The following is a 288,358-nucleotide window of genomic DNA, read 5'->3' as shown; positions in this document are numbered from 1 at the left end:
TAATAAGCCACGGCTGCAAAATACTAATGCGAATTCTTTACAGACGAATGGAAAAACTGGTAGATGCAGACCTCGGGGAGGATCAGTTTGGATTCCGTCGAAATGTTGGAACACGTGAGGCAATACTGACCTTACGACTTATCTTAGAAGAAAGATTAAGAAAAGGCAAACCTACGTTTCTAGCATTTGTAGACTTAGAGAAAGCTTTTGACAATGTTGACTGGAATACTCTTTTTCAAATTCTAAAGGTGGCAGGGGTAAAATACAGGGAGCGAAAGGCTATTTATAATTTGTACAGAAACCAGATGGCAGTAATAAGAGTCGAGGGGCATGAAAGGGAAGCAGTGGTTGGGAAAGGAGTGAGACAGGGTTGTAGCCTCTCCCCGGTGTTATTCAATCTGTATATTGAGCAAGCAGTAAAGGAAACAAAAGAAAAATTTGGAGTAGGTATTAAAATTCATGGAGACGAAGTAAAAACTTTGAGGTTCGCCGATGACATTGTAATTCTGTCAGAGACGGCAAAGGACTTGGAAGAGCAGTTGAACGGAATGGACAGTGTCTTGAAAGGAGGATATAAGATGTACGTTAACAAAAGCAAAACGAGGATAATGGAATGTAGTCAAATTAAATCGGGTGATGCTGAGGGAATTAGATTAGGAAATGAGACACTGAAAGTAGTAAAGGAGTTTTGCTATTTAGGAAGTAAAATAACTGATGATGGTCGAAGTAGAGAGGATATAAAATGTAGACTGGCAATGGCAAGGAAAGCGTTTCTGAAGAAGAGAAATTTGTTAACATCGAATATAGATTTATGTATCAGGAAGTCGTTTCTGAAAGTATTTGTTTGGAGTGTAGCCATGTATGGAAGTGAAACATGGACGATAACTAGTTTGGACAAGAAGAGAATAGAAGCTTTCGAAATGTGGTGCTACAGAAGAATACTGAAGATAAGGTGGATAGATCACGTAACTAATGAGGAGGTATTGAAGAGGATTGGGGAGAAGAGAAGTTTGTGGCACAACTTGACTAGAAGAAGGGATCGGTTGGTAGGACATGTTTTGAGGCATCAAGGGATCACAAATTTAGCATTGGAGGGCAGCGTGGAGGGTAAAAATCGTAGAGGGAGACCGAGAGATGAGTACACTAAGCAGATTCAGAAGGATGTAGGTTGCAGTAGGTACTGGGAGATGAAGCAGCTTGCACAGGATAGAGTAGCATGGAGAGCTGCATCAAACCAGTCTCAGGACTGAAGACAACAACAACAACAACAACAACAACATATATTATGACTGTTAAGGTAAATACATTGTTTGTTCTGTATTAAAATCTAACTATGCCCATCAGTAGTTAGTGCCTTCCGTAGTTTGAATCTTTTATTTAGCTCGCAGTAGTGGCGCTCGCTGTATTGTAGTAGTTCGATTAACGAAGATTTTTGGTGAGGTAAGTGATTTGTGAAAGGTATAGGTTAATGTTAGTCAGGACCATTCTTTTGTAGGGATTTTTGAAAGTCACATTGCGTTGCGCTAAAAATATTGTGTGTCAGTTTAAGCACAGTCTTGTATAATTGTTCGAAGGGGACTTTTCAATTCAATCATTTTCTCATGGTAACCTACCCCTTGGCAGCCCCCCTCCCGTGGGACTATTCCGGAATCTTTTGCCGATGGAGAGATTGTCATGACACTTCCTGAATTACAGGCCACATGCCCTTTGGTTACACGTTACGTGTATTAATGCAGTGGTTTCCATTGCCTTCTGCATCCTCATGCCGGGCAGTTTCCCACCCCGAGGACAAGAGAATGCCCTGAACCTCTGTCGGCTCCTTCGCCCTCTTTGACAATGCCGTTGACAGAATGAGGGGTGACTTATGCCCGAAGTCTTTGGCCGCCAGTGCTGATAATTAATCAAATTCTAAGCAGTGGCGGGATTTGAATCCGGGACCGGTTTCTTTGGATTATGAATCAAAGATGCTTCCCCTTAGACCACTATTTAACACCTGTTTTCCCAATAGATCAGATAATTAGGTGAGAGAATTTGACTGGACAACGTGATTTAAATCAACCTCAGTCATTGATGTATAGATGAAATAATTAGGTAAATGATCTTTAGAGATCATAGCATGAAACGTGAGAGTCGTGTAACATCACATTTAGTGCATTTCACTTACTTTCTGTCTGATCTTATGGTTGGATTGGTATTCTATTTTTCTCTTTGCAGTGAATTTAAGACCTCCAACTTCAAGATAATTTAAAAAGATTAGATTTTTCGTTGTTGCCCCGGGAAAATCTATTTGCTTTACGCTGCTTACCATCAGACACAACAGGCAACGTATAATCATGTAGTCTGCCTGATAGAGGATGACATAACTGACGCCTGTTGGAGGACGAAGCTTAGCTGACGTCCATTGACAGGACACATTTTAATTATATATGTATTACAGTACTGAGGCGCATGCACTATTTCCTGTTCCACGAAGAATTCAGCTAGTAATTCCATAATACACTGGTAGCAGTTATATATTATATTTTGGGATTTGGTGTCGGAAAAAAAGTGAAATCCTCGTGTCTGTACAACAATTATGGTACACATTGTTAGGAAGCATCTTCAAGTAGTCATATTGTGTTGCAACCATCATTGCTAAAAGTGAATGCATAGCTTCGGTGGTACTGTAAGTAATTATTTTCAGTAAGGAATGAGTTGTTATTTTAAAGAAAAAGTCATTAAATCCCTGTTATGTTTCGGGCAAGAGCACATATGTTAAACATGGATCCTGACAGAAGTAATGTAGTCGAATTGAGCGCTGATGGAGTAATAGCCTCTCAGGAAAACCAATTGACGGATCATTTAAGTGCATTATTTAGTACATTCGAGGTGGTGTGTTCGATAATGTCTGCTGTATTAAGTCGTGTAGGTGAATTTACAAACAAACAAAATACGATGTCTACAGAACTTGCACAAATTTCTGAACTATCGGAAAAACAAGGTACGGCGTCAAATAGCAGGATGTGATGTGCATAGATCTCGTCGATATTCCCAGCCTACCGAAAAAAACAAAACACATTGTCATGATGTCTGAAAAGCGGGATTCGGTGTCTACAAAACATAACACTGTTGCGTTAGAGAAAGCTGAGCTTTCGAAAAGAGCGTGATGCTATAGAGAAGGAATTATCACACAAGGTAGTAGAATTAAAATTGGCACACGCGGCCATACCTGAAGCTTCGTACGTAATGTCAGTGGAAACGGCTGAAGTTAAAAAGCTGCACACTTATCTATCTGAAACTGATCACCAAATGTCTCATAGAGTAGAAGATACTGAAGCTGAATAAGGAAAATCGTTTAATGGCAGATTGGATGAGAGACCGCAGATGCTAACAGATTCTGCTTCTTGAACTTCGGAAAAGGATGCACAAATCCAGCAACTAGCTGTTGCGAATATCCGAGAAGCGATAGGCAGAATTTCTAACGAGATCACACCAGAGACTAATTATTCTGATACTCAAACTGAGATCGAGTTACGTAAAAAAAATCAAGTAAGATATATCAGTATGGCAAAGTAAAGAAAGAATTAGCGGAAATTAAAAAGAAAGTGCGTAAAGATAAATGAGCTGCACAAGGTTTCGAACACAGTTTTGTTCACAAACCTACGCTGCACAGCATGTGTAAGAAGAGCGGTCAACTCCACAGTCGTGGAATTCATTACGTGATCTGGGGCCATGCCATTTTTTACTTCTGTGATGATGGAACAAAATTTAAATGCCACAGAGTTTCATATGTTCATGCCAGACAAGAATAATGCTCACGCAGTCGAGCTCATAAAAGCATTTCGTGCAGTAAACCTGCGATCTTGTTCACAAGCACAAAGAAAAGCGTCTGGCAGCGGTTTTATACAGGGCGACGGAGCTTTATGGGCTACAGAGACATCAAAATATTGTCTGACGTAAAAAATCTGAAAAAGATTTTCTAGCCAAACATTTGTCTACTAGGGTTCGGGAACAGCGACGAAAAGAAGTTTTTAATGCGATGCTTTTTCCCAGCAGGCAAGGCAGCCTAAGAAATATTCTGTAAAAACCAACTGTCAACTGTTGCTCTGTGCATGAGAGACGTATTTTCGGAGTATTCCAAACACGAGTGTTCTGGACACAACTGCTGCGGTCAGTGTGGTCTCGCATAACTTATATGAAAAGGGTCCGTAATGATACATATGTTGCTACACCGCCCGTTAATGACTGTCGGATTCTGGGAGCGATAGGTACCTGACCACGAAATGTGAAATGGAGGCATCCATAGCAGTTAAAATAGGAACAATAGCGGCTTCAGGCACGTTTCTAAAAATAGTCTCTCCGATTGCGTACTGCATTGTAGGGATGGGGTTCCTTCGTGGGACAAATGTGTATATCGTCCTCTCTTCGGTGTAATGTAACTTACTAAAGGACAGAGGTCGAGTGAAAACAGATGCCAGTCATGGTATATACTGCCAACGACTTAAGGTGAAATTTATAAGCACCAAGACAAATGGCTTAATTTGGCAGCAACCAGAGCCACTAGTAAGGGGCAAGTAGTGAAATAAAACTGTAGCGAGACGGCATATCTCTGATTCCTGTTTGACACTTAATCATTCTCTGTTTTTCTTCCCCAGGAACAAGTGCTACTATGTTCTTTATGATTCTTTTATGAAATTGTTTTCATGTGCTGCCATCTGCTGCCCGATGGCGAGTATACATGCAATATCTTTGACCTCACTGAATGCCGTAAAATGTACCAACCCATTATACTCTGGGCCAACACGTCAGAGAGCTGCCTGTGGTATACACAGCTTCTAACAAAAACCGAACGACGCGCTCCAGTACGCGGCCGCCAAATACATCGCTGGCCGCACTTCTCTGGCCGGCCCGCTGCTTCCATCGCTGGCCGTCTTCACACGGACGCTCCCTTACGTGGCCGAGAAATACATCGCTGACCGCACTTCTCCGGGCGGCTCGCGGCTACCATCGCTGACCGCCTTCGCGCGCGCGCGTTTGTCAGCACACAACAATTGGCTACGCCAGGAAACATTGCGATTGGCTTTCCCTGGAAAACAGCGACCCCAGCCGACGGCTCCATTAACTAGCAAGCCTTATATAAACCCGGCCGCCGCCGCAACCGACAGTTCTCATCGGGAAGTGCAGCACGCCGTTGTCCAGCTGCTTGTGGCTGACTCGCCGCTCCGCTCGAGGTTACCTGGCTGCTCGGCGGAAGGCTGGCTACTTCACCTGGAGAGACTGAACTTCACTGGACTTGGCAGTAATTACGGGACGTGCACCTCACACCATGCACATTTGGACATTGGTATAACCAAACTTTAATTATGCCTTACTTCTGAGTGTGAGCCTGGGTAGACGCTTGGCTAACATAATTGTTAAAGTGATTTGTGATTTAATAAACCAGACTGAAGAAGTTATTGTGTTATTCCTGGTTATAACACTGCCCTTCCCACTACAATAGATACCATGTGCACGAAAACATGTCCAAAAATCAGATTGGAAGTCAAGAAAAGTACAACAAAATACCCTTGTGAAACATATTTATTAAACCATCAACTGAGTGAAATACAAAAATTTTACATTGAACAACTGTGTGTTCCAGATTCTCGACGCAAAAAAAAGTCGGCGACATAAAAAAGAACAGTTCCAAATTTCTCACATTAACTAGTACATGTGATGTACAAAAGATTTTCAAATCTGTAAACCCTTATAATGAAGAACTTTCTATAAACAAAACCAATTGATTTACTAAAGAAATCAGTGTATAAAAAAATTCGGAGTTTGGTTGACATTGTTATGTAAAGAAAAAACTCGGTTAAAAATCTCGTGAGGTTAAAGGCCTCATTCACCACTGTACGCTGTTTTCTCTTGAAGCTTGACAGAAGGGTTATCACGGTATAAGTGTATACGGATGTGTGTGCTTATCACGGAAAAATTATTTGTTTTTATTTTTATAATTATATTTTTTATGATTTTGGTTAGGGTGGCCTTAAATATTGTTGGCTAGCATGAGACCTTTAACTTATACCGCGATAACACTCGTACGGGCATCGGTTGCCCCGAAGTACGTATGATATAATACCTGACCTGTTACGAGAATAATTTCTCGCGACAGAGAAGGGATAACTCCCCCCAGAAAACACCTCAGGCCAATTCGGACCGTGAGGAAGCCACTCCACAGATATAGGATTATGCAGGAATAGCAGTATATGCTTAGCCTGCTCCCATAACGAGTCACGGCAGACTCGTATGGATAAGTGACAGCCCTTCCCTGTTGCTCCCTAGGACGTCCGCGCCCGGCTCGTCCACCATCTGGTTACGTGACCATCCACCTTCAGTGGGACTGGAAACGAAGCCAATGAAGCCTTGACTTTGCAGTGCAACCCAATTAAGTCGAAGCGAGCGAAAAGCTGCAACATTTTTCTCTCACTTATATCTCATGTGGCAACTAGGACAGATAAATTGGATAATGAAAGACGAGATTACATTTGCGCATGGAACGATTTTCCTGTACTCAAGGTTATGAGCTGATAACCAGACGTCACACGTCAAGTCAAAATCACTCAGATTATTAAGCGAAAATGACAAGACAATATCAAGTCACTCCATGGTACTTAGTGGCCAAACATAATCTGCATTCTTGCAGAGTTTCATATATGCTACTAGCACATATAATGTTTCTACAGCTAGTGTTGCCTTTGAGCTGACTCGCACGTGGGAAGCTCGCACTTCAAAGACAAAGTGGTGCCAGCTGTCACGATGATCATTGGACACTGAAATACCCAAAGTATGTGCCAATGACTTTTATTCCTGTCTCAGTAACTATATTTAGTGACTAGAGCATAATAACTGGTAACACTCTGACACACCGTCTGCAAACTAAACTCCATAAATGAATAAGTGTCAAGATTTTTTTTTTCTTTCTGCCTTAAGCATAAGGAAAACTGAAAAGCTTATCAGCCAGACGTGGTCTATAGTTTTGGAGCATCCCCAGTGAATACATTACAAATTTTATGAATAGGCAACAAATCTATCATTTTTTACGGAGAAAGCTGTTCTTTTAAGACTGCTGTCATTAGCATTACTCCAAAGCAGAGGAGCACAAATGGAAAGCTTACAGCACAATATTAATAGCAAAATGCGGGTATCCACAGACAGACTTTATAAGCTGCGAATATATTTAAGTTCCCAATGAAGAAAGTTTACTGTGCAACGAAACAATATCCAATTACAGAAAAAGTAGGTTCAAGAATATGTTGAAAATGAAACCAATCAATGTGTGCAGGCAAGATCGATTCCAAGTTACGCTAACATGAAAAGAGAAGGAGTAATCGTGAGAACGTGGAACAAGGAACGCAAAATGCTGACAGTAATGTCTAGAACAAGTAATTTTTGAGCAAGACCGTGGTTCAACAAAAGTTCACCAAGCTAAGCGTTGTGCTAATTTTCATCGCACTTCTTCGTATATATCGCAAAGTGTTATCCATGTAGCTTCTGACGGTTTCGTACAACGACGCGTGTGAGAATTATAGAGGTGTGATGCAGTGGCACAGATGAGGAGGATTTACAGAGAGTATCCATACACTGCTGACTAATGCCGCCATATTGTTGGGAAGCAGACACTTATCAATATGAAACTTCCTGGCAGATTAAAACTGTGTGCCCGCGAAAGGCAAAGGTGCTGAGTTCGAATCTAGGGCGGGCACACAGTTTTAATCTCCCAGGAAGTTTCATATTAGCGCACACTCCGCTGCAGAGTGAATATCTCATTCTGGAGACTTATCCATATGTCTGGTGTGGCAAGCGAGACATTGATTTTTCTCCATCACTTGGCCAAGCCCAATATAATGAGCGAACAAAGGGACTGCGTAATGCTCTTCAGTGAAATTAAATGTTTGCTTGGGCAGATTATGTCAAACTAAGATAATGTCAAAAGATTCGAGTCTCAGCATGATCCAATAATTAGTTTATTCAAAAATCCAGTTTCTTCGAAAGTTTCAAAGTTCGTAATATTAAACCTAAAATTCTGTAGTTTTAGAATTAGGTTTATTTAGTCACAAAAGCATTCTGTGGAGGTTTTCATAAGGCCGCCTCTTTTATTTATGGAGTTATTCGAATTTTTACGAAATCTTGAAAGTGCATAATATCAAAGTTAGGGAGATGTATCTTTGGAATTAGGTCCAGTTCATCACAATAACATGTGGTAGAAGTTTTCATGAAGTTACTTTTTGAATTGTTAAGTAAAAACAAATTTTCATAGCAAAAACTGGAAAAACAAGGTAGATAGGCTTGCAAGATACAAAGTTAAAATGGCAGTATTTTAGTTGATGTAAGTAATAATAAATTCATAGCGTGTAGACTTTCACGGCCGGTGTCTTCAGGAATTAAAACTCCCAGGCTAAGAGGCCGTGGTCCAATAGTAGAAATACTTCTCCCTGACGTTTAGTTGCCAGCTGCGGGCAACGTCATCTGAGGTGAGTCTACGACTGGCTGCTAGGCCGTGGAGGTCCTGTTTATATAGAGCGCGTAGAGGGCGCCACCACTTGTCACGTGCTGTCAACAGTAAAACTATCTCTGGCTGGCGTCATTACTCTCTATCGAAGGTAATCGATTGCCACATCTTTGGTACAAAGTCGATCGCCATATCTTATCTAATTTCAAGCCTTCTTCTTTCCTGTTAAAATTATTGTGGTGTTTAAAAATCTCTACAGCCTCTCTATACATACTTGCATAATAATGCGATGTCTTAGCTAGCACGCTCGTCTCACTAAATTTTATTTCATGGTCACCCGTTTGAAAAACATGTACCGCTACAGCCGATTTGTCCCTGTGTCCCAGTCGACAGTTCCTTTTATGTTCAGTTAGGCGAGTATTGATACTTCTTTTTGTGGTTCCAATGTAAACCTTCCCACAACTACACGAAATCTTATACGCACCAGGAGTAGCTAAAGGGTGTCGTGCATCTTTCGCCATCTTAAGCATTCACTAATCTTCTTGGTGGATCTGAAGATTGTTTCAATTCTTAACTTGGTCAGCACTTTCCCGATACGGCCCGTAATATTGTGGATGAATAGAAGAAAAATTTTCCCCATCAATGGTTGTTGTTGTTGCACGTTTTCGGACATTATTCTTCTGGGATGGATAATAAAATCTGTGAGCAAGCTTATTTGCAAGAGGAACTAAACCACTTGCGAACCGCTTTCCAGAAAAATGGGTACGCTGGGAAGGAGATAGATAGAGCACTCCATTCCAGAAGAAAAATGTCCGAAAACGCGCAAAAACAACAACCACTGCTGGGGAAAGTTTTTCTTCCATTCATCCACAATATTACGGACCGTATCAGGAAAGTGGTGGCCAAGTTCAGAATTGAAACAATCTTCAGATCCACCAAGAAGATTAGTGAATGCTTAAGATCTGCGAAAGATGCACGACACCCTTTAGCTACTCCTGGTGTGTATAAGATTCCATGTAGTTGTGGGAAGGTTTACATTGGAACCACAAAAAGAAGTATCAATACTCGCCTAACTGAATATAAAAGGAACTGTCGACTGGGACACACGGACAAATCGGCTGTAGCGGACTACGTTTTTCAAACGGGTGACCATGAAATAAAATTTAGTTAGACGAGCGTACTAGCTAAGACATCGCATTATTATGCACGTATGTATAGAGAGGCTGTAGAGATTTTTAAACACAACAATAATTTTAACAGGAAAGAAGAAGGCTTGAAATTAGATAAGATATGGCGATCGACTTTATAACCAAAGATGTGACAATCGATTACCTTCGATAGAGAGTAATGACGCCAGCCAGAGATTGTTTTACTGTTGACAGCACGTGACGAGTGGTGGCGCCCTCTACGCGCTCTATATAAACAGGACCTCCACGGCCTAGCAGCCAGTCGTAGACTCACCTCAGATGATGTTGCCCGCAGCTGGCAACGAAACATCAGGGAGAAGTATTTCTACTATTGGATCACGGCCTTTTAGTCCGGAAGTTTTAATTGGTAATACTAAATTGTTCCAACTATCACTATGATACTGTTATTTAATAAAAGTACGGATAATTAGAACGAAACACTTCAGAGGCAACTATTTATTCTTGGTTTAGTTAGAAATATTCTGGAGGTTAAGGTTTAAAAGTTACTGGGCTGACAATTTTGTGATGTAAACAGAGTATAGCTTCACTTAGAGAAAATTTGGCATTGTTGTAGGTCATAAACTAACAAATATATGTAATTTGCCATTTAAAAAGGCAGCGAGCACTGCCGCCGATGCTGGAAGTATTACTAGAACTAGTAGCTCATTCTCCATCAGTGCCGAGAATATATAAAGACCAAAGTGCCTACATTGAGGAAGTTATTCAATTACCGTGTCATAAGGAATGTGTCACGGTCTTCTGTAGAATGTTCCGTGATTCTGTCCAGGAAGTAACGCTTAAGCCTCTGTGTCAAGTGCTGAATACGATAGAACAAAACACAATGGTTTTCCAAACTAATTCTGGTGCGTATGAACTTTCGTCAAAATACACTGTTCATTTAAATGGCAGGAGGCTTTTCGTTTTCGTTGTGATGCCTGACTCGTTTACCTTATCCTTTGGGAGTTAGAACATTTCATTTCAGTTTCAGTGAGCAGTATTGTGGACCCGTGGACTGAAGGCTAAGAACAGTAAGTTATCCATGGCTTTCTGGCTGTTTGCACAAATCAGTTTCAGGCTCTTCTATAAGGCCGTGGTACCCAGAAACCGCACAAGATTTTCCAAGACGTAACGTGTGAAAATGGATCCAAAATGAACAAGAAGACAAGTAATTAATTTTTACCTGCCACACCACAGATGATGCGAATCGGTCTTTAAAATTGAACAGTGAAAGTAACAGGTATAAAAAGCGAACTCAGTAGGCATAAATAGGAAACGGAACATACGGAGGCAGGATCCATTGAAGTAAACGGTGAGAACAGCGTCATTTCCGAATTTAAAGCTTAAATAGTGAAAGCTGTCCACCGACTCCTTGAACATAACGAGCGGAAGGGAATCATTATGCACTGAGGGATGGATTGAAGTCTGAGAAAGATAGTCCAGATTTTAAAATTTATTCTGGTTATAACGAACTGAAAGTCGAAGTAGAGCAATAGTTAACCAGACAGTACAAAAACTATATCAAAACCAAACCTGGTGAAGTGTGTAATGAATTCAAACAAGGGAATAAACAACTAGGAAAAAGTTAACGAAGTAATGATCAAGGAATCCTAAGTTTGCTGTAGTCAGTTTTATGAAATAAATATTTAAGTGAAACTGGAGTCAAAAAGGTAAAAACTGATCATAAATAGGTATCTCAAAAAGATGAAGCGGTAAAGCTCCAAGAGGAAAATTTAAATTCTTGTAGTGCTAATACAGAAACTAGAGTAAACTCTGGTATTTTGTATAGTGAAACGACCGCTAAACCCGCTGGGCAGAACAGGCAGTAGGATTGTGGAAAGGTCCAACGGTTGAGGTCAGTTTCTGCTTCTAATTGTCATTTACTGTAATTTAAGAACCTTTATGAGCAAAGCAGAACATAGCCAAATCTTTACCAAATGCAACTCTTTCACGGCTGAAGACCTCCAAGAAGAAATCTTAACAATATAAAAATCCAGTTAAGGTAGCAATAAAATAATTCAAAAAACAACATATACAAGGTGCAATACAAATGGCTGAGGGCCACAATGAAATTCCAAACTTTGCCTTTAACGGTAGATGGCTAACAAGAAATAAAAAATTCAGTTAAGATAGCAATAAAATAATTTAAAACCCGAAAAAGGTGCAAGGTGCAACACAAATGGCTGAGGGCCACAATTAAATTTCAGAACTTCAGAATATATTACCATGCATCCTTAAAGGCAGAAGGCCAATAAGAAATCTTGAAAAAATAAAAAATTCAATTAAGATAGCAATAAAATAATTTTAAACCCCAAAATTAACATATGAAAGGTATAATAGCTATGGCTAAGGGCCACAAGTAAACTTCAAAATTTTTAAAATATATTACCATAATCTTTAAAGGCAAAAGGCTGCTGTGTTTAAGCTCGAAAGATAAATTTTAAAATTAATTTTTGCAAAATTTTAAGAAGACCAAACTAATAACCATACGCCTAAAATTTAAAACAGCTAAAACAAATAATTAAACACTTGTGGTACTCAGCTAGCCTCCAGGGAGAATGGTCTGCCCTCGTTCACTTAGGTGAGTCAGGTGGTGAGCCCAACTATACTTGATCCGTCGGAACCCAACCAGGGGACAGCCACGTACGGACCGACACAATGACTTGCTTCCCGTCAATCAGCACATGACAACTCAAACTGGCAATGTTACAAACGTGAAAATCCACAGTGGAGTATGTATTAGCTGTCAAAATGACACACCGTGTTGGAGAGCGACAACAGGTGAGGAAAAGACGATGCCTGAAATTACGTTAGTGGCCAGGGCAGGTATCCGGTAAACTAACGGCCACTAGACAGAAAATTCCACTGGTGCACTTCAAATCGTAGTCGACCAAAATAGGTAGTTGCACTGCGTGGCGGTTAAATCTCAGCAGTAGAACCACTCGTTGTTGTTCACAGGAAAACGTCCACAACACCAAACCACCGAAGCAAACCACCACAGCATGAATAGACGTGGCTTGGGTAGTTGAAACTACTACTCAACTTTGACGTCCTTGGTCGGCAAACCACGAGGCTCGTAGCCATCAGACAACTCCACACACGCTCTGACACTACGCAGGGGCTGCCACTGGCCCCAGCCGACTGCACCGCGGGGAGATAACTTCCCCCGTCTGCAACAACCGATCGACCCACTCCGGACCTCCTTGCAGGAAACTGTGTGCACCAAACCAAAGATGGCGCAAATATCGATAAACATCACTGCTGGCACACATAGAAGGAAGAAGAACTAGAACGTAACCGCGACAAGGGCGGGAAACCTAACACAGATAGACAGCGAAGTTCACGAAAACGCATAGTTGGGAGAGAGTGCGAAGCTCATATAGCACTACGATACGACATGTCGTTTCTGTTGCTGCTGCTTTTAATAGATATCAGCGGTTTTTTGGTATTGATCCAAACAGGCATAAACATCCATTAGAGTTGTGGAATGATTCTGAAAATACATTAGTGAATTGGTGGTCTGAAAGTGGGAAAATCTCTAGTATTAGAAGTTATTTGTCGGACGATGCTTTGCTTTGTTCAGCTGGTGTTATAGTGTAAAACACTGAGAGTTAAAATCCCTTTTTCTGAGTGAATATTCGTCTCATAATACGCAAAACGATGTTTCAAGGGAATTTTGCAGTCGTAAATAGTATGGTCCTGGTAGAAGATCTATCAAAGAATGTTATAGAAAGTGAATTTCGTGTATTCGCATCTGAAAGAAAAGATGAAACCGGAAATGATAATTATGGTTTTAGAAGGTAAACTGCTTTGATATAGGCATAGAAGAATCATCTGAGCAATTACAGATAATGTGGATAGATTTATCAAACATTTAAAACGAAGAAAGAGAGTGGCAGCAAATGAGGAATAGTTGTGTAACAGTAACAGGGTCCCTAACAGGAATGTAAACAACAGGAGTGAGCAGGGTGGAAACGTGAATGTGGGGAGCTTAGGACATAGAAATAAGAACTCTGACCATTGTGGCAGAAGCAGATGAAGAGGATGAAGACAACCATCTTTGTTTCAAAGTTGTAAGGAAAACGGACAGGTAGAGAACGTACAGCGAAGGCAGAATGGAGAGCAAAATGTGTTCCGATCTGAAAAAAATAATTAATGAGAGTAATAGATCATCCGAGAGAAAGTAACTCCCATCAGGAAAATGGAGCTTATGAGGCGGAGGCACTAACATAGCCAGTAACTGATAAACAGGCACACGAACCTATGACCGGAATGATGATTCAGAAGCAACTACGGGTAAGGATAATTTGTTTAGACATGCTGATTATCTAATAAAAAACATTTTGGACACGCTAGAAAAGTGTGATACGCGTTAAAAGTAAAGCAGTATAAACAACGTGGAAAAGCAAACTAATTCACTTGTAACAGGTAGTAACGAAGATGAGCTACATACTTATAATCATGGAAATCTGCCCACCACGATTCTTCTGGAGGAAGCTGATTCAGTATTGCAAATATCTGAACAAGAGCAGTTGACAGATGAAGCCGGTAGCAATTATGATAAGGATAAGGAACCTAGAAGCAATTATAACTTGTCAAAAGAAGTAGAAAGAGACGTAATTTATAAAGCAATGATGTGAAGACATGCAGTTCCTCAAAATATTTAGCTAATGTGCTAAAAACAAAGACAGAAGACGTCAAAGGATTTGATTAGAAATTGGTGAACAGGTTAGAAAAAGCAACTGAAAATGTAATTACTAAGGACGATGTTAATCTGAGCGTAAAGATGATTGCAACTGAAGGAGACTATTTTACATGTAGGTAGATTCAAATAGATTTGGTTGATGAATCCATGAGGTACCTATACAAGGTAAAATAAGCCACCCTATTACAGAATTACTTATTGAGTTATTCCAGTTTTCAAAAACGTTTAACATTGAGGATAGGGAACTATAGATTCGGAATTACGTCCACTTTAGGATAAAAACATCTGGTACAAATATTCATGAGGCCACATAATTTACTTTTGCAATTATGATATAAAATCCAGTTTCTCGCGTCATAAACTGAAAAAAACGAGATAGATTAATTTACTATTTTAGGGAAAAATTTAGAAAGAGATATTTCAGAGGCCACTATTTAACCTAAGTTACGTTCGAAAATTCTTAAAGTTTAAAAATTATCAAGCTCAGAATTTTGAGCATTGTGCACTAATCAACCATAACATTATGACCACGTACGAAATAGACGGTATGTTAAAGTCTGGCAAGAAAATAGCGGCGACGCGTCGTGGCATGGAAGTAGTGAGACCTTGGTAGGCCGATGAAAGGAGTTGGCACCACATCTGCATACACAAGGCATCTAATGCCAGTAAATTCGAGGAACAGGGGTGACGAGCTTTGACGCTCGTTCAGTTGCATCCTGCATGTGTTTGACCGAGTTCACATCTGGCGATTTGGGGGGGCCAACACATCACTGTGTTCCTCGAAGGATTCCATCATATTCATAGCGTTGTGAAATGGCGCGTTATCTTGCTGAAAAATGGCACTAGCGTCGGGAAACATGAACAACATGAAGGGGTGCAAGTGGTCTGCAACCAGTGTACGATACTCCTTGGCCGTCATGGTGCCTTGCACGAGCTCCAGTGGACCCACAGATGGCCCGCCAGTTTGTCTCCGTCCCATAGTGCAGGTATCTAGGAGCTGTTCCCCTGGAAGACAACTGATTCGCGCCATCCCATAAGCATGATGAAAGGGGTATCGGGATTCATCAGACCGTGCAATGCTGTGCCACTGCACCAACGTCCAGTGCCGATGGTTGTCTAACCATTTCAGTCGTAGGTTCCTGATGTCGTGGTGTTAACATTGGCACATGCATAGAAAGTCGGCACACTCCGTTCAGGCACACTTGTATTTTGCCCTGAAATTAATTCCGTCGAAGTTCGTTGCCTGTCCGGTTTTACCAGTTTGCCCAGCCAATGACTTCTCACATCTGTAACGAGGAGTGGCCGCCCAATCCCTCGTCGCCTGGCTATGGCTTCACCTTAGTTTCACCACGTGTTGAAAGCGCTCACCACAGCACTCCTCCTACATCCGACAAGTCGTGAAGTTTAAGAAATGTTCGTGCCGAGCCTCCAGGCCATCACAATCTGCCCTTGGTAAAACTCAGACAGATCGCGCGGCTTCCTCATTCTACAAATGGACAGTATGCTCACTGATACTGCTTGGACCGAGCATGTGTCTGACTAGCAGTCATTCCTCGCTAAGTGACGCTGCTGTCACCTCGACGGGTTTATATCAGTAATAGGTCGGTGGTCATAATATTCTGGATGATCAGTGTAAACAGAGTATAGATATACTTAGAGCAAAATTGGGATCGTCGTAAGTCTTCAACGAACAACGATATAAGTAATTTTTCAGTGAAAAAGCGTATTGACTGAGAACTGCTGTCGACACTGGAAGCGAGTGGTTCTTTCATCATCCACAACAAGAATATGTACTCTAAGCCAAAAAAAAAAAAAAATGCGAACCACAGTCGAACTATGCGGATAGGACAGAAGCTGGAAGATGTGATGTACATCTACAAACAAACAAATGATTACAATTTCCGAAAAAGTGGACGATTTTTTCAATGGAAAGAGCATCACGAAGTGAGCTAGTTAGTAACGCGTTGGTCGACCTCAGTTTGGCATTGATTGACAGAGTTGTTAGACGTCCTTCTGATTGATGTCGTGCCTAATTCTATCCGTCTGGTGCTTTAGATCGTCAAAATCCGTCCAGGTTGGAGGGCCCTGCCCATAATGCTCCAAATGATCTCAACTGCGGAGAGATCTAGTGACGTCACTGGCCAAGGGAGGGGGGGGTGGGAGGGGGTGAGGGGGGGATGGCATGTACGAAGACAGGCAGTAGAAATTCTCGCCGTGTGTTGGGGGTCTTACCTTGCTCAAATAGAAGCCCAGGAAGACTTGCCATGATTATCATCACTGCCAGGCTTGGAATATCGTCGATATATCGCTATGCTGATCCACATGAGTTCCAAAAGAAATCCGTTGGAATTCGATTACTCGATAAATAGTACAATTCTCAAGGCTGTCAATTCAACTAAGTACCTGGGTGTTAAAATTACGAACAACTTCAGTTGGGAGGACCACATAGATAATATTGTCGGGAAGGCGAGCCAAAGGTTGCGTTTCATTGGCAGGACACTTAGAAGAAGCAACAAGTCCACTAAAGAGACAGCTTACACTACACTCGTTCGTCCTCTGTTAGAATATTGCTGCGCGGTGTGGGATCCTTACCAGGTGGGATTGACGGACATCGAGAGGGTGCAAAGAAGGGCAGCTCGTTTTGTATTATCGCGTTATAGGGGAGAGAGTGTGGCAGATATGATACACGAGTTGGGATGGAAGTCATTACAGCATAGACGTTTTTCGTCGCGGCGAGACCTTTTTACGAAATTTCAGTCACCAACTTTCTCTTCCGAATGCGAAAATATTTTGTTGAGCCCAACCTACATAGGTAGGAATGATCATCAAAATAATATAAGACAAATCAGAGCTCGAACAGAAAGGTTTAGGTGTTCGTTTTTCCCGCTCGCTGTTCGGGAGTGGAATAGTAGAGAGATAGTATGATTGTGGTTCGATGAACCCTCTGCCAAGCACTTAAATGTGAATTGCAGAGTAGTCATGTAGATGTAGATGTAGATGCTGTAATGTGGCCGCAGATGACAGCCGAAGGGGTCCTACTTTGAAATTAAATGGCACCCAGAACGTCACAACTGGTTGTCGGACCGTGCGGCGGACGACAGTCTTATTGGTATCCCACCGCTCTCTGGAAGCGTCTCCAGACAGGTATTCGACCTCGAATCTCATTGACTATTGTAGAATTGTCTTCAGTGACAACTTTTGCTTTGAATTGAGCCCTCATGACAATGGTAGAAGTGTCTGGAAACTCTATGGATAGCCTGACTAGTAACTCGCAGTAGGGTCCAACAACCACAGTGATGATCTACTGTGCGGTTTCTTTGCACAGTAAGACCCTTTTGGCGGTCATTCACGGCACCCTTACGACACACTGGTACATCGGTGATATTCTATGCCGCGTTTTGTTGCCCTTCTGGCAAGACATATTAGACTTATATTTCACCAAGGTAAAGTCCACCCGCACATGATGTTCTGCTGCTTGTCTACGCGCTTGCCAAATTCTGTTGTTGTTGTTGTTGTCGTCTTCAGTCCTGAGACTGGTTTGAATCAGCTCTCCATGCTACTCTGTCGTGTGCAAGCTTCTTCATCTCCCAGTACTTACTGCAACGTACATCCTTCTGAATCTGCTTAGTGTATTCATCTCTTGCTCTCCCTCTAAGATTTTTATCATCCACTTTGCCCTCCAATGCTAAATTTGTGATCCCTTGATGCCTCAGAACATGACCTACTAACCGGTCCCTTCTTTTTGTCAAGTGGTGCAACATACTCCTCTTGTCCCCAATTCTATTCAATATTTCATCATTCCTTATGTGATCTACCCATATAATCTTCAGCATTCTTCTGTAGCACCGCATTTCGAAATCTTCTATTCTCTTCTTGTCTACTTACTCTCTACTTGTCTATTTACAGTCCATGTTTCACTTCCATACATGGCTACACTCCATACAAATACTTTCAGAAACGACTTCCTGACACTTGAATGTATACTCGATGGTAAAAAATTTCTCTTCTTAGGAAACGCTTTCCTTGACATTGCCAGTCTACATTTTATGTCTTCTCTACCATCATCAGGTATTTTGCCCCCCAAATAGCAAAACTCCTTTACTACTTTAAGTGTCTCATTTCCTAATGTAATTCCCTCAGCATCACCCGACTTAATTCGACTACATTCCGTTATCCTCGTTTTTCTTTTGTTGATGTTCATCTTATATCCTCCTTTCAAGACACTGTCCATTCCGTTCAACTGCTCTTCCAAGTCCTTTGCTGTCTCTGACAGAATTACAATGTCATCGGCGAACCTCAAAGTTTTTATTTCTTCTCCATGGATTTTAATACCTACTCCTAAATTTTCCTTTGTTTTCTTTACCGCTTGCTCAACATACAGATTGAATAACATCGGGGAGAGGCTACAATCCTGCTTCATTCCCTTCCCAACCGCTGCTTCCCTTTCATGCCCCTCGACTCTTATAACTGCCATCTGGTTTCTGTACAAATTGTAAATAGCCTTTCCCTCCCTGTATTTTACCCCTGCCACCTTTAGAATTTGAAAGAGATTATTCCAGGCAACATTGTCAAAAGCTTTCTCTAAGTCTACAAATGCTAGAAAAGTAGATTTGCCTTTCCTTAATCTTATTTCTAAGGTAAGTCGTAAGGTCAATATATTCCAAACTGATCTTCCCCGAGGTCGGCTTCTACCAGTTTTTCCATTCGTCTGTAAAGAATTCGTATTAGTATTTTGCAGCTGTGGCTTATTAAACTGATTGTTCGACACTTTTCACACCTGTCAACAACTGCTTTCTTTGGGATTGCAATTATTATATTCTTCTTGAAGTCTGAGGGTATTTTGACTGTCTCATACATCTTGCTCACCAGATGGTAGAGTTTTGTCAGGGCTGGCTCTCCCAAGGCCATTAATAGTTCTAATGTAATGTTGTCTACTCCCGGGGCCTTGTTTCGATTCAGGTCTTTCAGTGCTCTGTCAAACTCTTCGTGCATTATCGTATCTCCCATTTCATCTTCATCTACATCCTCTTCCATTTCCATAATATTGTCCTCAAGTACATTGCCCTTGTATAGACCTTCTATATACTCCTTCCACCTTTCTGCTTTCCCTTCTTTGCTTAGAACTGGGTCTCCATCTGAGCTTTTGATATTCATACAAGTGGTTCTCTTTTCTCCAAAGGAGAGGATTTCACTAGAATGCCCACTGGCTTTCCCACTGCAACCCCCCCCCCCCCCACCCTCCCAATGAAAAAATGAAAATACTTTGAACAAATCCCACACTGTAACCAACTACTCACAAACCTATGACATTTTTCACTCTTGGTAAAATTTTACAATTACTGAAAAAAACAAACACCTACTTTAGGAAACTTCAATTACACCAGTATAACTATTTACAGAACAGTGGTTTCGAAATTTTCTCTCCACTAATAAAGCAACAACTTTTATTGAAACCACTAAACAACTATTACCAAACCAAAAAACTTCACAAAATTTATACTTTTCTTAGACTTAAGTGGAGGAAACTGAAATATAGCCTTAATGTGATCTTCATCAACCCTGATGCCGTTAGATGAGACAACATACTCGAAAAAAGGTATTTTCTGGTGAGCCGAATGAACTTCAGGAGGCTTTACGTTTACCCTGATTCCTGTAAATGGCACACATGATTTTAAATTCATCTAAGAGGAAGTTCATCTAAAACAGAATCCAATAAACGTGTTGACACAGATCTGCTTCTAGGGAAACTAGAGCGTACTTTGTTACCCTGGAACAAATTCCAGGCTGTATAAAATGTGCTAAGAGGATTTTACACAGTTCAGCTAATGACACCTGATACTAGGCGTGATCAATACCATGAATGGTAAAGTACTAGGCTCCAGCAAACCACATGAAATATTTATGGAGTTTGGGCAAGAGGACCAATTCCATTACCACCTCTTGGTTCAGCACCTGGAAATTCAGCACTGGCCGATAACCCACACCTTCACTCTTCGGTATTAAAAAGGTAAGTGAAGCATTCGGTGACAGTGATGACCTAATCACCCCAATGGCCAAAAGCTGACGTATGATCCAATGTAGTTGCATCATTTCAGGAGGAGATAACGACCTTGACGAACTAGAATTTGACCAGTAAGCTGAAACTGATACTAAGTTTTGTCCATGATACCTAATTCATCACTAAGGACATCACAAATGTGATCAAGTAATTTAAGCAGTTGCTGGGACTGTAATTATTTGAGATCAACCCCATTAAAAGAAAAGACTATCGTTTGAGAATTACAAACCCCTTACATATAATTATGATTGCATAACAATATCTCTTGCTGGGCTGCTCCTTACAGTTGTAACTTAAAATACACCCATCTTCTTTACAAAGTCATAGAGAAACAACACATTCTTTTCAGGGATAAAGCTTACTGGATATCACAACACACGAACATTTAAACCGAAGCATTTCGAACTAACGCATGCGGCATTTCACAATAGATGGTAAGACATTGCTTGAAAAGTAATTGCAATGAAGGAAGTTTACAAAGGTGAGCAGTCTCACAATACTGACACCATTGATAATCAAGCAGAGATATATTGCTACTTGACCCAATCGAAGCACATGTAGATTCATGGCTTAAGGTGGTGCAAACAAAGGAGAAATCCGACCTCGAAACAGCCATGGCGTTATTACAGCCTTCCAGTGAGCCACCATGGCCCCCGACATGAGATACCGACCAATGGAGTCAGCTCCATTTAACCTTGCTTCACAACCATGCAGTAGGTGACCTAACTGATAGCAGTAGAAGGAAGTTCTGCTTTCAGTTGCAAACTGTTTCCCTTTATTATCAGATCACGTGTTCTTAGTAGAACATGTCTGACACTAGCATTCAAGAGTGCAATGCTTTTCGTCATTAGACCATATGTTATCCATATCTATCACTGCCTTATCTAACTCGACAAAAGTGTCCAGTTTGTTAGTGAATGTATTTGAGAATGCAAAATACTAACCGAGCCTATTATGCAATATCCCAAATCTCTTAGGGTCCAAACTGCTGTGTAGGTTCACAAGAGGTTCAAATGGCTCTGAGCACTATGGGACTTAACATCTGTGGTCATCAGTCCCCTAGACCTAAACCTAACTAACCTAAGGACATCACACACATCCATGCCAAAGGCAGGATTCGAACCTGCGATCGCAGCAGTCGCGCAGTTCCGGACTGAGCGCCTAGAACCGCGAGACCACCGCTGCCGGCTGCTGTCTATGAAAACTAAAAGAAAGTTATATAATATAATCATCAGATCAGTTCTAATCTATAGGCGTGAAACGTGGAGCGTAACGAAAACAGAACACCACTATTTACAAGTGTTTGAGAATAAAGTTTATAGAAAAATCTTTGGTCCATATTATGTCAATGAATCCCAATGCTGGAAGAGAAGACACAACACAGAAATCTATGAGCTGTCACAAGAACCATCAATAGTAAGCATAATAAATGCTAGAAGACTGCAATGGGCTGGACATCTGATGAGAACTGAAGAAGACCAAATTGTGTTAAGAATATTCAGGGAGAAGCCATATGGTAAAAGACCAAGGGGGATACCTAGGAGTACTTGGCGCAGTGAAATTGATTGCATATGCAAAAGTTTGGGAATAAATAACTGTCAAGCGGCAGCACAAGACAGGAGCACCTAGAGGAATCGTGATATCAGCACAGAAGCTTCGAGTTCCTCAGAAGGCTACTACTACTACTATTCGCAGCGAAAGTGAGTAAAGTAATTCGATGAAGTGTTTCCACTTGCCCCCACAGTTTTTATCTGTGATTTCAAACTCATGGCCCAGAGTACCTGGGTCGGGAGAAAATTAGTCCATTTTACAAATTTGCAGTAAGGTGAGGCTCTCCAGCTGCTAAATAATTATGAAACTTCATTGTAGATGACCATCAGCACTTATTTTCATACTAAATGTACTGAGCATAAAAATAAACAGCTGATGTTCACCTACAATGAATTTTCAGAGTCCACTTTATCCGACCATTGATATTCTGCAGATTAAGTAAACTAGTTCTGAAAAGTTAATGAGTGACTTTATTACAAAGTTGTTCAATAACAGGGTCTTAGCAGCAGTATGCATTCACTATCCACAAATCCTGAACACAATATACAAATGATTTCAATGCACTTGGATTCAAAAGACACTTGAGCTTGAAGGGGAAGTTCCCCACAACAATTCAATATTTCGTTGCACACCACAAATTAAATACTGTATACAAGACAAGTGGTACCTATCTTGCCAATGTTGTCAACTGTGATACAGAATTTTCATACCAAAACACCTCACTAACGCTGGCTTAACTCTGTGACCTTATCTTCTACAAGTAAGTATGGGAATCTTATACTGGAGTTGTTTTTTCCTCAAGTATGACTACGTCCAATAAGCTCTATTGTCAATAGCCAACAATGACCTATAGTCCCTAGAAAGCGAAAGCACAAACAGTATACTTTAAAAACTTTTTTCTAGAAGTTTTTTTGTCCAATGCCCCTACACACTATCAGAACCACAATTTGGTAAGAATATCTTAGCAGGCAGCATGCTGCTGGGAATGTTAACGTTCTGTGCAGATGAACTGTGCAAACGAATGAACTGTGTTTATAAGTAAATAAATGTTGTGTGGACTCTTGTATTAGACAGAGAATGTAAATGTGTTCAGTTATTATGATTGAATAGTACACAGTTAATGGAAAGTGAACTATGTGAATAATGTTCACACATAGATGTCAGTAATATTCCCACACTACACAGAAATTTGCAACAGAGCACAAAAAATCGTAGAGACATTTATTGCTTGTAAAATTATCTAGAGGATAAGTGCAATAAAAGTTCTCCACCAGTATCACTTTTGTTTTATGACAGCTTGACATACTGTCAAGCAAGGAGAACAGCGACAACTGTATTATTATAAAGTATTTTAGCTATTGTGGCCCCTATTTTCACAGTGAACGCTGTCCCATTTTTTACTGAGCGTGTGCAAAGCTTTTAAAATAAGCAAGTTATGATAGAAAACATAGTGAATGAGTATAATATTCATCTCACAGTTCAAGGCATTCTGACTTTGGTGTCATCTGTTAGTTCTAGTCCCAGTTTCGTGTTGTTTCTAATATACAGAGTGTTCGGGGTATATTTGTAGGTATTTCTATTGATGACTGAGGACAATGTCCTCAAAAATGCTACATTAGTATTTACTTCATTTGCAGATTAATAGTTACAGTTATTATAAGTGGTACATTTTTCGGTTGGTTTGCACTGCCAATCACATGTGGTACAAGCAAGCCATTAATATTTGTTCTCCCCTGGACAGTAGGTCAAGTACTGAACTGTGGACACCTAGACACTAAACTGTTAATCAATAAGACAAACGTAGTCCACTTTGTGTCGCATTTACGATCATGAAGAAAACATCAGATAGTAAATTATGTACTGTGTTTGTGGGAAGACAATTACATACCGAGAAAAAGTAAGTGTACACAGTGAAGTGGAGACATATTAAGATGCCAATTATCATAAAAGCTGTACCTCTACCCCTAACACCTGCAATATGAAAAAAAACTTCTACTAATAACATCCTCGTTTCTGCAAATGATAAAAGTGTATTATTTTTAAGAAATACTGCTGTTCTTCTTACTGACAGGGCAGCTAACATAATATTTGACAATATCTAGAAATTATTGAGGACAAATAAATTCTCATTATATTTTGACAAGATGTAACAATTGTAATCTTTTCTACACCATAGAGAATGCTGTGTATGAGTTTCATATCCATTATATGGTGGCAGGCTTTCTGAATTTGAAGCAAATTGGCAAGTTAATAGTTTGAGTCCCCTAAGGTATTTGATATGTGTTAATTATCTTTCATTTACAGATTTTACCCAACAACAAACTATTTATGTACAGTAACTTAAAAAATACTAATATCCATCCTACTGAAATGATAAAAAGCAGAATGTCTTAAAAACCAACAAATCAGACTGACATTACATTTTCACCAGCCATTATACATACAGTTAGCTATTTTTCCCACTGCTTAGGAACCTAACATTAAAATTTTCTAGAAAGCGATGTGAGAAGTTTAGTTAGTGAAGTAACCCATTCTTGCATTATTCCGAGTACACCTGATAATGGCTATAGGCAATTTATAAATGAACAAGTAGGTCTGTTTCGAATGCACATGTGTATCTTAGCTCACACCACCATGTGTCTTACATTCATTATATCCAGTGATAGTTCTAGAAATAAATGCAGACACCTCTTTAAGACTGATATTTTGTTAGCACTAACTTACTGTATTGACCTATTAATGTGATTTAACATTAGCAGCACTTCTCAGATTATTGTATAAAATTCGGTTACCTGAATAAAAACTGTTTCTGAGGAGACTCTAGAAGCTTAAATTATTGTGTAAAGTATTAATATAATTACCTTGATGTTATTAAGGCAGGCTTAGTAAGTTATATGGAAATTAATGAATTCATATTGAGGGAGGGAGTAGTTAATTTTCTCCACCATGGACTGTCATGAATGTTTTGTCAGATTGAGGCCCCACACACATCACTATACTCTTTGATTGACCGATAATTTTACCACTTGACTTGTAATGGCATAAGATTATATGTTATAAAGATTCCACTATCAGGTATCTCTTTGCATAATTTGATATGTCTGTCTTTCGATGTCTTTTTTTCAGTTTTATTTACATACAGGGTGAGTTACGTTAAGATGTATCATCCCTTTTAATTCGTGAATGGTTGAAGAAATCGAAATGAAGGTTTTGGTAAATGACAGCGGGCACACAGAAGCTAATTTTGCTGCATTCTAGTAGTCTTAAAATTTGTAACAACCATAATATTCAGGGAAATATGGGTTTTTAAGTAGAACTTTAAACTTTTTTACTAAATGAAACTTGAACATTCTTGATAAGTACATTGATATAATGCTTGTTATTATTGATGCTGAAATTTTTCTAAAAATTATCCAAGGAACACTACGAAAGAATGGCAAAAAGGCCAGAACTGTCTATTGTGGCATAAAATCCGCCAAGTGGGTTATCATGCCAGTATCTGTTGTTACATGTAGCAAGCGTGCACAACCATAACAAAACGTATCTCATCTTGTCCCCACTTTATATAGCATAGATACAGGGTGAGCTACTGTTATTGTAGACTATATTATAACTTCTAGCTTATCAGAAGATGGTTAGAAAAACTATTTCAAAAGTTGCGTATATACTCATGTCAAAGAGAACATCTCTTCTGAAAACAAGTACACAGTCGAAAAGCTTGATAGAACGATGTAGCCTGGCATGAGGATCGTATTTAGCAGTATTAATACCGCAAGAACCTATTCCCTTCACCTCGCCAGTCAATTACAGCATATTTTCCAGATATTTCTGCAAATAGTTAAAACAATGCCCTCTGGTCAGCTCTTTCATTAACTCTTATTTTACCTTTTTGTGAGCCATGATATTTTTTTGCTATAATCTTTGATGCTCTGCAGTAACCAGTTACAATATGTATTGATAAAAACTTTTCTTTTTTAAGTCACTGTGGGGAATTTTCCGAGTTACTTTCAAGGTTACATTACGTTACGCCACTTTACTCTGATGGAAGTGACCGTTGGTTAACATAGATCCAAGTTATTAAGCAGAAATTACGGTATGCAATGATTCATTCCAGTTTATATTCAGTGCTCAAGCCCAGTTTTTTATGTGAGGTTTGTAGTTGTGTTTACTAGTATTATTTTGTGTGCAGCTATTCAGCCACGTGTTCCCACGCAGTACAATCAGTGGGAATAGGGAAGCTGGTTACTGCATAATCACAAATTTATGTAAGTTAATTGGTCACAAAGTATAAGATTACTTTTTGTGCAGATGATACTGAATTACGAATTGCAGTGAGGAAGTCTTGGTTAGCAAGGATGTATGTAGGTTCGATTATTCCTACGAGATGTTAAAGTGTATCAACTGTCCTGAAAGGTCAGTTTGTTCCTTATTGATATCAGGTCTTGTAAACTCATTTCTCAGAAAAATATTGTCGTTTATACTTCCATTCATTTAAAACATGCCGCACTACTAAGCTACCATGCTACTTACACTCACTTTGATAAATCACAAACCAATTGCAATCTCTATGTGGTTAGTTAGCTGAGTAGGGTGAGGCTACATGTGATATGTTATGGATGGTGATATGAGACTTGTGGTTGCACTGCCTCACTGACATTTTAGCTAGTTAACTATTTTCTGCATTCTGAATTTATTGTACCCGACAGGGATGAATGCCCAACAGCACAGATGGACACTTTAAGTGGAAAGCAAACACATGTTCAAAGTGATTTCTTGCCTTCATGAAACTATTCATTCACGAGCAATATACTGTATTTATAATGTGGGTGACTGCTTTTCACATATTTTCGAGTCAGATCGTGTTACTGACTTTTTCTCTTGAAGATAGTTACCACCAGGCTTATTTTATCACTGATGTGAGAGTAGTCGATATTTCATCACACACACACACACACACACACACACACACACACACACACAAAACCCAACACTTGCAATTTTGCTTGATCCTGTCTAGGTATAGAATTTGGTTCATGCTAGAGCTTAGAAATTGTTTCATTTAATATTTTTGCCAGGTTCATCAACTGTGCAACTGAGTACCTAGCCTAGGATATTTGGAATTAATGAGATCCAAGATAGAAGGATGGGTAAGGATGGGCAGCATCGGTCGTAAATATTTAATCATGGTTTGCAGATCGATTTCAGCTGCTGTGTACTATCCTCAGTGTTACGTCATAAAAAGAACATAATGCGGGTCGGGCATTAAAACATAAATCAAAACCAGATCACAAATACATCAGTTTGTAAACTGAAAATTTGCATATTAGTTCTATCAAAATCATGATGACTCATCGTAATTAAAGTGGCACATTTTACCACTTTTTCATTAGAGGTAATAAACAGTTAATGTGAGATTGCTAACCTTGGTGTGTGACGTCAGTATCAATAACAGGAACAATTTATTACTGTCAATTATATACTACATTTAAAAAAATATATTTAACAAATAAAACTTAGTAACTTTACATAAACTTACAGTAGCATACTTCAACACTGAAGTACATTCATACATACATAGCAAATATAGGTGGCACAAACTCAAATACTAATAACATTTCTTTCTGTATAATAATTAAACTCACTACTAAAATTAAAAGAAACAAGTAATGTGTTGCTGACAAAACTGACAATACTTTGCAACAGCTAATTATGTGCGGGAATTTTACATACAAACTAATCCCTTTCTCCCTCTCTCTATACATCTCCTTCTCCCAATCTCTTTGTCCCTCTCCTCCTTTTCATCCCCCCCACCCACTCTTGGTCCAGATCCTTCTCCTCAGCCCTCTCACTGCCCCGATCTCTCTCCATCTCCTCCACATCCCTCTCTCTGTCCATCTCTTCAATCCCCCTTTCTCTGTCCATTTCTTCCCCTCCCCCTCTCTGTCCATCGTCCGCTTCTCTCTCTCTCTCTCTCGCTCTCTCTCTCTCTCTCTCTCTCTCTCTCTGAACTTGATGATGCTTGTTTACTGTTACTGCAAAGAAAACCTGGATTGGTAAATGAAGTTAGTTAATGTAGGGAACTGAAGTCGTGAGGACTTTTAGATCCCTGATTAGTAATACTCTTCCTGAGACGTAGCATGCAGTAAACGTATGTTCTGAAACTGTCGAATACAGTGTTGTGCTACACTGTAAATCGCTGGTTACTACTGTGATTCACGACATTTGAATTGGTGTCGAAACACGGGAACTGATTTCCACGATTGCTATTCTGAATCATGAATTTGGGCCCACGTCACGCGGCAATACCAAGAGGGGTTTACTGCAGCTATTTGCCACACTATACAACAAACTCTACAACGACAACCGCCTGCATACACAGTTAAGTTCATCTGAATTATAACGCCACGCATTTTGTAGTGCCATTTGTAACGGTCCCTCTATAGTGCGATTGTAGCTGTGCGATTGGTGTTTTAATGGATTAGCAGATCTAATGCTACGCCTTTAGATTGTTTATAACAGGTGCTGTCACTTGTAAGTTGTTCACTAAACCACGTACTACCTTGATGCGATGTCTGACACGGAAAACGCCGATAACAACTGCCAGTTGCAACGTTTGAAAAGAGTATGGGTGAGAGCAGGAGCTAATATTACACGTATTTTGAGCGAAATAGCGCAACTATAATGACACAAATACCACTGAAGGTAACGAATATTCCAAAGATCGACTGCAGGAACCATTGTACACACTGACATTAACTTGATATTCGGTCTTCTCGATGACGGTGATTACGCTAATGTGTTCAAATGTGACGAATACATAGATGCAGCCAAGCGCGCTATTGTAAGCATGTTACTGGAAATGGAGAGGAAGCGTACGAATTCCTTGTCTCACACTACCTCAATGATAAACAACCTGCTGCGATCGTCACTTCAGTTGTTCACCACCTAATAACAGACTGCCCATTATAAAGCTTGAGACCTTTTCTGGAAATGATGAGAACTGGACTCATTTTTGAGAACAATTAAAACAATCGATTGATCGAGATGCCACGATGTCAACCACTCATGCCGGCCGCTGTGGCCGAGCAGTTCTAGGCGCTTCAGTCCGGGACTGCGCTACTGCTGCCATGGATATGTGTGAGGTCCTTAGGTTAAGTTAGGTTATGTAGTTCTACGTCTAGAGGACTGATGATCTCAGTTGTTAAGTCCCATGGTGCTTAGAGCCATTTAAACCATTCTAACCATTCATAAACACAAATTTTTGCGTGGCTGCTTAAAAGGAGACCCGAAGTATTTAGCTGATGGTATTGCTGTGAGCTCTGGCACATATACTATGTGATCAAAATCATCCGGACACACCCAAAAATATACGTTTTTCATATTAGGTCCACTGTGCTGCCACCTACTGCCACGTACTCCATATCAGTGGCGTCAGTAGTCATAAGACATCGTGAGAGATCAGAATTGGGTGCTCCACGGAACTCACGAACTTAGACTGTGGTCAGGTGATTGGGTGTCACTTGTGCCGTATGTCTGTACGTGAGATTTCCACACTCCTAAACATCCCTAGGTCAACTGTTTCCTATGTGATAGTGAAGTGAGTGCAAACGTGAAGGGCCACATACAGCACAAAACATACAGGCTGAACTCGTCTGTTGACTGACAGAGATCGCCGACAGTTGAACATGGTCGTAATGTGTAATATGCAGACCTCTATCCGGACCATCACATAGGAATTCCAAAATACATCAGGATCCACTGCAAGTACTATGACAGTTAGGTGGGAGGTGATACAACTTGGAATTCATCGTAGAGTGGCAGCTCATAAACCACACATCACGCCGGGAAATGCCACACGACGCCTCGATTGGTGAAAGGAACGTAAACATTGAACGATTGAACAAAGGAAAACCTGGAGTGACAAATAACGGTACACAATGTGGCGATCCGATGGCAGGTTGTGGATAAGGCGAATGCCCGGTGAACGTCATCTGCCAGCTTGTGTAGTGCCAACAGCAAAATTCGGAGGCGGTGTTGTTATGGTGTGGTCATGTTTTTCACGGATTGGGCCTGCACCCCTTGTTGTTGTACGTGGCACTATCACAGTACAGGTCTACATTGACGTTTGAAGCACTTTTTCGCTTCCCACAGCAATTCGGGGATGCCGATTGCATCTTTCAACACGATCGAGCACCTGTTCATAATGCACGGCCTGTGGCGGAGTGGTTACACGACAATAACATCCCTGTAATGGACTGGCGTGCACAAAGTACTGACTTGAATCCTGTAGAACACCTGTGGGATGTGTTGGAACGCAACTTCGTGCCAGGCCTCACCAAGTGACATCGATACCTCTTCTCAGTGCAGAGCACCGTGAATAATGGGCTACCATAACCAAAGAAACTTTTCAGCACCTGATTGAACCTATACCAGTGAGAGTGGAAGCTGTCATCAAGATTAAGGGTGGGTTAACACCACAATGAATTTCAGCATTACCGATGAAGGGCTTGTAAGTCATTTTCAGCCAGGTGTCCGGATACGTTTGATCACATAGTGTATAAATAATCTCTAATAGCAAGCTATGGCGATAAAAATAGAATTACACAAGCTCACATGTATTATTTATAAACTATTAAACCCTTTCAATTTCCAATTCCAGAACCTCTTAATTCTACATTTACTGAGTGCAACGGCCACATCCAAGCTTGGGCGCGCTCGATGAGGACGTAAATGCCTGTGGTCGCTTACTAGCACAGAAATTCTCAAAACTTAACCTGATAACATATGCCGACGCTGGCTCAATCATGTCAGGCAAACCGGTCTTAGAAAAATGTAACATAATTCAGTTGATGGAATGTATAGGAACGGAAATGACGCAGCGCCTTCTTTGCAGAAGATCGGATGTGACAATAAAACGTTGACTTAAAGTCACAGAGCTGCAGACCTTTATGTCCACACTAATCTGGAACAAACATTACCCAAGGGCAATAAAAACTACGGCCTATTTTACGTCTTTTGCGAAGAACGCGGCCATTGGGCTCAAGAATGTAATAAAGTTACTGACCTCACTGAATGAAATCAGGAACTGAAAAGTACTAATCAGTGTTTTCTATGTCTGAACGTAGGAGATAAAATGTCAGAGTGCAGGAAGACGGGTAGCGCATTTTGTGCCAACTGTAATATACCACATTACAAGTCGACATGCATCGAAGGTACGACGTGTAAGAAAGCACCACAGAGCAACATTACTTCTGAAATTACTTCTGCAACTACAACCACCCTTACCTTCTTGCAAACTACTCAGGTTCGCATCGTAGGACCAACAGGACTAAGGAAACTTACTCGATGAGTGCTAGACAATGGAAGCCAAGCATGCTTCATTGCAAAATCACTAACAGATGATTTGAAATTGCCTGCCTTGGACGAAGGTCAACTTAGTGTTTGCACGTTCGAATCTCATACTAGCTCCTCACAATGACGTAACTTTGTCAATTTCCATTTTAGAACGGTGTGAACTAACTTTACGACTTGCATCAACGCCTATGAGAGTGACCAGTCCTACTCCACTCCTCAGCCCTGAGTTCCATAAGATACTAAGAATGTAGCCCATGTCTGCACACTACAGTTATCTGATCCACAGACAGATTCCCAAGAAGATACGCCCATCAGCTTTTAATTGGTACTGATCATAACTGGAAGATTGTCATCGATGATGTTACGTCTGCCACAGACGGCCCCTGCTAGGCAGAGTACACTCAAGACATCCCTGTGTACCATGTAACATACACAAGCACTTGCAGGCGCAACCAAGAGGAAAACAATTCTTCAAAATAAACAGAACTTGCTAGAGACTAATGCGAACCTTTTTCTGCAGGGGTCGCCTCACAGACACAGGGAAATTGGAATACTCCGCTGGCTTCATAAGGCCAGCAGTAGAGCTACTTCCTCACAGAGCTAGGACCAGCTCCGACGGACTTCAACGACGCTCTTGATGAATAGTCGTCTACATGTTATTTGTTTTCTTTGTGTGCATGTAGTGATTGTTCGAGAAGTGTAGTTGAGTTTCAATAAACATTATACTGAGTGTTTTACAATATTGAGTATACGGATGACCATCATGGTTATGACAGCAGCACCTACGGAATGGCAACAATTCTTTCAAGGATTTCTGCACCAGTTTTTGGAAACTCAGACACAACTAATCGCCGAAATCCGAAGCCTCCACCGCCCCGCGACGCCACCGCCGTTCCAAATATTCAACGATGAAGTTGAAGAATGAGAAACATACGAACGACGTATCCGGCAACACTTCACAATTCATCAAGTCACCCAAGAAGACAGGCAGCGCGCTTTTTTCTTGTCATGGAACCAATCGAAGATGTACATCCTGCTCACGAAACTACAGCCGCTGGACCCCGACTCCCTCACCTTCACCACCATCTGTGCGAAGTTAAATGCCTACTACAAACGACGATATCATGTACTCACAGCCCGCGTCGAGTTCTGCCAATGCCAGTCGGCCGCCGACCTGCAAGGTCTTAGCAGAAAATGTAAGTTTCACACACGTCTTTCCAAGCAATCATACGCTGATGACATGGTGCGTGACCACTTGATACAGGCAGTGCCAGACGCCGCTTTCCGCCACGACGGCAAGTTAGAATACCGTCCCTCGAGCACATCATAGAACTAGCCTACAAGTTCGAAATTTCTACAGCCGCCGATCGTCGACTGGAATCCTGGGCAGATGTAGCAGCAATCCGTGACGACGCCACGACGTAAGCCGAAGACGTCGCAGCAATCCAAGGCTCAACGCCGCGCTCCTACCGTCGCCGCGGTCGGAGACCGCCTCCACAACAAGACGCCGAGTCACACCATCCCGGCCGGAGCCAGAAGCCACTGCAGCAACAACACAACCAGCAACGTCGTCGTGGGGATCGTCTCCGCCTGCCCTCCTGCCCTACCTGCTATTCCACACATGTTAGAAACGATTGCCCAGACCGCTGGGCGCATTGCACACACTGCGGCAGGGAAGGACATTTAGCGTCCGTCTGTCGCGCAAAAACCACCACCTCCAACAACCACCAGCCCAGGCCATATCCAGACGGCTTCAACAACACCCCAATGGACGTCAACCAAGTAGACAACTCCTCGACATCGAAAATTCTTATAGACGTCACTATCAATGACAAGCCTCTGTGTCTGCAAGTGGACACAGGCACAGCAGTATCCTTGATTAATTATACTTCATATGCCACTATTGGTTCACAACCCCTCTCTCCAGACCCTAAACCGTCCAATCACGTTTCTGGTTGTCAACAATTCCTCCACAGCAGACTTATTCGGACTGAACGCCTTCCGCTTATTCGGATTTTCCGTTGTGGACGATGTTCACCTAGCGTCTCAGCACGTTCCTTTACCTGCAGTTGATGCACTCTGTAATGAATTCCGGACCTGTTTTCACCCGACATAGCCTGTGCCAAGGACTTTGAGGCGTCGCTCCAACTCCATCCCGCAGCCAGGCCCCGCTACTTCCGCGCACGCCAGTTACCAATGGCACTTCAACAGCCGCTCAAAGAGGAAGGGGGGTTCTCCAGCCCGTGCGGTTCAGCTTGTGGTCCACGCCTTTAGTCGTCGTGCAGAAGCCTGGCCGCCGCCTTCGACTCTGCAGTGACTTTACGGTCAACCCACAGCTTCTCATTGACGACTATCCCCTTCCACGACCGGAAGATCTTTTTCGCAAATTGGCAGGGGGCTCCTACTTTCCCAAAATCGACCAAGCAGAAGCATATCTCCAAATTCCTCTTGATCTTTCCTCCCGACAATGCCCAGTTATAAATACTCCTTTCGGCCTGTTCCAACTAAACCGACTCATGTTCGGTTTAGCCAGTGCTCCTGCAATCTCTCAAAGATACCTTGTACACCTTCTCACTGTTATCCTGGGTGTATAAATTACTTCGATGACATAGTCGTCATTTGGTCCTCCTCCGAAGAGCACATATCCAACCTCCGCACCGAGCGAGGTGGCGCAGTGGTTAGCACACTGGACTCGCATTGGGGAGGACGACGATTCAATCCCGTCTCCTACTTTAGGTTTTCTGTGATTTCCCTAAGTCGTTTCAGGCAAACGCCAGGATGGTTCCTTTGAAAGGGTACGGCCGATTCCCTTCCTCATCCTTCCCTAACCCGAGCATGTGCTCCGTCTCTAATGACCTCGTTGTCGACGGGACGTTAAAAAACAATAACCTAACCAACCTCCGCCTCCTCTTCCTCCGCCTTCAAACTGCAGGTCTGAAATGTAATATTTCTAAATGTTCATTTTTCAAAAATCTATTTCCTATCTGGGTCACATCATTTCCCAGAAGGGCGTTCCTCCATGTTTCTCATATATCGACGCCATTAACAACCTGCCCTGTCCCCGGGACCTTCTTGGGCAAAATTTCGTATTACAGGAAATTCGTTCCTTCTGCTGCTCAAGTGGCAGCACCCCAATTCCACCTTTGCCGCAAGAATGTCCCATTCTGTTGGACCCCAGTCTGCGAGACCGCCTTCCATATCCTCAAACAACAACTCCAATCCGCTGCATGCCTCATGCCTTGTGATCCAAATCTTGCTTTGATACTTGCTACAGACGCCTCTGAGTATGGTGTGGGGGCCATCCTGTCTCACAAATTGCCGGATGGCACAGAGCGCCCCATAGCATACATCTCAAAAGCTCTCTGCACAGCACAAATCAAATATCCCAAATCGAGAAAGAAGCACTTTCCATGGCTTTTACTGTTCCAAGTTCTATCCCTTTCTCTATGGCAAGTCCTTTCACAATATTACTGACCACAAAGCGCTCCTCTCTTTATTTGCGCCTTTCGCGCGATTACCGATCAAAACATCTCAACATCTCCAGCGTTGGGCGTTGTTCCCATCCCAGTTTCGCTACACCATGCATTTCTGTACGACCTCTTAGCACGCCAACGCAGATGGCTTGTCACATCTACCACATGTTCCAGACCCTGCTTTTGACCAGTTGGACCTCCTCGTTTTTCGGATTGATGATGACGTACCATTACAGCTGTCAAAGTAGCTGCAGCCACTGCAGAAGATTCCCTCCTCCGAGTCGTCCGACACTGTGTTCTCTATGATTGACAATCGTCGCCGCCTCCTTAGGATCAACACCACCTCCGGTTGTACTATTCCATCTGACACCAGCTTTCAGTGGGGGATGGAGTCCTCCTTCGCTTAGATTCAGCAGAACCGAAGGTCATCGTTTGGAGGTTCCTGCAGCTGATGATCCTGCACATTCCTCACCAAGGGCATTGGGGGATCGTTTGCACCAAATCCAACGCAAGAAGGTATGTTTCTTGGATCGGCCTCACGTCTGACATGACAGAGATGGTGCAGCACTGTACCGTCTGTGCCCAACAATAGCCCTGTCACCCTCCCCCCAAAATTCCTTCTGTGGCCTATGCTGAACGGTCCCTAGGAACACATCCACCTTGACTTCGCGGGCCCATTTCTGGGCCACCAATGGCTCCTAGTTACGGATGAATTTCCCATTTCCTGTACATCGTTCTGTGTTCAGCAATCACCAAGCACATTACCTTATCAGCCCTAGCAAAAATATTTTGCTTGGAAGGATTACGTAAAGCCATAGTCACAGACAATGGACCACAATTTCGAAGCCAGGAATTCCTCTCATTTTGCTTCGACAATGGCATCCAGAATCCTCTCACCCCGCCATTCCATCCCCAGTCCAATGGGGAAGCGGAACGAGTGGTCAGAACTTTCAAGACACAGATGCTCAAATATACCATAGACCACTCCCATGAAGATGCTCTGAACCACTCCAATAGGGGACAAAAGCCCAGAGCAAGTAATCAACGGCTGCCAACCCAGGACCCTCCTACATCTTCTCTTGCCCTCTCCATGTAGTGAGATACCTTCTGGACAGTCCTGGTTCTTCCCAGGCTCCTTAGTCTGAACCCGAGGTTTTAGCGATAATGCAGGTTGGCTACCCACCATCATTCAGTGTTACCGGGGTCGACAGCTTTTTGATGTCCTCTTCGATGGCCACATAGTCCGTCGCCATCGAAATCAGTTGCATCCTCGCTACAATGAGACACCTGCACCGCACCCTGCGATGCGGAGTACCACGACCTCTACAAGCCATTCCGGACCACCTACACAGACCCCTTCACTAATGCCATCTACTCGTTGCATGTGTGACGTTTCAGGGCATCAGTCGCCGCCACCAGCACCACCAACATAGCAGCCGCAGCCAACAGACCAGCTGCCTGGCCCGTCTTCGGCGCCTCCCCAGAAGCCGATGTCCACCGAGGAAGACGAGATGAACCGATGCCTCTGGTCCCATCCATGCCACCATCACAAACAGTACGCAGGTCAGACCGCATCGCAGGACGTTCATCACCATATTCTACAAGAGGCAGCCTCCACAGCCTCCTCCAGGGAGCCACAGCCGCAGATCTCCACAACATAGCAGCTATCGACCTTTCGAGCCTCTCACCTCCCCCCCCCCCCCCCGAAGGGAGGTATGTTACGTCTGCCACAGACGGCCCCTGTCAGGCAGACTACACTCAAGACACCCCTGTGTACTATATAACATACACAAGCACTTGCAGGCGTAATCAAGAGTAACAGAATTCTTCAAGATAAACAGAACTTGCTAGAGACTAATGCAAACCTTTTTCTGCAGAGGCGCCTCACAGACACAGGGAAGTTGCAGTACTCCGCCGGCTTTATAAGGTGTGCAGGAGCAGTACGGTGATCTCCAGCAGTACTCCGAAAGGATACCGCCCTTCGATTGTGCCATTCCAGCACTAATCGAAGCGCTAGGTTTTCAGATGCCAGCAAGCCAGCTGAGCAGCAGCGGTCCAGCCGAGCAGCAGCAGCAACAGCACCAGCAGCAGCGGTCCCGGCCAGCAGCAGCGGTCCCGGCCAGCAGCAGCGGTCCCGGCCAGCAGCAGCGGTCCAACCGGCAGCAGCCAGCCAGCCAGCCAACCAGCACCCCAGCACCAGCCGTCCAGCCAGCCAGCCAGCCAGCCAGCCCTTCAGCAGCAGCAGCAGCAGTGGCCCCGGCCCCATCTGCTGCAGCAGCGGCATTCTTGCCAGCTGTCGTCAGCATCAGCCCCAGTGCCAACAGTGTGGGACTCTGGTCTTCGTCTGCTTTCGTCTTCATCCGTCTTCATCTTCGTCTGTCCCCGGTTTTTTGCCTTTCCTTTTCATCCTGTGCATTTTTGTTTATCCCTGTCGTCATATCAGCCCCCACCACCACGACCACCACTACCACCACAGCCATAATTTATACTTCCCCCTCCGCCGCCACATCCACCATTACATGCTGTGCCCAGTCACACCCCCCTCTTTTCATCCCTCCTCTTCTCACTCTCGCTACGTCCTCGCTCTTTGTCGCAGCCTCTTCAGCTTCTTCCTCCCACTCCTCTCCCTCTGATCCTTTCCCCCCACTCCCCCAGCCTGTCACTGCAGCTCCAGCTAGGGTTGGTGGTCCGTCGGGCCACTGCCCATGCCCAACTCTCCCCATCGCCTCCGCCATCACCGCCACCACCGTCGCCATCGCCGTCGCCTTCATCGTCACCATCTCCTGCACCGACTGCTGCATCCACGCCGGGACCTGCCCCTTCCCGCCACCTCCCTATTGCTCCTGTCCCTCACATCACTACCGACCCTTCTGCCGCCGTTAAACACCCTAGTGGCACCACCACCTCCTCTGCTCCTAAAATGGCCCCACCCCGCCCTCCTTCCCCCCAGGATGCCGTCGATGTCTCCCCACCTGGCCTTGCTTCTTCCGGCTCTGCATCCTCCTCCTCCTCCTCCTCCCCCACTCCTTATACAAATACCTCCTCTCCTGTCCTGATCCTTCCCTTCTCGAGGCCCTGAATCTCTCCCTCCTCCTCTGCCAACACTTCCCTGGTGCCCCATCTCTCTCCTCACTCCCAGACGGGATTCCGTTCTCATCTTCTCCCCCAGCCCAACCCTCCATACTGACATCCTCTCCCACCTCCCTGTCGCCCATTTTGGTCGCAACGTCTCCCTCATCCCTGCTCCTTCTCCATCTCCTACCCACCAAACCCAAACCCCATTTTGCCCGCCAACCATCACCTCCGTGATCACTCAGCTCAGTCCATCGATCACGGAAGAGGAGGTATTGGCAGAGCTCAAAGTGCATCCCACACTGGAGGTGCAGGCGGTCCACTGTATTTTCAACTCGGCCGGCCCTACCCTCCTTATGCGGGTTTTCTCCAAGGACGCCCCCTCCATTGACTGTCTCCTGAAGGAGGGTGCCCTCCTCTTCAACCAGCGCTATAAGGTCGTCCACTCCCCTTCCCCTCCTCAATCCCTGCGCTGCCAGAGGTGTCTGCACTATAACGCACACCCAACAGCCAAGTGCCGCAAGGCCCCCACCTGCCTGCATTGTAGGCAAGCGCACTTCCTCTGGCAGTGCCCTAACCTTTAATCCCCTCCCTCCTGCAATACCTGCAATCTCCCCCATCCCACCTACTCCCAAAAGTGTAAAGCCCGACCCCCTTCGATCACTCCTGAACTCACTGTCCCTGTCTGTCCTCTGGACACCCCCACCCCTCCTGGCAATTCCCTTCGCCCCCCACCGCTGAGGACATCATCAGGTTCCTCACCATCATTGTCCTATAAAACGTCCACCCTTTCTAGCGCCCTCACACCCTCCACCAGGTCTCCCTCGCCGCCCATTCCATTTTCCGCTTAAAAATGTATGCCACTTACTCCAAAAACCAGGCCCATTTCACCTTCTCCAGTCTTGACACCCTTGTCTAAATCCCTGTCATGGCGCAACAGCACCATATCCTTTTCAACATCCGCTCCCTTTCTGCCAACAAGAATCTCTTCCTACACACCCTTGCCACCCACCACGTGGATGCCTTGCTCCTCAATGAAACTTTCCTCCAACACCACCACACCGTCCACACGTCGCCCTACCTCCTTCACCGCTCCGAAAATCCCCTCCCGATTGCGTGTGAAGGAGATGCCATTGGTCACCTCCCCCAGATCCCAGTTCTGCTCCAACCTCTCCTTCCCAACCCCACCGAACACCTGATCCTTAGTCTCTTCTTCCTCAGCCTTACCGTCACCTGCGCCACCATCTATGTCTGCCCTAACATCCCTATTCCCTTCGACTTCATCTCCCACTCCCACATTGACCATACCTTCTTCTCCCACGTGATCGCTGCCGACCTCAACATCCACAGTCGTTCCGCCGCCCAGTTATGGCGGTGGCGATGGTTCCTCTCCTCCCTTCAAGGCGACCTCATCCCCATCCCCCAGAACACCTGTCCCGAATCCAACTCCACTCCCGATGTTATCCTTTCCTCCCCTAACCTCCTTGGCTGCATAACAGTGGATGTCCTGGAGCATATTGGTAGCGCCCATCTCCCTGTCCTCCTCACCGTTCCAGAGGGTCATCGCCCCCACCCCGACCCTCATAATGACCCTCCCCCAAAGTACGTCCATTACTATTCCCGTACTAACTGGAATGCCTACCAGGATACCCTCCCCACCCAGGTCAATAGCCACCCCTTCACCTACCACCACCCTGACGATGTAAGCCATGCCGCCTCCTTTCTCCTGAAGACCTTGTCTGAGGCCGTGGAGGCCCACGTCCCTACAGTCGCCATCCACCCCCACTGTCCTACCTTACTCGCACAGGCCTTCCTCCTCCTCCGTGAATCCCACCGTCACTACCGTGCCTTCCTCCACACACGTGACCCGGACACACTCCGACGCCACCGGCAACTCCAGCGACACATGCGAAATTTGCTAGTGGCTAAGAAACGCCAGGACTGGCGACAGACATGAACCTGTTTGAATGCTACCCTACCTATAAACTCGTCCAAGTTCTGGTCAGCCGTTGCCTTACCGGAACTAAACCCTCCCCCTACAATCCTCTTCTCCATGATGATCACCCCTTCCCTGACATCCTTAGTAAGGTCCATCACTTTGCCTCTTACCTCTCCGATGTCTTTTCCATCCCCAATTATCCCCAGTTCGATTACTCCCTCTTCCCAGATGTCCATGATCGGACTGACACCTCTGTCCGTCCCCTCACTCCTGGTTTCCAATACTTGGAAAACATTGCACACACGGAACTCAATGCACCTATCACTACTCATTGCTACACTGCACGAAACGCAACACCGCTCCTGGTCACGATCATGTCACTCACCGTCACCTTTGTGAAGCTCCTGTCTCTTTCCTCTCCACCCTGGCCAGGCTCTACAATGTAGAGCTGTCCACCAGTTACTACCCCAAACTGTGGAAAACCTCCTGTATCCTGATGTTCCTTAAACCTGGTAAACCACCTTCCACCATCTCCTCGTACCGTCCCATCAGCCTTAGCTCGGTCTTGAGCAAGGTCCTGGAATCTATCCTCACCCGCGGCATCCACCAGCATCTCTGCCAGCACTGCCTCCTATCCGTTACCCAGTGTGGCTTTTGGCCGTCCTTCTCTTCTGACGACCTTCTCCTTCACCTCACTCATCGCCTTTCCGAACAGCTTAATTCCCGTCACTCCACAATCTTCCTCTCCCTGCTCCTCAAACGTGCTTATGACCGGGTATGGCATTCTGGTCTCCTATTCAAGCTCCAAACCTTCGCCCTTCCCATCAACTACATCCATCTCATTGGCTCTTTTCACTCCCACCATCCTTGCTACGTCACCATCCATAACACGGATTCCTACACCTTTTTTTCCCTCCGCCAGTGTGCCCCAAGGCTCCGTGCTCTCCCCCCTTCTGTACCTGTTGTATACTGCGGACATGCCGCCACCGTCACCCGTGGTCCACCTTCTCCAGTTTGCCAATGACACCGTCTATCTTTCCCTTGCCCGCACCCTGCAGCGCTCCCAACACCTTCTCCAGTCCCATCTTGACCGGTTCACCGCTTGATGCAATCAGTGGTTGCTCAAGGTCTATCCCTCCAAAACCCAGGCGATCATTCTAGGCAAAACCACCCCTTCCTCCCGCCTCCGTGATTTCTATCTCACCATCTATGGCCGTCCTATCGCCCTCACCCCCACCCTTAAGTACCTTGGCGTCACCCTCGACCGTCGCCTCTCGTGGACCCCCCCATCTCCGGACAATCCAAGCCAAGGCATGCTCCATCTCCTCAAGCTCCTTTCCGGCCGTACGTGGTGTCTGGACCGTTCCACCATACTCCACACCTATAAATTTCTCATCCACCCTATCCTTTGTTACGCCCATCCAGCCTGGATCTCCGCCCCCCCTACATTTTCTAAATCCCTTCAAATCCTTGAACGCCATGTTCTCCGCCTCACCTATCGCGTCCATCTCCCCTCTCCCACGCGGATCCTGTACGATCTCATTCCATTTCCCCACCTCCTCCTTTTCCTTGAAAGGATACGAATCCTGTACACCTCCCACAAACTCGATCCTCGTCACCCACTTGTCTCGCCCAACCTCTCCCGCCCCCAACCCACTGCCACACCTGTATTCCCACGTCCCATCCGATCTCTCCACCCTCCTTACCCTCTCCCAAGGTGGCTTCCGCCAGCTCCCTCTCCCTGATGATGCCCTCCTACCCCTGCTACCAACTTTGATCCTCCCTCCCTCTTCCTGTGTTTGCTCCTTTGGGCACCCTCCCTCCTTTCTCTCCCTCTTCCCTCCCTCATCCATTTCTTCCCACTCCTCCCCCGCGCTTCCCTCCCCTGTCCCTCTCCTCCTCCCCCATCTCATCAGCCTTTGGCATCCTTGTTCTCCCCTCTCTCCCACCTCATCCTTCTTCCTCTCTTGGCAGGTCCCCGGACTCGCACATGCTAAGTGAACATTCGCGCGCCGGAGATCATCGCCATCAGTGTCTCGTGTGTGCCGTCGTGTTTAGTGTTCCGTGTTGACCGTCACACTCCATCGCTCACCAGTGCCATCGACATCTTCAGTGTTTGTGCTTCGTGTCAACAGTTTGTAGTGTGGATTGTCATCGAGTGTGAAGCGCTTCATGTTTTTAATGTTCATGTGTCTACTGTTTTTCCCCGGTGTTTTGTTCCAACTCAAGTGTCTTCTCTGTTTCATCATTGTGTTATCTTTGGATGAAGAGCGGCGTATTGTGCTGCTGCCAGCCTGCCTGTTATACGGGTTTGAAAATAACAATAAAGAAAAAAAGAGAAGCAATACAGCTAGTTCATCACCGAGCTAGGACCAGCTCCGACGGACCTCACCGACGCTCTCGATGAATAGTCGTCTACATTTTATTTGTTTTTTTGTGTGTATATAGTGATTGTTCGAGAAGTGTAGTTCAGTTTCAATAAACGACATTATACTGAGTGTTCTACAATACTGAGTATCCTTCAGTCGGTTGGATCCTCACTGGCCGCAGATCTGCCGTGTTTGCTAATTTAGCTATTGTTAACTTTGTAGTTTAAACGCCCACACATGACTAACTGAGACGATTATGGGATCTGGATACTATTGGCATAACTGCGCAACATGATGCGGTAAAAACTGATAGAGATTCTGCCCTGTCTCAAGAATTTCATGACCATTGTAAGAGTTGTTCGTCTTCCTAAGAAACAAAATATTATTTATATTATACTAACCGACTGAAAGCATAATGTAGATTCTGAAGTTTACGTCTGAGATTTCTTGGCAACGATTCCATAAAAGACACTTACCACCATCTTATGTTGGAGTACAGTACAAAGAACCATCAAGAACTCTGTCCTCCTGAAGACGCAAGTACCACCTTTTTTACCTTGCTCATCATGCAGTGGTTAGGAAGGATGAACTTTGTAAAATAAAACGTAGGATCGTCTCACTAGATCAGCGCACCCTCTCTCATCAACTATTTATAGGCTGGACCAAACTTCTGCCAGAAATTCATACTGTTCTGATATGTTTCCGAATACATCCCGCAGCTATTCTTAGCGACATTACGCAAGCATTTCTGCAACTTACCTTGCACAAAGACTGCAGGGACTTTACAAGATTTCTATGGCACAAAGTTTTTCAAGATAGTCAGGGAAACTACAACTCGGTGACCGAAGTAACTACTTACCGTTTCGCTAGACTTCCATTCGGCCTGACATGCAGTCCATGCCTGCTTTCGGCGACACTGAAAGAACGCGCTTGCAGCCATGAGACCCTATTTCTCGTCAGTTATCGAAATGGGCCACTGCTTCAGAACAGTTACAGGACATATGGAGAACCGAAGGACGAGAGATTACTACATCTACTCAAGGTTTAGGCTATACTGGAACACAGAAACGGACTGCTTGTATATTAACACGGATGATGTCACAGAAAAATTATCTGGTTAAACTATTGCCAAAAGGAAACTACTACAAGTTGTAACTAAATTCTATGATGCACTAGGACTATTCTCTCCTGTGTTATTCATGGCAAAACTCTTATTTCAAGAAAGATGATGTAAGGGAATTGACTAGAATGAATTATACCTAACGATCTGGGAACACATTGAATAACTGGGTGTTCACTTTACCTCCATCGTCATGCAATAGTGTCCTACGATGGATATTGTGAGCGTATAAACTGTGACAGGATATAAGAGCGGAAGTATCCCACCGCAGACCACGTGGTTGGCGGTTGCTACTGGGCCGTGGGCCGTGGCGAGTGGCTAGCGTTTACGCGGCGTTGGAAAAGCCCGAGTGGACGCTTGGCAGGGGGACATATGGCCGTGTTTGCGTTCTTGGAGAAATTTATTTGGTTCTTGGAGAAATTTATATGACACAGAAAAATTGATAAAAACAGAACTAAGAGTGACACGGAGGTGCGAGTTAACAGTCACGGAAAGATAAACATGTAAAGCTAAATTACCTAGACGCGCCACAAAAATATGTAATATTTTAAAAGTTGCTGTTGTCTCAAAAACTGTAAATTTATGAAAGTTTAAAAGCTAATAACTCGGTAATGCTTTGGACGATTAATATGAACAAAGTGTCTACGGATGTGGCTAGTAGAGCTGCATTGAGATATCATAGCCGATTTAAAATAATTTGTACCATTTTTGAACGAGAAGTCGGAATATAGGATTCGGCTGAGAGAAACTGTGTTTTTGGTAATAAATAAATTTAAAGGGACGAAACTAGCGGCAGCATTCTAAACTTTTAAGAGGTAGACGAGTAATTAAGTATGTACGTTTATTTGCTTATTTATGTTAAGTATAAAAAATTCCAGGAAAAGCAATATCACGTCACGAGAACATTATCTGTGGAAAAACGGTGGCAGATACAGAAAACTGGACCTTAAATTCTTACTTCCCGGGAAATTTCCATATCTTTCAATATACAATATATATTTTTGTGTTTAGTCTTAGAGTATTCGTAACTCTTGTCAAACAGTCTTTTGAGTTAGGCAGTCGCTTCGAGGGTGCATAAAGGACGGTCATCTTGGATGACTGGACCGTGCGTTCTGAGCGACACTAAGAGCTGCACGTGCCGCCAACTAGTGGTACTAGTGGGTTGATAGCCACGTTCGAAAGCGATCATATGGAGCGCAATTTAGTGGTTTAGGACAGCAGACAAAAGTGTATTTTGTGAATTGTGAATAGACTGTAGAGTGCCGTGATCGCGACATATGAATTTTATAGTGAATTGTTGTAGCATCAATTGTTAAAGGCCGCTCTTACATAAAAGCCCCTCAGAATGTATTTAAGTGTTTAGTGAATACACTGAAGAAAAATAAACCACTTGTTCAAATTATAAATCAACGTGACTTACTCAATATTTTAAATTTCACCACAATACCTGCCTGCTTTGTTTTATTTATATATTTTATTTCATCTTAAAAATTGAGTTTACGACAGGTATATATATAGGCTGAGTCACCTAACGTTAGCGCTGGATATATTTCGTAAACCACATCAAACACTGACGAACCGATCCTACAGACCGAACGTGAGGAGAGGGGCTAGTGTAACTGTTTAATACAAACCATACAAGAATCCACGGAAGTATGTTTTTTAACACAAACCTAGGTTTTTAAAAAAAATGGAACCACGTTAGTTTTGTTAGCACATCTGAACATTTAAACAAATACGTAACCAGTGCCGTTTGTTGCATTGTAAAATGTTAATTACATCCGGATATATTGTAACCTAAAGTTGACGCTTGAGTACACGGGGCATTGCGAGAGCCGGTGGACTGAGTTAAAGTAGTGTCAAGCGCATACTGCATCGTCACCGCTTTCACCCGTTTCATGTGTCGCTACATCAGCAATTACATGTTGATGACTTGAATCATCGAATGCAATTCTGTCAATGGGCATTAACAGGGAATACGTTGCAGTTCTGCCTATTTACCCATGAAGCGGTTTTCACAAACCACGGGGCAGAGAATCTACGGAACATGCATTACTGGTCCGTGGACAATCCTCGCTGGCTCAGACAGGTAGAGCGACAGCGACCGTGGACTGTAAATGTATTATGGTGCGGAATCATTGGCGACCACCTCATTGGTCCTCACTTCATTGCAGGGGCCCAAACAGCTGCAACATACATCGCGTTTCTACAGAATTATCTGCCAATGTTGCTCGAAAATGTCCCACTGGAAACGCGTCGACGTATGTGGTATCAGCATGATGGTGCACCTGCACATTCCGCAATTAACACTAGGCTGAACCTTGACAGGATGTTCGACGGGCGTTTCATAGGACGTGGAGGACGCATAAACTGGCCAGCTCGTTCTCCTGATCTTACACCTCTGGACTTCCTTCTGTGGGGTACGTTAAAGGAGAATGTGTACCGTGATCTGCCTACAACCCCAGAGGATATGAAACAACGTATTGTGGCAGCCTGCGGTGACATTACACCAGATGTACTGCGGCGTTTACGAAATTCATTACGCCAGAAATTGCAATTATGTGCAGCAAATATAGCGACCACATTGAACATCTATTGGCCTGACATGTCGGGACACACCCTATTCCACTCCGTAATTGAAAACGGAAACTACGTGTGTACGTGTACCTCACCCCTCATGGTAATGTACATGTGCGTCAGTGAAAAAGACAATAAAAAGGTGTTAGCATGTGGACGTAATGTGCTGTCCCAGTCTCTTCTGTACCTAAGGTCTATCACCGTTCCCTTTGGATCCCTACGTAATTCGGTGCTCTCCGATACACACGATCCAACAGCGGAAGAGTGGTACTCAAGCGTCAATTTTAGGTTACAATGTCTCCGGATGTAATTAACATTTTACAATGCAACAAACGGCACTGGTTACGTATTTGTTTAAATGTTCAGATGTGCTAACAAAACTAACGGGGTTCCATTTAAAAAACGTAGGTTTGTGTTAAAAAACATACTTCCGTGTGTTTTTTCATGGTTTGTATTAACCAATTACACTAGCCCGTCTCCTCACGTTCGGTCTGTGGAATCGATTCGTCAGTATTTACGAAATATATCCAGCGGTAATGTTAGGTGACTCGCCCTATATATATATATATATATATATATATATATATATATATATATATATATATATATATATATATATATATGCCATAGCACGTGGTGAGCCGAGGCAAACTATTCAAACTTCAGTGTGTAGTGCCCAGAACAGTCGTAATATCAACTACCAAAGATCACGACGTTCACATTCACGAATTTTGTGATGCTTCGAAACGAGTACATAGCGTAGCTCCGTACATTTGCAGTGCTCTACACGGCACCACGATGATTCTCTTGGCCTGTAGCAAGAGCAGACTTGCATCTATCAAAAGGATAACACTGCCAAGTCTCAAACTTGTAGGGGCACTTGTGGGCTCATGATTACTAAGATATTTTGGCTCAGCTACAGGGTACGACATCATTCATGCAGTGTTGTACATGGCAGCTGCAGTGACCTTAGCCCGGAAATGCAGTGATGCGAATCGACGGAAGACTTTCAGCTGTAACACAGCGACAGAAATTTATACATATACGTCTCCACGTCAATGGAAACATTTTTCTGGAAATGATAACCCAGTAGATCACCTTACACCGTGACTTCTTGACAATCAAATAGAATCTGCAGGTGTTTGGTGGGAAGGATAGCCATGGCTCTCACACCCAGAAGACTGTTGGCCATATAGTACTCCAAATATGCGTCATGACCTCCCGGCGAAAAGAAGGAATGTAAAATACATTATGCCAGTTGTTACACCTCCCAGAATCATAGACATTTCCAAATTCAGTTCTTACAGGAGACTAATTTGCAAAATAGGCTGGATCTTTTGCTTCATATTTAAGATTCGTCACAAAGATAAACTTCTGGAGAACTGACAGAAAGCGAGCTCGCAAATGCACGCACTTACTGGATCAAAGTAGACCAATGTCAGTGCTTCACGCACTCCAGAACAGTAAACCGAACCCGCAAGACTCTGAAATTGGACGCTTTCATCCACTCGTTGAAGACGAACTCATTCGTCTGGGAGGTAGTCTATAGTTTCCAGACATCACCAGTGAGGAATGACATCAATTATATCTAGATGATATCGCTGCACGAGATCTCTCATATTTAAAACATATATTTATCTTCATCGTCTTGGTGTCCGAATTGTATTATCCAAACTTCAGCTTGAATTTTGGATACTTAAAGTTCGTCAAACCGTTAAAAGAATCCTGCATGTATGTTTACGATGCAAGACCATGAAGACTTCAAGAGGTCAATAAGCTGAAGCTCCCTCACCTACAGATCGAATGAGACTATCTAATCCTTTTACTGTCGCCTGCATTGGCTCTGCTCGCCCTCTTTACATCAGTACAGGCATGACGGTGGAAAATGCCTGTATAACACACTTCACTTGCACAGCAACACGTGCAATACTCCATTATGAATACCTTTTTCTTGGCATTACAGAAATTTGCTAGTAGATGTGGATTGCCGCACACCATCTACACTGACAATGCAGACACCTTTCCCGCCACTAACAAAGAATTATCGGAACTAAGAACTAACTATCCCCATCAGAAACCCATAGCTTCCTAGCCAAAAACGAAATCACTCGTAAGTCCTTTACACTATGGGCGTCTTGGTGAGGACGATGGTGGATACCGTCAAGTGATGCTTATGGAAGGTTTTGGGATGATGAAGTCTAACTGCAGAGCAGCTCTATACCATCTTAGTCAGCATCAAAGCTGCAGTAAACTCAAGGCTAATCCCTCCAAGAAATCACGCAGAACCTCTGACACCAGAACACTTTCTGGTTGGCAAAGGCGTTTTACAAGTCACCACTGGCCCAAAACCTACCATCACACACAATCTGGCCAAAGAATTTAAACTACAGCAAAAATTAGCAGACAAGTTTTGGAAAAGATGGACCAAGGAGTAGCTCATGGAGCTTAGGAGCATGCACGAAGTTAGAGGCTTATCTGCAAGATATATTGATTTCCGACCTGGTGGTGGTGGCGGTGGTTGTTAGTGTTTAACGTCCCGTGGACAACGAGGTCATTAGAGACGAAGCGCAAGCTCGGGTTAGGGAAGGATTGGGAAGGAAATCGGCCGTGCCCTGTCAAAGGAACCATCCCGGCATTTGCCTGAAACGATTTAGGGAAATCACGGAAAACCTAAATCAGGATGGCTGGAGACGGGATTGAACCGTCGTCCTCCCGAATGCGAGTCCAGTGTGCTAACCACTGCGCCACCTCGCTCGGTCTTCCGACCTGGTGAACTGGCTTTGGTTCAAGAGGTTGGACGGCCAAGACACATGTGGAAGGAAGGAAACATAGAAAGATGTGTACAAGGAAGAGACAATCAAATATGGAAGATAATACTGCACAACCCAGAAGGAAAGCAGACAACACATCTGGTTCAGCTGATCATCCCCCTGGAAGTGGGGAGGACGCTGGGAATTGAAGTCGGTGGGACATTTATGCCTCTGATTAATAATACTCTTTTTAAGACATAACATCTTGTAAACTCTTTTCTTATAAGTATGTTCTGTGAGTGTTGAACAAAGTGTTGTGTTAGACTGCAAGTCGCAACTTACTACTGTGATTGACGACACTTAAAATGAATGGATAAGTCGGTGGGGATCATTAATATGAGGGGCATAGGAGAGACTTCTCCACATTCTGAGTGCTGCACTTACAGCATTTGGCGCAAGTGTTTGACCACCTACGAACACATGGACTAGTAATGAATCCTTCAAAGTGTGTTTTTGGTGAGAAAGAGGTCCACTTTCTAGGATATTTGGTGAATGCACAGGGTATTCGACCGCCACGTAGTAAAGTAGAGGCCATAAACAAATACCCGCGCCCTGTCACAGTCAGAGAATTACGACGATTCATTGGAGTAGTGAATTTCTACCAACGTTTCGTTCGCAATCATGCACTGATAACTGCACCATTGAATGAACTACTTAAAGGCGAACCTAAGCCTAACCACAGTGTGCATTGGACTATCGAGGCGGACACCGCGTTTCACGCTATAAAAAAAAAAAAAAACAGCTATAGCAGAGGCCGCACAATTAGTACACCCGGTCGCGCATGCTCCACTCGCTCTCATGGTTGATACTTAGTCCACTGCCATCGGTGCCGTACTTCAGCAACAAATTGATCAGTTATGGCAGCCCATTGCATTTTATAGTCATAAGTTGTCACCATCTCAGCAACGTTGGGCAACATATGACCGTGAGGTGTACGCAGCTTATGCGGCAGTAAAAAAATTCAGACACGCATTAGAAGGGCGACAGTTCACGATTTACACAGATCCCAAACCGCTTACCTATGCCTTTAAGGTAAAGCCAGAGAAGGCTTCAGCCAGGCAGCTGCGACACTTAGATTATATCAGCCAGTTCACGACCAGCATTGTGTATGTGGAAGGGAAGCTAAATGTTGCAGCCGATGCACTTTCTGGCATAGAAGCAGCGTCCACTGTAGCAGGTGACATCGCGCAGGTGGAAGCGGTGACAAAGGCCATTGATTACGACGCCCTTGCGCATGCGCAACAATGTGATAGTGAGTTGCCTGATCTATTGCAACAAGAGAAAGGACTGAAGCTACAGCTCGTGACATTTCCTGAAGCAAACATTGAGTTGTACTGTGACGTAGCAAGAGGAAAGATACGTCCATTTGTGCCACAGCAATTCCGAACACAGGCAATTGCATCAATGCACAATCTGTCACATCCAGGAGTAAGAGCCGCACTCAGATTGGTCAAACAAAAGTTTGTGTGGCCATATATGCACACAGACTGTAAGAAATTTGTGAAGTAATGCTTGGCGTGCCAGAGGAATAAAATCACACAGCACGTCAGGGCACCATTAGGCACATTTCTTCCGCAAATTCAGCGTTTTGACCATGTGCATGTTGACATCATCGGCCCACTCTCGACATCGGAAGGCTACAGTTATTGCCTCACGGTGATTGACAGATTTACTAGGTGGCCTGAGGCATTTCCAATGAAGGACATCACTGCAGAAACTATAGCTCAAACATTTTTTCGTGGTTGGATTGCACTGTTTGGAGTTCCACTGATAGTTACAACTGATCAAGGACGGCAATTTGAAGCCTACGTTTTCAAAGCATTGGCTACATTATTAGGTACGAAACGCATACGCAGCACGGCATACCACCCCGCATCAAATGGCATGGTTGAGCGTCTTCATCGACAGTTGAAGGCAGCACTGAGATGTCAAGCAACACCGAATTGGACAGAGACACTACCTATCGTACTTTTGGGTCTACGAACGTCATTCAAAAGTGATCTGAAAGCAACAATAGCAGAACTGGTGTATGGACAAACGTTACGCCTACCTGTAGAATTTCTGCACAGCATGGCAGATGATACAATCACAGCCTCAGAATTCGCCACAAGATTAAGAGAGCATATACGCCAATTGAGACCAACAATGCCGAGAAACCAGCTTGGAAGACACTTGTTCGTTTTTGAGGAGCTAGACAAGTGCACGCATGTACTCTTACGCAATGATACTGTGCGTAAACCACTGCAGCCACCATATGATGGACCATACCTGGTAGTCAGTAGGGATACCAATACTTTCCGCGTAATGATTAATGGTACACCGACCACAGTTGTAGTGGACCGTATCGAGCCTGCATTTCTGGACGCAACAGACACCACAGCTACCACTGTACACAGACCATAGAAGACAGGAGAAGCTACAAGGTGTGTTCCTGTACCCCATGAACACCACAACGCTCAGCGAACACCAGTCACTGCAACACCAAGACCGACGTCGAAGACTGCTACACAACTCCTTGACACAACCACTGACACACGTGACGCACCGCCCGGTTTCAAGAAAGAAGTAGTTACAAGAGCTGGACGGCGTGTGAAATTTAATCTGCGGTATCGTTAGCATTAAAGGGGGGAGTCATGTAGTGACCTATTTCTGACAATCGATCCTTACAAGTGTACAGTGTTTCATAAACATTTCGTGAAGTGTTAATTTACATGCAGTGATATAGTTATTCTTTGACTTAGCTCTTGTTAGTTATTCAGTGCTGTTCATGTATACACAATTAATTCATGTGTGTAGTGTTCAGTTATTGCTAAATGTTGTTGGGAATAAGGGAATTGTTTTCTCCAACATCCTCATGGGTAGATGTTGAAAGTAGCTTCAGTGACAGTATTTCTCTTAATTTTAAACTGTGAATGGGTATAACTGCAAAGATTAGGATGTATCAGATACCACGATAGTAATATAATAACACACATCAAAAAAAGTTTTGTATCACCACTGTTCCCAGAACCCCTGAACATGGACGTTGGCTGTGGATATTGTATCACAGACACAGTCCCTTTGACTGTTCAGAGATGTCACTAAACCCGCCAAAAGATGTAAACAAACATGCATGAGCAGCGCCTATTAGACGGAGGAGGTCTGACAGCCGATCGGTTCCTGTCATTCCACCAGGAAGGATGTACACGGGTTGTGTTGTCTGTAGTTCAACCATGCCGAGACGTTCAATACCGCGGTTCGATCGCGTCCATATTGTTACTCTGTGCTAGGAATGGTCCCCAATATGGGAAGTGACCAGGTGTCTCGGAGTGAACCAAAGCGATGTTGTTCGGACATGGAGGAGCTGCCGATGACATGCCTCTCTCAGGCCGCCCAAGAGCTACTTCTGCAGTTGATGACCGCTACCCAAGGATTATGGCTCGTAGGAACCCTGACAGCAGCGCAACCACGTTGAATAATGCATTTCGTGCAGCCACAGGACGTAGTGTTACCTCTCTAACTGTGCGCAATAAGTTGCATGATGCGCAACTTCACTCCCGACGTCAATGGCGAGGTCGTTCTTTGCAGCCGGGACGCCATGCAGCACGGTACAGACGGGCCCAACAACATACCGAATGGACCGCTCAGGACTGGCATCATGTTCTCTTCACTGATGAGTGTCGCATATGCCTTCAACCAAACAATCGTTGGAGACGTGTTTGGAGGCAACCCGATCAGGCTGAACGCCTTAGACACACTGTCCATTAAGTGCAACAAGGTGGAGGTTCCTTGCTATTTTGGGGTGGCATTATGTGGGGCCGACGTACACCGCTGGGGTCATGGAAGGCGCCGTAACGGCTGTACGATACTTGAACGCCATCCTCTGACCGATAGTGCAACCATATCGGCAACATATTGGCAAAGCATTCGTCTTCATGGACGACAGTTCACGCCTCCATCGTGCACATCTTGTGAATGACTTCGTTCAGGATAACGACATCGCTAGACTAGAGGGGCCAGCATGTTCTCCAGACATGAACGCTGTCGAACATGCCTGGGATAGATTGATAATGGCTGTTTATGGACGACTTGACCCACCAACCAGTCTGACGGATCTACGCTGAATCACCGTTGAGGAATGGGACAATCTGGATCAACAGTGCTTTGACAAACCTGTGGATGGTATGCCACGAGGAATCTGGACCACCACCTCTGAAGGTCTCTCTGTATGGTGATACAACGTACAATGTGTGATTTTCATGAGCAATAAAAAGGGCAGAAATGATGTTTATGTTAATCTCTATTCCACTTGTCTGTACAGGTCCCGGAACACTCGGAACTGAGGTGATGCAAAACTTTTGTTTTATGTGTGTATAAGCTGACAACCCATAAATACAAAAGTTGTCTTAAAATTGACTGGAACGAAGAAAACAAAACAACAGACTGTTATGTATAAGGAGTAGGAATATATGTGGAATAAACAGTTTGTCTAATGATTAGAATGCCTTGATATCTGAGTCAAAACTGACTAAGATAGAAAACAAAACGGCACAACTTCACTGCACAAGATTTTCTTTCTCGCAATCCGTTTTAACAGACAATCTGTGCTTCATTATGTAAAAAACTATATCGCTGTCTCAGTGTTAGTAGAATATTGTGTAACAATTTGAAGTAAAATAGTCAAGAACTTTACGTAAATTTTGCTAAGAGTATTTCCCCTTTATGTATTACACATATATTTATTCACCATATATATTCAAAAAATAAGTAGCCTATGTTCATCCATTTTTACTAACAATGCCTTCTATTTATGTATTGCATGCAAATGTATGTACCATATATATTAAAAATATATATAGGCAGTGTCCATCCAAATGCTTATTAGTGTGTCATGTGAAAATTTACAGTAAATCACTCACGAACTTTTTGAACTTCCTGCTAACAATATTTCCCCTATGTAATATACACACATTTATACACAACATGTAGTAAATAAAAATGTAGCATGTGTTCCGAAAGTATATTAGAGTATGATGTAAAAATTTCAACCGAGTCAGTCAAGAACTTCTCGAGAGTTTTGCTAATGACATTCCTTGTTCAAGTGTTATATATGCATTTATGTACCTCACATATTGAAAAAGTTTCCTTTATTATTTCAATACAATGTAAATAAGAATAAATCCATCGAAGTACAATTTATATAAATTTTTAAGTCTCTTGTTATCTATCACAATCAACTAGTGTTCTCAAGAACTTTTTGTTACCAACAGGTTGACAGCTAACTGCTTGTTCTGTAATACACTTTATGATATTTATTATTGAGCCGTGTATCGACTCGCGCTACACCTTGTGTTTAAATTGCATTGGTTTTCATTTTCATCCCCTGACAAGTTTGTTTGATATGTTGTCTGTCATTAAGTGGCTGCTTGGTTGTCTTTTTCCTCTGCTATCGATTTCTGCGTCTTTGCTTTCGGGAAACTGCTATGGAGGAAGTGAGATCTTTGACCAGTTGTAACCTCGTGTGGTGGCGCGGAAGTAGGGAGTGTGGTGGACACGGGAGGGCAGTTTGGCTCTCCAGCGCGAAACAGGTGTGATCGGTGGTACCGAGTCGCCACGTGACGTATATTGGTTGTGTGTAACGAGCGGGTCGAGTTGGCGGAAGAGCTCCCCGGGTGTTTGTTGTATACAGAATCGCCCCACGAGTAGTTGCTGTTCATTTCGCCTTGGTGGGACGTTAACAAGCTTCTTCAAATCCTTCGTTTCAACACTGGAGTTTAAAAGGAGACACCTAACATGAAGGAGCGGTCACTACCCGTCAACGTTGCAGAGAAGACGTGAACTCTGGTGACAGAGCGTGTTGTCGTGTGACCGTGGAGTGTTGGGTTCTCTCGCGAGGCGTGCGCGGTCGGATGTGTGGATGCTTGCCATCGGAGGTTGTGTACTGCCTGTTCGAGCATAATTGCAAGTTAAGTTCGTGGAAGGTTTAATCATTAAGTAATAATTTTGTGTAACCAGTGTCTCTTCTGCCTTGTGGCCTCCGGCGACCGGGTTTCCTGTCCCTGGCACCGGTGTAATTGAAGACAGTGTCTTTCCTCCTCCTCTCGTTACTGTCCGATGGGAGGTGTAGTTTTGGCAGTTTGTTTCGCTATTCTGTCGTGGGATATGAGTAAATTCATGCTTCTTGTTGGTTGATTATGTGGTCGCTCATTCAGGACTGTGTGGTGTAATGTTTCCTTGCACGAGGTTAGCACTAATTGTGTCAGCAAGTTAAGCCATCTTGTAACAAGTTTTCGCTGGCTAAAAGTCGATGCAGTGACCAGCCTTAGAGTGGCAATGGTGTTTACGGGCGTGTTTAAATTGTTCAGTATTCTGCCTAGCCTGACAATCCCTGAGTGGGTGATTTGAGGCCGCCTTACACGGGTTCGTCATGTCTGCTATGTTCTAATGATATTCCAGGACACTTTGGTTTAATTTTTTTTAATTTCTCCAAGTTTGTAAATTCCTTTTATTGCCAGTAATCGTGTGTTTGCTGAGACCTGTTTAATTTCTTAATGGCGGTGTTGGTAGCTTCACTACCTCACCGTACTTTATTAACAAAGTTCTGTATTTACTTTAGTAGCCTGTTTACTAATGTTCTTTAATTTTTTTAAAATTGTTGTATTGCTATAAATTGCTTGATTGCAGTTAGCGGCGTGTTTAAAAGACTGTTTATTGCCGTACTGCTAGTTTCTGTAAGATTCGAATAAAACATTTGTGAAAATCTCCATTCGACAGTAAACTACTAGAAATTTGGCCCCGTTTCCCAACTTGTGGTGTGGCTTACAGTAACCGTAACCACTGTGTGTGTCAATTATATTTGTTACTCTCCTAAAAATGGTCTTTGCTTAATTCAACCGTAAGTTATTAATTAAATCACTGGTATCTTGCATTTGATACTTTTGTATTATCGGCCTCCAAATCTTCGAGACAAAGAAAATTGAATTAACATTCAACACAATATTATTAGCAGACAATCTAAAAACTATCAATTATTTACAGACAGAAACCACATCAGAAACACTTTAAGTGTTTAGGTAATTTGGCAGTTCTAGCATCGACTGCAGACGGCTCTCTTCTGCAGAAGTTGAAGGCTCATTTCATGTGTCTACCAGTACTCTCCCGTTATACCCCTTCAAGAAGCCAATTATTTGGGACACGGCAATATCCGCTTCATCGGAAGTAAGATATTAGACATAAACCCTGGGTCGCTTAATGTCAAAGCAATCAGTGAAGGATGTACTTTAACATACGAGAATTTCTTGTTTAAAGATTCATACAGTGCTTTTCTCGTATTTGCCACTATCTCTTCTTTAATTTTGCATCGATCTTGCAGTTTACGGTTCCAAAAAGATAACAGTATTACTACAGAAACACATGCTTCGCTGGGAGATAAGTCCAATGTGAATTCATGGAAAAATTTCATGACGTCTCTGAAATGTTTTATAACTTTCCACTCCGAACGGGACATTGTACCAATTCCATCATGTTCAACACTACACAACTTTACTGTCCTTTCTTCCAAAAGTCTTTGCAACATCAGCTATCTGCTGTTCTCTCTCACATCATTATCATGATTCAAAGCATGTTTTGGAACTTCAGTGTTTCTGACAGTCTGTTAGTTTTCGAGAAGCTTGCTCATTGCGGTGTGAGTGCCTACGATTTACCGGTTTTTTTAATGGCTTTGATTTGTTCATTTTAGACTGGGGAGTTTATCACCAGTTGCAGCGTATGTGACACACAACCTATAGGCTCATATTACCCACGCATTGTGCATTGTCACGTAGTATCAGCAAAATCTGCCGCTTACGCTCTCTTCATTAACCATCTCTGTTAACTTTTGTTCAACTTATTCTTCTAACACATTTGTGTTGGTACTCAGCGATGCCTTGTAAAGATGAGCGAGCGTGTTTTGCTTACGTTGGTCCATGAGTCGGTGGTGGCAAGTAACCACTTGCATTCGCAATCAGCTTCTTTAACTTAGCTTTCACTTTGTCGTATCTCAGCGGCATCATCGTTGTTCTAAAGAATTTTTCAGATTTGAGTCCATATTTGTGAACAGCCTGTGGATCAGTAAACTGAGCCGTCTGAATACGTCGCCATCTACCAAATAATACGGCAGCATATCAGCAGTTATTCAATCCAAAATAGCTTTGCCTGTTCTTTTCGTAATTTCATGGTCGTCTATTCAGTGTGAGAAATAGGTGACTGAATTAGATTCGGTTTTTCACCCTTCTCGATACCAATAATCAAGAAGACTATGGAATCCGTCCGCTTTAAGTTGTTTCCATTTTTCAAATCGTCCAATTCTGTCTATTGTTTTATAAATTGTTCATATCCTGAGCCATGAAACCTTTGTAAATGTTGCTTCAGTCCATGCAGTGTTCGATCTTTGTATTCATGGCTGCCCAACGAAAGTGTTTTGTTGCAAACTCTGCAAATGCCTTTAGATAAATCCGTGCTACTTTTATTAAAGCACCTCCTAAATTAATACTTTTCTCTACTTTTTACCTAATAAAAATTTAAGTTAGCGAATAAGTAAACTGAATTAGACACAGCTACCATAAAAATTGGAAATTATATTAAAAACGTACAGTCATGTATATCTTCTTACAGGAAGATGCTCTTTAGAGGTACAGCAAACCTGCCAAGTAGATACTACAAAATACTATAGCCTGAACATTACTAAATCATATCACACTACACACCAGAATACAAAGTATGCAAAAAGGAAGAATCTGTTTGCTTCGGTAAGAACCCCTTAAAATTCCTTTATTGGGACCGCTATCATCATACAGCCATCTTTACTTCCGATTTTCAATCGACAAACAACCTGACATATCTGCTGCTTGTCATTCCTAATTAGTATTGAATAACAGTTACAGTAATTAAATGAACTTATATCAAAATAAAGTCACAGTTCCGACAATCAGTATGATTGTTGCCAGTGTAACTTTACGCAAACTAAACAGGAAAACCTGTGTACCACATGCACAATGTTGTCTAAACCCATACTGGGTCTTAAAAAAAGCCTTCGTTTTCAAGGAACCTCATTAATAAAACCTCTAAGCATAACATTACGATAATCCATTCCTCTAAGTCCAATACTGAATAAGTTAAATTGCCATTGAGTCAGTATAAGGATATCGCTATCAGATGTGATTATATTATATTGTGACTGACAATAAAGGACTCACGCATTTTACGCGCGAGAAAAGATCCTCCTAATAGTTAAACGGGCATCCCCCCAACTGAGGTGAAGCACTATTGTTTATTGAATCCACTATCAATGCTACCCAACTTCATCTGTGAGTTCAGAGAGTCTAGTTTCGGATAAGACGAATACTCGGCAGATTTCTGGCCCAACCCGGATCCGCCACCAAAACTAATATTTTTGGCTGAAACTTGCAGAAACTGATACCGAAACCGAAATATCGATCGGTCCTTAGTCGAGGGTAATGAGACTAGTGAAAGGGGATTAAATAAGGAATGAGCACTGGGTCTGCAAGGGTACCTTGTGTAGTTGTGGTGATCACTGTATCTGGATGGCGTAGTGGTCAGTACATCTGACTAGTAAGCAGTAAACCATGGTTCGAATCCTGGTCTGACACAAATTTTCAGCTTGCCTCTTTGACATAACTGAATGCCCACTGGCAGCTACTGTCTTTAATTCCTTTGTGCATTTCGAAGAAACAAGATAATGGTTTATCGTGGAAGAATGTCAAAGACAAGTGGAGGGATAGAGACAACATTGCAACTAGACCGTTTTATTTAGTGAAAGATGATATTCCGTCCAAGTAATAAGTGGAGATAATTTCCAATTGGTTATTTGCACTCCTTTATTAATTTCGTATAGACATTTGAGTAATGTTCACTTTGCTACAAGAAAATGTTTTGACAGACTTGGTGAAACCTGCTGTTTGCTGAATATATAGGAACACATTCACAATATATGCAATTCACAGAAGCGCTATCAAAAGGGGAAACCGCCAGCAGTGTCACATCATGCACCTTTATTCCCAATTATTCCATCTACATTGAGAGATGTTGCTGTAGCTGATCTCTCTGGTCCTCTTAAAGGAACTGTTGGAGGGTATTCCTATACTTTCGTTGGTGTTGAAACTTGTTTCTGTCACATCACTTAGGAAAGTTACAAGTCAGTTCGACAATTTCTCCATAATTTTCTACTTACAGTTGGTCATGTCGACAAGATGTTTCGTAGTTCAGGTAGGCAGTTTAGAAGCGTACCTTGAACAACAGAATGATTCAGATGATTTACATTTCATTTCACAGTCAAGCACCTAATACCTGTGAGCATGTAATGTAGAAGCTAATGTAGAAGCTTGGTAAACTCCAGTTTTCCTGAGGAAGTTGTCAGTGAGTCGCTGAATGTTCCCTATCGTAGAATGGCCTAATTACCTTTCATTAGATAAGATTTGAGAAAATGTAGCATTCCTAGCTTCCTCCAGGTTGCAGCACAGCAATTTAATGAGACTGATTTCACCAGAAGTGGGGAAAGCTGAGGAGAAAGTTGAAAATGTGACAGCAGCAAGAGATAAGGAAAACTGTTCATGTGTAAGCAAAATATACAGGATAAATTGCACAAATCGTTTTATAAAAGACATGTGGTGATGTGTAAATCGTTCCCTATCTAGAGTGGTCATATCTGAATCCAACATACGTGGAAACATTAAGGACCAAACCGTGAAAGGGCTGGATCATGTTTCGAATATGAAATGTGTGGTGGAGATAACCTGTCTCACCTACAACTTAAAAGTATCGTATACGTTTATGTTCTTTTCTGTGATAAGATAGAAATGTAATTAAATTTCAGGATATGAACAGAAAATTTGAAAATATCATTACAAATGTGATAGTAACAATAAATAAAAGGAAGGAGATATCGGATATGTAATGTTTGAAGTAGACAGTAATGAAAGATTGTTGCACTGGTAGTTGCCATCAGTGTCCCTGATGTGATGTATTAAGAGTGAAAGTCTAAGGTATCACCATATTCCAAGAGAATTTTTATATTTCTATAGAAGGTGGGATTATTAGATTAATTACTTTTCTCATATTCGTTTTGTCTTTTGTGTTATTGTGTACTGTGACCTACTTTATGTGTCTCGTTGAGTAATAAGTTCAAAATGAATGACTCAATTTAGATGATGCTGAAACAGTGAAGAGGGTCCATCAAGAGACAGAACATGTAAAAGGACTAGATCACGTAATTATTTACCTTATTTGTGTACTAATTGTTATGTATAAGTCTTCATTCTAGGAATTTTTTCAATAGATAAGGAGAAAAGTGTCTAAAATTCACAGTCAGTTCCTTTCGGGGAGAGTAAGAGTTATTGATTTTATATACGTGTTTGTTGTGGATGTCCCTCTCAAAACAGAGACCAATTAGTTAAGATCTTTTTTGTCTGTGTTTGCTTACAAATAAATTTGATTTTTCTTCTCTTACCTATCAGTCATAAAAAATGCAATGTCAATGCTGTAACTTCAGCGGAACATGTGTGGGTAAAAGAAGAAAAGTTGTGTTTGCTCCTGATGGATCTCATACAAAAACAATTCATTACTGCTGATATTACCAAACATTCATAATTTTCATTATTATGTTATTTTCTGTCATGGTTTGTGTCAACTATTTGTTCAAGAGAGTGAAGACATACAGAAGTGTGGACAAAATTTTTGTTTGGATCATGATCAAGAGAGTAATTAGTGTAGTTGTTTGGAGTTCAGAATTGTTGAACTTACGTGTGTAGCTGTAAGTAGTTGGAGTGATGAAAGTGTGAACAGTAGTTATTGTACTTCGTTGAAGAAGTAGTTAGTTCATCTCAGGTGAAGTTCTGAAGATTCTTCTTATATCTTACAATTTGTTGTGTGAATTGAGGAATACCTGTAAAAACTAGGAATATATGTCATGAGCCATTTGCATTTTCATTTTATTGTATCACTGAAATAATTTTCTGTCATTATGATTTATTGCAGCCGCATATGTATTAATTGTGTCTGTGAAACTGATTCTGTATCTGTGTGACATCAACCATTGATTTTCATTGGTCAATTTGTTATTCGCTCAGGTAATTATTTCTTACTTGTATGTTTTAGGTTTATGTACTTCAAGGTAAATGATGATGTTAAAATGTAAAGATAGTCTATGGAACGGTCACGCTCATTGTAGATATTTTCTGAAGAATTAGATGCGAAAGAAAACTTGAGGAAGGTAAAGAAGCTAAGTGGGCACAAGAGTGGCCGGTACAGAAGTACTGAGGCTCTTGGACGTTCTGATGGGGCTCTACTGACGAAGACCACTCACCAAAACTGAAATCAAACTGAGTGATCTGTCAGTATGAGTAGGTACAAATGCAGGGGCGATCAAATGCCACAGAGTCACGATACAGTTATAGGTGTTTTTAAAGTAAAGCTCCACAATTTTGGTCCATTGGACGGTTCTGCTGTTATCAATGTTTAGTCTCCCGATCTTCCTCTGTCAGAATCGTCACTCGTGTCTTACTTGTATGCCTGGGAAACATCTTATTGACAGTCGAGAAGAATGTGCGCAACACTCATAAGTGTGATGTGTAGCCAGACTGTAAGCAGTGTCATTTTTGCTAGGACGTTACTTACACCAAGCTGCTACAACATACTGAATTATGGATATCCACATGGTTTGACTGGTGTAGATGAAAAATATTCAACAGTCTCCCATGCTGTCCTCAATTAATCCATTGACAGAAGCTGATGAGATACTTAAAAATGATGGGGTCCATCCTAATTTCAAATAGTCTCAGTGCATGTGAAACAGACTTTTCCCTAACCTTTTTGGTGTGATGTTAACCTCAAACATTAGTGACAAGGAAAACTTAAATTGCTTGCTCCTTTCACTTCAAAAGTAGATTATGAGTCCTTAAAATTTTGTGTAGGTCAATTACTCCACAACTTTACTTCATTTTTTGTGAGGAGGAGTCAATGTTGGGATCATCATAAGTAACTGATTAGCTGTAAGTAGTTAGTCTAAAAGCACTTGGGTTGAAAACTGTTACTTCAGTACACTACTGCTTTTAAAGACTCAATCAGCATGTTATTTTCAGTGATAAGATTCACATTTTCCCATAAGATGCAAGGTGTTAACTATATTTTGAACGTTCATACATTTCGTGCTTTGGGATGGATGTATCTGCTAGAAATAGTTCAAAAACTTGTTCTTCGCTTATTCAAACAAATATGTTGTTAGCATTATTCTCTTATGACTTGCGTCTGAGTAACTTAACAAAAGTAATATTTGATGCTGCAATGTTTATCAAGCTCTTCAAGCAACATATTGGGTATACAGAGTACAATAGTAAGGATTTAGCATAACCATGTATTAGTATGTTCGTTCAACATTTTTGAAATTACCTTTTATTTTATTATTATTTTACAACTCTGTCATTTTAGCAGTATTTTAGGATATAATGATACAATTTGTGAAGTCCTTTGGTCATCTCCTACAGGACACAATCCAAATCTTCCCAGCCCTTACGGGCGAAGTAAGCAAACGTGGCTGTTGGTTGGCTGGTTCACTTCCTCGGAGTGTAATATATCGACAGAAGCTTTTTCACAACCTCTTTCCTAAGTAATTTTGTCAAACGCGGTCTTTTGCGAATCAGTGCTCGCAATCAATAGCAAAAAATACTGTGTTGAAAGCCACGTGAATTTCTTCTCAGAAGAGAGTTATTATTCGAGTGTAGCCCTAGTCTGGTTTCAAATGAAACTTGGGGAGCTGTTTTCGGGCTCACATGCTATTCAACGAAATCCCTTTCGTTTAATGGAAAGCCAAGTTCACAATCAGAATTACTGTGTATAGTAAATTTGGTGACATCAGTCTACATTATATTCAATGCTAAACTTTAGTTTTGAATATGGAGTTAGCTGCCTATATTTAGTAATATCGTTCCACGCAGGTATTTGATCATGTGTTTCTGCACAGTAGAATAGGTGCGCATAGGTTGCAGGTTCATAATTATCTGGAAGCTGGTCACTGATAAGTCAATTCATTTCTGTGCAATCACAAATTTATCTATGTTTTACCATTCATGGAGTGTAAGATTTCTTTTCGTGCTGATGGTTCTTGCTTACATGTTCCAATGAGATAGTCCTTATTTGTAATGATAAGGTTATAAACCTCCCCGATGTTGTTCAATCTGTATATTGAGCAAGAAGTAAAGGAAACAAAAGAAAAATTCGGAGTAGGTATTCAAATCCATGGAGAAGAAATAAAAACTTTAAGGTTCGCCGATGACATTGTAATTCTGTCAGAGACTGAAAAGGACATGGAAGAGCAGCTGAACGGCATGGACAGTCTCTTGGAAGGAGGGTATAAGGTGAACATCAACAAAAGCAAAACGAGGATAATGGAATGTAGTCAAATTAAGTAGGGTGATGCTGCGGGAATTAGATTAGGAAATGACACTTAAAATAGTAAAGGAGTTTTGCTATTTGGGAGCAAAATAACTGATGATGGTCGTAGTAGGGAAGATATAAAATGTAGACTGGCAATGGCAAAGAAAGCGTTTCTGAAGAAGAGAAATTTGTTAACATCGAGTATAGATTTAAGTGTCAGGAAGTAGTTTCTGAAAGTATACGTATGGAGTGTAACGTGGAAGTGGCAGTGAAATGTGGACGATAACTAGTTTGGACAATAAGAAAATAGCTTTCGAAATGTGGTGCTACAGAAGAATGCTGAAGATTAGATGGGTAGATCACATAACTAATGAGAAGGTACTGAACAGGATTGGGGAGAAGAGGAGTTTGTGGTACTACTTGACTAGAAGAAGGTATTGGTTGGTAGGACATGTTATGAGGCATGAAGGGATCACCAATTTAGTATTGGAGGGCAGCGTGGAGGGTAAAAATCGTAGAGGGAGACCAAGAGATGAATACACTATGCAGATTCATACGGATGTAGGCTGCAGTACGTACTGGGAGATGAAGAAGCTTGCACAGGGAGTATCGTGTAGAGCTGCATCAAACCAGTCTCAGGGCTGAAGACCACAACAACAAGGTTATAATCTGTTTAAGTTGTCTTTAAAAGTCAATATATCCCTTGCTAAACTCATGTCTTATGATCTCATTTCTGAGAAACACATTACCCATTATACTTGCTTCATTTTAATCTGCCATGTAGTGAGGTACCATCCTGTCATGCTGTGGAAGTTAAATGTTTGTCATAGTCGCATTGGTAAATCGTTGTTCAGCTACAGAGCAGGCACTACCAAAGTATAAATAATAAACAGTAGGATGTCTGTATACGCTAGTTAACTTTCAGAAGGTACATGTGATGTACTGCTGGACGGTGAAACAAGACTTGTGGTTGCATTGTTTCACTGAACTACTATTATGACGTCCAATAGGACCTTAGGCTTTTTTAAGTGATCTTTCAGTTAGTTAATTATTTTCGGCATTTTGAATTTGTGTGTACGCAACATAGGAGACTGCCCCATAGGACGGCAAGACACTATAAGTGGAAAGCAAACATGCATTCAAAATAATCTAGTGCTTTTATGAAACTATTCGCTCGTGTACTGCATACTATATTTCGATATGCAGGACCATTCTTCATCCTATTGCGCTGAATTTAAGTAAGCATGTAGTGTTGATTATTTTCCACATATTCTAGAGTAAGATCGAATAACTAACTTTTCTCTCTCTAAATGTGCATATCATTAGTATCAGGGCTTTTTTTGTCACTACCTGCATGATAATCCTGTATTTCACCAGACACACACAACATACAATTTCCAAAGCTCCCATTAATATGCGTTAAACACTGTAGACACGTTTTCTAGAGCTTTAGAATGCTTTATAAAAAGTATATCGTTCAGTTATTAAAGAAATGTAGTATTTCAACTAATTTTTTCATATTGTTTTACACAGCCACAAATTTATTACAAGACAGCTGTATTTTCCACTCTTGTACAATCTGTCATTTATATCAATGATCAGCTGAGTTTGGTGATGTGTCATTTACAAATACTACCAGCCATCATAATTATACAGCGTCACTCTGGGATGTGAGTGTACTTACATCCATCTTTCATTTAAATCTATAACCACTGTCATAGTGGACTCAAGCCAGAACAATGGTTTACACTCATCAACAAATTAACACAACATTACTGCCACAGTGGCATGTGCGTGAACACAAAATCGCATAGCATGTAGCACAGAACATTGCTCTACATGAGTTGAGTCGACACTGTCCACGACAGCCCGCATCCATGTGCATATAAGGGGAGGGGAATGAAGCAACTATAAAAGAAAGAAGTGGTGGGAGGCTACCTAGAATATGAGCTGAAGCAGGTGATGGTACCTTGCTCAATACCAGCAGCGTCATCTCAGCACACACCACGTCCCAGCCTGATAAAAAACCAGCACGGCATATGTCAGCTGCGCTGTTGCACTGTCTGAGCCAGAAGGGGCATTGGCGTCTTTCCAGAGTGAAAATTGTACAGCAGTAGAGGGGTGTAAAACGAGTACACTGAAATAAGGATCTAAAGGTCGGAAATGATCTGGTTTCGAGTAGACATAAAAAATTATACCTTATGGAAACAACTTACTCTCATGGCACCTGTTCACTGTGATGACCGACAGTCTCAATGCAATCATTAGAATACTGCATAAATACAGCGAATAATACTTAACACGAAGCTAAGTGAACTAAAATATTTTTCGTGTTAAGCTGCAGCTGCACTGAGGCTCAGTCGATTTGATTTGGATAAAGAGGTACGCAACTGGATAGTCACTATATTGTCTCGCACTGGGAGAAGTATATTAATAGTTATGATGATTACTTTTGAAATAATAAACAATCTACTCACTTTTTTCGGTCTGTCTCGTTTTCATCGGACTGCTATCATGTGTGATGCATACCCATGGTTGATTAAGCATCTGGTATTACGTTATTCACTTTCACACAGAGCTAAATAACTGACGTTATTCCATTTTTACACACTACAAAGGGAACTGTGGGAATCTGGTCGAGTTGACAACTGTATTCACTTCGTTGCTGCAGGTCTGTGTTACTCAGATGAAAGGTTTACATACGTTAACATACATCAATTTCCTAAAATATCGTTGAATAAAGACGTGGTTAATGGGATATTGGGACATCCCTTTCATGCTGGTCACAAACGTCAGTGTACATATGGAGGTATTTTGGTTTTGCCACTTTTATATGAATTATTCAGAACTTTTTATAACTATTTGTGTACTTGTTTAACAATTCCATTGCTGACATCAAGATGGACCTAACAGTGTGACATAAGCGTATGCTGGATGTCTATAACATCTGTGATTTCATAATAAATTTTTGATACAAATGTTCATAACTTCGTTCATAATGTCACACACATGCTAATAATTTTAATGAGCTAACCCCACTATGGCGGGTTTGATAGTGTCATCAGATTTTTCATAGCATTTTTGGAAGTAGATTCAGTGTTTTCCGTAAAAATTCTAAGTTCCAGTTTTAACAAAATCAGTTCCTGGCTATTTTTCTTCATTTGGTTAAGCGAATGGTGGAAATTGGAAAGCCGGTAGGCCACTGCAGCAGTTTGGGCAGCTCCCCAAGTCCATTCGCAGCTTACTGCAATAAAAGGTCGCTCTCTAACTTACCTCGCCCAGTCACTACACGGCAACTTTCTAGCCACAAATGGCTCGACGAAATACTCTCCTCTTCAAATGCAACGCTTAGTGGACTCACTGCTCATGGCACAAAATGAGTGCGAAATTTAAATGACTGAATTTATAAACGAGACTGGGAACCAGCAGAGGAGTGCTCTGACCAAAACAGGCCACCATCAAGTTGGTCGCAGCTGGCGAAGGGAATACATGGTCATGGGTTTACAGCACTGCTGTGGCGACAGACTACGCTTGCTGCCGATAGATGGCGCAGCTTGCAAAACTATTTTAGCCCAATTACGACAGCAGAGGGTCACTGACACATTCCAGATGATTCAGTATCACAAACTAACCGAAGTAAACAGCAGAAATAAAGATGGAAAAGCAGTATTTAAGGATGCGTGAACCAACCGATCATCATCGAACAGCTTTGCAATAATGTGACATCGAGCCTGTGCTATGCCATGCCACGCCGATGACGTAAATGGTTGTGTCTCAATCAAGACAAGTCCAGTATACATTAAAAAATCCTTAACTTCACCTATTATATCAGAAAATCAGTATACATTCAAAACTCCTTAACTTCACCTATTATATCAGAAAATATTTCTGTTTACTTTTAAATATATTATTTCTTGTTTCTGATCGTCACCTAATCTCTCAACTTGACTCATTTGGTTGTTTAGTTCTTCAAAAATCCTACTAAATTTCGAAATTCAACCACAAAGACTGCAAGATTTCAAAAACACAGCTTTAAAAACAATAGTGTTCTGTCATGTAAAAAATAACTGATTCTTCAAACTGATGCCAAATTTTTCCAAAAATACTAAATGTGGAGGAAACCTGATATGTTTACAAAACAATGAGCATAAGATCTCTATTATGTGATCCGGGAGTAACTAACAACATAATAAATTTTAACTGTTCCCAGAAGTCCCTGAATGTTACTCACTTGGACTGAAACACAGTTACTAATATTCACGAAACAGGTGAGCAACGTCCCACAATGACTATTGAATACAATAGTATGACGAGTTCTGAGATGTAAACAAACGGCAGTCAGTACATATTTGCCACATTTAAAGATTACACTGGTCTAAATTCTTCGCCAATGGAAATCCACCTACTCTTTCCTGATGGGTCGTAGACAACAGCCTTAATAGCAGAAACCATACTACACGTATGTTTTCCTAGTACTTTATATTAAACAAGACGTAATTCGATATTCAGTATGGATGAGTATGCAAAGCGCGAGAAGTAAAATTCACAAACTACGTTTGTATGTAGGAAAACATAAATAAAAGATAAAATGAAAATGTGTGTATCACTCCAGATGAACGTATAGCACGTGTTAATGCTTCAAGAACTAAAGCAATGTCGAAGAGAAAATTATGGAAAATGTATAATATTTTTCCACGTCAAAGCCTTCAATAAAAGAAATTATTTTTAGTTAAACGTTTTTAAATTACTGAAATTATGATTTTAAGTGCCTGGGACTAAATTTATGTGAGATAGGTAACAACAATGAGAAGTTGGAAAGGGAAATTCAGCAAAAATTTTATATTTTTATTATGTGAGTTCTTTCGAAAGAGATTTATGAAGGAGAGCTTCTGAACTGTGATCGTGTCCAATTAAGAAACACTTAGTTGTGGTAAGTGGCGTGTCGTCATCCAACGTGGGCGGCCCATAAACCAGAAGCATGCTCCTAGTTAAGAATTACAACTGTAATTATCATGGCCACTTGTACAGCGAGGCAGTAGTAGTTTAGTTTATTACTGTCTTCTCGTTGATTGAAGTACCTGTAGTCAGCGATGTATGCCGAACTTGCTCCATACTTAAATTTATTACTTACTGCACGTGTTCAGTGTCAAAAGCAGATCACTTAGTAAACATGTCATTCCACTGTTCGAACTGCGTAATTTTTGAATCATTTTGTGGGAAATTAGATCTTGACATGATGTATGTTTGTACATCACCTTCACAGTCCGCACTGTGCATCGAAATCAGTCAGCTTCTGTAGCTTTGAAATCATTATTTTCTGATACAATAGTTTACAACGAAAATCATTTTGAGCTATGTGTCCATTAAGTTCACAGTTCGCGCTACACATCGAAAACAGTACACTCAGCAAACATATTACACTGCCACAGGCACTTCGCAATTTTCAGGTTACTTTGTGAGTAGATAAGTAATGACAGGAAATACTTTAATATATAGGGTGTCCAAAAAGTCCTTCTTTCATTTAAAAAAACTTGGAAGTATTAGCGACAGAGAGTCGTGCTTCATTGTAAAACGTATGGGAGCGTTCAGCGTCCCTTTTTCTGTTATGCCCGATTTTCAGTACGTGTCCCACGCGTCGCTCACAGAACATGAAGATGATATTTGAGTTTGGCGCATAAGAAGGTCAGCATTACCGTACCAACAGTTGTGATTACTTCATAGATTCGTGCATCAAGTGAAAAATGTCAGTTATTTTGTACACGCGATCCTCGTTTCGTTTCGTTTTGTTTTGTTTTGGTTTACGGCCAAAAGCAAGGGTGGTCACACGCGCCCAAGTGAAAACTATAGAACACGAACACCGAGAGGAGTTAAACGACTATACGTCAGTCCCTATGAACAGAATAGGAGACAGCTAAAAACAGGCACGTGCAAAACGGGCTAAAAGAACACCATACACAAAAAGGAGGATCAAAAATAAAAATTAAATGGTCTTCGCCATATTGCTTCTGCGGATAGACCACGTGTCATTTGATAAAACGGCTGATAAATCAGATGGAAAACCCAAGCTGGAACATCCCAGCTGGAAGTGGCGGACACTTAAAATTCGGGCGCAATGTGTACAAAGTGGTGGGGTGGTGCCACGTAGCAAATGATGATGGCTAAAAAGGCAGTGCCCACCCAATACGCAGCCGAATTATAATAATCTCCTCCGGGCGGGAGGACCGAGACGAGACCGTCCATCCGGCCAGTGTGGCCGAGCGGTTCTAGGCGCTTCAGTTCTGGAGCCGCGCGACCACTACGGTCGCAGGCTCGAATCCTGCCTTGGGCATGGATGGGTGTGATGTCCTCAGGTTAGTTTTAAGTAGTTCTAAGTTCTAGGGGACTGATGAACTCAGATGTTAAGTCCCATAGTGCTCAGAGCCATTTGAACCATTTTGAAGCCGTAAAAGGCGCTGGGAGAGGCTTAATAAGCCGAAGCTTATTCCTGTGAAGGGAGGACCATTGGCGATGCCAAAGTGACCCCAGCTCCTGACAGCCGGCAAGGCAAAGGTCATCAGAGGGAATATATGTAATGGCGGGCTGAGGTACAACGACTGCAACCTTCTCAGCAGCGTCAGCAGCCGCATTCCCTGGTAGACCGACATGACCAGCGACCCACAGAAACATGACACCGGCTACACGAAGGGTGAGAGACATATTTTTCCTGGATCAGTGGAATGGGGATGAACAGTGTCCAGCGCACATAGACTTAGGAGTGCACTGAGTCTGAGCAGAGGACACAATCGGAAAGGCTGTGTCGCCGGTTGTACTCCGTGGCCTGATATAAGGCGAAGAGCCCAGCTGTAAATACTGAGGAGTGTGCCGGAAGCCGATAATGAAAGACTCAGGTGCCAATGACGAAGGCACACCCGACCCCACAGTCAGTCCGAGAGCCACCAGTGAAGACTAAGTTACTATTGCCGAGTTCCATGCGAAGGTCATGAAACTGGACGAGATAGATCGAGGCTGGATTAGTGTCCTTAGGAAGCGAGTGAAGGTGGTAAAGGGTTCACACCAACTGGGAAAGTTGCAGGTAATGTGGAGTTAAGCTGCTACAGCAAATGGCGAAATCGAACTCCAGGAGGTAACAGAGAAGAGGGGCGAGCCCCATACTGACTTTCAAAGGAATCATCAAAGAAGGAGGCATAGGAGTGGTGGCTATGCATGGGAGACAAACGACATGCATCCTTGCTGAGGTGCAAGTCATGACGGTATGACAGTGGTAGTCCAGCAGCTTCAGCATACCGACTCTCAACCGGGCTGGTGTAAAAGACGCCCATGACCAAACGGATGCCACGATGGTGGATAGTGTTGAGACAGCGTAAGAGAGATGGGCGTGCAGACGCATAAACAAAGAAGCACCGATAGTCGAGTTTAGAACGGGTAAGGGACCGGTACGAACGGAGGAGGGTAGTTCGATCGGCACGCCAGTAAGCACCATTGAGGACACTTAGGACATTGAGGCACTGTGTACAGGGGGCTACCAGGTAAGACACATGGGAGAACAAAGATAGTATCCAATCGAGCATGAGCTCCAGGAATTTAGTAGTTTCAACAAACAGAAGGGCAAGAGGCCCAAGATGTAGAGATGGTGGGGGAAACCATTTACGCCGCCATAAATTCATAGAGACGGTTTCGTCAGGGGAAAAGCGAAAGACATTGTCGATGCTCCAGGAGTAAAGACGATCAAGACAGGTCCCGCTTACTGAGACAGGTCCGTGGAGAACTGCAATAGATGGCAAAATCGTCAACAAAAAGGGATGTGGAGATGCCTCTTGGGAGACAGGCCATGATAGCGTTAATGGCGATAGCAAAGGAGATAACACTCGATCTTGTAAAAATCTCTGAAGGAAACTGTGCCGGCGACCACGGAAGCCCCACATGTAAAGAGTATGGGGGAAACAGGTTCTCCAGCAGGTGTCATAGGGCTTCTCCAAATCGATTTCCGCAGAAAGCCATGCATGACATGGGTGGACAAAATAATGAGATGGTCAACCGCAGAACGCCGTGCTCGAAATCCACACTGTGCATTCGATCACATGTTCCATCACCTTGCAAACGCAACTGATAAGAGAGATGGGGCGGTAGCCAGAAAGAAGGATTTTGTGCTTGCTGTGCTTAGGTATGGGTACGACGGTGGTTTCACGCCAGCGTCCGGGAAATGTGCCTTCTACGCAGATGCGTTTCTACGTGCTAAGCAGAAAGTGCTTGCCTGCAAGAGAAAGGTGCTGCAACATCTGAATGTGGATGGCGTCCGGCCTTGGGGCGGGATAAACTGAGAGCACGATCGAGCTCCTTCATGGTAAAGGCGGCATTCTAGCACTCACGATTCGGTGAAGGAAAGGTAATCGCCAGAGCCCCTTCCGCTCTTTTCCGACGGAGGAAGGCAGGTTGGTAGTGCGAAAAGCTGAGAACTTGAGCAAAATGGTGACACAAGGTGTTGGAGATAGCAATATGGTCCACGATAACATCGTCTGCTACTATCAGGGCGGAAATTGTGGAATGGAACTTGGTCCCAGAGGGCTGTCGGAGGATGGTCCACACAACAGAGGAAGGAATGAAACTGTTAAAAGAACAAGTGAATGAAAGCCAGCTAGCTTGTTTGTTGTCCCGAAGGACGCGACGACACTTTTCACGGATCCCTGTTTATAATGAATGCGGTTTCCCGTCGTAGGATGACGGTTAGAAATGCGGAGAGCACGTCTCTGTGCGCGAATTGCATCGCGGCGTGCCTCAGTCCACCAAGAGACCGGAACACGATGTGGTAAAGAGGAAGTGGGAGGAATGGAACGTTCTGCAGCAGTAAGGATAACGTTGATGAGATAGACCACCTGGTGATCACAACTGGGGAAATTTTGTTCTGCGAAGGTCGCCTGGGAGGAGTAAAGCTGCCAGCCAGCTCTAGTAAGCAGCCATTTTGGCGCGTATGTGGATGGGGTAGGAGTCAGAAAGAACGGACCACTCAAGACGATGGGCAAGCTGGGAAGTGCAAAAGGATAGGTCCAGAGGGGAATAGGTGTGCAAGGAATTGGAAAGGAAAGTGGGTGCTCCAGTGTTAAGGCACAAGAGATTAACTTGATTAAGAATGTCAGCCAAGAGAGCAGCTCTCTGACATGTCCTGGGAGAACCCCAGAGGTGATGATGCACATTAAAGTCACCGAGTAGGAAAAACAGGGGAGTTAGATGCCCGGTAAGCTGAAGAAAGTCTTCCCCGGCGACATCAAAGGAAGGAGATACATAACTGATCCAAAGAAGAGCGGCGCGTTTCGTCACAGGGTTATTTGGTAACCGTGATAGCGTTACGGAGATGTTTAGCAAACTCAAGTCTCAGACTCCGCAAGAGAGGCGCTCTGCATCGCGGTGTAGCTTGCTCGCCAGGTTTTGAGAGGGTGCGTTTGTGGATGAGGTGTCGAATATACTGCTTCCCCCTATTTATACCTCCCGTGGAGATCACGAACGTATAATTAGAGAGATTCGAGCGCGCACGGAGGCTTTCAGACAGTCGTTCTTTCCGCGAACCATACGCGACTGGAACAGAAGAGGGAGGTAATGACAGTGGCACGTAAAGTGTCCTCCGCCACACACCGTTGGGTGGCTTGCGGAGTATGAATGTAGATGTAGAATTGGTACAGAGGGAGAAAGTCAGGCGGGGAAGGTAAATGCTGACTGCATCAGCTTGAAGATGGGTAGTCAGGGAGATCGGTTGACTATGAAGGTCATCCCGTATGGGCATCATGATGCCCCCATGAGACGGAATGCCGGCCTCTGGGGGAAAGTCGAAACGAATCGGTAAGTAATGTGAAAGCTCAAAGCGGTCATGAGGGCGCTATTTCTTATCCTGTAGGCAGAGTACAAGAGGACGCTGAGGTTTTAAAGGTTTCTGGGACCACTGAAGGCCGTAAACGTTCCATTGGAGGACAGTCATGAGGAGGAAGAGATGGAGGCCGCCGAGTGACAGCCGCTGTAGAGACGCTACTACAGGGCACAGGAACAAAAGGATCCTGCTCCAGGGGGTCCACAAATGCATTGGCGTGCTTGCGGGTCGGTCCATGGAGTCCAACGCTGAAAAACGGTTGGTGGTGCGCATAGGTGAGGCAGAGACTGGCCGGGCTAAGATACCACGTGGCGATACCATCGAACAGGATTTTCGAGTTGGCGAAGGAGAAGACCGTTTTCCTATAGCGGACTTCTTCGAAACATTCCGGTAAGAGGAAGACCCGGGTGTTGTTTGGCTGCCTAGTGATTGTGTAGTCGGTGGCTTCGCCCCTTGTGACGAGAGTCTGACGGGCAGTTGCTCAGTCGAATGGGGGGGGGGGGGGGGGGGGGGGGTTGGCGATGCTACCTTTACACTTGGCGATTTCACAACCTCAGAGCCAAATTTAAGGTCGCGTGTCTGCGTGGCCATGTCTTTCTTGAGCGAGGGGTAACAAGAACAGAACTGTAGGTGCCAGATGGGAGAACACAGGGTTGCGACTAGCAAGTAACTTGCGAGTTACTGGGCAAGACACTTTTTCCTTTACCCGAATCTCTTGAACAGCCTGCTCATCTAGATACACGGGACAATCCCGAAAGGTGGCGGCATGGCAGCCATTGCACTTGATACAGTGGGGAAAAGGATGCGGAGAATCGCCCTCATGTGCATCGCTGCCACAGGTTACACATTTGGCTGGGTGTCGACGAGATGTTCTAGTGTGGTAAACGGTGACACTGGTAGCAGCGCAGCGGGTTCGGAATTTACGGCTGGGATGTGATAATTTCATAGCATGCTTTGCGCTTCGACGGCAGCACCACCCTATCAAAGGTGAGCAAAAGAGTGCGGGTGGGCACTAAGGAAGTATCTGTCTCTATAATTACACGATGGACGGCAATGACACTCTGTTCAGAGAGGTAAGACTGTATTTTGGCCTAGGTTAGACCGTCAAGTAGCCTGGTGTAAATTACACCACGGGAAGAATTCAAAGTTCTGAGGGCCTCGACACGAACAAGGTAGCTGTGGAGAAATGAGGTAGCGAGCAGTTCTTATGTTTGAGAATCAGAAGCTGTCTCCAAGAGCAAAGTGCCATTCCGTAAACGAGAGCAGGATTTCATAGGGCCAGCAACTGCACCAACACCTTTCTAAATAATAAGCGGATTGACCATGGTGAAAGAATGACTGTCTTCAGTACATGTGACCACAAGGAACCGTGGTGCAGCAGGAAGGGTCCTCGAATTAACAGCCCCACTACGTTTACATGTTGTAGACATTGATGGGAAGCTGAGTGACTCATTGCGAGAAAATCCCCCATGATTGACAGCGTCTCCAATGGCATGCTCCATCCAACTGGGGGCTCCCTTCACAATGGGGCACACACGCCTTAGGTGATTGTTCCCACCTCAAGTCCCACTTCCAGAACATCTTACAGAGGGACCAATTGGAAATTTGGGAAGGTTGCAGCTCAGGCAGTCGCCCACCCCTCCCTGGGACTGGCCTGTACCAGAGTGTAAGTGCAAACGCTACCTGTCGACCCGGGGCTGGGAATTATGCGTTACCCAGTCACATGTTACGCATCAGAAGCGTGGGCCGGCCTTCAGGAGCGCACAGGGAGGAAGAAGAAATAAGAGGATTTTCAAACGCTGAAGCGGAGGAACGATAGGAGAAGGAAAACAAAGAAAGGAAAAGGGAGCCAAAAATAAAGATGTGACTGTTTGTACATCAGCGACAGAATGCAGAACATTCCCAATAATTACACAGACATGTTCCTCAAGGAAGAGGAAAAAGAATAGGAAGAGGGCACGCAGCACAGAAGGGAAAAGTGCTGCTAAGGCTGGGGCCCCATGGTGGCCAAGCACAAACGCGCCAAAGAGCGGCGAGCCAGCATGATGATAGGCCTCCACATTGCACTTTTAATGTAGGGTATGTGCTGAGTGAAACATTTGCTGAGAAACGAATGGGTCATGACGTTCATAATGTACAGGTCCGCACTCTCTCAGTGTCACACAGTTTCTTTTTGTGTGGTTACATCAAGAATCGCGCATACCCAGTGACATTGTTACCCCTCATGCGCGAATCGATGAATCAGTCAGAGTAGTTGATGCTGCAGTGCTCACCTCTACATGGGCAGAACTCGAACATCGCCTTGATGTTCTATGAGCGACGAGTGCAGCACACATTGAAATTCTAAAAAAAATTACAAACTCCGTCCTAACAGATCTCGGAAGGCCCAACGGTGCAGACTGACCGCCGCGTTATCGTAAGCCGACAGCTGTCACCGGATGCGGATATGGACGGGCACGTGGCCAGCGCATCGTTTTCCAGGCCATTGTCAGCTTTCGTGGATACATCCACTATGTCTTAATTAGCTCCTCAACTCAGGGGGCTCAGTGCATCCCCCTTGCCAACACCACTTGGCAGACTCAGACTGTCACACATCCAAGAACTATTGAAGCCTGACAGTGTTTACCTTCGGTGATCTGAAAAGAACTGTTGCTACCTCTGCGCCAACACCGTTAGCACATTGAAATTTTGGCATAAAAGGAATAGAAAGCTTTGATTTCTGGTAAACATTTCACAACAAATCACGTCACTCCATCTCTCACAGTTTCCAGTTACGATTTCTTGAAACGATAGCGGAACTTTATCGACATCCTGTATCTATTTTGCAATATCACAGTTTGCGACACCCAATCTTAACAGCCAGCGTTATACCGCGAAAAACGCGGTCTGACGTTGCTGCTATAAACACGTCATTATCTCGCTTACGCAAGACTAAGCAGTCTCTCCACCTGTCCCCCGTTTCATTTGTTACTTTTATCGATACCTTTCAAAGCTTGTCTCTCTCATAAAACAGTACATGAATCATAATAAAATATTAGCACAGAACTTTTTGCACGTAGAAATACATATATTGCCTTCATCGACTTAGAAAAAGCATTTGATAGGGTAGACTAACGACAGCTTTATAAGATGCTGAAAGAGATTGGCATGAAGCATAACGACAGAAGAGCAATGTGGAGACCAGAGGTGGCTGCGATAAGACGTGGAGAACATCAAGAAGAAGTTATTATTAAGCAGGGTGTGCTACAGGGCTGCTCATTGTCTCCTTCTTGTTCTGTGGATACATTCATGGGGCAACGGATGAAACTAGGGACGAACTAGGAGTTACAGGAGGAATTAAGATTTATGTTAATAAAACAAACATGCTGAGATTTGCTGATGATATCTCCGTGTTAAGTGAAGATATAGAACAATTAGAATCGATTCTGGCCCAGATGGATGTCACCATCAGCTCTTCCTGTAATATGAAAATTAATAAAGGTAAATCAAAAGTGTTAGTGGTAAGCAGACAATACACTGTTGCCAAATGTCCATTTAATAACAAGCGACTGGAGATCCTCGTATCCTTTGCCTGCTTAGGGAGTAAAATTACATCGGGTGGAAGGTCAAGAAAGGATATTGCAGGCCGAATCCACCAGGCAAAAGCTGCTTTAAACAAGAGAAGGAAACTTCTCAGATCCAGTAGCACAAACAAACACCTCAGCAGAAACCTTGTAAGACGTTTGTTTGGAGTGTGCTGTAGAACAGAAGTGAAACATTTGCACTCTGAGGAGCAGAGAAACATAAAACAACAGCCTTCGTGATGTGGTACTATGGCAGAATGTGTAAGATCTCCTGGGTAGACTAAATGTCAAACGAAGAGGTGCTCCACAGAGTGGAGGAAGAGAAGCCTCGACTCCCGAAGGTAATCAAACACGGAAGCCACATGTGAATCGACCATTTTCTGAGACAAGATGGTGCCATCAAAAATATCATTGAAGGGGCAGTAGAAGGCAAAAATATTGAGGGAGACGAAGACTAGAATAAATAACTGCAACACCTATACCACTCTCAAGAGGAAGGGAGGAAGCAGATATGCATGGTGATCTGCTCTTAACTAAGCTGATGATTGAGGAGCTAAGAAGAAGAGGGTGTTAATAAATGTAGAAACACAAAATAGTAGAAAATGAAAAATAATCAAACCTTTAATGACAGTTATCGAACGTCTATAGAAATAAATAGAGAACCTGCACTATTGCAATTCTATCTTTGATGTGAAGGAGTAAAACGAAATAAAAACAAAACAGTTCTGTCGGATTATAGCAATTTTGACACCTTTCATTGCAATTACATGATGTTCCTGCAGAAAACTCTGCACACATAACATGAAACCTGCTCAATATTCAGATCACTTGGTGATTATGGTGAATAGTTACTTTTCGAAGTGTTCCAAACTTCCCAGTTCAAGGACAAACATTCACACAGAGTGTGGGCAGCTAGGGTACAATGGTGACTTCAAAGACTGGTCAGAAGAGCAGAATAATTGGAAGGCTACGCATTTATCAGTATCACACAATGCTACTGTAAAGACAGGAAAATTTAAGAAGCACATATAATGCACTTTGCTGTACTTACACAAGGCAATTTTGGATAGTGTTCACACGGAAAATATGGTATCTACTTGTAACTTTCCGCTTCTCCTGTCGACTGGTTTGAGTATCGAATAATACAGAGTATTTCTATTGGGAAACTTTACAGCATACAATAATTCAGCAGCTGGCATCATGTTTAACATCTGCAAGCAATTAATCAATCGTTTCACAGGTCCCGTCGACATAGAGATCATTACAAACGGAGTAGGAGATTGGATTGTTTCAAAGATGGTGAAGGAAATCGGCTGTGCCTTTCAAAGAAACTATGGCGGCATTTGCATGGGAGATCACAGAAAACGAAAATGAGGATGCCCAAAAGCGGTTTTGAACCCTCGTCCTCCCAGATGTGAGTCCACTGTGTTAACCACTGAATCACTCAGCTCGGTACACCGAGTTCTCTAAGACTCATGTGCTCCGAAGTTAATTTTAGATTCCGAGAGAGGAGACACAGGACAAAGATTATGTTACACTTACAGCTTACATGACACTAATAGTTTTGATATATCGACTTTTTCGGTCTGGTCTGTGAATATTAGCCAACAGACAACAGAGAATGATAATAGTATGTGATCAGAGTATAAATTTCTAATGGTGCTTAACACAAATTTTCGGCTCTTGACAATGGCTCTTTGGGTAAGGTCCTTTCACTGTCAGTTTGATCGTGAGTGACTCTTCTGAAAATATTTCTTTATCAGACTTCGCAGATTTAATAATTCCAAAGTTTAGGCTCCTGCTGGACCGTTCATATGATTTGTAACACGGAATTTTTAGCCATGCCAAGACACCGTTTAATTGGAACAATAGCTTGCAACACAAGATTAAATAATATCACTGTATTCACAAAATATTATCCTGCATTAAATTACGTAGACTCTTATTAAGTCTCTTGCTGTGTGTAGGTATGAGTACGCCTAGAGAGACTGTGTCTCAATGAAATAGAATAACGGCGGTGTGTCAAATAATTATCTGCCGCAATGGCAAATAAGCGCCCGTTACAAGAACAACCATTACAAGAACAAAAAAGGTTCCATCTTCTCGGCAAGATGCACCACCACTACTTGTTTGATGTGGACCACATATGTTCGTACTTACAGTCTCCAGAGATTTGCTGGGTAGTATGGAATGTAGATCTGGCTTTGAAGACAGATTCTGAGGTTTAGATTTGTGACAAGATAGGAATGTTTTAAGTACATTGTGAATCTTTCGACTCATTTTAGCAGAATAACAACACGTGTTAACTTTTACAAGGCAAATCTTCGTCCCATTATGTACCCAAGCTAAGTGTGTGTGACAGTTAAGTTGAGTTTCGAGACCTTGGTGATATTAGAGTGGTCCATTGATGGTGACCGGGCCAAATATCTCACGAAATAAGCATCAAACGGGAAAACTACAAAGAACGAAACTTGTCTAGCTTGAAGGGGGAAACCAGATGGCACTATGGTTGACAGGCTAGAAGGAGCTGCCATAGGTCAAATGGATATCAACAGCATTTTTTAAAAATAGCGAACCCCATTTTTATTACATATTCGTGTAGTACGTAAATAAATATGAATGTTTTAGTTGGACACTTTTTTTCGCTTTGTGATAGATGGCACCGTAATAGTTACAAACGTATAAGTAAGTGGTATCACGTAACATTCCGCCAGTGTGGACGGAATTTGCTTCGTGATACACTAACCGTGTTAAAATGGACCGTCTACCAGTTGCGGAAAAGGTCGATTTCGTGTTGATGTATGGCTATTGTGATCAAAATGCCAAACGGGCGTGTGCTATGTATGTTGCTCGGTACCCTGGACGACATCATCCGGATCGTTCGCCTGATAGTTCCGTCATTTAAGGAGACAGGAAGTGTTCTGCCACATGTGAAACGTCAACCACGACCTTCAACAAATTATGATGCCCAAGCAGGTGTTTTAGCTGCTGTCACGACTAATCCGCATATCAGTAGCAGACAAACTGCGCGAGAATCGGGAATCTCAAAAAAGTCAGTGTTGAGAACGCTACATCAACATTGATTGAACCCGTACCATATTTCTATGCACCAGGAATTGCATGGCGACGACTTTGAATGTCGTGTACAGTTCTGCCATTGGGCACTAGAGAAAATACGGGATGATGACAGATTTTTTACACGCGTTCTATTTATCAATGAATCGTCATTCGCCAACAGCGGTAACGTAAACCGGCATAATATGCACTATTGGGCAACGGAAAATCCACGATGGCTGCGTCAAGTGGAACATCAGCGACCTTGGTGGGTTAATGTATGGTGCGGTACTATGGGAGCAAGAATAATTGGCCAACATTTTATCGATGGCAATCTAAATGGTGCAATGTATGCTGATTTCCTACTTAATGTTCTACCTATGTTGTTGCAAGATGTTTTACTGCATGACAGAATGGCGATGTACTTCCAACATCATGGATGTCCGGCACATAGCTCGCGTGCGGTTGAAGCGGTATTGAATAGCATATTCCATGACAGGTGGATTGGTTGTTGAAGCACCATACCATGGCCCGGATCTGACGTCCCCGGACTTCTTTCTGTGGGAATAGTTGAATGATATTTGCTTTCGTGATCCACCGACAACGCCTGACAACATGCGTCAGCGCATTGCCAATGCATGTACGAACATTACGGAAGGCGAACTACTCACTGTCAGGAGGAATGTCGTTACACGTATTGCCAAATGCACTGAGGTTGACGGACATTTTGAGCATTTATTGCATTAATGTGGAATGTACAGGTAACGCTGTAACAGCATGCGTTCGCAGAAATGATATGTTCACAAAGGTACATGTATCACATTAGAACAACCGAATAAAATGTCCAAACGTACCTACGTTCTGTGTTTTAATTTAAAAATCCTACCTGTTACCAGCTGTTCGTCTAAAATTGTAAGCCATATGCTTGTGACTGCTACAGCGCCATTTATCACAAAGCGAAAAAAGTGGTCCAACTAAAACATTCATATTTATTTACGTACTACACAAATATGTAAAAAAAAATGGGGGTTCCTATTTAAAAAAAACGCTGTTGATATCAGTTTGACCTATGGCAGCGCCATCTAGCGGCCCAACCATAGCGCCATCTGGTTTCCCCTTCAAGCTAGACAAGTTTCGTTCTTTGTACTTTTTTCGTTTGACGCTTATTTCGTGAGATATTTGGCCCGGTCACTATCAATGGTCCACCCTGTATATAACCAGTTAGATCCATCAGGATGACGACGATAGAACAACACACCATTATATATCAGATAACGGCTAGCTAGTGGATGACCAGGTTGACCTATCACTAAGGCTCTTACCTTGTTCCGGTGCACATCAGATATTTGTAAAGTTGCCATGTGTCTACACAAATCAATGTAATACTGTTAATATTGTTTGTCCTGCATTAGGAGTATTCTGTAGTCATTCACATTATCAAGATCATTGGTACAATCATTCATACCTTGTGGAAGACGAGACAAAGCATCAGCGATGACGTTGTCTTTGCCTTTAATGTATACAGTCTCAAATGAGTAATTCTGCAGAGATAAAGCCCAGCGTGACAGTTTAGATCAAGTAACTTACATGTTAACAAAAATGTCAGAGGTTGGTGATCTGTATAAATTTTCGTTTGGGTACCGTACAAATAGTAGTGAAACCTTTTGAAAGCCCAGACAATAGAAAGAGTTTCAAGTTCAGGGTTCAACAAGTACGTTAACATTCACTTAAAATACAGCTTCCAAATCGAGTGATTTTTACCTGTTCCTATTGTCCGTTTTTAACTACTCGAAATGGGCAACGACCCAGACTACTGCATGACGCGTCACAAGTCATACAAAACTCTAAACTAAAGTATGGACGCCGGCCGTGGTGGCCGTGCGGTTCTGGGCGCTGCAGTCCGGAGCCGATGGACTGCTACGGTCGCAGGTTCGAATCCTGCCTCGGGCATGGATGTGTGTGATGTCCCTAGGTTAGTTAGGTTTATGTAGTTCTAAGTTCTAGGGGACTGATGACCTAAGATGTTAAGTCCCATAGTGCTCAGAGCAATTTGAACCATTTTTTAAAGTCTGGACGTTCTAAAATGTTTTCATTCGCCAGTGCATGCTTAATACTATCAAAATCTTGCTGGCACTGCTCACACCAGCAACAGCTGTTGTCAAAAGAAAGAACAGTGTCCTAGAAATGACTTCAGTTATTTTTTAGTGCGAGGACTAGGAAAATTCCTAACATCGTCCAACTTACCTGGAGCAGGCCGTATACCTTGTGCATTAATTTTGTGTCCAAGATACCTAATCTCACTACAAGCAAATTTTGACTTCCTTAGGTCATCTGTTACACCAGCTGGTTCAAATTTAGCCAGAATCTTTTCAAGGGTGTCAAGATGTTAATTCCTAGTCTTAATGGCTATCAGCGGATCATCACCATAATGTGGAACAGTCTCAAGTAACTCTTCACCATGCACAATATCCAAAGCAGTAATAAGTACACCTGAACTGGCGCTCAGTCCGAAAGCAACTGAATTTGTATGTTCGGCCCCAAAATATGAAAGCAGTATATTTTCTGGTATCATGAGTGATTGTTGTTGTTGTTGTCTTCAGTCCTGAGACTGGTTTGATGCAGCTCTCCATGCTACTCTATCCTGTGCAAGCTGCTTCATCTCCCAGTACCTACTGCAACCTACATCCTTCTGAATCTGCTTAGTGTACTTATCTCTCGGTCTCCCTCTACGATTTTTACCCTCCACGCTGCCCTCCAACGCTAAATTTGTGATCCCTTGATGCCTCAAAACATGTCCTACCAACCGATCCCTTCTTCTAGTCAAGTTGTGCCACAAACTTCTCTTCTCCCCAATCCTATTCAATACCTCCTCATTAGTTACGTGATCTATCCACCTTATCTTCAGTATTCTTCTGTAGCACCACATTTCGAAAGCTTCTATTCTCTTCTTGTCCAAACTAGTTATTGTCCATGTTTCACTTCCATACATGGCTACACTCCAAACAAATACTTTCAGAAACAACTTCCTGATACATAAATCTATATTCGATGTTAACAAATTTCTCTTCTTCAGAAACGCTTTCCTTGCCATTGCCAGTCTACATTTTATATCCTCTCTACTTCGACCATCATCAGTTATTTTACTTCCTAAATAGCAAAACTCCTTTACTACTTGAAGTGTCTCATTTCCTAATCTAATTCCCTCACCATCACCCGATTTAATTTGACTACATTCCATTATCCTCGTTTTGCTTTTGTTGATGTTCATCTTATAGCCTCCTTTCAAGACACTGTCCATTCCGTTCAACTGCTCTTTCAAGTCCTTTGCCGTCTCTGACAGAATTACAATGTCATCGGCGAACCTCAAAGTTTTTACTTCGTCTCCATGAATTTTAATACCTATTCCAAATTTTTCTTTTGTTTCCTTTACTGCTTGCTCAATATACAGATTGAATAACCACTGCTTCCCTTTCATGCCCCTCGACTCTTATGACTGCCATCTGGTTTCTGTACAAATTGTAAATAGCCTTTCGCTCCCTGTATTTTACCCCTACCATCTTTAGAATTTGAAAAAGAGTATTCCAGTCAACATTGTCAAAAGCTTTCTCTAAGTCTACAAATGCTAGAAACGTAGGTTTGCCTTTTCTTAATCTTTCTTCTAAGATAAGTCGTAAGGTCAGTATTGCCTCACGTGTTCCAACATTTCGACGGAATCCAAACTGATCCTCCCCGAGGTCTGCATCTACCAGTTTTTCCATTCGTCTGTAAAGAATTCGCGTTAGTATTTTGCAGCTGTGAGTTATTAAACTGATAGTTCGGTAATTTTCACATCTGTCAGCACCTGCTTTCTTTGGGATTGGAATTATTATATTCTTCTTGAAGTCTGAGGGTATTTCGCCTGTCTCATACATCTTGCTCACCAGCTGGTAGAGTTTTGTCATGACTGGCTCTCCCAAGGCCGTCAGTAGTTCTAATGGAATGTTGTCTACTCCGGGGGCCTTGTTTCGACTCAGGTCTTTCAGTGCTCTGTCAAACTCTTCACGCAGTATCGTATCTCCCATTTCGTCTTCATCTACATCCTCTTCCATTTCCATAATATTGTCCTCAAGTACATCACCCTTGTATAAACCTTCTATATACTCCTTCCACCTTTCTGCCTTCCCTTCTTTGCTTAGAACTGGGTTGCCATCTGAGCTCTTGATATTCATACACGTGGTTCTCTTCTCTCCAAAGGTCTCTTCAATTTTCCTGTAGGCAGTATCTATCTTACCCCTAGTGAGATAAGCTTCTACATCCTTACATTTGTCCTCTAGCCATCCCTGTTTAGCCATTTTGCACTTCCTGTCGATCTCATTTTTGAGACGTCTGTATTCCTTTTTGCCTGCTTCATTTACTGCATTTTTATATTTTCTCCTTTCATCAATTAAATTCAATATTTCTTCTGTTACCCAAGGATTTCTAGCAGCCCTCGTCTTTTTACCTACTTTATCCTCTGCTGCCTTCACTACTTCATCCCTCAGAGCTACCCATTCTTCTTCTACGGTATTTCTTTGCCCTATTCCTGTCAATTGTCCCCTTATGCTCTCCCTGAAACTCTGTACAACCTCTGGTTCTTTCAGTTTATCCAGGTCCCATCTCCTTAATTTCCCACATTTTTGCAGTTTCTTCAGTTTTAATCTACAGGTCATAACCAATAGATTGTGGTCAGAGTCCACATCTGCCCCTGGAAATGTCTTACAACTTAAAACCTGGTTCCTAAATCTCTGTCTTACCATTATATAATCTATTTGATACCTTTTAGTATCTCCAGGGTTCTTCCACGTATACAACCTTCTTTCATGATTCTTAAACCAAGTGTTAGCTATGATTAAGTTGTGCTCTGTGCAAAATTCTACTAGGCGGCTTCCTCTTTCTTTTCTTAGCCCCAATCCATATTCACCTACTATGTTTCCTTCTCTCCCTTTTCCTACTGCCGAATTCCAGTCACCCATTACTATTAAATTTTCGTCTCCCTTCAGTATCTGAACAATTTCTTTTATTTCATCGTACATTTCTTCAATTTCTTCATCATCTGCAGAGCTAGTTGGCATATAAACTTGTACTACTGTAGTAGGTGTTGGCCTATCTTGGCCACAATAATGCGTTCACTATGCTGTTTGTAGTAGCTTACCCGCATTCCTATTTTCCTATTCATTATTAAACCTACTCCTGCATTACCCCTATTTGATTTTGTGTTTATAACCCTGTAGTCACCTGACCAGAAGTCTTGTTCCTCCTACCACCGAACTTCACTAATTACCACTATATCTAACTTTAACCTATCCATTTCCCTTTTTAAATTTTCTAACCTACCTGCCCGATTAAGGGATCTGACATTCCACGCTCCGATCCGTAGAACGCCAGTTTTCTTTCTCCTGATAACGACATCCTCCTGAGTAGTCCCCGCCCGGAGATCCGAATGGGGGACTATTTTACCTCCGGAATATTTTACCCAAGAGGATGCCATCATCATTTAATCATACAGTAAAGCTGCATGTCCTCGGGAAAAATTACGGCTGTAGTTTCCCCTTGCTTTCAGCCGTTCGCAGTACCAGCACAGCAAGGCCGTTTTGGTTAATGTTGCAAGGCCAGATCAGTCAATCATCCAGGCTATTGCCCCTGCAACTACTGAAAAGGCTGCTGCCCCTCTTCAGGAACCACACGTTTGTCTGGCCTCTCAACAGATACCCCTCCGTTGTGGTTGCACCTACAGTACGGCCATCTGTATGAGGCACGCAAGCCTCCCCACCAATGGCAAGGTCCATGGTTCATGGGGGGGCATGAGTGATTACCACTTGCCAAAACGAATTTCTCAAGTCGATCGTGGAAAAGTACTTTGCATCTAAAAATTTCTGTAACTGTTCCTCTAAATTTTCTGGTTTAGTGTGTACAGATAGTACAATTTCATTTGTGGCACATGCATCCAATACCACTCTAATGTTTCCATTAGGTTTCTTGACAAAAAGTAATGGACTATAACAGGGAGATCTGGAAGGTTCCATGATCTTCCACTGTAACATTTGGTAAAGACCTGTAATACTTAGATAGTACTTGATAAAAATCGTTGCGTTCATCACTAGTAATAGCAGTGGTTTCACTTAACTTATAGCTAATCAGTGTTTTCAGATCATCATATTATGTGTCATGTGGGAATGTCTGTGTGTTTGTTTCCTCACTCTCTTGCAAAAATTGAATTTCGTACCCAGTACAATACTTGTCATGTTTGAGAGCCCTGGTATTGAAGTCAATCGTGATTTCTCTGCCCTTAAGTCTAAGCAAACACTTACGTTTTGAGAAGTGAATAATACTGCCCTTCTCACATAACATATCTAAACCTATAATACAATTAGTAACTAGATTTTGGACTACGAGTAATGGCCATTGTACTGTTCCATTGCCCATCCTAATGGTCATAAAAACATGTTTTGTACCTCTACTAGACTTATTACCTACGGCATTTAAAATCTTACGCATTTGAACAGTAAACTCTAGAACACATTCAAATTCAGTCATTTTCTTATAGAATGTATACGACAAAACACTCACAGCCGCTCCTATGCCCAAAACAATACTGGTTGGAATATCTCCTACTATACTAGTAGTTGTAATTAAACCTATTTCATTGCTAGATGAACGACATTGTGTATTTTCCTGCAACGGTTCATCAGATAAGCTCCCATCATGATTGTAGAGTACAAGTAACAGTGGTTACTGCTTAAAGTTCTTTGATGCATAATCATTGTGTTGTTCATCAGTGGACGTATCAAACAGTGATTTGATACTGAAGTCGTCGTAACTGATGCAGGTGAAGATGCAGGCAGAGGTGGAGTTTCACTTGACACTTCTATTACGTTGTGTATTCCACTCAGCAATCTGTTATGGCTTTTGCGGTTGAACAGCTTGACTTACCTGCTGATTGGTGGAAAAAGTCCAACTTTGATTTTGTACAGGCTGTGGAGGCATTGGCCATGGACCTGTGTTGATGTTGTACTGAGGTGGTGGACTAGTATTTTGGTACGCATTACCGTAGTTATTGTTCCAGTTTTGCTGTACATTTAGTACAGGCTGATAATTGTTTCTGTTTTTGCTCCAGGTCTTGTTGTTTCCGTTTCTGTTATTTCCATTATCGTTGTTGCGGCACCTCTTATGTGGGTTGCCACCTGTTTTGTATGATGTGATTATTGTTCATATTGAGGTGTGTCTGCAGATTCTGGTACGTGTATTGGTTTGCGGAAGGAAACTGTTGATTATGCTCCGCTACGTAACCCACAGCAACCGGCACGCCAGGATTAAGTTGGCTAGTCTGCGCGTTTTGCTTGCACTGACGTAAACATTGTGGCTAGAGATGGGCAAACTCGTTCATCCTTGGGAACTACTTCACCTGTGATCCTTCTTTTTCGGGGACCGTTCATTTTTACTTATTCACCGTTCATTTGTGCATGGTATATGGTTATTAAGAAAAACTGAAAACTAATAGTGTAGATGAGTGAAGGATAGAGGGAACCAAGAGGGGGCATTTGCCTCCCTCTGGAGTACGGACTCAAGCAAGTGTAAATGAAATCAGAATGAACGCAGAGTAGTCAGACTACCCTGTAATTCCTCCAAAGGATTACCAACAGAATTTGAAATGTGAAAATAGTAGAGGGGATTATTTAGATAAATTCGTTTCACTTCATTGTAAAACTTAACTGTTTATAGAACACATATGTACAAACTTAAACATTGATGTTGACAAATATAATTCCTGAAATTTTTGATGGCTCCAATCGACTTCTTTTTTCGGTCAGTATTTGTCTTGCTTTCTAAAATATCCTCTCTGAAGGTACTGAAGTCGCTGGTACGCACAGCCTATTTAGGGCCGATGAATATAAATGTGGGTAACGAAGTTTCCTTTCTTCCCACCACAACAGAGGATCACCAGCCCTTGGGAGCAACATCTCAGAAATGTATCTGTTCATTTCAGCTACAGCCATAGCCTTAGAAACATTCGTTTGTGTTGTTTTTGCCACTTCATTGTCAAAGTGTTTCCACAAATTCAAATTTGTTACTTTAGGAAAAGATGATGACGGTGCAAGTGCCATTGAAGAGGAGGTTACTGAAGTAGGTTCATTAGCTTCTTGTGCTAATAGTTGATGAACACTCACGATTCCATTGTATACCTGCATATACTTCGTGGTTCCTGCTGTGAACGCGTTTTTTTCCCAACAAGGTATGACGTATTAATAGCCTTTATCGTCATCTCAGACATCGCAACTGTTAAGGGGGCAACCATTACTGATTTTTAAACGTAAGTTAAAACCTCAGTTTTGGGCAACGAACAGTTTGCTCAACGCTCACCTCTTTAGTTACTTTCCGAAAGATTTGAAATAACGTAACTGAATGTTCTATGATATCCCACCCCTCTGGCGTCACTTTATGTTCATCATTTCCGAGAACAGCTAAAGTGAAAATTATGGGCAATTTGTTTCCAAAAACACGTGTTAGCATGTCGAAAAGCGAGTACCATCGCGTGGGGACTTCTTGTTTTAGTTTTAGCATCGGCTGATTCACTTACACCTTCGTTCCCTTGAGTTTATTCATTGCAAGTGAACTTTTTTTGAAATATTGAACGAGATATTTAATCTTTTCGATCACACTCTCAATTGTATTTATTCCCGAGTTGACCATTAAATTTATAGTGTGGGCGTAACAGGGGATGTGAGCCCATTTACAATTTTGACAGCAGCAACCATGTTAGCTGCATTGTCGGTTACAACTGCCACTATTTTGTTGTTTATTCCACAGTTGGTCGCTTCTCTTTGTAGAAAATTAGCTATGTTTTCTGCAGTGTGACGAGGCGAAGATTCCAGGCAACCCAATACATTCTCTTGTTATCTTCCATATAGTGTGCAGTAAACGCAATAAAACTTTGATTGTGCGAGGAAGTCCACCCGTTAGTTGTCAGAGCGACTGCTGTCATCGAATTCAGTGTTGCTCGTAAATTATCCCTTAGTTGACTGGGTAGTGGTGGCAGCAAGCTGGTCGAAAGGATTTTCCTACTTGAAAGCTGGTAATTGGGGCAGAGCAGTGAAACAAACTACCCAAATTCTTTGTCTTCCACAATACTAAACGGATGGTGCACCTTCAAAATCATTTTAAGGAACTGTAAGACGATTTATTTGCTTTTGTAAATCGGGAGGGGATTAACAACGCTGACAAAATTTGTCAAAGATCACTGTCCTCCTATTCAAACGGGTTCAAATGTGGCAAATGCAGGCGTCCTACTGACGAGATTTTTCGATGATAGCGGATCAACACCGCTGACAGATCCGCTCACAGAGGCTGAGGAAGTAGAGGTTGTGGTGAATCGCTGGCAAGACGCAGTTGACCTAATAGCACTTGTTTCCGCAGATGTTGACGATGGAGACTTAGATCGAAAATCCGTGCTCTCCAGTGGCACTGTGGGGTGTGTCTTTATAAGATGCCTTTTTAAATTACCCAAGGAACCTCCAGCAATACTGATGATGGCTTTGCAATATTTGCATTCTTCTCTGTCCACCTCTCTTTTATTGTAGTGATACCACAACACAGTCGTTGAAAATGTTGCCATTTGTAATATTATTGTAATTTCATTACTAATTCACCTTGAAAAGCTACCATGAAAAGTTTTAAAGAAAATCTCTGTATGCACTGTACAAACCATTACAAATAAATGTTGTTACGCAAAATTATACATGATAAAAATAGTTGGAAATTGAATGTCAGGGAATGGTGTTGATCAAGTCGATGATAAAAGATTCGAAATATCATTATGGTTGCTCTTATGGCAGTTTTAAAAGTTATGATTTCTTGAGCCGCCACCTCTCCCTCTCCTTTCTCCAACTGGGGTCCATTCCATGTACAAACGAGCTGTGAAACTTGAGCTCAATGAGATAAGTATAAGGAAGGCCCCTGGACGATAAAAAATTTGAAAATTTAAGAGGTGGTGGTCCATACCGCTGCTCTCACCTGTACCTCTGACACCGAGTAGCACGTCCTCTTGCATTCATGCATGCGTGTATTGGTAGTGGCATACTATCCACTAGTTCATCAAGACACTGCTGGACCATGTTGTTCCACTCCTCAACGACGATTCGATTCGGTTTGGATCCCTCAGAGTGGTTGGTGCGCCACGTCGTCCGTAAACAGCCCTTTTCAATCTATCCCAGGCATGTTCGACAGGGTTCATGTCTGGAGAACATGCAGGCCACACTAGTCGGGCGATGACGTTATCCTGAAGTAAGTAATTCACAAGATGTGCACGATAGAGGCACGCATAGTCGTCCATGGAGACTAATGCCTCGCCAATATGCTGCCGATATGGTTTGCACTATCGGTCGGATGATGGCATTCACTTATCGTACAGCCGTTACGGCGCCTTCCATGACCACCAGTGGCGTAAGTCGGCACAACATGATGGCACCCCAGAACAGCAGGGAACCTCCACCTAGCTGCACTCGCTTGTGAGTTTGTCTAAGGCGATCAGCCTGACCGGGTTGCCTCCAAACACGACTCCAAAGATTGTCTGGTTGAAGGCGTATGTGACACTGGTCGGTAAAGAGAACGTGATGCCAATCCTGAGCGGTCCATTCGGCAAGTTATAGGGAGTGAAGTTGCGCATCATGCGCATTGAGTCATAACAAGACGTCCTATGGCTGCGCGAAAAGCATTATTAAACACGGTGGCGTTGCTATCAGGGTTCCTGCGAGCAATAATACGCAGGTAGCGGTCATCAAATGCAGTAGTAACCCTTGGGGTGGCCTGAGCGAGGCATGTCATCGACAGTTCCTGTCTCTCTGTATCTCCTCCATGTCCGAACAACATCGCTTTAGTTCACTCCGAGACACCTGGACACTTAGCTTGTAGAGAGCCCTTCCTGGTACAAAGTCACAATGCGGATGATCTAGAACCGCGGTATTGACCGTCTAGGCCTGGTTGAACTACAGACAACACGAGCCGTGTACCTCCTTCCTGGTCGAATGACTGGAACTGATCGGCTATCGGACACCCTCCGTCTAATAGCGGTGCTCATGCATGATTGTTTACGTCTTTGGGCGGGTTTAGTGACATCTCTGAACAGTCAGAGGCACTGTGTCTGTGATACAAAATCCACAGTCAACGTCTATCTTCAGTAGTTCTGGGAACCGGGGTGATGCAAAACTTTTCTGGATGTGCAGGTATTGCTGGAGCTACCACAACAACCCTCTACAACGCAACAGCTTTTTGCGGCTCAACTATCACATTTAGAAGGAGAGACAAAAGATGTCCAAGAAAATTTCAAGGTGTCGCCACCGTCATTTTCGGCCAGGAAATAGAAGGGTGTTAGAAATGTGTCAAGTCATGTGTAGACAAAAAATCGTACGTCAAAATGCCTATTGTTCTTTACTGATTATCCGTTTCGGCTCATTGCAAAGCCATCTTCAGACGAATTTAACACATTGTCGTTTTCTTATAGGTAATTCGCCCAACATAAATAAAAATTCTATTATGTATTCTATTATGTTATGTAAATTGGCAATGTTAACCACTAATTACGTGTTGACCTCTAAACATTTATGGTGGTGTCTGTTTGTTCTATATCGTGTCTCCCTACCACTTTCGCGCAACGACGCTCTGATCGTGTTTTTTAGGGAATTAACTAGTTTGAACCTGGGACCTGTTGCTGGTAAGGATACGCCAGACCACACACGACATGTAGAATTCAGAAGAGTTCAGTGAGACTAGCGATGATATAACCAAATACTTAATGATCTCAGCGTCAGCTCCAATGCACTCCCTGTAAAAGAATCTTAATACTAACTAAATTTAGTGGAAGGAGTTCAAGGCTTTCCTATTTTTAGTTAGCTGGTAAAATAACGTCAAAAAAGCAGTTAAGTTTACCATTGGAAATTTTATTCTACTCACAAAACATTGTTTATAAATTGCACTATTGATAAAAGGAGATGTTTTAATACAGGATGGTAAAAACCAACTGCGTTCAACAAAAATGTGAGCGAATATTCCCTGAATGGGTTTCCAAGTTCTACAATCGATCGAAGGATAACCTATACCATATCACATCTATAATCTAGGTTTAATTTAAGTTTCACAAAAGAGAAAACTATCAAAATGGTCTACAGTGACCCTCTGTCTTTAATTACTTATCTAGCTTGTCGTAAATTACAGTGGCTGATGTAGCTTCTCAATAACTATTTAAAAGAAAAATCATCGCGTTTCAGATCTGTTCTTCAAGTGGCAAATGTGAACACCATTAGTTTAAATCAACGATCGACACTAGTATTACGCAAAAAAGGGGTGTAACAGCTGAGTCTTCTGCAGTTCTGAGTGAAGCCTTATGCGCTCAAAAATGCGGCATCGCGTGCGTTCATTACCTTGTCGGTGTTTAGGCAGCGTTAGGGCGGCGGCCGGCGCACAGCTCCGCTCACCTCGCCATCTCGGAAGCAACCCCTCCTAACTTCTCCTTACTACAATTTACCGAAGTTGTTTTTTTTTTTAAAAAAAAACTATCTGGCTGTGTTTTCATCTGACCAACCAGGGTCTCAATGTTAATCTTAAGCTCCGGCTACAAAAATTATGTCTATCCAATGAGAAACGTTATACTTTTCGTGGTGGGGCAATGTTTTTAAAGTTTGCAACGTAACAGAGACGCTAAAAATTCTCACGCTAAAACCTGCACCTGTTGTGGTCCTTTTAGCGTTATCGGAAGATCTATACTGTTCTTCAGGAGGACTCTATCTTTTAACATGGGCTGGTGGGTGGTCCTTGACGTAACAGGGACGCGAAAAAGTCTCAAGCTAAAACGTGCGGGTGGTAGACTTAGAGGTAGGCTGCTGACGTGGGTGTCCAGTCCGTCCCTTATCGTAAGGCCTGCTAGCTTAACACGGTTCTGCTCTCGGCTTCTGTTCTCGTTTCTCCCCTCGGAACTGCGTCGGTCTCTCGGTGGGAAGGTACGACATGCATTTAGGTATTCTTGTGTTAGTCTGTGGTATTCCATTTGCTCACTCGTTACTCGTATTACTTTGGTTAATTTAATGTCACGATTTATTCGGAGCTATATGACATACTACTGGATTTGCTTATCATGTCAGGGTTTTCATGGAAGGTGTTGGATTTGCCTGACACCTTACAGACCCAGTGCCCATTTTGTCACACATGTGTACAAACGATTGACAGAAATGGTAGTTGTAACGGCCATATTCATATCGTCAACAAGAAATTATCTGTGTGACAGATGACAATCAGTTCAGACACCTATATTCATATCGTGAACAACGAATTATCTGTGTGACAGATGACAATCAAGTCACACAGACACCTGAGCCATTGTATAACTACCATTAAATACATTATGTGGACGAGTGACTGTGGGTACTAATACTAAACAGTAAAAAAGAGCGAATATGAGTGGATGTAAACAAGATATCATTCATAACATTCATATCACGAACAAGGAAATACTTGCAACTCTTCAGGCTTTCCCGGCGATATAATGACATCTTGGGTTCTCGGGTGTTCTGCCGGATATGAGCGTCGTACTTGCACTATAATTCGGTCACGTAGCTCGTAACCTTCATCAGGAAAGACTTGTTTGACCGATGTCGGTCAACTGACGAATTGGCTGACAGTTGTCACACAGACACTTAGGCCGTTATATAATTACCATTAAATACATTACGTGGACGAGTGACTGTGGGTACTAACACTAAACAGTAAAAAAAGGGCGAGTATGTCAAGATGTTTCGAACCAAATGTCTTTGATGCTAACAGATAGTCGAAAAGTTAGTTGGTGCAAATGGTTTAAATGGCTCTGAGCACTATGGGACTTAACTTCTAAGGTAATCAGTCCCCTAGAACTTAAAACTACTTAAACCTAACTAACCTAAGGACATCACACACATCCATGCCCGAGGCAGGATTCGAACCTGCGACCGTAGCTGTCGCGCGGTTCCAGACTCTTTTTTGCTCTATGATAGGAGCATTTTTCGTTCTGGTTCCAAAACTTTACTCTACCATGATTCTGACAACAGGTTTTTTTATTGGCTTTCGAACCATATTGCTTATATCGTAGCAAAGGGTAAAACATTCACCAAAGAATACAGCGACCATTAATTACCCGTATTCGGCTACCTTCTTACTAAATTTGAAGCGATTCGCAGGAGTGTGAAACACAGAACTGGGGCGCGTAAGAAGACTGATAAAAAGCGTGTTTCTTGCACGTAAAATCCGGATGAAACTATATTTTTAAAAGCGAGTTTTCAATTTTATCGTAAGAATGCATGTTTTATTAATTTGATTAACTTTAAACTGTTTCCACGCATTCAATTCACATAAGAACCTTCGTGCAACGTTTGAACCGATACGCACAAGTTTGAAGCATAGATGTGGCGCGCCTCAGAAATCTCCCAGAAAAACGTGTTTTTGTACTTCAGATCCGAACGGTGCGTATAAAAATAGCGCTATTAGCTGAGCACTAGCTTCAGCCAGACTAAGATATTTTGCAAAAGGAATTAATCCATTCGCACAATTATCCTGAGCTCCAGATGTTCTAATGGCTTTGCAAATGGCCACTGGGTCGTACTAAACCAAAAACGTTTTTCTCCGTGTTCCTAGCTGAAATAGGAACCGAGCACCAAGATCCCCCTTTCTTTCCCTTCCCCACCAGCCCCCCTCCCTCCACGATTCTGTGCTTCCTTTTCAAACATATGTGTTACAGTTTTTGCAGTGTAACGATGAGAGCACACAGAAAACTTGGTCATTAGTACTTCGTGTAGACATTAAAAGTACAAGATATTGCCATTTGGGATTGCTACTGTACCGAGTTTGTTCCAGAGATGCTTAGAACAGTTAGTTACAAAAATAACTTACGCTACGAATTGGGTAGATGATATAGTTGTCTGAGAGTAAATTCCTGAAGAGCATTTTAGTAAATATGAATGAACAGGATGACTATAATTAAAGTTAAACTTTCAAAACGATGGTCAGTATGACATCAAATTGCAACTGAATATTATCGGAGAAGGGGGAAAATGTATGGCACAAGAAAAAGATAGGAAAATTGATCAGTAGGTCGTGCTATATGTGTCATAATACGTAAATGAAAACACCTGTCATGCGCACGATCCATTGAAATTGGTATAAACACCCCGGGTACACGGCTTTTCCCCCTTTCGCGTCTGCGACGTTCCCCATGACTGTCTCATTGCAGGATCGCTCTGCTTGTAAAGCTGTATTACAAGAATGACGACTGAGCACACGTCGCTCTGCAGAAGGTCCGGACACTTAGGGGTTGTGGGAAAAGGCGTTGGTCCGATGACTGCCGTGGGTCTGGAGAAAATGATTCAGAAATTCAGAAAAGACGGGTTGTTTTGGTGTGCAACTGGTAGAGGGAGGAAACGAATTGATTCGACGTCAGTGGAAGCAGTGGCCACAGAAATCCAGGGGGAGACGAGTAGTGGTGTGCAATCGTGTAGGGCACGGGGAATTCCGTGAACACGGTACGTAAAATCCTACGCAACATCCTTCGTTGCTATCCATTTAACATTACCCATGTGCACGAAGTGCTTCCTGTTGATCTGCCAGCCGGCCGGTGATGCCGTGCGGTTCTAGGCGCTTCAGTCTGGAACCTCGTGACCTCTACGGTCGCAGGTTCGAATCCTCCCTCGGGCATGGATGTGTGTGATGTCCTTAGGTTAGTTAGGTTTAAGTAGTTCTAGGGGACTGATGACCTTAGAAGTCAAGTCCCACAGTGCTCAGAGCCATTTGAACCATTTTTGTGATCTGCCAGCAAGAGAGAGCTTTGCTTTAGAATTTCTTGCGCGCATGGAAGTGGACAGTGATTGACCGTGGAAGATTTTATGGACACACGCAGCCCGCTTTCAACTGACAGGATATGTCAGTACATAGAATTTTCGAATATGGGCAACGGAAAATCCACACGCAAATCAGCCAGAACCACTTCACCTTGGAGAGGTCACTGTGTGGCGCGGGTTTTAGCATCATTTATCATAGGGCCATATTTTGTTCGAAAAGACAGTTGCTTCCGCTCCTCTTCCTGTACCGTCACTGATAGGCGCTATGAGTGTCTTCATCTACATCTACATTTATACTCCGCAAGCCACCCAACGGTGTGTGGCGGAGGGCACTTTACGTGCCACTGTCATTACCTCCCTTTCCTGTTCCAGTCGCGTATGGTTCGCGGGAAGAACGACTGTCTGAAAGCCTCTGTGCGCGCTCGAATCTCTCTAATTTTACATTCGTGATCTCCTCGGGGGGTATAAGTAGGGGGAAGCAATATATACGATACCTCAACCACAAACGCACCCTCTAGAAACCTGGCGAGCAAGCTACATCGCGATGCAGAGCGCCTCTCTTGCAGAGTCTGCCACTTCAGTTTGCTAAACATCTCCGTAACGCTGTCACGGTTACCAAATAACCCTGTGACGCAATGCGCCGCTCGTCTTTGGATCTTCTCTATCTCCTCCGTCAACCCGGTCTGGTACGGATCCCACACTGATGAGCAATACTCAAGTATAGGTCGAACGAGTGTTTTGTAAGCCACCTCCTTTGTTGATGGACTACATTTTATAAGGACTCTCCCAATGCATCTCAACCTGGTACCCGCCATACCAACAATTAATTTTATATGGTCATTCCACTTCAGATCGTTCCGCACGCATATTCCCAGATATTTCACAGAAGTAACTGCTACCAATGTTTGTTCCGCTATCATATAATCATACAATAAAGGATCCTTCTTTCTATGGATTCGCAATACATTACATTTGTCGATGTTAAGGGTCAGTTGCCACTCCCTGCACCAAGTGCCTATCCGCTGCAGATCTTCCTGCATTTCGCTACAATTTTCTAATGCTGCAACTTCTCTGTATACTACAGCATCATCCGCGAAAAGCCGCATGGAGCTTCCGACACTATCTACTAGATCATTTATATATATTGTGAAAAGCAATGGTCCCATAACACTCCCCTATGGCACGCCAGAGGTTACTTTAACGTCTGTAGACGTCTCTCCATTGATAACAACATGTTGTGTTCTGTTTGCTAAAAACTCTTCAATCCAACCACACAGCTGGTCTGATATTCCGTAGGCTCTTACTTTGTTTATCAGGCGACAGTGCGCAACTGTATCGAACGCCTTCCGGAAATCAAGGAAAATAGCATCTTCCTGGGAGCCTGTATCTAATAGTTTCTGGGTCTCATGAACAAATAAAGCGAGGTGGGTCTCACACGATCGCTGTTTCCGGACTCCATATTGATTCCTACGGAGTAGATTCTGGGTTTCCAAAAACGACATGATACTCGAGCAAAAAACATGTTCTAAAATTCTACAACAGATCGACGTCAGACATATAGGTCTATAGTTTTGCGCATCTGCTCGACGATCCTTCTTGAAGACTGGGACTACCTGTGCTCTTTTCCAATCATTTGGAACCTTCCGCTCCTCTAGAGACTTGCGGTACACGGCTGTTAGAAGGAGGGCAAGTTCTTTCGCGTACTCCGTGTAGAATCGAATTGGTATCCCGTCAGGTCCGGCGGACTTTCCTCTGTTGAGTGATTCCAGTTGCTTTTCTATTCCTTGGACACTTATTTCGATGTCAGCCATTTTTTCGTTTGTGCGAGGATTTAGAGAAGAAACTGCAGTGCGGCCTTCCTCTGTGAAACAGCTTTGGCAAAAGGTGTTTAGTATTTCAGCTTTACGCGTGTCATCCTCTGTTTCAATGCCATCATCATCCCGGAGTGTATGGATATGCTGTTTCGAGCCACTTACTGATTTAACGTAAGACCAAAACTTCCTAGGGTTTTCTGTCAAGTCCGTACATACAATTTTACTTTCGAATTCACTGAACGCTTCACGCATAGCCCTCCTTACGGTAACTTTGACATCGTTTAGGTTCTGTCTGTCTGAGAGGTTTTGGCTGCGTTTAAACTTGGAGGGAAGCTCTTTGCTTTCGCAGTAGTGTTTTAACTTTGTTGTTGAACAACGGTGGGTTTTTCCCATCCCTCATAGTTTTACTCATCACGTACCTGTCTAAAACGCATTTTACAATTGACTTAAATTTTTCCATAAACACTCAACATTGTCAGTTTCGGAACAGAAATTTTCGTTTTGATCTGTTAGGTAGTCTGAAATCTGCCTTCTATTACTCTTGCTAAACAGATAAACCTTCCTCCCTTCTTTTATATTCCTATTAACTTCCATATTCATGGATGCTGCAACGGCTTTATGATTACTGATTCCCTGTTCTGCACTTACAGAATCGAAAAGTTCGTGTCTGTTTGTTATCAGTAGGTCCAAGATGTTATCTCCACGAGTCGGTTCTCTGTTTAATTCCTCGAGGTAACTTTCGGATAGTGCACTCAGTATAATGTCCCTACCACCCGTACTAATCATCTGAGTGTCCCAGTCTATATCTGGTAAATTGAAATATCCACCTAAGACTATAATATGCCGAGAAAATTTATGTGAAATGTATTCCAAATTTTCTCTCAGTTGTTCTGCCACTAATGCTGCTGAGTCGGGAGGTCGGTAAAAGGAGCCAATTATCAACCTAGCTCGGTTGTTGAGTGTAACCTCCACGCACTATATTTCACAGGAACTATCCACTTCTACTTCACTGCAGGATAAACTATTACTAACAGCGACAAACATGCCACCACCGGTTGCATGCAATCTATCCTTTCTAAACACCGTCTGTGCGTTTGTAAAAATTTCAGTTGAATTTATCTCTGGCTTCAGCCAGCTTTCTGTACCTATAACGATTTCAGCTTCGGTGCTTTCTATCAGCGCTTGGAGTTCCGGTACTTTACCAATGCAGCTTCGACAGTTTACAATTAGAATACCGATTGCAGCTTGGTCCCCGCATGTCCTGACTTTGCCCTGCACCCTTTGAGGCTGTTGCCTTTCTGTACTTGCCCGAGACCATCTAACCTAAAGAAACCGCCCAGTCCACGCCACACAACCTCGGCTACCCGTGTAGCCGCTTGCGGCGTGTAGTCTGCTGCGCAACCACGTCATTCCAGCTCTCCAACAGCGTGGATGTGTGGATGGGATCACTTTTATGCAAGATGGCGTACCTCCACACATAGTAAATTCAGTTAAGCAGCTGCTGAGGCGGCATTTCGGAAATGCTAGAATTATCAGCCGCCATTTCCCTACAGCCTGGCGGTTCCGATCACCTGATCATAATCCGTGTGACTTCTGGCTGTGGGGCTATCTGAAAGATGTTGTGTTCAGTTTTCCGATTGCAAACTTAGCTGCAATGAAGGCACGCATTGCGCAACACATGCTGAATGTGACCCCCGGAAGGCACGCACTGCGCGACGCATTCTGAATGGGACCCCCGGAAACACTTGGACCAGTTGTGGAACACGTTGTTCCTCGATTTCAGCTTGCTGCAGAAAACGGTGGACAACATACTGAACCTGTTTCACGCCAGTCACACGGAAATTAATAATCAGATTTGATTTTGATCGATGTTTTTTATGCGATTTTTGGCTTCATGACAATTAAAAACAGACTTTTCCCATGTAAATTTGAATCGATATTGCGCTCACTGAAATAAAATCACATATTATTTCAACCCGTGAAGCATCATTTCCTTTCCTCCTTGCCGTGGTGGATGGACTTGCGTAACTAACAGTATTACACCTGTACACCCATGCACAGTGAGTAGTACCGTCATTTTAACGACAGATGTATACCTTAGCATTTTTGAACGATTCATTTGTCATTTGTAGTCTACCACTATTAAAATAAGATGCTTACAGCGCCATCTATTGCTACATTCCTCTTCTGTCATACATTTTCCCCCTCCTCCGATAATATTCCGTTGCAATTTGACATTATTCTGACCAGTGGTGTTATTTCTACATCGTTTCGAAAGTTGAACTGTAATTATAAATGCTCTGTACCATGCCTGACTAAAAGTGTGAAGCACCTACTATGGAAGGAGGAAAGGAAATGATGCTTCACGGGTTGAAAGAATATGTGATTTTATTTCAGTGAGCGCAATATCGATTCAAATTTACAAGGAACTTGGCAGTACTATCCCATTTATCAATATGACTTTGACGTCGTATTTCCTTTGGTCTGATGTATACATAGATTCGGCTAAGGGCGGGTGTCATATAGCCGTTGTATCCTCTGCAGAGGCGAGTTGCCCAGCTGCTGTGGCGATTGGTCATTCATATCCTGTACATTGGCACTGGGACGGAGTTGATGTCTATGCTGGTACCACACACGTCATACAGGGGACCACTTTGCAGATCTTGCTGGCTACGGAAGTACTTCAAACTTACGCTGACCGTTCGTAGAGGCAAATACCTTATGTGGACCAGTATTTTCGTGATGAAACATGGCACCGCGATACTGTCACGTATCAGGCACTATATGAGGACGCAGGATGATCCATTAATCATTTCCAGTCATGTCGCGAAATCATATTCGATGCCTTTCCTCACCATATGCCTCTCCTCACCATTACGCCAGGAGTAACTTCACTGTGCCTCGCTAGAGCCCGTTTTACGCTAGTGACATTCTGGTGGGAAAGACTACTCGTAGCGAGTGCGCCTTTCGTATCAGCGAGATTCGATGAAGTTTGTGCCGAATGTGGAGTCCTAAATTTCCGTGTACACTGCGCACGCGCCGAATATGGCAGCAGCTACTTACATTGCAAGTTAATCTATTCTGGCCGAGGTCAGTCGTTTTATAAAAAATGAATCTTGTGCTTTCGTATCTTCTTACGCATTATTATGTTGCTTGCTTCGATTCTGTGACACACTGAAATGACTGCACGAACCCTGGTATTTTCCTTATTAGTGTTAACCTACAATAGGGACATATAAAGGCAGGTATTATCGTTTTACAGAAAAGAAGCCTAAGCGTTTCATAAATAATAAGGTAAAAAAATAAACATGGTAAGATGAAAATAATTTCAGCAGTAAAAAAGTCGCAATTGTGGTTCAAATGACTTTGAGCACTATGGGACTTAACTTCTGAGGTCATCAGTCCCCTAGAACTTAGAACTACTTAAACCTAACTAACCTAAGGACATCACACACATCCATGCCCGAGGCAGTCGGAATTATTTGACGAGGAAATGTAACACCTCAATTACAGGAACCCTAATAAACAACCCCTTGTTGTAAAAGAAGTAGGAAAGTTAGTCATCCTGACAGTGACGGCAGCTACTGACGACAAAATCTGCACTTGTGATAATCTGATCAACAGGAATGTCAGGTGAATAATAATATATACCATCAAATCGAGACTGAGTGAAAGAACATGATAAGATACGCAACAAAAAAAATCAAAGAAAGAATTGCATCGAGACTGAGTGAAAGAACATGATAAGATACGCAACAAAAAAAATCAAAGAAAGAATTGCACAATGATTAATAACGAAGGAAAATTGACCAAAGATAACATTTACCATAGAAGAGAGTTGTAGCTGCATCGAAAAGAAATTCGATCTGACAACAATGTAACTCGGTAATGTAAATGTTAGCTTCGGTTGGTATCTAGTCACTCTCTAGTACTATTGCGATAGTAGCATGCATGTAAGCGGTACTAGATTGTTTTAAGCTAATCGGAAGTTTGAAAGTTTTTCGATAAAGACGGAAGTATTATTCAGAAGTCATACTAAAGCAAAGTCATCTTTACCGTTAGCAAGATAACGGATACGGAGATTCGCGACGAAGTTAAATCGTGTGTGATTTGTGATGGGACTTAGCCTTCGTGATACTGAATAAGCACGAACATTCAAGGACATTAAAAAAGGAAGGTCGCCGACGGTAAAACAATTATTAGTGTCGAGTAGGTGACAGACAAACGCAAACACGAAGGACGTACAATTGCGCCGAGTTGTCAGAAGTTGTCGTCAACGACAGGATCACTGATGCAAACGGAGGCAATTCCCTGAGTGAGAAATCGGAGTGCGTGCTCAGCGTAGGGACAATTAATTACAAGAAACAATAAAATCGGATTCAAACTTAAATTCTTTGCATCGCCTACATACCTGAATAGAGATTATCATGTGTATTAGTGAAAATAAATTGACTATTAGAATACTATGAAGTGAAAAGTGAATTCATGGTTATTTAAAAGTGAACAGTGCTCGATTTGTCCCAAGATTAAGAAGCATTCTGAACTTCGCTTAAGTACTGGTTATCTCTGGAACTACGTCGTGTAGTTATTTAACACGCGACGTAGCGATTTCTTGATGACGGAATAACAATTTATGAATTTAACATCCTCGCAATTCCATATTGTGGCCACGACTTGGGTGATGGATTGAAGAAAATGGTTCAAATGGCTCTGAGCACTATGGGAATTAACATCTGAGGTCATATTTCCCAATATTACATACGACACCTATGTGGTACTTAAATGAGATATTGTTATACAGTAAATTTTATATGAAATTTAGGTATCTTGTCCACATTTCATTCTCAACATTGTGGCAACTAAAATCGACCATACGGAAAGTATACGCTATGGACTTTTACCTCTGCAAACTCTTCAAAATTTCGTGCAATGGTTTACTATATTTAATGTTGCATAATAACTGCGTTGAACATCGAAACAAAATTAAGTCATTTATGGGGGAAAGGTATCAGTCAAGAAGATGTGTAAAAATCTAATTTTTGCACCAAATAGTTTTTGTGGAATCGAATGATCAGAGTGTCAAAGCAAATCGGAACACGATGTGTCTGCACAGGCGAGCAGTGCAGTGACAAAATCGCGCACAGCGCGGAATGCAGGGAGTACGTCTTTGTATCAGCGAAAGGGTTAATGCGGCCGTGGTGGCTATACTTCATGAACTGCGCGCTCCCCATTAAACGTAAGCTTGCGAACTATGCTATACTATGGCCCTGCTTCTATTGGCGCGTGCTTCGTGTGCAACTGGCAACGCAGCAATCTGCCGCGTCTGGGCGGGTATGCCCGAGCCGCCAAGATAAAAGAATTGGACCATAGTTTCAGAGTGGCGTTGTCGTGAGCGACGGACGCCGTTCCACGTCATACCGACTGGGACAACCATCATCACCGAGTCGTGTCAATTGTAAGGAGACCAGACGCCACAAAAAGTAATTTGCGATGTTATTTGGCACTTAACTTTAACAAGAAACAATAATAAAGTCAAGCGGCTCTATTTACTGCATTACAGATACTGCTCGATGCATTGTTAGACCTAAGAAGCTGAAAGCGGGTCCGTAACTAACTTTTAAATAAATATTATTGTGGAACGTTAATACTGTGTATTCAAGTTATCAGTACGCCTATGTTCCGAAAGAACCGATGGAATATTCCATAAATATTGCTTGATATGTTTACAAGTATATATTTTCTCGAGCAAATAAATGCAAATGTTTTGAAATGTTTGGGGGAAACTTTTCTTGTTGTTTCAGCTCTCAGGAGTGTAGAGGGTTTACCACACAACCTTTGACAAGAGCATCCACCATCAATTTTACTTTGATAATTAATAAACTCTCTTACCATTGCTTGTTCCTACATCTTGTTACTATGTTTCGATTTTTTCGCAAAAAGGGGATTTCCTCATAATCTTACTTTGCCGTACTGCACAGCAGGCAGCTGTCACAGTACACGCAATGTCGACTCTGACGTGTAAACGAAAACGGCCACTGGAAACAGACGGAATTCAGCAAAGGAATAAAACGCCAGGAATGCTGATGATAGACTAACTTGTCTCGAGTAGGCAACCGAGACAAGAAAGTCGATCGTGTTGAAGGAGCTTAAAACGCTGAAAAGAGTGAGACCTGTACCCCGGTCGCCGCCATGCTTGCCAACGATGGTCACCTGGGGTAGTGCAGAACTGCTGTTCAACGCCGAACACGGCATGTCGCTATTCTTTAGCAGTCCATGCTCCACAGTCCATGCTCCATAATCACAGCGCCACTCAAGATGCAGCCGTTTGGTTGTGGTGTGCCTATGCATGGGACGATAATTCCCTGGTTCCACTGCTGTTAGACTCCAGCCAATAGTGCGGGATCACATAAAGGTCGACTACGTGTTCTCGGATGGAAGACGCAAATGGGAAGGGTTTAGATGTGCTTGACACATAGTATGGAGTTCCTCCCTTGTTCTGATCAAGGGAGATCGACCGGAACATTGACCACAAGTGCGCCTTCCCTCACGTTTTCATGCAATCCAGCAATGCATCATTGTAACATCCCAGTGCCCACAAATCTGGATGTTGCTGGATTCGACCAGGCGGCCAGATAGAGAAACACAACCGTGACTCTTTCAAACTCTGTCAGGTGCTGATAACGCTGTCTCACACGAGTAATCTGCATCTCTGTGTCATTCACGGCGATCATTCATCGTCTACTGCTGTTCACGCCCTTTATACAACCTACCAGACCTGGTAACAACACTAAACACGAACAATACTAATGCACTGTGGTGGCCGTTTCCACCTGTCACAGAGAATTGCCACTGTAATCATTTAATACCCATCGATGGTACGTACATGTACGAAGTTACTGTGACATACGACCACATCTTCTGTGTGTTCCGTTATCATTTACAGATGGGGAATGTTTGAGATTTTACAAGGAGTTTAAAGTGCATATTCTTCCAGCTAGTATGCGTAAGTGGAAAAAAAGTTAGGTAAACGTCATTGGCCTTCCTTTGCCAGCGAATCATGGATTATAGTCCACTGAATTGAATTTGTTGTTGTTGAAAACCTTGTCTGATGAGTTATGTGAACTTCCTACTGAAACTTTTCTCTCTCTCTCTCTCTCTCTCTCTCTCTCTCTCTGTCTCTCTCTCTCTCTCTTAGTCAGGAAGTACTTGTATAAGAACTACTAGTAGTAGGGTTAACCTTAGTGCTTTACTGAGTATGGCCGTAACCCCAGTTTTATGACTGTTTTAGAGGAAAGTTAAAGAGTCGCGGCAGGCCAGTTCTGCTGGCTGAACGGGGAGAAGTAAATTTCCCATATGAGGAAAGCTTGACGATACCTAAACTACTACTACTACTACTACTACTACTACTACTAAGTGATCAGGCCCAGTGGACATCACGCATCTACAAATTTCCTCCTCCACTGTATTCTGTCCATTGCTGCTATCCGCCATTCGTTCACATCTATTGACACTTGGTTTAAATCTTCAAGGAGTCCATCCCTCCCTCGCTTCTCGAGTCTCCCTGGCGGTCTCTTTCCTGTAGGTGTGAAATCCAGGAGCTTCCGAGGCCATCTGTGATCCTCCACCCGGGCCATATGGCCGGCCCACTGCATTCGTTTGTCTTTGACAGTTCCTGCTATGTTGGGCTGCGGATATAGTTCCTCAAGCTCTTGGCTGTATCTGATCCTCCATTACCCTGTATCTGCATCCAGAGACGGACAGAAAATCTTCCGAAGCACTTTTCTCTAAAAAACAAGGAGCTTATGGAAGTCCTGTTTCCGGATACTCCACGTATCACGGCCATATAGAACAACAGGCTGGATCAGGGTTTTGTACAGTCGAATCCTGAACTGTCTGCAGATATATTTGGATCGATGCAGTTGTGCTAGGATGTGGTAAGATCGGTTTCCTGCTTGTATTCTGGCACTGATCTCTGCTTCACATGACGAGTTCTCTGTGAAAAGTGCCCCTAGGTATTAGAATTCATGCACTCTCTTGTAGGAATTGTCCCCAACCTGCAGTGATTGTAGATGATCAGCAGTCTGACTTTGACCACGAGTCATAACGAGGAACTCTATCTTGGTAGCTAAACTACTTTACTTTTTACTGTGTATTATGTTTGTGCATGTGATGTTTACTTGTAGGCCGCTCATTCTATAAGCCATGGCATATGTTGCGAACAAGAGGCATCGCTGTAATCGCAGTAAATATATTGGAAAGGCTACAGCAAACAGTACCCAAATCAACCGACAGATTCCTACCACAAGCGAGGATGGCTCGGTACCAGCGCCTTATACATTCAGTGTGAGGTTAGCTGTATTACAAGAGGGAAGTAAACAGAGTGGAGCAGCGGTCGTGCAAGAAAATCGCCTTGGCAGAAATGCTACTCAGTGTCGTGTGGCTCTACGAGCAACTGTGGGCGACGGCGGAAACGTGCAACACTGCTGGATGAAGCAAACATAATGCATGATAGTACTATAGCCGACACAGCAGACATCATCAAGGATTGTGTACACCTTACTCACCAGACCCCAATCCATGCGACTTCGACCTAATTCCACAGTTGAAGACACCATTTTGTGGGAGGAGCTATACAAAAGGGTTTTCGGCGACAGGTGGCATACATTCATGGCAATGCTAATGCCATTCAACACTTTCCCCATTGTTGGAAACGCCATCTACGTACACTGGAGACAATTTATAAGGACAGTAGCTGATTTTGATTCAATTTGTTCTCTTTGTACTCGTGCACAATTAATTTACACAGAGTCCAGTGGGTGTCTTTCATTTCACGCATAGCCGCGACCTCCTGAACGGGAACGGTACTGTATGTTGGGATTCACATTGCCTTGCCGGTTCAGCGCACATTATCGAATTATGGTATTGCCCTATTATCGAAAAAAAGCCCATTGTTGGCGTGACTTATGGAATTAACCTTGTAGACTGAGTAGTTGGTTCAGTAAAGTGTTGGTATATCACTAGTGACACTAGAAACAAGATATCTTATTGCAAAGTAAAAGCAAATTAATTACCGTAGATAAGGGTTGTTGAGTAGAACTGAATAGGGCACTGTTAATCATATATTTACACTCCTGGAAATTAAAATAAGAACACCGTGAATTCATTGTCCCAGGACGGGGAAACTTTATTGACACATTCCTGGGGTCAGATACATCACATGATCACACTGACAGAACCACAGGCACAATGACACAGGCAACAGAGCATGCACAATGTCGGCACTAGTACAGTGTATATCCACCTTTCACAGCAATGCAGGCTGCTATTCTCCCATGGAGACGATCGTAGAGATGCTGGATGTAGTCCTGTGGAACGGCTTGCCATGCCATTTCCACCTGGCGCCTCAGTTGGACCAGCGTTCGTGCTGGACGTGCAGACCGCGTCAGACGACGCTTCATCCAGTCCCAAACATGCTCAATAGGGGACAGATCCGGAGATCTTGCTGGCCAGGGTAGTTGACTTACACCTTCTAGAGCACGTTGGGTGGCACATGATACATGCGGACGTGCATTGTCCTGTTGGAACAGCAAGTTCTAGGAATGGTAGAACGATGGGTTCGATGACGTTTTGGATGTACCGTGCACTATTCAGTGTCCCCTCGACGAACACCAGAGGTGTACGGCCAGTGTAGGAGATCGCTCCCCACACCATGATGCCGGGTGTTGGCCCTGTGTGCCTCGGTCGTATGCAGTCCTGATTGTGGCGCTCACCTGCACGGTGCCAAACACGCATAAGACCATCATTGGCACCAAGGCAGAAGCGACTCTCATCGCTGAAGACGACACGTCTCCATTCGTCCCTCCATTCACGCCTGTCGCGACACCACTGGAGGCGGGCTGCACGATGTTGGGGCGTGAGCGGAAGACGGCCTAACGGTGTGCGGGACCGTAGCCCAGCTTCATGGAGACGGTTGCGAATGGTCCTCGCCGATACCCCAGGAGCAACAGTGTCCCTAATTTGCTGGGAAGTGGCGGTGCGGTCCCCTACGGCACTGCGTAGGATCCTACGGTCTTGGTGTGCATCCGTGCGTCGCTGCGGTCCGGTCCCAGGTCGACGGGCACGTGCACATTCCGCCGACCACTGGCGACCACATCGATGTACTGTGGAGACCTCACGCCCCACGTGTTGAGCAATTCGGCGGTACGTCCACCCGGCCTCCCGCATGCCCACTATACGCCCTCGCTCAAAGTCCGTCAACTGCACATACGGTTCACGTCCACGCTGTCGCGGCATGCTACCAGTGTTAAAGACTGCGATGGAGCTCCGTATGCCACGGCAAACTGGCTGACACTGACGGCGGCGGTGCACAAATGCTGCGCAGCTAGCGCCATTCGACGGCCAACACCGCGGTTCGTGGTGTGTCCGCTGTGCCGTGCGTGTGATCATTGCTTGTACAGCCCTCTCGCAGTGTCCGGAGCAAGTATGGTGTGTCTGACACACCGGTGTCAATGTGTTCTTTTTTCCATTTCCAGGAGTGTATCAAGTGTGTAATTCCCCTGGCATTGTAAGGCGGATACTGTCACAAGACCAAGTGTTTCCCCCCCCCCCCCCCTCCTTTCACTTGCATTTAGAGAATAACTTAAGGTTCAGCAGGCATGAGTGCTTGGATTTAACAGTTTTTATGCGTACCGTAACAGAGGGTGTGGGAACGGCACCTACCGCAAGTCTACCAATAAAGGCTGCCAAAACTCCGTGTGAATGAAAAAAAAAGAGTTAAAAGACAAAGGTTTGAAAGGACAATCTCGATTTAATAGCCGTCGCCTATTGAAGCTGCCCTCGAGGACAGAATAAGAAGCGGATGTCGTTATTACGACGGCGGGCAGTACTGTAGTAGTAGTAGTCTAATGTTCGGCTAGATTTCACAGCCTAGTGCGGGGGAACGGGACTGAGAGGCCCATACGGCCGTCAGCTGAAGGGATCGGCAGGAGACGAGCAGGGGCCAGTACTTTCCTTAGCCCACCAGCTCTGTGACGGACAAGTCAACATTGTCCCCACAGCTGTAGAACAATACAGCAAAAACTTTCTCGGTATATTGCGTGTAGAATTTCATTTGGCATGTGAATAAAGACCTGGATTTCGAATGCTTAAGCAAACGATGACGCAAACACTGTGAAAGCTGCCACTCCTTTTTGAACTAACCACAAGCGTTCAAACAAGTTAATGAGCACTTTCATACCTTGTGGTACACCTTCGAAGAGCAAATATGATCTATGGATAGCGGTGATGTGACCTTTGGCAGTTAACTGTTACCATTTGAACAACGAATATGTAGAGGAAACTGTTAACTTGACACTACGATATCTCAAAACGTGCTCCTTATAACTCCCACTAGCTTCAGTAAATTACCTTACTAACAACGGACTGTCGCGTCCTAATAAACTGGGAGCATGATTACTACGGACGAAAGCTATAAATTGCAGATCCGTAGTCTCCAAGGATAATTATGTCAATGTGTTGTCAGCATCAAGCTCACATCAGCGGTAGAAAATCATTTACAAAAAAATGAAACATTATTTCAAGAATGTCATCTCCTCTTTGTATAAATTATTTCAAAGTATTTTTCTTGTTCCAATGAGCTCACTTTTTTTATAGAAATATTTCAAGTTGAAACTTCCTGGCAGATTAAAACTGTGTGCCCGACCAAGCCTCGAACTCGGGACCTTCGCCTTTCGCGGACAAGTGCTCTACCAACTGAGCTACCGAAGCACGACTCACACGCCGTACTCACAGCTTTACTTCTGCCGGTACCTCGTCTCCTACCTTCCAAAGGCAAAGGTCCCGAGTTCGAGTCTCGGTCGGGCACACAGTTTTAATCTGCCAGGAAGTTTCATATCAGCGCACACTCCGCTGCAGAGTGAAAATCTCATTCTGGATATTTCAAGTTGTCTACGAAAAATGTAATACATTTATGTTTCTGTGGTCTTCAGTCCAAAGATTGGTTTGATGCAGCTCTCCGTGCTACTCTGTCCTGTGCAAGCCTCTTCATCTTCGAGTAACTACTGCAACCCAAATGGCTCTGAGCACTATGCGACTTAACTTATGAGGTCATCAATCGCGTAGAACCTAGAACTAATTAAACCTAACTAACCTAAGGACATCACACACATCCAAGCCCGATGCAGGATTCGAACCTGACACCTTAGCGGTCGCTCGGTTCCAGACTGTAGCGCCTAGAGCCTCACGGCCACCCCGGCCGGCGCCTACTGCAACCCACATCCTTCTGAATATGACTACTGTATTCATCTATTGGTCTACCACTACGATTTTTAAAATGGCTCAGATGGCTCTAAGCACTATGGAATCTAACATCTAAGGTCATGAGTCCCCTAGACTTAGAACTACTTAAACCTAACTAACCTAAGGACATCACACACATCCATGCTCGAGGCAGGATTAAAACCTGCGACCGTAGCAGCAGCGTGGTTCCGGACCGAAGCGCCTAGAACCGGTCCGTCACAGCGGCCTCACACGCTTCCCTCCCGCAATAAACTGTTGATCCCTTGGTTCCTGAAAATGTATCCCAACATCCGATCCCTTCTTTTAGTTAGGTTGTACCACAAATTTCTCTTCTCCCCGTTTCTCTTCAGAACCTCCTCGTTAGTTACGTGTTCTGCCCACCTAACCTTAAGCATTCTTTTTTAGCACCACATCTCGAATGCTTCTATTCTCTTTTTGTCTAAACTGTCTATCGTTTATGTTTCACTTCCATACAAATAATTTCAGGAAGGACTTCCTGACACTTAAATCTATACTCGATGTTAACAAATTTACCTTCTTCGGAAACGCTTTTTTGCTATTGCCAGTCTACTTTTTATATCCTCCCTACTCCGACCAGCATCGGTTATTTCGCTTCCCATTTAGTAAAACTCATCTGCTACTTCAAGTGTCTCATTTCCAAAGGGAATTCCCGCTGCATCACCTGATTTAAATCCAATACATTCCGTTATTCTCGTTTCGATACTGTTGATATTCATCTTATATCGTCCTTCCAAAATACTGACTTTTCAACTGCTCTTTCAAGGCCTTTGATGTCCTTTGACTCCTACTCCAAGTTTTCTTTTGTTTCCTTTACTGCTTGCTCAATATACAGATTGAATAAGTCGTGCATAAGCTACAAGTCTGTCTCATTCCCATCGCAACTAATGCTTCCCTTTCGTGCCCCTTGACTGTTATAACTTCCTTAAGGTTTATGTACAGATTTCTCTCCCTGTATTTTACCTCTGCCACCTTTAGAATTTCAAAGAGAGTATTCCAGTCAACACTGTCAAGAGCTTTCTCTAAGTCTACAAATGATATAAAGGTAGGTTTATTTTTTCTTAACATATCTCCTGTGAGAAGTTGTAAGGTCAGTATTGCCTCGCGTGTTCCTTCATTTCTCCGCAGTCCAAGCTGATATCTCCCGAGATCGGCTCCTACAAGTTTTTCCGTTGTTGTGTAAAGGATTTGTGTTAGTATTTAGCAACCGTGATTTATTAAACTGTTCGTTTGGTAATTTTCACACCTGTCAGTACCTGCTTCCTTTGGAATTGGAATTATTATATTCTTCCTGAAGTCTGCGGGTATTTCACCTGTCTCACTCATTTTCTTACCAGATGGAAGAGTTTTGTCATGGCTGACTCTTCCAAGGCTATCGGTAGCTCTAAAGGAATGTCGTCTATTCCCGGGGCCTTCTTTCGACTAAAGTCTTTCAGTTCCTTCTCAAATTATTCTCGTGGTATCGTATCTCCCTTCTCATCTTCATCTCTGTCCTCTCCCACTTGCATAATATTTTCCTCAAGTACATCTCGCTTGTACTCCTTCTATCTTTCCCTTCTATGCTTAGGACTGGTTTTACATCTGCGTTGTTGGTATTAATACAGGTTGTTCTCTTACCTCCAAAGGTCTCTCTAATTTTCCTGTGTGCAGTATCTACCTTACCACTAGTGATATAAACTTCTACATCCTCACATTTGTCATCCGTCCATTCCTCCTTAGCCATTTTGCACCTCCCGTCGATCTCATTTTTTAGACGTTTGTATTCCCTTTCGCTTGCTTCATTTATTGCATTTTTATATTTTCTCCTTTCATCGATTACATTCAGTATCTTTTGTGTTACCCGAGAATTTCTAGTAGCTCTGGTCTTTTTACCCATTTGGTCCTCTCCTGCCTTCACTATTTCGTCTCTCAAAGCTACCCATCTTCTTCTACTGTATTTATTTCCCCTGTTATTTTCAATCTTTCCCTAACGCTCACTCTCAAACTCTCTACAACATCTGGTTCTTTCAGTTTATCCAGGTCCCATGTCCTGAAATTCCCGCATTTTTGCAGTTTCTTAGGTTTTAGTTGCGGTCAGAGTCCACATCCGCCCCTGAAGATGTCTCACAATTTAAAACTTGGTTTCGAAGTCTCTGTCTTACCATTATATAATCAGTCTCAAATCTTACGGTGTCTCCAGGTCTCTGCCACGTATAGAGCCACCTTTCATGGTTCTTAAACTGTTAGCTGTGATTAAATTATGCTCTGTGCGAAATCCTTTCCCCAGTCCATACTGACCTACTACTTTTCCCTTTTCCTTTTCCTACTATCGAATTCCAGTCCCCAATGACTATTAAATTTTCGTCTCCCTTAACTAGCTGAATAATTTCTTTTATCTCATCAGACATTCCCTCAATCTTCTCCTCACCTGCGGAGCTAGTTCACATATAAACTTGTACTGCTGTGCTGGGTGTGGGCTTCGTTTCTGTCTTGGTTACAATAATGCTTTCATTATGCTGTTCATAGTAGCTTACCCGTCTTCCTATTATGTTATTCATTATTAAACCTATTCCTGCACTACCCCTATCTGATTTTATATTTATAGACCTGTATTCACCTGACCAGAAGTCTTGTTCCTCCTGCCACCGAACTTCGCTAATTCCAACTATATCTAGCTTTAACCTATCCATTTCCCTTTTTAAATTTTCAAACCTACCTGCCCGATTAACGGATCTGACATTCCACGCTCCGATCCGTAGAACGCCAGTTTTGTTTCTCCTGATAACGACATCCTCGTGAGTAGTGCCTGCCCGAAGATCCGAATGGGGGCTATTTTACCTCCGGAATATTTTACCCAAAAGGATGACATCGTCATTTAACCATACAGTAGAGCTGCAAACTCTCAGGAAAAATTATGGCTGTAGTTTTCCCTTGCCTTCAGCCGTTCGCAGTACCAGCACAGCAAGACCGTTCTGGTTAATGTTACAAGGCCAAATCAGCCAGTCACCCAGACTATTACCCCTGCAACTACTGAAAAAGCCTCTGCCTCTCTTCAAGAAACACACGTTTGTCTGGCCTCTCAACAGATACCCCTCCGTTGTGGTTGCACCTACGGTACGGCTATCTGTATCGCTGAGTCTCGCAAGCCTCCCCACCAACGGCAAGGTCCATGGGAGAGGTTTATGAACAATATCAGAGAACTACATTTTGATATGTTTCAAGGAGAACGAGGAGCAGAGGTCCTGTTAGCAAATTGAATCTCCCCACTTTTCTTGTCTCGATCGAACTAACTAGACGTTTTTTCTGCACATGTCTATTAGAAATAGATTTGATTTATAATTATGTTAAAACGGTTTACGTTCGTCTTATCATTTATAACTAAAAGTTCTCCCTGCAGTTATTAAGTTGTACATGAATTATGATATGTAATATTTGTTTCAGAGAAGTTAACTGGAACCGCGACCTCAACAGGGCATGGTAACGAGACGAATTGTGCCGATTGCACTTCGCTCTCAGCCATTGACTTTATTCTGCTATAGGCAAAGCGCGTCCTTGAGAATATATGCGCATCGTTTAACAGTGACTTGTGATTATTTTGAGCAGCAACAAATTAGGTACGATTTGCCCATTGTCTCCGAAATGTGAATCTTTTGTTTTCACTTCTGTCAGATACAGGTCCCAGAAAAGTGATTGTGCTGTTAATTTATTGCCGGCAGCGGTGGTCTCGCGGTTCTAGGCGCGCAGTCCGGAACCATGCGACTGCTACGGTCGCAGGTTCGAATCCTGCCTCGGGAATGGATGTGTGTGATGTACTTAGGTTAGTTAGATTTAAGTAGTTCTAAGTTCTAGGGGACTGGTGACCACAGCAGTTGAGTCCCATAGTGCTCAGAGCCATTTGAACCATTTTTGTTAATTTATTGCAGCTCGTAAATGGTAAAAACTTCTGAAAGCATTACGTTCTTTTTAGATGCGTATGAGATACAGTAGAAAATTGCGCGCCACCATCAGTAATGTCTGTTGCTCCATTGCTCAATGAAAAAAGAACTAATTCATATAGCAAGTTTACTATCTATAGTGGTATCTAGAGTACAGATGTAGATGTGAATGTAGGTGGCTGCACGTGGCCGAACTGAAAAAAAGGAAAAGTGGTGTACGATAGTGAGTTTCCGTAGACAAAATTCTATATACTTGATGAAGTAGGTAAATTTACGATTAAGCCCTGGTGGCTATGAATAGCCATTGGAAATGATCTTTAAATCCCTTGTGTGCAATACCTTAGAATCAGGGCACAAAATTAATACACATCTGTATATAAACATTACTTAAAATTGCGGAATCTCCCAATAAGTCGCTTGAGGTTACAGACGCCTATGACTGAAGAATGTTCGGACCTCCACATTTTATAAAACAGTGCAAGCGAAGGTCCTTACTTAGCACGCGAAACTTCCATGCGGCTAGCAACACGAAATAGTGACGACGTTTTCAGACAGCGGTAATATCAAGAAGCTCATTCGCACAGAAGCAACTGCAGTGTATGCAACTATAAGCATTTCACCATTTACTTCGAAGTGTGCTCGCCAAAAGCTTTCAATTAGCACACTAGACAGACGACTGAATTACTACTTGACAGAAAACGAGACGAGAAGACAGTGAATCCTTCTATAGTTCAAACAGCATGCCTGATCCAACGAGCTTCTATGACCCTTTGCTTCAGCATTGGCTCAGTACAGTCAAAGCCTTAACCCTCGTCCTAAGACATTCCTACATTTCCGCACTCAACAAACCCACGTTGCGTGAGCGGAGAAGTCGATGCGTGGATCGCCTTTCCGCTATCAACAAATGACTAATACTGTGCTTGTTACAGACGTATGAGATATGAAAGACGCATTGATGACATCAGCAGGATGGTAAAAGGTAAGGAGGTTGCTTTCAACCTGTGAGGCAATGGATTCCCAGTAGGCATCCCAGTAGGAACAGCAGTAGCCTTGGACAGACTTTGGAGGGGCAGCATTTTGCGGGGCAGGAGTGGGGCAATGGGCTGAGGAGTGGTGAGAAGGACTGTGAGGCAGTCGCTACCAATGGGGTCGAGGACATCCATGGAGATACAAGCATGGTGGCTGGGGGAAGCAAGGAAGTCATCCGGGTTGGAGTTACTTTCAGGATGGGTGTGCTGTGGGAGGGGAACGATGTCACTGTAGGGGGTGGCAAGGAACTGAAGCCATCACTGAAGGGTGGCAGGTCAGAGCTGTAGATGTTGAGGTTGATGGCAGTCACATAGGTGGAGAAGGTGCAGTCAACATGGGAGAGGAAGTTGTACAGGACAGTAGTTGTGAGATGGGGATAAGTAGTGGCACAGGTGATGGTGAGGGAGGGGAAAAATACGCTGAGGAGAAGTTCGGTTGGGTCCATGAGCAGGGTTTGTGGCTGACAGGAATACGTTTTACCCCACCTCAGAAGAGGGGACGTGGGTTGTCGTTGTGGTGAAGGACATAGGGAGAGGTGCGGACAACATGGTGAGGTTGAAGGAAGATTTCGTTAAGGATGAAGGAGCCGACCTGTTGCTGATACAGGATATGCATGAAGAGGTATTTGTTGGCCTGGAGGGAGCAAATGTTTAGGTGTAGGAGGCGATAATGTTGACACACCAAGAGGTGGGATGGGGGAGGGAGTGGAGGATGGATGAGAGAGAGACTTAAGGGAGGATGTCTAGGCAGGTGAAGGTGAGGTGGGCCTAGTTGTGAGAGTATGTGGCATAGATATTCAAATGGAAGAGAGAGTGTGGGGCAAGGGAGATCTGCTGGGAGATGTAGGGGCGTTGGAAGAGATGAATATCTTGGAGGACGATGGTCAGCAACCGGATAGGGTGGGAGCAGGGGGAATTGTTGGGGTGGATGGCCTGGTAGTTGGGGCAAACAGGGACAGTGAGATCAGGTTTTCTGGGGTTGGAGGCCGGGGGATTTGCATTTGGAGGAGTAGGTGGAGTGGGGCTCGTTGCAGGTGTTGACGGAAGGAGGAGAGGTGAGGTTAGGACACTGTTTGAGGATGTGGGAGGCATTGCAGCGAGGTCAAGTGGCTGCATATTTGCAGTTTTGGGTGAGGTGGTCATTGTACAGGAGACAGCATCGGCAGCAGTAGGATTGAGGAGGGAAATGGGAGGAGTCAACAGGGTGGAGACGGCTGAAAATCAGGGCTACCTGAGTGAGGATGTGACGTATGGAGGAGGCGGACACTATAAACACACGTGTTAGGAAGGTAGGGCCGGAGTAGAAACGTCTGGATGAGTGGATTTCCAGGGTGGGGTTTGCATTTAGTTTCCGCCAATACCTCCGCCTTCATGACCACAAGGCTGAGTTTTGTGATCACGGCAGTGAGGGATGGTGGACGACGAGGGGGCCGGGGCTCACGGGGACAGGAGGAGGTAAAAAAAGGTGTGAGGGATGCATATGAGCCAAAGATGATGCGGGGAAGTTTCCGGTGGAATATGTTGCTGAAATGGCTCGGTAAAATAAACTCTGACTCACTAGGAAAGATCAGGCGCCAAGGGTTGAAGCTGTAACTTCATCGTAGACGAATCATAGAGCACGGCGAAATCCATTGCGTCTGCCAGATAAATGGGCCACGAGCTTCTCATGCTCGACGCGGGAAAAGCGGGGCCGCAAGTAGCGGGCCAGCGTCACGCTTCCACGCACTGGGATTCCACCGTTAAGGAAGCAGTCAAAATACGTAAAAGTAACGACCTGAACAATAGAGACGCAGGATTTCAACTCAGCAAGGCACTGGCAGTACTAAGGCATCGTTTGCCGCAGACGAACGAATTCGAGTCAACACAGACGGAGAATCAAAGTCAGCCCATTTAAACTGGGCGCCAACACTGCCCGCGCTTGCGCTGGCCCACTATCTGCGGTATCTATTTTCCTTGTCGCGAACGATAAGCTCGTGGCCCTTTCGTCCGGCAGGGGAATTGAATGTCGCCGTGCCCCACGATTCGTGTAGGATGACGTTATAGCGTTAATCCGTGGCGCCCGCGCTTTTCTAGCGAGTCAGAGTTTATATTGGCGATCTATTGCAGCAACGCATCAGTAAGCACCTGAAGATGACGAGCAGCTGTGTCGTCGAAATATTGTGCAGCTTCCACAGCATTATCCTACGTGAAGTCCGTGAACCAATGCAGCAGTTACTACTTCGGTAAAGTCTTAAACAGAACCTCATAAATTTCCAGAACTTAGGCTACAATGCGTCATGTGAAATTACTACAAAACTTTCTGAAGAGCAGCAGCACCTACAAATAAAGTTATTCAACTACGAGTGTTTACTAAGGAAACTGAACGCCCTGTGAGTTGCAGGCAGATGTCCTCATTTCTAACAACGTTTTTATTCAATTACGTACGGTGTTCGATTTGAGTTGCTGAGCTGATACTACACCCTCTGATATCATAGTGTTATCTCAGCTATCTCTTACGCAGATAAAACTTATCTCGTTCACCCTCTTATTTTTAATAATTCGAGCTCACTGTCAGTCGTATTTTGGGCATTGTATGTGAAACATCGTGAAGTGAGGTACTTACGACAGTCTGGTAGTGCTGCGGTATTTAGCAAATTACAGTAAGGCGGTGAGTACATGTCACAAAGGTACAAGTGCGTTGTTCTCTTTAACTAAGCCGCTATCTGCATGTTATAAATAATATTCTTATAGCGAGAGAGAATTACCGTGCTACAATTTTCATTAATGAAGTCAAATGTGGGAGACGAGCTGCGGCGTGTACATATCAACGTGCATAATTTTCCCGCTTTGTCGTACAGAATAGACTGTGTAGATACGAAATGCACGTTAATGGTGCAATACACACACATATACATAAAATATAGTTGCTCACACGCTAACAAGTTATATTTCATTTCGTATTAAATGTAATATCTGGAATATTTTTAAATTGTCCGAACTAGTTTTGCAGCTTAAGTGACAGCTTATATCCTCATCACAGCGTCGTTCGATCACATCAAGAATACCGAAATAGTATTAGTTGCATTTTGGAAGTATACTCAATGATCAAGTACGGCTTGTGTACCGTATCGTGTTCGAAAGAATTATGCATTACTTTCCATGGGCTTTAGCGGAAGCGAGGAAACCATAGTGACAAGTAATATTGTTATTTACGTAGAATGATACTACATTAAAGAACTGAGAAGTTAATTTATGATCTACCATAGGCTCACTCATAACAACAGCTTGTCAACCACGGCTTACCTAGGCTGAGGTGTTTTTGCGGGAAGTGAAAGTGGTGTACTCACTCCAGGTGAAAGCTTACAACGTCCATTTGATCTTGACTGTGTCTATGAAACATGATGCGATGAATCACAGATATTTTCACAATTGTAACTAAATGATCCCGTTAGAAATCTGTCCCTCTCAAAAGACGGAGTAAAACCCTTAGCTTCCTGGCTGAGTGCCAAACTTGGTCTGGACTCTCACGTCGACAATCTCTTGCTATATATCAAAGCCGGCTTCTTTACAAAAACTGTTTTGTTTAGACTACTCAAAATTCTTTTGTCGTGACGTGAATGTTCCCTTCAGAACTGAACGGCATTGCGTTTTATCGGTTTGGACGCTATTCATCGACTCTTCACATCGAAGTTGAAGGCACTATATGATTTTAAAGGCAGTTATACCCATTACACACTCTTTTTATTTAATGAACGATTTGCGGCACGCTAAACATTGCGTTAGTAGTAATTCATAAAAGAGAGATATTACCAGTTGGAAAGTTCGAAGAAAATTTGGGATGACACAGAAGTATGGGCTGGACAAGCATCAAGCTGATCTTTTGAATTTCTTGGGAAAAAACAAATCTCCTCTTTACAGGAAACACGTTGAGCATCTTCTGGCTACATACAGTGACATGGGCTGCTGTATCTCTGTAAAAATATCGCTTATTTCAACCAGATTTGCACAGCTCCCCCCCAAAAAAAAAGGAAAAATCTTATCATATTGCATACATGGTGGATTGGAGACAAGTCCGGAGCTGATGAGGGCCAGAGAAGTTACTGCACGTCTTGCAGAGTACGTTCGAGTTTCAAGGGCAGTATGTGGGCGAGGGTTATCGAGTTGAAACAACACATAACCTTCAGTTGAAGAGACTGCAAAAGAGCGAGCATGAACAACATCGAGCACGTACCGAGCGTTGGTTAGAGTCCACTCTAGAAACACCAAAGGTGAACGGTAGGAGCTTATCGCACCCGAGACCGTAATGCTAGTGTGTCTTGGATGAATTCACTCTACAAGGCAGCAGTCACCAGGTCTACGTCGTACGTACAAACGACCATCAGCGGCCGGCAGAACCTGTTTTCATCGCTAAAGACCACGGCGCGGCACTCCATCTTCTAAGCGATTGTATGACGCCACCAGTCGATGCTATGGCGTGAATGGAAGACGGGTTGGAGTTGTGCGTGCCCGTAGTCCCATTGCTAGCAACTGGTTCACAACAGTTCGTATTGACACAGCTGGGCTCATATGCCCTCTTACCTGTGGTAGCTCTTCGATCTGCCACTGCTACCCTTAAAACTTCACGATCCTCACGGGCGTCTGCGTTGGGTGGACATCCAGAATCTCGTTTGTGGGTGTGAGAACGTTCAAGCGACCACTGATACTAGCATCGTTGCACGTCCAACTTGTGTGGTTATTCTCCGAAAGGACCATCCCATCATTCAGAAAGCTATCAGACTCGCCAGTTGGCTGTAGTGCGTCACTGTGGCATGCTTTCCCGCTTGTGTCACACATTTGCACTACACTGTGCCTTCTGGCTGTGAGCTTTCCCTATTAAAGGGTAGACACAGATGGCACTCTGGTAGCTATGCCAGTACCCTATCTGCTAGCAGATGACCTTGAGATCATTATCAGTACATCTACTGTCGCCCAGGTGGCATATGCCGTCATTGGATCAAAACCGACGTGGTGTTTCCAGTTGTACTATTTTTTTGGTAGTGTATTTTATTTATTTAATATACGCTTTCTATACTTAATTTTTACGTATTTATACAATGAATCGTACAAAAAAGAAAGCTTGTGTATGACTTTTACGTTGAAAAGTTTTCAGATAAATATTACCTGATGCAGAAAAGAAGAACAGAGGTGATAAGCAGTTACACCTCCGGTAAGTTCTAGAAAATTATGTGCCAAAGAGAGAGAGAGAGAGAGTTATATTTTTTTCTTGAGAAGCATTTCAATAATAAACAAAAAATACAGAAAAGTTACAGTTACATTCTAGAAAATTATATGTGAGAGAGACTTAGCTCAGAACTTCACATATTTCAGTATCAATACATATTTTCAGTCGGTGCCATGCGTCTTACTTTACATTAGAAATATGTCCCGTGAGAACAGATAAGATAAATAATTCCAAATATTTCAGACCTTTAAATGTTAAAAGTAGAACAAAGATGACTCGGCCAGCAGTAGGAAAAAACTGTCGCGTGAGACCTAGTACCTAAACGCTCACATCTCTTTAACGAAAAAAGTATGCAACTACATGACGCTATTTAACAATTAGTTCGTTTGAGAAAGAACGTATAATATCCAAATACATCTATTGAATATTACGCAGGTTTCGAACTGTATATATGGTATGCAAATGCACCACGCAGTTCAGGAAAGAAAGGAAACCTACATACACTCATGTCGTTGATAAAACAGTACATAAATACATCACGCTGTTTAACAGCTAGTTCAGTTGAATACACCAGTATATAGTGTGTGAATACGTCACACTCTTTCACAACTATTTCATTTGAATGCCTTACATAGAGTTCAAATACATTATGCTGTTTAGCAGCCTTTTCATTATAGTACACACGCACACATAGTGCGAAAAGACACCTAAAGAATGACACACTCACACACAAACACACAAACACAGACACACAAAATTCCAGTTTCAAAGCGCCGTAAAAAATAACCGCTTAATTGTCCTGAGGCTGAAAAGCGCATGAAAAGCAACAATGAACCCTGTTTTAACTATGTTGAGAATGGCACAACAAATGTTCAGCATGCTGTCCATCTTTTTCTACCGTAAGCTGAACTGGAGGAACAATAGGTTCTATAGCAGATCGGGGTGTCTCAGGGGTCACAATCAAAATACGTTGCGGAATGTGTGCCTTCAGTTCACCTACGTTTGCAGTCGGAGCACTGATCGTTGTGTCTTTCAGATACCCCCGCAACCAGACGTCACACGGATTAAGATCAGGTGATCTGGACGTTCAGGCTGAAGGCTGTATGACTTCTGATAACGCTAGTATTTCCAAAATGCTTCTGCAGCAGCCACTTCACTGGTTGAGCAATTCTGGAGGATAAAAATGATCCTACCCACATGTCCACGCCTTTGAAGGGTTGGAATGACGCTGGTGGGCAGAATAATTTCATAGCTTTTACCAATAACGGTACAGGTAACAGGCTTCGCAGAATCTATCTCCCCTAAAAAATAAGCCCCTACAATAAATGATGCGGTCAATCCGCACGACACAGCTACTTTTGCAGAATTAAGCGGTATCGATTGACGTGTGAATTGATTTTCCGTTTCCCATTTCTGCAGCTGTATCTATTGACGTGTCCTTGGAGACATATATGGGCTTCGTCTGTCACACAGTGTTACATGGTCATTCATTGCCCACTTTCATGCGAACAAGGAATTCTAGGCAAACGTATGACTTACTGGCAGGTAAGCATGAAGCAGCTACTGAACATGGATAATTTTGTGTGGGTAGGAATGCAGAATGTTTCATAGCATTTTATGCACAGTGCTCAAAGGCCTGTCAGAAGTTCGAGCAGTTCCCAGTGCACTGCATGTTTGCGCACTACCGCTGAGCTGGTCCTGCTGTGCTATGGCCACATCTTCTTCCGACGTCGGATCAATTGCTTTCCTCCCTCTACCACAACGCACGTCAAAGAAACCTGTGTTTCAGAATTTCGTATCATTTCCTCCAGACCCATGGCCAACGTTGGACCACAGCCTTATTTCATAGCTGGCCGGAGTGGCCGAGCGGCTCTAGGTGCTACAGTCTGGAACCGCGCGACCGCTACGGTCGCAGGTTCGAATCCTGCCTCGGGCACGTATGTGTGTGATGTCCTTAGGTTAGTTAGGTTTAAGTAGTTCTAAGTTCTAGGGGACTGATTACCTCAGAAGTTAAGTCCCATGGTGCTCGGAGCCATTTGAACCTTATTTCATATCCTTGAGTGTCTCGAATCTCAGCAGAGCTGCTGGCGTAAAAACACCATTATTGTGAAAGAACTTAACCAGCAATGTGCGAGCCTGCATTTATTAGACAGTCGAGGCAGGCGTCTAAGACGCAAACAGAGAAAGGGCCGTGAGCCCGCATCTTTTATTTTGCATGTTCTCAGCTTACAGCGACATCTAGTGCTAAAGTTTTCGTTAAATATGTTTTGTTACAGTACCGTACCCCCTTAATTCGATAATATTCCGTTCCAATGTGACGTCATTCTGTGCAGTGGTTCGTTGTTGAAAACTAGAATTTTAATTATAATCACCATACATATATTATATGGTAAATGGGTCACACTAATCTTCGTGCACAAATACGCACATTTTGGAAAAATCTGCGCTTCTTCTCTCTCTCAATCTAGAGAATAGCACGGGTGCAGCAACATGCTTATCTTCACGAAAAGACAGTCCAGTTTTCATTTCTGCTACAGTATGAAACACCTGTCCTTTAGACTGAAAATTACTGTGACGCAACATGCGTAGACCATCATCTGCACCATCATACGGGAACGTTAGGTAATCGTCAGCTTTAAGAGTCCATGTGGCACCAAGTTGCACACGCTAGCCTACCTTGAAGTGGATGCTGATTCCATGAGATATGCATATATTTTAGACCGTACATGTGCAAAATCCACAATCTGTGACACATTCGTTTTATCTTTCATCAAACCAATAACATTATTACCTCGTTTTGTGTCATACGCTTTATAAGATTTTATATCCAGATGTGTCAGATGCTTCGGGATGGCACCTTATCACCTCATATGACAGTCATTCAGGTATTAAGGTGAATGTATCCACATAAAGCAACTCTAGGTCTTCAAAATAATGTTTTGAAAAACTCACAACATAAATAAAAAGTACAGAGTCATATATTCATCAAGGAAGATAATAGCCTATTTCAATAGGGCTTGGCAATACACCTCGCTCCCCACCTACCAATTCCCACCCCAACAACTGAATAATACTCTTCACTGTCTTCAGAAAAGCCACGTAATTCATTAACTTATAGAAATATTTCTCAAATGGGCACAATGTGGATGCTCTTTTACCGGTATTTATATTAATAAAGCCCTTCAAACAGTGGCTGCGGTTAAATTGTCGAAAATGAGAGTGGTGTAGATTTTAACAACGCATAATGGATTTAGTCTCGTAACATTACATATATTTATAGGGAGCTATTCAGCCGTTCAGGACTTGCACTGAGCGGAGGTGAATTTTCTCGCTTGGCTGGGTGCGAGTCGGCGGCGTGGGGTGGCTGCTTGGCTAGTCCAGGCGAGCTCAGATACAAATGCGTCAGTGTGCGGCTGATATGAGTACTCCCAAAGCAAGACTGTGGACTGCGGTGTCTCACAAACCAGAGTGTACTAGTGGTACCAATAATGGTGGCGTTTACGCCGCTCTGAAATAAGGCTACTTACAGCTAATAAATTCAATAATAAATCATAGTTCCATAGTAGCGCAAATCTGAATACATGTGCGACGTCATATAATAGTGGCGCGTTCAATGAAACAATAATATTATCAATAACTAAAAAATTTAAAAATTTAAAAATGTACGAAGACTAATATCTTCAGAATTAAGTTGAAGTTATAAACTTTTAAAGGCGGTTTCAGCAAACAAGGCCTCGGATGATAACAAAGCGTTATATACTGAAGGGTCAAAGACACTGGTACATGTGCATAACATCATGTAGGGCCGCCGCGAGCACACGGAAGTGCCGCAACACGACGTGGCATGGACTCGACTAATGTCTGAAGTAGTGCTGGAGGGAACTGACGCCACGACTCCTGCAGGGCTGCCCATAAATCCGTAACAGTACTAGGGGGTTGAGATCTCTTCTGAACAGCACGTTGCAAGGCATCCCAGATATGCTCAATAATGTTCGTGGCGTGCACAAGTTTCTAAACTCAGAAGAGTGTTTCTGGAGCCACTCTGTAGCAATTACGGACATGTGGGGCATTGAATTGTCGTATTGGAATTGCCCAAGTCCATCGGAATGCACAATGGACGTGAATGGATGCAGGTGATCAGACAGGATGCTTACGACACCTGCCAGAGTCGTATCTAGACGTATTAGGAGTTCCATATCACTCCAACTGCACGCGCCCCACACCATTATAGAGCCTCCAACAGCTTCAACAGTCCCCTGCTGACATGCAGGGTCCATGGATTCGTGAGGTTGTCTCCGTATCCGTACACGTCCATCGGCTCGATACAATTTGAAACGAGACTCGTCCAACCAGGCAACATGTTTCCTGTCATCGACAGTCCACTGCCGGTGCTGCCGGATCACGGCGAGGCGGATACATTTGCGTCGTGCAGTCATCAACGGTATACGAGTGGGAAATCGGCTCCGAAAACCCAAACGATGATGTTTCGTTGAATGGTTCGCAGGCTGACACTTGTTGAGGACCCAGAATTGAAATTTGGAGCAATTTGCGGAAGGGTTGCTCTTCTGTCAAGCTGAAGGATTTTCTTCAGTTGTCGTTGGTCACTTTCTTGCAGGATCTTTCTCCGGTCGCAGCGATGTCGAGATTTGATGTTTTACCGGAATCCTCATATTCACGGCACACTTGTGAAATGGTCGTAGGGGAAATGACCACTTCGTCTTTACATCAGAGGTGCTGTGTCCCATCGCTTGTGAGCCGACTTTGACACCACGTTCGAACCTACTTAAATCTTGATAACTTGTCATTTTAGCAGCAGTAACCGATCTAATAACTGCACCAGGCAGTTCATGTCTTATATAGACATTGCCGTCCGTAGCGCCGTATTCTGTGTGTTTGCATATCTCTGTATTTGAATACGCGTGCCTATACCAGTTTATTTGCCGATTCAGTGTAACTATCATCCCTGATATTTACACATCTGTATCTATTTCATTTATTCATTTTTGTGTTTTTATATATTTTCATTATCCAGATGTCTGTCAGTACATCACATTCTCTTTAATAACACAGCATCTGAATGCAGCATAAATGCATCATAACTTATCAATTTTGTGTAGTTCTCTAGCGAGCATTTTACTGTTAGGTAGATACTTTATTTAAATGTTGCTTACAGTTGATATTGAAAACCACTGTAACTGAAAAGTGGTCAATCACATGTATTCTCTGGCACCAACAATGAAAAGAGTGCCAAAACGTGCTTCTGTCAACCAGATGTAAGTAACTGCTTAACCAATGATTCAGTAAATTCTTCTCGGTTTAGGCTCTGTCATATCGAATGAATCAGTCGATCTTTCGACAGATGTCTCCGCCGTTGTCATCAGTAGTAGAAATTAGTGGGTGCCGGTGGTAGTACGGTGTTCTGCAAGGTCAGAAACGTATCAGAGTGGCACAAAATGGCTCTGAGTACTATGGGACTTAACATCTGTAGTCATCAGTCCCCTAGAACTTAGAACTACTTAAACCTAACTAACCTAAGGACATCACACACAACCATGCCCGAGGCAGGATTCGAACCTGCGACCGTAGCAGTCGCGCGGTTCCGTACTGAGAGCCTAGAACCACTAGACCACCGCGGCCGGCAGGGTGGCACAGGTGCGGAAGTAAAGTTGGGCATCTCCTAGTGCCTCCATCATGCTGCGGGCCAAACGAGGTCATAGGACGCGGGTGGTTGGCCCTAGACCGAAACTGCAGCGCCCATGTCCCTACAAGCGTGAAGTCTCCGTCTTCCCTTTCACTCAGTATACCAACATTAAATTTACTGTCGAATTGGAGAGGAATGGCAAGCTTCCATTCTTGGATGTTTTAGTTGAACGCAAGACATGAGGCCGGCTTGGTCGCTCATTGAACCACGACTGGTACATAAACGCGAACAGTTTTCGCCACTTTGCACACAAGAAAATTAGTCTACAGGAAGAAGGTTATTTCTGACGACGACGAGATAGTGTCTGGATTTCAGAATTTGAAGTGCGTTACGATAAGGTAGAAATTGCTAGGGCTTTCAAGTGCCATCGACGAAAGGCGCCTCGTTAATCGGCAGAAGAGCTCAAGCCAGCTGCATTCCATCATGTGGAGGAGCTTATCGGTGCTCAAAGCCGAGGTTATCAGCGCCCCATCCTCTGTAGCAACTGCTAATAAGATGGGACGTGGCTTGAAGAGATATGGACTGAGATCATTGCCCCAGCCCACCTGCGAGAAGAGAGATATGTTATACCCTATTAAAGACAAGTTGCGGCCATGTGGCCAAGCGGTTCTAGGCGCAGATTCTAATCCTGCCTCAGGCATATATGTGTGTGGTGTCCTTAGGTTATTTAGGTTTAAGTAGTTCTAAGTTCTAGGGGACTGATAGAAGCTAAGTCCCATAGTGCTCAGAACCATTTTTAAACACAAGTTCTTGGCGTGTGTGCCGTCCCTTGTGGAATTTGTAGCATTTAGATACGTCAAACCACTTGCACTGTTGTCAAGCGTTCTGTAGAGCATTTACGACAAAGGAAACAAAGGGAAATTCAGAAGTCAGCCGTGGATGAGTCTTCCCTAGAAAATGGGTATAAAATATAGTATGGAAATATAGAGTTTTTGCTCAAACATCATCATCATCATATTGGGATTCTCTATTCAAAGAAGTGGACGAAATCGGACCTGTGACTGGGGCTGACTGCTACAGCAGTCCGAGGGCGCCGTCCCCTGTATGCAACTGTCTGCCACAGCAGTTCAGCGCTGCCGTGCCCAGCTGCTGACAACTGTGGTAGAAGTTCTAAAAACGAAATTGGAATGAAATTAATACCAAAAGCTGCTGACGGGCGTTGATATATATCAACGAGGACAAGTGGAAATGAGTGGCCCGACCGGGACCCGAACCTGGGATCTCCTACTTACTTGGCAGACGCTCTATCCATCTGAGTCACCGAGGGCTCAGAGGATAGTGCGACTACAGGGACTATCTCGCGCACGCCTCCCGCGAGACCCACATTCTCACCTTGTATGTCCACACACTACATTCGTAGTGTCCCACCCCAATACACTCATTACTCGTGGGAGACGTTCTTACCAAGACCAACAAAAAAAAAAAATGGTTCAAATGGCTCTGAGCACTATGCAGCTTAAGTTCTGAGGTCATCAGTCGCCTAGAACTTAGAACTAATTAAACCTAACTAACCTAAGGACATCACACACATTCATGTCCGAGGCAGGATTCGAACCTGCGACCGTAGCGGTCGCGCGGTTCCAGACTGTAGCGCCTAGAACCGCTCGGCCACCCTGGCCGGCACAGAACAGACACGATATACATATAAGTATGAACTTTTAAGAAGTTCGCTCGCCTATTGTTTAACTGCGCAAGAATAAGACGTCTGTTTGTTTGGAGCGCCATTGGCAGAGTCTCGCTACACCTTATCGTTTGCTCTAACCGCAACGCATGGCGGTTCAGTATGAGTAACACGACTGCATTCGAAGTCGATGTCGGCGATTTTGACGGAACCTCACAGCACTTTTACGAGTAATTTGCTTTAGAAACTACAGATGATGCTACTGTGATTTTTGTCGAGCTGTAGTTTCGCCTGTTATTCGCTTGTGTTTGATAGCGAATTTACAATTTGTGAAGGCATGTAAAAAGCTCCTCAGCTCCGAAGAGATAATGCTCATCAATAGACAGCAATTCAGATGAAAAGGATTCCTTACGAATAGTGTACAATCTACAGACGTTGACGGTTCTCATTCATCTCCATCTGTAATTACCAGTGCAAAGCCTACGACATCGAAAGGAAGTCCGCAGCTGGGTACTCCTCTTCAACGCTCATCATCTTCAAATGAAGACTCTCAGCGACCCACAAGGACGACAGAAAACAACTGGAGTTGTAAACAATCCTCAGTTCGACGAATCCTCACCAGGAATGAAAGCTCACGTAAGTGAAAATGAGTCCTGCCTCCGTTTATTGGGACTTTTTGTAAATACAGATATTGTTGAAATGATTTGTCAGGAAACAAATAAGTATTATACGTATTGGTCAGCCAACTGCAAACCAAAGACAAATTCTAGAATGAAGAAGTGGACTGACACAGGTGTGTCAGAAATGTATTGTTTTATAGCATCTTCTTTTCTATTGGCTAGTTTGAAAACGTAAAAACTGAGTGAATATTGGTCGACAGAACCTTTGCTTGAAAAACAAATTTTTACCAAAGTAATCTTCAGAGACGGATATTTTTTACTGTTGAGTTTACTGCATTTCAGCGACAACACTTTGTCTCTAAATGGGGATTACTTGGCGAAAATTTGACCTATTGTAGAACATTTTCGGAAAATGTTCAAGGAAACTTTCTATCCTTATGAGAAACTCTGTGTAGACTAATCTCTGATGCTGTTCAAATCCCGTCTGAAAGTAAAGCAATATATTACAACTCGGGGAAGTAGAGTTGGAATTAAAATTTTTGTAATTTGCGATTGGAGACAAATTACACTCAGATACTGGATTTTATCGTATATGTAGGTGCACAGACAGACATTGATAATCGTGGTCTGAGAGTGTCTGAAAATACAGTACCCACATTGCTCCAACCCTACTTGGAGAATTGTTTGTCGGCAACTGGTATGCCAGCCCAGATCTATTTTGTTGGTTGTATCATAGAGCGGCAAAAGCATATGGTACAGTTAGGCGAACACGGAAGGAAATGCCAATAACGGAGGAGAAACTGAAGAAAGGAGAAATAACTTTCCGATCTTCAGAATCAGGAAAGCTAATCGGTCTATAGTGGCAGGACAAGGAGGAAGTCTAGATGCTATCAACGTACAACAAATTCATGATGCATGTAACTTAAAAAGAGATCGGAAGAGTGATGATTTGAAAATGAAACCGAATGTGGTAACGTATTCTAATAAATCAATGGGGCTAGTCGACCGAAGAGACAGTCTAATAAAAACAGTACAAAGTACAAGGAAGTCATCAAAGTGGTAAAGGAAATTGTTTTCCCACATTTTTGACATGGCAATGTTGGAAGCCTTTGGCTCATACCGGAAATATGGGACGGAATTGAAGTACGGAAAGTTTCATCTCAATGTAATTAGAGAAAGTTTTGCAACTTTTTACGCCGATCGCAAGACTGCAGGCGGTGCTAAACGTCAACAGTACGCTACAAGACTAAACGTGTCCACAAATTTACCAGATCACAGGGAAAGGTACAAGACATGCATGGCCTGTGCTCGAAATGGTGTTAGGAAACAAACTAATTGACTGGGTTGGTTTTATGGAGGAGACCAGACAGGAAGGTCTCAGTCTTACCGGATTATGGAATGATGGGAAAGGAAGTCAGCCGTGCCCTGACGATGGATCCATCCTGGCAGACATAGTAAGTTGTGCTGTAAGGAATGTAGTGTAGCTCTTTGTGCTTATCCGTGCTTCAAAACTTATCACAAAGAATTTCAGCAACAAAAAACTGTTAAACGTTTTTATATGTTTATACACTACTGGCAATTAAAATTGCTACACCAAGAAGAAATGCAGATGGGTATTCATTGGACAAATGTATTATACTAGAACTGAGATGTGATTATGTTTTTCACGCAATTTGAGTGCATAGGTCCTGAGAAATCAGTACAGCCACAGCAATGCCTCTGCGACGTGCATCGCGTCGTCGTTGGCGGCGCAGTGTACCTGTGTATCGCAGTTTGAAAGCCATTGATATTGACCTTGCTGGTCAATTTAATAAACAGCAATTGATTGGAGGTCCAAATGTTTTTCGTGGACTCCATCTCAATTTTAATTGTGATGTTCAAGCAGTGTTTGGAGGTAGTTCTTGGCTCACACTTACTGTTGTGTGGGGCAATCAAGCAGATTATGGTGGCCTTGAAGCTTTTCCTGATGCCAACATTCTGACTTGGAAGACATGGAGTATTTCTGAGACTACAGGACTGTTGGCTAAACAGCCTTATGGTACTCTTGTTCCAAGCATGCCATTTGTTTTGAGTACCAATAACGGCCTTGATACGCCTGAGCATTGAATCAAACAGAGTTTGGATGGCGCGTACAGGTACAGCTGCCCCTGCAGCTTTAACACGATACCACAGTTCATCATGACTGGCGTATTGTGACGAGCCAGTTGCTCGGCCACCATTGACTAGACGTTTTCAATTGGTGAGGGAAGTGGAGAATGTGCTGACCAGGGCAGCAGTCGAACATTTTCTGTATCCAGGAAGGCCCGTACAGGACCTGAAACATGCGGTCGTGCATGATCCTGCTGAAATGTAGGGTTTCGCAGGGATTGAATGAACGGTAGAGCCAATGGGCGTAACACATCTGAAATGTAACGTCCACTGTTCTAAGAGTCGTCAATGCGAACGACAGGTGACCGAGAGGTGTAACCAATGGCACCTCATACCATCACGCCGGGTGATACACCAGTATGGCGATGACGAATACACGCTTCCAAATCGCGTTCACCGCGATGTCACCAAACACGGATGCGACCATCATGATGCTGTAAAGGTAACATGGAATGAACCGAAAAAATGTTTTGCCATTCGTGCACCTAGGTTCGTCGTGGAGTACACCACCGCAAGCGCTCCTGTCTGTGATGCAGTGTCAAGGGTAACCGCAGCCATGGTCTCCGAGCTGACAGTCCATGCCGCTGCAAACGTCGTATAGCTTTCGTGCAGATGGTTGTTGTCTTGCAAACGTCCCCATCTGTTGACTCAGGGATCGACACGTGGTTGCACGATCCTTTACAGCCATGTGGATAAGATGCCTGTCATCTCGACTGCAAGTGATAAGAGGCCGTTGGCGACTGATAGTGATAAGAGGCCGTTGGGATCCAGCACGGTGTTCTGTATTACCCTCCTGAAGCCACCGATTCCATATTCTGCTAACAGTCATTGGATCTCGACCAATGCGAGCAGCAATGTCGAGATACAATAAACAGCAATTGCGATAGGCTACAATCTGACCTTTATCAACGTTGGAAACGTGATGGTATGCATTCATCCTCCTTACACGAGGCATCGCAACAACGTTTCACCAGGCAACGCCAGTCAACTGGTGTTTGTGTATGATAAATCGGTCGGAAACCTTCCTCATGTCAGCATGTTGTAGGTGTCGCCACCGGCGCTAACCTTGTGTGAATGCTCTGAAAATCTAATCATTTGCATACCAAGGCATCTGCTTCGTGTCGGTTAAATTTTGCTTCTGTAGCACGTCATCTTCGTGGTGTAGCAATTTTAACGGCCAGTAGTGTACATTGTAATAAAAATGCTCCTCACACGAAGATGAAGTGTAAATATTATAATAAATACTCCTAGTTCCTCCAAGTCCAGTGCAAAGATCAGAACAAAACAGAAAGCCGAAAAAAAAATCAGCCAGCGTGTTGGAAGCATTGCGCGTGCCGAGTGCGCCAGAAGCATTCAGCACCGAGCGCACTGCGAACGGAGCGACAGTGGAGCACATGAGGCGCGACCGCCAGTGTTGCGAATAGCAGTCAAAGGGTTGAAGACCATTCGATTAAGTCTTGGCATTTTGACGCGAAGAAAAGTATATGACAAGGACATGGATTTATTCACGAAGGGAACAACGCAAATGATTCAAAATCGATTGTCAAGTGTCTTGCAATGTAGCCAGCAGAATAGGTAACTGCCTAGTGCTCAACTATATATCTCTCTCTCATGAAGACGGTGAGGAACATCGTATAGCGTACCTAAAAAAAAACATTTAAATGTTTTTATACACGTCATCTCAAGATTTTATACGCAGTCTTAAAGCCGGCCGGAGTCGCCGAGCGGTTCTAGGTGTTTCAGTCTGGAACCGTTCGACCGCTACTGTCGCAGGTTCGAATTCTGCCTCGGGCATTGATGTGTGTGATGTCCTTAGGTTAGTTAGGTTTAATCAGTTCTAAGTTCTAGGGGACTAATGACCTCAGTAATTAGGTCCCATAGTGCTCAAAGCCATTTAAACCATTTTGAACAGTTTTAAAGGGGAGACTCTAAGTAGGTCGAAAATATATTTTTCCAAAAATTGATTTTCACATCGAAGAACTCATTCTGCATAACGTTAACTTTCGAAAGGACTTAAACTTACATGATGTCTGAATGTTCTCCAGTTCAAAACTTTAATTCTTCCGCTTGTATTATGGAATTCGAGTTAGACGGAGCATGGGTATGTGTCAACATGTAAATCGTCATGATCTACATCTAGGTGGTTAGTCTGCTATTCACAGTAAAGAGCCTGGCTGAGGGTTCAATGAACCACCTTCATGCTGTCTCTCTACCGTTCCACTCTCGAACGGCACGCGAAAAAAACGAGCACTTAAATTTTTCTGTGCGAGCCCTGATTTCTCTTATTTTACTGTGATGATCATTTCTCCCTATGTAGGTGGGTGCCAACAGAATGTTTTCGAAATCGGAGGAAAAAACGTGATGGAAATTTGATGACAAGATCCTGTCGCAACGAAAAACGCCTTTGTTTTCATGATTGACACTCCAATTCACGTATCATGTCTGTGACACTATCTCCCCTATTTCGGAATAATACAAAACGAGTTGCCCTTCTTTGTACTTTTTCGATGTCATCGGTCAGTCCCACCTGATGCGGATCCCACACCGCACCGCAATACTCCAGAATAGGGCGGACAAGGGTGGTGTAAGCAATATCATTGGTAGACCTATTACACCTTCTAAGTGTTCTGCCAATGAATCCAGTCTTGGTTTGCTCTACCCACAATACTATCTATGTGATCGTTCCAGTTTAGGATATTTGTAATTGTAATCCCTAAGTATTTAGTTGAATTTACAGCCCTCAGATTTGTGTGACTTATCGCATAATCGAAATTTAGGTGATTTCTTTTAGTAGTCATGTGAATAACTTCACACTTTTCTTTATTCAGGGTCAACTGCCACTTTTCGCACCATACAGATATCTTATCTAAATCATTTTGCAACTCGTTTTAATCATCTGATGACCTTGCAAGACGGTAAATGACAGCATCATATGCAAACAATCTAAGACGGCTACTCAGACTGTCTCCCATGTCATTAATATACACTTCTGGAAATTGAAATAAGAACATCGTGAATTCATTGTCCCAGGAAGGGGAAACTTTATTGACACATACCTGGGGTCAGATACATCACATGATCACACTGACAGAACCACAGGCACATAGACACAGGCAACAGAGCATGCACAATGTCGGCACTAGTACAGTGTATATCCACCTTTCGCAGCAATGCAGGCTGCTATTCTCCCATGGAGACGATCGTAGAGATGCTGGATGTAGTCCTGTGGAACGGCTCGCCATGCCATTTCCACCTGGCGCCTCAGTTGGACCAGCGTTCGTGCTGGACGTGCAGACCGCGTGAGACGACGCTTCATCCAGTCCCAAACATGCTCAATGGGGGACAGATCCGGAGATCTTGCTGGCCAGGGTAGTTGACTTACACCTTCTAGAGCACGTTGAGTGGCATGGGATAAATGCGGACGGGCATTGTCCTGTTGGAACAGCAAGTTCGCTTGCCGGTCTAGGAATGGTAGAACGATGGGTTCGATGACGGTTTGGATGTACCGTGCACTATTCAGTGTCCCCTCGACGATCACCAGAGGTGTACGGCCAGTGTAGGAGATCGCTCCCCACACCATGATGCCGGGTGTTGGCCCTGTGTGCCTCGGTCGTATGCAGTCCTGATTGTGGCGCTCAACTGCTCGGCGCCAAACACGCATACGACCATCATTGGCACCACGGCAGAAGCGACTCTCATCGTTGAAGACGACACGTCTCCATTCGTCCCTCCATTCACGCCTGTCGCGACACCACTGGAGGCGGGCTGCACGATGTTGGGGCGTGAGCGGAAGACGGCCTAACGGTGTGCGGGACCGTAGCCCAGCTTCATGGAGACGGTTGCCAATGGTCCTCACAGATACCCCAGGAGCAACAGTGTCCCTAATTTGCTGGGAAGTGGCGGTGCGGTCCCCTACGGCACTGCGTAGGATCCTATGGTCTTGGCGTGCATCCGTGCGTCGCTGCGGTCCGGTCCCAGGTCGACGGGCACGTGCACCTTCCGCCGACCACTGGCGACAACATCGATGTACTGTGGAGACCTCACGCCCCACGTGTTGAGCAATTCGGCGGTACGTCCACCCGGACTCCCGCATGCCCACTATACGCCCTCGCTCAAAGTCCGTCAACTGCACATATGGTTCACGTCCACGCTGTCGCGGCATGCTACCAGTGGTAAAGACTGCGATGGAGCTCTGTATGCCACGGCAAACTGGCTGACACTGACGGCGGCGGTGCACAAATGATGCGCAGCTAGCGCCATTCGACGGCCAACACCGCGGTTCCTGGTGTGTCCGCTGTGCCGTGCGTGTGATCATTGCTTGTACAGCCCTCTCGCAGTGTCCGGAGCAAGTATGGTGTGTCTGACACACCGGTGTCAATGTGTTCTTTTTTCCATTTCCACGAGTGTAGATCAGTAACAATAGAGGGCCGATAACACTTCCTTGGGGAACGCCGGATATTACTTCTGTTTTACTCGATGACTTTCCGTCTATTACTACGAACTGTGACCTTTCTGACAGGAAATCAGAATCCAGTCGCACAACTGAGGCGATACTCCGTAGGCACGCAGCTTGGTTAGAAGACGCTTGTGAGGAGCGGTGTCGAAAGCCTTCTGGGAATCTAAAAATATGGAATCAATTTGACATCCCCTGTCGATAGCACTAATTACTTCATGTGTATAAAGAGCTAGTTGTGTTTCACAAGAACGATATTTTCTGAATCCGTGCTGACTATATGTCAATAAATCGTTTTCTTCGAGGTACTTCATAATGTTCGAATGCAGTATATTTTCTAAAACCCTACTGCAAATCGACGTTAGTGATATACGCCTGTAATTCAGAGGATTACTCCTACTTCCCTTTTTTGGTATTGGTGTGACTTGAGCAATTTTCCAGTCTTTCGGTACGGATCTTTGTGTGAGCGAGTGGTTGTATATAATTGCTAAATATGGAGCTATTTTACCAGCATACTATGAGATGAACCTGACTGGTATACAATCTGGACCGGAGGCCTTGCCTTTATTAAGTGATTTAAGCTGCTTGGTTACACCGAGGGTATCTACTTCTGTGTTTCTCATCTTGGTAGTTGTTCTTGATTGGTATTCAGGAATATTTACTACGTCTTCTTTGGTGAAGGAGTTTCGCAAAACCCTGTTTAATAACTCTGCTTTAGTGGCACTGTTATCAGTGACTTCACCGTTGTTATCGCGCAGTGAAGGTATTGATTGCCTCTTGCCACTGGTGTGCTTTACGTATGACCAGAATCTCTTTGGGTTTTTTGCCAGATTTCGAGACAAAATTTCGTTTTGGAAATTATTAAAAGTATATCGCACTGAAGTACGCGCTATGTTTCGAATTTCTGTAAAACTTTGCCAATCTTGATTTTGCGATAACTCTGAATCATTTTGTGCTGGCCAATATTTCTTTTACTTTGATCCCGAAATGGACTTAGTTTTCTGCGCATCCTGAATGACTATTTAGCTGCCGCGCGGAGTGGCCCTGCGGTTTGAGGCGCCATGTGACGAATTGCGCGGCCCCTCCCGTCGGAGGTTCGAGTCCTCCGTCGGGCATGGGAGTGTGTGTTGTCCTTAGTGTAAGTTAGATTAAGTAGTGTGTCTAGGAACCAATGACCTCAGCAGTTTGGTCCCTTAGGAATTCACACACATTTGAACATTTGACTATTTAGTTTGGGGATTCTGCTGCTATTCTTGTAACACACCTAACGCAGATTTATTTCATTTTAATAAGGTTATCCTTGTGGCAGTTTTATAATTGGTAATTGTAGGAACACTCTTTGCGGCCAGGGTAGAAAGGAAACTGGTTGAATCATTTGAAGGAAGTACAGAGCAAATATATGACTATATAAAAGCTAATGTGAAAATTATAGCAACAGAAGTGTTGGGTAAAAAAGATAGCAACCACGACCATGCAGCAGAGTGGTGGTCAGAGGAACTAGAGGTCCTCGTTAGAGAAAAACGAAATGCGTTCCTTCAGTAGTTGAATGATAAATCAGAAGAAACGAGATCAATATACAAGGAAAAGAAGAATGAAGTGATGAAAAAAATAAGGATGGCAAAAAATGAAGCATGGGAAAGAACATGTGCCAAGGTGAATAGCAAATTAGGATTTGGGAGAGCAAAAGAAGCATGGTCAGTATTAAAAGGGCTTCGACAGGATACAAAAAGCAAAACTAATCGCCAACTGATAACAAAAAAGGAAGGGGAAGAGTGTTTCCAAAAATTATTAAATGAGGACAGAGAAGAATATCGAGAAGAAGGAACAGTGGAAGAAAAAGGACATGAAGATGATGAGATCCAGATTTAAGAAAGTGAAGTACTTCAGGCGGTGAGAACAGGAAAGAATGGTAAATCACTGGGACCAGGCAATATCAATCTGGAGTGTCTGAAATATGGTGGTGACAAAATTGTGAAACTGATAACACAGCTCTTCAACAAAATGATACATGGAGATTCAATACCCAACGAGATGATGCTAGGTTACATTAATACAGTATTTAAAAAAGGGGGTCGCAAAATTTGTTCAAACTATCGAGGAATTTGTGTTACAAACACATTAATGAGAATTTTTGCAAAAGTAATTAAAAACAAACTGGAAAAAAATTTTAGAACCCAAGAAGAACAAAGTGGATTCACGGCTGAGAGATCATGTGTAGACCATATTTCCACATTACGACAGATTTTGGAGAAACATAGGGAAAAATCAAGAAATATAGAATTAATTTTCATAGATCTAGAAAAAGCTTGTGATGCTGTGCCACGAAAATTACTTTGGAGAGCACTACATATGGCAAACATAAAATCTTCCTTGATTGAAATAATACAGCAGATGTATAAAGATAACACTTGCCAAGTGAAAGTTGGTAATAAACATTCACAGAAATTTAGAACAAGCAAAGGGCTTTTACAGGGCTGTCCCATGTCACCATCATTATTTAAAATCTATATAGATATTAGCCTTAGAACATAGTCTCATAAATGTAATAGTATGGGATTAGAAATAAGAGATGGACTTTACTTACATCATTTATTGTTTGCTGATGATCAAGTAGTCGTAGCACAAGATGGGGAGCATGCTAACTATATGTGCAATCAACTAGCAGTAGCATACAAAACTTGGGGTTTGAAGATTAATTACCAAAAAACAGAATACTTGACTAATGATTCAGAGGAGCTATACATTGAAGGAAAGAAAACCAAAAAGATAAACACATTCTGTTATTTGGGATCCATTTTAGAAATCGAGGGAAAATCAGAACCAGAAATCAATAAAAGGATTAGTAGCGGACAGAAGGTCATTGGGATGCTTAACTCAGTCTTATGGAGCAGGAATGTAATTAGCAGAACTAAAAAATTAATATACAAATCCATATTGGAGAGTGTGGTTCTGTATGGAACGGAGACCTGGACAATTAACATGAAGCACATTAAAAAATTATAAGCTCTAGAGATGGACTTCTGGAGAAGATCAGCAAGAATCTCCGGAAAGAAGAGATAGGAACGCCGAAATAATAAGGAGAATGGAAATAAAAGAAAGAATATATGACGTAATGGATAGGAAGAAATTACAGTGGTACGGGCATGTACGACGAATGGAGAAAACCAGAATACCAAAATTGATACGGGAGTGGGAATGTACAGCACACAATGAGAAGAATGGGCGCAGAGGAAGACGACACACACAATCGAAACACCCGGAGGAATATTTAGAAAATATAGGTTAAGAACGTTTATTGTTTGTATTGTAATTTCCAAGTAAATTATTATGTTGGAGATAAGTCTTTGTAATGAGGAAAAGCACAAAATAATAAAAAAATAAAAAATGTATGACCAATTTCAGTTTGTTTGAGATAACTTACTTGAATAAACATTACTCAACGCAATTCTCTGCTGACGTTTACACCAATTTCACACGCTGTAACAAAATCATTTTATCGATTATTCATTTATTTTTTATTTAATGTTTCCAATTATTTTATCAATTCGTAATTCCATCCAATGGATAGACGGTTTGAATGCAGGATCACAGGTACATTTTATGATTTGCAGCGAGATTAGTTAGAGGGCATACCATCAATTTAAGCTCAAGTAAGCCATCAAAACCCTCCAAGTGATAGTATTTGTTGCATGTGAAGCCGTATAAATTGTTACCATCCAGGTGCTGAATGTAACTTGAATCAGCAAGGCTTTTGTCAAGGAATTTACTCATTCGTGAGCTATTTGCTTTGTCATATCTATGAGCACACTGGCCATGTCCCCCACAAATCCCGCACTTTAAGAGCAATGACTTATCAAATTCAGTTATGACCTCGAATTCCACACTTGTGATTTGGAGCATCGCATTCTACAATAACCCAGGTGCAGTAGTAACAGTAGTAGTAGTAGTAGTAGTAGTAGTAGTAGTTATAGCAGTAGACAGGATCCAGCTTGTACAGGATGATTTTTCCACCGTGTACAAAGTCTAAGTATTCATCGATAGGAGGATACGGAACAAAAAAGGTCTAATGAACTTGTAACTGGAAATGCTTGGTTTCCATGCTAGAGACCATTTATTCAATCATACATTGTTATCCCCCCCCCCATGAACCTTGCCATTGGTGGGGAGGCTTGCGTGCCTCAGCGATACAGATGGCCGTACCGTAGGTGCAACCACAACGGAGGGGTATCTGTTGAGAGGCCAGACAAACATGTGGTTCCTGAAGAGGGGCAGCAGCCTTTTCAGTAGTTGCAAGGGCAACAGTCTGGATGATTGACTGATCTGGCCTTGCAACATTAACCAAAACGGCCTTGCTGTGCTGGTACTGCGAACGGCTGAAAGCAAGGGGAAACTACAGCCGTAATTTTTCCCGAGGACATACAGCTTACTGTATGATTAAATGATGATGGCTTCCTCTTGGGTAAAATATTCCGGAGGTAAAATAGTCCCCCATTCGGATCTCCGGGCGGGGACTACTTAGGAGGACGTCGTTATCAGGAGAAAGAAAACTGGCGTTCTACGGATCGGAGCGTCGAATGTCAGATCCCTTAATCGGGCAGGTAGGTTAGAAACTTTAAAAAGTGAAATGGATAAGTTAAAGTTAGATATAGTGGGAATTAGTGAAGTTCGGTTGCAGGAGGAACGGTCAGGTGAATACAGGGGTATAAATACAAAATCAAATAGGGGTAATGCAGGAGTAGGTTTAATAATGAATAAAAAGATAGGAGTGCGGGTAAGCTACTACAAATAGCACAGTGAACGCATTATTGTGGCCAAGATAGACACAAAGCCCATGCCTACTTCAGTAGTAGAAGTTTATATGCCAACTAGCTCTGCAGATGATGACGAAATTGATGAAACGTATGATGAGATAAAAGAAATTATTCAGGTAGTGAAGGGAGACGAAAAAATAATAGTCATGGGTGACTGGAATTCGTCAGTAGGAAAAGGGAGAGAAGGAAACATAGTGGGTGAAAATGGATTGGGGATAATAAATGAAAGAGGAAGCCGTCTGGTAGAATTTTGCACAGAACATAACTTAATCATAGCTAACACTTGCTTCAAGAATCATAAAAGAAGGTTGTATACATTGAAGAATCCTGGAGATACTAAAAGGTATCAGATAGATTATATAATGGTAAGACAGAGATTTAGGAATTGGGTTTTAAATTGTAGGACATTTCCAGGGTCAGATGTGGACTCTGACCACAATCTATTGGTTATGACCTGTTGATTAAAACTGAGGAAACTGCAAAAAGGTGGGAATTTAAGGACATGGAATCTGGACAAGCTGAAAGAACCAGAGGTTGCACAGAGTTTCAAGGAGATCATAAGGGAAAAATTGACAGGAATGGGAGAAATAAACACAGTAGAAGAAGAATGGGTAGCTCTGAGGGATGAAGTAGTGAAGGCAGCAGAGGATAAAGTAGGTAAAAAGACGAGGGCTGCTAGAAATCCTTGGGTAATAGAAGAAATATTGAATTTAATTGATGAAAGGAGAAAATATAAAAATTTAGTAAATGAAGCAGGCAGAAAGGAATACAAACGTCTCAAAAATGAGATCGACAGGAAGTGCAAAATGGCTAAGCAGGGATGGCTAGAGGACAAATGTAAGGATGTAGAAGCTTATCTCACTAGGGGTAAGATAGATAATGCCTACAGGAAAATTAAAGAGAACTTTGGAGAGAAGAGAACCACTTGCATGAATATCAAGAACTCAGATGGCAACCCAGTTCTAAGCAAAGAAGGGAAGGCAGAAAGATGGAAGGAGTATATAGAGGGTTTATACAAGGGCGATGTACTTGAGGACAATATTATGGAAATGGAAGAGGATGTAGATGAAGACGAAATGGGAGATAAGATACTGCGTGAAGAGTTTGACAGCGCACTGAAAGACCTGAGTCGAAACAAGGCCACGGGAGTAGACAACATTCCATTAGAACTACTGACCGCCTTAGGAGAGCCAATCATGACAAAACTCTACCAGCTAGTGAGCAAGATGTATGAGACAGGCGAAATACCCTCGGACTTCAAGAAGAATATAATAATTCCAATCCCAAAGAAAGCAGGTGCTGACAGATGTGAAAATTACCGAACTATCAGTTTAATAAGTCACAGCTGCAAAATACTAACGCGAATTCTTTACAGACGAATGGAAAACTGGTAGACGCGGACCTCGGGGAGGATCAGTTTGGATTCCGTAGAAATGTTGGAACACGTGAGGCAATACTGACCTTACGTCTTATCTTAGAACAAAGATTAAGAAAAGGCAAACCTACGTTTCTAGCATTTTTGGACCTAGAGATAGCTTTTGAGAATGTTGACTGGAATACTCCCTTTTAAATTCTGAAGGTGGCAGGGGTAAAATACAGGGAGCCAAAGGCTATTTACAATTTGTACAGAAACCAGAAGGCAGTCATAAGAGTCGAGGGGCATGAAAGGGAAGCAGTGGTTGGGAAAGGAGTGAGACAGGGTTGTAGCCTCTCCCCGATGTTATTCAATCTGTATATTGAGCAAGCGTTAAAGGAAACAAAAGAAAAATTCGGAGTAGGTATTAAAATTCATGGAGAAGAAGTAAAAACTTTGAGGTTCGCCGATGACATTGTAATTCTGTCAGAGACAGCAAAGGACTTGGAAGAGCAGTTGAACGGAATGGACAATGTCTTGAAAGGAGGATATAAGATGAACATCAACAAAAGCAAAACGAGGATAATGGAATGTAGTCAAAATAAATCGGGTGATGCTGAGGGAATTAGGTTAGTAAACGAGAAACTTAAAGTAGTAAAGGAGTTTTGATATTTAGGAAGTAAAATAACTTATGATGGTAGAAGTAGAGAGGATATAATATGTAGACTGACAATGGCAAGGAAAGCGTTTCTGAAGAAGTGAAATTTGTTAACATCGAGTATAGATTTATGTATCAGGAAGTCGTTTCTGAAAGTATTTGTATGGAGTGTAGCCATGCATGGAAGTGAAACATGGACGATAACTAGTTTGGACAAGAAGAGAATAGAAGCTTTCGAAATGTGGTGCTACAGAAGAATGCTGAAGATAAGGTGGCTAGATCACGTAACTAATGAGGAGGTATTGAATTGAATTGGGGAGAAGAGAAGTTTGTGGCACAACTTGACTAGAAGAAGGGATCGGTTGGTAGGACATGTCCTGAGGCATCGAGGGATCACAAATTTAGCATTGGAGGGCAGCGTGGGGGGTAAAAATCGTAGAGGGAGACCGAGAGATAAGTACACTAAGCAGATTCAGAAGGATGTAGGTCGCAGTAGGTACTGGGAGATGAAGAAGCTTGCACAGGACAGAGTAGCATGGAGAGCTGCATCTAACCAGCCTCAGGACTGAAGATAACAACAACAACAACAACATTGTTATAGAGACTGCCATCTGATACGTGCTGTACCATGCAGTTACAGTTACAGTATGTATCGAAAATGGTTTCCATGTGCCTCAACATACGAGTGAACGCTCCGTATAGCATGTTCTGTCTCACACGTTCACATCTGCCAGGCTGCACCCGAATAGCTTCAGAGGCATTATGAATACGGCGCTCTAGTGTCTCCACATCTGGAATGGGCTGTGCATGCACGATACTTTTGAGATAGCCTCTAAACCAGAAATCGCACGGGTTGAGATCCAATGAACGAGCAGGACATGCAGCTGGACCCCTCGTCCTATCCGTCGACCAGGGACGACACGTCCAGACGTTAACGGCAAACTGGGCTGGATCACCATTATGTAGGAGCCACATAACCCTTCGAATCGTCAATGGCACTTCTTTCAGCAGGCTAGGCAGAATCAACCACAAGAAACGCCAGTAGTTCCGTAAGGAAGACCGGTCCCAAAACACGGTCGCCAATTATCCCGCCACACACATTCCAGCTGCACCGATGCTGCTGATTCGCTATCACCATACCACAGAGGTTCTGCATACTATCCCACAGATGACTATTACGAAAGTTACTCCGTGTAAAGGTGGTCTCATCTGTGAGTAGAATGGATGGCACAAATCCAGGAATCGTGGTTACCTGATGAAAAAACAAGTGAGAAAACTCCTCCCGATGAGAAATGTCTGTCGCTAGTAAGTCCTGCGGAAGCTATAATTGATAGGTGTAGTAATAATTGTCATGTAGAATATTCGATACAGTCGCCTGGCTTACACTGTTTTGGAGGGTTCTACTGCATGGTACTTACACGGCGGTCGCCTTCCACAGAGTTAATCACATTGTTCTCTATGTTAGGTGTCAGAAAATTTCTGGTATGCCCTTCATGATTTACTGCTACCTGAAACCATCCTGTACAAGACAAACAGCGAAACACTGTTGCAAATATTGAATGCTGCGGTTGTTATCGGCGGGGATAGTTTGCAACATAACTCTCCGCCGTCTTTTTCCATTTGGCTTTCCGTAAGTAAACACCAAGCCGACAAGCTCTCGATTCGAATGAGGAACCAATGTGTAAGACGCTGTATCACATCGACTATAATGTGAGTAACCAAGAGAAATGAATGGGACACAACATTACCAACTAATATGGCAGGAGAGGGCGCTAGGCCATAAGATATGAGGAATGGTACCACCCTCTAGGAGGAAATCATGCATGCTGTAACTGTGGATGCATGGTACAGAGCGGTCTCTGTAACAAAGTATGGTGGAATAAATGCTCTCTAGCACGGAAACCATGCATTTCCGGACATAATTTTATTACACTTTTTTCCCGTATCCTCTCATCGATCAATCGCTAGAGTTTGTACACAGTGGGAAAAATCAACCTGTATACAATATTGCAAAGTATACACCCCGGGATTGCTCAGATACATCTGCAAGGAGCTGTGAATCTGCGTGCACGCAATGCCAGTGGTTCAAATGGCTCTGAGCACTATGGTACTTAACATCTGTGGTCATTAGTCCCCTAGAACTTAGAACTACTTAAACCCAACTAACCTAAGGACATCACACACATCCATGCTCGAGGCAGGATTCGAACCTGCGACCGTAGCAGTCGCGCGGTTCCGGACTGCACGCATAGAACCGCTAGACCACCGCGGCAGGCGTAATGCCATTCACATTCCCATAATTAGATATTAAATTCCTGACTAGCACACATCACGTGCTCATATTTTACATTCATTATGGAATCTCGTGTAAGATTATCAGAGAATGGAGATACATTGCGTACCTGGACCCCAGAGAGTCTGTCCGCAGAATCCAGATATTTGTATAGGAAGATACTTTCTTCGTAATAAGCTGAAATTTTGTGTCATCGGAGTTTGTAGCTCGCAAGAGTTTCAGCAAGTTTCTGAAGTGTGCATGCATATACACTCCTGGAAATGGAAAAAAGAACACATTGACACCGGAGTGTCAGACCCACCATACTTGCTCCGGACACTGCGAGAGGGCTGTACAAGCAATGATCACACGCACGGCACAGCGGACACACCAGGAACCACGGTGTTGGCCGTCGAATGGCGCTAGCTGCGCAGCATTTGTGCACCGCCGCCGTCAGTGTCAGCCAGTTTGCCGTGGCATACGGAGCTCCATCGCAGTCTTTAACACTGGTAGCATGCCGCGACAGCGTGGACGTGAACCGTATGTGCAGTTGACGGACTTTGAATGAGGGCGTATAGTGGGCATGCGGGAGGCCGGGTGGACGTACCGCCGAATTGCTCAACACGTGGGGCGTGAGGTCTCCACAGTACATCGATGTTGTCGCCAGTGGTCGGCGGAAGGTGCAAGTGCCCGTCGACCTGGGACCGGACCGCAGCGACGCACGGATGCACGCCAAGACCGTAGGATCCTACGCAGTGCCGTAGGGGACCGCACCGCCACTTCCCAGAAAATTAGGGACACTGTTGCTCCTGGGGTACCGCCGAGGACCATTCGCAGCCGTATCCATGAAGCTGGGCTACGGTCCCGCACACCGTTAGGCCGTCTTCCGCTCACGCCCCAACATCGTGCAGCCCGCCTCCAGTGGTGTCGCGACAGGCGTGAATGGAGGGACGAATGGAGACGTGTCGTCTTCAACGATGAGAGTCGCTTCTGCCTTGGTGCCAATGATGGTCGTATGCGTGTTTGGCGCCGTGCAGTTGAGCGCCACAATCAGGACTGCATACGACCGAGGCACACAGGGCCAACACCCGGCATCATGGTGTGGGGAGCGATCTCCTACACTGGCCGTACACCTCTGGTGATCGTCGAGGGGACACTGAATAATGCACGGTACATCCAAACCGTCATCGAACCCATCGTTCTACCATTCCTAGACCGGCAAGGGAACTTGCTGTTCCAACAGGACAATGCACGTACGCATGTATCCCGTGCCACCCAACGTGCTCTAGAAGGTGTAAGTCAACTACCCTGGCCAGCAAGATCTCCGGATCTGTCCCCCATTGAGCATGTTTGGAACTGGATGAAGCGTCGTCTCACGCGGTCTGCACGTCCAGCACGAACGCTGGTCCAACTGAGGCGCCAGGTGGAAATGGCATGGCAAGCCGTTCCACAGGACTACATCCAGCATCTCTACGATCGTCTCCATGGGAGAATAGCAGCCTGCATTGCTGCGAAAGGTGGATATACACTGTACTAGTGCCGACATTGTGCATGCTCTGTTGCCTGTGTCTATGTGCCTGTGGTTCTGTCAGTGTGATCATGTGATGTATCTGACCCCAGGAATGTGTCAATAAAGTTTCCCCTTCCTGGGACAATGAATTTACGGTGTTCTTATTTCAATTTCCAGGAGTTTATCTTAGCGAATGCAGGAAGCACTCCGTCATATTATTGCTTTCTCTCTCCGAAAATGAAATAAATTTCTTTATGCTCTCCAGCAGAACATTAGTCTGGTCATTTCTTGGATCAAACGTAACCAATTGCTCAATAGTGCAGTGAGCATCATACTCCCTCACGGTGTGGAAAAACTGGTGGGAGCTTGTAATTCGGACTGCATTAGTTGAGTGCTGTGCTATGAAATTTACTGGTTGGTGATACATATATGGTGTTTCATTGCTGTTTGATTATGGAATCTCACCAATACACCACGGCAACAATTTCGAAGAACCATCCCCGTCATAGGACTTAAAATAATTGCGATTCCAGGTAAGCTGCAGTGAACGGTGCATGTCGTTCTGTGAGAGTTGTATGCGAGGTAGTGGGAGCATCGTGACAATCCTACACAGGAATAACGACACATTAAGAGGTGGTATCCGATACAAATAGTGTAAAAACTTCTTAAGCTTTGATAACATTTGTATCTCTGTAGGCATCCTTGCACAAAAGGATCCTGGGTAGAACAATTCATGTTATGCTCTGTGAAATGATTATTCACATAAAAGGATTTCAGTCAGCTAGAACAATCATAATGTGCACAACATTCAATTGGTAGGAAGTCAGTTAGGATATGTTTTTGATCCAGCAGTAATGTTGCTTACAGTCGCCAGAGATTTGGAAGTAATCGGTATGTTTTTAGCCTTCGCCTAAGAAAGGGGAAGAAGGTGGGTTCCGACAACCTTAAGCTTGATGTGAGGCATTCTGGATCAGGCTCCAGACTGTACGCATAAGCTGATACGCAAGGATTACGCCTCTCAAATTTTACCATATCCTGAAGCCTGACGGGGAATTCAGTTCCATGACGATTGTAGTTTGTATGAACATTATACATTTACATGTATATTTATATATAAAAAAAAACGAAGCCATTACACGATGCAGGACGATGGATATCTTGAACTGTTGTTCGTCATTCCCTTTCAGGTTCCACTTGCAAGTGGAGTGAGGGAAAAATGACTGCCTATGTGCTTCCATTGGAAACCTAATTTCTACCATGTCTTTGCATTTCTTATGCGAAGTGAACATTGGTGGCATTAGAATCATTCTGCAGTGTCACAAACGCTGCTTTAATAAACTTTCTCAACAGCGTTTCATGAAAAGAATGCTGTCTTCTCTCCAGAGATTCCCATTTGAGTTCACAGAGCATTTCTGCGATACCCAAGTGTTGACCAAACCAATCAGCAACGAATCTACAATACCTCTCGGGACTGACTCGCAGTGTCCCTTTCATCAAGCGTGGTGGGGCTCTCATACGCTCAAACAGTACTCAACAGCAGGTCACCACAGCGTTCTTTTAAGTGGTCTCCTTAGAAGTCTGACTACACTTTCCGAGAATTCTCCCAAGAAATCGATGTCGACCATTTACTTTACCCTGCTAACGGCAAATGTGCTTATTCCATTTTCTACCTCTTTGCAACGTTTCCCCCAGGTTCTTCATTTACGTGACTGTGTCAAGCAGTACTGTATTCGAATTTTAGAGGACAACTTTTCATATTCATCTACATGAACTTACATTTTTATACATTTTGAATGAGGTGTCATTCATCACACAAAACAGAAATTCTGTCTAAGTCTTCCTCTATCCTCCTACAATCAGTCACCCAGCAAACAGTCACTGATTGCCATACGTCCTTTCCGTGAGATTGAATGTGTATACAGAGCAGTCTTACCAAATTTCCGTAGGAAACTCCTAATGGTGTTACTTAGGGAGTCTTCCAGCCATTCATATATCAAAGAATCTTTCCCTCATACACGTCGTAATTTACTCATTCTCTCTGCAGTTTGTTCAGAATTTTTCTCACAAGTCAGAACATATCAACTAATAAATGCTTTGTCGAAATTTTTTCATTAATAATGCCATGTTTATTCGCTATATCTTTCGAAAGAGGAGTTTAGGAACAACTTCCAGGTAACGGATCATAAAGATATTTGCAGATATCAGAGCATGGAACCATGTTTTGGGGTTTCCCCGATTGTCGGTCTTCAGTTCATAGAATCTGATCAGTGTCCTGACTATCTGTAACAACGGGAATTAAGAGTTAAAAACACTTACTCACACACACACACACACACGCACGCACGCACGCACGCACATGCACACACATAGATACGTCAACAGTATCCATTATAACTGCATTATATACACTGTCCAGTCACATTAATGTGACCACTTGCCAAAAGCCTGAATAACCACCTGCTGCAGAGTGGGCCCGCAGGAAGAGTAGCAATGAGGTTCTGGAAGGTACAGACAGGAATCAGGAACCAACTGCGCTAGGTTTCCCAGTTGACATTCCATGGCGCGAAAAGGCCGATAGAGGTGGTCCCACAGTTTCTCGATTGACCTTAAATCTGGGAAGTTTGGTGGCCCGCGATTTATGGCAAAGAGTGTGGTAAACTCGTCCTGGCGCTCTTCGAACCACGCACCTACACTGCACGCTGTGTGACACGTTACATTGTCCTGCTGGTAGATGCCGTCGTCCGAGGGGTGGACATGGTCCCTAAGGATGCATATTTCTCTTGGTCCATGTGCCTTCCACAATAACGAGATCACACAGGGAATGCCACGAAAACATTCCACACTCTACATAGCTCCCTCTTCCGCCCTGGATCCTTCTAACTATTCTTCCAGTGCCATTGCGTTTAGACGTATCAAACTGTACACGCCATCTGTCATCTTGAAAGACCGCCTGTTGCCATGGCAAGGACGTCCAGTTCCGGTGCTGACGTGGAATTTCCAGCCTTCAGCGCCCATGGACAACATTCCGCTGGGTGCAAGACCCAGACGCCTGCTGAAGAGGCCCATACGCAGCAACGTTCGCTGAACGATCGCTGAGTAGACAATGTTGGTAGCCCCTTGGTTTCATCTGGGCAGTCAGTTGCTCGACAGTTGTACGTCTATTTACCAATACACATTTCCGCAGCATTCATTGACCCCTGCCTACTGTGGTCCGAGATGCACCACAGTTTGCTTGGCGCAGGTTTTGGATAGCGCCATTTTGCCATGCAATGTACACTTTAACCACGGCAGCACGCGACAAGTTTACAAACTTCCGAAGCGGCAGCAACACTCACCGATATGCCCAGAGGTGCCTCACACAGAGAGCATCCCATGCTGCCCCGGAGAGCTACAGCACCAAGAAGAATCGCAACTCGGATTATGGGAAGATCAACGTGTAGTTTCGGAAGTGCTTCTACCTTTGGCCCTAAAGCTAATAACCATCCCCTTTTGGGGCGTCAGATACTCGTACATAGCTCCGTTTCCGCTTTACGACCACGACTGCACTGTTTTCGCGTCCCCCTGACACGCTTTATATTCCCTCCACTGCTAGTGCTATCACATATCGTCTGTGAGTGGAAACTGCATGCTGACGTCGAACATAGGCGGTATTCACAACTTAACTGGACGCCTAATTCTGAAGTGAGGTTGTTGTGTGCCCGACTGCGTGGCCAAGCGGTTCTTGGCGCTACAGTCTGGAACCGCGTGACCGCTACGGTCGCAGGTTCGCATCCTGCCTCGGGCATGGATGTGTGTGATGTCCTTAGGTTAGTTAGGTTTAAGTAGTTCTAAGTTGTAGGGGACTGATGACCTCAGAAGTTAAGTCCCATAGTGCTCAGAGCCATTTCAACCATTTTTTGATGTTGTGTTGCTGCTTCTGGCACTGCGACAGACGTGATGCTGTGTGTTTAATGTTTGCAGTTTGACTTCTTGTACGTCAACTGAAAATGCTTTTTTTTTCGGTGGCTATTAAAATTAAAATTACTGCTTTGTGTGCGCTCTCTACCGAAAAAAATAAAAAAAACTACGAAACATCCTGTCATATCCGTGTTACTAGTCAATAGCAGTTACTGTCTGGGAATAAAACTTGTTTAAACAACCGTTTATCACGATATTTTTAAGCTGCGGGAAATATCGTCAGCAAACAGCTCACTAGACAACTTATCCAACAGCTCATTGTCAGATTTCTGGAAGCAGATTTTCTTTTCAGATAGTCACATGACATCACGCTGCCTATGTGACATTTCATAATCTAATCTCTGAAACCGGTTTGACGTGATGCTGACTCTGCAATATTTCATAATCTGCTTTCTGAAAAAGTTTTCTTTTTCAGATAATAACTTTCTTGTCACTGCAAGTGTGGTAGATAATTTTTTCAGCTACCTCAGTCAATGATTTTCAACCTTTAGATATATACACTGAAGAGCTAAAGAAACTGATACACCTGCCTGATATCATATAAAGCTCCCGCGAGCACGCAGAAGTGCCGCAACAAGACGTGGCATTGGACCAATGACTGAAGTATCGCTAGATGCAATTGACACCATGAATCTTTCAGGGCTGTCCATAAATCAGTAACAGTTCGAGGGTGGAGATCTCTTCTGAACAGCACGTTGAAGGCATCCCAAATATGCTCAATAACATTCATCTCTGCCGAGTTTGGTGGACAGTGTAAGTGTTTAAACTCAAAATAGTGTTCCTGGAGCAGTTCTAGACGTGGCACTGTCCTGCTGGAATTTTCTCAAGTCCGTCGGAATGCACAATGGACATGCATGGATGCAGGTGATCAGACAATGCGTACGTGCGTGTCACATGTCAGAGTCATATCTACATATACCAGGGATCCCATATCACTCCAACTGCACACTTCCCACACCGTTACAGGGCCTCCACTAGCCTGCTGACATACAGGGTCCGTGAAATCATGAGGGTGTCTCCATACCCGTACACGTCCATCCGCTCTATACAATTTGAAACGCGACCCGCCCGACCAGGCAGCATGTTTCCAGTCCAATGTCGATGTTGACTGGCCCAGGTGAGACGTAAACTTTAGCGTCGTGCAATCGTCAAGGGTACACTGCGGGCCTTCGACTCCGAATGCTCGTATTGGTGAAACTTCGTTGAATGGTTCGCACGCTGACACATGTTGATGACCCAGAATTGCACTTCTGTTACGTTGAACGATTATCTTCAGTCGTCGTTGGTCTCGTTCTTGCAGGACCTTCTTCCGGCCGCAGCGATGTCGGAGATTTGATGTTTTGCCGGATTCCTGATATTCACGGTACACTCTTGAAATGGTCGTACGGGAAAGTCCCCACTTCATCGCCACCTCGGAGATGCTGTGTTCCACGGCTCGTGTGACAACTGCAACACCACGTTCAAACTCATTAAAATATTGATAACTTGTCATTGTAGCAGCCGTAGCCGATCTAACAAATGCGCCCGACACTTGTTGTCTTATAAAGGCGTTGCCCACCACAGTGCCGCATTCTGCCTGTTTACATGTCTCTGTATTTGAATACCCATGCCTATACCAGATTCTTTGGCACTTCAGTGTATATAGTCTGTATCTACTGCACAGGAATACAAAATTTAAGAACATAAAGCTGTTTCAGACACAGTTAAACACTAGCATCACAGTGATGGAGTGTATTTTATATTTAGAGACAGAAGCACTTCTTCTTTGTCGAATTTCAGCGTCCTTATTAGTGGAGCTGGTGACCATAAGACTGCCTCGTGACTACCAGCTCTGCCACTAAGAAAAAAACTTTAATGTTTTTGGATATCAGCAGGTGAACAACCTTATGGTTCAGCAGTTCTTGCAGAACTGGAAAAAGAAAAATTGTTTCTACCCTCTCACTCCTTGAGGGTGAGTAGCGAGTCTAAAATAATGAGAGTGTTTTATAATATTACACTTGTAGAATATACGGAAAGCATACCATTTATTATTTAATACTGAGCAAATTAAAAATTTGTGAGAATTTTAAAATTTTCCACGCAAATTAACTGTTCATACAAAGTTGTTTGAACACTAAAAATTTCGTGCTTGGCGATAAACATTTTTTACTATTTCCCTTTTACATATTACATACTTTGTAATGTTTGCATTTTTGTATGAATATTCTGCTGTACGTAAAGCAACGCGAACTGTGAACTAATTATTTGTATATACATTATGTGTTCCTGTACAGTAGTTTTATTATTTTACACTCCGCTTAAGAGGTCGAAGAAGAATGTTAAAGTACTTTTTTTGAATAATGAGAACATATCACAATTTATTCCTTGTTCTCAATTACAAAACAACACCTGAATCCGTAAGTCCTTATAAACTGATGCAATTGTATATTCTTTTTAGCTCAAAGCCCATATGACTGTTCCACCATACATATGTTGGACAAATGACTTCAGATGTTTATGAAGTAGGGTAGTGAATATGCAGGCTACTAATTAAAAGCAGTAGCGCTCCTCATTTCATAGCTGTCAGAGAGCTGACACAAAGTTTATGAGACTGTATGTAATTTGCACATGGTGTTGTATAGTATTCTGAGTAAATTTTAATTAATAGCTTTTGTGTGTATGCGTTTGTGTGTATGTAACAACTTCACCATCCCAAATCCCCAATTGTGTGGATAACAGATGAAATTTAAGAAAACGAACATAACGAGCATGTAGCACATATCCACTTAAGAGTAAGTTAGCTATTGTCGGTCCAGATGCATTACCTAGACCCCATGACACTGATGTAGATCGATTGGCACTATTGTAACAACACAATTTCGCTCTTCTAAGAAATTAAACATACTGGTGATCAAACCCCACTAAGTTACGGTTTTTATTCAACTTAGAGCCTGTTTCAAACTTTCAAATTTTTATTCAAGTTAGAATATGTTTCACGCTATTTCGCCACTAAGTGTGGAATTTCAGGCTTGCTGGAGGTTTTGCCAAAATACTTCCAGTATTAAACTCTGCACACGCTTCCCACGAAATGAACTTCGTGTAAAATTGAGCAATGAACACAGGCTGTTTCATCGTAAGCGCCATTTGTTGTATCCAGCTGGTCAGTAAACACGTCTGTTCGTCTCATTAATTCAAATATATTGACACAGTGAAGTACTCAGGATATAGGGTGCGGGAGGTGGACGTGCACAGACACGTGACAGCGAACTGATTGATGCGTCGATATCACAGGTAAAAAAAGTGTCTTCTGTGATCTTACAAACAATTTCCGGCCCAGTTTTACTTTTCCCGCATTGTATCTGCAAGGATACTCCGTACGATCGTATTTTGGTTGGCATCGATGATATGCCTTTTGCAAATACAGGAATATAGAATCTACTGGTGATAAGTACTGGGTGTGAATAAAGCAAGTTTAGTTTCATTCAAGTAGTTTCTCGTGAATCCTTGTCGATTTTTTGCGAGAAACTTGTTTTCTCCTAGGAATGTTATAATTATTGAGCTTAAGATATCCTCGAGGACATCAGGGACATTGACACATAATTCCACCCTTTGCGCAAACAAGAGTGACCTGCACTCTTTTCCAGAGACACATCAACATCCACTGCACAAGAGATTCTTAGCAAACATGAGCAAGGAAAAAGGGGCTAACTTCGCAGCATATTCATTGTAAAATATCGCTGAAATTCTATCAGGGACAGGCGCGTTGCACGCTGTAATTGATCTCAATTGTTTTTTCAGAACTGGGGCAGCTTATACAAAGACCTCTCATTTGTGAGTCTGTGCGGCGGTGAAACATTGATTAGCATGGTGGGTAGTATCTACAGGCGTCAATAAATATTAAATACGGATTTAATTTTCCTGTTTTCTGTTGGTTATCTCAAATTTCGACACCATAAGAATCCACGAAGGACTGTGTGGAAGATTTAGAACCATTCAGTAGCTTAGTGTATGAGCAGAACTTCATCTTCTGATATTCCTTTAGCCAGGAATCAATCTTGAAAATGATTATATGCTTCACGCACAGCCCTTTTGAGTTGTATAGGGGTTGCTGTTAAGTTTTGTTACAGTCTCTCTTACATTAGGAGTGTAATAACTTCTGTTTCCAAGTGGTGTCATTCAACCAAGGTAGATCTTAGCCGTCTTTTAGAACTGTAATTGGCATGCCTTTGGACAGCGGTTTATTATGTCTCTCAGTTGCAACCACAACGTGTAATAAGCTGAAAGTGACTATGAGTTCGATCAAAAACCTACATCTTCTTCCACATTTTTGACTGTTAATATGCCTGTGTGCCCATCGCATCTCTAATGGCATCACAGCCGCTAATTCCTCTCCATTTGGTGACCTCAGAAAGAACAAGTCTGTTATGACCTGTAGGTCTTTCATTGTGAATAACCACACTGCTTGTTTGAGGCAGTTATCGCTATGCACAATTATTACTTGTAAATGCACATGTGGTGGTGAGCGATAAAAGTTATCTTTTTAGTCAGAATGCCAAGTTATTGTGTAATTTATAATGTTCAGTATTCACTCACTTCGAAAAGTCTGTTGTAACCTGGAGGTCTTTCATTGTGAATAACCACACTGCTTGTTTGAGGCAGTTATCGCTATGCACAGTTATTAATTGTAAATTCACATGTATTGTTGAAAGATAAAAGTCATCTTTTTAGTCAGCATGCAAAATTATTGTGTAATTTACAATTTTCAGATTTGACTAACTGTGAAACTGTTACCTCTTCTTTTTGTGCCTTTGCCCCCTTTGGTGCAGGGTCGGCATGGTTATTAACGGATTTGGCATGGCTAATTTAATGGGTGGCCAGATGCCACTCCTGTCACCCCCCACCTGAGACTGAATATGTGGTCCCCAAATGGCTGTGCGTGGTGTTACTCATATGAAAGTGAACGAAAGTGTTCTAAATGGCTGCGAAACATGTTACTGAGATGGGACTGGTATAACAGCCCGGTAGTCACATAATGGGATGTGGAAAACCGCCTAAAAACCATAACCAGGCAGGCTGACACACCGACCCTCCTAGTTAATCCGCCGGGCCAGCGCACCTTCTCTCACTGGAAACATTGCTTTAACAGGCAAGGCTATCCAGGCGGACGAATCCAACACCTTGTCTGATGGTTAAAAATGTACGAGGGCTGTTCAGAAATTAACATACGTTTTGAAATAAAAGTTTAGCAACGTGGAAGAACCATATTTTATTATATGCATTTCAGAGGTACACTCTTAGGCTGTTTTTCTACATAATCGGCATTCAAGTAGAGGCACTTATCATACCGTTGCACAAGTGTTTCATTACCGTCACTGTGGAAATCTGTCGCTTGCGATTGCAACCACTGCTTTGTACTGGGGTTTGGTTCGGCGTCAGTATCGAAGCATTGTGTAGCGAGCCATGTCTTCGTTATTGAGAAGAGGTGGTAAACGCGCGGCGCCAAAGCCGGAGCGTGGTGGATGATCAGACGCCTCCCATCCAAAACCCCGCAGGAACTCTCGGGTATGACTGGCTGCGTGCGGACGTTCGTCATCGTGAAAAAAGAGAACATTTGCTCTAAGTTTTCCCCGACACTTTTTTTTGTATCGCCCACCTTAATTTTTTCAGTGTTTGGCAACACAACTCTGAGTTAATTTTTGTGCCACGTTCAAGGATATTACCGAGAATCACGCGTGTCCGCATTCCATCGACCGCCTTTTTGTTCCACAACTGATATTCTTCTTCCAAGTCTCTTCCCCAGCTACGATACGATTGATAACTTTGTTACCGTTCTTCCCGTAATCTTCGAGGAATGGCAGTGCTGCAGCTTATCTGCTTTTTTTTTGTTTTTATGGAAACCCAGCTTCTCCGCCACAATTTCACGCACCAAACTGCGTGTTATTTGGGGAAAATTTTGCGATAGTTACAGAATCGTCAAACGACGATTTTCACCAATTTTATCGTTGATTTTCATCACTAGTTCGACAGTTACAAGGCTAGACCTAGCACGGCGGTCTTCAAAGTGAACATTTTTTTTTAAATCAGTCCACCGTTGCCTCACTCGGCTTTCACCCATTATTCCTCTTCTTTACGCATCACAAAGGTCGCGACAAATTTCAATTGGTTTTTACTATTATGCCAACAAAAACATAGTCTCAAAACACACCTCACAAGTTGCTGGCTTATCTGTTACAGCGAAAATACTAACTCGTGACAGGAGGCGAAGCAGCAAAAGTTCAGACCGCACGCTGCCACCGCTGGATGCTCACTGACAATGAGTGTAGGTATACTAAGATGATATCTGTTCTTTCGGATATGTGCGAAAGAACAGATACCATCTTCGTATGTATATAGTTCAGGCTCACCGGCCACTTCACCATCTCCTTCTTCTATGCGAATGCACAAACAGTGGCCGAACTCCTACGGGAATCGGCAACACGTCCTGAGTACGTCTCTTACATGCCTCCCGCGAAACCCACAATCTCAATGTATTGTCCCGCACTACATTCGTAGTGCCCCCCACTACGAATGTAGTGCGGGACAATACATTGAGAATGTGGGTTTCGCGGGAGGCATGTAAGAGATAAATCCATGTAGTCGCACTATCCTCTGTGTCCTCGGTGGCTGAGATGGATAGCCGGCACGGTAGCTCAGCGTGTTCGGTCAGAGGGTTAGCGGCCCTCTGTAATAAAAAAACTGAGTTAATCGATCAACAACGAACTTAAATGGATGTCTTACGACGTCCGCCCCGAGCAGATGGAACGAACTAAAGCGAAAAAAAAAAGATGGATAGAGCATCTGCCATGTAATCAGGAGATCCCAGGTTCGAGTCCCGGTCGGAGCACACATTTTTATCTGTCCCTGTTGACGTATGTGAACGCCTGTAAGCAGGTAAGGGTGTTCATTTCATTGTAATGAGTGTAGAAACGTAATGGCACTGAGCTGGCAGCTGCAGCTCCGCCCGCCGTAGCGACAGACCAAAACATCTACTACTTTCTTATCAGCCCTTTCTTGGCGGTTAAAATCATTCTTATTTTGTTGACCTACGAAATTAAATGTGAAATGCCTTGCTCAGACTGTGACTCGATTGCTAAATTTATAAAACGGTTCCAAACCTTGTTTCCTATGGGCACCTCCTCCTCTGCCTCTCGCACTGATCCGTACACGTCAAAAATGTCAGGTTGTACCGTTAAACCGGCAATTAGAAATTGGAGACGGTCAAATGAATACAGCCCCGACGACCTTGCCCAGTAAATCATTTTGTTATTTAAACTAACACTCAGACTCTTTAGTTAATGCTGCTCCATTTACTTGCATATGAGTACAACGCCGAAGTAATTGTGCTTGTTTGTATGCACTAACGGAGAAAAAAAAAAAAAACACTGAGACGGAGTTGTGCGACATAAGCGAAAGTTAGCAGGCGTGTTTGTACGTCTGAAAGAGGAAGTCTACTCAAATCTGGAGCCATTCGCATAAGAGTGGCGTTAGTAGTGGCAGTAAGAGGATGCAGATGAAGTTTGCTTTAAATACACGCTGTAACGCTCGTGAGAGTTAGCTGCCTCTGAGACTGGACGTGGTCAGTTGACGTTAGTCAAGAATTCCTTTAAAGCGGAGAAGACGCCATCATCAGCACCTCACAGAAATTGAACGAGGTCATGTAATAGGACTACTACAAGATGGAAGTTCCTTCTGTGATGCTGTAGAGAGACTGTACATGATTGCTGGCAGTGGTGGTTACGAGAATGAACAGCCACATGGAGGCCAGGCTCCGGACAGCCACATGGCGCTACAGTGAGGGAGGACCTACGTGTTCGGCGTACGGCTCTGGGGCATAGTACTGCATCTGCAGCAGCAATTGGCACCACAGTGACACGAGGACTGTCAGAAATCGGTTACTTCAAGGGCAGACTCGAGCCAGACGCCCCGTAGCTCGCGTTCCACTGACTCCGAAAGACCGCCATTTGCGACTTCAGTGGTTTCAAGCGAGAGCTCATTGGAGGGCAGGAAGTAGGTCTGTTGTATTTTCTGACGAGAGCTGTTTCTTCCCCGGTGTCAGCGATGGCCGTGTGTCGGTTAGCAGGAGGCTAGTTGAGCTCCTGCAGCCAACCTGTGTGTGTGGCTGAAGAGCAATTTCGAATGACAGCAGAGGCACTCTCGTGCTTGTCCCACGCCCCCTCTAACATTCTCCGTGGTGGCTGTTTGTTCTAAGTCGTGTCTCCCTACCACTTTCGCGCAACGATGCTCTGAGCGTGTTTTTTAGGGAATTGACTAGTTTGAACCTGAGACCTGTTGCCGGTAAGTAGACGCCACACCACACATGACGTAGAGTTCAGAAGAGTTCAGTGAGACTAACGATGCTATAATCAAATACTTAATGATTTCAGCATCGGCTCCACTGCACTCGCTGTAAAAGTATCTTAATACCAACTAAATTTAGTGGAAGGGGTTCCAGGCTTTCCTATTTTTAGCTAGCTGGTAAAATAACGTCGAAAAAGCAGTTACGTTTACCACTGGAAATTTTATGCTACTCACAAAACATTGTTTATAAATTGCACTATTGATAAAAGGAAATATTTTAATACAGCAAACCAACTGCGTTCAACAAAAATGTGAACGAATATTCCCTGAGTGGGTTTCCAAGTTCTACAATGGATCGAACGATTACCTATGCCATATCACGTCTATAATCTAGGTTTAAGTCAAATTTCATAAAAGAGAAAAGTATCAAAATGGTCTACAGTGACCCTCAATTATCTTTAATTACTTATCTAACTTGTCGTAAATTACAGTGGCTGATTTTTAGCTAGCTGGTAAAATAACGTCGCAAAAGCAATTACGTTTACCACTGGAAATTTTATGCTACTCACAAAACATTGTTTATAAATTGCACTATTGATAAAAGGAAATATTTTAATACAGCAAACCAACTGCGTTCAACAAAAATGTGAACGAATATTCCCTGAGTGGGTTTCCAAGTTCTACAATGGATCGAACGATTACCTATGCCATATCACATCTATAATCTAGGTTTAAGTCAAATTTCATAAAAGAGAAAAGTATCAAAATGGTCTACAGTGACCCTCAATTATCTTTAATTACTTATCTAACTTGTCGTAAATTACAGTGGCTGATGTGGCTTCTAAATAATTATATAACAGAAAAATCATCACGTTTCAGATTTGTACTTCACGTAGCAAATGTGAATACCATGAGCTTTAATTGACGATCGACACTAGTATTACGCAAAACGGGGGTGTAACAGATGAGACTTCTGCAGTTCTAAGTGAAGCCTTATGCGCTCAAAAATGCGGCATCGCGTGCGTTCATTACCTTGTCGGTGTTTAGGCAGCGTCAGGGGGCAGCGGGCGGTACAGCTCCATGCACCTCGCCGTCTTAGAAGCAACTCTCTCCTAACTTCTCCTTACTACTATTTACCGAAGTTGGTTTTTAAAAAAAGCTATCTGGCTGTGTTTTCAACTGACCAATCAGGGTCTCAATGTTACCCTTAAGCTCAGCCTACAAAATTCTGTCTATTCAATGAGAAACGTTATACTTTTCGTGGTGCGGCAATATTTTTAACATATGCAACGTAACAGAGACGCGAAAAAGTCTCACACTAAAACTTGCAGCTCGTGTGGCCCTTTTAGTGTTATCATAAGATCTATACTGTTCTCCTGGAGGGCTCTATCTTTTGACATGGACTGGAGGGTAGATTTGGCGGTCAGCTGGCGAGTTAGGTGTCCGTCTCTTATCGTAGGCCCTCCTAGCGTACACCATTCTGCTCTCGGCTTCTGTTCTCGTTTCTCCCTTCGGAAGTGCGTCTGTTTCACGGTGGGAAGGTATGACATGCATTTAGGCGTTCTTGTGTTAGTCTGTGGTATTCCATTTGCTCGCTCGTTGATCGTATTACTTTGGTTAATTTAATGTCAGGATTTATTTGGAACTATGTGACATACTGCCGGATTTGCTATCATGTCAGCGTTTTCATGGAAGGTGTTGGATTTGCCTAACAGCTTACAAACCTGACTGCAAATTTGTACATCAGTCAGGTGATTTGCCTGTTGTGCTGCCATTCATGAACAGCTTTCCAGGGGTGTTTTCCAACAGGATAACGCCAACCAGTTTACCGCTGTTGTGATACAAATTGCTCTACAGAGTGTCGGTATGTTGTCTTGGCCTACTCAGTCATCAGATCTGTCTATAAAAGAGCACATATGTCACATCATCGGACGAAAACTCCAGCTTCATCCACAAACAGCATTGACCTCCCTGTATTGACTGACGTAGTGCAACCGGAATGCCACAAACTAGCATCTGGCACCTGTAAAACACAATGCACGCACGTTTGCATGCTTCCATTCAACATTTTAGCGGTTACATCGATCAATAATGTACCAGAAATTCACATTTGCAATGGTTCATCTCGCACTTTCAACAGCCGGTGATCTTACCATGTGAATCACTTAAATATGTTACCTAGACAAAGGTATTACCGCAATTTCATTATCAACGCCATTTCTTATTACCAGTGTCTTCAAATTGGCAAACAACTGGCTGTCTAGACGTCACAAAAATCTAAAAAAAAGAGTTCTCTCCAGGAATGGAAGTGAAAGCAAATGATAATGGTATGGTAGATCTTCTTCACAAAATCTCTTGACATATGCGCAATGCTGTACACCGAAGTTGACGAAGATGCTGCCTGAAACACGACGACTGAAACATAAAAGAAACATTAAGACAAAAATTACCTAGAAAGGTTGCCATCTTGTAATGATAGGCATCACCAAATGCGGTAGCTGAACAATAAGTCCTCATAGCGTCGACCTTCTTGGCCATAAAACCGACATAATTTACTAATCCACTCACTCACAATTTGAACTCGCAGATTATGGAGGAGGTCCTGGTGCGACAAGTAACCACACCTTTTTTCCTGTTGAAAATGTACAGCGGAATTAGTCTCTTAAATGACATACAGTTCGTAAAGAACCTATTTGTGGTTAATCTTCAGTACCGCTTTCATCTTAGATGAAGCTGAAGTGGAGTTTGACCAATTCCACACCTTGTAACACCACCGTGTCCCAACAAAGGTGGACGGTATTTACATATTACATTTACACTGTTGTGACGGACAGTCACTAACAAGAGCTGAGCGAAACAAACCGGTTCTAAGAGTAATTCAAGAATGACCAGCGTCCGTGTTGTTCAGTAGGTTTACAAATGATGACCATAAGACTAAGAACGGTTTCAAAAGAACGTTGACATTGTTGTGCTCCGCATAAAACACAGCACTTGTCCTCACAACAAAGTTCTGACATCAGCAACTTGACTCCCACCTTTATTCAGGGCAGTACTCGTCGGCATCACAATAAAATTTCTGTTGCTAGCAACTTCCTTTAGCGATATCTTTGGACATGACAATCTCATCTGTTCATTAACTTCTAAAGAATAGATTAGGTTTTGACTAATTATCAGGCATGTGTCAGATCAGAGAATCTTATCAGTGATCGCCTTCGACTCAGAAATTTAATCCCGACTTTACTTCTATGGTATATCTGTCGTTGCTTAATCGATATAGAGATTAAACAGAAGGGCAAAGTTTGCATTCCAGTCTTGCACCCTGTGCAATCCCTGCAATTCGTCTTCCCTACTCCAGTCCTATTGTGTCCCGTTGGTTCTTGTACATAATATTCTCTATACATCTTACTCTTCCTTTTCTCGGAATTTCTAACATCTTAATCCATTTCACACTGTCGAATGCTATTCCTAAGTAGACAAACCCAATGGAAGATTCTTAATTTTCCTTAATCTTGCTTACATTATTAAGCGCATCGCCGTAAGTACCTCTCTTTTGCCTTTAACTTTCCTAAAGCCTAACTGGTCGTCATCTAAAAACTACTGAACTTTCTTTTCCTTTTTTCTGGGTGTTATTCTTCCCAGAAAGTTGAGTCCATGAGAGGTTAAGCTAATTAAGTGAGAGTTCTCTTACTTACCTGCACTTGCTATCTTCATGACTGTGTGGATGATATTTTTCCGGAAGTCCGATGGTATGTCCCCATTGCCATAGACTCTACACAGAAACCTGAATGTTCATTTGGTTGCTACTTCCTCCAATTGGATTAGGATCTCCTGTGGAATGTTACATATGAATTCTACCTTATTCCATCGCAAGTCTACCAAACCTCTGTTAAACTCTTATCTGTCACCTATGTCTCACCGTACCAACTCAAATGCAACCGTGGGAGAAAGACTGAATAACCAACGAAAAAGTAGCACTCGACGGGTCAGAGGGTGAAATTCTACTAGTTTGAAAAGCGAAATAGAAATAGTCTAGATACACTCATCTGCTAGAATATTGTCACAACCTATTAACAGCCTGTACGTCCACTTTTGGCACAGATAACAGCGGCGACACATCTTGGCAGGGAAGCAATAAGACCTTGGTAGCTCTCTGTAGGGAGCTGCCAACGCATCTGCACACACAAGTCACTTAATACCCATAAATTCCGGGGAGCCACGTCCAATCACATCCCACATGTGTTCGATCGGGTTCAGCTCTGGTGAGTTGGGGAGCCAGCACGTCAACTGGAACTCGCCAATCTTCGAACCAATCCCTCAAGCTTCTGGCCTTGCAACATGGCATATTACCTTCTGCAAATACGACAGCACCGTCGGGAAACATCATCGTCATAAAGGAGTGTACGTGGTCTGCAACCAGCGGTCTGGCGCCTTGCGCGAGCTCCACTGCACCCGGGGATGCCCACTTGAATGTGCCCCAGAGCATAGGGGAGTCTCCGTCAGCTTATTTCCATCCCGCAGTACAGGTATCAAGAAGATGAGGGATTCACACTCTCCCGTAGGCATGAAGAAGATAGTGCTGGGATTCATCAGACCAACCAACGCTCTGCCAACGTCCAGTACTCAGGGTCATGTGCTCATTTCAGTTGCAGTTGCCGATGGCACATGCATGGATGGTCGGCTGCGAAGGCTCCTCGTTAGGTGTGTTCAAATGGTTCAAATGGCTCTGAGCACTATGGGACTCAACTGCTGTGGTCATTAGTCCCCCAGAACTTAGAACTACTTAAACCTAACTAACCTAAGGACATCACACACATCCATGCCCGAGGCAGGATTCGAACCTGCGAGCTTAGCAGTCGCACGGTTCCGGACTGCGCGCCTAGAAACGCGAGACCACCGGAGCCGGCTAGGTGTGTTCGGCACACTGTATGTTCAGACCTACTTATATTCTGCTCAGCATTAAACTCTGACGTTAGTTCCGCCATAGTTCTCCACCTGTCCTGTTTTACCAGCTTGCGACGTCAGACATCTGTAATGAGGGGAGGCTGCCCAATCCCACGACGTCTGGACGTGGTTTCACCTTGGTTTCGACACGTGTCGAAGACACACACCAAAACATTCCTCGAACACCCGACAGATCGTGTATGTTCCGAAATGCTCGTGTCGAGCCTCCGGGCCATCACAATCGGCCCTTGATCAAACTCAGATAGACCGCGCTCCTTCCCCATTCTGCACACTGACAGCTCGCTCACTAGTACTACATACACCGCGCGTGTGTGTGACGAGCAAGCATTCCTCGTCAAGTGACATTGCTATCGCTTGGATGGGTTGTAAGTAGGTTGTTTAGGTTTTTGTGCCGGTAACGTCACGTAGCGCTCTGTATGAAAATCACCGGCTGTGCTGTGTGTAGTCTGTGGCTGGTTGGCATTGTTGGAATATTCGCTATTGTAGTGTTGGGCAGTTGGATGTGAACAGGGCGTAGCGTTGCACAGTTGGAGGTGTGCCGCCAGCAGTGGTGAATGTGGGAAAAGAGACAGCAGAGTCTTGAGAGCGGACGATCTGGACGTGTGTCCGTAAGACAATAATGACTTTATACACTGTTAAGGTAAATACACTGTTTGTTCTCTATCAAAATCTTTCATTTGCTAACTATGCCCATCAGTAGTTAGCGCCTTCAGTAGTTAGAATCCTTTTATTTAGGTGGCAGTACTGGCGCTCGCTGTATTGCAGTAGTTCGAGTAACGAAGATTTTTGTGAGGTAAGTGATTCATGAAAGGTATAGGTTATTGTTAGTCACGGCCATTCTTTTGTAGGGATTATTGAAAGTCAGACTGAGTTGCACTAAAATATTGTGTGTCAGTTCAGTGATGATCAGAATAAGTAAAGAGAGAAATGTCTGAGTGCGTTTAGTTTTGTTCAGCTGTTTGAAAATCATATAACGTAAGAGGTTTACCACCATGGTAATTCATAAATTTCAGGGTTTTAATCGATAGTAGGTCAGTGGTTATAATGTTCTGGCTGATCAGTGTGTATTGGGGGTCAGTGATATGGAATGGAAAGACGGTTAGGATTTCTGGTCAGACAAATGTAGAGAAATATCAACAAAAGCAGCGAATGGCACAACGGGAGTCGAGTTTGTTGTGAATAGCAAGGTAGGACGTAGTATGGGTTACTATGAACAATAGAGTGATAGCGTTGTTCTCGTCGGAATCAACAGCAAACAAACAGCAACAACAACAATAGTTTAAGTTTATATGCCACCATCATACACAAAGACAAAGAGAGAGAAAGTACATAAACGTACTGAACGGATAATAGAGTTGTAAAGGTAGAGTACTTGGCTTGGAATGCAGTGGTAAGGGAAGGAATAGAAGACAGAATTATGAGAGACTATGGAATTCGTTGTGGAAATGAAAGAGTAAGAAGGATACATAACCTTCGTGATAAATAGCAGTTAGTAATAGGAAATATATGGTTCAAATATCACAAGAGTAGGGGGTATACGAAGACAGGTGCGGAGCAAAGGAAGATTCCAGATGGATAACATCATGGTCAGACAGAGATCCTGAAATCTGATACCTCATTCTAAGGTGTACCCAGGAGCAGATATAAACTTGTGTTATGAATTAGAAGTGACAAGGTGAAGACTGAAGTTTAAAAGTTAAAGTGGGGAATAATCAGTGTGGAAAGGAGCATGTTGCTAAAACACTGCAGAAAGATAAGATGCGTTCGAAAGTTTTTTAAGGCTGTAGATAATTCGATAATGAACACCGAAGTAGGTATTTCACCTGAACAGGCAGCCACTGAAGTTGGACAAATAAATATAGGTGCAATCAAGGTAGCTACGAAGAACCTTTGGGTAACAGTAGAAACACCTTAATTGATCGACGAAAGAAGGGAGTGTAAAAGCGTCCAGGAAAAGACAGGACTACCACAATATGTCACTTAGAAAGAAGTGAATAGAAAGTGAAGGGATAGCAAGGTGAAATGTCGCCGGAAAAGGCGTGGAAATGGTTGTCGAGAGGACTGAGTCAGCATATAGAAAAGTAAAAGAGAAACCTTCGGTGAAATTAAAAGTAATGAAATCAACATTAAGAGTGTAATGAGAATTCTTCTGATAAGCTCAGAGGAGACTGTGGGTAGGTGGAACTAGCACATTTAAAGCGTCCCTGGAGAAAGGATTTCTCTGATAACACGATAGAATAGAAAATGGGAGCCGATATGGAAGAAATAGAGGATCCAGTATTACATTTAAAGTTTAACATGGCTTTGGAAAACTAGAGATTAAATAAGACGGAAGGGATCTGAATTTCTAAGCTCGTTGGTTGAAGCAACACTCAAATGACTGTACAAATCGATGCGTAGAATCTATTCCAGTGCAAATAGAAAGAGCAGATACGATCAAGAGTTATCACACTATCGTCTTAACTTCTCATGCATCAAAAATGCTGACAAGAATAATATACAGAAGAATAGAAAAGAAGATCGAGGGACTGTTAGGTGACGATCAGTTTGGTTTTAGGAAACCAGAGGCAGTTCTCACTTAGTGCTTGATAATGGAAGAAAAAGTACTTAAGAACGATCAAGACAAGTTCATAGGATTTGTTGTCCTAGAAAAATATTTCTCATTGTAAATGACACTAGACGCCCAGAAGTATCGGAAAAACAGCAGAAAGCTGTAGGGAAAGGTGGGTAACATGCAGTATCTACAAAACCAAGAGGGAACAATAACAGTATAAGCCCAAGAAGTACTCGTGTCGCAAAGGGTGTACGACCCTACTGTTCACTCTATACAACGAAGGAGCAATGACGGAAATAAAACACCTTTGAACAATGGGATTAAATTCAGGGTGGGAGTATTTCAGTAATAAGATTCGCTAATGACAATGCTATCCTTAGTCAATGACAAGAAGTATTACGGAACCTGTTTAATGACATGAACAAATTACGGATTTAGAACAAAGCGAAGAAAGCGCAAAGTATTGATACTAGCACATAAGAGGTTCAGCTGCAATTTGGATGAAAATGCCTTGTGAGAAAGCTGGGATTTGGGTGTACTTCAATGAGTTTTATGATGTCTTGACCGTACTTTTTATTAGTTCCAAAAACATCTTACGCATTTCGACATTCCGTTATTTTTAAAGGCTATAAAATACAACACAAACGTGGTATCAGGTGTTGTGAAAATATATTACGGTTCACCACCGATCAGAAACATTGTATGCCGGCCGGTGTGGCTGAGCGGTTCTAGGCGCTTCATTCTTGATCCGAGTGACCACTACGGTCGCAGGTTCGAATCCTGTGACGGGCATGGATGTGTGTGATGTCCTTAGGTTACTTAGGTCCAAGTAGTTCTAAGTTCTAGGGGACTGATGACCTCAGATGTTAAGTCGCATAGTGCTCAGAGCCATTTCAACGATAGTGCTCAGAGCCAGAGACATAGCATAGCGAGTAGAATATGATATTCCAGCTTATCAGTGTTATTTTAGTTATGTAAAATCGTTCATTAGACACAATGTATCTCGTCAACATTCTCAATCACGTGACAGGAGCAAACTACTACCAAGGGACAAATTGGAAACCAAATGGACTAAACCGCTAGTCGGCGCTGGGTACGTGGTACACGTTTGTTATCACTGAGTTTTCATCGTTACATCGTACAAAACAGTTCCATCACTAAACAATTCATGGAAAATATCTGTACAATGTTTTGTGGAAGATATTTCTTCAAAAAACAATGTTTGAAAGATCTTCTAAGTAGTGGAAAATAATACGTTTGAAGATTACGTTGAGTGGCGCTAGGGTACGTGAGGCCAAATGTGTATTAAAAGACCATATATTATCATACGACAACCACCCCAAATTGCCTTATCGACACTCCTTAACCCGCCAACATCAGTTTACCCAAAGCACAATCCAAAATATAATCGTGTATAAACCTATGTAATATTACTGCTAATGTTACAATGGCAATTGTGCTTCATTGCATAACTTGTTCTCCTTTACTTATGTTACGAGTCACTGTTTTTTTTCTCCAGTAATCAAATAAAACACTAACAGAAAAGAAATAATCATTTAACAAAACGCAACTGTAACTGAATGCATGTCGATTAAAAAATTAATTGAGATTAGTGGAGGGATGGAAGATAATGCGTTTAGAGACGGCATACTTAAAATAACGTACATAAAATCTTCTATGCTTCTATGACCATCAAACAGGTTTCTGTGAATAACAGACATTATAAAATGCCATGATCCAATTGAAGAAGGAGCTGGAGGGGAGGGAGGGGGGGGGAGGATTAACCCTTCAAGTGAGTTGCTATAGAAGGATTTCGAAAATTTGGTGGCCTGATAAGATAAGGAATGGGGAAGTTCTTTGCAGAGCATGTGAAAATATAGACAAGATGACGGGACAGGATGGGAGAAGACATAACGGAATAAGCTCTGTGGTACCAGACTGAGCTATTCAGGAGAAAAACTACAGGGCTGGCCGGTGTGGCCGAGCAGTTCTAGGCGCTTAAGTCTGGATCCGCGCGACCGCTACGGTCGCAGGTTCGAATCCTGCCTCGGGCATGGATGTGTGTGACGTCCTTAGGTTACTTAGGTTTAAGTAGTTCTACGTTCTAGGGGACTGATGACCTCAGATGTTAGGTCCCACAATGCACAGGGCCTTTTGAACCATTTTGAACGAAAAACTACAGGGAATAAGAGAGATTAGAATACATATCACAAATAATTCAGAATGTATGATGAAAGGGCTATACTGAGATGAAGATCTTGGCTTGAGACAGGAACTGGTGCGTGGGGAGACCGTGGCTTAAAAAAAAAAAATCGTGATAAAACGTTAAAACTTTAAATAACAGATTTTGCTGAAAAGTGGGTCTACTGCTTTAGCAAAGTATTTCTATTCAATCCAGTGTGAGGATGAGATACATTTTATGAGATCCTGAAACAATGTAAACGACGTACCCAGTAACTTGATGCACAATTTCTAGTATATTATATCACTGGTTTGATCAGGAGGCATCATGTTTCAAGAAAACTGCCACCGGGCACAGAGGTGACAAAGTCATGAGGTACGATATGTACTTATACAGATGGCGATAGTCGCTATGAAAGCGCAATGCATTAGCGGAGCTGTCATTTGTGCTCAACTGATTCATGTGGAAAGGTTTCCGAAGCGGTTATGGCCGCACAACGGAAATTAACAGACTCTGAATGAGAAATGGTTGTTTGAGCTAGACGCATTGGACAGTCCTCTTCAGAAATCGTTAGGAAATTCAATATTCTGAGGTACGCAGTAAGAGAGTGCCGAAATCGCCATATTCCAGGCATTTCCTCTCACCACGGACAACGCACTGGCCGACAGCCATCACTTAACGACTGAGAGCAGCGGCGTTTGCATAGAGTTGCAGTAGTAACAGACATGCAAAACTGGCTGAAATAATCGCATACTACAGTGTTCGGCGAACGACGAACGTTCCGTTAGGACAGTTCGGTGAAACTCGGCGTTCATGGGCCGTGACTGCTCACGAACGACGCGAGGACCTCTGCTAACAGCACGATATCACCAGTAGCGCCTCTGCTAGGCTCGTGACCATTTCGGTTGGTCTCTAGACGCCTGGAAACCCGAGCCCTGGCTAGATGAGTGTTGATTTCAGTTGGTATGACCCGATAGTAGGTTCGATTGCGACGCACACCCTATTACCTCCTTGAAACAAGCCGTATACTAGTCATTCTTCAAAAATGGCTCTGAGCATTATGGGACTTAACATCTGAGGTTATCAGTCCCCTAGAGCTAGAACTACTTAAACCTAACTAATCTAAGGACGTAACACACATCCATGCCCGATCAGGATTCGAACCTGCGATTGTAGAAGCAGCGCCGTTCCGGACTGAAACGCCTAGCGCCTGGCAAACAAGTCACTGTGCAAGCTGGTGGTGGCTCCATAATAGTGAGGACTTGGTCCTCTGGTCCACCTATAATGTGAATGGTTGGGAATGGTAATGTTCTGCTACTTGGAGACAATTTTCAGGCATTTCACGACGGTATGTGGATGACAATGAGCAATGTCACCGGGCTAAATTTTCTCGTCATTTGTTTGAAGAGCATTCTGGACAATGCGAGCCAATGATCTGGCCAACCAAGTAGCCCGACATGAATCAAAGGATCAAATGGCAACCTCGTGACTGCTACGGTCGCAGGTTCGAATCCTGCCTCTGGCATGGATGTGTGTGATGTCCGTAGGTTAGTTAGGTTTAAATAGTTATAAGTTCTAGGGGACTGATCACCACAGATGTTAAGTCCCATAGTGCTCAGAGCCATTTTAACCATTTGATCAAATGGCTCTGAGCACTATGGGACTTAACTTCTGAGGTCATCAGTCCCCTAGAAGTTAGAACTACTTAAACCTAACTAACCTAAGGACATCACACACATCCATGCCCGAGGGAGGATTCGAGCTTGCGACCGTAGGGGTCGCGCGGTTCCAGACTGTAGCGCCTAGAACCACTCGGCCACTCCGGCCCGGCCCGACATGCATCCAATCGAACATACATGAGACATTATCGAGAGGTCAGTTCGTGCACACATCCTGCACCGTCAACACTTACACAGTTATACAGAGGTCTATACAAGCAGAATGGCTCATTATACCTGCAGGGGACTTACAACGACTTATTGAATCTATGTCATGTCGACTTGCTGCTGTACATCGGAGAAAAGGAGGTCCAACACGATATAAGAAGGTATCCCACGACTTTTGTCACATCAGTGTTGCTGCACTCTTCTGTCCCTTCGTGGTGCAACATCTGACTCGTGCTTCATGCATTTGAGGTACGCAATGAAGAAAAATATTTTTTTAATTCTGTGGCCTCCAATTTCAGTATCATCAATGCAGAATACGTTTTTAACATATTGAACTCAGTAAGTCAATAATTAAAGTGTGGGTTAAAGTTTAGTGTTTACTCTGTATGGTAATGTGAAATCAAGCGTCTGGTCTTATTGTTGGTTTCGAGTGGTTGCCAGTGTTAAAGGGGGGGTAGGACGTCAAACGAGCCGACTTGGGGCAGGAGAGGCATCACAGGACATTTTAATTGCCACTGTCTATACTTTTCAAATAAGTTCACAAAACTTTGTCAGAATGAGCAGGAAGGATTCAGAATTTACACTCACAGTAGTGGAAGTTCGAAAACATAACAAAACAAATTTTTTTACATGTGAAATTTCATCATTTTTTTCACGTACTAATGGCAGCATTTGTTGCTATAGGTACACTTTTCTTCATAAGTAAGAGATATTCTTCCATTAATTTTGCACAGCGTACAAACCATACTCAAAGGTGTATGGAACTCTAGATTTTTACAAATCTATTAAAAACTGTGGTAAAAATTGAGGTAATTAAGTAAGAAATTTGTGTTTTTTTCTAAACATGAAGTTTAAAATGTAACAGCATTCGTTTATTTATAAATTAAATAAATTCTAGAGTTTCATAGACCTGTAAGTATGGTTTGTATGCTGTGCAAAATTCATCGAATAATCTCTCTAGCTTATGAAGAAAAGTGTACCCAAAGGAACAAATGCAGCCATTTGTAAGTGAAAAAATAATGAAGTTTCGCACGTAACAAAATTTATTTTTTATGTTTTCTAACTTTCACTGCAATGGGTGTGAATCTTGAATCCTTCGTGGTGATGCTGGCAAAGTTTAATGAATTTATTTGTAAAAGTATAGACATTGGAAATTAAAATTTCCTGAGATGCCTCTCTTGCTCCAAGTCGTCCCGTTTGACGTCCTACCCCCTTTAAAATTCTCTCACACTCCTATAAGCAGAAATTTTTTGAAGTATCAGCATCAACAGATTACACACCAGGAGCCCTCACACATACACTAAACTGCCTTTAGGACTCTCCATGATCCATTTCTCTATGGTAATAATGGTTTTGTCAAATTATTCTTTAGACTGCGTACTTGCTGCGTAGAAATATTTTCTAAGGCTGAGTACACACCCATAGTACCCAATTTTCATAATTACCGCCTCTTACTCCGTAATAAGACTTTCGTATCTCTCTTTCCACAGGTAAGGCTGCCAACCGTACGTGCAGTTAGTTTTACCTCTGCCAAATGAAGAAAGTCCAAATTCCACTGCTCGTGCGGCAGTCCGTTTCAAGCACTCTCAACTATCTGTATATACGGAGAACGTACATGGCTTTGCTGCTGTGTACTGTGATCTTCATTACTTGGTCCTCTGCTCGTTTCCCCAAGTACACGATGTGGCTAGAAGAGCGTCGCTTCCTACCCGAGCGAGGGGCTGCCAATATATTCTTCATAGAGACAACGTGTGCTATTGAGGTAAGTACCTCCACTTGTAAATGAGAGAAGTTTTTAGGTCTGCGCTCCTTTACAGATGACCAAATCTGATATTACATTGCCGTTGATAAAGGTAAGCCATCTACGCTTGTGAGAGGAAATTAAGAAGGACACTCAAATGAAAACCGAAGAACCGTGACAATTTGGCCGTGAAATGTTTCCATTCAAAAGTAATCACCACACGTGTTCAAACATTTACCACTGGGAGACGAGAAGATCAGTTGCTGTTTCGTAGAAAGCAGGCGGCCACCGGCAGATCCACAAACGCACTTAGTCTCGCCCTTCTTCGTCCCACTGCAACCGACTCCCAAGTAAGTTTTTCTTCAGGTCGCCGAAGGTGTAAAAATCACACGGTGAATGACGGATGTACGGAGGATATTGCAGTGTTTCCCAGCTAAACTTCTTAAGCGTATCCTTCCTCCGATTGGCAGTGTTGGGGGCCGGGCGTTATGGTGGGACAGGATGATTCGTCCGACAGCATTCAGACAGCCCGAGGGCAAACGCCAAAGCCAACTGTGGAAACAGCCCACATTTCCCCACCAAAGAACTCAAAATCTTTTCAAATATGTTCCGGTAAGGTCACGATAACCTTCTTCTTCGGCTGCTAGGGCCCTCTACTTCTCGAGACCCTCGAGAGTGCACCACAATCGTTGCGCAGCACCATGAGGACTTGCAGAAAATGCGACGCGCCTTAAAGTCAAAAGGCAGGGGAAGCATCCTGTTCCACGATAACGCCTCCCCCCTCCTTCCCATCGTCAATCGCTTCAGTGACTTGGTTAGCAAACACTGCAACATCCTCCGAACAGGCTGGATCATTCACCATGTGATTTTCACAGCTTTGGCGACCTGAAGAAAGATATGCATGGACGACGGCTTCAGTAAGATGAGTAAGTGCAAGAACTGGTGCGATGTGGACTCGTCAGCAGCCAAACGTGTTCTACAAAACAGAAATTTGTCGCCTCGTCTCCCAGTGGGATAAATTCTTAACATGTGTGGCGAATATTTTGAATGGAACCGTTCCATGGTGCCATTGCGGGTATTCAGTTTTCATCTCACTGCCCCTTATACTTTGGTAAAATTGTCACCCAAGCTGTCAGTCCAATCACATTCGGCTGTAACGGAAATTCAAATTTTGGCATTGTTGTAGACGATACAAGTATAGGAATAAATCATACTAGTTCTCTTAATGTTATGACAGAACATCAAACATTTTAAAATATTAACATTTTTTCTCGAGGACTCTACCTCGCTTCATTTCACTGAGTTGTCTTAAGGCGGGAAAAAGCTCAAGTTTCATATAAATACATAGCTATATTCTAGACAAGCTGTTTGCCATTAAGCTTTGATAACATTCAATAAAGACACAGTGTTGTTTTCCCCATGAGAACAGATGTTTTAACTCTTACCTTCTGACACAACGAAATAAAACAGTTAAAGGAGAATACAACGTTAAGTATTTGGGACCACGAATAGAACATCTCAATTCATAAAAGCAATATTGTCGCAGAAGAAACCTAGTAGCGCAGTCGCTGTAATGTAGTGGTTATGATACTAGGTTGTTTTATGGTGGGCCATGAGTTCAACACTCACCTGAACTGAAACATTTTAATTTCTCTCTTCGCTTCGAGTACATTCTAGAAGTATCCAAAAATGGCAAGAATCATTGTACTGGAATGTTTCGTAGCTGTATACCGTACGTGTTCTGGCCGGAGGCAGTTCTTTCCACGCTCTTGTATGTGCAAGTGCTGAATAAACCTTCGTTAAGTGAAGTTAGTGTTGGTCATTCAACTGCCTACACCTTCCTCTACGCGACATTATTCCGGTGGAGGCTCTGGGTATTGGAACTTGTGATAGTGCACATTATCGACGACACAGTGGCTCCCATCGTGCCACGACAGAGCCGCGGTTTACGTGGCGAGAAACACGAGTACGAGCCATATTCAACAAATCGCAATCTATCGCAGGCACATGAAGAAGAGGACGTCACGATGACAGCAACTGAGCAACTGTGTCCCACTACATGAGACATCCTTTCGGGTTGTCTGGTGACGATGACTAAGATCCGAACAATTGGCTGAAGGTATATAAGTGTGTAGCCAGATTCAACAAATGGGATGAGACCGTATGTTTAGCTAACGTATTTTTCTTGAGAGCACTGCCAAGGAAAGGTATGAGAACACGAGGAGAAGATCACAAGCTGGGAAGTGTTCCAGGCGGAACTGTGCAAGTATTTCGGCGACACAATACGACAGAAGAGCAAGGCTGAAGAAAAATTGAAGTGCAGGGCACAGCGTCCAGGAGAAACGACAGCATCCTACATTCAAGACGTCTTGGAGCTGTGTAAAATAGTCGTTCCTGGATTGATGGAGGAAGATAAGGTAGCACATCTCAGAAAGGGTGTTGCTGAAGACATGTATCAAGCCCTACTACTGAAGGAGGTTTCGACAGCAGACGACTTCATAAAATGGTGCCAATATATCGAGACAATGCATCAAAAAAGAATTACACCCAAGAAGTTTGAACAGCTTCCAAAAGCCGTATAGATATCTGTGATGGAGGAAGAAACTGATTTTACAAGTGTTCTTCGTCAGATAGTGAGAGAGGAAGTTCAGAAGGCACTTGGATTTCACAGCGAGCAAAAAACCGAGACGCTTCAAGCGGTCATAAAGGAGGAAGTGGAACAGACATTGAACCCAATGTCTCCTCCTTCATTTCCCTTTAAAACGGTAAAAAAGTTGAGGTCCAGGAGAAGTTCCTTTCCAACGATGCCGCATGAGAAACCTGTTTGGGCACCAAGGAAGACTGATGTCTGGAGGACCCTAGATAACATACCAGTATGTTTCCACTGCGGACGACCTGGACATGTGGTGCGCTATTGTCGAGAAAGGCGGCTGATATTTGGTGACGCCAGAAGACAGCAGACCGATCTTAGCCGACGCCAACTCCGGGACGACGAAGATGAACCAACAAGTTGTGGGTGCAGGACGACGTAGGTCACCATCGCTGAAAGCTATCCGCTGGAGAAGACGCTCCCCAATCGCCGTTTAGAAGCTCTAGCCGATCACCTAACCACCGCAACCTGGTAAACGAGAGAGCGCAACCTTCTTTGGAGGTAAGGCTGCCGAAGACAAAAATGAGGAAACTACGTCGATATCCTCATGGATGGATGGCCGACGAGCCCATGCTCTTGTGGACTCTGGAGCGTCATATTCAGTCATTTCGGAGAAGTACCGTCGGCAGTTGCAGAAAAGCGTATTCATCGACAGCAAAACATCTCTGCTGGAGATGGCTGATGGGAAATATCTAAAACCTACAGGAAGATGTGTCATTCGTGTAAGTGGCCATACACAGCCCTTAGAATTCATCGTCTTACAAGAGTGTAGTCATGACGTCATTCTCGGATGGGACTTTTTGAAAGCTTCTCAAGCAATTATAGATTGTGGTAGCTCGAAGATGCTAGACGTGATACTGAGAACATGCAGCTGCGCATCCGAGTGTGTGGAGACTATGTGTGCTGGATGAAGTGATCATTCCTGCAGTCAGCGCTAGAAACGTAGTGATGTGTCATGCCATGCTATAACCCATGGATCTTGTAGTGGAATGTAACGGAAACATACCACTGAAGAATAACTTGGTCATCCAAGCTTCTGTCGCCTCGTTTAAGAACGGATCCGGTGAATTGTGGACCGTGAACTGTCGCCGAGAACCGCAGATCCTTCCAAGACGCATGTGCGTAGCAAACGCTGAGTCGTTAATTGCAGAACAGCGAACGTCATAGAAACCTCCGATGCAAAGTCTGTGGGCGAAATTAGGGCTACCACTACGAGACAAGATTTTCTAGCTCGACTATCACCAGATCTCACTAAGAAACAACAGAAGAAGCTACCTGCCATGCTTCAAGAGTTCTCTGAATGCTTCAATCCATAGGTGAAGAGCAAATTAGACAAATCGATGGTGAAGCACCGGATTAGCACTGAAAATTATCAACCAATAAGCCAGAGAGCTTGTCCACTAAATCCACAAAATTACACGCCCATATAATTAACATCGATATGCAGCAGGATTTTGGAACATATATTGTGGCCGGGCGGAGTGGCCGAGCGGTTCTAGGCGCTACAGTCTGGAACAGCGCGACCGCTATGGTCGCAGGTTCGAATCCTGCCTCGGGGATGGATGTGTGTGATGTCCTTGGGTTAGTTAGGTATAAGTAGTTCTGAGTTCTAGGGGACTGATGACCTCAGATGTTAAGTCCCATAGTGCTCAGAGCCATTTGAACCATATATTGTGGCCGGCCGGAGAGTGGCCGAGCGGTTCTAGGCGCTACAGTCTGGAACCGCGCGACCGCTAAGGCCGCAGGTTCACATCCTGCCTCGGGCATGGATGTGTGTGATGTCCTTAGGTTAGTTAAGTTTAAGCAGTTCTGAGTTCTAGGGGACTGATGACCTCAGATGTTAAGTCCCATAGTGCTCAGAGCCGTTTGAACCATATATTGTGGCCGGCCGGAGTGGCCGAGCGGTTCTAGGCACTACAGTCTGAAACCGCGCGACCGCTAAGGCCGCAGGTTCGAATCTTGCCTCGGGCATGGATGCGTGTGATGTCCTTGGGTTAGTTAGGTTTAAGTAGTTCTGAGTTCTAGGGAACTGATGACCTCAGATGTTAAGTCCCATAGTGCTCAGAGCCATTTTTTGAACCACATATTGTGTTCGAACATTATGAACTACCAGGAAGAGAACGGTGTATTGACACACAGTTGGCACGGATTTAGAAAACAAAGTCCATTGAAACACAACTAGCTCTTCACACACACACGAAGTGTTGAGTATCGACAAGCGATTCCAAATTGATTACGTTTTTCTCGATTTCCAGAGGGCTTATGAGAGTGTACCACACAAGCGGCTTGTAGTGAAATTACGTGTTTGTGGAATATCGTCTCAGTTATTTGACTGGATTCGTGATTTTCTGTGAAAGAGGTCACAGTACTTCGTAACTGATGGGAAGTCGTAGAGTAAAACAGAAGTGATATCTGGCGTTCCCCAAGGTAGTGTTATAAGCCATTTGCTGCCACTATTCTATATAAACGAAGTAGGAGACAATCTGAGCAGTCGTCTTAGATTGTTTGCTGATGATGCTGTAGTTTATTGAGTAGTAAAGTCATCTGAAGAACAAAAAAATAAATAAAAAACGATTTACAAACGATATCTGTATGGTGCGAAAATTGAAAATCGATCCTAAATAATGAGAAGTGTGTCACATGAGTGCTAACAGAAATCCGTTAAAGTATATACCGAGAAATTACAGTTACGAAAAACTTAAATTGGAAGGAAGACATAGAAAATGTTGTTGGGAAGGCTAACCAAAGGCAGCGTTTTACTGGCGGGGCACTTAGAAAATGTAACAGATTTGCAAAGGAGAGTGCCTACACTACGGTTGTCTTTTAGAATACTGCTGCGCGGTGTGATATCCTTACCTGATAGGATTGACGGAGTACATCGAGAAAGTTCAGAGGACAGTAAGTTTTCTATAATCGTGAAAAAGGGTAGAGAGCGTCACTGAAACGCTACAGGATTTGAGATGGACTTCATTAAAACAAAAGCGTTTTTCGTTGCGGCGGAGTCTTCTCACGAAATTTCAATCACGACCTTTCTCCTCCAAAAGCGAAAATATTTTGTTGACGCCGTCGTACATACGAAGAAACGATCACCATAATAAAATAAGGAATATCAGAACTGGCACCGAAATATAGAGGTATTCGTTTCTTTATTTTGCGCATGTACGAGTTTGAATAATAGAGAATTATTGTAAAGGTGGTTCGATGAACCCTTTGCCAGGCACTTAAATGTGATTTGCGGAGCAATCATGTAGCTGTAGATGAATGTTCGACGTGGAAAACCCAAAAAAATAAATTACTACTCTCCTCGGGAAAAAATAACCGTTTGAAATTACCAACACTGTTCACTGAAAATTAATTTGCTTGCTAGCACGATAGCTGACATTCCTAACCTCACACCGTTTGCTCAAAAACGCAAGATGAGCACTACCTTGAAATAAAAGTTACTTTCCTCTTGCTCAGCATGCTGTTTTGTGCCTCGAAAGCAAATACATTTCAGCAGATTCGGCAGCTACAGGAAAATAAATTACTCACTAGTGTCATTCTTTTTTTTTTTTTGTTAGAAACGATGTGCGACTTCGTGTTGTCTAAGGTGCAAATCACATCACAAAATGCTCTAAACTTTACGCTAAATCATGGATGTGGGATTTACTCTAAAGAAAATCGTTCTCCAGAAATCGAGCTCTGATAACTGAGGAAAAAACTGCGTTTCCAATTCCTCCTTCTCAATCAGTATTAAGAACAAGAAAGTATTATAAATGACATTTTATATCCATAATAAAGCAATCCAGATAGTTCCTCCTAGATTCACAAATGACAGATCTATTTCTCTGAAAAACTCAACTGTTCAGCTGTTCCCTAGTGAGCCTCAGGTAAGGTTCTAAAAGACTACCAGGAAGCGTCACCTTACAGGATGTCCATTAGGGAGACGGGGGAGGAGGGGGGGGGGGGGCGGGCGGGGGAAATGGACAAAGAAAATGCCTACGTTCAGCTCCTGTTTCTGATTGGCTCATGAAATCGTGTAGTCGATCAGCTGTTCAAATCTATTGGTTGGGGTCCGGAATCGTTCTGATAGTCGTTGGATTGCTAAAGAGCGTTAATTACTGACTTTCGGGGCGTGGAAGATTAGCCTACTCTCGTAGCTCAACTTGAGGCTGACGACGCTTATTTAAACCGGTTTTTGATATACAGCAGTGCAGAGAATTAATTCAAGACCGACAACCAACGATTCCAATTACACCCTCGGAACAACACGACGAGCGATTTGTCTTGTCTCTAATGCCGCTCATCGCCAGTAAATTGTAGATTCACACCGCGGCCGTTAGAGTGACTTCGCACTACAACACGAAAACACTGAGCCAAGGACGAAAGAAACGCATCACCGTAGGCAAAACCACGCCCTCTACAACTGGTATCTAATTCCGCGCATCGTGTCTTCCATCCACTTCCCACAGCAGCCCACACCCTTCGGCCGATGTCCATACCCGTACCGTTACCGACTCCCTGCCACTTCTTCGTTAACTGTAAATGTATTTGGATTATACTTAGCACCTTTTGGCCGGTAAAGGGTTGATGCCGTAGAGAATACTTCTTCGTCCACGAAAATCACTCGCTCCCAAGACTGGAGCAAAAGCAGCAGCAAAAGCAAGGCTATGGGAAATAATCAATGTCTCTTTCACAGCAGCGCTTCTTGCTCTCAGTCCACCTTCCCTTAGACGACGAGTGACATTTTTACTGATAACATTGAGACCCAAAGTCAACTGAATTTGTCGTGCGTTGACGAATGGGTAGTTCTCACTGAAACGGTGTATCTGCCGATCCTGAACTGCTGCTGTCTTGCGGCGACGGCCACGAGGCCTTCCATTCAGGTTAATACCCTCTTCCTTGCGTCTAATCCACCTGGCTACCGTCGACTTGTGAAGACTCATAGTTCTTGCTATATAGCCATTTGAAAATCCCTCTGCATAGAGTGCTATTACAACGCCCTTTCCTGCCTCAGTCAGAATGGCCATTTAACGTTGACTGAATGATTCGTCGCGGTTAATATCTGCGGCGAAAACAGCGCTAGTAAGAAACAGACTGCATCCTCCACAACTGCAACCATAATGCAATGGCCCAGTATGTGTAACACGGAAATCGATGGCATAAACGAGAGATTGCAAGCCCGTACCCGTATCATTACATAGTGGAGCAACTCAAAATCTGTAATTTTTCTCAGAAGCGACTGGTCCGCTCTTGTCACGTCCTATCCTGTCAAATATTACGTAAAAAGAATTGTTGACGTTTTTCATAGACGGCAGGTCTAAAGCAAGAAACATTTCTGAAATATCTGAGGCAACCTGAAGAATGTTAGCTGTAGAAAGTTGCCTTATAAGAAGGAAAACGTGTTTATCCTCGCTCGCCGTGTTTCCAAGTGGCGTAGTTTACTCTGAGGCATACACAGTTCTCGCTGGGCGTAAGAAGTGACTCGACTAACGAGGGGAACTCGCCAGGTGCCATACGCTGTTTGTTCGGAAACTGTGCTCAGTGAAGGAGAGGACAAAATAAGAGAACATGTGTTTCGGCTTATCTGCAGACACTGGACCGTATCCGAGAAAACGACGGTCAAAGTTATCCACGCGCTGTTGCTATAGTGTAGATATCTTTTGCGCCCGAGAATGCAATTGAAGCGGTGGCTCGGTGCCTAACATCGTTTCTTCTTAACTTTAATTCCCGAGTTCGAGACCATATTGTTTTTTTTATTATTATTATTTCCTCCCTCTGTATCAGAATTATCTACGAATGTTTTTTTTCCAATTTATGTTGAACCAATGTTGTCGTTATTCGTAAAATTAACTTTCTGTGTAATTAATGAATAAAAAATTATAATAAACAAATAGAAAATAATGTGAAATATTTTTGAACCTCCTTACAAACTGTAAGGCGGCAAAACATTCACAAACATTTCACATCATGTTCTTATTCGTTTATTTTTTTAACTTCTTTCATTACCCAGTAAATTAATTGGCGAATAACGACAACATTGTTCCAACATAAATTGGAATAAACATTCGTAGATAATTCAGAGAGTGAGGCGGCAAAAAGGGAACAACAGGGTTTCGAACTCGCGGCGCAATGTTCTGAAGTCGGGACGGTAGCCGCTGAGCCACCGCTTCAATTACATCTATACTATAGCAACAGCGCATTGAAAACTTTGACTGTCGTTTTCTCAGAAGCGGTCGAGAGTATGCAGATAAGCCGAGACCCGTGTTCGCTTGTTTTGTCCCCCTTTCACTGAGCGAAGATTCAGCAAGATCCTGGTATGACACTTGGAGGGTCCCCTCGTAAGTGGCGTACGTTGCGATTCAGTAGACAGAATGCGTCACTTTCCAAGGCTACTTATTGACATGTTTGGGAACTTTCGTTCTTGTAGTGGCAGTTTGTATTATGAAGGCTGGTTTTCCTGATAACGATATATTAATGGATTTTGCTCCTAATTTACACTCCTGGAAATTGAAATAAGAACACCGTGAATTTATTGTTCCAGGAAGGGGAAACATTATTGACACATTCCTGGGGTCAGATACATCACATGATCACACTGACAGAACCACAGGCACATAGACACAGGCAACAGAGCATGCACAATGTCGGCACTAGTACAGTGTATATCCACCTTTCGCAGCAATGCAGGCTGCTATTCTCCCATGGAGACGATCGTAGAGATGCTGGATGTAGTCCTGTGGAACGGCTTGCCATGCCATTTCCACCTGGCGCCTCAGTTGGACCAGCGTTCGTGCTGGACGTGCAGACCGCGTGAGACGACGCTTCATCCAGTCCCAAACATGCTCAGTGGGCGACAGATCCGGAGATCTTGCTGGCCAGGGTAGTTGACTTACACCTTCTAGAGCACGTTGGGTGGCACGGGATACATGCGGACGTGCATTGTCCTGTTGGAACAGCAAGTTCCCTTGCCGGTCTAGGAATGGTAGAACGATGGGTTCGATGACGGTTTGGATGTACCGTGCACTATTCAGTGTCCCCTCGACGATCACCAGAGGTGTACGGCCAATGTAGGAGATCGCTCCTCACACCATTACTTTCGGTTACATGACAAAACACAAGTCTAAATTCTGTCAATTCATCTCAGTAACCAGTAAAACTTAAACTGGAACGATCGGAAACATACTTTTGCGGGGAAGGCAAACGAAAGACTGCTTTTTATTGGCCGCACACTAAGAATACACAACAGGTCTACTGAAAACACTGAATACACTACGTTCGTCCGTCCGCTGCTATAGTATTCCTGGGCGGTATGAGATCTTTGACAGACGTGATTGACGGTGCACGCCAAAAACGTCCAACGATTTGTAATGACGAATAGTTGAGAGAGAGTCCCAGATTTGATAAGCGAGTTGGGGTGACTTTCATGAAAACAAAAGCGTTTTTCGTTGCTGCGAGATCTTTTCCCGAAATTTAATTCACCAACATCTGTTCTGAATGCCAAGACATTAGTTCCTCGGGAACTTACGCAGAAAGAAATGACCATGATAATAATGTAATTCGGGGCTCGTGAGAAAAGATTTAAGTGGTCCTTTTTGCCTCGAGTGGGATGGTAGAGAAATAGTCTGAAGCCGGGCCCGTAAGTCTGGATTGCAAAGAAATCCTGTAGAAGTAGTTATGTAAGTGAAACAACGGAACTATGTTGTAACTGCGACATGTCAGTTACACTTGATTTGAACATCGAAGTTGCTTGCTGTTTATTTATTTTTTGTTCTTTATTTTTAGCCGTAGACAAAAATCTAGGTACTTTAAATTGATACTGAAATAAAGTGTCATGCATGGATAAATAACAAAATTTCTTAACTACTTCTTATGGTTCTGCAGTATCTGCCAGCGTCTTCAGAAGTGGTCCGCGCTGGATTAGCCGAGCGGTCTCAGGCGCTACAGTTACGGACTGTGCGGCTGGTCTCGTCGGAGGTTCGAGTCCTCCCTCGGGCATGGGTGTGTGTGTTTGTCCTTAGGATAATTTAGGTTAAGTAGTGGGTAAGCTTAGGGACTGATGACCTTAGCAGTTCAGTCCTGTAAGATTTCCCACTCATTTTTTTCAGAAGTGGATGTCGCATACTACGTTCCTAGGTGTTTATAAGAGGATATTGCAGACCAAACCAAATTTGATTACAGCTTCGTAAAAGTTCCGTGATCAAACGATCTGAGTTGCTGGTGAGTACAGTTTATCCTCGCTAGACAGTTTATATTATCAGTAAACATGAGGCGAAAAGGGTTTCGCAGGGTGCGGTGGCCGTGCGGTTCTAAGCGCTTCAGTCACGAAGAGCGCGGCTGCTTCAGCCTACCTCGGGCATGTATGTGTGAGATGTTCTTAGGTTGGGTACGTTTATGTAGTTCAGTGTCTAGGGGACCGATGACCTAACCAATTTGGTCGCTAAGTTCTTAGAACCATTCTTTGAGCTTTCACTTAAATTTTCAACATCTACATCTACATCCATACTCCGCAGGCCACCTGGCGGTGTGTGGCGGAGGGTACCCTGAGTACCTCTATCGGTTCTCCCTTCTATTCCAGTCTCGTATTGTACGTGGAAAGAAGGATTGTCGGTATGCTTCTGTGTGGGCTCTAATCTCTCTGATTTTATCCTCATGGTCTCTTCGCGAGATATACGTAGGAGGGAGCAATATACTGCTTGACTCTTAGGTGAAGGTATGTTCTCGAAACTTTAACAAAAGCCCGTACCGAGCTACTGAGCGACTCTCCTGCAGAGTCTTCCACTGGAGTTTATCTATCATCTCCGTAACGCTTTCGCGATTACTAAATGATCCTGTAACGAAGCGTGCTGCTCTCCGTTGGATCTTCTCTATCTCTTCTATCAACCCTATCATGTGCGGATCCCACACTGCTGAGCAATATTCAAGCAGTGGGCGAACAAGCGTACTGTAACCTACTTCCTTCGTTGTCGGATTGCATTTCCTTAGCATTCTTCCAATGAATCTCAGTCTGGCATCTGCTTTACCGACGATCAACTTTATATGATCATTCCATTTTAAATCACTCCTAATTGCCATTCCGTGCACCATGCGTCAATTCGCTGCAGATCCTCCTGCATTTCAGTACAATTTTCCATTGTTGCAACCTCTCGATACACCACAGCATCATCTGCAAAAAGCCTCAGTGAACTTCCGATGTCATCCACCAGGTCATTTATGTATATTGTGAATAGCAACGGTCCTATGACACTCCCCTGCGGCACACCTGAAATCACTTTTACTTCGGAAGACTTCTCTCCATTGAGAATGACATGCTGCTTTCTGTTATCTAGGAACTCCTCAATCAAATCACACAATTGATCTGATAGTCCGTATGCTCTTACTTTGTTCATTAAACGACTGTGGGGAACTGTGTCAAACGCCTTGCGGAAGTCAAGAAACACGGCATCTACCTGTGAACCCGTGTCTAAGGCCCTCTTGAGCCTCGTGGACGAATAGCGCGAGCTGGGTTTCACACGACCGTCTTTTTCGAAACCCATGCTGATTCCTACAGACTAGATTTGTAGTCTCCAGAAAAGACATTATACTCGAACATAAACGGCCGTATCTTTAGATTGCGTTGACATAGAAGCTCACTTTTTTATACCACCAAGGCACCGTATACCGCAGGAAGTGCGATACCTTTCCGCTTATTATATCTACCCGTACTCGAGGTAAACGTGTTATGAGGTTTGGCCAGACAGATAGACGGTCAAGAAAGAGAAACTAGTAGAGTTCCATTTTTATCGAGTTAGGCGACGAAATCCTAACAACGAAAATAGCTACGACACTTGCTGAAGATTAGGGCCGCATAGATAATTCCCCCTACTCTTTATTCTAAATGTACTAGTTGCAGTCGATACATCAGCATATTACTCATAGCTACGCTTTTGATCCACCGTTTTCTGCAACAAACTGAAATCGAGAAATAGCATGTTCCTCAACTGATCGAAGTGTTTCCGGGTCACGTTCAGAGTGTGTTGCGCAATGCGAGCCTTCAGTGCAGCTAAGTTTGCAATCTGAACACTGTACCCAACATCCTTCAGTTAGCCCCACATCCAGAAGTCACACGGATTACATCAGGTCGTCAGTACGGCCAGGCTGTTGGGAAATAATGATTGATAGTTGTAGCATTTCCGAAATGGCACTTCAGCAACTGCTTAAATGGGTTTACAATGTGCAGAGGTGCACCATCTTGCGTAAAAATTATCCCATCCACACATCTACGCTGTTGGAGAGCTGGATTGACGTGGTTGCGCAAAGGACACTCATAGCGCTTACCAGTGACGGTACAGGTAAAACGACCGCAAGCATCTGTCTTTTAGAAAAAATATAGCCCTATGATAAACAATACTATAAACCCGCACCACACAGTGGCCTTTCCAGGATGAAGTGGTACTGGCTGATTTGCGTGCGGATTTTCCGTTGCCCACATTCGACAATTCTATGTATTGACATATCATGTCAGATGGAAGAGGGGTTCGTGTGTCCTCAGAATCTTCAAAGGCCAATCATTGTCCACTTCCATGCGAGCAAGAAATTCTAAAGCAAAGGTCCCTCTTGCTGGCAGGGCAACAGGAAGCAACTCGGGCACATGGTTAATTTTGTATGGATAGCAAAGCAGCATGTTTCGTAGGCTTATACTCATCGTGCTCGCGGATATGTCCAATGTTCGGGCATTTCTCCGTGCACTACACGTTTGCACACCGCCACTCGTCTCCTTCTGCACTGCTGTGTCCACTGCTTCCACTAATGTAGAATCTACCAAAAGAACCCGTCTTTTCGAATTTCCGAATCATTTTCTCCAGACCCACGGCAGTCATCGGACCAGCACCTTTTTTCACACCCTTCAGAGTCCGGAACTTCTGCAGAGCGACGGGTGCACAGTTATCATTCTTGCAATACAGCTTTACAAGCAGAGCGCGATCCTGCATTGAGATAATCATGGCGAACGTCGCAGAAGCGAAAGGAGAAAAAGCCGTTTACCTGGCGTGTTTATACCAACTTTAGTGGGTTGTGCGCATGACAAGTGTTTTCACATACACATTCTGACATACAGCGCCACCTATTGATCAATTTTCACACCATTTTTTATCATCTCACATACGTTTTCTCCCTTCTCCGATAACACTCCGCTGCAATTAGACACCATTCTGACCAGTGGTGTTATTTCTACAGCGTTTTGAAAGTTTAACTTTAATTATAATCACCCAGTACTTCAGTTTTGCACTGGGACACGTTATCACTAGAAGCCGCGGTTTACATGTTATTAAAGAGAAACGTAAAGAAGTGAACTTAAAACGCATCGCCATCCAACTGCTCATCCCTGTTGGTGAGTATTTTTAGGGTGTTGTTCGTGGAACTGTCCCCTCTCGCTAAAGTAAAATTTACGACTGTAGAGCTTATTTTTCCTATTCGCCCTTTGCTGACTTCGTTGACTGGGCTAATAAGACAAGCGGCACAGATGAGTCTGTAGAAATCAAAAATAATAAGACTTGTTCATAGGGACGGAGGTCACAAGCTCAGTACGGCGTGGAATCCCGTGATAGCGACTGATCAGCGATAACCCGTCCAGGGTATGACGTGAAACGAGTTGGCCCATAACTGTCCTTCCCCGTTTTCTGCTAGTCCCCCCAAGGTACTCCGTCGTCCGTAGTTAGGGAGAGTGGGTGGTCGTCTTTCTCGTAGAAATGAGAGGACTTACATAATGTCTGGTCACTTCACCAAAAGATGATGTGTTCTGGAATTTCAGTGTTACCACACCGCCGGAAACCCGAGAGTTTTTTTTTTCGGCAATTTGCGTTCCACGCAGTAGCCTAGAGCACAGTAGCCTAGAGTTTTATACTTGCACGGTATATTGTCGTAGATATATTGTTCTCTTATTGGCATGTATCTATTCAGAATTCTGTGTATGGCATATCCAAGCTTGCAGTGACTCATTCCATGGCAGAGTCTTCGTTCTTCCGATGGTTCCAGGGAAAGTGAGAAAATAAATGTCTTGCAACACGTAAAGCTAGAAAAAATAAGATGACCACTGAGATGTTAGCCAGGTGGCAGCGCCAAAAATAAAAAAAGTCTTCAACTATTATTCACATTTTAGCAGTATATTTTTGTTCTGCCGAACGAATCCATAGTGCGTTAGTGTGGCACAGGGAAGCAGTCGAAGATGTGGAAGATGTATATTTTATGGATAAAACTGCATCGACTGTATATCGATGTTTCAGCGTTTTAAGGCCGATATGTATTTCGGAGCGAAAGCTCCATCGTTGGGATTTCTAAGATTTAAATCAATCTTTTCGTCATAGCCTGATGAAGGAATCGGACACTATAGTAACGATATTAAAAAATATGCTCGCTCGTAAAAGTAATCTACAGTGCTATAAAACATTTGCGTACTGTGAGAAACCGTTCACTGATGACCCATAACGAAATCCCTCCAAGTTATCTAAATTTAATTTCGCATATGTTGTCAACAAACGTATGTATGAGTACAATGACAATAGAAATTCTATCTGACTAAATATTTTCGTTTAAGGTAGATCTTAACTATAGACCTGATATGTGGGAGTAAATAGACGGCACTCAAATTACTACGAGAAATAGTGAAACTGTTCGTACATAATATTTTTTGTAATCAGTTAATTTTCAAACGAGCAAAAGAAGATAAGCTAAAATAAGAGTAAGCCAAAATTACTCGACAATATTGAGAATTATGACGTCTTTTTTTTTTGTTTAATATGTGGTTTGGCAGAACAATATTATGTCAAAAAATTTTAAAGTTTCCAGGATGCCTGGTTTTCGGCTTTTGTTTTGTGTGTGTAGGATCGATGGTTCGTTTTGAATAATGTCAGAAATATGTTGAGTTCCAAGCAAGTGGGCAGCTACTACTGGTTTGTTTGGTTTTCAAAAGTCAAATCCTGCAAGATTTTCGTTAAATCTGTCTGTAACACTGCTGCCACTTCCACCTGAGTATAAATGGTAGTACTTGTGGCAATTTATCTTACACACTTCAGAGTATGCTAAATTGTCTTTTGGTTTGTTTAGTGTCTGAAATGATAAATTTTGACGTAACTAGTATTTACACTGAATTGTTTGAAAATGTTTGCTATTTTATATGACAAGTCATCAACAAATTCCATACTTGTTTACATTCTTGTAACCATCAATGGTGTGTATTGTTGTGAACATTGTGCAACTCTTTTCCACAATTTTTGATAAAAGAAATGTATTTTGTATGATGTGTACCCATTACTTTGCGCAATTTGGTAACAGTGTTTATTTCACATTTAAAATCTACTGAACGTGACTATAATTTGATCACTCTCTATAACACGGATCTGGAAAGTAACAGTTTGTGTGGAGGCAGGTTTCCTGTATGCATCAATGAAGTGTCTGCTATCTCTATTGCTAATATTGGGACAGAAGAAGCTTATTGTCAGTTTGAATGTTCTCATGTTAGTAACTGAACAGCATGCATATATTGTTAATGTCTTCTTCTGTTACCTGTGAAAGCAATACTGTATCATCCACGTATTTATGGTAACACAGAATACTTTTAGTCAGAGGATAGCGAAAAGAACTCCAGGTTCTAGTATCTATGGAAACAAAATGCTATGCTAAAAAGCTGGATAAGCTACAGTCCATGGTTAGCTCCACACATGTTGTACAATTAAATTTAAAATAATTATGTTTTAGTTCTAATTCTGAGAGATCAAGTAGCTCTGTAATTTCAGCTGTAGGAATTCTTTTATATTTGTAGACACTATAATTTATAATTTATGAGATGTCAGTGGAAAGTCTTTGTAGAATGGTGAAGGTTGTAATGACGATAAAAAACTGACACCATCCCATTTCAAAACAAATTCCTACTTGCTGGCGTACAATTGTGAATGGTGGCATAATGAATTTCACATACATTACGATAATATCGGTGGTGTCTTTGTTTTCGGTGTAGCAGCAATGGCAGAATATGAAAATGTGATCTGAAGCGAGGGAATAATTGTGAAACTGAATTTTTCCGTAGGGTATAACTGATGAGGGTCTTATTTAACAAGTTTCACCGTATTCAAAGACAGATTACAATAACAGCTTGTTTACTATCAGCTGTGAAAAACGGATTTTCGACTAACATTGATCTAGTTATTCATGACTGAATATGAATTTAGACTGTCAACGAGATATACCTCCGCGTTACGTTTGGAAACAAAGTATTAGTGTAATAATTATAACTAAGAAGATCCTGTCCTTTAGAATGCTGAAGAAGTACGGTCACAGAGATATTCGAACATCAAGGTTTGCAGGAGAAATGCGGGCACCCCTTGTGTCAGGTTATTTGGGCATCCATCCATCTATAGGGGGGAAGGCCTTCCTTGAGCTGGTGGTGTCCTCAAACTTCGGCCTTCAAGCCGTCGTGTCCACCTCTTTCCATACAGCGCCAGTACATAAGTCACCTCCACATGGTCATAGTTTATTAACAATCAACATAATCTAATGACACCATCATCACACCATCAGTAGCTATGTTTTTCGTTTAGACACTCGAATTACGTAAGCCAAGACGTCGAAAACGGTTAAGAGTTTGCTGCCATTTTACTAACGGACACACTAAAAGAAACTAGCAAAGGAAAAAATGGATACGTCAAGGGCTGAAAAAAGAAAGACATATTTCATGTTAGTTGGGTCAGTGAAAAACGATGTCTCTTGGTTCTTATGAAAGATTTTTAATCAAGTCACGGAAGAGAGCAAAACAAGAAAACATGGTAATTAGACAGAAAATTGCAATTGACAAACCGTTAGGAGTAACTAAAATTTCCGGCGACAGGAAGGCCTTTCGAACGATGTGTAGTGCTATAATATCAGCAAATGTCAGCTGCAGAGAAGGTACATCTGTCGATAATTAGTTGATTAAAATTTATCACTGATATTAAATAGAACAAATAACTGTCAAGGGAATATTGTGACTGTCTGAGTGTTTCACACATTGGTTTTTGCCGTTTGGCGTGAGAGCATATTAACTTCAGATTTTGAGTAGATTTGTTAACGATCTGAAGTAAATGTCTGTCGACAGTATTGTGGAGAAAGTTTGTAATAATGCACTGCAGGCCAGAGTGGAAACGAAGATATCAATAAAACTCTTGTTCCAATTTGTAATACTTAAAAAGCGGTTTAAAGAACCAGAGTTGAGTAGTATTCTTCAAATGTTCTAAAATAACTCAACTATCAGCAGTACCCTTTCATTCTCAATGCTTTGACACTCTGTTGGTCCTCGTGTTCTGACTAGAGAGCAACAGAACCCGTATCCCATTCAACCTACTGTGTCAGGAAGTATGTTCCTCCATATAGTCGACATTGTTGATGGTGCATTATTATAGGATTGAGAGCTAAACCACATTTGCGGGAGTCAGTGTGACCAATTGTGTAAGTTTTATTACTTCTGAGCAAAATAATTTTTCTTCTAACTATCCATTAACATTTAAATATCACATTATTTAAAAATCACATTAGTTCTCACTAAAACTCTTCATGTATCTCAGAGATAACTGGAACTATGTTTATTACACTTATTTAGATTTCCCCGTATCATCCTTTCATTAAGCTTAAATCAGATATTCACTATAAAAATCGTAGATTACTTTTCATTGAGACCCTTGAGAAGTGTGACAAATTTCAAATCGAAAAAGTAAAAAAAAACAGTGCTTTACATTTGTTTCTCCATACTGCCGAGACGGAAACACGGTCAACATGCCCAAAGCCAAGGAGACTATCACTTTAATTTCCAGCTCACATTTGGATAGGGTGACTAATAAAGAAACAGAAAGTAAAATTAAACCTTAGATGATCACATTCTACAGTAAAAACGGATACGGAATTGGTATTGTAGGCAAAATGTATTCAGCCTATAGCGTCTTCTGAAATACAAAACGGCAGCTATTGGTTTTTGCAGGGTGATCAATCGCTAATGCAACCGCTTGCATGGCATGCGGCAGCCTGGCTAGGGCAGTTGCTGTGTCCAAGGCATGACTGGCAGGAGGTCCCCAGTAAATATAGCACAGCTTGAGATGTAAGTAATTTCTAAAATACATAAGCCCTCATACTTAAACCTATATTAAGCAAGGAGATACTGGAACTCCTTCCCTTCGTTGTTCACGCACTTCAGCCACCTGCTTAGGAGATTACACTCTGCAGCTCCCTCTGAGAAGTGGTGGAAATTTCGTGAGAATGTTAGTTTTATGTTCATCTAAAGTGCGTGCATTTGATTTGTACACTTTCTCTTTCAGTGCCTCCCAAAGGTAAAAGTACAGCGGCTTTAAGTGGGGAACAAGGAGGCCTTATGTTGTTAGTGATAATTCTGTTTTGAAACACATCATGAATTTCTTGTAACTCAACACAAGAAATGGCTGTATGTGCCGTAGCAGAGCGGTCACGAAAGCAAGTTCTCCTTTTAGTCAACTGCCGGTCGTTGTTGCCTTGCGGTTCTAGGCGGTTCAGTCTGGAACCGCGAGACCGCTAAGTAGTTCTAAGTTCTAGGGGACTGATGACCACGGAAGTTAAGTCCCATAGTGCTCAGAGCCATGTGAACCATTTTTGAACCTTCAGTCAAATGGCAGAAAAAGGGTGCAAAATGTTTTCCACATATCTCTCACTGATAAGTGTTTTCTGGGAAAGAATAGGGCCCATTAGTCACTCTCCGCTAACACTGCACCACACTCCAATATTCTGACAATGCAGGGGTGCATCGTACATTTCCTTAGGCTTCTCAGAAATCCAATAACGATTATTTTGTGAACTAACATGATTCATCCGAAAAAAAGTTAGATGAGGGTCAATTTCTCCATGAAATTAAAGACAAGGAAGTATTTGTCTTGTGCCTCGATGCAGGAAATTTTTATGTCTTCCTGCAACAGCTTCTGCAAGGGTACGGAAGTCCTTTATGTATCACCTATATTGCGAGCACACTGCTCGTACACATTTCACATCATGATAGTGACTAAGAGTCGGAAAATCTCTGACTACTCAAATTCTATCTGGATCAGGACGGATTCCATCAGCATTCACTTTGTGTCACACTATTTTTGTTCCTTGGGCAATACGGATTAGGTGGAGAACTGATATCTGAGCTCACTTCACCATGGTTGTCAATCGGCTTAGGTGTTCTTGGTATGTCTTCAATAAACTATAACGTCATCCAGTAGCGAAGACACGTCGTCCGTTTAAAATATCGAAGCAGGTTGCCTATCTCACGTTAGAAGATGGTTGGGGCAACACATAACCAGATGACATAACTCTGAATTAATACGTGAACTAGCAGTCTGAAGATGATAAAGAAACAGCATTGTAAAAATTGGCTTGTTTAACACGAGTAATGTATCACGAAGCAAATACGGTCCGCACTGGCGTAATGTTACGTGATACTACGTACTTATACGTTTGTGACTACTACAGCGCCCTCTGTCACAAAGCGAAAAAAGTGGTCCAACTAAAAAATTCATATTTCTTTACGTGCTACACGAATCTGTAATAAAAAATGGGGGTTCCTATTTAAGAAAACGCATTTGATATCCGTTTGAGCTATGGCAGCGCCATCTAGCGGGCCTACCATAGCGCTATCTTGTTTCCACCCTTCAAGCTAGACAAGTTTCGTTCTTTGTAGTTTTTTCGTTTGACGCTTATTTTGTGATATATTTGGCCCGGTTACTGCAATAGTCATGTGACTCCCGAATTTTATCTGAGCTTGTTAAAATGGATGCGTGTAGAACGCCTTTGAAGCCATCTTTTCACCCATCGTCGCTTGCTCTCGCTTTTCTTTTTGTAGCACTTAACGATTGCTGTCGCGTTACTGTACATTCCTTTTCTATACCATCGAGAGCCGATATCTTCGCTACGAAGGCAGGGCTCTAGCTTGTTAATCGTTACCTCTCCCTCTGTTAGGTAACAGCTCTATGGGACTGTTTTAATTATATTCGACGATCAGAAAAATGTTATCAATTGTCCGATGAGACCTAGAAAAGGCGAAACACGTCACATGTGAAGATTACATGTAGATGTGCAACCAAGACCCTTTTTTCTGTTCCAAATATCTATTACGTTTGCTGCACCAGCGTCAGTGGGATAGTCATGGACTGGAGTGATCGTGATTTATTTTATGGCCGCTACAGTGACACAGGCCAAAGTCCAGCGATTACTTACCGCCATCTACAACACACGACTGAACTACAACCCTATATTGGAAAACAAATCCGTTCTCATGCCTGGACTAAAGCTGCACTGCCACGCATCAGCAAAAAAGAGGATTCTCTCGTAGACGGAAGCTAAATGTGCTCCACATAGCAGACTTTCAACAAGACAGTGGTAGGAGGAGACGCATTCTCAAGCAGTTGAATGTTAGTTACCAAATGAGGAAACCGGAAGTATGTACGGGAACGAAATTGGCAGCCCGGGCGGAATTAAGGACCCTAACCTTAGGGGTGAAGGGGTGTTGGTTACCATTTGTACAGAGCTCCTCGCACTGTACGTTTCAGGACCTGCCGTGGATGGGATTGCGCCCGCGGCAGGCGTGCGCTGTGGAGTCTGCGGTGCGGTATAACCGTGGACGACCCATCTACGTGCTGCACACATGTGAAGCACCTACTTCGGACACGTGGCTGCCGGCCGGAGCCACAGCTGTGCACGTGGTGCTGGCAGAGTTCCTGCGAGACACGCCGCTCTACGCTCCACTCATAGAGAACGGCGCCCTCGCCAGAAGCAAGTGGCCCGTGCACCACGCCTCTGACGTCATGCGGCTCGTCGCGCTATGGAGGTACGGCGGCCTCTACCTGGACCTCGACTTCGTCGTACTGAGGTGAGGAGGCGACTATGTAGCTACAACATATTGGGCAAAATATTACATGCTCTCATAACTTTCAAATCACTGGACAAGGATGGTGGAGACTATGAACATCATAGGCTTAGGGACCCCCCTCCCCCCTCCACCTTCCCTCCTCAAGCCTGCAGTGACTAGACCATGTGACTGATAGCCACGAAAGTCGGACACCTGAGAGACTAAGAAAAAGGCAACATAAACAGCCACAGAGCAGAATCGCATGTAGCTTATCTACTGGCCGATATACCTCGGCTGAAGGAGGGGTTTTGTAAAAGTACTTGAAAGTTCAACCAGATTCCAAGATAATGATTCACGAAACTCCTACAGTTTTTCTGCAACTGCGCTACTGCGGCACCTCCCAGTGGCTGGGACGTGTAAACATTCTGCGAAACAACTGCGTACGTAGAGTGGAGCAGCACCTTCCCAATGTAAATGAGGTCGTATTTCGAAGTTTATTGTGGCACTATACACTGAAGCAGCTTCATTTGGATTTGGATGAGTGGAGTGTAGAGCGGAGTGTCGCGTATGAGCTTTGGCGGCACCACGTGGACGCTTGTTGTTTACGAAGGACGTAAAACTAGAACAATACGATTAACTGATGATAGAACAGTGGCAGCCGAAAAAGCACAAGAATTGTGATTTGTGCCAAATGTAAATTACTAGCTTGAATTTAAGATATGCACAAAATAAGAAATAAACGTCACTGGTGGACATGTTGGAGGATTAAATGTTAAAACTGTTTTTTTTTTTTTTTTTTTTTTTTTTTTTTTTTTTTTTTTTTTTTTTTTAAGCAGAAGAGCCAACACCGTCTTACGAGGGGAGGCCGAAATGCACCCGTTTTAGCTCACGCAGGCTGGCGTGAAGAGGGAAGAACTATACTGACGTGAGGTCTGGAACATGACAAGGAATGAGAATTCAGAAAGCGGACATAATTAGTTTGATACTTAACTTTAATCCATTAATGCTGAAAGTAGCTCTTGACGGCACATGATTCACAATATTATCTGTTCAGAATATCTTGAAGATAGCCATTATATTAACTGAATATGGCGCCTTGCTAGGTCGTAGCAAATGACGTAGCTGAAGGCTATGCTAAACTGTCGTCTCTGCAAATGAGAGCGTATGTAGACAGTGAACCATCGCTAGCAAAGTCGGCTGTACAACTGGGACGTGTGCTAGGGAGTCTCTCTAGATTAGACCTGCCGTGTGGCGGCGCTCGGTCTGCAATCACTGATGGTGGAGACACGCGGGCCCGACGTATACTAACGGACCGCGGCCGATTTAAAGGCTACCACCTAGGAAGTGTGGTGTCTGGCGGTGACACCACACTGGGAAAGATAATCTTGAAGATATACATGTTGTTGGTTTTAAACTGAGACTGATAAATATCTCGAAAACGATGCGTCGTATGAAAACAATGTTCTAGATGAAAGGTTAATAGTAGTGAAGGGGACTCCTGTCGCTGCTACAAGTGCCCACGCACCTCCTGAGTGTGCGGGGTCAACTTAATGTCCCAACACCATCAACATTTGTCTTCAAACAACAGCCACGGTTTCCATCATGTCACCATATGACAAAATTGCATTAAGCTTACCTCGGCAGGTAATGAGAAATATATATGCTTTCAAGAAAAAAAACCACACAACATGTCACAAAGAAAGCGTGTAAACCGTCTGAGGATGAATCACAACGATTTGAAACCGGTAACGGTACCCTTTGAGTAAAGGAACTGAAAGTAAATTTGTGGCTCGTTGCTGTCCCAACACCATCAACATTTGTCTTCAAACAACAGCCACGGTCTCCTTCGTGTAATCATATGACAAAATTGCAACTTCATGTTTTCAGATGGAAACTTCTCCTTCCCCGTCCCCCAAATTTTTACTGGGTATTGGGATTATTCACCAAAAACGACGTTCGGCTTACTCAAACCAATGAATTTGATTCTACATTTCATTTTCTATGTAAATGTAAACTTTTGCGCCCTAACGGTTGATGTTCATGTTCAAAATTTGCTTAAGTGTTGGAAATATGATTGTACCGTACAATATGGTTAACCATTTCAGTGTCTGGCTAGAAAATACGTTTTGCGTGATCCAGGAACACCGACGTGGATGTAATAGTTTGCTGTTCCCATGGGAATCCTTGATACCAGTAAATCACCTTTCCATACACCACTGGAGTACTTCATTTCGCTGTCCCTTTGCCTTTCAACATAATTGTAATTCACAGTGTTTTTAAGCTGTGGACCTGCTTTCCAAGCACGAATTAATACATCTAAATGGAAGTTCGTCAGTTTGAGCATTTATTGTGAATTACAGTTGTGGTGAGAGGCAAGGGGAGCCATTGAATTCAAACACCCCGATCATGAGAGACGAGGGGACTCGTCGATGTCAAGCATCCCGATGGAAACAATATTAAGTTTTCACTTACAACTTTTTTTTCGTATGATTCTTCGTTTTTGTGATATTTAGTTGTCTAAAGTTAAAACAAACACCCTGTGTGTATACTTTTTGACATCAGAAAAGCATAATAGATAAACACGACAGATAGACACAAGGTGTGGAAGCAGAGACCAGCGAAAAGGGGATTACAAGAAGACGTAGCAACTAATGCCAGGAGTGTAAAAAGCACCCCTTGCTTTGAATGTTTTAAAATGAGTCTGAATCACCGCAAAGAAATTTGTGAAACGCACTACAATCGGCGCAAAGCATCGGTAAGCATGTTCCAAATATGCTAATGTAGTCGTAATGCTTTTCGAACTCAAACGCATTAGTTGCAATCCGTTTCTCATCTTACAACTTTTTCGGTGACATGATTACGATTCTGCGATTGCGAACCATATATATTACGTTACACTCAGCTTTTATTATTCTATGTTGACATTTACAGTAGACGGGTAATTACTTCCATTGCATTTTCCAATTCGTATTGCAAAAATCGTCACCACCTTTAGTAAGTGGAAAAAATGGAAGTAACAGCATTAAAATAGCAAACTCTCAGTTTATATCACGCCATTCTTATGTTACTATACGATTGTTGCTTGGAGAGAGAGCATCGCAGACTCCAGTTCTATCAACAAAATTTGCTCTGTAAACATAAACATCCGAAACGTGGGCAACAAAGTAGAGCTTCAGCGGCTCACACTAGGACAGTATAATCACCTATGTGAGTAATATGGCGAGGAAGTATAATAACTACGTATATAAAATTTTTGAGTGTTTAAAATAGATAAGGAAAAACACATTTTTATGTGGAAAAAAATGTCATGAGTGCCCCGTTTCCTGGTAAGGGTCAATGAAAGTTTTGATGCTATTCATGTTCAGGGACGGTGTTCATAGTGCCATGCAATGAAGGTTGTTTTCAGTTGTTGCTGAATATCTTCCATTTGCATTGATGAGTAGTTGGTATCTGCGTGCTAATGATGGTCTAACACGCTGAAAACAACCAGCAGTTCTAGAAATAATGGCTACTACTTCAGCCAAACGGGCAGCCAGCAGGGTCAACGCCACCTCTGAAAATCACTAGCGTAAAAACCTTAATGACACCTAAAGGAGAAACGGCGAACCTGTGACTTCTGACACATCAAAAAACGTTTCTTTTTAGCTCCTGTTAACACTGTGAAACAGAGAAAACATTTTTTTTACACATAGTGTATGTAAGAATGCTGTTTCAGTAGCAGATACTGGATTCACCGAATTAGTTACAATAATGACAGCTAAAGAATCATAATTAAAACAGAGGTAGACGCAGACGTAAACAAAGTGTTTCAACTTCGTCACTCACTGGAAGTGATGAATTTCCAGTACTGAGTTTGGCAGATGAGTGCAGACAGTTTCTCTTGGACCAGTCGTATCAGCTACGCCATCCCCCTGAACGGCATTATCGCTCAGTCTCGGTCCTACTGTACTGCCATGGACGTTGTCAGCAATGCTCGTCTACGCGTGATCTGAAACATCTGCTCGGGATACCTGCACTGCACTGGCTTGTGTCGCTAAGTGAACTCTGAACTTGACCATGTCATCAAGTGTCACTGATTAGAGCCTGTGATAATCGCCGAACTTCCGGAACATTAATCGCCACTTCCTTTGGTTTCGCTTATTTTCTTGTGGACAGTAAATTTTCCCAGATAAAGTGATACATTTACTCGTAGTATTAGTTTTTGGTGGGCAGTAAATACTGTACCGTAAAAATATTAATATACTTGCTGTAAACTACACACGGTGGCCAAAACACTGGCATCGCCTGCTTAGTAGGATTTATTAATTAGTTTTTGATAGACTATAACGCCTGCTAGACCTCAGTTGTTCCTTTGACAGTGATTAACTTATATGACGCACAAGTGACGCCATTAGCCAGAGAGTGGTGCGGGGCCGGAGAGCGTCAGGTGGTGTATTGGGACTATCGGAGAGTTACCCCTCTAGTACGAACTAAGGTTAAGTCTCCAGAATAATCTCTCCCATCATGGTGCAGTATATGCTTATTTAAAACTTGCTAACAGATAAACATTGTGTCAGTTGGGGATTCGAACCCGAAAGTTTTACCTTTCGCAGACAAATGCCCTACCGACTGATAAGACGAAAAGTGTAAATACATGCTCTGTTGTTGCCTTTCACGTATGTTTGGCTCAAATGGCTCTAAGCACTATAGGACTTAACATCTGAAGTGATTAGTCACCTAGACTTAGAACTACTTAAATCTAACTAACCTAGGTAACCTAGGTACACCACACACATCCATGCCCGAGGCAGGATTCGAACCTGCGACAGTAGCAGCAGCGTGGTTAAGGACTGAAGCGCCTAGAATCGCTCGGCCACAGCGGACGGCATACGTTATGTTTTTATGCACACAGCACTACATGACTCGATAATATCACATATTTAATTCATTTGCTTTTGCGCCTTTATGTGCCACGAGCTCATGTATTCTAAGTAGCCAGACTTCTGAACAGTATTTCCACTTTATTGATCACTGTTACAGTGTTTAAAGTAGGGTTTCTCGTCAGATAGAAAACAATTTTGCTCCCCCTCGTTTTGTGTACTCATGTGAGACAGTCCCCGCAACATAATTTAGTTCCCTTATAATCGTGTGATATCATGCATCATTTACGGAGTTGCGAAAATTGTATGGTGTTCAATGTGCGTATTTACTCTTAGGCCGAGACAGAAAAGGACGTGAGCAGTTTCGTATCACAACCAATAAAGAGAACTTCTGATTTACTAACTGTTAGTGGAAGTACAGTGGACAGAATATAGAGAAACTTCATGCCCTGCATCTCCAAAAAAGGCTTCTGGCAGGCGAAAGAAGTTTGCATTGGACGAGTTTACACTGGGAATCACGAGAAGGAAAATCCACCACTGAGTTTCCTACAGCAGCAGTCGTATATCCGCCAGAACGCTCTTACCTACACTGACGGAAAATATATTGAAAGGCCCAGAAGGAGTTGTACGCCCTAAATCAAAGTTGGTATGTGTGTCTCTACATCTGAAAGATGATGTCTATTGAAAGTGCGTGCCAGTCGCAAAACAGTGGCGCTAGCAGCGCCACTTTGATCATGCAAATCGGGTTTGCTTTACACACGCGCTGTAATGGTCCAGAATGTTAGTCATCTTTGAGATTGGACGTGGTGAGTTGATGTTAGTCAAGAATACCTTTACGGCCGTTATCAAAACGTCACCGAGCTTGAACGAGGTCTTGTAATGGGGCTACGAGAAGCTGGATGTTCCTTCTCCGATACTGCAGAGAGACTATGCAGGAGAGACTATGCGGCCAAGTGGCGCTATTGTGAGGGAAGACCACCGTGTTTGGCTCTGGCGCATCTACTACATCTGCAGCAGCAGTTTCAGTATCAGTTGGCACTACAGTGACAGAACGAACTGCTGCAAATCGGTTTCTTCAAGGACAGTTCCGAGCCAGACGTCTTGTATCGTGCATTCTGCCGTCCCCAAACCTCCGTCATTTGAGACTTCAATGGTTTCAAGCGAGAACCGACTGAAGGGCAGGGTCGTATTTTACTATTAAAGCTGGTTCTGCCCCGGTGCCTGTGATGACCGTGTGTTGGTTAGGAGGCTAGTTGATGACCTGCAACTGACCCGGCTGCCTGCTAGACTCACTGGAGCTACACCTCGAGTTATGGCCTGGGGTACGATTTCGTGAGACAACCGAGGCCCTCTTGTGGTTATCCCCACACACTGTTAACTACAAATCTGTGCGTCAGCATGGTGGTGTTTTCCAACAGGATAACGCTCACCCACTTATCTATGTTGTAACGCAACATGCCCTACAGGGTGTCGACTTTTTGCCTGCGTCTGCCCGATCACCATATCTGACTCCAAGCGAGCACGCATGGGACATCATCGGACACTAAGCGTCTTACGCAAACAGCATTAATAGTGAAACTTCCTGGCCGATTAAAACTGTGTGCCGGACCGAGACTCGAACTCGGGACCTTTGCCTTTCGCGCTCAAGTGCTCTACCAACTGAGCTACCCAAGCACGACTCACGCCCCGTCCTCACAGCTTTACTTCTGCCTGTACCTCGACTCCTACCTTCCAAACTTTACAGAAGCTCTCCTGCGAACCTTGCAGAACTAGAGCACTTGCCTGCGAAAGGCAAATGTTCCCAGTTCGAGTCTCGGTCCGGCACACAGTTTTAATCTGCCAGGAAGTTTGATATCAGCGCACACTCCGCTGCAAAGTGGAAATCTCATTCTAGCATTAACAGTCCCTGTATTGGCCGACCAAGTGCAACAGGCATGGAACTCCGCCCCACAAACTGACATCCGGCATCTGTACAACACTGTAAACATGTTCGAATGCTTGCATTCAGCATTTTGGCGGTTACACCGCTTGTTAAGGTACCAGAATTTCCATTTACAATGATTTATGTCGCCCTTCAATTACACTGTGATCTTGCAATGTTAATCACTTAAATATGTTACATAGACAAATGTATCCCCGAAGTTTCATTATTCTGGATTAACTATTTTTTATTGTTACCTTTTTTTCGGTCAGTGTATTATTCTGTGGGCGTGACAGCTGTTTGATGTAAAAGTTTCACGGCGTATGCACAAACAACGTCCGAACTCTTACGATGATCAGAAATCTGCGAGTAGGGGGTAAATGGGAGGGGTCGCTGCAGTGGGAATAGAGGAAGTTGGGAATTTGTGTCTGACCGGAAGTATGTCTGGATCGTAGAGGCAGATAACGCAACCATTCTGGAGAAGCGGAGCTTCCGGGTTAGAGATCTGGTCCAGCACAGTTTTTCAACTCTTGCGGTTGCATACCTATATTGCCCAATGTGGCTGGAAGTCGCTATCTCCTTCCTATTTCCTCCCATCTGTTCCCTTTTCATTCTCTTACCTCAGTTGTTCAGAATACGAGCTCAAAGTAAGGAATGGTTAATACAACTTAGGCTAAGTTTACAATTAATTTACTAGAGGCGCCAAGTGTATTTTTTGAAATTTACATTGCTATAGTTTCCCATATCAATTAAAACTAACTAGAACTAGAACTAAATTTACAATTAACTTACTAACAAAATGTAGTCAATGTTCTGTTTGGTTTTCCTATATTTTATTTGTCTTCATAGCAATTAACATTACAATCCATTGCGTCTGACTCGGTGCCCCCCTGCAGACTCCTAACTGAGGTACGAGCATTTGGCATTGGTTCCCAAGTATGTCAGTGGCTCGAAGACTCACTACTTTGTCCTCGATGGTGAGTGTTAATAAGAGGTGAGGCTATCATCTGGAGTGCCCCAGCGAAGTGTCGTAGGTCCGCTGTTGTTTTCTATTTACATAATTGATCTTTTGAATAGGGTGGATAGCAATATGCGGCTGTTTGCTGATAATGCTGTGGTGTACGGGAAGGTGACGTCGTTGAGTGACTGTAGGAGGATACAAGATGACTTGGACAGGATTTGTGATTTATGTAAAGAATGGCAGCTACCTGTAAATATAGATACATGTAAATTAATGCAGATGAATAGGAAAAAGATTCTTGTAATGTTTGAATACTCCATTAGTGGTGTAGCACTTGACACAGTCACGCCGATTAAATATTTGGGCGTAACATTTCAGAGTGATATGAAGTGGGACAAGCATGTAATGGCAGTTGTGGGGAAGGCGGATAGTCGTCTTCGGTTCATTGGTAGAATTTTGGGAAGATGTGGTTCATCTGTAAAGGAGACCGCTTGCCTAAAACACTAATACGACCTATTCTTGAGTACTAATCTAGCGTTTGGGATCCCTATCAGGTCGGATTGAGGGAGGACATAGAAGCAATTCAGAGGCGGGCTGCTAGATTTGTTACTGGTACGTTTGATCATAACGCGAGTGTTACGGAAATGCTTCAGGAACTCGGGTGGGAGTCTCTAGAGGAAAGGAGGCGTTCGATTCGTGAATCGCTACTGAGAAAATTTAGATAACCAGAATTTGAGGCTGACTGCAGCACAATTTTGCTCCCGCCAACTTACATTTCGCGGAAAGACCACAAAGATAAGATTAGAGAGATTAGGGCTCGTACAGAGGCATATAGGCAGTCATTTTTCCCTCGTTCTGTTTGGGAGTGGAACAGGGAGAGAAGATGCTAGTTGTGGTACGAGGTACCCTCCGCCACGCACCGTATGGTGGATTGCGGAGTATGGATGAAGATGTAGATGAAACGTAAAATAAGATATTTTCTGTTGTTATTAACTATTGTTTTGGATCTGAGTAATTTCTTACTATATTTGGATGAACATTTTTACCTTTTGGGCTTATAGCTGATTATTACAAATATTTGTGTGGTACAACATATAGCCTCTCTGATAGTTATGAGGTGACTGTGAAGTGCCAGTGATGATGTGTGCATTTTGCTAGCTTTATGTCCAAAGGAACATTGCAACATTGCATCGTTCTCCTGAAGAACACAGGCTCTGCAATATCGTATTGATCCGCCAACACCAGGCAAGCGACTTTCAATTAAAATGTCTCCCCGGTTCGGGAATATACATAGTGGACGTACATGTACAGGTTGTAGACACATTGATGATAGCATGTGGAAGTTTGGGACTGACTCTGAGTCGTGCTCGGATAGCGTAATGGAGCATTACCTCGCGATAAGCTAGAAACCCTAGTTCTAGTCCCGATCCAGCACAAATTTTAACTGCCGCCATTCCTTTATAGAGCTGATGGTTGTCCACATTCGCAGCTGCAAATAGATTCATGTATTGTTGGTGGATATTTTGTTTTTGTGACACTGCGGGGCTAAGCAGCGTTACTATGTGGTTTGTGTTGTCACAGGAGTCAGTTTCCAGTGTCTGTATCTACGTCTTCGTTCTTATTTGGATCTGACTCTGACACTGGTCTCTAATCTACATCTACATCTACATCCATACTCCGCAAGCCACCTGACGGTGTGTGGCGGAGGGTACCCTGAGTACCTCTATCGGTTCTCCCTTCTATTCCAGTCTCGTATTGTACGTGGAAAGAAGGATTGTCGGTATGCTTCCGTGTGGGCTCTCTCTAGTAGATAGCTGTGTTGGGGATATTTCCTGTTAGCGTTTGAATTTCTGCTGTACATATATGTCGTGGGTGTTTTGCACAATGGTTTGGATGGGGTGAGCCAAATATTTTTAAATCTACGTGTGATTTTTATCCTGGGGCGAGTTGTTAACATGTTTTATATTTTCTCTCTTGGTGATACTGTACTGGCCACAGCTTACCCTCAGTTTTACGAGGCGTGTTTGGAGTCGACTGATCGGTACTGATTCGCAGGCAGGGTCTGAGGGAGTTCTAAAGTCAAGTTTGAGAAAACGTCGGGTAAGCCGTCTTTCGATACGATACGATGTAGCAGTGCATGTGTTGTTCTGAATTACGATGCAAAGTTCCTTTGGACTTGCCCGCATGTCCAACGGAACAGGCACTGTGACGATTACAGCCATTATGTAGTATATGTAATGATTCACGGTTGCGAATATTGCGTATAAGCTGTAGAATGGAATGACGACAGTGGAAACGTGTGTCGGACCGGGACTCGAACCCGGATTTCCCACTTGCCGCGAGCGGACGCCTTACCACTTGGCTTAACGTCCACGACTCACAGCCAGGCCCAAACATCCTGATGTCGTCAACTACGGGTCTATAACCTGTACTATTCGGGAGGACGGCGGTTCAACCCCGCGTCCGGCCATCCTGATTTAGGTTTTCCGTGATTTCCCTAAATCGCTCCAGGCAAATGTCGGGATGGTTTCTTTGAAAGGGCACGGCCAACATCCTTCCCCATCCTTCCTTTATCCGATGAGAACGATGACCTCGCTGTCTGGTCTCCTACCCCAAACAACCCGACCCTATAACCTGTACTCGTACACCCGTTATGTATATTCCCGTATAGGTGAGACGTTTTACATGAATGTCGCTTGTCCGTTGTCGGCCGATAAATAGGCCATACGATATTGTAGTGCCTCTGTTATTCTGAAGCATTGCTTTGCTTCATCTGCGGCTCGTTGTAGAGATAACTGAAGTCTATTGTTTAGCTAGCTTAGATTGTGTTCGAAAGTAAGCGTGTAGGGGGTGTAAAGTTCGTCCTTGAGCATTTGCTGGTATTTTGGCCTGTTCGCAGCTGTATTCTTTTGGAGTCGCATACAGGTTGGGCAAGTTGACACTGGTTATACTGTCATCTGCTGCAGGATCAGTCGTGTCGTCAAAGACGTTAGGGCTACAAAGGATCCGTCTGATCGTATGTCGCCCAGAAAGATGCGCCTAGCGTGAACGTCTCCCATTATTATTATTATTATTATTATTATTATTATGCAGTGTTGGAAGGACGCAGTGTATCTGAGGAAATTCAAGGGGATCGCATCCTCTGATCGCACATGTAGACAATGTACTAGTAGTTTTTGTTACTTAGGCCTCCAGGTATTGATACTGTGGTTGCAGGGTCGGATGTACAGTGTTCATGGCCGGCCGCGGTGGCCAAGCGGTTCTAGGCGCTTCAGTCCGGAACCGATCGACTGCTACGGTCGCAGGTTGGTATCCTGCCTCGGGCATTAATGTGTGTGATGTCCTTAGGTTAGTTAGGTTTAAGTAGTTCTAAGTTCTAGGGGACTGATGAACTCAGATGTTAAGTCTCATAGTGCTCAGAGCCATTTGCACCATTTCGTGTTCATGTTGGTCCTGGCATAGAGGGCAATCCGCCATGGCAGTCCGCTCTGTGTTTTGCATATTTTGGAGTCGCGTTTTCTACTGTCCACGTTTCTGCAAATCTTGCAGTGTCTACGTCACGTGCCGTGAGTGTCATCAGCAGTCGTTTTAGTCTTTATTCCTTTCGTATCTGGGAAAAGAAGGATCGTGGTTCTTCTGTTAGCAGGAGTGAAAGTCGCGATTTATTGAACGGTGTGGGTTCTGAGTTGCGTATGTTGGAGTCAGTGACGCGAACGAGTATTCCTGTTTGAATAATTTGTGTGTGTCCTTACGGAAGAGGTCTCTTGTAATTTGTCTCATTTTTCTTTGAATGTCCTTTCTGTATTTGGAATAATTCGAGAAGGACATGGGATTTTGTTTAAAGTAGATCACCTGCACTCAAGCGGCCCTCCAGAAGGTGGTCCATTGTGGATGCTTTCTAACAGTGGATATGGCGACTTTTATTCTGGGGGTGGCGGAAGGGGGGGGGGGGGGGGTGCTTGTAGGTTTTGTGCTTCCGGTACCAGTGGTCTTTTGCGACAATTGTAGAATCTTGAGCAGTGACACGGTGCGCACTTGAGCGTTTCCTCTTCTATGTTGCAACGTCTAATGTAGTGATCGGCAATGCATTTGGTGCACATAGTCTAGACTTTGACAGTCCTCCTGCTGATGTTCGAAGGACTGCCAGCGGAGGTATTGGGCTGGCATTGGAGCAGATGTGAGGTTTCGACCCGATGGTGATGGAGGTAGAGTTTTATCCTTTAGTGGAACAGATACTCGACTGTGTCAGCTGCTGAGGAAGCGAAATTCCAAGGTAGGATCCCCGTATCGCGTAACCAGACCCGCCAGGTATTGACACCATTGTATTCTGATGTATGTAACCCTCGTCTGACATCTTCTGAGCCGGCCGCGGTGGTCTAGCGGTTCTAGGCGCTCAGTCCGAAACCGCGCGAATGCTCCGGTCGGAGGTTCGAATCGGGCATGGATGTGTGTGATGTCCTTAGGTTAGTTAGGTTTAAGTAGTTCTAAGTCCTAAGGGACTGATGACCGCCGATGTTAAGTCCCATAGTGCTCAGAGCCATTTGAACCATTTGAACATCTTCTGAACAATAATGAAGCGGCACTTCTTTGATTACAACACTCATTTTAGGTGGACAGAGAGAAGCATATGTTTGGGGAAGGCGTGTGGTTCTCTCTTAATGGGCGGTGGTGAGCTAATTGCTGCCCGTAATCGGGATGTGATTGACAAGTAAGTGTCCCTCTTGATACGTGTGGAGGTGTGATTACACATGTCAATCACATCGCGTTTACGGGCAGCATGGGGTTCACGCCTGAGCCTCAGGACGTGCGCTAGCAGCGCATGTCGGGTGTTTCAAGCGTCAAATTCCCGTCTGAACATCTCGGGATGTAATGGGAATATTGCGATGCAATCAACGCCATTGTGTATGTGGTTTGTCATGCTATGGATTTCTGAAGAAAAAATATAGGAGTTTCATTAAAAAAAAACATGAGTTTGTGTTAAAAAACATATATGCTTTCGTTTTAGAATATTTCCAAATATGTACATTCATGGGCCCCAGCCCTACATTGGTACCGGTGAAAGTCGTTTTCCAATAGCTGTTATTGTTCCAGAGATATTTTGGGTGGATAAGATAGCTGGGACAGCCTGTATACTCTACAGAGTAGGAACACGATTTTTTTTGTAGGAAATTTAATATAGTTAAATTTTGTAGTAGGACATGTTTTCGTTGGAGACCACGGTTTTAGTTACCCAAGAACTATGTACAAAAGTGACCTTCAAATGCATCTCCGCCTGACATTCATCCCTCACCAGTCAGTATTTCTAATACAGTACGCTGCTCATGGCGCTCTCCCCTACCACTGTACAAAAATTTCTGACAATATGAGCTGTTCCCGTTATTTACAAGCAAAGTAGTTTCGTTGGCAGTACACCTGACGAATACAACGATCTTGCTGTTTATTTAAATCTGTTAAAATTCAGAAATTTATCAAGTACAATTTACACAAACGTTAGTTTCAGACTTTGAAAGTGCTCGACTAAGCCGGTGGGGTAATAAGGCCAGTCAATGAAAAACGGAGAAGGTCGAAACTATAAAATAATTCGTGCCTACGCGAATGTGTAGCGATATGAGGGAGCGCAATGAATAACACACTGCAAATCCCGAGAGGCGGGGCTGGTTGTAGGAGTGTGGGTGCGTTTGAAAGTCACTTCTGTACGTTTTTTGGCCGAGCGGTTGTAGGCGCTACAGTCTGGAACCGCGCGACCGCTACGGTCGCAGGTTCGAATCCTGCCTCGGGCATGGATGTGTGTGATGTCCTTAGGTTAGTTAGGTTTAAGTAGTTCTAGGGGACTGATGACCAAAGAAGTTAACTCCTATAGTGCTCAGAGCCATTTTTGTACGTTTTTCTTGAATAACATGAAAACTGAGGCCTCTAACCAAAACGTGTTACAGCATAAAATTTAACTACATTAACTACATCCCACAAAAAAGTCCTGCTTAATTTTTTCTATAGGACTAATTGTTTGTACATAGCGAGCGAGAGAATATGACAGATTCGCGGGTGGTTTCTGAAGGCGAGATACAACCCTGCAGGTTGCATAAAACGAGAGCGGCAAGGGCAACTGAAAAGTTCTGTATATACTGAGTGTTCCAGCAAGAATGGGTAATATTCAGGGATATGAAATCAACTATCATTCGAAGCAAAAGAGGCTACTAAAGGTGGGCTCTAAAGTGCATTTGTTGTGATATAAGAGCAGAGATAAGAGCACTTCGTCTGTAGAAGAGATGTACTTCATAGCAGCGAAGATCGACAAGTACTGATAGTCCTTGAGGTAAGCACTTTTGAGCCCATATTTACTGGACATTTTTCCTTGATGTGGCCTTTACTCCCACTACTTCAAATATGAAAAGCCAAGACATTGCTTATTTATTTATTTTATTTATTTATTTATTGTTCCGTGGCACCAAGTTAAGGAGAAGTCACCATGGTCATGGAACGAGTCAATACATAAAATTATAACACGATTGTAGAAACAGATAAAATGAAATATAAGAAACATATCTAGACGACAAGTCGTAAGTTTAAATAAAGAAAATCAAGAATTTTTTAGCTCTTCCAGGAGCTCCTCGACAGAATAGAAGGAGTGAGCCACGAGGAAACTCTTCAGTTTGGACTTAAAATAGTTTGGGCTACTGCTAAGATTTTTGTGTTCTTGTTGTAGCTTATTGAATGTGGATGCAGCAGAATACTGCACTCTTTTCTGCACAAGTGTCAAGGAAGTGCATTCCACATACAGATTTGATTTCTGCCTAGTTGTACATGAGTGAAAGCTGATAACTCTTGGGAATAAGCTAATATTGCTAACAACAAACGACATTAAAGAAAATATGTACTGTGAGGGCAATGTCAGAATGCCCAGACTATTGAATAGGGGTCGACAAGAGGTCCTTGAACTTACACCACATATAGCCCGAACAGCTCGTTTTTGAGCCAAAAATACCCTTTTTGAATCAGAAGAATTACCCTAAAAGATAATACCATACGACATAAGCGTATGAAAATATGCGAAATCGACTACTTTTCGTGTTGAACTGTCACTTATTTCAGATACTGTTCTAATGGTAAATAAAGCAGCATTTACTTTCTGAACAAGATCCTGATATCTATCCGAAGGCCTAGAAACTTGAACTGTTCCGTCTCGCTTATAATATGCCCATTCTGTCTGATCAAAATATCGGTTCTTGTTGAATTGTGAGTTAGAAACTGTAAAAACTGAGTCTTAGTGTGATTTAGCATCAAATTATTTTCCACAAGCCACGAACTTATTTCATGAACTACATTACTTGATACTGTTTCAGTATTAAACACATGATCCTTCACTACCAAGCTGGTGTCATCAGCAAATAGAAATACTTTTGAATCACGTGCAATACTAGAAGGCATATCATTTATATAAATAAGCAACAACAGTGGCCCAGCACCGACCCTTGGGGAACGCCCCATTTAACAGTGCCCCATTTGGACTGAACATCACTGCAACTCTCAATATTGCGGAGAATTACCTTCTACTTTCTGTTCTTAAAGTAAGAGGCGAACCATTTGTATGCTACTCCCCTTACTCCATAATGGTCCAACTTCTGCAGTAATATTTTGTGGTCAACACAGTCAAAAACCTTCGTTAAATCAAAGAAAACACCTAGCGTTCGCAACCTTTTATTTAATCCGTCGAAAATCTCACAGAGAAAAGAGAATATAACATTTTCAATTGTTAAACCATTTCTAAAACCAAACTGTACATTCCACAGAAAATTATGTTAATTTAAATGTTCCAGTAACCTTCTACATAACTTTAGCAAACACCGATGGCATAGAAATAGGTCTAAAATTGTCAATATTATCCCTGTCTCCCTTTTTATAAAGTGGCTTCAATACCGAGTACTTTAACCGATCAGGAAACTGACCACACGTAAAGGAAAAGTTACAGATATGGCTAAGTATGGGCTAACGTACATAGAACAATACTTCAATATGCTGTTAGATACCCCGTCATATCCATGACAGTTCTTGGTCTTTAGTGATTTAATTATTAACTCAATCTCCCTCTTGTCAGTATCATGGAGGAGCATTACAGGTAACAGTCTCGGAACACTTTTTTCTAAGAGCGCTATATGATTCCGTGTTGGGACTAGGTTTCTGTTTAGCTCACCTAGAAGAAATTTGCTATAGAAGAAATTTGTGATGACGAGGAAGTTGTCGTAGCTTTTTAGGGCATCTTAAAACCCCTGGTTACTAAATTTTTTTTTTTTTTTTTGTTTCGAATGACCGGTCCTGTCATATTTCTGACCATTCCATATGGAACATCCAGTATAAATACGCTGTGCAACACAACTAAAGCATTACTTTTCTGGGTAATTGTCTTCCATTCTGAGGCACAAATTTGAAAGTTGGCTCAAAGCTCCTACAACCTTCCTCTGTAATTTCAAAAAAGTGTGGCGCCCTGCGACATAACCATCGAACTCGGCGACGCTTCAAACACCAAGGCCTCGACAAATGCGAAAAAAAGCCTCGACGCTCAGAAGTTCCTGTAGGGTGTACGGTGGGTTAATGGTGTCACAATTGGCACAACTTTGTCCACAATCTTGCCCAACGTAGTCGTGGATGTGCCACGCGATGCGAAGGTCGTCACAGCCACTCCTACCCACATTTGATCTCATTTTTTGGCGCCTTTGCGATGAAGGTCAGAACCGCGGTCCAGCATTTAAATCACGCGGATTTCTTATGTGTTTCAGACACAAGACCTCAGAAGGTATCATAAAGGGTGTAAATGAAACCACCTCTTCCCTTGGGGTGTTGATGTTAAGGGGTCGAAAGTGACAATGCGATGAGCAACAACACAACGTTCGTAACGACATTCAACTGTGAGGACACATCCCGGACGAATAAGCCCTCTCTACGGACAACATGGGAAACAGCCCTGTCAAACGTGATCTGCCCTTTCGCAGTGAAGCGCGACCGCAATTTGTGCTCTGGCGCTTCCACTGTAAGTAGGCTGTTGAGGTTTTAATGTTGGTGACGCCGCGTAGCGTTCTATGTGAAAATATCTGACTGTGCTGTGTGAAGTCTGTGGCTGGTTGGCATTGTTGTAATATTCGCTATTGTAGTGTTGGGCAGTTGGATGTGAATAGCGCGTAGCGTTGCGCAGTTGGAGGTGAGCCGCCAGCAGTGGTGGATGTAGGGAGAGAGATGGCAGAATTTTAAGAGCGGACGATCTGGATGTGTGTCCGTCAGAAAGAGTGAATTTTGTAATACTGGATATCATGAATCACCCATTCGAAGAAAAAAACCTTCTAATGTACAGGATATTCGTGATGCAGCTTGTGACTTTGGTATAAGAACTATCTAACGCGTGTATCACGTGGGAAAATCCCCAAAGTACGATTCTCCCAGGCAAAAGTATAACAACAGAGCTCTTCAACTAAACAACTTGAATAAAGACGTTGTCAAGCGGGCAGTCAATGAATTTTACCATGATGGCTAATACCCGACATTACGAAAGTAATGTGGAAAACATTATAGGTATTTACAGCAGCAAGTCACTTAGTAATCAGGTTTTATTGTAGATACAGACTTCAGTTGTCTTATAACTAACATTAGTGCGTTTAGAGTGTGTCATATTGACCAGCTACATAGTTTTGTCAGTGTGTAACTTGTTTGAAATTCCAGTAGTTACATTATTTTTACGTAGATACCGTTTTTGTCGGTAAGATATCACTATTAAGGTAAATACATTGTTTGCTATCAATCTTTCATTCGCTAAGTATGCCTATCAGTAGTTAGTGCCTTCAGTAGTTAGAATCTTTTATTTAGCTGGCAGTATTGGCGCTCGCTGTATTGCAGCAGTTCGAGAAACGAAGATTTTTGTGAGGTAAGTGATTGATGAAAGGTATAGGTTATTGTCAGTCAGGGCCATTCTTTTTTAGGGATCATTGAAAGTCAGATTGCGTTGGGCTAAAAATATTGTGTGTCAGTTTACTGTTGATCAGAATAAGTAAAGAGAGAAATGTCTGAGTACGTTCAGTTATGGTCATCTGTTTGAAAATCAAATAACGTAAGAGGTTTATCAGCACAGTAATTCATTAATTTTTCTAAGGGGACGTATCATACCAATAGAGCTGTGGTCAGGCGTACTGGCGTTTAGCTGTTAATGCGATGTTGCCAGACTGTGAGTCACGTGCACTTAATAGTCGTATGGATCCCTGTTACTCGTTGTAATAGTTACTGCTTTCGTCAAAATCAATGCTACTTCGTTTTTGCGGTGAAATATTGATTTAGGTTACGTCAGTCACATCGTTATGTAAGCACTGTACGATATCTGAGTTTAAAAACATTTTAAAAGCCTTGTCATTCAGTTCGTTATTTTCAGTCAACAGTGTGTAAAACTGTTATAGACAATATTAGGTATTACATGTTTATATGAAATGTAAATGTACATAAATCAATGACAAAAATGAATAGCCGGCCCGGGTGGCCGAGTGGTTCTAGGCGCTACAATCTGGAACCGCGCGACCGCTACAGTAGCACGTTCGAATCCAGCCTCGGGCATGGACGTGTGTGATGTCCTTAGGTTAGTTAGGTTCAAGTAGCTCTAGGTTCTAGGGGACTGATGACCTCAGAAGTTAAATCCCATACTGCTCAGAGCCATTTGAGCCAAAAAGGCATATCTGCGTAAAAATAATATAACTGCTGGAATTTCAAACAAATTACACACTGACAAAACTGTGTAGCTGGTCTACATGACACATTCTAAACGCACTAATGTTAGCTATAAGATAGCTGAAGTCTGTATTTACAATAAAACCTGATTACTTAGTGACTGGGTGCTCTAAATACCTACAATGAAATGAACACCCTTAGCTGCTTACAGGCGTTGACATACGTCAACGGGGAGAGATGAAAATATGTGGCCCGACCGGGACTCTAACCCGGGATCTTCTGCTTACATGGCAGACGCTCTACCTATCTGAGCCATCGAGGACACAGAGGAGAGAGCGACTGCAGGGATTTATCTCTGGCACGCCTCCCGCGAAACCCACATTCTCTACGTATTGTCCCGCACTACATTCGTAGTGCCCCCGCCCTTTATACTCATTACTCGCGGCGCGTTGCCTATTCCTGTAAGAGTTCGGGCACTGTTTGTGCATTCGCACAGAAGAAGAAGATGGTCAAGTGCCCGGTGAGCCATAACTATATATATACTAAGATGGTATCTGTTCTTCCAAACATGTCCGAAAGAATATATACCATCTTAGTACATATATAATACCTATCATGTTTTCCATAACACTTTCCTAATGTTGGGTACTAGCCATCATGGTAAAATTCATAGACTAAACGCTTGACGATGTCTTTATTCAAGTTATTTAGTTTAGCTGCAGAGCTCTGTTGTTATACTTTTTCCGGGGATAATCGTACTTTGGGGATTTTCCCACGTGACACACGCGCTAGATAGTTCTTAAACCAATGTCACAAGCTGCATCACAAATATCCTGTACGTTAGCAAGGTTTTTTCTTAGAATGGATGTTTTTTTCGGTGAGATATCACTGTATTTCTTGATATCATCACTGTCGAGTATATCTAACTTTCGTAAATCTGTCCTAACGGCCGTTTATGTAAATACTAACACTTCGCTGTCATTATCTGCAAGATGTTTTAAATCTTTATCGACATTGTGGGTTACGGATTTGCTTTGCCACCGAAACTTAGTTGCCTTTTTCACTCGCATTCTTCCTGCTGTCAAAGTGCGTCTTTTTGGAGTTGTCTGTAAGCTCGACCCATGTGGCACGGGGCTAATCTCTCTTTCTTGCATCTTTTCCATTTTCATCTTATACTAAATTTTCCACTCAGTGCATAAATTGCACGAATCATACCACCAAATACACTTATTTTTTGCTTCGAGTCAAATTGCCGAAACTAGCAACTGAAGAACTGCAATGGAAAACAAGAAACGCTCTAAAATCTACGCATCGTCTAGCTACTGACGTTGTACTGGCGCTCGAGCTAGTCCACTACGGACGTTCAGTGTTGCCATTTTCGAATGTTAGCGAGAGGGAGTTACGTGAGACTAGGCACAAGTGTGGCATCATAGAGCTTGCCGGCACCCCGTCACTGTGCCTGCCCAAAGCTACAGTAACCGTTGAAAGCTATTTGATGAAATTCGATCATCATCCGAAGCAGCCAAGGGGTTTACGCTTTCTCAGCCCTCCTGTGGCGTGATAACGAGAGATGGGGGAGGCGGGGGGGGGGGGGGGGGGGAGAATTTCAACGTTGACATACATGGCAAAGGATCCTTCTAAAAGTCCCCAGTGCGACACGACAATACCCTTGGTAAAAGTTAGGCACATTTTTTGACCAAATTAAAAGGTTACCTGTACAGAGATTTTGACACCCATTAAGCTAAGTGGCGTTCCGGTGCTGCTCTAGCGCGTTTGCTGACATACAGAATGTGAGCAATGTCGAAGGGATTGCTTTCCCTCAGGTGATAGAGCAGCAGCGGAGGGCCATTTAGCTGAAAATGTGTCAAAGTCTCTGTGCAGGTACATTTTTAATGTGGTCAACGAAGGGGCGCCGCAGGCACCAGGGGTGTTGCCGAGAAGTGGATCTTAGAGGGACGCTTTTCTATTTCACTAACGCACTTGTCAATGTTGCTCCCCTTCGTGATCACGCCGCAGAAAGGTGTGAAACTTGAGTGTTAAAAAAGAATAAACACCCTAATGGTTTTGAACGGTCTCTAGACGTTCCGCACTTGCTACCAGAGCAAAAATAGCTATCGTGCTCCACTCCAAGGTTATCAGATCACGTTCTACAGGACTGCAGTCCCTCGATGCCCTTGGAGAAGGGCTGAATCGTCCGAGGTCAACACTGTCGAACGTTTTGTGTCAAGAACGTCGTGTTGCTTGTCATCACACCGAACTGCCGTTTTCGTCCGCGAAATGTATGGGAATGAATGCCCCAAGGGAAGGGGTGGCAATTTATGCCATCTCCTGAAGCGTTTTCGCGTCAATTAGAGAAAGAAAAAAGACACACCATGAAGGCGTTACGCAGACTGGTCACAAACTATTATTCATCGATGAAAAACACAAAGATGTAAACTTTGACGGCCGATGGATGAACGTTTGATGCTGCAGCACAATTTCACCTCGCAGCTGGCAAGAATAGTTACCAGGGGACATGTTGTTGCCAGAGCATAAAGACTGTGCGAATTTCGTTCCATGCTTTCAGTTGGACGGTAGCTATGCCTTGCAGACAGGCGCGTGAACAATGTGCGCAGATATCAGCATTTGAGAGACTACGTCTAGCTGGACTCGAAGAAGCCGGTTGGAGTAATTGGCGAATCGCTCGACATTTGAACAGGAATGATGCCACTGTTCGAGGATGTTAACAGGAATGGGTGAACTATGGCTGAACACAGCGTCAAGAAGGAAACATATTACCTAGAGAGACCACAGAACGCTTGTACCGAACAATCGTCAGATAGACACTCAGAACACTGATTAATCATTATCACCTATCCAACGTGCAACTGATGATTCACTGACCACAAGGACCATTAATAGGAGGCTCAAAGAAAGGGAACTGAGCTCATGGCTCACTTGCGTCGACTACCATTGACCTCCGTACACCAAAAAGCCAGTTTTCAATGATGTCGTGTACACACACACACACACACACACACACACACATACACACAGTCGATTGAGCTCTGGAATTTAGTCGTATAATTTGTTTTTGTCTATCTTGTACAGTTTAGAGGTTATTAATGTTCAAAGTTGGGAAATTATATTAATACCGACTGCTGAAACACATGTTCTACGTGTTGTGCACCCCCTTGCAATGTGCAACTGCAGTCGTAGCAACCACTCTGACTGAATACGGAGGAGAGTGTCTCCTGCAATTTGGTCACAGACGTGTTGTACGCGCTCGTCCAGGTGTCTCAGATCACGGATGCTCTCAGCATACAGTATCTGCTTAAGATGTCCCATATATAAAAATCAAGGGGCGTTAAGTCAGGGGATCTGGGCGGCCACTCCACGGGACCACGGCGACCATTCCACTTCCCTGGCAGTTGTTCCTCCAACTATTCACTGACACCAATGCCATAGTGTGGAGGGGCTCCATCATGCTGAAAGTAAGAAGGGAAAATGCCGTCAGCGTTCAGAGTGGAAGGGAACAAAAGGTCCTGCAGCAGCATCAGATACTATGGTGCAGTGAAGGTGTTGTAAATGAAAAATGGTCCATTGATGAGGGTGTCCCATATGTCACACCACACCATCACCTTCGCTGGACTATATTCTCGAATTGGGGCAATCCCGTTCGGATTTGCATCACTCCAGTATAGACAATTATGTCGATTAACCTCCCCATTCAAAGTGAAATACGCCTCGTCGCCGAACAGTATGCCCTTGAGAAACGAAGGATCCAGTTCATATTGTTCAGTAGCCCACAGGCAGAACTCCAACCGGCGATCAGGGTCATCCTCGTTAAGTCGATGTTGCATCTGCAGCTTGTAAGGATGCCACTTATTGGTGTGCAATATCCGGACAACGGAGGTTTGGCTTATTCCACATGCTAGGGCCACAGGACGGGTACTTCGTTTAGGACTTTCCACAAAAGACGCAACAACCGCAGTTGCAGTTTCCTCATTGGTGGCAGTCCTTGGTCGCCCACTACGTGCCCTATCGTGAACAGAGCTCGTCTCCCGGAATTTCGTGATCACGTGAGCCATCGTGCTGTGCGATACCGGTTCTCTGTATGGGTGTCGTCTGTTGTAGTCAGCTGCTGTTGTTCGGTAGCTGCGTTCCCCTGATGTAAGGATGATTTAGATGTTCTGTTCACGTGTCAGACCCACTTCAGATCACCTGGAACAAAGAGAGACATGAGTAGATATCAAGGTAACTTTGAACATTAGTAACATCTCAACTGTACAAGATAGACGAAAACAAATTACGCCACTCAATTCCATAGTTCAAGCGAGTCTTATTTTATGTGTAATACACCCCCTTCCCATTTAAAAAGATGACTTGAATCCAAAATGTAGGAATTCAAGGTGGCAGCCATGAATGACATTCACTCCAAAAGTTGCAACCCATGTCAAAAATATGTTCCCATCATCACATCTCAATTTTCCCTTTAATCTTCCAGCTTATGAAAGTGTCCAAGGACTTTTGACTCTCCCATATATTTTTTTCTGTGTAAGTCTGTGTGAAGAAAATACAAAAATACATTTCGAAACAGCCATGGGTCGTAGCCAGGCTGATTTTGGAACTTATAATTCACAGAAACCTTTCAAAGATGGGTGAAAACTGGATTGCAGCAGAGAGCACTTATTCGCTCGCCAACGGTGCAATGCATATGTCTTCACTGCCGGGCTCAGCAGGAAAGGAGTTGGCGAATACCTACATGGAAACTCTGCGGACAGAGTTCGATGGGCAGCAATGGACGTCCAACGGCGGTGCAATACTCAAGAAATTGCTGCTTCAACGTTGCAATGTCACCAAGGTAAGTCAAGAGCGCAGAACCACATTACACCAGTTCAACCGTTATGACAACGTCGGTACCGCCACTGTCTCTCTACATAGGCCTACACATCTACAATCTGCAAGCCAGGTTATAGTCTTTGAGCCGGCTGAAGTGGCCGAGCGGTTCTAGGCGCTACAGTCTGGAACCGCGCAACCGCTACGGTCGCAGGTTCGAATCCTGCCTTGGGCATGGATGTCTGTGATGTCCTTAGGTTAGTTAGGTTTAAGGAGTTCTAAGTTCAAGGCGACTGATGACCTCAGATGTTAAGTCCCATAGTGCTCAGAGCCATTTGAACCACTTTTGCTATAAGTTTTATGTTGTCGTTCCACTTTAAATCGTTGCGTTAACACACGTGCTTGGATGTATTATGAATGTCATTCCTCCCAGTGATCGTTCTGCAGATGGGTAATCACAGAGTGCGCGTCCTTCTGCCTATTTACAAATATGCTAGAAACGGCTGTCTTGCAATTTACGAACGCATGGAGTCACAGCGATACTAAGTAATATAATTTTTTTGAACATCGAGCCGTGTCAAGTGGATAAACATTCACATGTGTTTGCACAAGTGTTCCTGGGCATTGTTAAGTGCTGACATCTTCCACTACTTGGAATCACATTGCGTCATGCTTTTCATAGGAACACTCTGTCACTCTCTTATCCTCTGGTCAACTAAATTACTAATCAACAGTATGCCAGCGCTGCCGTCCATAACCTATTTTCCTTTTACGACTTGCTTTCCAACTGCTTCCAAGTACACACACAACTGTATGTTGGGTTTATTAGCAGCTGATATATGTAAGATTCCATGTCTGCTGGCAATAACTTACAAGTTCTTTGCATATAGTGCCATGTTACCTGATAAAATACTAGCTGTTACTTCCACCTGAGCTCCAATATCAGCAGTTTTGCTATGATAAGTGATGGTAAGTAAGCTACTATATGTGTAATAACGTCAGCTACCATTTTTCGGTAACTATAGCTCATGATGTCCTCACCACCCCCTCCCCCCCTCCCCCACCCACCCTCGTCCCCCTCACTCCACTACTCCAATGCACGATGCCGTGGTACGCGTTGCATCACTGCCGAGCAGTGTCTGCAGAGGGGTGTGGGCAGGAACGCTCATCTATGCATCGTGCTGTTGAAGTAGTTATACATTAAGTACTTATACATTAAGTACTTATACATTAAGTACTTATACATTAACGACGTGTGTATTATGCAACAAAGTTAATAATTTTTAACATGGTTTACGTTCACTGATAAGATGCACCAGTGGTGTAGGGGTAGGGTCTAAAATTGATAATCGAAACTTCCTTGATCCCGGGTTCGAAACCCGCCACTGCTTAATAATCAGCGTTGGTGGCCGAAAACTTCCAACATAAGAAGTCATCATCAAAATGCCAACGGCCTTGTCAAAAATAGTGGAGGAGGGGGCAGAGGTTCAGGGTACTCTCATGTCCTTGGGGTGGTAAACTGCCCTAAAAGTCGGAAGAATCAGCAATGATCAGCTGCATGAGGATGCAGAAGGTGATGGAAACCACTATATTAAAGACCCATAAAGTGTATCCACAGGACATGTGGCGTGTGATTAAAAAAGTGTCATGTTGACCTCTCCAATAGCAAAAGATTTCGAAATAGTCCCCCATTCGGACCTCCGGGAGAGGACTGCCGAAGGGGAGGTAAAGATCAGAAAAAGATTGAAAAACTAACGAAAGGATGTCGTTCTAAGAGCCGGGGCGTTGAATGTCAGATGCTTGAACGTGATAGGGAAGCTAGAAAATCTGAAAAGGGAAATGCAAAGGATCAGTCTAGATATAGTCGGGGTCAGCAATGTGAAATGGAAAGAAGACAAGGATTTCTGGTCAGATGAGTATAGGGTAATGTCAACAGCAGCATAAAATGGTACAACGGAAATAGGATTTTATATGAATTGGAAGGTAGTGATCAGAGAGTGTAACTGTCAACAGTTGAGTGATAGGGGTGTTGTTATCAGAGTCGACAGCAAACCAACACCGACAACGATGGTTCAGTATATAAGCTGACGTTGCAAGGCTGAAGATGAAGAGATAGAGGAAATACATGGGGATATTGGATAGGTGATACAGTATGTAAAGGAAGATGAAAATCTGGTAGACATGGGGTACTGTAATGTAGTTGTAGGGGAAGGAGTAGAAGAAAAGGTTATGGGGGAATATGGACTTGGTAGAAAGAATAAGAAACGAGAAAGACTAATTAATTTCTGTAATAAATTTCAGCGAGTAACAGCGAATATTCGGTTCAAGAATCACAAGAGAAGGAAGTATGCTTGGCAAAGACCGAGTGATACGGGAAGATTTCAGTTAGATTACATCACGGTCAGACGGAGATTCCGAAATCATAGCTTGCTGCTCTTCGTTGGATCTTCTTCATCTCCTCTATCAATCCTGTCTGGTACGGATCCCACACTGGTGAGCAATATTTAAGTAGTGGGCGAACAAGTGTACTGTAACCTGCTTCCTTTGTTTTCGGATTGCATTTCCTCAGGATTCTTCCAATTAATCTCAGCCTGGCATCTGCTTTACCGACGATCAACTTTATATGACCATTCAATTTTAAATCACTCCTAATGCCTACTCTCAGATAATTCACGGAAATAACTGCTTCCAGTTTATGACCTGATATATTGTACCTAAGTGATAAAGGGTCTTTCTTTCTATGTATTCGCAGCACATTACACTTGTCTACATGGAGATTCAATTGCCATTCCCTGCACCATGCGTCAATTCGCTATAGATCCTCCTGCATTTCGATACAATTTTCCATTGTTACAACCTCTCGATATACCACAGCATCATCCGCAAAAAAGCCTCAGTGAACTTCCGATGTCATCCTTAAGGTCATTTATGTACACTGTGAATAGCAACGGTCCTACGACGCTCCCCTGAGGCACACCTGACATCACTCTTACTTCGGAAGACTTCTCTCCATTGAGAATGACATGCTGCGTTCTGTTATCTAAGAACTCTTCAATCCAATCACACAATTGGCCAGAAGCCAAGAGTATTTAGGTCTGGGAAACGAGCAGACAAAGGTGTTCCACTCGCCCCCCACCCCTCCCACCCCGCCCCCTGCCACCCGTCTCTGATGCAATGGCGCAGCCTCCAGCAAGAGAGAAAGGAGCAAGGGAGAAATTCCAGATAATGCACCCTCGTTAACCTTTGTAACAGCATATATCGCTCTGTTAGTCTATCGTCAAGTATGGCTGCCCATATGTTGATTGAGGATCGGTGTTGATGCCCTCTTTCCTGAATTACGTGCAGATTTACATCTGCTCATAAATCATGGTTACGGAAATTCACAATACCATGTCTTGTAAATCCTGCCTCATCGGCAGATAAAATCTTGAATGTGAACAGTGAATTTGCGGCACACTTCTGCATCAGCCATTGACAAAACGCCATGTGTCACGGTGATCGTCTGGACGTAGCGCCTGAGGCACGCTAAATGATGTGGGTATAGAAAATGTTCATGAAGTACCTCCCCAGGTAAGAGAATGAGACATGCCTTCTGCTGCTGCTAACAGTCTCACACTGGTTCCATGGGTTTCTTCTCCAAGTCAGGCGAGCGTACTGTGCGGGACCTTCCACTGTCAGCCTTCCGAGGTGAAAGGTACCTGTGTTCCTCAGACACTGGAAAAGTCGGCTGAACAGTTTATCAGAGGGTACTCTGTGCTGTGGATATTTTTCAGCGTAGAGGGCACTGGCTCGCAGTCTACGTCCATTTGCTAAACAATAGCAGAATATCATATCTGCCTTTTCACTTGTCGGGTAGTAGGCTTCTAATGCTAACAAGTGGTGGAAGAGAGAAGATGGAAATGTACTACACCTTTAGTGGCAGTCATTCACCCCAAGGTCAAGAGAGTGCCCTGAGCCTATGCTGGCCGCTCCTCCGCTCTCTTTGACTAGGCCATTATCAGAATGAGTGAGACTTCTTATGTCGGAAGTCATCGGTCGCCACCCTAATGGATTTTATTCGGAATTTATGTGGTGCAGGTGTTCGAACCCGGGACCGGGGTCGTTTTGATTTCTAATCAAAACCGCTACCATTAGACTACAGTACATAAGGGCAGCGCATTGGCAGGGTTGTCATTGGTACTCAGGTGATTCATGTGAGAAGGTTTCCGGCGTGATTATGACCGCACGACGAGAAGCAACAGATTTTGAAAGCGGAATGATAGTTGAAGCTTAACGCACTGGGCATTTCATTTAGAAAGTCGTTAGGGAATTCAATACTTCGAGATCCGCGGTGTCAATAGTGTGCCGAGAATACCTCTTACCGCGGACGGGCTTCACTAATCCACAGAGAGCAATTCTGCGCGAAATAACCGCTGAAATGAATGTGGCACGTACGAAGAACCTACCGGCTAGGACAGTGCGACGAAATTTGGTGTTAATGGATTGTGGGTGCAGCCTTTTTAATAACACGACATCGCCTGCAGCACCTCTTCTGGGATCATGACCATATCGGTAGAAGCCTTGACAACTGGAAGTCCTTGGCCTGGTCATTTGAGTACCGATTTTAGTTAGTAAGAGCTGATGATAGGGTACGATGTGGTGCAGACGCCGCTCAGCCCTTCACCCAAGTTGTCAACAAGGCACTGTGCAAGCGCTTGGGGCTCCATAATGGTGTGGACTTTCTTTACATGGAACAGACTGGCACCGCTGATCCAACTGAACTGATCATTAACGGCAATGGTTGTGTTCAGCTACATGGAGACCATTTACAGTGAATCATGGAGTTCATGTTCCGAAACAGTGATTTCATGTCACTGGGCCACAGCAGTTCGCGGTTGGTTTTAAGAACGTTCCGGACAATTGATTTAGCCACCCAGATAGCCCGACATGGATCCTATCGAACATTTACGGCGTATAATCGAGAGCTCACTTGGTGCACAACATCCTGCACCGGCAACACTTCCGCGGTTAAGGACTGCTATAGAGGCAGCTGGGCTCAATGTTTATGGACGGGACTTTCAATGAGTTGTTGAATCCATGTCATTTCCAGCAAAAGGAAGTCTGACACTATATTAAGACGTACCCCATGACTTTTGTCACCTCAGTGGAAATTACTTTTGTTATTTTACAGATGATACAAATCCTACCTAAAGTATCCTTCCCCGATCCTGTGTTAAGTCCGTGGTCTAGATTATTTTCGTAAGGTCTACCCCAAATTTAACTGCCTTTCATGGGGCGAATGGATCTTAAGTTACATGTTATTAATATGCATTAGGGCATAACTGTGAGAGTCAGCTTGCGAGTCGTCATGTCCTGCCTCTCTTCATAATTCCACTGGATAATATGTTTCCCTTGTATCTGCCCTGTAGATAATATAAGGAAAAAACAGCAAAAGAGTAAGGTTTCAGGCACCGACTCGCCTTCTGATATGTGTACATGTTTGCAGGTGATGGTCATGAGGAACTGTCGCGGTTTTCGAGTTCTGGGGCCTGCGCTGCTGTACCCAGTGCCCTTCCAGAAATGGAGGAAGTACTTTTCTGAGGAGGACACTAACAGCACGCTGGCTGACATGCACCGAGCTTACGCAGCACACGTGTGGAACAAGCTCAGCGAGGAAGCAGGAGTCGTGCCACAAAACTCGGCCTACGCTAAACTCGCCCGCGAAAATTGTCCCAACTCCTTCAGGGCCGCCGCGGGACACTTCTGACAGTGGCTTCCTGTTTTGTACAGACTAATCGTTCCAGTAATTCGTAAACCCGATGCTGCCCAAAATTATTCAGAAGTACTGTGAAGTGCTTTAACTTGTGACGATAAGACATAGACATCTGACCTTCTTGACCGACCCTTCATCTGAGAAGTAATGAGCTACTTTTGTGTCGAAATAGCGGAAATGCAGTAATTGAAAAAAAACTGTATCTCAGGACTCTAATCCAGTACTTCTCAGGTCAAATCTATTATAGAGGAGTGGGGCGGAAATGGACAAGTCCCACCATGTCAACGGATACGTTCTAATAAGTACCGCAATAAGATGTTGCTTATTCCAATCTGTGACATCACTGTTAAAACAATATAGACTTCTTCAGCGTTGCCAGGCACAATCCCCGTTTTTATTTTGTTTCTTTTCGTTTTAACAATTGTAAGACCGTCGAAGCCATGTGTCACTTATTAGAGACGCTGTAATAGTTTTCAGACAGTGACAGTGGTAATACGTTTGTGGCCAGATACTATAATCTCTTGGAAGTATGACATTTCGGATGGAGTTTTGTGACGTTTTAATTATATACCTTCAGTCACTTACTTATTGCTGTCATGTTATCAATGCAGCAAAGTGACCAAACTGAACTAAAGGTTTTGATGAAGTACTCCACTGAAAAAGATTTAAGCTCAACGAAAATGAAAAAGATTTAGATTTATCATATGGATTCATTTCCTGCGCTTTTGGATGTTGAGAAATACCCTACACGCCCTCAAAATATGATAAGCACTCGTGCAGCCAAAATTCTGTGAAGTTAATGCGTTTGTGGCAAAAACTCACAGTTCCAAGCTCAGTGATCACAATTGTAGGTATGTGAGCACTATGACATCTCAAAGATCTCGATAGGCCTTGTCCATTCATTTTACACGGTTTTTCAGTGTGACAAACTTTTCAACTCGGTGGCGTCTGTTACGCATAGGGTTGCCATCTGTTTTTGAGCAAGTTGAGTTTTTTGGTTGTTAAAGGTAGGGAAAAACCACTTTCTATAAAAATAAAGTTTTATTTATTTTACTTAATTATTTAGTTTAAAAATATATATTGCTACGTTTAGCAACTATATAACTCAGTTTTTATTAAATTCAGAGATGCTTGTTTTTTTCTTCTCACCACGTACTACTCATCACAGAAGAAACTTTCTCTGTGGACGCTCAAGTGGTGGGAACTGACAGTAGAAATGAAATTAATTTGTACAAATTCGTAAAACCATTATTTGTCTTATTTAATATCTCTTGCTATTTTCGATTTCAAAACTTTCAGAAGCATATATTTTATCACATGATTCGTTCAATAATACACTTTCCCTTAAAGATCACCCACATTTAAAATCGTCTTAGAGGTTTAAATTTTCAATTGTGTTAACAAAATGGTCGTATTCAATGTTACATTTTAGATTTATGTTGTTTAATGTAAATAACCAGTACGTCCGTCCAGATAGCAGAGTGGTCAGCGCGGCGGAATGCCGTGCAAAGAGGCCCGGGTTCGATTCCAGGCTGGGTCGGAGATTTTCTCCGCTCAGGGACTGGGTGTTGTGTTGTCTTCATCATCATCATTATCATCATCATCATCATCATCATCTCATTCTTCGGGGTGGCCACAGGAAGGACATCCGGCGACCCCTTATGAACAACCATGCCAAATCCGACTCTAACCACGTTGAACCTGCGAAACCACGGGACAAAGGCACAAGGAAAAGAAGAATGTAAATAACAAGTCTGTTTATATAGGTACTCTAAAGTTCTTTAAACGAATAACAAAAGATTTCTCTGAATTGTAGTACTCAGTTTACATGAAAACACTTTATTTCTTTCGATTGTTTTATATCCAGAGAAAACTTTCAGGTTTTTTCTTTTTTGTTATTTCATATTTAAGATTATTAATGAAATTAGGCATATCTAAAATTCTTACAAAATGGTCTTGCAGAAATTTTACACTTTTATAAAAGAAGTTTAAATTATGGTTAGAAAAATGCAAGTAAATGTCAATCAAGTCATTATCGAAGATATATATAAATATTTTTTCCATAATCATTGGGAGTTTTCCTAAGAATACAAAATAACTTCTGATGCCTTTATAATTTAATAATAATGGATATATGCAAGGTGCAAGAGAGAGAATTAAGTTTCCACTTGGCATTTCACTTGATGAAAATCTCCCTCCACTAATTCTATAAACTGTTCAGTTCTCCTCTTTTAACAGCACGTTATGAAAAACGAGTTCAAGTTCTCAGTATTACTGTCTCTGTGTCTTACAATAAAAATCTTATGGCATATTTCATGCAGTTATTCACTATGTGTGCATCACAACTTTCTTCATTCAAGTATGTACCAAATCTCTCATAGTTGTGAATAGCATTTGTATTGTCAAGCACTTAGCCGTGTACTTTATGAAAAGATAATTTCTATTTTTTTATTTTTTTTCGAATTGTTTGAAAAATGTCAGCAGCAGACTCATCAAAATTTTCATACAAAATTATTAACTTATTTTGAATGCCACCTTTAGCTGTAAAATGTTGTACCATTAATGAAAAACGTTTTCTGTAATTTTTTGTTAGAATCATTAGTCTGTAAGCAGTAAAGTAAATTGTCTGTGTTTACATCACCTTGCACATTTTGAATACATAGTATATTACCAACATCTCTGTAGTTAGGTTTCGGTTCTAACCACATGAAGATTAGATGTTATACTTGAATATGTTAAGGGGGTGATATGTTAAGGTTATTTCAGTTGCAGGACCATTTTCCTGATCACTGCAAGAAGCACTTTCAGATGCGGAAGCAGAACCATAATATAGATATCTGAAGCAATGCTAACATATTTTTCATTTCTGATTTAGATTTATTATGTTTTGTTTCCAGGTGTTGCTTAACCTGAAAATAACAAGAATAAATCATCACCAACCACCACTCCAGCCAGTCATCATAACTATGGGGAAACGTACTCACATGCATACACAGTACATGCAAGCACAAGAGACTTACTCGTTGACCTGACTCATTAAAGCTGAATAAATTGTAACTGTATCTCCAGAAACGTGAATATCCGTCGTATTCGTTTCGTGGATCATTAGTTAACCAAGTACCAGTAGTGTTAGACGATTATTTCTATCCCCAAATTCAATGTCACTGATGAAAAATGGTTCAAATGACTCTGAGCACTATGGGACTTAACATCTGTGGGCATCAGTCCCCTAGAACTTAGAACTACTTAAACCTAACTAAACTAAGGACATCACACGCATCCATGCCCGAGGCAGGATTCGAACCTGTGACCGTAGCAGTCGCGCCGTTCCAGACTGTGCGCCTAGAACCGCTAGACCACCGCGTCCGGCTGTCACTGATGAGATTAGACCCACAAGGTATCAGGTTACACCTGAGGCAGTTCCGAACGATATGTTCGTCACCACAAGAAACCACCCACAAACGCACCCCTCTCTTTCACAAAACACCTCACATGTTAGGCACTTGAGTTTGGTACATTCAACGTAAGGTATTAACCCTACTCGACCCATGTATCTTTATCAATGGTGATACAATGCAGATCAACCGCCCCTAGCCCCTTTCTCACTTGATTGATGGGAAACCACTAAAATGTTAGGAAACTCCTCCCTCTTATCCCTTTTTTTTCTACTTCAGTTTCACAAGCCTCGTTAGTCAAGGTCCGTTTATCACGTTGAGACGATCAGTTTTGTTATCTGTACTAATGAGAAACCTGTATAATCTTCATAACCGTCTGTTTCTCTTTGACTACTCTTATCTACAAAACTACTAGGCGAATTTTCATAGAGTATTGCAGTTAACTGACGCACCGTATTTCATCCAATACGTCGCTCGTAAAGGAGAAAAACGACAGATGTAAAGGTAATATCCAGAGTGCAACATGGAAGTGTGACAGGGCCATTGGTGTTTAAAATATATATAAGTGATCCAGTAGAAAGCGTCGGAAGCTCTTTAAGGCTATTCGCAGAAGACTCACTTGTCCATAACAAAGTAGCAACGCCAAAAGATAGTAAGAATTTTCGGGCGTAACTATCCAGAGCGACCTTAAGTTTAACGACCACATAAAACAGATAGTGGGAAAAGCAGATACCAGACTCAGATTCATCGGAAGAATCTTAAAGAAATGTAACTCATCCACGAAAGAAGTCGCTTGAGTATTGTTCATCTATTTGGGATCCCTATGAGGTAGGACTGAGAGAGGAGATAGAGAAGATCCAACGATGAGCGGCGCGTTTCGTCATGGGATCGTTTAGCTCCTGGGAGGGCGTTGCGGAGATGCTTAACAAACTTGACTGGCAGATGTTGCAAGAGAGGCGTTGTGCATCACGGAGAGATTTACTATTGAAATTTCTGGACAGCACTTTTTAAGAAGAATCGGAGAATATATTACTTGCCCATGCATTTGCATCTCGCGTATTGACCACAAGGAGAGAATTCGAGAAATTAGAGCCAATACTGGGGCTTAACGACAATCATTCTTCCCACGTATTATTCGCAAGTGGAACAGGGTTGGAGGGATCAGATAGTGGTACCGAAAGTACCCTCCACCACACACCATTAGGTGGCTTGAGGAGTATGATGTAGATGATGAAAGGTGAAAAAGGACTGTAGGAGACGACATGCAATTACCAAGATTTTATTGACCATGTGTTTGAGAACAAGAGCACTTCGTGACTTGCAAACGTCCATACATGTAATATCAAACCTTTGCAAAACTTTTTCTTACTAACACAACACCCCCCTCCCCTCCCCCCCCCCCCCACCCACAAACACAAAGTAATAAAAACAAGAAGACTACCGCTTACTGAATTTTTGCTGTTCATTTTCGCATCATACATGACGTTATAATAAGTTACTCTTAATACCGTTTTCACGATACCTTCTGCAGACAGTGCTCCTACATACCACTGAAAATACCCGCAAAATTATATAATCGAAAGACACACAGTTCGGGATCATGACATCACAAACAGTAATGCGTGTGACAAGCTGCCACATCAAGCATGACTAACCCTGTGTACCGATTTCTGAAATTTAACAAGGAATTGGCTCTGATCCTAAGAAAGAATATATGCAACCTTAGAGAATGTTTACTGATTTGAATATTACTTGAATTAGAGAAATAGTTTTACTCTTTGACTTTTGAATTGCATCATATTAGAGCAAATGGTTTTGTTGGTTGCTATGTGCTGCATGATAACGATTCAAAACAATGAACACAGCGCCTTATAGAATCTCCAGTGTGTTTGATCAGTACCTCTACACTACTTCAGTAGCGTGATACATAAAAGGGCTCTCCTGCCGATGACCCCTCTGTCTGCAGTGCTCGACAGCGATGCACCGTACACGACGGTGCATCATGTGTTGGGACAGCCTGGGAAGGGGAAAGCATTGAGCACATCATGAGCTACGCTTATGCAAACAGGCAGAAACGCGCAGCAGCTAATGTTATTGCACGTTCAGTACCTTATTTAGCCTCCACTGTTCATCATAACACAACAACTCACATGCGAGCGCAGGTGTGGGTAACAGCTACTCATAAATATTTGTGGCGGATACATGACATAACATGTGTCTGCCTAACACATTTCCACATTCTTTGGTACAAATTTCTTCAACATATAGCAATAACTAAAATCTGCATGCAGCGACTTCGGAGTATCTAAAATAGACATTCCTACAGCTATAAGTTTATCTAAAATGACGTTAAGCGTGGTCAGTTCAATCAGAATAAACTTTTCATTAAATACGGCAACGTCCTTACCGCAGTGGATACAGCGGTTCCCGTGAGCTCACCGAAGTTAAGCACTGTCGGGCGTGGTTGCACTTGGATGGGTGACCATCCAGGCCGCCATGCACTGTTGCCATTTTTCGTGGTGCACTCAGCCACTAGATGCCAACTGAGGAGCCACTCGACCGATTAGTAGCGGCTCCGGTCAAGAATACCATCATAACTACCGGGAGAGCGGTGTGCTGACCCCACGCCCCTCCTATCCGCATCCTCCTATGAGGATGACACGGCGGTGACATGGTCCCGGTAGGCCATTCGTGGCCTGAAGACGGAGTGCTTTTTCATTAAATACGACACTGTCCTTAAATTCAGTCCTTCAATCAGTGCAGCCACCACGTCTTTACCATCCCATCTCGTTACCAGATTCATATCACTCTTCTTTTTTCACATTTTGAGTAGTTTTGTCGAAAACATTAGTATTTATGAGTTAGAAGAAACTTTTTCCGAAATCGTTCTTTGCATTCATACGTTCTTCAACACTAACATGTGTATACGTTTCCATCCAGGCAGCTTGACGCAATGACCATATCGGGTGAATTTCAGTTAGTATTATTCTTAACACATTGCTTTAAATTTCTAGAGTGAAACACATAACTTTTCTTATCGTATAAACCTCCTCCCAAGTTTATGTACCTACTAGCTCCGCAGATGACGAAGAGATTGAAGCAATGTATGATGACGTAAACGAAATTACTCAGATTGGTGAAAGGAGACGAAAATTTAATAGTCGTTTGGGACTACAATTCGATAGTAGAAAAAGCAAGAGAAGCAAAAGTAGTAGGTGAATATGGGATGGGAGTAAGGAATGAAAGAGGATGCCGCCTGGTAGAAATTTGAACAGAGCATAACTTAATCATAGCTAACATTTGGTTTAAGAATCATGAAAGAAGGTTGTATACGTGGAAGAAGCCTGGAGATACTAGAAGGTTTCAGATAAATTATATAATGGTAAGACAGAGATTTAGGAAACAGCTTTTAAATTGTAAGACATTTTCGGGGGCAGATGTGGACTCTGACCACAATCTGATGGTTATGAACTGTAGATTAAAACTGAAAAAGCTACAAAAAGGTGAGAATTTAAGGATAAACCGACTGAAGAACCAGAGGTTGTTGAGAGTTTCAGAGAGAGCATTTGGGAACGATTTATAACGGAGGGAAGAAATACTGTAGAAGAAGAATGGGTAGCTAAGAGAGATGAAACAGTGAAGGCAGCAGTGCATAAAGTAGTTAAAAAGACGAGGGCTAGTAAAAATACTTGGCTAACACGAGACATATTCTATTTCATTGATAAAAGAGAAAACATAAAAATGTAGTAAATGAAGCAGGCAAAGAAGAATACAAACGTTTCAAAAATGAAATCAGTGCAAAATGGTTAAGCAGGGGTGGCTACATGACAAATCTAAGATGTAGAGACATATTTCACTAGGAGTATAATAGATACTGCCTACAGAAAAATTAAAGAGACCTTTGGAAAGAAGAGACCCGCTTGTGTGAATATCAAGAGCTCAGGTGGAAAACCAGTTCCAAGCAAAGAAGGGAAGGCAGAAAGGCAGAACCAGTATACAGAGAGTCTATACAAGGACGATGTAGTTGAGGGAAATATTATGGAAATGAAAGATGATGTAGATGAAGATGAAATGGGAGATATGACACTGCATGAAGAATTTGACAGAGCACTGAAAGACCTAAGTCTAAACAAGGCCCTAGGAATAGATAACATTCCATTAGAACTACTGAAATCCTTGGGAGAGCCAGCCCTGACAAAACTCTGCCATCTGATGGGCAAGATGTATGAGACAGGCGAAATACACTCAGACTCCAAGAAGAATATAATAATTCCAATCTCGAATAAAGCAAGTGTTGACAGGTGTGAAAATTACCGAACTATCAGTTTAGTAAGTCACGGCTCCAAAATACTAACACGAATTATTTACAGACGAATGGAAAACCTGATAGAAGCCGACCTCGGGTAAGATAAATTTCGAATCCGTAGAAATGTTGGAACACGTGAGGCAATACTGACCCTGCGACTTATCTTAGAAGAAAGATTAAAGAAAGGCAAACTTACGTTTCTAGCATTTGTAGACATAAAGAAAGCTTTTGACAACGTTGACTGGAATGCTCTCTTTGAAATTCTGAAGGTGGCAGGTGTCAAATAGAGGGAGCGAAAGACTGTTTAGAATTTGTACAGAAACCAGGTGGCAGTTATAAAAGTCGAGGGACATGAAAGGGAAGCAGTGGTTGGGAAGGGAGTGAGACAGGGTTGTAGCCTACCTCTGATGTTATTAAATCTGTATACTGAGCAAGCAGTAAAGGAAACAAAACAGAAATTTGTAGTAGAAATTAAAATCTATGGAGAAGCAATAAAAACTTTGAGATTTGCCGACGGCATTGTAATTCTGTCAGAGATACCTGGAAAAGCAGTTGAATGGGATGGACAGTGTCTTGAAAGGAGGTTATAAGATGAATGTCAACAAAAGCAACACGAGTATAATTGAATGTAGTCGAATTAAATCAGGTGATGCTGAGGGAATTAGATTAGGAAGTGAAACATTTTAAGTAGTAGATGTGTTTTGCTATTCGGAGAGCAAAGTAACTGATGATGTACGAAATAGAGAAGATATCAAATGTAGACTGGTAATGGCAAGAAAAGCGTTTCTGAAGAAGAGAAACTTGTTAACATCGAGTACAGATTTAAGTGTCAGGAAGTCTTTTCTGAAAGTGTTTGTATGGAGTGCAGCCATATATCGAAGTGAAACATGAAAGATAAATAGTTTAGGCAAGAGGAAATAGAAGCTGTCGAAATGTGGTGCTACAGAAGAGTACTGAAGATTAGATTGGTAGATCACGTAACTAATAAGGAGGTACTGAATAATAGGAGAGAAAAGGAATTTGTGGCACAACTTGAAAAGAAGAAGGGATCGGTTGCTACGACACGTTCTGAGGCATCAAGACCTCATCAATTTAGTACTGGAGAGTAGCACGGAGGGTAAAAGTCGTTGAGGGGAACCAAGACATGAACACTCTAAACAGATTCAGTAGGATGTAGGTTCCAGTAGTTACTCGAAGATGAAGCTTGCGCAGTATAGAGTAGCACGGAGAGCTGCATCAAACCAGTCTCTGTACTGAAGACCACAACAACAACAACAATGTGGAAATGGGCATCTTTGGAAGTTCCATGTTGTTGATGCTTGGTGGTGGTACAACCTTCTCCAGACACAATGTAGACCAGAATGAAGTTCATGTAAATTTCCCTAAAATTAAACAACCGCTTCTAAGATGTAGTCTATATCTGATTCATCAGGTACGTTCATTTCGTCAAAACTCTTGACAGACACCCATGCAAAATCATAGAGTGGTAGGTATTGCAACATGGCCCAGTTTTACAGATTTTTATCACTGAGGAATATAACATGAGATGCTTCCTTATTTCCATCAAAGTTAGTAGTGAACCTATTGCTTGCAAATGCGTTTCTATGTGAGTAATGAACAGTATTATCTCTGACACCACATTCAACAAACTGCAAATGTTCTACGCCCATAATAAGCTGCAACTATCCTTAAGTTACTTTCACCAACGTGTCCCATGCCAAGCCGGACGAGGTCACATAATAGGACAGATCTTGTTGGTGCGTTTCAAAGCAGAGTGTGCTGAAGTTTTCAAACACATCGTTCAAAAGCAAGTTCTCGGTCTTCAAACATGTCAGAGTTATCTTTTAGCGTCTAATAAACTCCATAATTTGCATGCTCTTTGAGATTCCTGTTTCTTGATTGTTGTTTCACTGGTGAGGAAAGCCTATGAATGCCTTAATCGGTGGTAACTGTTCTTCAAACAAAATGGATTCGTCAGTTGCATGCTCGTAAGGAGCCTTCCTTGCTAATGAAATTAGACTACTTGCTATTGGGGAAATAACCTCTTGTAATTTTCGTATTATCAGATTTTAAGTGAGAGACACATTTTTCCAGTCAGAGCATAAGAAAGGTGAAGCTATCAACAAACCTAAATTTTTGTCTTTACGGTAACGTACTACGACACATTCAGTGATGTTTTGTATTTTTTTATGTTTACCGGTTGGTTTGTGGGGTTGAAGGTGCCAGACTGCAAAGATCGTCGGACAGACGTTTTGATTATTAACCAAAGACTGTGAAACACAACAGGCGCTATAAAATTTTGTCTATAATTTAGACTACAGCTATCATGTACAGTACCGCGAAATCTGCCTGTAAAATGTCAGCGGTCTCTGTGTTTTACACTAGTCTGCATGAAGCAGAGGTGGAAAATTTCTGGTGTTCGAAACGCCTCTTCCTCTTTGTCACTAATAGTAATTTGCTTGTTTCTCTATAACTATTTTCATTCAGATACAGATTTTTGCTTAGTCATTCCATGCAATCTGCACCTCAGTGCACCTGAAACTCTGTATATTCCGCGCTGTTGCTGCAGTGCTTGCAGGAATCTGTACTATGTGATTCGTGTGCATGAATTTCGCTACTGTCTCACGGTTGCAGCAAGCTTACAAGTTCATTCCGCATGCATGATGAATAGCAGCTCTAATTGTTCGTCACTAGACTCGAAGTTACTGAACAGTTACTCCACTTCGGGCATTTTGCTTCAAATTGGTCTGAACTGTGAGAAATCGGCTAAATGCACAGAGAAATTCTCTAAAGGATTTAACAGGCAGCATTAACATTCTACAAATGAAAGGTGACAAGCAGTAACGCTGCTTCATTCTAGTCTCGAAAGTTTTTAATGTACCACAAATTGTAAATTTCTGTGGTTACGACTGGCAGTGTTGAGAGATTACCACGATTTTTGCATTTATAATGTTTTGGAACATGCAGTGGAGCCATTCTCTCTATCCTAAAACTACCCACTCATGCTCATTGTACTGAATACCATATACATACACGTTATTTCTGTCAAATATCCCCACATCATTCAATTCCGTAATAAACGAAATACTTGCTAAGTGTGATAGGTATGAATACGGAATCTAATTTGGCCCACGATCCACATAGTTATTTACAGTGTATAAACCAGCCATAAAAGAGTACTAGTTTCAATAATCTTCATTGTTTGAATTATTATTCACCACAGCATTTTTGTCTGCAATTACTACTGATAATTGTGTCTTCGTGCATAAAATCGTTTATGTATACACTACTGGCCATTAACATTGCAACACCAAGAAGAAATGCAGATGATTAACGGGTGTTCACTGCACAACTATATTATACTACATTTTCACGCAATTTGGGTGCATAGATCCTGTGAAATCAGTACCCTCGCCGTAATAACGGCTTTGATACGCATGGGCATTGAGTCAAACAGAGCTTGGATGGAGTGTACAGGTACAGCTGCTCAAGCACCTTCCACACGATACCGCAGTTCGTCAGAGTAGTGACTGGCGTATTGTGACGAGCCAGTTGCTCGGCCACCATTGACCGGACGTTTTCAATTGGTGAGAGATCTGGAGAATGTGCTGGCCACAGCAGCAGTCGAACATTTTCTGTATCCAGAAAGGCCCGTACTGGTCCTGCAACATGCGGTCGTGCATTATCCTGCTGAAATGTAGGGTTTCGCAGGGATAGAATGAGGGGTAGAGCCACGGGTCGTAACACATCTGAAATGTAACGTCCACTGTTCAAAGCACCGTCAATGCGAACAAGAGGTGACCGAGACGTGTAACCAATGGCACCCCATACCATCAAGCTGGGTGAGACGCCAGTACGGCGATGACGAATACACGCTTCCAATGTGCGTTCACCGCGATGTCGCCAGACACGGATGCGACCATCATGATGCTGTAAACAGAACCTGGATTCATCCGAAAAAATGAAGTTTTGCCATTCGTGCACCCAGGTTCGTCGTTGAGTACACCATCGCAGGCGCTCCTTTAAAAGAACGATCCACATAATCGTATTATTATAGACTATCATCACTTATGTATCATGCTTCACAGACGGCTCACCGTTACCAATAATCTGTATTCAAAATGAATCTACAAAACAGTCGTATCTGACTTTTTGTCTTCAAATATGCTAATCTACAAAACTAGTTCGTGAATTTTCATGGACTTTTCGTAGGTAACTTGTGTATATCTTTGAACACGGTATCTATGGAGAAAAAGACATCCATATATATTATAAAATTACGTACATGTGGATGAATGTGTGTTACATATCTCCTCCAAAATCCATGAACCAGTTTCAACCAAATTTAGTACACATATCGCTGACTGTATGGAAATAATCGCTGTGGGGGTAAGAACCAACTACCTTTCAAAGGGATAGTGGTGGGGGTGGGAAAGGAGTGTAGACCACAACGCGCCAATACCAAGATTTTATTCACCCAGTATTTGAAACAATGGCACTTAGTGACTTGCAAAAACCCTTAAACATAATTTAAAATCTTTACGAAATAAGGGATAATATTTACTGCTTTGAAAAGCTACTTTGTCTCTGAAAAAGGTCAAAATTGCTTTGGGACAGCTTGGAGGAAGGAACCACATCATGACCTCTGCTTACGAGAACAGGCAGATACCTGACGGCAGCTGGTGTTGTTGCGTGTAGTGTAGCTTACTTACTCACCATCGATCATCACAACAAGACTACTCGTATGCGATTGCATCTGTGCATAACAGCTAGTAAATAACAATAACAAATTTATGGGTTATTAACAATAATTTTAACTGCTGCTTTTCCGTCTAGAGCAGTTGCATGAGCCTAGCCATTTGTGCTCTGTAGTGAATTGACCAGGTGCTTTCTTAAATAATAACATTCACATAACTGAAGTGGAAAGGAGGTGGTTAGGGAGTGGAAAGGTTCTGGGGCCACAAAATAAAGTTTACTACAAAAGAATTTAATAACAAGGAAGGTAAACCATTTACATTGAGGAAATACACAGTAGAACACAGTTCTTGAAATGCATGAGAATGTGATTATAATAAAAGAAAACAAAAGTCTCCTTACATTGGAGGACCAGATGAAATTATTAAATAATCTAAGTATTAATCTGTAGCTACGAAACCGTTAATTGCCCTATCGCATTGCTTGTTAACAGATAACTGAACATCAGCTGACTATACTTGGCAACTGCACAAACAGCTTAAGGTCCAATCAATAATAGCGAAGCCATTTCTGGTAACACTAGTCTATCTGACATACGATTTTCACTAATGGAAGAAATATGTTTGGAATTATGAATAACATCACATTGCTGTTGCACAATTTACTAGTGAAAAATGAAAAATAGTGTTGGGCCAGGATTGGAAACTAGATTTGCAGCTGTCGTCTTAACCACTTCGGCTATCTGAGCACACCTTCAGGACTAACTATTGTTGTATGACACTATTTCTGTGATGCCCGCAAAGGGGAAGAGTTTATCGTTCTTGTCGCGGTCAGTGTTGGCACATAATTCTATTTGCAGTGTCCATGTTTAATGATATACAATGCAATGTCCTTCAGACATGTGTAGACAAGTTTAACCCTGTGTGACAGTCACAGCAGTTGTGTGACTGCAGGAGGTAGACACTCAGTGACATAAGGAGATTTCTGGTCTCCTCGATGTGTGCTCGGAACGCCAAATTACCAGCCTCCCTTCAGAAGAACACTGGTACTGACGTCTTGTTTATGTCCCCACCGTACAGGTTGTGCATTGTGTTGTTTATGTGATTTAGCCGTCTGAAGGCCCTATATTTTCTTACACCATGAACTGCTTACGGCCACCACAAATCGACACTGAATATCAGCTTTTCACCTGAATATGCATGACTGAAAGCAATTGAAATCAAAGTTTATGACAGAAGTAAAAGTTTACTGTAATGTTCATGTTGATTTCCATCTGTCTTCATTCATCAATGTCGTGTATGAGAAACTGTTTTATGAAAAGTGTGTGACAGAATTCTACATGAAACTAGAACTTGAATTACATCACTCTGATGGTCACATCTGTGACGCAACAGTGGAACATACGGGACTTGGACTGTAGACGATCTGTGTATTTGAACTCCCTTTTGAGGCCGCTTCAGAGATGGTGGTACCTGCATTCTGCCTGTATGGGAAGGTGATCAGCCACACAGCCGAAATGTAGGTTCAATTTACCACATATCCTGTTCTCAATGGGGTAGGATAGATATGTATCAAGCTAACCAAACATGTGCACTCCTACATATACACACTGATGGATGTCATGCAATTATAATTTATGATGGGCAGCCAAAGATGTACTTAAGACGTGGCCAAGCAGGATACCTCTGTTCCAGCTGTATGCAATGCAATATCACACAGTTGTTGACTGTGTATGAATGGTTCACAGCCACCCTAATAAGGCTCCTGCTGACATTTGTCAAGATCCTCCAAAACGACCTCCAGCTATCCCCCTTGCATGCTCCTACTATTGAACCATTTCCAGTAGTATCTCAAAGTACTGTGGACCAAATGATACTATGTCCTCTCCCCATCCTACACCACCTGTCTTGTGTGGTGCCTAGGAGACATGGAGTCATGGCCATTGCCCCTCAGGCACAAAGAACACGAGTGAGAGCAGCACTCTCAAGTAAGTCAACCGAATGTAGCGACTGAACACGGTTATACGGAGGTGATTTCAATGTTAGTTTGTATTACTTGGACCAATGTACTGGCAGAATGGAATATTCTTCTAGAAGATGTGCCCGGGACATGCCTGACTGACAAGGGATTCTGAGCACATATATCCACAAGTAGGCGGCGTTTGGGGCTATCTTACTTGTTTCACCGGGAGTGTGTTACCCACACTTTTTGTTAAATTCTCACATTGGAAAGCTCCTGTTTAAAAGTCTGACGGACTTAGGAATATCAATTGTAAACTCTGCACGTATGAAATTTCTATTTGTAGGAATAATAACAGCAGAATTAGTTAGAGCACAGTTACACACATCTGCACGAACTCTTAACTCCCCATCCTCATTGTCACTTCATGTTCCAATACATACCTAAAGATATCATTGAAGAGCGATTTAACATGTCTTCGTTATAGACTGAGTCTCTCTCTGGTGATCCATATTTCACTGTACAACGCACACAGGTTCGTGACGCATGTACGCTTTAAATATAAAGATTGGGGTGACGCTTGAGACGTTAACTTCGACGTATCACCGCCAAACATGTTGGTGATTGGTGTACTGTTTCTGCCAAATATATTGTTGTGTCGAGTGAATTATTTGTTCTCGGTTATTATGCAATCCTTGACGTATTTCAGCTTGCAAAGGGAGAGACTTTATTGTTCTAGTCTCAGTCTGTGTTGGCACATAATTCTATTTTCAGTGTCCATGTTTAATGATGTACTACGCAATGTCCTTCAGACATGTGTGGACAAGTCTAACCCATTGCAACAGTCACAGCAGTTGCGTGACTGCAGGAGATAGACACTCAGTGACATAAGGAGATTTCTGCTCTCCAGCCTCCTTTAGTAGGACAGTGGGACTGACGTCTTGTTTATATCCCCACAGTACAGCTTGTGCACGGTGTTGTTTATGTGATTTAGCCGCCTCAGGTGTGGTATCGGAATCTACCTGATTAGCCTTGGTTCTATGGTCATGCCTGCCAACGCTTTCATGACTGGACCCCCATGTGGTTTCGGACAGTGAAGATAATATGCACAAGCAAAGTTGCTGAAGAGAAGTTGGAAATGTCGGATCACCATGTCTGACACTTGCACGACACACTCTCAAGACAATCTCACTTCTTTGCATGCCTCTAGTACACATAAACAAGCCAATCACACTCCAGATACCATGCTGCTGCTTCCAGCTATGTTTGGTCCAACAGAAAATTCACACTGCTGCCAACAAGTCACTTCAGTTTCACTGGCTGAGCACACTGCTAAATCCGTGCCACGACTGCACAAGTGCCCTCTCGCTGCCAGACGTTCTTTGCTCTCCCAGAAACAGACAAGACAGATACACATGGCAGGTGCAATCGATAGTAGGCCACTAAGGAACCTGCACGCATGGCACAATAACATATCAAGTTATTATTGAGTAACAATCACTTTTTATTTTTGCAGTGAATTTTAACATTATTTGTTTGATTACTTATTACCAATATTTCTTTCAAATTTTTTACATTTTTTTAAATTAATAGTTTATAAACAATATTTTACTATAAATTATTATTTTCTTATATATACTAACACACTAGCAGGTACACAGATACTATTTATTTACGCCAAAGAAGTTATATGCTTCATTTCGCATGTAATTTTTCTTTTTCCAAATTGGTATTTATACATTTCAATTTTCTTTTCAATACTTTTTTTCTGTGTACAGTTTCCATTCTTTCATAGAGCGTATACAATTCATGATAAATTGGAATAGCACCACATGTACAAAAAATCATGCATGTACACATAGACACGCACACACACACACACACACACACACACACACACACACACACACACACACACACATACGCGCCGGCCGGAGTGGCCATGCGGTTCTAGGCGCTACAGTCTTGAACCGAGTGACCTCTACGGTCGCCGCTTCGAATCCTGCCTCGGGCATGGATGTGTGTGATGTCCTTAGGTTAGTTAGGTTTAATTAGTTCTAAGTTCTAGGCGACTGATGACCTCAGAAGTTAAGTCGCATAGTGCCCAGAGCCATTTGAACCATTTTGATCCACAATCACACACACACACACACACACACACACACACACACACACATGTATAGGAACACATACAATAATACCCAAAAGCATCTGAAGAACCTGAATATCGTTTTGCCCCTATAATGTAGCCATTTTCGAGGTCCTCTTAATCTCTTTGCAGTAATTCATTTGACTATACAAAATGGATACCACAAGAAATCACAAGAGAACACTGTTCATTAAGGGAGGCAGTCCAAATGCAAATCACCACTATACTGTAAATACCAAGAAACGCCTCATTAGACATGGGACAGTTCCTAACACTTGTAAACTCAATTTTACTACAATAAGTGAGATTTTAAAATCACTACCACATTCACTGGAATTTGAGTTCACTATCACCGACATATAACTTATTTCACCAACCTTTAGGAAAAATTGAATAATTTTTGAACAATAAATTTGAGGTAATATCAGGACTCCTAATGTTATATGACAGTGCAAAGTATTTTTGTTCTCTAAAAGGTTTTTTTCCACGCCTGTAAAACATCGATCCTTACATGTATGATTTGTCATAAGCTGTATGTTGAACTAACCAGTTAAAAGCAACGTGATTAACAGTAGTAAACGCTCAATGTAAACCTCAAAATCAACATCGTATCACCAGTAATTTCTCTGTACTCATGAGTGAGGATTTATTTGTACATATGTCTGTACTTCAAACGACGTTACAAACTTTCTTGTCTTCATCTGGATTGAAACCAAGCACCTATAGCCATTTTAGCAAAGCAAAACTTTCGTGCCTGACCGAGACTCGATCACAGTAACATTCATCATTGGTGACTAGGCATAAATAGTAGTGAAAGGTCGAGGTTTTCACCAGTATTAGTTTCCAAATCTGAACTTGGAAGTTTCTGTACTGTGCTTGGAATCCTGACAAGCCCATTTTTGCCACTAAAAGTGTTTAAAACAAAATGCCAGGAACTAAAGTTTTACGAAGCAGATTCGAACCCAGCACTAATAAAGTGTTACATAAGTAAAATCAGATGTTAGATATAGAATGTCTGAATTTTAAATTAGGATACAAGTTTTAGCCTGACCGAGGATCGAACCCGGCACCTACAGCCGTAATTTTCTATCCGCGAATTGTTTGTTCACCAGTAATGAAATATGTACATGTGTGGCTAGAAATAACGGCACCTATGGATATTGTTAATAATACATGAAGAGACATTAAAAATGAGAATAAGTTATCACTAGCAGTTCAGTGGACATATGCTATGGCTTAAGAAAGTTTTTGTGCTGGGCCGGAATTCGAACTCACACCTATGCCTTTCGTGAAGACATAGAGGAGCTGCAGTCTTGGGGAAATGGAGAAATGATTGAACTGCATCGTTCTGTGTGGGTCAAATACCACGAAAGAGGAGATCCGAATTCGAGTCACAGTTCAGCACCAAATCTTTCAACGTTCGAAGCTGAAATAAGATAAGAGCACTGAGACGTTAAATGACCGTTGGCACATTAAAATAAATTAAAGTGCCTTGGGTAAAGAAACTCACTGGTGACAGAGTTTCTGTTTGCAGCGACTTCCGCCTCAGCTGTAGCCGATCCTATACTGACTCTACCCCAGTTGGTAGCGAAGGGATATGATGTTTATAATGCGTATTCTGATCTGCGGTGCAACCTGACAATATCCACTTTGCAGTACTGCGAGTACTTTAAAAGTTGCAACTGGCGTTGTTTTCCTATACTAACAATTCTTTGATTAAGACGATTAAAATCTGCAGAACTTGCAAGATTTGAACCCGGTTACGAGCGATTACGAACTCAACGCTTTACCTGTTCCACTAGCCCGTCACATTCATAAAGTTGTGCCAGAAACTTCTCTGACGTAATATGGGAGGTAACACAGCTGACTGAAATACTATAATCGATACTACAGGGCCTCCAGCAGAGCTTAAATCTAAATTTTAGCTTCAATCTCTGAAAACTGTGTCATTACTATGCACGATGTTTGGAGAAAAAAATATATTAACAGGATAATCTAAACAATATTCACAAGGGACTAAATCGTTAAATCTTTTTTCAAAGCTTGTAATCGGAAATGAATTTGACTTCTGTGGCGAACGAAGCCCTCTACACCTTGTAGCGCACTTCGTTTCCTCCTTCCTTGTCACTAGGTTCTTACCTGTGAAATTTCACACCTCAAGAGATTGGATGAAGATCGCTTTCTGGCGATGATGGATGCTGAACCAACACCATTTCCCAAGCTCCTAGGATATAGCAAATCTACATCTCTGGGTAAAGTTGATGGCTAAGAAGATCACGTCAACCATCGTCACCCTGGAGGCTCAGTAACATGGAGGATCATGACAATAGTATACTCCTTTGCAGTGATGAAGATTCTTTCAGAACTAGCACACAAATTAGGAACATCCTCCATGTAAGTGTGAGCAAGTCCACCATTCGTCGTCGTCTCAACGAGAAAGGAAGGAAATAGAGGAAGATCGGCGGTTAAGGAAATTCTGAAGGAGCAACATAAGGCTGTCAGAGTGAACTTGCCAATGGCATACTGAAGAAAACCGCTCTCGTACTGGATCACGCAATATTTACGGATGAGGTGTTTTCCACTGCACCAAATACTTCAGTCCGTGTACATCAACCAAGTGGAGCGGTATTCGATACTAAATATGTGAGTAAGCATAGAGGTAGAATATATATGGTTGAGAGCATCCGGCACCGGGGTACCTATCGAAAGTTCGTGAAGGGCTTTGCAGACTTAGCACAGCCCTTTACGCGATTGTTACGGAAGGGTGTGAAGTTTGAGTGGACAGAAGAGAGTCAGAAAGCGTTTGACAAACTGAAAGAAGTGTTAACATCATCAAGTCCGGTTCTCGTGTTTCCAGATTTTGAAAAGGAGTTTGTACTAGCATGCGATACATCGAATCAAGCATTGCGGTGTGTTCTTAGTCAGGAAATTTATGGGAAAGAACATTCTGGGTCTCTACAGTTGAACGCAGCAAAAAGGAATTATTCCACAACTGAGAGGGAGATACTTAGCGTAATCTATGGAATCACATATTTTACATGCTATTTTTATGGGAGAAGATTTCAGGTAGTGGCAGATCATGCTGCGTTTAAGTGGTTGTTGAGGTTGAAAGATCCGTCTACTTGATTCGCTCGATGGGCTGTGAGGCTTGGTGAATTCGACTGCGAGGTTTTGCACAAGCCTGGGAAGAAGCGCAGTAATGCGGATGCACTAAGTAGGAAGGTGGCAAAAGTAGAAGTCATAGGTCATGACCTAGCGATATGTCAAGAATTACAGGATGCGGACAACGATTGTTAATTGTATAGGACACATCCACAGTTTATTATGTAGGACGTCTTCTGTAGCGGGAAACGAAGTTAGGGCCAAGGGTAGTCGTGCCAGCGAAGTTGAGGGATGAGGTTTTGAAGGAAGCACATGATCAAGTGTAATCTGGTCATGGAGGGTGTAGAGCGATGAACAGGAGAGTGGAGGAGAGGAATTGGCGGAGAGGGAGGAAAGTAGATGTGTATCAGTATGTCAAGAATTATATGCCACGTGCTCAGCAGATTTGAGTCGGAAACAGATAAAGCTACGACGTTTACCAGAAGAAACATGCCGGCCGCGGTGGTCTCGCGGTTCCAGGCGCGCAGTCCGAAACCGTGCGACTGCTACGGTCGCAGGTTCGAATCCTGCCTCGGGCATGGATGTGTGTGATGTCCTTAGGTTAGTTAGGTTTAAGAAGTTCTAAGTTCTAGGGGACTGATGACCACAGCTGTTAAGTCCCATAGTGCTCAGAGCCATTTGAACCATTTTTTTGAAGAAACATGTCATTTCTCTTTGCTGGGGATCGATGTCTTGGGACCTTTTAGGTGAACACCATCGGGGAACAGATTCGTCCTGACAACAATAGACCATTTTTCAAGGTATCAGGAAATGGTGGCTGTGCCAAATCAGCAGCCAGAAATGGTCGCGCAAGCGTTAGTAAACAACTGGATTTTGAGGTTTGGTGTACTGGAAACAATAATTACTGACCAAGGAACTGCGTAAACTGTTGAACGTAAAAAAGTTGAGGACGAGCTCGTTGCATCCACAGGACAAAGGAAGGGCAGAATGGGTACAGACAACAAGATGCTGAGTTTTTATGCGGTTTCTCATCAACATCAGTGGGAGGGGGATTTGAAGCATATTGTATGCGCATTCAATGCAAAAGTCCATACAAATACCCGTTTGTCTCCATATAAGGTAGTGTATGGGCGAAAAATTCCGCCACCGTTTGATTTAGTGAAGCTGTAGAAAGGAAGGACTGGTGAATCTGTACGTCAATTCGCAAGAACAATTCGGGATGTTTCGAAACGGGTACAAAAGGCGAATACAAAGGCTTTGGAAAGGCAGGAAAGGCAGTAAAGCGGAAAGGACGTTTACCACAGTATAGAGTGGGACAATGGGTAATGCTCTCCAGGCCCTATACGGAAAAAGGGAAAACAAAGAAGTTCCTCACGAGGTGTCAAGGGCCATACAAAGCTGTTGGAACCACATCGCCCGTTAATGGTAAGTTTCAGCTGTCAACTAGAACAATTGGGCAGTTACGGCTATTTGAGGGTTGCCCGGATATGATTCGAGGCGTGTCACAGGAAGGAAAGAGGAAGATAGACTGAAGAGAGGTGCAAAGTGCAGGGAGTGCAGCATGTAGCTTTTTCTTTCGTGTCATGTATCATTGGATTTGCGTAGAGTAATTAGGTTTTGTATTTTGTATGTGTTTTCGAGTATAGTGAGCTTACTAGAGACAGCAGCTTTTTTTTTATTTTTTATTTTTTTAAGGAGTGAGGAAGAGTGATGGTGATCCCTGTCCTCAGGTCACTGAAAAGCAAAGTGTAGCATCTGACATATGTGGAGTGTTGTTGGAGGAGAAATCAAACCCAGTTCTGGAGAAATAAATGCATCATACAATCTCCTGTTTCAGTTTTTAGTTACGAGTACAGGGGCAGCTGCGTCGGCAGCAGGGGCATCCTGACGATGCCGCAACTCCGCTGGCGTACAAGGCCGTCGGACACAGCATTGCATTGCACAGGCCACTGGGGGGTGCTTCCTCAGCATTGTGGGGCCCTGTGACACAGACCAAGAGGAAAGAGGGCACTTTAGTTGGAAACAATAAATCACTTGGGAAGCTCTCGCTGAGTTTTAATGCACCACATTCTACCTCCACCCACTAAACCTCCTGGCATCACCCACTACATTATTATCAAATGCACCAAGACAAAATATTTTAAGCAGTGGTTGCATTTGTGTGTAAGTCATTATTATTGAGGAAGAGAAAATAAAAGTTAAGGACTATTGCTTATGTATGCGCACCTCGACAACTGCTGTCATTCCCCAAAAGCTCTCTGGAGGAATGAGTTATGAGTTGGGATGCATCATTCAATTTTATTTCTGGAGCTTCAGTATCAACCAATCCCCAACAGCCATAATACCCTAAAGTGCACGTAGAAACAAACAAAGTAAATCTCATAAGTAATGCATGGAAGCCTGTAAAAAATTAATGTTGTAGAATAGGAAAAGATGAACTATATTTACTACTTCCATATTTTCCTCTCAAAAATACTGTCATTCCCCATGAGTTTACGCTGGTGAATGCAGACATGGGTTGGCACGTGTCATTCAGTTGTATTTCCACTGTCAACTGATCACCCCACAACCACATCGTCATAGATTGCATCTACAAAGAAAAAAGAATATCTCGTAAGTAGTGCATGCAAGGGCAAAATTATTATTGTAGAAGAGAAAATGATCTACTACAAATAAGAGAAAAACATGACATTAGAGAACGACATTATCACTCACAGACAGAGAAAGAGAGAGTGAAAAGAAACATTAAGAAATGAGCACATTCGATCACAAAATTCGCCTATTATAGCTTCTGTCTCACCAGTTCCGCATTCACCGTCTGACATTCTCTTAAACAACACTTAGGCCGATCGGTTCCTCTAGTGAATTACCTTACGGATGATGGTACACTCCTGTATGCAAAAATAGAAATTCGTCATCGTCAGCTCGCAGCTGTATGCACAATGGACACACAAAAAGAAAAAGAATCATCTTAAATACATATACGCAGTACTTTCACAAAAGGGGTAATTATTAGCCCCTGCTGCAATATCACAATAATTTTCCTGCTTTATCTCCAGTGCTATAGACGATGCTGATGCTGCTGCTATTAGGTGTCAGACTGAAGTGACTCTTCGCAAAAAATATTCATTTACAGGCAAAAAAGGATACCTTTAGATTATGTCCTACATTCGAACCAATAGGAAATAGGAATGGTTCTTCCCCGTCATGTGGACGCCTGCAAGTTGGTTCTTCTGCACATTACCACAGGAGTGTGCATAGCCATTGCCCATTGCCACTACCTAATCGCGTTTGTATCACTGCTGGTGCTGCTCAAAGAATACAATATTATACACTGAAGAGACGAAGAACCTGGTACACCTGCCTAATATCGTGTACGGGCCCCCGCGAGCACGCAGCAGTGCCGCAACATGACGTGGCATTGACACGACTAATGTCTGAATTAGTGCCGGAGGGAACTGACACCATGAATCATGCAAGACTGTCCATAAATCTATAAGGGTAGGAGGGGGTGGAGATTTCTGAACAACACGTTGCAAAGCATCCCAGATATGCTCAACAAACTTCATATCTGGGGAGTTTTGTGGCCAGCAGAAGGGTTTAAACTCAGAATAGTGCCATTCTGTAGCAATAACTGGCGTGTGGGGTGTTGCAATGTTCTGCTGTAATTGCCCAAGTCCGTCGGATTGCACAATGGGCGTGACTGGATGCAGGTGATAAGACAGGATGTTTACGTACGTGTCACCTGACGGAGTCGTATCTAGAAGTATCAGGTGTTCCATATCACTCCAGATCCATACGGCCCACACCATTACTGAGCCTCCACCAGCTTAAACCGTCTCCAGCTGACATTGTGGATCCATGGATTCGTGAGGTCGTCTGCGCAGCCGTACACTTCCATTCCACAGTAAATATTTAAAAAAAAATCGTCCGACCAGACACATGTTTCAAGGCATCAACAGATCAATATCGGTGTTGATGGACCAGGGCGAGGAGTAAAGCCTTGTGTCGTGCAGTCATCAAGCGGACACGAGTGGGCCTTCGGCTCCAAAAGCCCATATCGATGACGTTTTGTTGAGTGGTTCGCACCCTGACACTTGTTGCTGGCCCCTCGCTGAAATTTGAAGCAATTTGCTCAAGGGTTACACTTGTGTCACACTGAACGACTCTCTTCAGTCGTCGTTGGTTCCGTTCTTGCAGGATCTTTTCCGGCCGCAGCGATATCGATGATTTGATGTTTTACCGGATTCCTGATATTCACGGTACACTCGTGAAATGGTCTTACGGGAAAATACCCACTTCATCGCTGCCTCGGAGATGCTTATCTCATCGCTCGTGCGACAAGTATAACACCACGTACAAATTCACTTAAATCTTGATAACCTGCCATTGTAGCAGCAGTAAGCGATCTAACAATTACGGCAGACACTTGTAGTCTTATATAGGTGCTGCTAACCGCAGTGACAAATTCTGTCTGTTTAGATACCTTTGTATTTGAACATGCAGACCTGTAACAGTTTCTTTTGCACTTCAGTTTATTTCGCAATGAACTAATGCAGATTATCGATAGTGGAGATACCTTACTCGATCTCCAAGGCCATGCATAGACACCTATCGGGCAGCAATTCTGCAGATGCCACCGATGGACAATGAACACTATAGTTTACTTTAGCAATGCATACGAATCTGAGTTAACGTCTCATGTCTCACAGACGCTGACATCCCGTGAGGTCGCTAATGGAAAAGCGCCTTTCCGGCACATACGCAACTGTCGTTAGATACCAGCCTGTAGCCTACCGGTGCACGTTGTGATTAAAAAATCTGGGACATTCTCATGAGGCAGAGCAATGATGGAATGTGGTATGTGGCTCTGTTCTTACATTAAATGACTTGGAGTTTTCTGTGTAAAAATTTTTTTGGATAAAGTTCTGGCAACAGGCGGAACTGGACCTTAATTTTTCATCGCCGTATGGCACAGACATCCAAAATTATACCTCCAATATGCAATGAATTGCATTGGCAATATATAATAAATTCTCAACTCAATACCAGTAGTAGGTAGAGGTGGACAAGTACCTGAATAATAATAAAATTCTTAATAAGAAAATAATGTTTATTGGTAACCAAACATAAAAGTATTTGTCCGTTATCTGAAACACATATAAAACTATCATTAATGTCACCATACATTTGCTTGATTCGTCAAACAGATGGAAAGTTGTACGCTTTAAATTTCTGAATAACTGTGTTCTTGAAGATTTCGAACACCTTGACACCATCTCACGGCCTTTGACATAAACAAAGCTGTCTGTGTGGTAAAAGTTTCGAAGCGATGTCGTCGTACCTTCGTACGCCATTCCATCATCGTATTAGCATTTTCTATGATGGACCCGCATTAAACATACTATAGTTTTTTGAGTCTTTGCACACTTTACTGCAATGAGCAGTTTGAGCTATGTAACGGTTGTGATGACAATACACGTCCAGCATTGGTGAATGTGACGAATGCAATATTCTTAAACAGAAACTGTCCAAACTCGTCATTAAAGCCCTGTGTGTCCACTATGATGTTCGCACTTTTAGGTGCCATCGTCAGATGCATCAGACGCGAAGTAGCTCCTCTGTATTTATATAAGTATGGCTAAAATACAGAATTTAGTAAAAGTCTTGCTTTGCAATACTATGAAATAATTTTCCAGATTCTTCTCCTCTCTGTACTGAGAACTATGATGAACGACATGGGTTTAACGTGACGTTTATCAAGTTTAATTAAATTTAATTACCTTTCATTGCCTATTAGATCACATAAATGTCCGTCCCTGGTAGCTGAGTGGTCAGCGCTACAGAGTGTCAATCGTAACGGCCCGGGTTCTATTCACAGCTGTGTCGGACATTTTCTCCGCCAAGGGACTGGGTGTTGAGTTGTCCTAATTTTAGTCATTTAATCCCCATCGAGGCGCAAGTCGCCGAAGTGGCGTCATATCGAAAGACTTGCACCCGGCGAACGGTCCACCCGACGATAGGCCCCAGTCACACAACATTTATTTATTAGGTCATATAAATGATGTAATACGCAGATTTCCAACGAATCAGTAATATGAGCCCCTGAACAATGAGTGTGCATATATTTTCTTTTTTCGTATCAGTAACTTCCTTTTTAATACTTGTTACTATTGTAGCTTGGCATCACATTTTACTTGGGGTTGGCTTACAAGCGAAAAAACGTGTTGTCAGAGTTGAGCGGCAAAGGAAGAAGGCACTCAAATGGACAGAGCTAGCCTGGGACACTGGTGTGATAGCTGCAGCCCAATGAGTTCACGACAAGGCAGCGGTGTGCTGGCCCCACCATTCATCTGGAGGGGTGCCAGGAAACGGCTAGCCATCTCCCCATGACATTTTCAACATAGTGTGTTTTCTGTATTGTTTAGTTTGTTAAAGGATGACTGCAGTTTTGAGTAATCTTCAAACACAATAAACCAAGCAAATCATAGATTACGTAGTCACTATTCCTACCATACACAACCACATGTCTGGCGCCGCGTGTAGGAAAAATTACGATCTCCACCCACACGCTCACTCACATATGCTAGAGCATACTTGTAGGCTACAGTTATAGAAAAGGCTTACACATAAAGTAACTCCCACACTTGACTGCGACATCATGCACAGTAAAATGGCGCTGAACGTAGTCAATTTTCTGGTAATCGAGCAAAATAAGCGACAAAGAGCTTAGCTCCAGTCGTGTAAACAGCAGCAAATCTTAAACCGGTTATCCCCGATAGCAAGCTTGAACGGCAATCTTCCTGGAAAATGACGTTATTGTAAAGAAAGGTGATAAATCTAATGCTGCAGCACAAATTTATAAAAGGAATTAGGTATTCTTGGTAGTCGATCAGAATCGAAGTCGAGAAAAGTAGCGAAAATACGCAACAAAAAGCAAACAGCAGCAAATCTTAAACCGATATTTCCCGATAGTAAGCTTTAACTGGGATCTTTCTGATAAATGAGATTATTGCAATGATAGCTGGTTCATATAATACTACACTACTTATATATAAAAGGGTTTACGTAGATAAAACACTTGACATCTTCAGTAGTAAAAATATTAAAGACATAAGCAAACATCAGACTATTAGATTTCAGTATCTCATTAAAAATAAAGTTAGTAAATGCGATTTTCTTCCCAAAGACACAAAGAAGGAGGCTTTAATTATGATGAATCCTAAAGAAAGAAGGCTAAGGGCATTGCCTAGCATCATTAACAAGGACCTCTCAGGTTAAGCAGTGCTACACTTGTTACAGCCAGAACTCGATAGAACACTGAAATGAACTTGTCAAGAGACTATCTTTTTTTTGTTTTTTTGGTCATCAGTCTACTGACTGGTTTGATGCGGCCCGCCACGAATTCCTCCCCTGTGCTAACCTCTTCATCTCCGAGTAGCACTTGCAACCTACGTCCTCAATTATTTGCTTGACGTATTCCAATCTCTGTCTTCCTCTACAGTTTTTGCCCTCTACAGCTCCCTCTAGAACCATGGAAGTCATTCCCTCATGTCTTAGCAGATGTCCTATCATCCTGTCCCTTCTCCTTATCAGTGTTTTCCACATATTCCTTTCCTCTCCGATTCTGCGTAGAACCTCCTCATTCCTTACCTTATCAGTCCACCTAATTTTCAGCATTCGTCTATAGCACCACATCTCAAATGCTTCGATTCTCTTCTGTTCCGGTTTTCCCACAGTCCATGTTTCACTATCATACAATGCTGTACTCCAAACGTACAATCTCAGAAATTTCTTCCTCAAATTAAGGCCGGTATTTGATATTAGTAGACTTCTCTTGGCCAGAAATGCCTTTTTTGCCATAGCGAGTCTGCTTTTGATGTCCTCCTTCGTCATTGGTTATTTTACTGCATAGGTAGCAGAATTCCTTAACTTCATTGACTTCGTGACCATCAATCCTTATGTAAAGTTTCTCGCTGTTCTCATTTCTACTACTTCTCATTACCTTCGTCTTTCTCCGATTTACTCTCAAACCATACTGTGTACTCAGTAGACTGTTCATTCCGTTCAGCAGATCATTTAATTCTTCTTCACTTTCACTCAGGATAGCAATGTCATCAGCGAATCGTACTATTGATATCCTTTCACCTTGTATTTTAATTCCACTCCAGAACCTTTCTTTTATTTCCATCATTGCTTCCTCGATGTACAGATTGAAGAGTAGGGGCGAAAGGCTACAGCCTTGTCCTACCCCCTTCTTAATACGAGCACTTCGTTCTTGATCGTCCACTCTTATTATTCCCTCTTGGTTGTTGTACATATTGTATATGACCCGTCTCTCCATATAGCTTACCCCTACTTTTTTCAGAATCTTGAACAGCTTGCACCATTTTATATTGTCGAACGCTTTTTCCAGGTCGACAAATCCTATGAACGTGTCTTGATTTTTCTTTAGCCTTGCTTCCATTATTAGCCGTAACGTCAGAATTGCCTGTCTCGTGCCTTTACTTTTCCTAAAGCCAAACTGATCGTCACCTAGCGTATTCTCAATTTTCTTTTCCATTCTTCTGTATATTATTCTCGTACGCAGCTTCGATGCATGAGCTGTTAAGCTGATTGTGAGATAATTCTCGCACTTATCAGCTCTTTCCGTCTTCGGAATTGTGTGGATGATGCTTTTCCGAAAGTCATATGGTATGTCGCCAGACTCATATATTCTACACACCAACGTGAATAGTCGTTTTGTTGCCACTTCCCCTAATGATTTTTGAAATTCTGATGGAATGTTATCTATCCCTTCTGCCTTATTTGACCGTAAGTCCTCCAAAGCTCTTTTAAATTCCGATTCTAATACTGGATCCCCTATCTGTTCGAAATCGACTTCTGTTTCTTCTTCTAGCAGATCAGACAAATCTTCACCCTCATAGAGGCTTTCAATGCATTCTTTCCACCTATCTGCTCTCTCCTCTGTATTTAATTCCCGTTGCACTCTTAATGTTACCACCGTTGCTTTTAATGTCACCAAAGGTTGTTTTGACTTTCCTGTATGCTGAGTCTGTCCATCCGACAATAATATCTTTTTCGATGTCTTCACATTTTTCCTGCAGCCATTTAGTCTTAGCTTCCCTGCACTTCCTATTTATTTCATTCCTCAGCGAGTTGTTTTTCTGCAGCCGGCCGCGGTGGTCTAGCGGTTATAGGCGCGCAGTCTGGAACCGCGCGACTGCTACGGTCGCAGGTTCAAATCCCGCCTCGGGCATGGATGTGTGTGATATCCTTAGGTTAGTTTGGTTTAATTAGTTCGAAGTTCTAGGGGACTGATGACCACAGATATTAAGTCCCATAGTGCTCAGAGCCATTTTGTATTTCTGTATTCCTGATTTTTGCGGAACATGTTTGTACTTCCTCCTTTCATCAATCAACTGAAGTATTTCTTCTGTTACCCATGGTTTCTTCGCAGGTACCTTCTTTGTACCTATGTTTTCCTTCACAACTTCTGTGATGGCCCTTTTTAGAGACGTCCATTCCTCGTCAACTGTGTTGCCTACTGCGCTATTCCTTATTGCTGTATCTATAGCGTTAGAGAACTTCAAACGTATCTCGTCATTCCTTAGAACTTCCGTATCCCACTTCTTTGCGTCTTGATTCTTCCTGACTAGGGTCTTGAACTTCAGCCTACTCTTCATCACTACTATATTGTGATCTGAGTCTATATCTGCTCCTGGGTATGCCTTACAATCCAGTATCTGATTTCGGAATCTCTGTCTGACCATGATGTAATCTAATTGAAATCTTCCCGTATCTCCTGGCCTTTTCCAAGTATACCTCCTCCTCTTGTGATTCTTGACCAGGGTATTCGCTATTACTAGCTGAAACGTGTTACAGAACTCAATTAGTCTTTCTCCTCTTTCGTTCCTTGTTCCAAGCCCATGTTCTCCTGTAACCTTTTCTTCTACTCCTTCCCCTACAACTGCATTCCAGTCCCCCATGAATATTAGATTTTCGCCCCTCTTTGCATACTGCATTACTCTTTCAATATCCTCATACACTTTCTCTATCTGTTCATCTTCAGCTTGCGACGTCGGCATGTATACCTGAACTATCGTTGTCGGTGTTGGTCTGCTGTCGATTCTGATTAGAACAACCTGGTCACTGAACTGTTCACAGTAACACACCCTCTGCCCTACCTTCCTATTCATAACGAATCCTACACCTGTTATACCAATTTCTGCTGCTGTTGATATTACCTGATACTCATCTGACCAGAATTCCTTGTCTTCCTTCCACTTCACTTCACTGACCACTACTATATCTAGAATGAGCCTTTGCATTTCCCTTTTCAGATTTTCTAGTTTCCGTGCCACGTTCAAGCTTCTGACATTCCACGCCCCGACTCGTAGAACATTATCCTTTCGTTGATTATTCAATCTTTTTCTCATGGTAACCTCCCCCTTGGCAGTACCCTCCCGGAGATCCGAATGGGGGACTATTCCGGAATCTTTTGCCAATGGAGAGATCATCATGACACTTCTTCAACTACAGGCCACATGTCCTGTGGATACACGTTACGTGTCTTTAATGCAGTGGTTTCCATTGCCTTCTGCATCCTCAAGTCGTTGATCATTGCTGATTCTTCCGCCTTTAGGGGCAATTTCACGCCCCTATCCGCTCCTCGAGCCTCATTGACAAGGCCGTTGGCAGATTGAGGCTGACTTCTTATGCCGGAAGTCTTCTGCCGCCAATGCTGACTATTTATCAAAATTTAGGGAATGGCCGGGATCGAACGCGGGACCGAAAACGTTTTGATTATGAATCAAAGACGGTACCCATAGACCACGGGTACTTACTAACTATGGATAACTGAAACGCCAGTTTTCAGAATAAGAGGTACATTCAACGTGATGGACTATCCACGCAGCGCTGTCTTGCAGACACTATGGCAGATATATTATTAGATCATATACGTAGAAAGCAAGTTATTCTGACTGAACCATACTATTCAGAGGATAGTGTACTACCACAGGTGCATCAACGACAAGCTTCATAAACGCTCATCTCCGATTATGGTATTGGAGGTAATATAAACAAAATTCACTGAGAGTTCAATTCAGTTACTGAATTTTTCTGTTTAACAAGAAGTCTAAAAAACTAATGGATTGAAATATTTTTAATCATGATGTCATGCGTGGCTTTAACAAATAGAGGAAGCCAACCACTGAGAGATAGTGTCATTCATGCCAACACGTGTCATCCGCATACTCATAAATACACTATGTGATCAAAAGTATCCGGATACCTGGCTGAAAATGACTTAGAAGTTCGTGGAGCCCTGTATCGGCAATGCTGGCCCACCGTTAGCGTTGAAGTCAGCTTGCACTCTGGCAGGCGTACGTTCAGTCAGGGGTTTGAAGGTTTACTGGGGAATGGCAGCCCATTCTTCACAGAGTGCTGCCCCGAGGAGAGGTGTCGATGTCTGTCGGTGAAGCCTGGCACGAAGTCAGCATTCCTAAACATCACAAATGTGTTCTATAGGATTCAGTCAGGACTCTGTGCAGGCCAGTCCATCACAGGGATGTTATTGTCGTGTAACTACTCCACCAGAGACCGTGCATTTTGAACAGCTGGCCGATAGCGCTGAAAGATACACTCGCCATCACCGAATTGCTCTTCAACAGTGGGAAGCAAGAAGGTGCTTAAACCATCAATGTAGGGCTGTGCTGTGATAGTGCCACGCAAAACAACAAGGAGTGCAAGCTGCCTCCATGAAAAACACTACCACACTATGCCACCACCGCATCCGAATTTTACAGTTGACACTATACGCGCTGACAGATGACGTTCACCGGGCATTCGCCATACCCACACCCTGCCATCGGATCCCCACATTGGGTACCGCTATCGGTCACTCTACACAACGTTTTTCCACTGTTCAGTTGTCCAGTGTTTACGCTCCTTCCACCAATAGAATTGCCGTTTGGCGTTTACCGGCGTGATGTTTGGCTTATCAGCAGCCGCTCGACCATGATATCCAAGTTTTCTCACCTCCCGACGAACTGTTACAGTACTTGCATTGGAGACTGATGCAGTTTGGAGTTCCTGTGTAATGGTCTGGATGATGTCCGCGTATTACACATTACGGCCCTCTTCAACTGCCTGCGGTTTCTGTCAGTCAACAGACGAGGTCGGCTTGTACGCCTTTGTGCTGCACGGGTCCCTTCACGTTTCCGCTTCACTATCACATCGGAAACAGTGGATCTAGGGATGTTTAGGAGTGCGGACTTCTCGCGTACAGACATATGACATAAGTGACACCCAATCACCTCACCACGTTCGAAGTCTTTGAGTTCCGCGGAGCGCCCCATTATGCTCTCTCACGATCTCTAATGAGATCGCTGATGTGGAGGATTTCGTAGTAAATCGCAGCACAATGCACCTAATATAAAATATGTATGTTTTTGGGGGTGTCCATATACTTTTAATTACATAGTGTATGTGTATTTTAGAATCATCGTGGAGTAGGTTTAATAATGAATAGGAAAATAGGAATGCGGGTAAGCTACTACAAACAGCATAGTGAACGCATTATTGTGGCCAAGATAGATACGAAGCCCACACCTACTACAGTAGTACAAGTTTATATGCCAACTAGCTCTGCAGATGATGAAGAAATTGAAGAAATGTACGATGAAATAAAAGAAATTATTCAGATAGTGAAGGGAGACGAAAATTTAATAGTAATGGGTGACTGGAATTCGAGTGTAGGAAAAGGGAGAGAAGGAAACATAGTAGGTGAATATGGATTGGGGCTAAGAAATGAAAGAGGAAGCCGCCTAGTAGAATTTTGCACAGAGCACAACTTAATCATAGCTAACACTTGGTTTAAGAATCATGAAAGAAGGTTGTATACGTGGAAAAACCCTGGAGATACTAAAAGGTATCAGATAGATTATATAATGGTAAGACAGAGATTTAGGAACCAGGTTTTAAGTTGTAAGACATTTCCAGGGGCAGATGTGGACTCTGACCACAATCTATTGGTTATGACCTGTAGATTAAAACTGAAGAAACTGCAAAAATGTGAGAAATTAAGGAGATGGGACCTGGATAAACTGAAAGAACCAGAGGTTGTACAGAGTTTCAGAGAGAGCATAAGGGAACAATTGACAGGAATAGGGGAAAGAAATACAGTAGAAGAAGAATGGGTAGCTCTGAGGGATGTAGTAGTGAAGGCAGCAGAGGATAAAGTAGGTACAAAGACGAGGGCTGCTAGAAATCCTTGGGTAACAGAAGAAATATTGAATTTAATTGATGAAAGGAGAAAATATAAAAATGCAGTAAATGAAGCAGGCAAAAAGGACTACAAACGTCTCAAAAATGAGATCGACAGGAAGTGCAAAATGGCTAAACAGGGATGGCTAGAGGACAAATGTAAGGATGTAGAAGCTTATCTCACTAGGGGTAAGATATATACTGCCTACAGGAAAATTAAAGAGACCTTTGGAGAGAAGAGAACCACGTGTATGGCAGCCCAGTTCTAAGCAAAGAAGGGAAGGCAGAAAGGTGGAAGGAGTATATAGAAGGTTTATACAAGGGCGATGTACTTGAGGACAATATTATGGAAATAGAAGAGGATGTAGATGAAGACGAAATGGGAGATACGATACTGCGTGAAGAGTTTGACAGAGCAGTGAAAGACCTGAGTCGAAACAAGGCCCCCGGAGTAGACAACATTCCATTAGAACTACTGACGGCCTTGGGAGAGCCAGTCATGACAAAACTCTACCAGCTGGTGAGCAAGATGTATGAGACAGGCGAAATACCCTCAGACTTCAAGAAGAATATAATAATTCCAATCCCAAAGAAAGCAGGTGCTGACAGATGTGAAAATTACCGAACTATCAGTTTAATAAGCCACGGCTGCAAAATACTAACGCGAATTCTTTACAGACGAATGGAAAAACTGGTAGATGCAGACCTCGGGGAGGATCAATTTGGATTCCGTCGAAATGTTGGCACACGTGAGGCAATACTGACCTTACGACTTATCTTAGAAGAAAGATTAAGAAAAGGCAAACCTACGTTTCTAGCATTTGTAGACTTAGAGAAAGCTTTTGACAATGTTGACTGGAATACACTCTTTCAAATTCTAAAGGTGGCAGGGGTAAAATACAGGGAGCGAAAGGCTATTTATAATTTGTACAGAAACCAGATGGCAGTAATAAGAGTCGAGGGGCATGAAAGGGAAGCAGTGGTTGGGAAAGGAGTGAGACAGGGTTGTAGCCTCTCCCCGATGTTATTCAATCTGTATATTGAGCAAGCAGTAAAGGAAACAAAAGAAAAATTTGGAGTAGGTATTAAAATTCATGGAGACGAAGTAAAAACTTTGAGGTTCGCCGATGACATTGTAATTCTGTCAGAGACGGCAAAGGACTTGGAAGAGCAGTTGAACGGAATGGACAGTGTCTTGAAAGGAGGATATAAGATGAACATTAACAAAAGCAAAACGAGGATAATGGAATGTAGTCAAATTAAATCGGGTGATGCTGAGGGAATTAGATTAGGAAATGAGACACTGAAAGTAGTAAAGGAGTTTTGCTATTTAGGAAGTAAAATAACTGATGATGGTCGAAGTAGAGAGGATATAAAATGTAGACTGGCAATGGCAAGGAAAGCGTTTCTGAAGAAGAGACATTTGTTAACATCGAATATAGATTTATGTATCAGGAAGTCGTTTCTGAAAGTATTTGTTTGGAGTGTAGCCATGTATGGAAGTGAAATATGGACGATAAATAGTTTGGACAAGAAGAGAATAGAAGCTTTCGAAATGTGGTGCTACAGAAGAATACTGAAGATAAGGTGGATAGATCACGTAACTAATGAGGAGGTATTGAATAGGATTGGGGAGAAGAGAAGTTTGTGGCACAACTTGACTAGAAGAAGGGATCGGTTGGTAGGACATGTTTTGAGGCATCAAGGGATCACAAATTTAGCATTGGAGGGCAGCGTGGAGGGTAAAAATCGTAGAGGGAGACCGCGAGATGAGTACACTAAGCAGATTCAGAAGGATGTAGGTTGCAGTAGGTACTGGGAGATGAAGCAGCTTCCACAGGATAGAGTAGCATGGAGAGCTGCATCAAACCAGTCTCAGGACTGAAGACAACAACAACAACAACAACGTAGATAGGGTTCTGAATTGCTTTTATGGGATCGTTATGAACATGAGGAGCTACATTTCCTAGAGGTAATAGCAAGCATGGATGGATATGACCAAACGATGGTCGATAAAATGTGTGATAAGAAAGTCTACTGTTCAGACCTTCCAGCAAAACTTTACAGATAATAACACCTCACAAAAATAATCCCACACTTAAGTGAAGCTTTCATTTCCAACTCTACTTCTGATATTACGTCCTCTTTAGTTGGTTAATGTGTATTATTCAGTCTGTTTGTATGAAAGCTCTTCTTACATATCCCTTATAAGTACTGTAGGAGTTTATTTTTCCAACTCCTCTTGCTACTAGATCAGTTGGGGCTTGTCTCACACATAATACCGTCAGACCTTCCTCCTTAGGAACTATGTATAACCTCTCATTGTTGTTTAAATGTCTCGTTACACTTTTCTATAAAACTAAAATACTCATTTCGTAATCATATGGCATTACACTTGTAAGCTGAAGCAAGTGTGCTTCACACTTTTACCGATAGAATGTTTATAAGAGTCCAAATGTTGGTCTGCTAATTCTCCTGTTCATATTTTATTTATTACACTCTAGTTGTTGTGTTTATAGTTTTCCATATTGTCTTATAGCATCATGTATGAATAAAAACTCCTTTTCTGGCTGAATGCGATTATGCTTTCCTGTCAACTGAGGGATTCCTTTCGGTAAAGGGAACATCCTTATAAGATAAACATGCCGTTGTCTACTAAGGGGACATCTACCACGTGCCTTAATATGCTCCCTGATATAAACACAAGAACGTCTATTAACTTTAACACGAGACATCCTGATGAATTGGCCACAGGAACAGAGAACTTTACATCTTGCACTTCGTCTCTTATTAGATTGAGGAACTTCACAATTTGCCTTCTGTGGGTTAACTATAGCATTTATTATTTGTTTATACTCTGATTCAATATCTCGACTCACATATGCAAGTTTCAGTCCTTGTTCACAGATGATTACACGTAAAACAAATACGAGTGTGAACAAATACCCTCGTTTAGCAAGCGTAATTCCCAAGAGGCTAACAGGGCAAAATAGTGACGACTTGGACAGAACCTAGTAGTATTAAGGAGCTCATTTGTATGAAATCAACTGCAATGCGAGCGCTATATGCATTTCACAACTAACTTCGCCGTGTGGTGGTCAAAAGCTTCCATGTTGTACATCTGCCAAATGTATGAATTACTACTTGGTACCAGCGTGGTTGCCAGCCGGAATAAGAAAGGATAAGAGAGTGAATCCTGTTATGGTTGAAACGGCGTAATGAAGCCAAAGAACGTATGAGCATTTTGTGTTCTCATTGGCTGAACTGTATTAAAAATTTACAGCATCACTCTAAGACACATCGCCGCGTGGTTTGAGGGGCCATGTCACGGATTGCGCAGCCCCTACCGCCAGAGATTCGAGTCCTCCCTCGGGCGTGGGTGTGTATGTTGTTCTTAGCATTAGTTAGTTTCAGTCGATTTAAGTAGTGTGTAAGACTAGGGACCGATGATCTCAGCAGTTTGGTCCCTCATGAATTCACACACATGTACACATTTTTCTAAGACACTTCCTACTTTTCCACACTTGATGAAGATGCGTCTCGTCAACCCACAAGTTGATGCCCAGCTTAACTTCAAGTGGCTAACACTGTGCGAGTTGTCGATCTACACTCCTGGAAATGGAAAAAAGAACACATTGACACCGGTGTGTCAGACCCACCATACTTGCTCCGGACACTGCGAGAGGGCTGTACAAGCAATGATGACACGCACGGCACAGCGGACACACCAGAAACCGCGGTGTTGGCCGTCGAATGGCGCTAGCTGCGCAGCATTTGTACACCGCCGCCGTCGGTGTCAGCCAGTTTGCCGTGGCATACGGAGCTCCATCGCAGTCTTTAACACTGGTAGCATGCCGCGACAGCGTGGACGTGAACCGCATGTGCAGTTGACGGACTTTGAGCGAGGGCGTATACTGGGCATGCGGGAGGCTGGGTGGACGTACCGCCGAATTGCTTAACACGTGGGGCGTGAGGTCTCCACAGTACATCGATGTTGTCGCCAGTGGTCGGCGGAAGGTGCACGTGCCCGTCGACCTGGGACCGGACCGCAGCGACGCACGGATGCACGCCAAGACAGTAGGATCCTACGCAGTGCCGTAGAGGACCGCACCGCCACTTCCCAGCAAATTAGGGACACTGTTGCTCCTGGGGTATCGGCGAGGACCATTCGCAACCGTCTCCATGAAGCTGGGCTACGGTCCCGCACACCGTTAGGCCGTCTTCAGCTCACGCCCCAACATCATGCAGCCCGCCTCCAGTGGTGTCGCGACAGGCGTGAATGGAGGGACGAATGGAGACGTGTCGTCTTCAGCGATGAGAGTCGCTTCTGCCTTGGTGCCAATGATGGTCGTATGCGTGTTTGGCGCCGTGCAGGTGAGCGCCACAATCAGGACTGCATACGACCGAAGCACACAGGGCCAACACCCGGCATCATGGTGTGGGGAGCGATCTCCTACACTGGCCGTACACCTCTGGTGATCGTCGAGGGGACACTGAATAGTGCACGGTACATCCAAACCGTCATCGAACCCATCGTTCTACCATTCCTAGACCGGCAAGGGAACTTGCTGTTCCAACAGGACAATGCACGTCCGCATGTATCCCGTGCCACCCAACGTGCTCTAGAAGGTGTAAGTCAACTACCCTGGCCAGCAAGATCTCCGGATCTGTCCCCCATTGAGCATGTTTGGGACTGGATGAAGCGTCGTCTCACGCGGTCTGCACGTCTAGCACGAACGCTGGTCCAACTGAGGCGCCAGGTGGAAATGGCATGGCAAGCCTTGCTGCGAAAGGTGAATATACACGGTACTAGTGCCGACATTGTGCATGCTCTGTTGCCTGTGTCTATGTGCCTGTGGTTCTGTCATTGTGATCATGGGATGTATCTGACCCCAGGAATGAGTCAATAAAGTTTCCCCTTCCTGAGACAATGAATTCACGGTGTTCTTATTTCAATTTCCAGGAGTGTATGATACACGAAACGGGGGTCATGATGAGACGGTCGCCTTTCAAATGTATCGGTGAAAGAGACACATAGACTAAAACAAAAGAGGTTGCTGTCTCAAACTGTTTCTTTCCTGTATTGTAAATCTGCATTTGATTCTGAATTCTCTATTTCTGTTTGTAGTAGCTGTTGCCTGTTCACTTTCTAAAGAGCACGGCGCGGTGACTTCGAAAGATTGTGTAGGTCTTCGGTACGATATTCATTCGTTTTCGGTAAGTGTAAGCGGAACCAGACAAACATATTATCCTTGAGAATGTTTAAGTGAGCGAAACGAAACATGTAAGTTACAAATATAACTAATTTTAGAACTAGCAAGTGACTTTTAAGAATCTGTAATAACAAATTTCGTTTCTGCAGTAACTGCTACGTATTTGGTTGTGAAGTGTACCTTCAGTGAGCGTATTAAATTTAAACCAAACTGAAAAGCTACATCGAATCAGCTGTCGGTACCGACTGAAGCCATTCAACTTACATCGATACAGCGACTGTCGACAGTCGTCGCGCCTTAGCTCCTTAGAAAGTGAACAGACAATATGAATATATTCTGTTTTACTTTTTGTATTATTTAGAGCCCTTTCAGGGGGCGGCTGATATACAAAATTTGTTTTACGTACTACTGCCTCCGTCAGAACTCGCTGGGAAGAAAGGCATAACTTCTCTAAGAACTGCCGTTTAGGATGGCAATGGAAAATGTGGGTAACCTAACAGTCTAATGCTGTGACCGAGTTTTTAAGTACGACCCAGCAAGGTCACTCAGCCTCCAGCCCTAGAAGAATTGAATCAGATGCTTCGAACGCCAACAGGTACGCCATCGCCTTCATTAGGTTCCTTTTGTTGGAAGAAGTGTAGGCAGGCGGAATTTAACACCATAGGAAGTTCCTTTCATCTCTCCTCAACTGTCCTGATACTCTAGCTCTAGTAAGACAAGGCATATTTGCATAGGTGGTGAAAAGACAGGCAAAGTGCTACAGAAACTTTTGCGTGCTAAATTCAAATTTCTAGAATTCTGCACTTTCACAAGATCGAGAAGGATCTAGGTATCGGATTGTGTTCCTTGACTTCCGGAAAGCTTACGACTCTGTTCTGCATCGTCGCTTTCTAAAGACACAGCACGCCCACGGAATATCAAAAAAGGTGAGTGCCTGAATCGAAGCTTTTATCGGATAGAACAATGAACATTGATTTAGTGGGAGGACAATGTCGGAGAGGAAAGCAGCGACTGGCTCACCCTAAATGTGTGTGAATTCCTGAGAGATGAAACTGCCGAGGTCATCGGTCCCTAGACTTACACACTACTTAAACTAACTTCAGCTAAGAACAACAAACGCACCTATGTCGGAGGGAGGACTCGAACCGCCGGCGGGATTGGTTCACCCTTAGAAAGTGTGACAGGGCTGCTACTGCTAGTGAAATGGGAGATAACATATCTCATACGATCGAAGCTGCGTTTACTGTGGAGAGAGGAAGACAATTAACCCCATAAATGTTTGTAACTCCGAAGACTCAACGCATCGTGTGAAATAACTTCGAGCTATAATCCACAAAAATAGCATCTACCTATAACGCTGATGAACAATGAGTTTTTGCAGGGGAAACTAAATGCCCTGTAAATAGCAGACTGGTGTCCTCATTTCGAATAAAGTTTTTTACTTAACTACATAAAGCTTTTTAACTGACGTTCAATATTTCCGTGTTCGATAGAGCTGTTGAGATTGTGTCACCACTCTGATATCGTAGCGTTATCTTACCTGTGGAAACGAGCGCCTGACGCATACGTAGATAAAATTTATCTCTTCAATACTTCAGTCTCAGGGCCAGCCGAGTTTGCCTGCTGGAAGTGATACATCCGGCACCGGTGTACCTATGACTCAGTTCTCAGATTTTTGGTATAGCGGTATTACACTAATGCGGTGAGTGCATGTTACCAAGGTACATGGGCGTTGTTCCGTTGAACTAAGGAACTATGAGCATATTATAAATAGTATGCCCCTCAGGCTATAAACTTGGAGTTGGGTAAGCCTGTTGATCTTATGCTGTAGGCGTGGATGCGGTTTAACAAATGATTTTTCGAGAGTCTATCTATAAGGGGATGAAATAGGCCTGAAATGTTCTTTCGAAATACGAGTAGAATAATAAGTGAAAATTTTTTTTAACGAAATCAATATTAAAGTACAAACAAAGCATTTTTAAAACTGCATCTGTGATAACTGTTAGTTGATTCCAAGGATATCAATAAAAAGACCATCTTTCAGTGTTTTTGGAAATTCAACCCCTGAGGGGATGAAAAAGGAGATATAAATTTTATGAAAATTTTTCATAATTCAAGCATTTTCAAAGTTAAATCTGAGAAAATGTATAATCGGCTTCTCGGTGAGAAATAAGAAAACACTTGTTTTTGAAAATTCAAGCCCTAACGAGTTGCAACGGGGAATGAAAGCTGTTACGAAAATATTTCGTTACATTTTATGACTTCTAGAGGAATAGGGATGAAAACTTCTATGCGAATATCACAACAAGAACTGAAAAGGCAGGGTTAACAAAGACCTCCGACTCTAACAGTATATTCGGAAAATACTATGCTTCTATGGCCTTAATTAGCCTACAAAGTTTTGAATGATGTTGCAGGTTGTAACAACATTGAAATTTGAATAAATAAAAACAAAAATGTTGTTGTTGTTGTTGTTGAGGTCTTCAGTCCTGAGGCTGGTTTGATGCAGCTATCCATGCTACCCAATACTGTGCAATCTGCTTCATCTCCCAGTACCTTCTGCAACCTACATCCTTCTGAATCTGCTTAGTGTATTCATCTCTTGGTCTCCCTCTACGATTTTTACCCTCCACACTGCCCTCCAATACTAAATTGGTGATCCCTTGATGCCTCAGAACATGTCCTACCAACCGATTCCTTCTTCTGGTCAAGTTGTGCCACAAACTACTCTTCTCCCCAATCCTATTCAATATTTCCTCATTAGTTACGTGATCTACCCATCTTCAGCATTCTTCTGTAGCACCACATTTCGAAAGCTTCTGTTATCTTCTTGTCTAAACTATTTGTCGTCCATGTTTCACTTCCATACATGGCTACACTCCATACAAATACTTTCAGAAATGACTTCCTGACTCTTAAATCTATACTCGATGTTAACAAATTTCTCTTCTTCAGAAACGCTTTCGTTTCCATTGCCAGTCTACATTTTATATCCTCTCTACTTCGACCATCATCAGTTATTTTGCTCCCCAAATAGCAAAACTCCTTTACTACTTTAAGTGTCTCATTTTCTAATCTAATTCCCTCAGCAGCACCCGACTTAATTCGACTACATTCCATTATACTCGTTTTGCTTTTGTTGATGTTAATCTTATATCCTCCTTTCAAGACACTATCCATTCCATTCAACTGCTCTTCCAAGTCCTTTGCTGTCTCTGACAGAATTACGATGTCATCGGCGAATTTCAAAGTTTTTCTTCTTCTCCATGGATTTTAATACCTACCCCGAATTTTTCTTTTGTTTCCTTTACTGCTTGCTCAATATACACATTGAATAACATCGGGGAGAGGCTACAACCCTGTCTTACTCCCTTCCCAACAACTGCTTCCCTTTCATGTCCCTCGACTCTTATAACTGCAATCTGGTTTCTGTACAAATTGTAAATAGCCTTTCGCTCCCTGTATTTTACCCCTGCCATCTTTAGAATTTGAAAGACAGTATTCCAGTCAACATTGTCAAAAGCTTTCTCTAAGTCTACGAATGCTAGAAACGTAGCTTTGCCTTTCCTTAATCTTTCTTCTAAGATAAGTCGTAAGGTCAGTATTGCCTCACGTGTTCCACCATTTCTACGGAATGCAAACTGAACTTCCCCGAGGTCGGCTTCTACTAGTTTTTCCATTCGTCTGTAAAGAATTCGTGTTAGTATTTTGCAGCTATGGCTTATTAAACTGATTGTTAAGTAATTTTCACATCTGTCAACACCTGCTTTCTTTGGGATTGGAATTATTATACTCTTCTTGGAGACTGCGGGTATTTCGCCTTTTTCATAAATCTTGTTCATCAGATGGTAGAGTTTTGTCAGGACTGGCTCTCCGAAGGCCGTCAGTAGTTCCAATGGAATGTTGTCTACTCCGGAGGCCTTGTTTCGACTCAGGTCTTTCAGTGCTCTGTCAAACTCTTCACGCAGTATCGTATCTCCAATTTCATCTTCATCCACATCCTCTTCCACTTCCATAATATTGTCCTCAAGTACATCGCCCTTGTATAGACCCTCTATATACTCCTTCCACCTTTCTGCTTTCCCTTCTTTGCTTAGAACTGGGTTTCCATCTGAGCTCTTGATGTTCGTACAAGTGGTTCTCTTATCTCCAAAGGTCTCTTCAATTTTCCTGTATGCAGTATCTATCTTACCCCTAGTGAGATAAGCCTCTACATCATTACATTCGTCCTCTAGCTATCCCTGCTTAGCCATTTTGCACTTCCTGTCGATCTCATTTTTGAGATGTTTGTATTCCTTTTTGCCTGCTTCATTTACTGCATTTTTATATTTTCTCCTTTCATCAATTAAATTCAATATTTCTTCTGTTACCCAAGGATTTCTACTAGCCCTCGTCTTTTTACCTACTTGATTATCTGCTGCCTTCACTAGTTCATCCCTCAAAGCCACCCATTCTAAAAAAAAGAAAATCTGTGCAGACTGCACACTATACGCCAGCGAGGCAGCGGGTGCTTACAGAGTGTACACACAAATATGTACAATTACTCCTCTTTATCGTAATGAGTAGGCTGTATATATGTGAAATTCGCGTCAGTGGTGTAACATACACACACAAATTAAATATTGTTGGTACATACTAACAAGTTATATTCCACTTCGTGTTAAATACTAATATGCGGAATGCGGAATTATTCGAAATTTTTTTTTAACTTCGATGAATTTTTAGATCCTAACCACAGCATCGTCTAATCACGCCAACAATACAGAAAGTCTCCTGGCTGTACTTTGGACGTAAACTGGATAATCAAGATACGGGCTGTGTACGGTATCTTGTTCGAAATGATTTAGAATTCGTTCCAAAAAGAAGAATCGTGCTGCCTTGTTTCCCTTCCCAATGATGTAACCGGAGCGGAGGAACTGTAGTTATTACTGATATCTTCCTTGGGCCTACTCAAAGCAATACAACGTAAAAGAATTGAAAGGTTAATGTATATTCTAGCATAAGATAGATCTCTCATAATAACAGCTTGCCGTTTACTACTTATCTAGAGCTGAGATGGATCCCGCGAAGTGGAATGTGGTGTACTCATCAGGAGTGAAACTTTACAACGAGCTTTTGGTCTTGATTGCATCTACGAAATGTGCCGTAATGAATGACAGCGATTTTCACAGTAGTAACTGAACGATCTCGTCAGAGATCTGTCTCTCTCGAAAGACAATGTAAGACTTCCAGTTTCCCGGCTTAGTGGCAGATGTGGTCCAGAACATCTTGCCACATCTTGCCACATATCATATAATTTACAAAAACAGTTTCCCTTCGAAGACTCAATACACGTGCACCATGATGAGAATGTTTCCTTCGAAACTCTGGAACAGCAATGCGTTGTATCAGAAAATAAACTGTTCATCAACTCTTTCCAGAGAAGCAGAAGGCACCACATAAATTTAAACTCACCAATACCCCTTACACAGTCTTTTCTCTTAATGGGCAGTTTACAATACAACAAATGTTGTGTTGATAGTAATAAATAATTTTTACCAGCTGAATCTTTGGCATGTTGATGAAAATCCAAGCTTGTTTTACTGATTTCTCGTGTTTCTTGATTATCTAAAATAACAGTAACACGGTACGTCAAATGCAAATGGAAAGCTACAGTCGATTACAAGCTTGGAGAGGAGACATTATTTCTATAAAGAGACAGTAGGGAAGACAGAGTCAACAGGATTCCTGGATATTTCCTACAATTTACCCTCTCCAGCTAAAAAAGGCATTCTAGTGTGGCCAGATGTATGACAGGTATTGTTAGGTGAAATTTCGAAGGAAAGTGGATGACAAACATATGATTTGAACTTTCTATAATAAACTTAGTATCCTTATTACAAAGAAGTCATTGAGCAATTTCTCGATGCATGCGGTGACATGGGTTACAATGTTTCCTTAAAATATTACTTACTGCAACCACATTTATAATGTTTCAATATTGATGACTTGAGTGAAAGGAGGACCGATAGAAAATCACAGGAGTGTTAAGTGCATGGAAAAGCGTTTCCCGGATTTTTGAGTGCACAATGGCAGATTACAAAATGGCTCTGAGCACTATGGGACTTAACTTCTGAGGTCATCAGTCCCCTAGAACTTAGAACTATTTAAATCTAACTAACCTAAGGACAACACACACATCCATGCCCGAGGCAGGATTCGAACCTACGACCGTAGCGGTCGCGCGGTTCCAGACTGCAGCGCCTGGAACCGCTGGCCCATGGCATATTTCAGCTGGAGTCTCTATGCTGAGGGTTCAAGAAATGTGCGCAAACAGCAGGCATCTGCTAACAGCTTTAGTCTCCGCATCTGTCTACAGAGGTGGATGAGAGTTCGCATTGAATATACACAGACTAAAAAAAATGCCCCACAGAGGAATTATCCGAATGAAACGGAAATCTGTAAATGTGATGATGTGATGTACGTGTACAGTCACCAAACTGATAACAGGTTCTAAAAAATTGGATGATTTATTCAAGAGAAAGAACTTTACAAAATGTGCAAGTCAATAAAGTGTCGATCCAGTTATGGCCCCTATGAAGGCAGTTATTCGGCTTGACACTGATTTACAGAGTTCTTGGGTGTCGTCCTGAGCGATAGCGTGTCAAATTCTGTCCAACTGGCGGTGCAGATCGCCAGAATCGCGAGGTAGTTGTACCTTATGAATAATGCTCGAAACTTTCTTAGTTGGGGAAAGATCCGGCGATCATCTGGCAAGCAAGAAGACAAGCAGTAGAAGTGGTCGCCGTCTGTGGCCGGGCATTATTTCTTTTGAAATATAAGCCAAATATAGCTTGCCATGAAGGGCAACAAAACGGGGCGCAGAATATCGTCGACGTACTGCCGTGCTGGAAGTGTGCTGTGGACGAAAACCAAAGTTCTTCGTTGATCCATTATGGATCGTGGGAAGACGGCTGGCACGAACTTCCTGATGCAATAATTTACCAACAGCCGTATGTATTGTAGAAATTTATTTTATTTTATGAACTTCTATGTGCTACCAGTTTCAGCATTACAATGATGGCATCTTCAGGCCCCACTCGCCATAGTCGTAAAAAGCGCTATACACGAAGCAACAGCTCCTTTTGGCCTGGCCACCAAGAGCGGTTGCAGGACGATTTGATTCACGGATCCAGTTATATGGCTCCTTCCGTGCATAGCGATTTTACGACCATGGCGAGTGGGGCCTGAAGATGGCATCAATGTAATGCCGAAACTGGTAGCACATATAAGTTCAGAAAATGAAATAAATTTCTACAATACACACAGCTGTTGGTAAATTATTCCAAGAAAACCAAAGTCGTTCTGCTATGAAGAGAAATGGCTCCCAAGACCATCACTCCTGGTTGGCGGGCGACCGCCAGGTTGACATGCCATCGCTGCCTGTCGCGTCAGCAGAAACGTCTTTGCAGGTCATCGGAAATCAGCTCAAAGCAGGACTCATCACTGAAGACAATTCTACTCCAGTCAATGAGATTCGAGGCCGAAGACATGTCTGGAGATGCCCTGGACAGCGGCGAGATACCAACCTGACTGTCACCCGTCATACAGCCCGCCAAACAGGAGTGATGGTCTTTGGAGCATAGCACAACCACTTTGGTTTGCGTCCACAGCACTCTTCCAGCACGGCAGTACGTCGATTATATTCTATTCCCCGTTTTCTTGCCCTTCATGGTAAACCATCCTGGGCTTTCGTTTCAACAAAACAATGCGCGTTTGCACACGACAACAGTTTCTACTGCTTGTTTTCGTGCTTTCCAAACCGTACCTTGTCCGCAAGATGCCAGATCTCTTCCCAACTAAGATTGTTTGGAGCATTGAGAACGTTTGCAGCACGGGATTCCACTATCCAAAGCGCCAGTCGGACTGAATTTGGCACAATATCCCACAGGAGGACATCGAACAACTCTGACAATCAGTGCCAAGCCGAATATGTTCTCGCAAGGGCGAGAGGTGGACCAAAACTTAACTGGATTGCTCACATTGTGAAGCTCTTTCTCTTGAATAAATCATCCTATTTTTTCTGAAATTGTAATCGTTTGTCTATAGATGTACAATATGCCTGCCAATGTCCTACCGAGTCTGGTACTTCCGTCCTGGTGCGTCCTTTGTGTTTTGTCTTAGAGTGTGTACCACATTGCTGTCTACATCAACTACATCGATATATTAAATGCGATGAACTGTGCAGTTGATGACGGAGGGTATCTCTTAACAATATAAGAGATTTTTGTCCCATTCCATTGTCATATTGAACGAGGAATAAATGTCGATGTGACTGTGTATTCGCTGTAATCTCTGTCATCTCAATCTAGAGCCTTCCTAGAATATACGTTCTCCAAATTTACACAGCAAGAACATCCTTTTTTTTTTCTTCTTCAAGGTTTCTCATTTAAATTTTCCGAGCATTCCTTTTACTCTTTCATATGGACTATATCTCTCAGTCATAATCCTAGTGCCACGGCTCTGAACACATTATATTTCTATTGTCACTCCAGACGGATAAAAAGACCAAACGCTGAAACAATCCCCTGGAACTGTTCAGACTAACGTTTAGTGTGCGATTTACTTCACAGATGCACTGCACTTTCTCAGAACCCTTCCACAGATTCTGAGTCTTCCATTGGCCTTCACTAACAGTAATTTTACGTATTTACCCCATTTACTATCGCTCCTTCTTATTACCTGTACACTTAAACCAGACGACGTGCTCTGAACCTTCACCACAAGTGTAATCGGGGAAAACCGGATTCTATCTCTTCATTATAGTTCGCATCTTGTATTGATACACAACTGCCGACTTCGGTGGCCACACGGTTCTGGGCACTGCAGTCTGGAACCGCGCGACTGCTACGGTCTCAGGTTAGAATCCTGCCTCGGGAATGGGTGTGTGTGATGTCCTTACGTTAGTTAGGTTTAAGTAGGTCTACGTTCTCGGGGGCTGATGACCTCAGATGTTAAGTCCCATAGTGCTCGGAGCCATTTGAACCATTTTGAACAGTTTTAAAGGGGAGACAACTACAGACATTCATTACATAACTAGAAATTCCGTCCTAGTCTTTCCTCGTTTGCTTTCCCATTATACAATATCTTCATCGACGAACAATCTTGGAGTGATTATGATGTTTCTATTAAATTGTTTGCGTATATACGAGTATAATGAGAACAGTTGAGGCCCAGTATGCCTTCTTGGGTCACATCCTAAGTTTATTTAGTTTATTTTGAATATTAGCAGCCCTGTATAACGTAATGGGTACTAATAGCCAAATATTAAGGAAAGGAAGAAAGATTAGGGTTTAAGTTCCTACCGAGGTGGAGTTAATCAGAGACGGAAAACAAGGACGTTGGCCGTGCCCTTTGAAAGGAACTATCCAGCCGTTTTTCTGGAGCGATGGAGGGATGGCCGGGTCTGAAGCGGCTCCCCCAGCAGCAAGAGACTCCAGACTGCTGACCACTGCGCCACCTCTCTCGCATAGTCAAATATTCATCGAGACGTAGACTATATAAGAACTGACCTCGAAAATATTTACTGTAAGACTGAAGCGGGATAGAACCTTATTAATGAACATCACTTAAAACACCGGAAATGCTCGATTTATCAAACTGTGGAACATGCATAGCAGCTCTGTCTGAGCAGTACAGTTTGCAATGTCCTCCAGTGTCTTCCAGTCTGAGAGCATTATTTGAGTGCGCCTGATCCTTCAGTTTGCCTGCAGTTGAAAATCACAGGGAGAGACATCTACATCTACATCCATACTCCGCAAGCCACCTTACGGTGTGTGTCGGAAGTTACCCTGAGTACCCCTATCGGTTATCCCTTCTATTTCAGTCTCATATTGTTCGTGGAAAGAAGGATTGTTGGTATGCTTCTGTGTGGACTCTAATCTCTCCGATTTTATCCTCATGGTCTCTTAGCGAGATATACGTAGGAGGGACAAATATACTGCATGACTCTTCGGTGAAGGTATGTTCTTTAGCAAAAGCCCGTACCGAGCTACTGAGCATCTCTCCTGCAGCGTCTTCCACTGGAGTTTATCTACCATCTCCGTAACGCTTTCGCGATTACTAAATGATCCTGTAACGAAGTGCGCTGCTCTCCGTTGGATCTTCTCTATCTCTCCTATCAACCCTATCTGGTACGGATCCCACACTGCTGAGCAGTATTCAAGCAGTGGGCGAACAAGCGTACTGTGACCTACTTCCTTTGTTTTCGGATTGCATTTCCTTAGGATTCTTCCAATGAATCTCAATCTGGCATCTGCTTTACCGACGATCAACTTTATATGATCATTCCATTTTAAATCACTCCTAATGCGTACTCCCACATAATTTATGTAGTTAACTGCTTCCAGTTGCTGACCTGCTATTTTGTAGCTAAATGATAAGGGATCTATCTTTCTATGTATTCGCAGCACATTACACTCGTCTACATAGAGATTCAATTGCCATTCCCTGCACCTTGCGTCATTTCGCTGCAGATCCTCCTGCATTTCAGTACAATTTTGCATTGTTACAACCTCTCGATACACCACAGCATATTCTGCTAAAAGCCTCAGTGAACTTCCGATGTCACCAGGTCATTTATGTATATTGTGAATAGCAACGGTCCTATCACACTCCCCTGCGGCACACCTGAAATCACTCTTACTTCGGAAGAGTTCTCTCCATTGAGAATGACATGCTGCGTTCTGTTATCTAGGAATTTCTCAATCCAATCACACAATTGGTCTGATAGTCGGTATGCTCTTACTTTGTTCATTAAACGACTGTGGGGGAACTGTATCGAACGCCTCGCGGAAGTCAAGAAACACGGCATCTACCTGTGAACCCGTGTCTATGGCCCTCTGAGTCTCGTGAACGAATAGCGCGAGCTGGTTTTCATACGACCGTCTTTTTCGAAACCCATGCTGATTCCTACAGAGTGGATTTCTAGTCTCCAGAAAAGTCATTATACTCGAACATAATACGTGTTCCAAAATTCTACAACTGATCGACGCTAGAGATACAGGTCTATAGTTCTGCACATCTGTTCGACGTCCCTTCTTGAAAACGGGGATGACCTGTGCCCTTTTCCAATCCATTGGAACGCTACGCTCTTCTAGAGACCTACGGTACACCGCTGCAAGAAGGGGGGTGGGGGGGGGGGGGCAAGTTCCTTCGTGTACTCTGTGTAAAATCGAACTGGTATCCCATCAGGTCCAGCGGCCTTTCCTATTTTGAGCGATTTTGTTTCTCTATCCCTCTGTAGTCTATTTCGATATCTACCATTTTGTCATCTGTGCGACAATCTAGAAAATGAACTACAGTGCAGTCTTCCTCTGTGAAAGAGCTTTGGAAAAAGACATTTAGTATTTCGGCCTTTAGTCTGTCATCCTATGTTTCAGTACCATTTTGGTCACAGAGTGTCTGGACATTTTGTTTTGATCCAACTACCGATTTGACATAAGACGCTTCGCGTAATTTTTCTTTGTCTGCAAGGCTTTGGCTGTGTTTATGTTTGCTGTGAAGTTCCCTTTGCTTCTGCAGCAGTTTTCTAACTCGGTTGTTGTACCGCGGTGGCTCTTTTCCATCTCTTACGATCTCGCTTGGCACATACTCATCTAACGCATATTGTACGTTGGTTTTGAACTTTGTCCACCGATCCTCAACACTAGCTGTACTTGAGACAAAACTTTTGTGTTGAGCCGTCAGGTAGTCTGTAATCTGCTTTTTGTCACTTTCGCTAAACAGAAAAATCTACCTACCTTTTTCAATATTTCTATTTACGGCTGAAATCATCGATGCAGAACCGCTTTATGATCGCTGATTCCCTGTTCTGCATTAACTGTTTCAAATAGTTCGGGTCTGTTTGTCACCAGAAGGTATAATATGTTATCGCCAAGAGTTGTTTCTTTGTTTAACTGCTCAAGGTAGTTTTCAAATAAAGCGATCGAGGTGTGATGGATATTACACTGCCTGTGCCAACTGTGCTCTCTTCGCCGAACACCTCATGCACTCGTGGCAAGGGTATCAAGGCTATGTGTATTGCTGCTCCGCCTTGCTGAAAATATTCGTGCAGTCATTCATCTTTTTTTGAGTTGCTCCGCATATGAATTAAACAGCCTCTGGATACACTGATCAGCATCCACAGTGTGGTGAAAGAACTTTACTACTACAATGCGAACATAGGACATGGAGCACTTAACACTAGTCCTGAGATTATGCAACTGTTCTTCAATATACTGATGGGATATTTAAGATGCGCAATGAATGACGCATGTTCTGTCAGTTCACGTAACCTCACAGGCTGAAACAGGGCTCATCTTAAGAAGTGAAAAACTGAGGAGCCGAAGTTTCTGATACCCACTCTGCTCAGACATTTCCGACAGAACTTAATGCTCGAAAGCTCGACTAGAGAATATAAATCACACTCATCTACATCTGCATCTACATGACTACTCTGCAATTCACATTTAAGTGCTTGGCAGAGATTCATCGAACCACAATCATACTATCTCTCTACCATTCCACTCCCTGACAGCGCGCGGGAAAAACGAACACCTAAACCTTTCTGTTCGAACTCTGATTTCTCTTTTTTTTTTATGATCATTCTTACCTATGTAGGTTGCGCTCAACAAAATATTTTCGCATTTGGAAGAGAAAGTGGGTGACTGAAATTTCGTAAAAAGATCTCGCCGCGACGAAAAACGTCTTTGCTGTAATGACTTCCATCCCGAGTCGTGTATCATATCTGCCACACTCTCTCCACTATAACGTGATAATACAAAACGAGCTGCCCTTTTTTGCACCCTTTCGATGTCCTCCGTCATTCCCACCTGGTAAGGATCCCACACCGCGCGGCAATATTCTAACAGAGGACGAACGAGTGTAGTGTAAGCTGTCTCTTTAGTGGACTTGTTGCATCTTCTAAGTGTCCTGCCAATGAAATGCAACCTTTGGCTCGCCTTCCCCACAATATTATCTATGTGGTCTTTCCAACTGAAGTTGTTCGTAATTTTAACACCCAGGTACTTAGTTGAATTGACAGCCTTGAGAATTGTACTATTTATCGAGTAATCGAATTCCAACGGATTTCTTTTGGAACTCATGTGGATCACCTCACACTTTTCGTTATTTAGCGTCAACTGCCACCTGCCACACCATACAGCAATCTTTTCTTCGGATGACCTTACTAGACGGTAAATTACAGCATCATCTGCGAACAACCTAAGAAAACTGCTCAGATTGTCACCCAGGTCATTTATATAGATCAGGAACAGCATAGGTCCCAGGACGCTTCCCTGGGGAACACCTGATAGTAAATATAGTGTATATAGTATGTTGTATATATAGTATATTCCCCGTTTTACGCGAGTGGTCGCCTTATCCGCTACGGCCATCCGAGCAGGAATGACTGCCAGATCCATACCTCCTCAAAAATCCTGGTTTGAGTTCCAGTCTGGCACAAATTTTTATTTACTATATCCATTTTGGATGACGGACTGCAGCTGTGATTTGAATTGATGATATATCTGAATATAAATATGCAACCAATCGGTCTTTCATTTGATGGCACAATAAATCGTATCTAAAAATCTTAAAAAGGAACTGGTTGCATGTTTATACCTAGATAAATTACCAATATACATTTTCACTGTTGCCATTCCAATTTACAGCCGAAGACGGTTCGTATTCGCAATGTGAATACACTTCCTTTAAATCTTGACAGCTGTAATTGCTGCAGTGCCTGTTCGACATGCACGCCTGTCCAAAGGAACATTGCATTGTACGTTTTAATAACACAGGCACTGGCATTTAGTAGCTTTTAAGTTACCTTCGGTAACAGTGAGGTATGGACAGAGTTGGTTCAGTTCGAGATACCGTCGCTAGATACCCATAGTTACCCTTAATGACACCGTTACCTCCCTTCTCCATCTTCCCCCTCTGACTGCCCCCTCCACCCGCCCTAAGCATGGACCTCTGGAGCCAAAGTGTTGTTGGTACTATTCCCAGTATGCTTAATTCGTAAAGTAGCGCAGTTGAGGGATTATAATAATACTAACATGTCTATATCAGTGCTAGTAGCGCAATAGGGCCAGCATTAGCAACAACTGCCAGGCACTTTTCAGAGTATCCATGTAGATGTAGAAGTACGTTTAGAAAGTGATGGATCTGATCCACGATAAATTTATTTATTTATTTAATTTAAACTGTTTTCCACGAAATTTGGAATTTGGGACGTTAGGGTTGTAACACAGACACATATATGCACACTCAAGATGTTAGTTTGGAAATTTGTGGTAAGGGGTTGTGGGACGAAACTGCTGAGGTCATCGGTCCCTAAGCTTATACACTACTTAATATAACTTAAACTAACCCACGCTATGAACAACGCACACAACCAGGCCCGAGGAAAGACTCGAACCCCCGAAGGGGGCTGCCGCGCGGACCGTGACAAGGCGCCTAAGACCGCGGGGCTGCACCACGTGGCCAAAGTATTATTTCAAGTACACACACAACACCATTTGATAATGAGATAGAGAGTTATAAAAGTATGTGTCACCAATCTAATAACTGATGGTATGACGAAAATATCGTTGTTAATTACTGGCCTACACGTTTCACCACTCCTTGTCATATGCATCTACAGGCATGTATTCTACATGTTTGTCGTGGAATAGTCATAAGAGCCTTCAAGTAACAACAGTAATTAATTGCTCCAGTTCACAAGTTACTGTTGTGGGGCTTAGGATTCAAAGCATGGTTTGTAAGTAAGGACACAGATCATGGTAATGAATTGTATTTTGCTTATTTAATGGGTGTTTTGTATACTCAGTCTGAATGTATTTATACACTATAAAAACAACAAAGCAAGTGTGACGTACAGACGTACACTGAACACTTTCTAAAATAACTATTCCCACTGTACAGCCGGCCGCTGTGGCCGAGCGGTTCCAGGCGGTTTAGTCCGCGAACGCGTGACTGCTACGGTTGCAGGTTCAAATCCGGCCTCAGGCGTGAATGTGTGTGATGTCCTTAGTTAGGTTTAAGTAGCTCTACGTTATAGGGGACTGATGATCTCAGATGTTAAGTTCCATGTGCTCAGAGACTTTCGAACCATTCTTTTTCCACTGTACAAAAGAAAAACAGTGGTTTTCTACGATCACATCATAGTTACATTCTAGAAAATTGTATCTCAGAGCGATTTTTAGCTTAGCATTTCAAACATTTCAGTACCAATATATATTTTAAATCATGGCTCTGTGTTTTGTTTTACATGAGAAAAATATCCCAGGAGAACAGAAATCATGAACTATTCAGTCAGAGTTACATTCTGAAAATGATTTGGTAGACAGACATATAGTTTAATAGTACATAAATTTTAATGGTATAAGGAGAAGAAAGATGGCTTGTGGCCAGCAATAGGAAACAAACACATGAGACCTAGCATCTATATCCACTCATCTCATTGATATAGCGAGTATGCAACTATGTTACATCATAATATTGGACAACTAGTTCACCTGAGTAGAAATACACATAGTGCACTATTACATCTATTGAATATGATGCAGGTGCTCAAGTACACACATATACTATGCAAATGCACAATCCCATTTCATAATAAACGGAAACCTAAGAACTACATACATGCACACACGCACACACACACAGACACACACACACACACACACACACACACACACACATATATATATATATATATATATATATATATATATATATATATATGGAATAATAAGTGGTTCAAGTATGTGGTCGCCAAGCATACCTGTCCACACAATGATGTTGAACTGATGCTGTTCAGATGTCTCAACCATTCCACAAGGATTGTCTGTAGTCCACAGATGACAATCACGATGATTTATGTTCCCAGTTCTGGTAAAGACCACTTCGTTGGTAAAGAGGACTGAAAACGGAAATCCCATAATTGCGATGGTATGGTACTAAAATCATCTATAAAATCCTTCCCATAGGGGAAAATATGGAAAATCCGCTGATGATAATCCTTGTACTCATTTCAGGTGATAGGGAGTGTAGCGGTTTTCATACAGGACACACATAATCGTAGTTCGGCTTACATCATGTTGGTGGGCCACTTGCCTGGAGCTTGTACCAGAATCCTGTAGCATCCAATCCTTCAAATCTGGTGTATACACAGTGCGCTGCCTTCGTGCACGTTCATCTTACTGAAAGGATCCATGATCGCACAAACGCCCAGAAAGGCCTTCAAATGTTGTAGCTCGTGCTTTGGTATAACCCAGCTGCCTCTCGACCGTTTCCATCTGCATGGCCACAATCAGACACTATCTCCGTTTGTTACCGAAGAGCCTGCATCGGGTGGTCGTGCGGTAGTGTTCTCGCTTCCCACGCCCGGGTACCCGGGTTCGATTCCCAGCGGGGTCAGGGATTTTCTCTGCCTCGTGATAGCTGGGTGTTGTGTGATGTCCTTAGGTTAGTTAGGTTTAAGTACTTCTAAGTTCTAGGGGACTGATGACCATCGATGTTAAGTCCCATAGTGCTCAGAGCCATTCGAACCATTTTTTTTGTTCCCGACGTGAATACCATACCATACTGGTGCTTACAGTATGCTGCGCCAATCACACAGCCTATAACACAATATCATCAAATCCATATGAGACTCACAAGAATATTGGACACCAGGAAGATATTTACCAGTGTAACTACAATTAAGTATTACGACTGCTGCTACAGTCTGACACCGATCGATGTACTGGTAACGTCTCCTGATGAAATTGATCAATTTAATTAAGTAGTCAGACAAATTGATAAGAGTGAGAGGGGGCCCTTTTCCAATAACTCAGACCTGAAAGTGTACCTGTAGCAGTGAGGAGGAGGGGACTGGAAGAGAGGGAGGGGGAGTTAAGTGCCTGTCAATCAACAGGAAAGGGGGGGGGGGGTCACATGGGAGAGCACTTAACAGGACAATAGGTGAGGTACCTGTCAATCGAAGAAGAATAATAGGTTAAGTACCTGTCAATCAAAGGAGAAGAACAGGTTTGCCCCCGAGTGCGTACCTGCCCCTGATGTAGGCAACCTGCACTAACAAAATGCACCCATTGAACATACCCCACTAATAATAGTTACCACCCATTTTCATATAAATGACGTGCTGCCGGGCGGTGGAAGTGAGAGTGAGATTAACACGGATATGATTCGAGATTTGGAGTGGCAATCAGGTTTTTTCGTTGCAACAAGATCTCTTAACGAAATTTTATTTCCCATCTATACATGGAGACATGAAAGTCGCACTGAAATCAGCTATTTTACAGAATTTATACAGTTATATGTAGTATAAACCTGATATTTCCACCTTTCTGTGCTGTTGCCTTGGTAGTCCTCCTAGGTGACGAGACATTTGTTTACTTTAAGGGAGTTCAAACGTGCGGAGGCATCCTGTGATAGAGGTAGTGCATGATCTTAGCACTCTGTCATGAGCGAAAAATGAGTTCAATATTCTAGTCACGTGATGCAGTACTAAGGTGATAAGAAAAAAAATATTTTTTTTTACCTGATGAGAAAATACTTAGAGGAAATATACCTATGCTATAGAGATGTACAAGGTTTTCACAACTTATAATGATAGTTTAGCGGTGTGGAAAGACATGTACGGTTCGATTTGTTTTGTCTTCAGAAATAGCTTGCTTAAAAGGGCGGAATCTACATTTAGCGTGAGAAATTCGAAGTTTATTGAAGAAACAACATCGCTGTTTCCGATTTTGAAAACTGGATGTGTTAAACTGAGGATTCTATTTCATGGGTGACACTGCATTTAGTCTACATTGCATCTGCCTGTCTAGCATTGTGCCACAGCAAGGGACTGCAGTGGTCATAAGGGGTCGGCGACCAGAAGCTGTGACAGTTACAAAGAAAAGATCCAGCTGACCGGCTCTTCAGCTACGTAATACGCTCGGTAGACTTCAGTCGACTATAACGGATGGGACTGGTCAGGTTTTTCGTCTTGAGTTGTTATTTTGAAGTAAGATAGTGAGCACTGCAATCATAAAAGATATCACACGATGTGCTTCCTACGTTTTTGTCTCTTAGCTTTCGATTTGTGACTCGTAGGTAGATAAAAGTATGTATCATTCCTTAATGACACTGCTACAGGCGCCTTATGTTTAGACGCTTTAATAGCCACATTAGGACAGGCGGGCGCTGTCATAATATTATCACCCAGCCTTATGTTCGTCTCAGCCTTCTCTAGGAAATTCAGACCTGGTGTTCGTAACGATCCAATAAAATCACTCCAAAAACCCTATCTATGATGATTCGAAAATACACATACACTACGTGATCAAAAGTATCTGGACACCCTAAAAAACATAAGTTTTTTTTATATTAGGCTCATTGTGCTGCGACCTACTTCCGAATCATCCACATCAGCGACCTCATTAGAGATCGTGAGAGAGCAGAATGGGGCGCTCCGCGGAACTCAAAGACTTCGAACGAGGTGTCACTTATGTCATACGTCTGTACGCGAGAAGTCCGCACTCCTAAACATTCTTAGGTCCACTGTTTCCGATGTGATAGTGAAGCGGAAACGTGAAGGGACACTTGTAGCACAAAGGCGTACAGGCCGATCTCGTCTGTTGACCGACAGAAACCGACGACAGTTGAAGAGGGTCGTAATGTGTAATAGGCAGACATCCATCCAGGCCATCACACAGCAACTCCAAACTGCATCTGGATCCAATGCAAGTACTGTGACAGTTAGGCGGGACATCGGAAAACTTGGATTTCATGGTCGAGCGGCTGCTGATAAGCCACACATCACGCCGGTAAACGCCAAACGACAATTCTCTTGGTGGAAGGAGTGTAAACACTGGGCAATTGAACAGTGGAAAAACGTTATGTGGAGTGACAAATTGCGGTACATAATGTGGGGATCCGATGGCAGGGTGTGGGTATGGCGAATGCCCGGTGAACGTCGTCTGCCAGCGTGTGTAGTGTCAATTGTAAAATTCGGAGGCGGTGGTGTTATGGTGCGGTCGTGTTTTCCATGGAGGGGGTTTGCACCCCTTGTAGTTTTGCGTGGCACTATGACAGCAAAGGCCTACATCGGATTTTTAAGCACCTTCTTGCTTCCCACTGTTGAAGAGCAATTCGGTGTTGGCGATTGTATCTTTCGACACTATCGACCACCTGTTCATAATGCACGGCCTGTGGCGAAGTGGTTACACGACAATAACGTCCCTGTAATGGACTGGCTTGCACAGAGTCCTGACCTGTTCCTATAGAACACATTTGTGATGTTTAGCAACGCCGACTTCATGCCAGGCCTCACCGACTGACATCGATACCTCTCCTCAGTACAGCACTCCATGAAGAATGGCCTGCCATTCCCAAAGAAACATTCCAGCACCTGACTGAACGTATGCCTGCGAGAGTGGAAGCTGTCTTCAAGGATATCGTTGGGCCAACACCGTAATGAATTCCAGCATTACCGATGGAGGGCTCGACGAACTTGTAAGTCATTTTCAGCTAGGTATCCGGATACTTTTGATCGCGTAGTGTTTTTATGAGTATGCAGATGACACTAGTTGGCATGAATCTGTCAGTGGTTGGCTTCGTCTATTTGTTGAAGCAATGTATGACATCATTATTAAAAATATTTAAATCCATAAAATTATTAGTTTTATAGATTTCTTGATAAACAGAAAAATTCATTTACTGAACTGGACTCCCAGTGAATTTTATTTACGTTCTCTCCATTACCATCATCAGAGATAAGCGTTAATGAAGCTTGTCGTTGAAGCACCTGTGGTAGAACTCTATCCTCTTAGTAGTATGATTGAGTCAGAATAACTTGCTTTCTACGTATATGATCTAATAATATATCTGCCATAGTGCCTGCAAGACAGCACCACGTCGCTAGTCCATCACTCTGAATGTATCTATAATACTGAAAAGTGGCGTTTGGTAGGTAGTTTACATACTGGCTACATCAAGAGAAAGGAAATTGTCGTTTTCTGGAATTTTCGCATCTTTAAGTCTCTTGACAAGTTCATTGGAATGTTCTATCGTGTACTGGCTGCAACAAGTGTAGCACTGGTTAAGCAAATGATTAACCTTTTTACTAATTAAATATACTGGACTGTTTCTGTAATTAACTTGCGAGGTCCTTGTTAATGTATGTCCTTAGGCTTCTTGCTTTAGGATTCATTATAATTAAAGGCTCCTTCTCTGTGTCTCTGAGAGGAAACTCGCAATTACTAACTTTATCTTTAACGAGAGATTGAAATCTATTAGTCTGATGTTAGCTTATCTCTTTGATAATTTTGTTACTGAAGGTGTCAAGTGTTTTATCTACGTAATCCCTTTTATAAATAAGTACTGTATTATTATGTTTATCAGCTTTCAATACAATAGGCACATTTATCAGAAAGATCCCAGTTAAAACTTGCTATCGGGAAATTATCGTTTTAAGATTTGCTGCTGTTTGCTTTTTGTTACGTATTTTCGCTACTTTCTAGACATTCGATTCTGATCGACTACCAAGAACACCTAATTACTTTTATAAATATGTGCTGTGGGATTACATTTATCAGATTTTATTACCATAACGTCAATCTCCAGGGAAACTGCAGTTCAAGCTTGCTATCGGGGGATTACCTGTTTAAGATTTGCTGCTGTTTACACGGCTTGAGCTAAGCTCTTTGTCGCTTATTTTGCTCGATTACCAGAAAATTGACTACGTTCAGCGCCATTTTACTGTGCATGATGTCGCAGTGAAGTGTGGGAGCTACTTTATGTGTAAGCCTTTTCTATAACTGTAGCCCACGAGTATGCCCTAGCATATGTGAGTGAGCGTGTGGGTGGAGATCGTAATTTTTCCTACACGCGGCGCCAGATATGTGCTTGTGTAGGGTAGGAATAGTGACTACGTAATGTATGATTAGCTGGATTTATTGCGTTTGGAGATTACTCACTAACTGCAGTCATCCTTTAACAAACTAAACAATACTGAAAACACACTATGTCGAAAATATTGTTTTGTTGTTTGGATTCGTACTACAGCTGTGTGTTCTGCTGACAGTGATGAATATTTCAGGCCTAAATACACTCACTTTTAATTAGAGATGGTTACTGCTGTGTCCCGTTGTGTGAGACGGAAAGAGGAAAAACTAGTAGCGTAAGCTAATACAAATTTCCGCTTGATAATAACTTAATAAACTTATAAATACCCTATACGGTTACGAGTAACATTTTCTCGAGAAAATGTAACGCCAAATATGGTATCAAACTTATCAGCAGTTTATAGGCAACGTTTTACTGAGGCCGATTATAAATCTGATTCCAAAAGAAAGTTCTAAAAAACAATAACATCTAATCAGGTTTCCAAATTATCCTCTCCATAAAATTCCAGTATAAGCAAAATACAAGTGATAACTGAAAGCAGCGCGCGATAAGCCGAGTGGTCTACAGCGCTGCAGTCGTGCACTGTGCGGCTGGTCCCTGCGGAGGTTCGAGTCCTCCCTCGGGCATGGGTGTGTGTGTTTGTCCGTAGGATAATTTAGGTTAAATAGTGTGTAAGATTAAGCACTTATGACCTTAGCAGTTAAGTCCCGTAAGATTTCACACACATTGTTTTTGACCATTGAAAAGCAGCCTCTCAGTAACTCGGATTGCCGTAAGTCCCTGAAAACCGTTATTATGCCGGATTTTCTTGGTTTAAATACTGTCCTGCCCAGCTGAATAAAAGTCTCAGATTTTTACACAGTAATTCGTTTACGTAGATGTCATGGGAATTCTTTTGTAAAGCCCCGCCAGGTCTCTTCAGTCTTCGATCAAATTGAATCGCCGAGACTAAAAAATTATCAATTACATTTTACCCCATCTACGAAGAAAGTAAACTATAGAATTATCGCCTACTTCTACATACTTCCGGGGCTACCGTTTATTTTTTAATTGGAATACTGAAAAAAAACTTGTTCCGCATTCTATGTTTTATGAAGAAGCATCTTTAGTGTTCCATTCAATTCAGCCTGATAACCCGATAAGTGACCGGTGCTATCGAGAGTGAAATATTTAACATTCTGAAAACAAAAATAAGTTGAATTTGGTATCAATGAAGTATGTTCTTGACATTTAATGTAATATGTAAATATCAAGTATCCCGAATCCTACACATTAATCTCCAGCGACAAAATGTTTAAATACCTCGACTCTGAACAGTCCTCAAAGAAGTACAACTGACATATAAAAGAAAGTCTAATGTATTGTAAAGCCTTTCACATCAAAATTATTCCAAAGCTATTTGTATAACGCCTTTCATCGGCAGCGCGCTAAATTTAACTGGCAATGTGCATCTGTCCCGATTTCGTGTCAGATAACTAGGGCAATAACAAAGTTGTGCCGTAAACGTAAAAGAATGCAAGCGCTACACAAGAAACCCGCGCAAATGTAAAGAATTTTGAAAACTGGTTTATTATCGGAACGATGATGTACCAACACAAACACGGACAAGACAGTAGTTTTACTACGGAAAAATTCACATACAAAACCGTAGCCACATCACAGTGAAGGGGGAAACATTGAGGAAGGACGGTTGCCTGTCAATATTGTCAATATACCAGCTCATATAGAAGAAATATTGAAATTAATTGATGAAAGGAGAAAATATAAAAATGCAGTAAATGAAGCAGGCAAAAAGGAATACAAACGTCTCAAAAATGAGATCGACAGGAAGTGCAAAATGGCTAAACAGGGATGGCTAGAGGACAAATGTAAGGATGTAGAAGCTTATCTCACTAGGGGTAAGATAGATACTGCCTACAGGAAAATTAAAGAGACCTTTGGAGAGAAGAGAACCACGTGTATGAATATCAAGAGCTCAGATGGCAGCCCAGTTCTAAGCAAAGAAGGGAAGGCAGAAAGGTGGAAGGAGTATATAGAAGGTTTATACAAGGGTGATGTACTTAAGGACAACATTATGGAAATGGAAGAGGATGTAGATGAAGACGAAATTGGAGATACGATACTGCGTGAAGAGTTTGACAGAGCAGTGAAAGACCTGAGTCGAAACAAGGCCCCCGGAGTAGACAACATTCCATTAGAACTACTGACGGCCTTGGGAGAGCCAGTCATGCAAAACTCTACCAGCTGGTGAGCAAGATGTATGAGACAGGCGAAATACCCTCAGACTTCAAGAAGAATATAATAATTCCAATCCCAAAGAAAGCAGGTGCTGACAGATGTGAAAATTACCGAACTATCAGTTTAATAAGCCACGGCTGCAAAATACTAACGCGAATTCTTTACAGACGAATGGAAAAACTGGTAGATGCAGACCTCGGGAGGATCAGTTTGGATTCCGTAGAAATGTTGGAACACGTGAGGCAATACTGACCTTACGACTTATCTTAGAAGAAAGATTAAGAAAAGGCAAACCTACGTTTCTAGCATTTGTAGACTTAGAGAAAGCTTTTGACAATGTTGACTGGAATACACTCTTTCAAATTCTAAAGGTGGCAGGGGTAAAATACAGGGAGCGAAAGGCTATTTATAATTTGTACAGAAACCAGATAGCAGTCATAAGAGTCGAGGGGCATGAAAGGGAAGTAGTGGTTGGGAAAGGAGTAAGACAGGGTTGTAGCCTCTCCCCGATGTTATTCAATCTGTATATTGAGCAAGCAGTAAAGGAAACAAAAGAAAAATTTGGAGTAGGTATTAAAATTCATGGAGACGAAGTAAAAACTTTGAGGTTCGCCGATGACATTGTAATTCTGTCAGAGACGGCAAAGGACTTGGAAGAGCAGTTGAACGGAATGGACAGTGTCTTGAAAGGAGGATATAAGATGAACATTAACAAAAGCAAAACGAGGATAATGGAATGTAGTCAAATTAAATCGGGTGATGCTGAGGGAATTAGATTAGGAAATGAGACACTTAAAGTAGTAAAGGAGTTTTGCTATTTAGGAAGTAAAATAACTGATGATGGTCGAAGTAGAGAGGATATAAAATGTAGACTGGCAATGGCAAGGAAAGCGTTTCTGAAGAAGATGAATTTCTTAACATCGAGTATAGATTTAAGTGTCAGGAAGTCGTTTCTGAAAGTATTTGTTTGGAGTGTAGCCATGTATGGAAGTGAAACATGGACGATAACTAGTTCGGACAAGAAGAGAATAGAAGCTATCGAAATGTGGTGCTACAGAAGAATACTGAAGATAAGGTGGATAGATCACGTAACTAATGAGGAGGTATTGAATAGGATTGGGGAGAAGAGAAGTTTGTGGCACAACTTGACTAGAAGAAGGGATCGGTTGGTAGGACATGTTTTGAGGCATCAAGGGATCACAAATTTAGCATTGGAGGGCAGCGTGGAGGGTAAAAATCGTAGAGGGAGACCGAGAGATGAGTACACTAAGCAGATTCAGAAGGATGTAGGTTGCAGTAGGTACTGGGAGATGAAGCAGCTTGCACAGGATAGAGTAGCATGGAGAGCTGCATCAAACCAGTCTCAGGACTGAAGACAACAACAAAATACGCGAAATGGAACGTAAGTCTTTCTATGTACGAGTATAACAGTTATTTTCTTAGGTTACTACCAGTATTAAAAATATTCTATTATTACTTCTTAAATTTATATTTTCCCTAAATAAATCAGTTTTGAGTAACAATTAAGAACAAATGAATTCTAAATTTGAGAGAGGGATACAAAGATTGCTCATGGTTCAGATATTGCTAAGCTTTCATCGTTGATCTAAGTAAGTGGAAATGTCGTAATGAAACTACTGAAAAAAATATACACTTTTCAACCAGCAAACGTCTTATTTCAACAATACGCTTAAATCCATATTAATGGATTTGATATATTGTGCGATAACATAGGAAACAGCGTGTGTTATCCGACAGCAGCCTTCGTGAATTTGCTAAATGCAGTATCAGATTCTGTGGCAAGGACTCTCTCGTACTTGTAAGCTTATTATGTAAGAAAACAGCTGGGAATATATGTAGTGATGGGACGAGGTAAAGAGGCATGTTTTTGTTGCAACAGTGGGATAAACATCCAACACTTCTTATTGTTCTTACGTGTAAATGTTTCTTGCCAGTTGGGCTGAAGCACATGGATTCCTTTGCTACAGAAGCTTACGAAAAACTGAAGTCTTAGAACTCCAAACCATTGAATCGAAAGGTGCTGCGTGTTTAACACCATAGATCAGCGGTCGTCAAACGTTTTTGCTCAAGAGTCAACATCGACATTGTGGGGCGGTATCTAGGGCCGCATACGTACCGATCATATTATTAATTGATAATCTACATAAATTAGCATTTTATGAGCCGTCAACAGACTGGCTATAATAAGGAGACGATGAACTGGCTGCTTATCATCAATGGTTACTGATTGTTGAAAGTTGGCCGCATTCGGAACATTTTACAGACTTCTGTATATTACTGCTGCCATCTACAGCGATCCCATAAGTTGTGACACTAACTGTCCGACTAATTTGTTCCCTATGACAACGGATGATTAACTAATTAACACTTTGAGTGCCGGCCAAGTAAACTTCGGCATTTATTAGAACGCCGGGCCTTTTTATGGTTTTATGGTGTGATGGATCTGTCTGGTCTGGTGGTTGGTGGTAAAAATTCGACTAAGGCTGCTCTAAGTAGAAATGACTGCCGAAATACCCCTGTTCAAATTTACGTTATTGAGAATTACAGAGTGCATCCAATACCACAGCGAAACCTACCTTTAAATTTTCAAACAATCAAACTGAAATGTACAGAAATGTTCTATCAGTATGAGCAATGCGAGAAGTACCTAATGAAATAAAATATGTGATCCTCAGTGATGCTCGTAACAGATCCAGAGTGCAGCCCTCCTACTAAGATCGAAAATGATAAGTCCTCTATACCTTCACAGATATGAACTAGAAGTCCGTCAAATCCAACAGCTAATGACAGATTTTACTCTGACCAGCAAGAGGTTAATGAGAATGCTAAGGCAGAAGGCCATTCCATAACTGCACAGTACCAAGCAGAAGACGTCTATGACCGCACACCACGGCAGAAGTTTTCCTGTAGCCACATATGGTCGTTAAACGACTGTTTGATCTGGAGAGTCTGAGAACATTGTGTCCAGAGTATAGGGCAAAGTGTGTGTATCCTGGTGCAAATTACTAAACCACGTACCTCCAATACACTTCTTTTCACTTGCATTTTCCAGGCACAGGCGTGACCATAGTAAGAGTCTCGCTACCAACAAGAAAAGAGTCTTATCTAATCAAATGCTTAGCTTTAACCTGATTAGCACAACCGATGTCAGAATGTCTCCACCAAAAGTTTTCCCACACTAAGGCTTGTAGCCAAAAGAGAAAACAATTCAGAAGTGGTTGGTGGGTGGTGTTTTTGCATCCTATATCCGTATTTGAAGATACTACTCTACCACCAAATTTTTCTTCCCTGCGCAGAGAAAAGGAGGTCCTTCTGTAACACAGAGGAGGCAGTAAAACGAAACGCGAAATCAGACTTTCTGTTTTGCAAGCTCTGAAACCAACTGTTACTTAAGGAGAAAGAAGTTGTTCGGCTGTTCTCCATGTCATGGGGAGATAGCTAGCCGTTCCCTGGCAACCCTCCAGACGGACTGCGGGGCCAGGTCGTGAACTCATTGGGCTGTAGCTGTCAGACCAGTGTCCCAGGCTCGTTCTGTCTATTTGTGTGCCTTGTTCATCTGCCGCTCAACTCTGAAAACACGTTTCTTCGCTTGTGAGCCAACCCCAAGTAAAATGTGATGTCAAGCTACAATAGTAAGAAGTATTAAAAAGGAAGTTACTGATACGAAAAAAGAGAAAATATATGGACACTCATTATTTAGGGGCTAATATTACTGACTCATTGGAAATCTGCGTATCACATCATTTATATGACCTAATAAATAAACATTGTGTGACTGGGGCCTATCGTCGGGTAGACCGTTCGCCGGGTGCAAGTCTTTCGATATGACGCCACTTCGGCGACTTGCGCCTCGATGAGGATTAAATGACTAAAATTAGGTCACACAACACCCAGTCCCTTGGCGGAGAAAATGTCCGACACAGCTGTGAATAGAACCCGGGCCCTTACGATTGACATTCTGTAGCGCTGACCACTCAGCTAATAGGCAATGAAAGGTAATAAAATTTAATTAAACATGATAAACGTCACGTTAGACCCATGTCGTTCATCATAGTTCTCCGTACAGAGAGGAGAAGAATCTGGAAAATTATTCCACCGTATTGCAAAGCAAGAGCTTTCCTAAATTCTGTATTTTATCCATACTTGTATAAATACAGAGGGGCTGCTTCGCGTCTGAAGCGTCTGACGATGGCACCTAAAAGTGCGAACATCATAGTGGACAAACAGGGCTTTAATGACGAGTTTGGACAGTTTCTGTTTAAGAATATTGCATTCGTCACATTCACCAATGCTGGACGTGTATTGTCATCACAACCGTTACATAGCTCAAACTGCTCATAGCAGTAAAGTGTGCAAAGACTCAAAAAACTATAGTATGTTTAATGCGGGTCCATCATAGAAAATGCTAATACGAAGATGGAATGGCGTACGAAGGTACGACGATATCGCTTCGAAACTTTTACCACACAGACAGCTTTGCTTATGTCAAAGGCCGTGAGATGGTGTCAAGGTGTTCGAAATCTTCAAGAACACAGTTATTCAGAATTTTAAAGCGTACAACTTTCCATCTGTTTGACGATTCAAGCAAATGTATGGTGACATTAATGACAGTTTTATATGTGTTTCAGATAATGGACAAATACTTTTATGTTTGGTTACCAATAAATATTATTTTCTATTTATGAATTTTATTATTCTGCAGGTACTTGTCCACCTCTACCTACTACTGGTATTGAGTTGAGAATTTATTATATATTGCCAATGCAATTCATTGCATATTGGAGGTATAATTTTGGATGTCTGTGCAATACGGTGATGAAAAATTAAGGTCCAGTTCCGCCTGCTGCCAGAACTTTATCCAAAAGATTCTTTACACAGGAAACTCCGAGTCATTTAATGTAAGAACAGAGCCACATACCACATTCCATCACTGAACTGCCTGATGAGAATGTCCCAGATTTTTTAATCGGAGGTGCGCTGTCGTTCTCCACAGCGTGCACCGGTAGTCTACAGGCTGGTATCTGACGACAGTTGCGTATGTGACTGACAAGGCGCTGTTCCATTAGCGACCTCACGGGATGTCAGCGTCTGTGAGACATGAGACGTTAACTCAGATTCGTATGCATTGCTAAAATAAAATATAGTGTTCATTGTCCATCGGTGGCATCTGCAGAACTGCTGCCCGATAGGTGCCTATGCATGGCCTTGGAGATCGAGTAAGGTATCCCCACTATCGATAATCTGCATTACTACACTGCGAAATAAACTGAAGTGCAAAAGAAACTGTTACAGGTCTGCATATTCAAATACAAAGGTATATAAACAGAAAGAATTTGTCAATGCGGTTAGCAGCACCTATATAAGACAACAAGTGTCTGCCGTATTTGATAGATCGCTTACTGCTGCTACAATGGCAGGTTATCATGATTTAAGTGAATTTGTATGTGGTATTATGCTTGGCACACGAGCGATGAGATACAGCATCTCCGAGGGAGCGATGAAGTGGGTATTTTCCCGTTCGACCATTTCACGAGTGTACCGTGAATATCAGGAATCCGGTAAAACATCAAATCATCGATATCGCTGCGGCCGGAAAAGATCCTGCAAGAACGCAACCAACGACGACTGAAGAGAGTCGTTCAGTGTGACACAAGTGTAACCCTTGCGCAAATTGCTTCAAATTTCAGTGAGGGGCCAGCAACAAGTGTCAGGGTGCGAACCACTCAACAAAACGTCATCGATATGGGCTTTTGGAGCCGAAGGCCCACTCGTGTCCGCTTGATGACTGCACGACACAAGGCTTTACTCCTCGCCCTGGTGCATCAACACCGATATTGATCTGTTGATGACTTGAAACATGTGCCTGGTCGGACGAGTTTTTTTAAAATTTTTACTGTGGAATGGAAGTGTACGGCTGCGCAGACGACCTCACGAATCCATGGATCCACAATGTCAGCTGGAGACGGTTTAAGCTGGTGGAGGCTCAGTAATGGTGTGGGCCGTATGCATCTGGAGTGATATGGAACACCTGATACCTCTAGATACGACTCCGTCAGGTGACACGTACGTAAACATCCTGTCTTATCACCTGCATCCAGTCACGCCCATTGTGCAATCCGACGGACTTGGGCAATTACAGCAGAACATTGCAACACCCCACACGCCA

General features: G+C 42.8%; 1 protein-coding gene across 4 annotated transcripts; it reads left to right on the top strand.

The window, feature by feature from the left end:
- Positions 1-116,696: 116,696 nt before the first annotated feature.
- LOC126336704 (lactosylceramide 4-alpha-galactosyltransferase-like) lies at positions 116,697-242,532 on the top strand. Of its 4 annotated transcripts, none has more exons than XM_050000667.1 (5): positions 116,697-116,714; positions 170,188-170,459; positions 191,622-191,941; positions 214,980-215,199; positions 220,660-223,561. In XM_050000667.1, exons 2-5 carry the CDS (start codon positions 170,232-170,234, stop codon positions 220,918-220,920), a joined length of 1,029 nt encoding a protein of 342 aa, XP_049856624.1. In that variant the 5' UTR covers positions 116,697-116,714; positions 170,188-170,231; the 3' UTR covers positions 220,921-223,561. The 4 variants fall into 4 exon arrangements, with proteins under 4 accessions (XP_049856624.1, XP_049856625.1, XP_049856622.1 ...); XM_050000668.1 differs by lacking the exons at positions 116,697-116,714; positions 220,660-223,561 and adding exons at positions 117,051-117,139; positions 242,370-242,532; XM_050000665.1 differs by lacking the exon at positions 116,697-116,714 and adding an exon at positions 117,051-117,139.
- Positions 242,533-288,358: the final 45,826 nt, after the last annotated feature.

Source organism: Schistocerca gregaria, chromosome 2 (assembly GCF_023897955.1).
Source record: "Schistocerca gregaria isolate iqSchGreg1 chromosome 2, iqSchGreg1.2, whole genome shotgun sequence".
Lineage (NCBI taxonomy): Eukaryota > Metazoa > Arthropoda > Insecta > Orthoptera > Acrididae > Schistocerca > Schistocerca gregaria.
Note: the sequence above shows the minus strand (reverse complement) of the source record. Positions and strands in the feature narration are given on the sequence as shown.

Excerpts from the sequence above, each read along its gene's own strand:
- LOC126336704 (XM_050000667.1), top strand. The coding sequence starts at position 170,232 with ATGAAGAAAGTCCAAATTCCACTGCTCGTGCGGCAGTCCGTTTCAAGC. Across the intron at positions 170,460-191,621 it reads AGACAACGTGTGCTATTGAG|GACCTGCCGTGGATGGGATT; the intron begins GTAAGTACCTCC and ends TGTACGTTTCAG. Across the intron at positions 215,200-220,659 it reads AACGTTGCAATGTCACCAAG|GTGATGGTCATGAGGAACTG; the intron begins GTAAGTCAAGAG and ends ACATGTTTGCAG.